General features: G+C 45.2%; 1 protein-coding gene and 1 non-coding gene across 2 annotated transcripts; one reads left to right on the forward strand and one right to left on the reverse strand.

Annotated features, from left to right (window-relative positions):
- Nucleotides 1-5721: 5721 nt before the first annotated feature.
- On the forward strand, nt 5722-219834 carry LOC138473596 (epidermal growth factor receptor kinase substrate 8-like protein 1). The gene is made up of 10 exons (XM_069612159.1): nt 5722-5901; nt 112171-112219; nt 112928-113089; nt 153436-153594; nt 154488-154570; nt 156142-156518; nt 165695-165747; nt 168247-168373; nt 209534-209680; nt 219574-219834. The coding sequence occupies exons 2-9, from the start codon at nt 112193-112195 to the stop codon at nt 209677-209679; spliced, it is 1134 nt and encodes a 377-aa protein (XP_069468260.1). The 5' UTR covers nt 5722-5901; nt 112171-112192; the 3' UTR covers nt 209680; nt 219574-219834.
- LOC138474914 (U1 spliceosomal RNA) lies at nt 83156-83317 on the reverse strand. The gene has a single exon (XR_011269135.1). It is a non-coding gene; the product is annotated as a U1 spliceosomal RNA (small nuclear RNA).
- Nucleotides 219835-288358: the final 68524 nt, after the last annotated feature.

Consider the following 288358-nt stretch of genomic DNA (forward strand, 5'->3'; position numbering starts at 1 on the left):
CCAAAGAAATAGGTACCGGAGAAGAAACCGGATAGACGACTGGTGTGCCAGAAAACCCTACAGAAACATTGGTTTGCCCTGACAGTGAAATGTTTGGAACCCGTGAATGGTCAATGGAACACTTCTGTGCCCCTGTATCTATCAAGAATAGATCTTTCCTATTTCCCACTATCATTTCAATGTAGGGACCTTTCTGACTAACGGGAATAGGCGTTGGTTCCAAACCCTGCTTCGGCCAATCCTAGCAAAACAGAATGTCGTTGAAAGGAAGTTCTTCAGAGAGGTAAGCCGCAGAAGGATGATCAAAAATGTTTCTATTGTCCACACTTGGTGCCTGATTGCCCTGCGAAAAAGGTTGCTGTGAATCCTGTGAAAACTTACTTCTACCAGGACCCCCCACCCCTGGGCGGCCTCTGGATCATCTACCCATATCCATATATGTTATTCAACCTCTGCTGGAGGATCGGGCATTGTGCACGCCAATGACTCTCTTGTCTGCAATAGGCGGACTGGTTTATGCTTACAGGACCCAATGGCACATTCCCCTGTGGAACATACTGACCTCTAAATTGCGAATTACCCCCTCTAGGGCCTCTAACAATCTGCTGCAGCAATACTTTCGTCTTTAAGTCACCTTTTGTCTCTTCAACTCTTTCTTCTTCGTTATTGACACGATTCTCAAAGTACTGAGCAATGTGCAGTACTTCTGACTGAGACTTCGCTTGCCAAGCACTCTCGGAGGACATAATTTGTGACTGGATGTCAGGCAGCAATCCACGCACAAATGTATCCACGAATAGTCGTTTCCCAGACTCTGTGCTTAAGTCTTGCCCACTGTAATCCGAAAATACTTGTTCGAACCGGTTAAAGAACTCGGTAGCACCCTCAGATTTTCCTTGGACACAGGCCGTAAACTTGTCCCAAATAATCCTTCGTTCAGGAATTATAGTTTTCAATTGTGTAACTATTCTATCAGGCAAAGTTAGTATTACCTGTGGAGGTCTCTCACCAGCTGGCCTTTCTCTATCGAGTCTAGCCATAGTATCCCATGTATCTTCTAACCCTGGTACATCATCTACAGTCCTAATCTGCTTCCATAAGTCAACAGGCAGGAGTATGGGAAATAGCAAATCAATATCACTTACGGTGAATACTGATGATTGCACGATAGACTCTATTTCTTTGTAGAACCCTGTCGGATTCTTCCTAATATCGGGAATAGATTGTTTGATGGTGTTCACTTCCTGTCTCGAGAACGGGACGTGAACGAACTGCGACACATAATGTGCAGGAATATCTTGAGCAACTGCACCTGTTGCAGGATCAGCGGGAATCTCCACTTTTGGGACAAATGTCGGAGGAACCTCTCTCATAGGCAACTGAGAAATGGGCAACTCCGAACGCTTACTAAGCAACAGAGCTAAATCGAGCGCTAAAGCAGCTGAAGAAGTGTCAAATGAAAAAGCCCTCTTATAAATACTTAATAACTCTGCCAGACAACAAATCTTTCTTTTTTCGCATTCATCCTGCAGGTACTCTACCATTACCTGTATCACTTTCCTCTGCATTTCTGACGTATACTGACTATACGGTTCATATACTTCAACGGGAGCTATCGACGTGTCTGAGATCCACCTAATCGCATCTTTCGTACAAATTCGTGTTTCCTCATTTATAGATTTGCGACAAGGAAAGAATCGTTCCTGTACTAACATAGCGTCCAAACTATCACCATCTATATCTTCATTCTTCAACCTTTCCAACTCCCTTCTATACTCAAAAACCCTCTCTACATGCTCTTGTACTTTCTCCGCAGTATCTCTAGAGAATTCTAAAGTATTCAAATCCCTTAACCCTTGTGGGAGATCTATATCATTTAGTCTGTTCCACATTACACATAAAGGAATTCCTAATCCTTCAATAAAAACTTTTTCTCAGGAAAATTGTCCAAATTACAGAGTGTGGCAAGGACATCAGCTTGTTCACACCTCTCCATGCAAAGCTTAGCCCACGCAGTTAATTCACGCTTTTTCTCTGAAGACACAGTATTACGAGTTACAACCCTCGATCCCGCTCCCCGATCTACTACAAGCGGTGTAGAACCACTTGGAAGAGGGAGAGTAGGCAAATTTTGAACATCCAGAAACAAAGGTACCATCACTGGTGCGGCAGGCAAGCCCACCGGACCTGTAACAGCAGGCAAAGGTGGAGGAACAGGTGGAAGAGCAATGACAAGAGAAGGAACAACAGCCGGAAGAAGAGGAACATTAAGAGGAGCAATAGGAGGAGCAGGAGGGGCTACGGGAGGAGGAATAACAGCAGGAAGAGGAACACACGGAGGTGGCGCAGTGGCACCAGACCTTCGTTCATTTAAAAGTTTGTCAATAAGTTCATCAGATACATGAAAGTCTTTAGAAGGATACATTTTCTGGATACTACAAAGTGAAAAAGCCCTATCCATATTCAGAACTGACTCAGACTGTTTATTCTGGTCATGTAACAACACTTTTTCGGTGTTCGTCATATGACAGTGCGCGTGCTTTTCTCTACTCTTAAGCTGCTGCATAGCTTCTTTCTTCCAATTCTGTAATACATCGAATTCTGCAGGTCTAGCCTTTTTCTTCAATAATATGGATTCTAGGTATTCAATACAAAGAATTTCAAAACTACCATTGATTGGCCACTGAAGTTCAGAAGCATGTCGAGTTTGTCTGTGCCAAATATCATTAAATACTATACTACCAATGCCGTGCTTAAGGTACATAGTTCACGCCGGCGACCCCTCCATTGGCGCCGGTCGGCCAAATTCCAAAGATTGTCTGTCCTTGCGGAATAATGCCCTGAAGCAGGCAGACAATTTCCCAGGCATATCAGAATACTGGTGATACCTGGTCAATAATTGTACTTGCGAGTGCAATACGCCAAAACAAATTATCAGGGTACTTCAGAATCGGGTTATGACTCACCTGATCAAATACTAAGGAGGTCCGATCGGATTGCAAAGTTCTAACTAAGGTCCCACGTGGTTGGTGATTTCAGCAAATCTGCCTGCCTCGATATATGGACCCTCGTCAAGATGCTGACTCGGACCATGTGCTCACCGTCCAGGGATCGGGTCGTGTAGCGCTGCTGAGGTGTCGCGTCTCATCCAAGAAAGGGGCTCCCTTTTACACCGTCCGATCCCGGTTCGATAGCCACGTCAACCTTCAACGAGCTGGTATCAATCTTGAGGGTCCCTATTCGGGCACCATCTGTAGAAGCAAAGAAAAATATCGAGGCTGAGTATCCCAAAGGAAATAGACCAAACATTGGCTTATGAAGATTCACAGATCTTTATTCTATAACTGTACAGTTTTACAAAGAAACAAAGTATCAGATAGCTATCTGGCCCTCAGTACATCACAGCGAATACCAGCCCTTTCGGTGTGAGAAGTGAGAGGTACTGGACGTTTAAACATTTACACCTTTTATACATTTTCCAATCGTAATGTCCAGCCCCTCTACAGGTTAATAATTCTCAGTCGAGGGTTTGTGCCAAGTTCACCTCTAGTTTATCCAACTATATGCACGTGGATCATTTCCAGTTTGTACAACAACAAGTCACAATGGCAACAGTGTATCTTCGGATTTAACATTAAGCCTTAGTACACGTCCTATACAATGTAGTTCAATAAGTGTTCATGTTTAGTATTTAAACAACATTGTATTTGATGTATGTCTGCGGATTGGACTTGTTGGTGCGGGTAATCCTTGATCTACAGGTCAAACGTAGGACAGGGTCTCATTACACGACCCTAACATTTGGCCTACGGGCAGTTTAGACATTAACATTTTGTGCGAAGGTCAGGACAGCTAGGTTACAAGCGGGAAACACTGTCCACCATTTTAGAACACAGAGTGACTTTGAAATGGAAATCAAAATGGCGGATGGACCTAAAATGGCGGCTAAGTCGATCTAAGATCGGAAATTTGCAACGCGGATTTCTTCGCAGAGCGACTGGGCTTAGGCCAATATATACAATAAAGGAGGTACATTATGATATCCCGTTTAACAGTATTGTTTGGGTAGAATGGCAGCTCTTGCTTTTCTTTAGTGTGTCGTCCGAGCAGCCGCATGAAACAATGGGCCAGCAATAAGGTAACAGTAAAACAATACACCAAAGTGAAACTCCAAAACACCAACCTTTTATTAGGAAGGGAAGAGCGTATTGCTTGAGGAATTTGCTTTGCGCAAGCACGAACCAAAAACGCTAAATGCTAGTGTAGGACAGTTTGATGAGTTGCTTCACCATTCCACAAGTAGTTTGGACCAGTGTTGTCAAATAAATATTCTTTGAAATGCACAATTTTCATCAGATTTTAGCACAAAAGTGCCCCTTGGGTACTATTCAAACAGTCTGTCACAAAAGGAATGAATAGCCATTTGCAACTGTGGGCCACTTTTTCATTGGTGCCCGAGACAATTGTATGCCCCAATCGCACCCTGGCTTTGAGTCTGTTTTAAAATATGATTGGAACGTTATGTGTTCCTTTGAGAGGTCGGTTAGTAATGTTAGTGTGCAACCTTTGTTTTTTTTATTCAGACTTTAATTGTGTTTATAGATTTCACCAGTTGGTGCAAAAGTCAGAGGTTGGGGGTTGTGGCCTTCTCAGGGCCTAGAGTGGAGGGGTGGGGGCAGGGTGTGTTTTATTTTTCTTTTATATGCCAGCATGAAAAGGAAAGTACTGTAACATTATTGGGTCCCTACCCCGAAAGGGGACCCTGGGATCACACATAATTATGGTGGCACGGAATATGGCCAGTGCCTGGGGTCATAGGACACAAAACACTGTGCATGGATAAAGGCGTGGGGGCACACCCTGTAATGGGCACGTAGGTGGTATACAGATCAGGGTGAGCACGCACAGTCAGCGGTTTTGGCACGTGGTCATTTACTATAATGCAGGTGTTAACCCCTAAAAAAAAAGGTGGGGAGACTCACTAACATACCAATGGCATGTGACGTCACCAGAAATTAGGATATCAAGGTGAAATAGGTAAATGTCATTCAATTGGCTTTGCATAACCACCCAAATTGCACAGGAAGAATGACATTTGTCTTTTCTAAAATCAACACACACAAAAAACCAAAGGAGGATATTTTCTTTGAGTAGTGTTTAGAAAACGTTAAAAAAGTGTGCATGTTTTGAACTTCAAGAACCAATGCCAATGTTTTCCCTGGAACATGCAGTCCCGAAATGTGACATTTCACCTTCAGTTGTGTGTTGCATTTCGTCAAGTTATGTGGTGCAGTGGTGAAGTGGCTGGCCTGCGAAGTTCGAGTCCCGACTTCGGTGTAAAAAAAGACAATGTTTCTCATTTTACACATGCCTCTCAAATACCTGGGGAGACTCCATCCACCCTCTGAAAAAGGTGGGGGACTCCGTCCACCCACGTGTACCCTCTACTTGAGCCGTGCTATAATGTACAGGCAGGTGTGCACAGTGCGTCTGTTCCACCTTTGTTGGGTTCCAGAAAAGACACATCCATTATTAAGCGACACCGCGCCCACCTCCCACAAGTTCTACGGGTGTGCCTCCATCCCTCCCAGTTGGAACGCTCCGGTGAAGCTGTACCTCGTACCTGCCACCTCTGGATGTTGTCTAAACAAGAGAGGGAGTGCCTCTCACGTTTGCTGCCACAGCTCACCTGAGCCCGACAGAACCCGCCAGCGCGTTGCCTCAGTGGGAAGCGGCCACTCCATGGAGTGCAGGCAGCTACCGGCTGGCTCTGGGTCAGCGACGGCGCTGACTTCATAAAAGAGCAACCAAGGACGAGTTCACGGGTATGCGAGCGTAGGAGAGGACAGAATATTTCTGTGGTAGACTGAGGGGTCCGCGGTGCTATACTTCAAGAGACAGGTCAGTATCCTGCTTAAAGAGCCAGTGTCTGTGCTGTTTTTCAAGCCGCGGGGTTATGCACCGACTGTACACCAATAGCCTTGGGTCAGTGCTGGGCTTTAGCAGACGGTGCTCTGCACTGAGCTTCAGCAGAATTGGATATTGATGTGTTCCGAGGGCTGGGGGTGAACATGATATAAGCCATTGGGGATTTGTGCTGTGCTTCCAGAACCATGACCTGCCCTGTACTTTAAGATCCTCTACCTGAAGTGTACGTCAAGATCCGGGGTCTGTATGGTACTTCATGATACAGACCTATAAATAGGCTCTGTACTACACTGAAAGACAAGGGTGTGGGAATGCTACGCTTCGTGGTCAATGGGTCTGTACTGTGCTTCAGAAGCCATGGGCATGAAAAGTGCTACACTACCTGGCCTTGACACAAAGCATGCTGAAACAGACGGCGACTGTGACGAATCAACTGGCGGGGAACCAGTGATCCGGGGATGACTATCAGTTTCTAAACCATCAATCAGCCCCACAACTCTAGTACACTAGAAGGGATCCAAACAGATTAGAATCACAAGAAAATTATAAACCTCCTTTTCCAATTATGTTAACAGCAGGCTTACCTCGGAAAGATTGTGTATCGTTGGTTAGTTGCAACACAGCGAAAATACAATTATTACCCAAAGATAAAAGGGACTGTCCAGTCAAGGTTGTAGAAAAATATCTACTTTATTATTATCACATCAGACAGTTCTAGCAACACTACGAAATACAATCCACCCTGTAAAGGAATGCAGAGGACAGACCGTTTCAAAGAAGGAAAAGGGATGCCCTCTGGATACTGACAGGAGGGTGGTCGGTATAGAAAATAAATGCAACAGTTCAAGGTTACTTGGCTACAGTACAAAAGGAGCAATGGGTCTTAAAATGTCTCTAGGGGCATTAAGAGAAGGACCCTGGGGGACAGAACCACAACGTACCTCATGCTTGTAGATGTAATTGATGTGTGACAGGGTGGAGTTGGTTTCAGGGTGCTTTACAGCTTCTGTGACAGAGAACAAGATGGGACACAGACTTTTCACTCAGAAACAAAAGGAGTGCTGGGAAATCCAGTCGTCCTCCTGTTTCTGAGTACAGAGACAGCAAGCAGTCCATGTAGTCAAAGCACTGCACGGCTACACAGGCTGTTTGCAGGTGTTAACACTTTGGGTGAGAAAAAAGAAAAGACGATACCTTTTTTTTCCAATCTGAAGAGCTGACACATGTAGGCAGTCGGTGTAACCACAGCGCTTTGGCTACACAGGTGCCTTAGGTGTCGGCATGGCTGGGGCTAATGGACGGTGTGCCCTGGCAGGGCCCCGGCTTAGGAGCCATTTTTGGAGCCCTCGGCAGGCTGTACCTTCTGCCAGGGTCCATTGATGAGTTCTTCCTTCTACTTCTGGTGAAGCCTTCAAATGATCTGCCAAAAGAGGGTCTCAACTCTCTTTTAAAGCCAAATGGACCACAGGGATTGGGGCAGGCTAATCCTACTATAATGAACAGATAATCGATCCCCACTAAAAATCTCCTGTATGTGTGAGGTCATAACCAGAGTCATTTGCAACAGAAAAGGTAAAGGGTGGTAAACATTTAATACTAAGTCCCACCCATCTTCCTGTTTGTTGTGGATCAAAGGGTCTCTCTGGTTAATGAGCTCACTCTGGTTCTTGATTAAAGTATCAGGTCTCCCTTGAAGATGCGGCAAGACCAGACTCTCTGGCCCATGTAAATCTTGTTCTGGAACCTTATGAATGGGGTCCACCTGCGTGGAGGACTACTGCAAACAAGCAGTCCCAGAACGGACAGCTTACTGTCAATTGATACTGAGGGCACAAGCTGTTTTCAGGTTGACACAGTTGCATATGAAAGGTTGTTGGGGTTTCCTGTCTCCTTTGTTAACCTCTGCAGCCAGGCCCCATGTGGCCCTGTTAGAAGTACATTCTATTCATATGTTAATAGCGGACACCAGCTGCCAGGACCCATTGTTAGTCAATTAAGCTGACCATGGCAGGGGGAGGTTCATCTCTCGCCCTCCTGGAGAAGCATTGTGTACTCCTCCTTTCGTATCCCAAGAAAATATGACAGGGGCACTGCGCCGGTAGGCTGTGTCCACACCGGGTACATGGGTCTATGCGTATGTCGTGGAGTGAGCATAAGAAAATGTGTGTATATCATCCCCACATATTTTCCAGAGGTTGCTCTACCATCATTCAATTTCATTTAAAATTTTAAAAAAGCACAGACGAGCGCACCCACCATGCGGATGGTCGAATTCTTAACAGGCACACAGTCCCTGCATAGTTCCAAACTTCACGCATTGACACAACCCTGCTGCAGTCTCTACCTCTCCTGTCCCCTCCCAGGCCCTCTGCACTGCACTGGCCTCGCACTTCATCTCAAAAACTCAGGACATCCTGTCCTCGCTCTCCTCCTCTCTCCTCCCTCCTTCTCTTCCCGGCTCTTCCTCTTGCTCTCTTGCAGCCGCCCCTCCGCCCTCCTTCTCTGCTTTTCCACCTTTTTCTGCTGATGAGGTTTCCAGACAAGTCCGATCTATGAAAGCCTCGTCTAAACAGGTTCACCCCTGTTCCTCCAAAACCATCAAGGACCACATCGACTCCCTGGCTCCTGCCCTGGCTGACTTTTGCAACCACTCATTCGCCTCTGGAGTCTTCCCATCCCCCCTCAAGCACTCCCTTGTGCATCCCCTCCTCAAGAAACCCTCTTCCGACCCCTCCTGCCCGGCCAACTATCGCCCAATCTCCATTACTCCCTTCCTGGGCAAGCTCCTGGAGAAACTGGCCATCTCCCAGCTTAACCTCCATGCTGAATCTGTTGGTAATCTTCATGACCATCAATCCGGCTTCAGAGCGGCCAGAAGCACAGAAACTGCTCTCCTGAATATCCGTGAGGACCTGCTCCTGAACCTCGATTCCAACACTCCCTGTGTTCTCATTCTGCTCGATCTCTCCTCTGCCTTTGACACTGTCAACCATGCCATCCTGCTCAACCGTCTCCGTGATAACCTGGGTATCACTGGTCAGGCTCTGGCATGGCTGACCTCTTTCCTTTCCGGTCGACCCTCCCAGGTCCAAATGGGCTCCTTCCTCTCTGACATCTTTTTCTCCACCTGTGGTGTCCCCCAGGGATCCAACCTCTCTCCCTGGCTTTTCAACCAGTATCTGGCACTCCTTGCCCACCGCATCGCCGCTCTCTGCCCCCACTTCCAGTGCTATGCGGACGATACCCAGCTCATTTTCAGGCTACCCTCGGCCTCCTCCTCTCCTTCCCTCATCTCCGACTGTCTGTCTGCTATCCAGGAATGGTGTGCCGCCAATGACCTCTGCCTTAACGCCAGTAAGACCGAGATTCTACTCATCGGCACACCCACTCCCTCCTTCCCTGCAGCTCTCTGGCCGGCCTCCCTTGGCCCCCTTCCTGCCCCTACCTGCGAGGCTAAAAACCTCGGGGTCATCTTCGACTCCACACTCTCCTTCTCTCCTCAAATATCTGACGTCTCTAAGAAGTCACACTACCAGCTGCACCTCCTCAGAGGTATTCTTCCCTTCCTCTCCTTCCCCCAGAAGCTCACTGTCTCCCGAGCCCTGGTTCTCTCAAGGCTGGACTACTGCAACAGCCTCTATCTTAATCTGCCTGCCTCCACTCTCCGCCCTCTGCAACTTATCCAGAACAGAACTGCGAGACTTGTCCTTGGCCTCAAGCCCAGGGACCGTATCTCTCCAGGACTGAAATCCCTTCACTGGCTCCCAGTGGCTGCGAGGATTAAGTTCAAAACCCTCTGCATTGTCCACAAGGCCTTCTGGGGCCTGGGGCCTAAATACCTTCAACTCTCTCTTCCTAAATATCTTCCTTCACGAGCCCTCCGCTCATCCGTCTCCAACTCCCTCATGGTCAGCCGCTTCTCTAAGCAACGAGCTGGGGGTAGATCTCTCTCCGCAGCAGGGGCCTCCCTCTGGAACAGCCTTCCTGCCTCCCTGAAACTTGAGGAGAACCATCTCCGGTTCCGGAAGCACCTCAAAACCTTCCTCTTCGCTTCTGCCTTCTCTCTCCCTCTCCCCTGCTAAACCTGCCTAACTCCCCACTGAATTCTGCATTAAACCTGCATCTGGGCCACTCTCAGTGACCTCGGTCCAGGGCCCAGCCACTCTCCACTTGCACTGCCTCCCTGGCTCCCCCTGCACTGTGGGACTGTCACTGTATCCCTACAGCCCCCTTCCCAGCACTTGCTCTGCACTTACCTCGCACTTGCCACCAGCTGGCCCTTTTTATTTATTATTTATTATTTTATTACGCTACTTACCTTGTACTGCACTTTCCCCCCCACCTCCTCCCCCTGCACTTTCTCCTTTTCCCTTTACCCCTGCACTTGCGCGATCTGAATGACACCTGGCCTAGTAGGATCGTTTGTCTGTCTTCCCCTTGTTTTCCCTCCCTCCCTGCCTCGTCGCGCCTTGAAACACTTGTGTATAGGTGCGTTACAAATATCATATCATATCATATCATATCAAAGCTATCTTGCATTTTCCCTCTTTTGCCCACTCCCTTTCAGATTCACCAAAGTAACAAGAGACCATGCAAATGGCAGTGGAGTGTGGTCTGCAGTCCATTAACATAACATTTTAAAGAACATAACATTTTAAAGTCCTCGGCACGATGATAGGCACAATAATGTTGAATACGTGCGGGTAAAGCAGAAGACCATGTAGGGCATATGAGTAAAGTGGGGGTGAGAAACCAGCGGATTGAATGGGACTGGTCACCCTTCTGCACATACACCTTGATGAAACAGTGATTATTAGTGGACTAATTTTATTTATTTATTTATTTTGCATTTTGGGGCATTGAGGTGCTGTTACAGGAATATGTCTCTTAGTTGCGCATTTATAACTTGCTTAATAGGAGGTTTCTTAGTGTGGATCCGGGGATCGAACCTGTGTTGCTTTGTGTCGTCTTGTTTCCAAGGCGAGCACGTTGTGCTGAGCTATCCTCCATCTATTATACTTTAGGAGTACTTTCTGATATGTTATGCAAAGAATTTTACAGTGCCCAGATGCCGCTTCAAAGCTCTAAATTGGATGAGAAGGAAGGATGGAGGGAAAACATGGAAGCAGAAGATCATTAGCAGTGTGGGAGCACAGCGAGCGAGGTATCATGAATACGAGTTCCCAAGCAAGCAGTTGGTTGTGCTTTCTCCCCCACTAGCATTTAGAACCTACTGATAAGCACATCCTTTTCCCACTCTCATCGTGTCTCTCCTTACTGGATGCATTTACTTGAAAGGCTCAGACCAACAAGGCAAGCTATACAGAAGGAGAGCTGAGAGGAGTCATCTCCATGAGAACACGGGACTTCTGGAAGGAAAAAGGGGTCGGGGTTTGATGGAGACACGTTTTCTGGGCTTTTTAGGGTCAGGCCATGCCACCAGGCTCCCATATGGGCAGCCATCCTAAGATACAGGGCATCAGAGCTTGGCCCTAGGATGCTCGGGTAGTCTTTGCTGGTGTTAGCTACATCCAGGCTTGTGCAGGCAGAGCGCCTTTGTCACATTTCTAAGCCTCAGGGACTTGTGGAAGATGAAGTGTGCAGAATGGTGCTTGTGTTCCTCCATAAGTCCTAGATTTCAAGAATTTGGCAGCATCCAGCTGATAAATACACAGTTCTGCAGGTGCCTCAGCTCAGCAAGTGGTTGGCAGCATAGAGACAGATACTGGCCCTTGCACTTACTGCGAGAAACACCAAAGCAGAGATGCATTCAATATTTAAATCAATTACAGCCACTAAATGTTTTCGGGGAAGCTTTCCCATCCATCACTTTCAGCCCCTCTATATCATTTTTTGCCCTAACTGGATGCAGCAGCTTCAAAGGGGAAGTCCAACAGGTGTGATGAGCTCCTGGGAAGCAGTGCCTGAACCCTCTATTAGTGAGGAACGTGATCCATCACTCCAATGTGGATGCAAATGTACTTTCTTCACTGGTAATTCATGAAGTTTCATGGTGTGCCTTAATTAGCCTGATGTGTTAAGGCAGGAGATGCAGCCTGGTCAATCCAGAACTCGATATGTAGAGAAGGCCCTGGGCCTGAGGATTCCTTATTTTCCTCCAACCCGAAAATAAAACAACAGGTTGGGGGCACTGAATGATTGAATGGATATGACTAAACTCCATTATTGAACAAGGGATGGTGTTTCTGGGCTGTAACACTGAATGACACCCTTTTGGTCTAATAGTCTTGTATAGGATACAACGGTTCTGGTTTCCAAAAATTAAAGTCTCTGTAATGGTTCTCAGAAGTAGTTTGCGGAGAAAAGAATCATATGAGGGGTCACAAGCTGATCAGGCCTGAAAGTTGCAAAAGTTGTACAAACTTTTGTCGTGGGAGATAAATTATCTCGATCGGGTTTGCACAGTACCTTTTGAATGAAGAAAAGCTGTAGCTGAGGATGGTGTTCCTGGCAGTTCCTGCAGATCTCGCTGTTCCTGGATCTCAGTAGTGGGGACAAGAGGGAGGATGTCTGGAGGCTCATGCACTGCATGGTGACGGATCCACAAGCTTGGCAAAACGTTGGTTTAAGGTGAAAGTGCCTTAAAGTCCACAAGCTGGTTTCCTTCTCACTGGCTATCCGGTTTTCAACAGCACTCTGAAGAAAATTCGACCAGTATGGAGACGGTGTCCAGTCACCAAATATTGACATTGAGCCAGGGCTCTGCCAGGACGAACTGACTTCTCCAACAAGAGTTATGCCCTGCAGTAATACAAATGAAAATGAGTGCTAATCTAATACTCTTCTTCAGCAGTAGATGTCACTTTCAGCAACGTTTAGACCCATAACATAAGTTAAAGGAATGTGCTTGTTCTCAAACACTGAATGGAAATCATACCAGAATACATGGTTTGATTTTTATTTTAGAGCACATATTCAAGAATTGCCATTAGAATGATTTCCATTTTTAAGAACCATGCATTTCTTTCAAAAGAACTGAGGGTTTGCATGGTCTGCTGACCTATTTTAAGTTGGCGTTCTATTTTAGATTTGAATATATTTATTTTGGTCAATATTTGTACACACATTCATTATATTTTTTAAAGTAAAATGTACTCCTTTTCATTTCACATATGAAAACTTGATTGTCGCTGTTATGTCGCAACTTTAGATACATAGGCCCCAACTCTTTTAAAGGTTTTTTACCTACTTGGGAAGTGAAGCTACGCTAAACCCTTTTTAGGACCCGCCCCCAAATATTACATCAAGGCACATTATAGCCCCCGTCGATTTCTTCTCCCACTTAAAGTACTGCATGCATTGTTGTTTTTCAGTGTGTCTACGATTCACAGGTGCACTTGTTGCAAACACTGCAGTATTCTCATTCAGTGTAGCTGAACTAAGCTTTCAGAAAAACAGTGCACTGTCATATGGGACTAATCCTGCTTCCCAAAATACAAAGCGAGGCATCGGGATCACCCCTGTTAAAGCTATGCCCAGGACAGGCGTTTTTGCTTTTCCCTGCCAAGCACGAAGTCGTGATGAGGTAATGACCGCTTTGCGGGCAATTCCACTGCCTACTTAAAGAATGTCTGCAGGTGTGGCGCCCAAATGCGGAAGCATTTCAGCGTGCGCATTGGGGAATTTTTTTAGAGACACACACGCCCTTGCTAATTTTAACCTGTTTGCGACATAGGCCATTCCTCCAAAATCCTTAATCATCTCGTTGTGTGGACTACCACTTGCACACCGACCCACACATCTGAACAATATTCATGTGTACACCAAACCCCATGTAAAAACAGAAAATCGAATCGATATGGCGCCACTGTGCTCCCATCACCATTTAAAACTCCTGCAAGCTTAGCTTGAGGATGTTTGGTTTAGCGGCTCAGTTGGGGACTTCGGGACCTGAACACTTGGGATCTGCTCTCTGTAGGGCACTTGGTGTAAAAAGAAATGTGATTCTCAGGCAATCATTCTATTTTCCAGTCCCTCATATTGTAAATTAAGTTGAAAAACTACCCATAGAATGAAAGTCTCCCAGCCCCCTCTCTATTTCATCCTGGATTATGTAATCAGTTCCATTTGTTAATGTCGCCGTGAAAAAATTGCCAGGTAGGCAACTTTTTTTTCCGGACCCTTAAAATTCTTGTCCCAAATATTCTAGTTGTGTCATTAAATATTATTAGGTCCAATCCTAGAATATTTGGGGAAAGTGTTTTAGTGTCTGAAAGGTGCATCTTTAGGGAAATGTCGCCACCTGGCAGGCATTTTCAAGGCAACATTATTGCAGGATATGATGTAATCTAGTCCCACCCTGCTCTCACATGCCAGTGTTTCTATGTAGGGTGCTGTCTGGTAGAGAAGCCACCGGGAAGTTATTGGTGATCATTAAAGAGACAGTGAAGTGCTTCCATCAGAAACACTGTAGAAAAGGTCATACACCTTTAGGGCCCTCTTGAGCACATCTCAAGTCCATCATGCAATCACCCACCAATTGCATTTAGTACCAGGCTCCGTCAGGCCTAGATTTTGCCATGTAGCGCCTGACAAACAACTAACCACAGTTGCAAACACACATGCCTACTGTGCAGTAGCAGCTGGAGGATTCCAAGTGGCCAGATGGAAATACCAATAAACAATCTCAGACCCAAATAACCAGACAGACTCAAAGAATATGGCATTATATTACTTTATTATCAGCACAAATAAAGTAGAGAAACTTGGTGAACAAACAGATTTCAGCTCACACACTCTCAAATACATTTCCGTTACCTAAAAGCTTTATACCTCGATGTACGTCAGCTATGACGTCATCCTACATGGCAAACCATAAAAACCTGTCAAACGGAGGGATTGGTTAGGGGAGCACATATACCTATACTTTGTTTAGGTGTTAGCAACACAATTGGCTGCCCCATATCTGGTAGGCATGCCTTGAACTTCCTCTAACTATGTATAATACAGATTAATACCAGAATGACAGCAGCAGATTGGCTTTTGCAAAAATAAATGGTGCATTGCTACATAGGTCCTCATGACTGGTTGGCACTCTCTCCCAACATTGAACATTCGGCTTGTTAGCCGCACGTATGCAAAATAAAACCAAGGTGCAGGGAACAATGTCAGAGCACTGCACACTTGGCCAATTAGCCTACCATCTCTCATCAATTAGGCCCTAAACCAAGGCTTCTTCTTTGTAGTTGACCTTGCTGACTGTTCGCTTCCTCTGGACTTTTAAGGGAGTGATGGTACATTGCTATCTTCGCCTGGAGCTTAATGAATTGGCCTTGTTTTCTGGTCTTGCACCACGTGTGAGGAGTCCACGATTTAGTCCATTCTGACCTTGTCTTTTGTGCTATTTGATTCAATTATACTGGGTGCTATTACTCCTCTTGGCCTCTGGAGATTTGTTTGCTCCGTCTTGCATATGCTTTCTGCATCTTTGATTGTTCAATACTTGGCACTTGCAAATGTTCACTCCTTTACTTAATCTAAGAGAAATATGTTGTGCGTATGTACCTTAGCCTCTTTAACTCCTCGTGTGCCTTGCAGTTACCTCTTTATATGGCATCCTTAATCCTAAGCCAAACAGATATTCTTTGTTCCTTGCAGAAAGATTTTTTCCAGTGTCTGTCAGTTCTGTAGCCATGGTCTCTCTCCTCAAGGCTTCTTGCTTATTTTTTATACAGTCGACACCCATCTTTTCATCATGGCTGCTTGTCCCATGTTATATTTTCTACTGTAGCAAGCTTCTATATGTCTCATCCACCTTGAGTTTCTGCATATATACATCTACTAATTCTCTTTTCACTTATCTTCTCAGTGTATATGATTTCTTCATTATGTTCACTTTGTTACTTCAGTCACATCTACATTCTTTAAGTATTGCGTTATCGTTTAGTGTGTCCTCATGTCTTCTCTTCATGACATCCCTTTACTCTTACGAGATTTCACTTATAGCCCTTCAATGGTGTATGCAGACATCCTTTTACAACGTCAGTGCGAGGGTACATTTGATACGGTTGTCTGAGCGCATAACTTCTCTCATATTTTCGATGCAGTATTTGGATGATACCTAGTGTCATGCACAGTGCCTTTTTAATGTGATGGAGGTGAGGGGGCAAGTACTATAGATGACATGTATATCTGCCTCTCTACACTACTATCACAACCATATCCCATCCCCCCTCTTCCCAATTGTTTTACCCCTTGGGTTTGTATACTTTTACTGTCACATCCACCTTTTCTACACACACTCTGTCATGATCTCTGCTTCCAAAAGGTCAGGGTTTTCCCAACTCCCTTGGAAGCAGATCCATAACCCAGGTTCCGAGTGCCAACCAGTCCCAATTGGGACCTTTTGGACCCAGTCCTGGCGCCAGTGGCACCAGGCTCATAAATATGCCCAGTCCCAGCGCTGGAAGCGCCGGGCTCATAATGCTTGGGTGGACTTACCTGCAGCAGACCATGCTGCTTACTTGCCTGCCAGTTGAGCCTCTGATCCTCTTCTGTTTGGAACTACTTTTCCTGTTGGGTGGGGCAGGAGCCACTCCCTAGATTCAGAACACTGGAACTCTTCTGGAAAGCAGGAACTCTTTTCTTACCTAGGCGTGGCTGTGGAAGGAGACACCTAAGCACTACAGGAGGCTATTTAAACCACACCCGATGGATGAATCTTGCTTTGCGTTATTCTGCATCCTCTGCAGCAGAACGCTCATCGTGTCTTCTGCATCTGATCCTGGGCCTAAGGAAAAAGGCTTACCATCCTGAATCCAGTCTTCAGCAACACCTATAAAGACAAGAAAGAACAGGTTAGCATTACGGTCTTCAGTGACAGCTCTTCACTTACCTGGTCCATCGGCTGTCACCAACGCCTCGCGCTGCATTCCGGCATCTGAAAGACAAAGGCTTACCTACTCTTCGTGCGCTCCAGAGGTCTTCACACTGCATTCCGGCATCTGAAAGACAAAAGCTTACCAACTCTTCGCACGCTCCGGAGGCCTTCGGCGCTGCATCCCGCATCTGAAAGACAAAACAAGGTGCGTTTAAAGACATTGGGGAACTTTAATACTCACGTGCCATTACTCCTTTCCACATCTAACCCAGTGGGTATTCCGGCACCCTGCAGCCGCTCCGAATCTGTACCTGCAAAATAAAAAGACAGTTAGAGCGCATCGTGAAGCAGGCAACAAGCGCTTACTTACGTGCTTCCAGGCGCTTCTATTCATCACACGGGCTCCATCTTCAACTCACTTCAGCCCGTCATCCGCCATCGCCGGAACCCTGCAAAACAAGAAACATCATTACTAAAGACTTTAAAGACATTAGAATTACTCGAAACTTACCGTTCGTGCAGTAAACGACGGACAGCAGTCCTCTGAAGTCAAGAGGCCTGCTCCCCTTATCCAGTGAAGAAACTGGTTACAGCACCCTGCCCCGAGGCAGATGGAGAGCACGGCGTTCACTTACCTAAGGTGAGAGCGTTAACCTTTGGGGTTCTACAGGAGAAGAGAAAGGGAAGAAGAGAGAGACATTCAATAACCCAGTTCCTTAATCCCATATTTTCTATCTGCAGACATCTTACCCTTTGAGTCAGACATACAGTGCACAGAGGTCCAGCCCAAAGAGACAGCCGTGTGTTACACATCACCTTTGAAGATACGGTATACGCCCAGTCAAGACGGGCGCCTCTACGGGAATCAGGTGAGCGTTACAGAACGCAAAGCCTACCACAAAACTCCCGTCCAGGCGCTATGGAAACCTCGGATACCGACCAGCTAGCCCAGTTACTTGGGGAACTAAGGGCAGAAGTGCATGCAGCCCGTCAGGAAACGAACGCTCTAAGAAGGGAACTGATTATTTCCAAGGAGCGAACAGATGATCTCGCTAGACAATTGCTACAGTCACAAGCCGGACAGACCCCGTTACCCGCATCTGGGGGAAATCTTCCTTCTACATCCTCTATGAATCCAGTGCAGATCAACCTACCTGGGAATGTACCTCTGGCTCCGCCCGAACGATTTTCTGGTGACCCAAAGAGGTTTGCAGTATTTATCAATCAGTGCCGGTTGCATTTCTTATGCCGGCCAGCAGCCTTTCCAACTGATCAAGCTAAAGTAGCTTTCGTGCTTTCGTACCTTAGTGGCAATGCGGCAGACTGGTCGATCCCTCTAGTAAATCAAGATGATCCGGTCCTCCATGATTTTCAAGCTTTTCAGCTCAGTATGGAAAAACTGTTCACAAGACATTCACAGGGGCAGGCCTTGCACAATGAGCTTCTTTCGTTGCGACAAGGTAATCAAGACCTTTTGGCTTATATTGCGTCTTTCAACAGACTGATAGTGGAAACTCAATGGCCTGAGGACAAAAGGATTACGCTGTTTTATAGAGGTCTACGTGGAGAGCTCAAAGATGTGTTAGCCCAAGTAGTGAATCCCCCACAAGATTGTTCGGACTATATAGACTTAGTCGTTCAAATAGATCACAGACTGCAGAACAGGAAGGCCGATCGTTCCAAGTTTGATGCTCGAGTATTTTCCAAACCGCCAACTCCTTCCAAAGGAGTAGACTCCGGGGAACCCATGCAAATAGGGGGTCCGAAAGGTTCTCTAACACAAAAGGAGCGGGAAAGGAGAAAACAGTTGCAATTATGCCTCTATTGCGGAAACTCAGGGCACTTTCTTCGAGACTGTCCGGTGAAACCTGCCAAGAAGGCAGTAGGAGCTGCAGTTACCAAAGTTACAAACTCTGAGCAGGGAAACGACCTCGCCCGACAAGAATAGAGGTCCTCTTGCCGAGCGTGAAAACCAGTTCCGTGACCTCACATTTCGTGATACCTATGGTCCTCATTAGCCCTGATAATCCGGATCGATTACATGCAATTGAAGCTTACGTCGACAGCGGTGCCATCGGCAATTATGTGGATCATGAAATGGTTTTGAGGATGAATCTAACTCTTTGTCCCAAGGCTGTAAAGGACGTCATTTCTACGGTGGATGGTACGGAGATAGCCTCCGGGCCAGTAACGCATACCACTCAAGAGGTGACGCTAGTAAATCAAGATGGACACCATGAGAAGATTGTGTTCGATGTGATCAAGGCCCCTCAGTTTCAGATTATTCTAGGAATACCTTGGTTAGAGAAACACAATCCTCTGATCGATTGGCGAGCAAGAACGGTCCAGTTTCCAGAATGTGTCTCTACTTGTCACCCTCCACCTGGTGTTGCACTGGCAGCAATTTCTTCAGAGACTCCCCAGTTACCTCCCGAATACCTAGAATACCAAGATGTTTTCCGGAAGGATCAGGCTAACTCTCTACCTCCTCATAGGTTTTATGACTGCCAGATAGACCTGATACCTGGATCTACTCCTCCTTGTAGTAGAATTTATGCCCTCACCGAGCCTGAGAACCTTCACCTTCGACATTACCTGGATCAATACCTGGCAAATGGATTTATTCGTCCTTCCAAGTCCCCTGCTTCTTCAGCTTTGTTCTTCGTTCCAAAAAAGGAAGGAGACCTTAGAACTTGTATAGATTATTGCTCCCTGAACCAGATCACCGTTAAGAATAGATATCCGTTACCTTTGATCCCTGAACTCCTGGACCAAGTCAGAAAAGCATGCATATATACAAAGCTGGATCTTAGAGGAGCTTACCACTTGGTACGAGTAAAAGAGGGCGATGAATGGAAGACGGCCTTCCGCACCAAGTATGGGCTATTTGAATATCAGGTCATGCCCTTCGGACTTTGCAATGCCCCGGCCGCCTTTCAATATTTTATGAACAATGTCCTCAGAGAGCTCATAGATGTGTGTGTTGTTGTTTACATTGACGACATCCTCGTTTATTCTTCATCGGAATCTGAACATCGGAAACACGTGAAAATGGTCCTCGAAAGATTGCGTCAACACAAACTTTTCGCTAAGTTGGAAAAATGTGTTTTCAACGTGACTGAAGTTGAATTCTTGGGATTCATATTATCACCTGGCGGAGTGCGTATGGATTCAAAGAAGGTCGATGCAGTTCTCAAATGGCCATCACCATCCTCCGTAAAAGGTGTGCAAAGCATGTTAGGCTTCGCTAACTTTTACCGCAGGTTTATCCCCGAATTCTCTCGAATAGTCCAGCCCATCACTGCCTTGTTAAAGAAAAACAAACGTTTTGAATGGTCTACCGAGGCGGAACAAGCTTTCCAGGATTTGAAGACTAAATTTATCTCTGCACCAATCTTAAAACACCCTCGCCCCGAACTCCCCTACATCATGGAAACTGATGCTTCAAGCCTTGCCATGGGGGCAGTTCTATCACAAAAGGACCCGGTAACCAATCAGTTGCATCCCGTGGCATTTTGGTCCCACAAATTCTCGCCTCCTGAAATCAATTACACGATTACTGACAAGGAACTTCTGGCTATCAAGTCTGCCTTTAAGGCTTGGCGGCATTATCTGCTGGGGGCCCGACACACCGTTACTGTGATTACGGATCACCGAAACCTGCAATATTTGAAAACCGCAAAAGCCCAATCCTCTAGACAACTCCGTTGGGCATTATTCTTTGCCGAGTTTGACTTCATAATTACCTATCGACCTGGTACAAAGAACGGTAAAGCTGATGCCCTTTCTCGGATGGGAGTGGAAGAACACTTGATCAACCCTAAACCTGTACCAATCATTCCCGAACAAAGAATTCTGGGTGTAATCGCCACAGAATCCATAGAGGAAGTTAAGGATAAAGCCAGGCAACTTGTAACTCCAACAGACATACAGAATTGGCATCTGCAGGGAAAGGACTTTGCAGTAAAGGACAACTTATTGTATTTCCAAGAACGATTATACCTACCCAGCACAGATTTACAGAAAAAAGTAATCTCTTGTTATCACGATTCTTTAATGGAAGGACATCCCGGTATGGCCAAGACCTCAGAAAAGATCAAGCGCTACTTCTGGTGGCCGTCTTGGAAAAAAGATATCAGAGACTTTATAATGTCCTGTGGAGTATGCGCCCAAAACAAGAGTCAAAAGGAAAGACCAGCAGGCCTCTTACGCCCTATTGACATCCCACCTCGCCCTTGGCATACGCTTTCTATGGACTTCATCACCGATCTACCTCCATGCTCCGGATACAATACGATTCTAGTAATCGTGGACTTATTCTCCAAGATGGCGCATTTCATTCCGCTCAAAGGCTTGCCAACAGCAGCAACTCTGGCCCGAGAATTTCTCGAAAACATCGTCCGACTGCACGGTTTTCCTTCAGTTCTAATTTCGGATCGAGGTAGTCAATTTATTTCTCATTTTTGGCGAAGTTGCTGTCGGTCGGCTCAAATTGATGTGAGACTATCGACCAGTCACCACCCTCAGACGGACGGACAAACCGAGAGGACCAATCAAACTCTGGAACAGTATTTACGCTGCATGCTGCAACAAACTGAAAAAACTTGGAAAGACATCCTTTGGATAGCCGAATATGCCTACAATAACTCTGTCCATTCGGGAACTGGGAAAACCCCGTTTTTTCTTTTGTACGGCAGTCACCCTCGAACCTCGGAGTTGGATCCCCTCCAAGATCTTGAAACACCAGCAGTAGACTACCTGCATTCTACAATCACCCAAGCCTTTAAGGAAGCTGTTTCTCACCTTCAAAGGGCTAAAGAACAATACAAGAAAGGAGCAGATCAACATCGGAAGGAAGCCCCTCAATATCAAGTAGGGGATCAAGTCTGGTTATCCACCAAATATCTACCTCTAAAAGGGCCACGCACATTCAACCCAAGATACCTTGGTCCCTATTCCATCACTACCATAGTAAACCCAGTAGCGGTCAAGTTGGACTTGCCCCCGCACATGAAGATACATCCGGTCTTCCACGTCTCTCTATTAAAACCCGTGCAACCTCAAACCCGACTAACTAAATCTCCAAAACCTATCCTAGTTGATGGAGAACTCGAGTTTGAAGTCAAAAGCATTCTGGACTCCAAGATCTCCAAATCTAAACTATTTTACCTAATTGACTGGAAAGGCTACGGCCCCCAAGAGAGATCCTGGGAACCTGCTGAATATGTCCACGCTCCTCGCCTAATCAAAAGATTTCACCGAACATTTCCTGACAAGCCAAAACCCCCGGAGAAGCCCGGTTTGGGAGGGGCCTTGAGGGGGGGTACTGTCATGATCTCTGCTTCCAAAAGGTCAGGGTTTTCCCAACTCCCTTGGAAGCAGATCCATAACCCAGGTTCCGAGTGCCAACCAGTCCCAATTGGGACCTTTTGGACCCAGTCCTGGCGCGAGTGGCACCAGGCTCATAAATATGCCCAGTCCCAGCGCTGGAAGCGCCGGGCTCATAATGCTTGGGTGGACTTACCTGCAGCAGACCATGCTGCTTACTTGCCTGCCAGTTGAGCCTCTGATCCTCTTCTGTTTGGAACTACTTTTCCTGTTGGGTGGGGCAGGAGCCACTCCCTAGATTCAGAACACTGGAACTCTTCTGGAAAGCAGGAACTCTTTTCTTACCTAGGCGTGGCTGTGGAAGGAGACACCTAAGCACTACAGGAGGCTATTTAAACCACACCCGATGGATGAATCTTGCTTTGCGTTATTCTGCATCCTCTGCAGCAGAACGCTCATCGTGTCTTCTGCATCTGATCCTGGGCCTAAGGAAAAAGGCTTACCATCCTGAATCCAGTCTTCAGCAACACCTATAAAGACAAGAAAGAACAGGTTAGCATTACGGTCTTCAGTGACAGCTCTTCACTTACCTGGTCCATCGGCTGTCACCAACGCCTCGCGCTGCATTCCGGCATCTGAAAGACAAAGGCTTACCTACTCTTCGTGCGCTCCGGAGGTCTTCACACTGCATTCCGGCATCTGAAAGACAAAAGCTTACCAACTCTTCGCACGCTCCGGAGGCCTTCGGCGCTGCATCCCGCATCTGAAAGACAAAACAAGGTGCGTTTAAAGACATTGGGGAACTTTAATACTCACGTGCCATTACTCCTTTCCACATCTAACCCAGTGGGTATTCCGGCACCCTGCAGCCGCTCCGAACTTGTACCTGCAAAATAAAAAGACAGTTAGAGCGCATCGTGAAGCAGGCAACAAGCGCTTACTTACGTGCTTCCAGGCGCTTCTATTCATCACACGGGCTCCATCTTCAACTCACTTCAGCCCGTCATCCGCCATCGCCGGAACCCTGCAAAACAAGAAACATCATTACTAAAGACTTTAAAGACATTAGAATTACTCGAAACTTACCGTTCGTGCAGTAAACGACGGACAGCAGTCCTCTGAAGTCAAGAGGCCTGCTCCCCTTATCCAGTGAAGAAACTGGTTACAGCACCCTGCCCCGAGGCAGATGGAGAGCACGGCGTTCACTTACCTAAGGTGAGAGCGTTAACCTTTGGGGTTCTACAGGAGAAGAGAAAGGGAAGAAGAGAGAGACATTCAATAACCCAGTTCCTTAATCCCATATTTTCTATCTGCAGACATCTTACCCTTCGAGTCAGACATACAGTGCACAGAGGTCCAGCCCAAAGAGCCAGCCGTGTGTTACACATCACCTTTGAAGATACGGTATACGCCCAGTCAAGACCGGCGCCTCTACGGGAATCAGGTGAGCGTTACACACTCTTCCCTTCACACAGACTGAGGCCTGGAGATATCCTGTCGGGGTCACTATACACCACTTATTGGGCAATGCCAGGTGCCGCAAGATCGCTATGGTGGTGATGGGTGCACTTCAAATATTGTATAACATAACATATTGGCTGCAATGGCATTCCCATTTGCTGGAACTTTGCAGATGTGGCAGCAAAGCATAAGGGAAAATGCAGAAATTGTGTGATGGTTTATTGGAACCGTGTAAGCGCACTGCACAGACTGACAGAAACAATATGCAAGGAGAGATTGAGAATATTTACTGAACACTGTTACCATTGGGGTGGCTGATTGCCATGGTTTGTTTTCTGTCAGCGCTTTTTCATCGACTAACGAACATTTTTAAAAAGTCAGTCAAAATCAGAATTTCACAAGCCATAATAGGAGCTACATTGGACTCGTCCACCGTCCTAGGTTCACACGTTGCAAAACACCACTGAGGACCCTGCAGAAAGGACAGGAATCAAAGCATTGAGGAGATGGTCACTTTTAGCGCTGGTCCGTGAAGGGACCTGATTGCCGCCATTTTGGTTCGGGTAATTCTGCTGCATGAGGTATTGGAGCAGATCTCTTTCTTCGATCCCACACTTAATTTTCCAGCGTGAAGATAATAGCAAATGATTGTATAACAACCCCCTAAAAACTTCCTCTCTGGGGGACACTCCAGGAAGTGAAAATTATGTGGGGGAGGTACCAATCTAGGTAAATACATTTAATAAAAAATTAAAATAAAAAATCGTTTACATTTTTTGTAAAAACTTTAAAATGCATAGGAATACAATACTTCCATATTAATAATGTATAGGCCGAGGGGTGTCACTCTATACTTAAGGTGAAACCTAGGATCTATTGACTTTGCAAAACTTCTATTGCTAATAACTTTTAACATGTTTGACATATCTGTATAACCTTTTCCTAGGATGTTTTCTGGCCTAATCACAAATTTGGAAAGGTTGGAACACACTGCTGACCACTCTGACAGCTGAACCCAAAATAAGAGTCTTCAGGAAATCCTTAAAGGCTTGGTTATTTATGTAATCTATCCCTTCTTCTCCACAGACCCATGATACCTTGTCCTGTATATTGATGTATGTCCTCGTGTGTTGATGGTTTACACCCCGAATCCTGCAGGCTTTTGGCGCATTAGAAATAAACAAATACATATATGCAACAGTTTGTGAATTATAAAGTGCTGAAAAAACATAGGCCCTCATTCATGGAATTATTTGCGTGTAAAACAACGGGGATGTGGGTGCCATTCTACCGCAAATCCCTGTTTGAAGAATGGGAAATTGCAGGAAGAATGGCACGCAAATCAGGGCCACAGTCTTTTTTCACCCTTTGCACTGGTTTTCCGAAGGCGAAAATGTGCATTCATTGAGCAGGTGCACAGCCCACACTGCTGCATGGATTCGCGTCACAAGGTGGGCACAAAGCCGTTTAGATGTGGATTTGGTGCCGAGGTTCCAATGTGATCAGTCATTTTTTTTAAATGATGTGGAGAAACCCAGCACCAATTTCTTTTATACATCTCTCATGGTTCACTGAAGCATCTGAGGATTTCATCAGTGTAAGCCATTCTCGTGAACATTTTGCGGTCGTTTTGAAGTTATTTGGTGGTAAATATGCAGTCAGTTCACAGTAATGTCTTGCTACGAAGCGGGATCTCAAAAAAATCTTTATAAAATGCATGTTAAAGCATGGCACATCACACCCGTTGGCTTCCCTGTTCCTCATTGTGGAAAAGTGGCATTGGCCAAGGCGCTGGGCAACGGATCTGGAATGGGGAAAAATCCCATGATGCGTACATTAAAAACATAGGGGTCATTACGAGTTTGGAGGCAGCCATGGTGGTACTAGCACCATGGCTGTCTCCAAAGTCGTGTCGGGGTCTGGGTTCTCTGAATGGGGACTTACCGGGTTATTCCAATCTTGGAGGACCCGGTAAATTCCCATTCAAAAAACCCTTCCCCATTCCCATTCGAGCCCCCATAGGGCTCAATGGGAATGGGGAGGGAGCTAATAACAGGCCAGTAAATTACGGGCCCATTATTAGCTTCCTGGTCCCTTAGCGGCTCCCGCTAAGGATGGCTGGCTTAGAGGGACCCGCTAAGGGACCTCGGAATGCGGCGGTAAGGGGTTAACGGCACCGGCATCCTTACCGTTGCCGTTAATCCCTTACCGCTGCACTCATAATGAGGCCCATACTCTTAATATTGAATATGACATCTAGGTGACTGGTGGTGTACGTTATAGCATAACAAAACCCTTGAAATTCAGTGAAAATCAGTAAAGAAACTTTCATTGAAGTGATGTTAAGGTGGTCATTCAATGCAGCAAAATCCTTGAAACGCAGCAAGTGTTGGAAGCTGTGCCACCTTAAGTCTCAACCCCCCTGCCCCTCCACCTATTGCGCAGCCTATGAGCACACTGATAACTCTGTATCCCTGCTCTGTGTCTGCATATTTTACTTACCTTGGATGTTTTTTTAAGGAACTCCATCATTGGGGGTCATTACAAGTTTGGAGGCAGCCATGGCGCTATTAGCGCCATGGCTGCCTCCAAACCCGGGTCCGGTCTCACTGAATGGGGATTTCCCGGGACATTCCGACCTATGCGGACCCGGTAAGTCCCCATTCAGTAAACAATTCCCCATTCCCATTTGAGCCCCGCAGGGCTCAATGGGAATGGGGAAGGCGCTAATAACGGGCCCGCAAAAAATGTCTGGTCAGACCAGCCGTTCCTACTGGGACCCGCTAAGGGACCTCGGAATGGGGCGGTAAGGGTTTACCTTAAACCCGTAAACCCTTACCGCCCAACTCGGAATGACCCCCCATTGTGTATTTATCTCTGGAAAAGTTTTTTGGAGCACTTACCTTATCATTGGTGGGTTTTGGAGCGCTTTAGAGACAGAATTAATACAATAACATAATAGTTTGAGAGGGCACATTGCACCTACTCCGCCTAAAATGTAACAAACATTTCAGAACACGAACAGAAAAACAAAAATAAACACTCGACAAAAAAAGAAAGTTGATGAATGTTCGCATTTAAGAAAAAAATGTTTCAATTCCCAATAGAAAACCTTTGACGAGGGGGACAAGGGTAATGGGATGGGAAGGCTATTTGAAAAGCTGTGTGCCACACGTAAGAAAGTTTGTTTTTTGAGTCTGAGCTTTCTGAATCTTTGGGATCTCGCTGAGAAACCCCAAGGAGATTGTTGATTCTTGCCCATAGCCATGTAAGTGGGGAGGAGGGCAGGGCACCTTGTAGAGTTCAGGTGTTATCCCCCACCACACGCTTTATGTAAAAGCAGGCGTATCTGATTAGGCAAAAGATGGTGAGACAGTGAGATAATTTATAAGGAAAGTGTATAGTGATGGAATTAAAGGGAACGCAGACTCATGCTCCGTCAGCCAATGGCGCTTTGGTTACACCAACCACCAGAATATCAGCCCATCTGACACACTATAAAGCTGGTCCCTCCTGCAGAAAATGTTTCAGGTCATTATACTAGAGCAGCACCACAGCCCACCAAGCTCAGGTATGTGCCCCATGTCAAGTAACGCCCATCAATCATGTGACAGAAGCAGCCTTGACACCATCAAGTGTACAAACCAGTCATGAAGCTGGAAAGAGCACTGTGCCAGGAATGAGAACTCACCAGAGCTACACAAGGCCCTCCACGAGACGCAAGCACTAACAAAGCACCACAGCACCCCCCATGGTGAGAAGCTGCATGGAGCCAGGGTATAGGTGGACCCAAATATTCTCACTCTGTCTCCCCAGGCCCGAGGAGCAGTAGCAATAAACCTTCCATTGAGCAGCCCTTCAGTGGCCGACACTAGCCTGACTCGTAGCCACTGGTGACTGCTTTGCAAGATGGTGGCCAATTAATCAGCAGAGCACAGATGGAGTTCATGTGGTGTTTAAAGGGTCCAAATAGCACCCTCGAGCGCCAGGAAATTCAGGTAAACACAGCCCCAATGAAGGATAACATCAAAGCGGCGCCAGGACTTGGTCCCAAACCATATAGGGAGCTCACAGTCATCACCTGTCTGGGATCACATGAGGAGAGGAAGCACTTTGCCAACCTCAAGCAGTGGGTGTAGCTGCTCACCAAAGAAGCCCAGGCAGCCTCCCGCCCCCAAACTGTAAATAGGTTGGGTGTACAGCAGTAAATCAAGGTATATGAGCAGAGGTAACGTGAGCTCTAGGAGCACAAGATCCTCTTTGGAGATGGCTCTCTGTTGCCCCCCATTGAACTAACAAGTCTTCTAAAAATGTAATTGAATTTTTACTCATGGAATTTACGACTTCCTCGTTCAAAGTATTAACAGAGGCTCGGTCCAACATTGTGGGACAATGAGGGGCATGGATGAATGTTTGTAACGTTGTATCTGGATTCTGAAGGAGTATTGTTGAGTCAACTCAGCATGTGTTGCTTTAACGTCAAATGAAAGATATGTTTAGAGTAGCGGAAATATGGCATTAAGGCCGAAGGTTCTATGTGTCCTCTTGTCATGAGCTGGTCCCTAGAACGTCACCCATTAGAACATGTGACTTTCTATGTTTACCTGTGAGCCTTTATGATTTGGAGTGCATCTTTGGGTATCGTTGACGATTGTAACGAGAGGAAGATCTGGTAGACACGTCTGTGTCTTCCCAACGGTTATCCCCATTCGCGTGGGCTGGTTTCACTTGGAGATGACCTTGTACTTCTTCACCTTAGGTTGGTCAGTCATCTAGGAGGGGCACCCTGGAATACTCTCTTACACCTCCTTATTGATCGATATCCAAACAAAGTGCGCTATATGGGCAGATTTATACTTGAAATGTGTAGTAAGTAGTGCCAAGGATTTGGATGTCCCAAAACCTTATTTGGACCAGCATCGCTCAGAGCATCGAGGTTATATAGATTTGTTAAAATGTTGTAAGGAAATTTGTATTCACTCTGGTGATATTGATCATAGGGCAGGCTTATCTGCACTTTACATCCTCAAACTTAGCTCTACCAAGTCCCTGCAGCCACATATAAAAGACCCCATGATAAAAGAGATTCATGTTATTTTGTTGGAGAGCGACTCCAGTCTAAATGTATTTGGAAAAGACTGGCTTGGAATTCAAAAATCTTACAGGCTATGAATATTGCCTGGAACCTGTTGCCCATATCCTGTTTGTGTGTTTCCATCTGGATTCCCAATCTTAATAAATTAGTCCACTTTTCTTGGAGCACACAATTCCCAGAACTAGAGATGTTCCCTTAAAGTCCTAATCTGTTCCACCATTTAGTTCGATCTCATATGGTAAAGTGTATTTAAAAGTGTCGGGGCTGTGAGGCAGGTGGGACTTGGGATTTTGAAATCATAGCAACCACCTGAAAAAAGGCACCTTTGTGCAAATACGTTTCAGGGGTTTTCTCCTCTAACGACGCAACTATTGAGGGAACAGAAAGATTTCCAGTATGCACCTAAACTCCGAACGCTTTTAAAAGGAGTGGGTGGATACTGGTTGATCATTCCAAAGCTTTGCTGCTTGGACAGAAAAAGATTGTCCGTCCCCATTTCTGATACATAAACCAGGGAATGATGAGCAGCTCAGCTGATGCTGATCTCAACATTCTGGCTGGTTTATGTTGAACAATTCGATTCATGGGGACCGCAGGGCCATGGTTCTTATAAGAATAGTGTACCCAGTGGAGTGATTTAAACTCCATACGCTGCGCTACACATAGCCACCGGGGTAACTTGCACCCTTGTGATATATGATCTGAGCGGCCAGAACGAAGCAGTAGTCTTGTTGCCGCATTCTGAATTATTCGAAGCCTACATCATCAAACTCCTAAATAAACTGCATTACAACAACAAAGACGGCTAAAATAAAATAAGCCACACATCTTTTTAAGCTTCCAAGATGAAAAAACACGTCCTGGATCACATGCTGATCTGAATGTCCAGTGAGAAAAAGTGAGAAAAAAGAATGAAAAAAAAAATAATCTAAATCCCAAGGCCCAAGAGAAGGAGGCCAAGAGATATCAGACCATGCTTCTAAAAATGGAGGGCTTGGATTGCTACATAGCAGTGTGCCGGAGCGTATTGTAAAGGAGAATTTCAGTTTTTTCTGCGCATACCTGCATGCAGTTTACATTACTCTATTCCCAGACCTTTTCCATACATTGCTCAAAGCGGATTGCTGATTTCTCATTTGTGTGCCATAACCGAAGAACTACCTTGGGACCATTCGCATATATGGACAATTTCATGCCAAATCCACAGAACAAATGGACAGTAGCTTTAAAAGCAAGAAAGGACTAAGTCAGGATCCTTGCGGAACAACCCAAGTATTAATCCTTTGGGGTGCCTAAAGATTGGTGTACTCTCTTTGTCAGGAGCAATTTAAGCCAGGCGCATGCTTTACCCCTAACACCCGAGGCACCCAGAGATGATGGGGTGGTCAATGTTGTAAAAGACTGCTGATGGATCCAGTGAAATGAGGACCTGCAACCACCACCATCTACCATCAGTCTGACATCCTCCATGGCTGCCATAGTTATGGATTTGTACTACATCCGGGACGGAATGCAGCTTGGGAGTCGCCAAACTAGCCAGAGTCCTTCTTAAATCCCTGCAATTGTGATGTTACCCCCACCTCCATCAGTTTACTTGGATGGGTGACTGAGAAACAGGTGAGAAATGTGCAAGGAATCCTGGATCAAGACACAGCTATTTAAGAAAAGGAGTGATCACCACTGCTTAACGACGATCCGGGACGAAAACTAAATTTAAAAAAAAGCGATTTATGATTTTACAAAGATCTGATAATACTGATAATCTGGCATCCTTAATAGTTCCAGCTGGGCAAGATTCATGTGGGCATCCTGTTTGATCATGTGCCATCATGATATCAAATAGTGATATATTTGCTAGAGTCTGAAAAGTCCTGCCTAGTTTTTTTTAGTAGCAAAGTCTATGTGGGTATTGTATTCCCATATTTTCCCATCTGGGTTTTTATGTAGGTAATAAAACTACATTGTTGAATGGGAAATGAGAATAATCTTTCTATAGGTTTCACCGTGTTTTTAAAATAAAATAAAAGCCTGATAGAATCTATACCCTTTTCAGTATTGCAAAGTTATCACCTATATAAAGGAAAATGTAAACGTTACGTTACGCAGTACAACGTTTATAAAAGGGCTGGATAAAAAAAACTCCCTACGAAGGTGTGTGGCCAAAATGCCCATCTTCCGTCAGTTTAAAGGTTTTGCAGCAGGGGCTGAGCTGGGCAAGGGCACACAAAGGAGAACAGTGCTAAGGGATGCACACACATTACCCGTGCTGCTCAGAACCATGAAGGCAGGTTTATCATTTTGACTCCACCCTGAGACCGTCTCAAGCTGAAATAGTGTGTTGGTAATTGTAATTGGTTATTTCTAACACACTTAATACCCAGAAGTTTTTAAACACGGACCCAGGGATCGAACCTGTGTTGCTCCGTGTCATTTTGCTTCCAAGACGAGCACATTGCCCCTGAGCTATCCTCCCGAGATAAGTAGGGGAGAAATGCAGTGGCACCAGCTAACCATATAGTAGCTGGTGGCCCACTCCAGGAGCTTGTGCCCTACCCCCCACTTTACATGGCTATTGCAAGGGAATCAATGTGGCTTGACATACCTGTCCAGGCGAAGCGGCAGAGAAAAGTGGGCATCCAGAACCTGGGCGCAACCCCTGGCGCAGGTAATGCATCCAGTTGGAGTTGTGCAACACTACATTGATATGATGCAGGGCACAGGCATGTTCTCAGCTCAGCCAACTTACTGTTTTTTTCTGGACATGCCTTTTTCTCAAAACATATACAAGCAAGCATTACCAAAGTCCGTGTTGAATGTTAATGGATGGTGTCAGCCCATTGTTTATAACTTTGAAATTGGTGCATTTCAAAATAATTGCATGCCTGCATGTGCATTCACTTTTCTGGCTTGCTTGCCCGTGGAGAGGTGTCATCAGTAAATATTAGAAAACGTTTCTTTCAACATTACATAGCAGCATCTCACAAGTGGCCTACAGCCAGCTGAGATGCAGAACCTCCTGCTGGGACTATGCAAAAGAGTTCTGCCTGCAACATGGACAATGTGGTCATTATGCTCAGTGGTATGTCATACGCAGATGCAGGTGCTTTAGAGTTGCAGAAAGCAGAGCCTCCACACCAGTTCTTGGGTGCAAGCCCTCACTCAGGTGAGCAGCACACCCCCAGGCTCGCACTGGCCTATAGGGCAATAGGGCAATGCCCAAATCAAAACGCAAAATGCTAGTGTGGTCCCGTTTTTTTTGTTGGTCAAAGTGGGCCACTTTTCTAGCCAATGTGGGCCAGTTCGATGAGTTACTTCACTATGCAGATAGTAGTTTTTACCATTGTTGCTGAATAAATATGTTTTAATTTGCACCACATTTTATTTAAAAAATACTCCCCCCTTGCGTACTATTCAAACAGTTGTCACAAAAGGAATGAATTGCATTTGCAACTGTGGGACACTTTTTCATTGGTGCCCGAGACAATTGTATGCCCCAGTCCGACCCTGCACACCCCTGACTATGATTGACTCCCTCCCATTCCCTGCAAGACGTTTCAGGGTCTGAAAGGTGACTGACTCTACCCCAGCCCCACTGGACTTTCAAAAGGCCTTACATATGACTTGCTCTGGCGCAGCCTTACCCCATTTTCAGTAATTAACTCAACCCTAGCACCACGGAAATGTGGCTTGATTACCTTGGCAAGTGAATACGGCTCTGTTGTCCGGGTATCGCTCATTTCAACATTTGGAGCCTAGTAATTCAACTGATCGGATATGTGTCTTGTTCAGTAAGGTTGATAGCAGCAGCATCGTGTGGATGAAGAAACACAGTACAGTTGGTTAATGGATCAATTTAACTTACCTGCAGGAGTCCATGTAAGGACGATATAGGACGATATAGAAGCACCCTTGTGGGCATCATTAATAGAAGGTCCACAAAATCGAACACAACTGAACGATCGGGGAGACATGACTTATAGCCTTAAACCCCCCCCCCCCTATCCAAATATATTCATGTTTCGGGGATTGGTTTGATGCTAAGCACGGCTTGGCAGCGGTTCAGAGGCCAGGTACGGGCGAAGGAACATGGAAGAGTCAATCCTGACATGGGATAGGATCACGGTACAGCAGGGTCACTTTGCTACACTGTACCCGCATGTGGTGTCCTCAAGTGTCTCGATGATAAGTGACTATGTGACAAAGTCGAGGTGTCGGAGGAGCCCGCAGAGCTGGCAACGTCTAGGAAGGCATTGAGTGGGTCTTGGGCTGACAGGGTAGGGCCCACCCTAAATCTGTAAATTTCCACTCAGCAGCCCTGTGTGGGCATCTACAGATGTTAATGTTGCGTGGTGGGCCCAACTACATCAGCTTCAGACCCTACTTGTTAGACAATCCTGGCTATGCCTCTGGTCTTGGGTGTCTGAGCAGCTCATTTAGGACGGAAAGAGCTAGCATTTCCTCCCTGGCCCAAGATAGGAAATCAGTGGCCTCTTCTGATGGCAGAGGTATGGGAGGTGGCCTGATCTCAGCAAGCATGAGCCGCCCTCGCCGCAGCTTGTTAGCAGGGAGGGGTTAGTATCTCTCCCGTCAACGGTGTCGCCTGGAATTATCATGTTGCACACGTTCCTCATTCTAAAAGTTTTAAGAACTTCCCACACTTTGGATGACATCCAAGTCTTACTTAGGTAAGTGTGCAAACTTTGCTCTGAGGATGTGGATGCAAGTTGTGGTGCGGCGTGCGCAATCAGATGTTTTGGTTCTTTGGAGGCTTTCCTATGGCAACACAGTGATGTTGCAGATACGGTTTCTGAGCAAGCGTGTAGGCTTCAATCACAATGTCGAAAAGCCAGCATTGGGCAGTCATGCTCTTCTGTCTTGATGCATGCCTGGAATAAGACATTAGGGGACGACAGGGATATTTCTGATATGGGGGTACTCTTTTATCAGAAAGAGTAGTGGGCATGGTTGGGAGTGCAATCTCTGTTGTTGTAGCCTCCGCAACCTGGAAAGATTGCAGATGGGGGGACGCGCGTTAGAAATACATAGATGCATACATATTGGCAGCCCACCACGTTCTCCAGACCGATCAATTATGCCAATTTCTATATATTTTGTAACCTCATGGGCTCCATTTAGTCTATGAATTCGCTACCGTAGCCCCTCCCTGGCTCTTTCATTTTCTCTATTCCATACTACTTCTCTATCCCCTGGATAATGGGCATCAGACTACTAGACAGAAGGGCCCCACCATGTCCACATCAATTCAACCTTTACCCTTAGGTCCCGCTCAAACACTGAGACTCGGTGTTGGCTTAACCAGTGTTCGCTTATGACCCTGAGGTTAAATGGGTTCCATGTCCGTTTTCACAAAGTAATTTTCGAAGAAATTCATCAGCATCCCCCGAAACCCTGACTTCACTATACCCCTACCCAGACACCCTCCCTGACCCCTTTTAACCCCTTATGCCTGTATATGCCTACGGGCTCTTACACGCTTTATAAATGGTAATACATTAATAAATAAATAAATAAATAAATAAATAAACAAATTTAGATTCGTTTTTTCGAATTAATTTTTTCATAGAAAATGACTACGAAAAAACTGGGGTTTGCAAAAAGACGCAATACTGTTAAATCCCGAGAGGAGGTATGATAGCTCAGTGTCCTGTGCTGTAAACCTTATCTGGTAAAAAGAAAACAGGTGTTAAAGGGGGACAGGTAAAGTGAAGTGAAGTCCTGGCTCAAGAGTTTGCAATTTCTCACTCATGAAAGTCCCCAACCCGGTCACTTGGCTGCTTCCCCCGCAAACACCACAATCCCCGCCCAGTGCGAAGGTCTCATTTCATGCAGCACAACTTTATAGATTTCTTAAACATAACTTATCTGTTCCCGGCGCTAGGAGTGGTTCTCTGTAGCAGGTAGACTTCTGCTGCAGAGAAAGGACCATAATATTCAGCTCTAGTTAATCAGCACCAGGCCGTAGCAGTCTGCTGATGGGATTACCCACCCAAATCCTCAAGTGTTCCCTTCCTTGCCAATGTTTCAATCAGAAAACCTAATAGCCAAAACAACTAACCCTGGTCCAAGCTTTTATCATCGTGGCTGCTTCAGCTTGGAGTTAATTGCTGGGGAACTTGAGCAAGCTTTACCTATTTTCCAGAATGTTCTCTCTAGCCTCCATTGTGGCCAATTCCTGAGGTTCGAGAGTTTTCCTTTGACCCCTATTCTTGGTTGTAACTCGGTTCCTTCTGTACTTTTTCTGTTACTCCTTAGTGCTAACATGCTCTATGTCCTTGTTTCGTGCTTAATCTGACCTCTAAACACAATACAGTGGGATACTCTGTGACTGTAACTGCTGAACCCATATGCATGCATACATTCTTGCTGGCCCAATACCCCTTACCTGAAATAATTGGCTCACACATAGTTTGTCAAGTGTTAGCAATAAAAGGCAGTGGTTTTTATTGTACAGCTATGGTTATTGAGATAACAATAATCACATATCATGATGGTAACATACCTTTGGGCACCGGGTCTTGGTGTTATCCCCCTCTGGCCCGTGCCCGCCTTCTCTTGTCCCATGACTTGTTGTGGGCACCGTACAGTGCCCTGCACTTCTTTTCCTTTGTTCTTCTCCCTTATTTGTAGGGTGGAAGGGTTTTGTGGTAAAGAAGCAAAGTTTTGGAAGGCACTGAGTAAACAGTGCACCTCCTAGTGTGTTTGGGTCCCCGTTCAGGGTCCACAAACTGTTTGTGTTTTCTCAGAGCATGCCGCTCTTTATTTATAAGACCCAGAGAAGCCCTGGGTCTTTCATATGTATAGTAGGGGGGGGGCTATTATGTTTCAGCCCTGGCCGGATAGCGGACTATCTAGCCCCCTGGGGGGGGCAAATCTTTGAACCTGAGCCCTGCCTGCCTGTTGGTTTCCTTAGTTGCTTAGCACCTTGCTGCATGAAGGAAGGGTGAGGTGATTGCTCACACCTCTCCCTTCCTCAGTATTGTGTTGCACAGACTGCGTGTCTCCCCAGCTTGGCGGAAGGAGAGGGGCAGACAAGAGGGGGAGGCTGTGTTGCCCCTGTCCAGGCCTGCAGATGGTAACAGCAGTTACCCTGCCACCGCGCTCCCCCGAAAGTATCTCTTAATGGCAGCCTCTGGAGGCTAGTGTTGCTGTAATTTCTCTAAAGAAATGTTCCATGCCTTGGTTTGATAGGTGGGTGCCGTCTTTGTGAAAAAGATCCGGGTCACCCAGTGTAATGGCTGGGTGCTTTATGAAGCCCAGTCCTCTTGCTGTGCAAAATTTTTCTAACCCTCTGTTGAGCTTTCTCCTAGAAATGTCTACAGATTTGTAGCAGTTGGCCCCTAGCCATTACTTCCTGGGTAGGATGGCCGAGAAGTATATTTTCGTTCCCTTCCAATTGTGTGAAATGCCTGCTAGGGAGGCGCACATGTCTTCACATAAATTTCTCCTTCCAATGGAAACTAGGTCATTGCCCCCTAAATGTATGACCAGAAATTCTGGCGGGTCTCTGGATGTTTCGTGGATTTCCGCCCATCGTAGGCCTCTGTAACCCCACCATGAGGAAATGGTGTTCCTGAAGGGTGGCCTTTCTTTGGCCTCTTCTGCCCATCGGCCCGTCCTGAAGATAAGAGTGGTGACTATCCATGCTGATTGGAGAGAGTTCCTCACTTCGCCTGGTGTTTCTGTATGAAGGGGGGGAGAAAAAAAAATGAGGACAGCTGGCTAGATCAGCCGTGGTCTAATGTATCTTTTGTAACAATCTGATTTCCAACCCCCTAAGTTTTTAAGTTGTTGAGGAGCTAAACCTCCTTGCCATGCTGAGGTGGTGGCACCTATTCTGAAAGAGTGGGTGCCAATGTTTTTGGGATCCCACCCTGCATTGCTGATTGCTTTCATCAGCACCCCTTTGAACTGGTAGCGGCTTAGTGCCGATGAATCCTTATGGATTAGAAACCTCCCCCCATCCTTGGGTCTCTGTGTTTGGTAAAGGTTGGTGATGCATACAGGGTGGTTTGCTGCCTCATCAATGCAACAAATGTTGATGGTTCTTTTGGCCCCGGTTTTGGATTGTTGGATTTCTATGCTGACGCTCTCCTGTCTGACCTTGACTTCCATGACACCCAGGACGTTGTTGGCCTTGGTGCTGGAGGCAATGAGTTCTCCTACACGCAAAGCCCCAAAACATGCCAGAAGGAAGGCTGTTCTGAACAGTAAGATCTCGTATGGATGCCAGCATATGGCTTCTAGCTGTTTTGCGATTTGTACCAGTTTATTGAAATCCAGGGGGCGGCGGGTGTCTACCTGGGGCCCCTCTAATCTGCCCCAGCCTTTTAATGCGTAAGATATGAGGGCGCTTTGGGTGGGGCCTGAATCCCCCTGGATTTTTGTGAAATATGAGATTGCGACTAAATGTCTTTTTGCCCAATCCCTCTTGAAACCCTGGTCATATGCCCATTTTTAAAAATATTTCTATGTCTTTAATCGTTGTTAACTCTATGTGTTTTACGCCGGTGGCTTTAAACACTGTTTGTAAGCACTTACTGCACTGCGCTGTGGGGGTGCTTGCCAGTGCTTTCCCTGCGATCTCTGTGAGTAAGCCTAGGGCGTTGTTGGTACCCGTCTCTGAGGTGCCTGGTTCTTGTTGGACATCCCGGCCTTGGCTCTCTGGCGCTGGCGTTGATGCCGTTATTTTGTTGGTCCCCGTAATTGGGGTGCCTGTTTTATGTTGGGCATCCCGGCCTGTGCTCTCTGGCTCTAGCATTGATGCCGTTATGTTTAGTTTCCCATTATTTTCCAGCATTCTGCTGGAATCGGCGTCATCTGATCCTGGGCGTGCGGCGCTAGCTCCCGGAATCTTGGCCACTAAAAGTGAGATAAAGCATCTGTAATGTTACTATCCGTCCCAGCTATGTGTTTAGTTTTGACGTCAATGTTTTCTTGTAGTGTGACTGCTGTGATGGCTCGCAGGACTTTTAGTACTAGCAGGCATTTGGTAGACCTTCTGTTTATGGAGCCTACTACAGCCATGTTGTCGCACCAGACCAAAAGTTCTGTGTTAGCTAGCTGCCTGCCCCAGATGTGTAGTGTTAGCCAGATGGGGAATATTTGTAGGAGGGTGTTTTTTGTCCGCCCTGCCTGCTGCCATGAGTTGGCCCAGTGTCTTGCTACCCACTCTGTGTCTAGTATGACTCCAAACCCCTTGCTACCGGCTGCATCGGTGAAAAGGACCCTTTTTGCCCATGTGTTCAAAGGCGTTCGCCAAAGTGAGGTCCCGTTGAAATCTCCAAAATGTCCAGATCTTGTCTCACCTCTGCGCCTAGTCGGATGTGCAGGTGGGGTTTGGTGTATGATTTGATTTTTAGTTCCAGACTTCTGGAAAATACCCTCCCTTGAGGTATTATTCTAGCAGCAAAATTGAGACTTCCTGCTAATGATTGAATTTCTTTAACTGTGCCCTTGTCTTTTGTTGTCAGGGCTTGTATTTTTTCCAGTAGTTCTGCAATGTTTGTTTTCGGTATCCTGTATAGGCCCTGTACAGAGTTGATTTCTATGCCCAGGAAAATTATATTGGTGGCAGGTTTAGTCGTTTTCTCCCTTGCTAGAGGTATGCCCCGTTGTGCGGCCATTCCCTCTAATTTCGCCAAAACCCTATTGCATTCTTCTGAGTTTTCTGGGCCGTTTACCATGAAATCATCGAGATAATGAACTACTTTGGTCCTAGGTCTCTGTTTTTGCAAGGCCCATTGAAAAAATGAGCTGAATCGTTCAAATAGGGCACAGGATACTGCGCACCCCAAGGGGAGGCATCTATCTACATAGAATTTGTTGTTAAAAGTAAAACCTAACCATTGCTGGGAGTCTGGGTGGACTGGTAATAATCTGAAAGTGGATTCGATGTCTAGTTTGGCCATCAGGGTGTTCCTGCCACATTCCTGTATGAGTCTTACCGCCTCCTGGAAGTGTGTGTAGGATACTGCAGATTCCGTTTGTGGAATGCCGTCATTCAGGGATTGGCCTTTGGGATAGGATAAGTGGTGTATTAGCCTCATTTTTCCAGGCTCTTTTTTGGGGACCAGTTCTAGCGGTGATATTATGTAATATTTGAGGGGCATGTGGTCCCAAGGTCCAGCAAGCCTGCCTAAAAGCAGTTCTTTCTTGATTTTGCTTTCCACTATCTGGGGGTTGTCCCTGGCCGACTTTAGGTTCAGTGGGATGTTCTGTGACCCTGTGCCTGAACTGGGATGATAAAGCCCTTGGAGAAACCCTGGCATATTGCCTCGCTGGTTTTTCTGTCTGGGTAGTTCAAGAGCGCATTTCTCTAAAATTGATTGGGTTGATAGTCGTTACGCCTGGTGCCAGGTCTGGGGTTGAGACATAGCTCTCAACCATTTGTGTTGCAAAGGCGGGTGAAACCACCCGATTTTGTTTTTGGCGGGTGAGGCACCCATTGGAATGCATGGGCGTGCAGGAGGCTTGGCGGGTGAGTCAGCCCTTTGCAGGCGGGTGACACCCGCCAAAAGCATGTGAGTTGAGCGCTATGGTTGAGAGGGCGTGGTTGGTGCTAGTCTTTTGAATTTTTGGCTGGTAGTCTGGTGCAGTTGCTTGCTGCGTAATCACCGTTGCAGTTTGTGCAAGCGTGTTTGTACCAGCATTCCTTTCCCCAGGTGCACTGGTTTTTTCCAAAATTCCTGCATGGAATGTTGGCTTTTGAACTGTGGTTTTTGTTATGCATTTGGGTATTAGACTTAGCCGCCAATGTCTGGTTCTTATGAAAGGGCTGTTCCCCCTTTTTGTGTTTCTCATTATCGTTATTTCTGGGACCTTGCGTATTTTTGTTATTTTTGGAGGGGTTCTGGGAGGCCTCTTCCTTCACTGGGGGCTCAGCATTTAACATGTACAAATCGTTTTGGACCTCATCCCATTCTACGGCTGGCCTCTCTGAAATGCTTCTCCTAAATCTGATGTCGTATGTTAGCCAGCACTTCCCTTTCTGGGCGACTTTCACTTCTCTTATTTTATCCATGTAGGCCCATATTTTTCTGCCATCATGGGTAAATTTCTTCTCGTAGATTGTTGCCAAGATGGCGAAAGCTTGAAGCCAGTTGTCCCAGTTCTGTTCTACCTGGGCGTTTCTGGCTACGACGGCTTTCTCTTCTATCTTTTTGGCATCCCTAAAAACATCTTTGCCTTTGCGTTGGGCTTCTATTAATGAAAAGATTTCTCTGAACTCCTTGGCCCATATGGCCTCTTTGATTGTGGTGTCAATATTCCATGCTAAGCATCTTTTATATCTATTCAGTATTTCAGTCTGGAAGGATTTCATTTTTAAATGTAATTGGGCATTGCAGATCATTGCTATGTCTGTTGGGTTGCTCTTGCTCTGCCACGGTTGTTCTATTGTAACTGTATTGGGGGTTGCCCATGCTTTTAAAGCGCCTGTTGGGTCTGCCGTGGCTACGGTTGGCACAACTATGGGGGCAGCTGTTGGCGTTGCTGGCACATGTGGTAGTGTTGTGGCTGGTGCCGCAATTGTTTGGATTGTTGCTGGTATGGGGGAGGTCACCACTATGGTAGGTTCTAAGGGTATGTTGTGGTTCGTGGAACCCTGTTCTCCTGTTTGAGGTAATTTTTTCTCCCTCATTTCCCGCAATAAATGCTACATTTCTGACATGTTCTCGCACAATTTCGCCAGTTTTTTATTACCTTTTCTGGGGCCATCAGTCACTTTCTGTCTCTTTGATGGTGTAGCGATGTCATATTGGATGGGTGGCATGGTTAGGCCTTTCTTTGGCAGGCCGTACATATTTTCCCTCACCCAAGCCCAACCGTAGTGTTCAGCTGCCTCTAAGGCTGACAGTAGGTGGCGAGATTTGGGTTTCTGTGCTGGTGTGGTGGAATCCCGTGATTTCCGTTTGGGACCCATGTTTTCTTTCAACCTGTTTCGATTAGAAATAAGATATATTTAAAAAACGGGAGTGCGTTTCAGCCCCAGTAGGTTTTTAGCATTGTGTCAGTAGAGTCTGCACAGATGTCAAAAATTGAGCTCCATGTTACTGCTTGATTGTACCAGTTATCATGTACATTTATATTATTAATGCCGAAAGTAGGGGTTTCCCATGCTGGGAAAATGTCTAATGTTGTCGAAAATTAATTCGATTTAGTTCAGCAGAAATGCATGTAGTGGATTTCTTGGTGTAGCGTATTGCCTCTTTGTGCTGGTTGTACATAATGTACGTAGTCTGCCAGAAAAGACCTGTTCTAATGTTATTTAGCCTTAAACATAGTGATTTCACAGGATGCGTTTTTCCCGCGGTTATGGTGTTTGCTTTTTGCAAAAATTCTATGCAAATAGTTGGGCAGCGCGTGTCCCGTGTCTGCCGGGGGAGTGGCTTACAGCGGATGTTTACTTTTGCCTACTCGCGTAGGAAAACAAAGTTTCTATTGCGCTGTCCGGTGCCCGGCGTGGCAGCTTACCTTTAAATAAACCTCCTCCTGAAGCCACCACCTACGCCGGCCACACTGCAGCCTTTCCTCCACTCGCTCAGGTAATTTGGATTCTTGCGTCCTTCGCGATTCTTCCCGGGAGACTTTGTTTGTTTATTTAGTGTTCGCCACTCACTCGTCGTGTTGAGTTGAACAGTGCTATGTTCAAAGGGAAACAAAAGGCACCGCGAAATGCAACGAACTTTAAGAGTTTGGGCTAAAGAAGCAAAGTTTTGGAAGGCGCTGAGTAAACAGTGCACCTCCTAGTGTGTTTGGGTCCCCGTTCAGGGTCCACAAACTGTGTTTTCTCAGAGCATGCCGCTCTGTATTTATAAGACCCAGGGAAGCCCTGGGTCTTTGATATGTATAGTAGTGGGGGCTGTTATGTTTCAGCCCCCGGCCGGATAGCCGACTATCTGGCCCCCTGGGGGGGCAGGTCTTTGAACCTGAGCCCTGCCTGCCTGTTGGTTTCCTTAGGTGCTTAGCACCTTGCTGCATGGAGGAAGGGTGAGGTGATTGCTCACACCTCTCCCTTCCTCAGTATTGTGTTGCACAGACTGTGTGTCTCCCCAGCTTGGGGGAAGGAGAGGGGCAGACAAGAGGGGTAGGCTCTGTGGCCCCTCTCCAGACCTACTGATGGTAACAGCAGTTACCCTGCCTCGCTTTGGGTGCCCCTACAGCATTGCCCATTACTGATGTTTGAAGTCTCAATATTGTTTTACCCACAAAAACATCAGCTTTGAGGCTGATCCTTGATTTTGTGGACGGTATTTAATTAGGATACACTCCGCCTGTCATCCCTCCCTTAAATTGTAAATCATTACCACCTTAAACCTGTGACCCATCATCTTGGCCACCACCCATCTTGGCCCCAGGATCTGTTCTATCAGAGACCCAACACTTTCAGACACGGATTCGTTGCTGCGAATCAGAAGCGTAGCCAGGATTGTCTAACAAGTGGGGCCCGAAGCTAATGTAGTTGGGCCTACCACAGTGACATTATCATCTGTAAATGCCCACATAGCGCTGCTGAGTGGAGGTTTACAGATTTTGAGTGGGCCTTGTTTGACGGTTATGTTGCTAGTAGGGCGAAAAAGAATAACCAGTATATTTACATCATTCATTTGGGGGTGGGTGTTCAGGTCCATTTTGGCCTTGGGCGTAAGCAGTTCCACACTTTCCATGTCGGCTCCCATGCATCAGTTTCCACATCTACTTGCCCTATTAAGCACTGAATTTCCTCTTTACTCTTGAAGCCAATGCCTCCTGTGGAGAAGCTGAGAGCAGAGGGGGTGGAGGGCATGTCAGGCAGTTAAAAAACAAGTTTTGAAAGAGAGCGGTTCAGGTCACGACAAGGAGTGCAGGAGAGTGTGAGAGGCACCAGGGCCTAGCAGAGAAGGCCTAGGATAGCAGATGATTGTGCTCACCAAGACATAACTTTTAAGCAGCTCAATCAGCATGGAGGCCATTTTGAATAGCGTCTGCCTGTACTCTGCTGGCTAGCACTTGTTGGTGCAGCACTGGTCAATGGCTGCAGGCTCGGACTGGCCTATAAAATGGTGTGGGCCAGTTTTTTGGGTCAAAGTAACTTTTTGGGCAAATGTGGGCCAGTTTGATGAGTTACTTCACTACGTGGCTAGAATTTTTGAATAAATATTCTTTAAAAAGGCACAACTTGCATCACATTTGATTAAAAAAAAACTCCCCCTTGGGTACTACTCTAACGGTGGCACAAATGGAATGAATAGCCATTTGCAACTGTGGGACACTTTCACATTGGTGCCTGAGAACCCGGTCTGCCTCAAGGCGGCTTTTTTCTTTTTTCTCTCTCTCTCTCTCTCTCTCTCTCTCTCTCTCTCTCTCTCTCTCTCTCTCTCTCTCTCTCTCTCTCTCTCTCTCTCTCTCTCTCTCTCTCTCTCTCTCTCTCTCTCTCTCTCTCTCTCTCTCTCTCTCTCTCTCTCTCTCTCTCTCTCTCTCTCTCTCTCTCTCTCTCTCTCTCTCTCTCTCTCTCTCTCTCTCTCTCTCTCTCTCTCTCTCTCTCTTCTCTCTCTCTCTCTCTCTCTCTCTCTCTCTCTCTCTCTCTCTCTCTCTCTCTCTCTCTCTCTCTCTCTCTCTCTCTCTCTCTCTCTCTCCTCCCCCCCCCCCCCCCCACACTAATCAATACATTTTTCATGGAGCCCTAAACGGAGGAAAGAGTAGCAACCAAACGGGGTGCTATATGTGAGCCCTCATAGATTCGATGGGTAAACATAACCATCTGCAGATCTGGTGAGTATGCATAACCCTTCATTTCCCTTTATGGTCCGTTCTTCAGTGAAGGTATAGGCCTCAGTGTTTCAAATAAAAATCTACCTATTGTCACGCTAAGAGCTCAGTTTGGCCTGGCCTATGATTACATAGGCCCAGATTCCTAGGGCCTAAGCTCCCTAGGGGATGTCCCACCTGAGGCTCAAGGCCCCTTTCATGTGAAACAGTTAAAAGGCCCTGACACCGTCCCTGCATTTAGAAATACTGCAGAGCACGACTCATTAAAAACAAACTTAAAATATACAGCGCAGACAATGTAATGTGGTGTACCTCAGCAGATCACCCAGCACCCTTCTGTCGAGTGCCGGTGGAGGGGGCATAATGCTGCCCCAGATGTTACCCATTTATGAATGGCCAAGATTGTCCTGGGCGTTGGCCTAAGGCAACTCGCCTGTACCTGAAACTGAATTAATGTTGTTTTGATTCATCAAAAGGTTCTTGCATCCTTGTTGGCAAGCTCCTTCCTTGTTATGGAAAGGCGTGTCAGAGGCGTGCTCTTGCCCAGCTTTGTCCCAGGGTGCCTGTCTGTTTTTATTTTTGGCTTGTGCTTCTAGTGCCTTCTTTTTTTTGTGCCTCTGATGCTTCTGTTTACCTGGGCAACCTGTGCTTCTGCTGCCTCCCGATTTGACACCTCCTCTCCGCGGGGTGTCAAATCGGAATGCGCACATTTTCACCGTTGAAAAAAACACACACGAAGAAAAAGCATTTGTCAAGAGAAAAGGTTTTCAAATGACCTTGCTGCCTAAGGGCCCGATTCATGGAATATCCATGAATCAGGGTTTGTGTCGGCAGTGCAAAGTCACTTTTCAAGAGTGCAAAGTCACTTTGAATCTGGCAAATATTCAATGAATTGGGCAGTAAGTGTCAAATGCCAAACCATTTAAATCTAATGACCTGTAACAAAACATGTCCTAAATGGCAAGATGTCAGCATAAGACATTTCAGAAAGTGTAAGAAACGATTCCCTGTCTTGTGGTTAAGTGTGTGGTTTCACAGGCTCAGGCCAGAGTTCGATTCCCGGCCATGGCACTGTAGCCTATTGTTATTTATATTTTAATTAAACACTCGAGGGGGGTGGCGTCTGCGCTGTCTCAAATAGTGGGCGGACGCGGTCCACCCGCTTGGTCCCTCGACTCGAGCCTTTTCGTGTACTTCCCTGGCATGCTGTTTTTGTCTCGTTCTGTTCAAGGCTGTGTGCATTTATCTCTCGATATTGGCAACACAATTTCGCAGGCGTCAGGCCCGTCAGTGTAGAATGTATAACTCAGGCAATGCCTGCTTGACGTGTGTACTTATAATGCAGTTGCATTGATTGCACACGCTTCTCCTGATGTGTTCTACTGTCATCACGCTGGTTACAATGGGGGCCGAACTTGGGGCAAGGGTATCATGTTTTTATTATATACCATAGTATTCAGTTATCAGAGTTTTGATCGTTTGATCGATGGACTTCAATGGTGATCGCCCAGTGACCTGGACATGGAGGGACCCACGTGATTCAAAACTTAGGACTTTTTTAAAAGCCTTCCATCTGGGAACTCATAGGCATTGTCTTCATCAAGGGGAGACACCCTACTAAAGATTCTGAGCAGAACCATTTCCTCCCAACTAGCCAGAAAAACGCTCCACCACCTCAGGAGTCTACCCCATGGCAACGTGAGCGCTATGCCCCTCCCCCATCCTGGGGGAGCGACGACCCACTGCAGCCGCCTAGGAGTCCATCGCAGCCGAGCAAGACCATGCAACAACCAGCCAGAAACCAACTTCAACCCATCAGAACACTTAAAATCACAATGCTCACGCCCCATTCTGCCAGGAGCCCATCACCATCTTCCAATAGCATGCCTAAAGCACTGCACCAGAAGACCAGCCTAATACAAACGGACTGCCACTACACCCAGGAAGCCCAACTCAAACTTCTGGCAGTTTCTCACAGACCACTGGTAGCCCACACAAGGGCTTTAGGGGCCTCTTTTGGATGGCCGGGAGCCCAGAGCATTCCCCTAGTGTACTGTTGAGCCTAGTTAGTACAGGACACAATGAGCTGTCCACAGCACACTGGGTGACCAGCACACCATGAGCCTATCCTAGCCCACCAGGACGCGGCTCTATTCTGCCAGCAGGCTGTCACCATTTCTAGGGTCCTTCTTCTGCCCACCACTGATTACAGATGGTCCTTTTGGCAACAGCGGCCAGAATATAAAGTTGGGGTTAACGTTGAATACTCAAAGTGCTACGCACATATCTCATTTAGGCCCATCTGAACAAAAAAAGAGTGATGTAGACTGGCCCATGTCTTTAATTTAGTCTGATTTCCCAAAGGAAGTGGCAATAAAAAGGAAGGCATTTATGGAGGCAAAACGCTTGGCTAGAGAACGTGGATTCGAAAATACATTGATTAAGCCTGCTGTTTTAAAATTGTTTCTACCAGATGGGATAAAGCTCACTGATAATCCTGAACAAGCTTGTGTTTGGAACAGAAATGATCCTTGTCAAAAAGCGTCATAAGGAGTTTTTCTTTATCTTCGAATGTTTACCTCATAGTTAACTATTATGCTTTTGTTGCCTTGTTTTTAACTAATTTGACATTTGTTGTTGTTTTAAATATTGTGTTGTGTTTTCATAATTATATAATGCTTAAAATGTATTTTAATTCAATACATTTTTCATTACCGTTAAACGTGTGCTGCGCGTGGTTATTCAAATTTTTGCTTTTGTTTGATTCATCAGCTTCCTACGACATGTAGTATTGGTTCAGTACGTGTGGGCTTTGAGTAAGGAACCTAAGAATATTGAGTGTGAACGTGCCTACGTTGCGTGCAACATTTGGTATGTTCAGGAAGTGTTTCTTATTGTTGGCCTCTACTACATCATTTATGAGGTGGGGGACTGTAGTCCCCACTGCTACCGAGCTGCATTGCAGGAATACTGCACAACAGCCCTGAGGCGCATGGGGAGACGGAGAGGGATTTGTAACTGAAGCCGGCAACGCGGAGGGGATCTGCCCCTTGTGTTAAGACTTCTTTGTTTTCCTGGCTGCCGGATTTGGTGTATGTCAGGAGCGGAGGGGGTGTTGTGTGTGCTTGCGCTCGGGATTTCATCTTGTGGGTTTTTCAATGGATTTTGATGGAGGGTTTTGGTGTCTGGGCGGCTGCCATCCACCTTTGCCAGGTGTTGTGCCCGTTGTAGGGCACAGAAGATGCGCACGCTTGGATGAGTTCCTCAGCATCGGAGAGCATGGCGTGGGCTGGTGTTCGTCCTTCTTGAGAGACGTCCAGTATCATTCTGCTCGGTATTGGTCGCGCCGGGTTTTCGCTGCAGACCGGAGTCCGCTGGTTGGTCTGTGCAGATCGGGAGGAACTGCAAGTAGTGACTGTTTCTGTACTGCGGGTCGTCATTCAGACGGACTTTGGGATGTTCTGCTGGATGTGTGTGGCTTTCTGGCTGCCGGTCGCAGAGTTGGGGGGCGTGGGTTGTTGTGGTGCCCTCTCACAGAAGGACGTGGGGGGAGCTGCGTTTTTGGCTTTGTGGTTGATGGTTGGAGAGTTGCGCGTGTTTGGTGGAGTGTTCTGGGTCAAGTTGGGATGATGATTTGGATTACGTTGTTTTGCCACATGCAGACAGGGTAAATTAATGCACTTTTGTAATTTGTGAGGTTTTACTGGCTGTTTCTTTCTCATTGTTACGGTTGGATTCACAGGACAGGCAGGGGCAAGCTCTACAATACAACGTTGTATTTGGTTAACCTTGTGATTGCTGTATAGAGACTTAAAGAAGCTCTTGTATATGTACGAAATACAGAGTTGCACGCTTTAGAAATATGGTTGATTTTCAAATTAAATATGTCTCAAAGCAATGTCAGTGTACCAGGGACTCAAATAAGACTGCCAGGCAGGGCATCAGCTTGTGGTTAACCTCATGCCGCCAAAGGCCCTCCTCACCTGACTTCTGTCCAAATTGGAACATAGATCATGCAATGTAACTAAATCAGGGGGCAGGGGTACATAATCACACTATTTGCCCTGGGATGTCTTTTTGAATGGGTTGCAGCCACAGCACAAACACCCAGTTCCCTCTAAAGCAGACCTTAGATTTGTTTATTATACTTAATTTGTGGTTAACTGATGGGAATAGTAAAATGCCAATATAATGTGTTTCCATGTTATCAAATGCAATATTCCTCAGTCTCGTCACATGTCTAGCTGTTGCACAGCATCCATTAGTGTTGGCCTCTTGGATTTTGTTTTATTCAGTCTATTTTTAAAAGCAACTCTCTTTCTAAACTGTTTGTGTGTCTCTACATTGGGGAAAGTGACGAAATGTGGTTGTTGAGCAACTCAGGACACGCAAGGGGTGGGCTTTGTTTATCCTGTGTTTATGTGGTTTTCAGAGTTCAAATATCAGGGGGATTTTGAAGCTCGGGGGTTAATGTTTATGGGGCCCATGCACTGCACACTCAGTCTATCGTGAATTGGAAGAGCCATAAATAAGACTGCACGTGAATACCGAGGCTTAATGATGTTGTTTTATTTGACTGTTTAGAAACGTGTATATGATTTCTAGAACAAATAGGAGCGGAGGGCATGTATTTGAGGTATGCTTTTTCAGGAGTTCACCGTAGTTTAAACAATTATAGGGTACCAATGGTCGTACTTGTTGGGCCGTTGGAAGGCTGTCCATTGCGCTTCAGTGTGCTTTCTTTCACTGTCCTACTGGTGGCTTGTTTTGTATATACATTGCCTATGGAATGCAGTAAGTGCTTTTGGTGATATGATTATAACAAGCGAACACTGATTTTGAGGAGTAATGTTTTTCATATTTGCTAATGCATTAATGGAGGCAGCTATATAGAGGTATGAATATTTTATACCTGAAATGTGATCTTGTGCTTTATGACTTAATATTGGGCTGTATAAGCGAAGCTTTATGATCATTTTGACCACTTGCACAACAAGTGACATCTAAACCATTTGGATGGTCGGTTTGGATGAAGTGAATATAGGTACCTGTTTTAAAAGTTAAAATCTTGTTTTTGTAGGTTGTTAATGGACTTGTAGGGTGGGGGTGGGAGTGTTGGTGTTGGGTTTTATTGTATTCTCAACTTTAAAGTGTTTCTTTTGAACACTACACTAACGTGCTACTTTGTTGTTTCGACTTTGTATTGAGCCATCTATTTGTGACCTACAGTACCTGTCTCCCATATGCCCTCTTGGGGCTGGGTTTCCGTCTTTTTCTTCTTTCCTCTTTATTCTCTATACTTTTTCTATTTTTCCAGCTTAAACATAATAATTTTTGTGAGAACCCAAAAAAATAGTTTACAATGATTGCAAGGACTGTGAACCATCTAAAAAATGTTTCATGGAATGTAAACGGATTAAAGACTGTGGCCAAGAGGTCCAAAATGTTGTCTTACCTGAGATCAAATTCATGTGACATTGCCCTCCTCCAAGAGACTCATGTGAACGATCTTGAGGCTGAAAAGATGAAACGGGGTTGGGTTAGTGAAACTTTCTTTTCCATTTTTAACTCAAGTAAAAGGGGTGTCTCGATTCTTATTAAGCGGAATCTGCCAATATCAGTCCTCTCGAGCAAGCCGGACAAAGAAGGGAGAATTATAGGTGTTTTGCTCAAAGTGCAAGATGCGAAGATACTCTTGTGTAATGTATATGCTCCAAATCTGGATGATCCTCTTTTCTTTCATGAACTTGCTGCACTGCTTCAAAGCTACAATGTAGATTCAATTGTCATGGCAGGTGATTTCAATCAGGTGCTAGATCCGGCACTGGATCGTTCAAATGGGGATCGTTCCCGAAACCCTAAGAGAAGCAATATAGCATTACAGAATTTAATAAGGGAATTCACATTGTCGGGCATATGAAGATTAGAACACCCAGTGTGACAGGGACTATACTTTTCATTCTCATTGTCACGATACATATACCCGCTTTGACTTTTTCCTGACCTCAGGGCAGGTGACTTCAAGTTGCTACGATTCCAAGATTGACCTAACTGCCCTTTTGGACCATTCTCCTATATCCCTAAGTCTTTCATTACAGCATACTTTGACGAAATCCGCAAGATGGAGAATGAACACAAATATTCTCAAAAATGACCAATTCAGCGAGGAGATTATAGAAGAAATTGAAAACTTTATTAAAATATATCAGACTGATGATGTTAACATTTCTAGTGTCTGGGAAGCTTTGAAATGCTTTGTCCGTGGAGTGTTAAAGTCAAAAACCGGCAGGCAAAAAAAACTAAGAGATGCAGAGGTTAACAGTTGAAGCTAATCGATTAGACAACCAATTTGCTGCCACGAGAAGAGAAGAGACAAAGACTGAATTGAGATAAGCCAAATATGAATTGAATAAACTCATCTCCTCGCAAATAGATTATGCACTTTTCAGACAGAAAATTAACTATTTTGAAAATTGAGAAAAAGCATGGAAGTTGTTGGCGCACAGATTAAAGTAGCCAAAAGTAATCTCTTCATTAGTGCAATTGAGTGTCAAAATAATGTCATGGAAACTCAACAAAAAGGGATAAACAAGTTGTTTTGTGACTTTTATGGTAAACTCTATGAATCTGAACTGGCATGTGACATGGCTGAGATTGATGAATACCTTAATTCATATGAGGTGTCTTGTTTGTCAGAAGATCAAGCAGCTAGTCTTGAAGGACAATTCACAATTGAGGATTTACGGTTTACTATTTCAAAACTTTTCGTGGGTAAATCTCCCAGAAGAGATGGCTTACCTGGCAAATTTTATAAAATTTTATTTGATTCAGCTTTGCAGCTTTTATGTGATGTATACAAAAAAGCTTTTGATACTGGCCTACTACCCGAATCAATGCACCATGCATTAATAACAGTTCTGCCAAAAAAAGATAAATCTGCTACAAAATGTGAGAACTACAGACTGATAAATCTGATTAATTATGACTGCAAAATTTTGGCAAAAAATTTGGCGGTACGATTGGAAAAAGTAATACTAACTCATGTTCATGAAAACCAGGTTGGTTTTGTCACTGGAAGAGCTGTAGCGGATAACATGCAGCACATATTGTTATCAATTGAAAAAGGACACACTCAGCCAGTAGCCAATGCAGTGATCTCGCTGGATGCTGAGAAGGCGTTTGATCGTGTAGAGTGGACTTTCTTATTTTCATGCCTGAAGAGAATTAAATTTGGTCAGAATTTTCAACAATGGGTGCATTTATTGTACAATGACCCGTCTGTGAGTGTTCTCACAAATGGCCTCATCTCTGATAAGTTCACACTTCATAGAGGTACAAGACAGGGCTGCCCGCTTTCACCTCTGTTGTTCATCTTGGCCATGGAACCACTAGCAATATGCCTGAGAGCAGATGTCCATCTACAATCAATAATTGGCAGCAATCGTAACAATTTGATCTGGTTATACGCAGATGATCTACTGATTGCCCTTCATGAGCCGGCTAACTGCGTACCTAACTGAATGAGTGAGAAGTTTTCAAGAGTTTCTGGCTATAAAAGCAACTGGGGTAAATCTGAAATACTTCCCATCAACAATCTGTGTCAACAAGCTACTTGCACCCAATTTCAGTTCAGATGGTGTGTGGAGAAAATGAGATATCTGGGCATATGGATTAGTCCTGTGGTGCTGAAATTACCAAAGATAAACTTCAGATTGCTCCTCCCCAAGTTAAAATCAGATTTGGAAATATGGGGTCTCTTGAAACTGACTATGTGGTGGAAAATACATTGTATAAAGTTGAATCAAGCACCTTAGATACATTATATTTTGTCAATGTTACCAATCAGGATACCTGGGCACATTTTTATAAGAAATTGACAATGTTATGCAAAGATTCATCTGGGATGGGAAACCACCAACGCTGGCAATTTGGAAACTACAACTTCCCCAGAAACAGGGAGGAATGAATTTACCGAAATTTAGTGATTACCATCTATCTTTTTCTGCATGCCATCTATGCAAGATCATTGATTCTGTTAACGAACGACCACATAATTTGGTGTGGGAGTGTGGCATGGTCTCCCAACTGGACACAGAAGCTCTGTTGACCACTAAGAAAAGTAAATCCAAATAGGCAAACCCCTTGACTAGTTTCTTACAGTATTGCTGGTGTGAATTATCCAAGCATATGATTGCAGATCCTTATCAGCACTTGAATGCCTCCATTTGGCTCAACCCCACCTTGAAATGTCAGGGGAAACTTTTTTTTTGGTCAGAATGGTTCCTGGCAGGCATAAAGTACATCCATGATCTTATAGAAGGGGGAAATTGGATCTCATACACACAACTTTGCCAATCTCATAACATGGCGGATTGTACGTTCGCGGAATATAGGAAATTGAAAACTATTGTGGCAAACTCAAAATGTCGCCTGGTCGGCACTACAAACGTGTTCAAGTACTTTTCATCCAGCTGCCACGTTATACGGATTCTTGAAGGCTTGTTGAAAGGGGGATCTAAGGATGCCAATTGTCTGTACAGAAGAGCTAGGAGAGGACATTGATCAAAAATGTTGGCATCGTTGCTGCGAGAGTACCCGCTTGATGAGTTTGGACTGCACCCTTAGGGCATCACACACAAAAATTCTCTTTAGATCCTACTGGACACCAGCTGAGTTATTTAGGAGGCAACTCTTGGAGGATGATCTCTGCTGGAAGTGCAAAGGTGCAAGTGGCTCCCTCAGTCACCTGTTGTGGTTTTGCCTGAAAACAAAACATTTTTGGGAACATGTATGTGAAAGATTAGGATTGGTTTTGAACTGTACAGTCCCTCTATCTGGATCCCTTCTGATTTTAGGTGACATATCTCAGTTGGATGATTCTACCTTTGAAAAAAATTGGTTGCTCCGGGCGTGTATGATAGCCAAGAGGATGATACTGAAAATGTGGAAGTCAAGCAGCTCCTTTAACATTGACGAGTGGGTGGAAGAACTACTCACTAGTTCCACTTACGAGAAGGCCATTTACAAGAATACAGAAGACGTTGAGAAATATTGGGACATTTGGGGAAGTTTACTTGAGGTATATGGATGATGTATGCCTATTATTTGGACTGTAAGGTTTCGGAGTGTTAGTTATATTGCCAACATCAGGGCTTTAAGTGGGCCGGGGCCTGCCGGGGCTGGGCCCCGGCAGGCTCCGAAATTTCGTTTTGAGGCGGGGCCCTGCCGGGGCCCACTAATCTCCCCGGGCAGCCCCGGCCACTACACGAAAAGGCATTTTTTTCTACAGCCTGAAGCTCTCGCTCGTGTGCGAGAGCTTCAGGCTTCAGAAAAAAATGCCTTTCAGCTATAATGGTGGCGCCGCACCTGCGAGGCATACCTTTAATCAAGGGATGCACGTGGGCCGGCGCCACCATTATGGAGAAACGTGAGGCCGCTGGAAGCAGAGGCCTTGCTTTCTAAATACTGAAGCTCCCGCGGATTCGCGGGAGTTTCAGTCTTTAGGAAAAAGGCCTCTGCTTCCATTGGCCTCACCCTGTCAGCCTTAATGGTGACGCTGCCCCTCCCCAGCTGGCGAGGGGCAGCAACACCATTAAGGCTGAATAGGCGAGGCGCTGTCCCCTGCCAGGCAAGCCTATACAAAATAAATGCCGAGATCAGCACCCTCTCCCCGTAGGGGAGAGGGTGCTAATCTCTACAAAAGGCTGCCTGGCAGGTGTGCCAGTAGCCCATTGAGCCGGGGCTCGTCGAGGGGGCGTGGCCTAACGGCCCATCAAGACCCCGTTGTTAGGCCACGCCCCCTCGATGGGCCCCGGCTCGATTTGTAGTGCCACTTAAGGCACTGGCCAACATGGTTCACTCTTTCAATTCTTTGATTTATTATATGATGCTTTATTAACTGATAGCAATGTATGATGATGTAGTTATGTTTTGGTTCTTTAATCTTTGATCTATTTTCATTTTCTTTCTCTTCTTCCTTTATTTCTTACCTTTTTAAATGACCTTGTTCTTGATGTGAACTGATATGTTATTGTGCTTGTTTACATTTATTATATGCTTTTTGATGTCATGTGTTCAATTGTTGATATATTTTGATTATTTGGAAAATAAAAAACTTTAAACATTAAATTGAAACTGTAATTTTTGCTTCAAGAAAAGTGTTGTTTACAGGCACCACTGCGCCTTCCTAACTTGCACTGACAGAGGAGTCAGCTAAACATTGAAACAGGTCTGCCCGTGCAACAGGCCTGGGAGTAGATGATCACCTGGAGCTCTGTGTACACAGATATTGGGTTACTCTGTAACTGGAAATGGGAAAAATGTACTTGGTGAACCCTCTCCCCCTTGAAGGCGCGTGACCGGCCGAAGCGCAGGGTCCCAGGCCAGGTGACGCAATACAGTTTCTCTTCATAGAACTAAATCCTGGCAATTATCAGAAGAGAGCATTATGGGAACATAAGTATGTCCAGAATGTTTAATTTGAAACGTCTGATGGTGACTGAGTAAGAAACCCTTTTGGGTGAATAATAGAAGTTGGTCTCTGCAGTTTTACACACTACTCACCCTAAAAGAAAAATGTCTCTGCAATGCAGGACATATATACCCGTCTGGACAACTACAGCAAGAACGAGGGTTTGCCTGTTTCTGTATTCAGTTGCTCATGTCCAGTCTGTTGAAATGTGGGTTGCTCGTGCATGTGATAACACCTTCTGGACAAATACGTCTGGTTCTGAGTTGTCACAAGCAACCTCCTTGGGTGCGATTTCCATGGGCAAGCTCCTGGGTCTCGGGCCAGTGTGGCAAGACATGATTTGCCAGAGCTCCGTTACGGGAAGACATGTTTTGCCGGAGCCCCACTCTCTTGTGTTCCAATTCATTCCCTGCACTGGTTACAGACGCAACACAGTGACACCAGGAACATGGATCCTGTGCCAGAAATGTTTCTGCGTGATGAGATGCGTCGCTGTACCTGTGTTCTCCAGTGAAAACCGAAGCAAACAGCGTCAGATGGAGAGGCCAGCGCTTTTCCCTTGCAGCATTGGTGGTCACACTGGCTGAGACTCTGGGTTGCGTTGCTATGGTGACATGTTGTGCAAAAGTATGCACGCATGTGTGTGTGTATGTGCACGTGAATGTAAGAGGTTTGGTGGTGCACATCAGCTCTTCTATAAACCATACTTTATTATCCCACCTTCTCATTGCATGGCTACAAGGTGTGCAAGTGCAACCCATCTTCAGCACGCAGAGCAGGTGTCAGAACAACCTTAAATCATTGCATAGTTCAGCATGCTTAAAGCACAACATAGTGCGTGGCACTGCTCCCTAGTCCCTGCCGCAACTTGAGTGGACACTACCCTGGCAATGGCCCCTAACACCATAGACATTTACAAACAACTATGCCCTAGGTGTTATGACTGGTTTTCCTTCTTGGTCCCTGTTCCCTGAATGCATGGTGTATGAATGCAGGGTGTGATGTCATGAATGGAATGTCATGTGAGTGTCTGGAATGTTTGAGGTTGAATTTGAATCCACCTAGAGCAGTTGGAAGATGTAGCCCGGGTGGTGGGAGCCAGTGGACTCCCCTTTATGCTTCCCTTATCTCCTGATGTATCTGATGTCACCTGATTAAAGTATCCTGATGAATGTATCTGCGGCCCACCTGAGTATCCTTTTGAGTATACTATATACCTGAATATAACTAGCGACAATATAACCATATAACAATATAACAAATGCCACAGGAGCAGCTTTTTAGAGCAGTTTATTTTCATTGTTGTCATTTTTTAAATATAAAGTTTATTTTGTTTCTTGGAGTCTGGCTGATGCACACCAATGCATGAGTGAATTCCATCTGTTAGCAGTCATTCCATTCTGACAGCTGCAGTCTTTACTGATCAAACTTGTATACATGCTTGATATTTGCAAAAGCTTTGTTAGTGACTTGTTTAAAACTAAACAAATTTAATTAAAAAAAGGAAATGTGTACCAAACCCAGCGTGCATTAGTTATTTAGTGATTGTCATACAACTCTCACAGACATATACGACGGGTATAAAGTTGTTGGATCATTGTTATGTTGCCAAAATGCTCGTTAGTATGCAAAACAGCCAGAACCTCATTGTTTTATTGGCTCAACTCCTCATTATCATTGGAGTTTTTTCTAATCAACACACACATGCCCTATGTTAAGCGATCACTTTTATGTTATGTCAAATGACATGCATTTTTTTTTAACTTGCAAAAATTAGGGTTTTCACTCCAGAAACATACATTCACACCTAAAGTGCTTTTTTGAGGTATATATATGCATATGAACTTGGCGCTTGGTGCAGTCTATTTTCTATTAAGCATACGCTAATTTAATGAAATCTTTGTTTCTTGCGTTACTGAGCATATGTACATGGTTTAATTTGCTGACTTCTTTATCATATCTTGTGACATAAGTTTTCTCATCTTGATCCATAACATCTTGGGATCATCTCCGCACTGTTTCGTTTCTTGTCAGCATTCTCTGGTCTTTATATTTTCTATCTGGATGTTAGTTCAGTTTCTTATGACTTCATGATGGTGACGCCATCTTCATTTTGTTTTAACATCTTTCTTGCTTCTTCAGGTACTTCATTCAAGTGACCATCATATTGTCTAGCGTATATATAAGGCTTCCTTAATGGGTATTTCTCCGTCCAGGTCCTCTTAGGTGTCAGTACATTGATTGGTGCAGTTATTCTGATAGGCACTGTGCAGAGCCCGTATGCTGCTCTCTGCTGATTCAGTCGCTCTGAATACGTCACATATTGCGGTATGATATTAGTAGTTACTGTGAGAGGGGCAACCGGAGTAAGAGTGGCGGCGGTACTTGGCTCATCCTCTTCACTCCCCCCTCTGGGTGATTCATCGTCCTCTTTCACTTCATCCTTAATTTCTGGCTTTCCTTTGTCCACTATTCTATTCTATACTAGTCTGAAGAAATGCTTCTTTTGGATCCATATCTTTATGACTCCTTGTCATACAATGAAGTATTGGATGTTTGACAAATACCCTCCTTGGTTCCCTCCTCCTCACCTGTACTGAGTTCTTCTGAGGAACTGTCTGTGTCTATGGCTCTCCTTTCTCTCCAGAGGTCCTGTCCTTTCCTGTTGAGTTTGGGACGAGCTCCACTGGAAGCCACCCTGCCCGCTGGCAGACAGCAAGGCAGAGAGGGCCCTCCGGGAGTCCGCCCCCAATTCCAGGGAAAAGCGTGGCTGAAAAACCCTGGTGTGCTTGGAGGTTTTAGCACTACGGATGTCAAGGCTGAATGCTTTCCGTTGAGGTAGATGAGAGGACTTCAATTCCCAGAAGACACTGCGGGAGTCGGGTTAGCTTGCGTATCCTGAGCGCTGTTGGAATGGGTACTGTAGCCGAGAAATGAGGAAGCGGTCTGCCGAAGCAGCATACAGTCATAGAGGTAAGCTCAACCAGGAAGAGTAAAGCACTTGAGCTTAAGAAGGTACCGGTGCAACAAAGCGGAAGGAAAAGAGGAGAGGAGGAAGAGCCCTGAGAGATCAAGGGCTAGGAGCAGACGGACAATCACTGACTAGAGAGAGCAAGCGGGAATTCACAAGGGGAGTCAGAGAGGAGCACTAGCGTACGAACCTAGCGAGGAATGCTCGGTTGCAACGCACCGACTACCGCGTGTGATGCCTATTTATGCGTCATGACGGTAACGTGCCGTGCGTGGAATACTAGACCGCTGTTGGAGGTACGGAATCAGCCCTTCCATCGGCTCCAAAGCTTCCATTGAGCGCGCGTCATGACAGTATAACCCCTTCGCCAAGACCTTCCTCCAGGCTTGCCTGGATGGTGTCTGTGGAATATGCGTAGGAGTCTGGTGGCATGTAGATTTTTGGCTGGTTCCCAAGATCTCTCTGTCCAAGGATATCCTTTCCACAGTATGAGGTATTGTAGGACTCCGTGTTTGTAACGAGAGTCCAAGATGCGTGAAACCTCATACTCTTGGGCGTCATCATCCACACTGGGTATCTTTCTTCTGGAGGTTCTCAAAAAAGGATCAGGTTTATAATCCTTAAGAAGCGAAGTATGGAATACTGGATGTATTCTTCGAAGAGAGTGCGGGAGGTGTAGCCGAAAGGCCACAGGATTGATCCGTTGTTTTATGGAAAACGGTCCGATATATCTCGGAGTGAATTTACCTGGGTGGACTCTTCGGGGAAGGTACTTAGTGGACAACCATACCTTGCTTCCTTTCTTCCAATCAGGATTAGGTCTTCTGTTTTTGTCCGCCCATCTCTTGTAAGTCTGGCGACTGGCTAACAGGGTTTCTTGAGCAGACTTATGAGTTTGTTTCAGAGTGTCCAGTAGTAGGTCTATGGTAGGGACGTTAGTGGGTTGAACAGTAGGAAATGGGATGTGTTTGGGTTCGTACCCATATGTATATTTGAAAGGACTCATTCCAATTGCAGTATGCTTGGTGTTGTTATACGAGAATTCTGCTACTGATAAGAGATGAAACCAGTTATCCTGGGTCTGGTTGCAGTAACATCTCAGAAACTGTTCAAGTGTAGCGTTGAGGCGTTCGGTTTGTCCGTTAGTTTCTGGGTGAAAGCCAGAAGACAACGCTCTCTGAATCTGCAACTGTTTACACAAGGTTGTCCAAAACTTGGAGGTGAACTGTGTTCCTCTATCAGACACAATTGAGGAAGGTAGACCATGGAGACGGACTATCTCCTTTAGGAACACATCTGCTGTGGTAGTGGCAGAAGGAGTGCCTCTGAGAGGAATGAAATGAGCCAGCTTACTGAAGGAGTCGACCACTACCATGATAGCAGAACATCCTCCCGATTTGGGTAACTCTACGATAAAATCCATAGATATATGTTGTCAAGGTCCGGCAGGTGGTTCATCCTGTTGTAAAAGCCCTAAAGGTTTAGCCGAACTGTATTTGCTTTGAGCGCATATGGGACAGGCAGAGACGTACTCCACAATGTCCTTATTCATCCTTGGCCACCAGAAATTCCTCTTCAGTAGTTCCAGTGTAGCAGCACGGCCCTTGTGACCAGCCATAGGTAGATCATGGCACCACGAAAGGGCTTGGTTCTGGAGTTCTTGTGTGGGCAGGTAAAGCAAGTCATCTTTAAACAGGTATTCTCCTTTGTGGGTTAGAGAGAGGTCTCCTGGAAGAGAGGTGGTTTTTTGGGCTTCCAGAACCTGTTGTAAATATTTATTTACTGTTCCAATGAATTTCTTCCCATTGAGCAGCCATTCCTGTTCGGGGTGTTTCCCTGATCCTTCTTGGTGGCTGCGGGAGAGTGCATCAGCTAAGTGATTGTCTTTACCCGGTAGGTATGTGAGGATGAAATCAAATTGGGAGAAGTAATAAGCCCAACGAGCATGACGAGAGTTCCTGCATTCCATTTGTTGAAGAATACTGAGGTTCCTGTGGTCTGTTCGTACTTGAAACGGGTGTTTCGCTCCTTGCAATAAATGGCACCACTCCTCACATGCCTGTTTAATTGCTAACAGTTCCTTTTCAATCACCGAATAGTTTTGTTCACTGGAGGTGAGTGTTCTTTAATAATAAGCAATGGGATGTTCGAGTTGATCCTCCTTCCTTTGTAGTAGAGCTGCTCCAATAGCCCCCTGTGAGGCGTCCGCTTCTATGATAAAGGGTAGAGACTGATCAGGCTGCCTGAGGATAGGTGCAGAGGTGAATGCTTGTTTGAGCTGATGAAAGGCGGAATCTGCTTCTGGCGTCCAATGGAACTTCACCCCTTTCTTTAGTAAAGCTGTGATAGGTAGGACTATGTTGGAGAAGCCCGTGATGAATTTTCGATAGAAATTTGTCAGCCCCAAGAACCTCCGGATGTCCTTGACTGAGCTGGGAACAGGCCAATTGTTAATAGATGTAGTCTTGTTAGGGTCCATCTCAATGCGGTTTTCTGACAGAATAAAGCCCAGATACGACACTGTAGAAACCTCAAAAAGACATTTCTCTGGCTTGACTAATAGGTGGTGGTCTCGGAGTCTCTTGAGCACTTCTCTTACGTGTAGACGATGTTGTTCTAAAGTGTGAGAGTAAACCAAGATGTCATCCAAGTAAACTACAGTGAACCTAAACAGAAGATCACCGAAGACCTTGTCCATAAATCTTTGGAACTGGGCTGGCGCGTTAACCAACCCAAAGGGCATTACCCTGTACTCGAAATGACCTAATGGAGTACGAAAGGCGGTCTTCCATTGGTCCCCTTATTTGATTCGTAGGAGATGATAGGCCCCTCTGAGGTCTAGTTTGGTAAACCATTTTGCCCCTTGTACTGCTTCCATGATCTCCTTAATCAGGGGCATCGGGTATCGATCTCGTATGGTTTGGCTATTTAGGCCCCTGAAGTCAATACAAGGTCTGAGTTCCTTGGTTCCCCTCTTTGGTATAAAGAACAGAGAAGCTCCAGCTGAGGAAGTTGATTCTTGTATCAAGCCATTCTGTAAATTGCTGGCAAGGTAGTCTCTTAATGCTTCCTTCTCCGGGAGGGATAAGGGATACATTCTCCCAAACAGAACCACAGCATTGGGTATGAGATCGACCGTACAATCCTCGGCTCGATGTGTATCTGATGTCACCTGATTAAAGTATCCTGATGAATGTATCTGCGGCCCACCTGAGTATCCTTTTGAGTATACTATATACCTGAATATAACTAGCGACAATATAACAATATAACAATATAACAAATGCCACAGGAGCAGCTTTTTAGAGCAGTTTATTTTCATTGTTGTCATTTTTTAAATATAAAGTTTATTTTGTTTCTTGGAGTCTGGCTGATGCACACCAATGCATGAGTGAATTCCATCTGTTAGCAGTCATTCCATTCTGACAGCTGCAGTCTTTACTGATCAAACTTGTATACATGCTTGATATTTGCAAAAGCTTTGTTAGTGACTTGTTTAAAACTAAACAAATTTAATTAAAAAAAGGAAATGTGTACCAAACCCAGCGTGCATTAGTTATTTAGTGATTGTCATACAACTCTCACAGACATATACGACGGGTATAAAGTTGTTGGATCATTGTTATGTTGCCAAAATGCTCGTTAGTATGCAAAACAGCCAGATCCTCATTGTTTTATTGGCTCAACTCCTCATTATCATTGGAGTTTTTTCTAATCAACACACACATGCCCTATGTTAAGCGATCACTTTTATGTTATGTCAAATGACATGCATTTTTTTTAACTTGCAAAAATTAGGGTTTTCACTCCAGAAACATACATTCACACCTAAAGTGCTTTTTTGAGGTATATATATGCATATGAACTTGGCGCTTGGTGCAGTCTATTTTCTATTAAGCATACGCTAATTTAATGAAATCTTTGTTTCTTGCGTTACTGAGCATATGTACATGGTTTAATTTGCTGACTTCTTTATCATATCTTGTGACATAAGTTTTCTCATCTTGATCCATAACATCTTGGGATCATCTCCGCACTGTTTCGTTTCTTGTCAGCATTCTCTGGTCTTTATATTTTCTATCTGGATGTTAGTTCAGTTTCTTATGACTTCATGATGGTGACGCCATCTTCATTTTGTTTTAACATCTTTCTTGCTTCTTCAGGTACTTCATTCAAGTGACCATCATATTGTCTAGCGTATATATAAGGCTTCCTTAATGGGTATTTCTCTGTCCAGGTCCTCTTAGGTGTCAGTACATTGATTGGTGCAGTTATTCTGATAGGCACTGTGCAGAGCCCGTATGCTGCTCTCTGCTGATTCAGTCGCTCTGAATACGTCACATATTGCGGTATGATATTAGTAGTTACTGTGAGAGGGGCAACCGGAGTAAGAGTGGGGGCGGTACTATGCTCATCCTCTTCACTCCCCCCTCTGGGTGATTCATCGTCCTCTTTCACTTCATCCTTAATTTCTGGCTTTCCTTTGTCCACTATTCTATTCTATACTAGTCTGAAGAAATGCTTCTTTTGGATCCATATCTTTATGACTCCTTGTCATACAATGAAGTATTGGATGCTTGACAAGTACCCTCCTTGGTTCCCTCCTCCTCACCTGTACTGAGTTCTTCTGAGGAACTGTCTGTGTCTATGGCTCTCCTTTCTCTCCAGAGGTCCTGTCCTTTCCTGTTGAGTTTGGGACGAGCTCCACTGGAAGCCACCCTGCCCGCTGGCAGACAGCAAGGCAGAGAGGGCCCTCTGGGAGTCCGCCCCCAATTCCAGGGAAAAGCGTGGCTGAAAAACCCTGGTGTGCTTGGAGGTTTTAGCACTACGGATGTCAAGGCTGAATGCTTTCCGTTGAGGTAGATGAGAGGACTTCAATTCCCAGAAGACACTGCGGGAGTCGGGTTAGCTTGCGTATCCTGAGCGCTGTTGGAATGGGTACTGTAGCCGAGGAATGAGGAAGCGGTCTGCCGAAGCAGCATACAGTCATAGAGGTAAGCTCAACCAGGAAGAGTAAAGCACTTGAGCTTAAGAAGGTACCAGTGCAACAAAGCGGAAGGAAAAGAGGAGAGGAGGAAGAGCCCTGAGAGATCAAGGGCTAGGAGCAGACGGACAATCACTGACTAGAGGGAGCAAGCGGGAATTCACAAGGGGAGTCAGAGAGGAGCACTAGCGTACGAACCTAGCGAGGAATGCTCGGTTTCAACGCACCGACTACCGCGTGTGATGCCTATTTATGCGTCATGACGGTAACGTGCCGTGCGTGGAAGACTAGACCGCTGTTGGAGGTACGGAATCAGCCCTTCCATCGGCTCCAAAGCTTCCATTGAGCGCGCGTCATGACAGTATAACCCCTTCGCCAAGACCTTCCTCCAGGCTTGCCTGGATGGTGTCTGTGGAATATGCGTAGGAGTCTGGTGGCATGTAGATTTTTGGCTGGTTCCCAAGATCTCTCTGTCCAAGGATATCCTTTCCACAGTATGAGGTATTGTAGGACTCCGTGTTTGTAACGAGAGTCCAAGATGCGTGAAACCTCATACTCTTGGGCGTCATCATCCACACTGGGTATCTTTCTTCTGGAGGTTCTCAAAAAAGGATCAGGTTTATAATCCTTAAGAAGCGAAGTATGGAATACTGGATGTATTCTTCGAAGAGAGTGCGGGAGGTGTAGCCGAAAGGCCACAGGATTGATCCGTTGTTTTATGGAAAACGGTCCGATATATCTCGGAGTGAATTTACCTGGGTGGACTCTTCGGGGAAGGTACTTAGTGGACAACCATACCTTGCTTCCTTTCTTCCAATCAGGATTAGGTCTTCTGTTTTTGTCCGCCCATCTCTTGTAAGTCTGGCGACTGGCTAACAGGGTTTCTTGAGCAGACTTATGAGTTTGTTTCAGAGTGTCCAGTAGTAGGTCTATGGTAGGGACGTTAGTGGGTTGAACAGTAGGAAATGGGATGTGTTTGGGTTCGTACCCATATGTACATTTGAAAGGACTCATTCCAATTGCAGTATGCTTGGTGTTGTTATACGAGAATTCTGCTACCGATAAGAGATGAAACCAGTTATCCTGGGTCTGGTTGCAGTAACATCTCAGAAACTGTTCAAGTGTAGCGTTGAGGCGTTCGGTTTGTCCGTTAGTTTCTGGGTGAAAGCCAGAAGACAACGCTCTCTGAATCTGCAACTGTTTACACAAGGTTGTCCAAAACTTGGAGGTGAACTGTGTTCCTCTATCAGACACAATTGAGGAAGGTAGACCAGGGAGACGGACTATCTCCTTTAGGAACACATCTGCTGTGGTAGTGGCAGAAGGAGTGCCTCTGAGAGGAATGAAATGAGCCAGCTTACTGAAGGAGTCGACCACTAACATGATAGCAGAACATCCTCCCGATTTGGGTAACTCTACGATAAAATCCATAGATATATGTTGCGAAGGTCCGGCAGGTGGTTCATCCTGTTGTAAAAGCCCTAAAGGTTTAGCCGAACTGTATTTGCTTTGAGCGCATATGGGACAGGCAGAGACGTACTCCACAACGTCCTTATTCATCCTTGGCCACCAGAAATTCCTCTTCAGTAGTTCCAGTGTAGCAGCACGGCCCTTGTGACCAGCCATAGGTAGATCATGGCACCACGAAAGGGTTTGGTTCTGGAGTTCTTGTGTGGGCAGGTAAAGCAAGTCATCTTTAAACAGGTATTCTCCTTTGTGGGTTAGAGAGAGGTCTCCTGGAAGAGAGGTGGTTTTTTGGGCTTCCAGAACCTGTTGTAAATATTTATTTACTGTTCCAATGAATTTCTTCCCATTGAGCAGCCATTCCTGTTCGGGGTGTTTCCCTGATCCTTCTTGGTGGCTGCGGGAGAGTGCATCAGCTAAGTGATTGTCTTTACCCGGTAGGTATGTGAGGATGAAATCAAATTGGGAGAAGTAATAAGCCCAACGAGCATGACGAGAGTTCCTGCATTCCATTTGTTGAAGAATACTGAGGTTCCTGTGGTCTGTTCGTACTTGAAACGGGTGTTTCGCTCCTTGCAATAAATGGCGCCACTCCTCACATGCCTGTTTAATTGCTAACAGTTCCTTTTCAATCACCGAATAGTTTTGTTCACTGGAGGTGAGTGTTCTGGAATAATAAGCAATGGGATGTTCGAGTTGATCCTCCTTCCTTTGTAGTAGAGCTGCTCCAATAGCCCCCTGTGAGGCGTCCGCTTCTACGATAAAGGGTAGAGACTGATCAGGCTGCCTGAGGATAGGTGCAGAGGTGAATGCTTGTTTGAGCTGATGAAAGGCGGAATCTGCTTCTGGCGTCCAATGGAACTTCACCCCTTTCTTTAGTAAAGCTGTGATAGGTAGGACTATGTTGGAGAAGCCCGTGATGAATTTTCGATAGAAATTTGTCAGCCCCATGAACCTCTGGATGTCCTTGACTGAGCTGGGAACAGGCCAATTGTTAATAGATGTAGTCTTGTTAGGGTCCATCTCAATGCGGTTTTCTGACAGAATAAAGCCCAGATACGACACTGTAGAAACCACAAAAAGACATTTCTCTGGCTTGACTAATAGGTGGTGGTCTCGGAGTCTCTTGAGCACTTCTCTTACGTGTAGACGATGTTGTTCTAAAGTGTGAGAGTAAACCAAGATGTCATCCAAGTAAACTACAGTGAACCTAAACAGAAGATCACCGAAGACCTTGTCCATAAATCTTTGGAACTGGGCTGGCGCGTTAACCAACCCAAAGGGCATTACCCTGTACTCGAAATGACCTAATGGAGTACGAAAGGCGGTCTTCCATTGGTCCCCTTGTTTGATTCGTAGGAGATGATAGGCCCCTCTGAGGTCTAGTTTGGTAAACCATTTTGCCCCTTGTACTGCTTCCATGATCTCCTTAATCAGGGGCATCGGGTATCGATCTCGTATGGTTTGGCTATTTAGGCCCCTGAAGTCAATACAAGGTCTGAGTTCTTTGGTTCCCCTCTTTGGTATAAAGATCAGAGAAGCTCCAGCTGAGGAAGTTGATTCTTGTATCAAGCCATTCTGTAAATTGCTGGCAAGGTAGTCTCTTAATGCTTCCTTCTCCGGGAGGGATAAGGGATACATTCTCCCAAACGGAACCACAGCATTGGGTATGAGATCGATCGTACAATCCTCGGCTCGATATGGAGGAAGAGGTCTGGGAAGAGTGTCTGCAAAGATGTCGGTATAATCTTGATAGGTAACTGGAATGGAGTTAATACTCCTAGCTGGCATTGTGTCACCCTGATGCGAATGTTGCCCTTCCTCCTTCAAACAGGACTGCATACAAAGGTCTGACCTGAACTCTATAATGTTAGTTACCCAGTCAATTCCCGGATTGTGCTTTCTTAACCAGGGTATCCCTAGTATCACTGGAAAGTGGGCAGCCTTTATCAGGTCAAATATCACGGTTTGATGGTGAGTCTTCATCTTAACCATGACTTCCGTGGTTTCTTGTCGGATGAGACTGGAAGACAAGGGGGTACCATCCACTCCTTCTACAGGTATGGGTTGAGGTTTTTCTTTCCTGGGAATGTCGTATCTACTGGCCCATTGGTCGTCCATAAAGTTCCCCGCTGCACCACAGTCAAACATTGCTAGACACTCAACTGCTTGGGTTGATGTCCATTCCAGGACGATCTTTAGGACCATAAGTTGGTTTGAGGGGTTACATGGTATAGGTGGACTTGTAAGACAGGGATTAGCAAGTGAAGCCCCTTCCGTCTCCCTGCTCAGGGTCGGGGTCTTTCGTTTCCCGATCTTCGGGGAGGTACTTCCGGACAGTCTCTTAGAAGGTGCTTCTCAGAACCGCAATACATGCACAATCTTAGGTCTTTTCGTCTTTTTCTTTCTGCTGCGGTAAGGGGACCCCTCGCTGCACCGATTTGCATGGGTTCTTCAGTCTGGGGAAGGGATCTGTCTGGAGTGGCTGGCGAGTAGGAGGATGGTGTAGAAGGCGGATTGGGTCTGGTCCTCCTCTTTTCTACTCGTCTCTCTGAAATTCGAAATTCCATCTGGAGGGCCAGAGCGACCAGTTCTTGGAAGGAGGAGGGTCTTGCTACTCGAGAGAGTTCGTCCTTCAAATCTTCATGTAGCCCTCTCCGAAAGAGAGTCTGCTTAACTGAGTCAGGCCATCCTGTCTCCCAAGCTATCCTCTGGAAGTTCGAGGCATAGGTTTGTACATCAAAAAGACCCTGTTTGAGGTCTAGCATGTCTTCATAAGACGCATACAAAGTCTCAGTCCTTTCAAAGCGTTCTCTGAATTGTAGTACAAAGGCATTGTAATCATTAAGCACAGGATCAGTTTCTGTAACCAACGGGGTGGCCCATGCTAGAGTGTTACCCCCAAGGTTTGAGACGAGGAAGCCAACCTTCGCCTTGTCGAATTCATACATCTTTGGGCGAAAAGTGAAGTATACCCTACAGGCGTCGAGGAATTCCTTAATCTTCTTGGGGTTCCCTTCATACTTCACACAGGGTAAGGGCATAGGTGGGAGATCTCCCCGAACTTCTTCTCTCAGAATCATTTGTTGTCTTAGAGTGGCATTGTCAGCCTTAAGGGCGGTGTTTTCTACCCTCATGGTTTGGAGCTCAGCAGTTATCCCCTGTATGGCATTAACCAGTTCTTGATACTGCTCTAAGCTAGCCATCTCTTGGCGTTGCAAACTGTCATACAATGAAGTATTGGATGCTTGACAAATACCCTCCTTGGTTCCCTCCTCCTCACCTGTACTGAGTTCTTCTGAGGAACTGTCTGTGTCTATGGCTCTCCTTTCTCTCCAGAGGTCCTGTCCTTTCCTGTTGAGTTTGGGACGAGCTCCACTGGAAGCCACCCTGCCCGCTGGCAGACAGCAAGGCAGAGAGGGCCCTCCGGGAGTCCGCACCAAATTCCAGGGAAAAGCGTGGCTGAAAAACCCTGGTGTGCTTGGAGGTTTTAGCACTACGGATGTCAAGGCTGAATGCTTTCCGTTGAGGTAGATGAGAGGACTTCAATTCCCAGAAGACACTGCGGGAGTCGGGTTAGCTTGCGTATCCTGAGCGCTGTTGGAATGGGTACTGTAGCCGAGGAATGAGGAAGCGGTCTGCCGAAGCAGCATACAATCATAGAGGTAAGCTCAACCAGGAAGAGTAAAGCACTTGAGCTTAAGAAGGTACCAGTGCAACAAAGCGGAAGGAAAAGAGGAGAGGAGGAAGAGCCCTGAGAGATCAAGGGCTAGGAGCAGACGGACAATCACTGACTAGAGGGAGCAAGCGGGAATTCACAAGGGGAGTCAGAGAGGAGCACTAGTGTACGAACCTAGCGAGGAATGCTCAGTTGCAACGCACCGACTACCGCGTGTGACGCCTATTTATGCGTCATGACAGTAACGTGCCGTGCGTGGGAGACTAGACCGCTGTTGGAGGTACGGAATCAGCCCTTCCATCGGCTCCGAAGCTTCCATGGAGTGCGCGTCATGACACTCCTTTTAGGCATCCTGCATTTTTCACATGCTCATCCTTGTTCCATGTCATGAGCTGGCATTCTCCACCTGGACTGTAATAGAGCCATATTCCCACATATTTTCTATGATTCTTTGGATATAGGAACTTTGTACCCTCTGGTGCAAGTATGCTGGATTTCACAAAGTCTTGTATTTCTTCATCAGTCAGGTCTTTGGGTTTCCATCCTGGCACAACATCAATCATGATTTTCATCCCTATAGCTTTCTTTGCTGTTTGCTTGCATTGTGAGATTATTATCTTGATCACACAGAATCCCAAAGGTATCATCACTAACAGGGCTCCAAGAAACTTGAATGTGTCTGCCATCCATTGTGGGACCCAGGAAAACAGATTTCCAATCCAACTGTCATCATCCACTTCAACTGTTTCGTCTATCATCTAATTCTGGAGTTTTGTCAGCATACCTATGGCCTCTGTCAGGGTTCCATTTTCATCATCATGAGAAGGTATAAATGTGCAACATGATTCCCCGATTTTTGCACAAACTTCTCCATCCATGGCTGTGATCATATCTAGGACACATCTGTTCTGAAGTGTCATTAGTCTTATCGCTCTCAATCCTTCTCTGATTGCATTAAATCCTTTTATGGTCATGTTAATGGTCTGCAGCCACTCCCATCTGGTTATCTGCAAGCATTAAGTATTTGCTCCGACCTGAATTCTTGCCATTAAAATCAAGGTGAATACTGAAGAGGTCTGGCTGAATAGTCTGTGCTCATATGGAATAGCATCAAACGCTTCTATTGACTTTGCAGAGAAGTAATTCTCCCTCTTCATCCTCTTCATAATCTCTACAGATCTTTACATCCTTAGGTGAGCATCTGCTTTCAGGAAATTGTCAATGTTCAAATCACTTTTTGGAATCACTAACACTGGAACATTCACCAGTGTACATATTCCTCCTCAGTCTTTAGGCAATATGATATATGCCTTAGATCCACAAGCCCAGTAGTGATCCATGATCACTGCTGTCCCATTTATCATTCCTGGAGCATCAACATTTCTACCACAATTTTGATTTTCTCCCATCTTTCTTATACCATTATTCCTGAAATAAAGCTTTGAGCTCTTATATCTGTAAGGGTCCTCCTTTATCTTTGACCCATGTCAGTAGTTTGGCAATAGTTTTCCACAAGGACTGACATACTACTTGTGCATTCCATACAGTCAATTCAGGAATATCGGTAACTACCCAGGCTCTGCAGATCATCACTCCTTCTTGCCATCCATCTGGAGAAAGCACTGATCCCCAGATCTGCATCTGTCCTCTGTCCTTTCATTTTTGACTATCTTCTGCAGATTTTCCTCTGACATTGAGTTTCTTGTTCACTTCACATCTGATTTCTGCTCCTTTCACTCCAGGCTTCTGGTATCTGATCACATAATTCTTAGTATGTTTATTGTTCCTTCTTTTTGTGTCTTGCACATAATCATCTTCATCTGGATCAGTCCGTTCTGTTGACCGTTTAAGGTATGCATCTCTTCCCATAAACTGACCTCTGGTTTTGCACATTGCCACATGTGACAGACAGTGTGCTGTCTGGACATCTATTTCAATAGCTATGAAGAGTTTCGATTTTCCCATACTGTATGGCAAGAGTGCACATACAAAACATCCTTCATCTGAAGTTTGTCTCCCAACTTCTTTCATATGTTGGTACCATATGTTATTTCCCAAATGTGCTGTGCTATCCAGGTAGTCATCCACCTCATTATAGTCCTCTGGCGCACTCCTTTTTCCTCTGGTTCTTTTAACATGGGCTTCCACAAGCATGTCTCGGGAGTACTTCAGTGTAGCTTCTTCTAGCTTGAGGTTTCTCAGGTGCTTCCATCAATGGTTTGAGTGCACTCGTCTGTATTGCTTGAGTAGGCGAAATTTCAGTTGCCTTCATTCTTAAAATACGCCAATTAGGTATGAAAATGTCTTTCAATAGTTCCATCTGTGTTCTTCTTCTAGGCATTATCCTATCATTATATGATGCAGGATCAGGTTTACTTATAGGCATTGTTTGTGTAAGTCCATTCATTACAGACTCTTGGCTCCCCAAAATTCCTATATTTTCCAGTCGTTTCAGAATGTCTATAGGCAAGAAGCTTCTTATCATTAATTGCTTCTACAGTCCCCATTCTTTGGACGTTGTCTCAGGGATTGTTGACACTAGGCCAGGTATGCTTGTACTTGGTACCTGTGTAGGAGTTTCCGCTATCAATCCCTTATCTTGCTTGGCCTGCCGACCCTGTCTCCGGCATTTTGTTTCATTCTTTAAAACAAGTGATGTGTGTGTACCCTTACTTATTACATCCATTTCAAGCTCATTCACTTTGTCATTCTTTCATGGGACAGGAATGACTATGTAGGGTCTTGTCAATTTTGTAGGTACTACACATATAATCTCAGGTGGGTGCACTGGGGTCTGAATACTCTCTGCACCTATAAAGAATGCTGTTCTAATTGTTAAGGACAACAATATAACTATGAATATTATACACATGTACACTATGCCTGGATAAGTAAGACAACAGCATCTGCGTCTTCGGCAGACTGAATGACCTTCATCATTTGGTAACACTACACCGCTACTGCTGCTGCTCCCCATCTTGATTACCTTGGGAAGGAAAAATCTTTTAAATACTGAACTTAAAACATTTTCTACTTTGACTTTTTTCCTTTTTTCTTCACTGCAGCCTTGCTTCAATGACCAATGGTGTTGGACCATGTGTCTTCTGGGTTTAGAATAAAGAATGATGGTCTACCATATCTAGAACCAGTTTCTTTTTCGTAAGCAAATGTTCCCATGGATTCATGAATCAGCAAGTCTTACATGGGAACTGCATGCTCCATATACACCAAATCCCAGTCTATGCCTCTCACTTGTATCACTCCAGATGACATGTCACTTGGTTATCAGCAGAAAATAGATAGTGTAATCCTTGTCAATACCTCCTCAATGTGTCCTTTGATTTAAAAAGAGTTTTATTCCGTTCGGAGAGTTCACTCAGAATACGAGTTCACCTGGAAAAGTATGTCTCTTAGAATTGCATTCAGTGCTTCATTATTGTTCAGATCACTCAAGAATGACCTAACATCCATATGTCTGTTTAGGAGTTGTGGGCATTCCTCGATCAAATAGTAAAACACAAAGCTAACCAATCTGTGGGCATTATCCGCTGATAGGGGCATTTGCACTTTCCCCCTGCACTCTTAGAGCTGTACAATTTTGCTCGATGATGGCTGTAAATCATGAACAGATTTTCACACTCTTCCGTTTCTTAGTTGAGACTCACATGTGATGTGGAGAACCACTCCCTGTAGTAGCAGACTTAGACTTTCAGTATTGGCTGGGGCACGAATAAAGGTGATGACATCCACATTAGCAGGTCGTCCAACAAGATCTGGAAAGTCTTCGATTATTCGAAAGAACACAGCATTGGCCAGTCTATGATTCACAGGTGATAGAGACATTTATCTTGTGCTCACTATATTCTGGGAGCAAGAGGAACTGCTCTATTATTACTGTGAGTAGTCTTTTCACTATCTTCTCATTATCAGGATCTCGCAAAAACTCTGTGATGCTGGTGAATCATCCCACCAGTGATGGGTAGGATCTCAGCACTAGTTCAAAATAAGTGAGTATATTCCTTGTAAGGTCTCTATTGGGTGATACTATGAGTAAGTCCAAACAAAGACTCTGTGTCGACCGAGTCTGGATATTGTACTCTTTTCCAATGTATGTATCCTTGATCAATATCTGGCATGTCCTTTTATCAAGGCCTTGAGCGTGCCTTAGTCCAAAGTCAATAAGCTATGTGTGGCTTTATACTCACAATCTTCTTCACCCTGCAACTAGGATGCACAGAGTGCCCATTTATTGTCTTTTACCCCTTTTTTTTGCTCAAAAGGAATGTCCAAATCAAAGCCACAAAAATAATGATACTTGCTTGCTTTTTCCGCATGACAGGTTATGCATCCTTCTTCCTCGTCATAGATCTCGTCTGCACGTGCTGTAATTCTTCCCCATCATCTGTAGTCTCTTTGCGGTGGGGTGTGGGCAGAGGTGTCTCTCCGATATATGGCTTGATATCACCCAGAAAGATCCAAGCTCTCCTTCCTTTTAGTTTGACAGCAGATGGTGTCACGTCCTCTATAATGAATGGACCGTGAAACCTTGGTTCGTCCCACTTTTTCCTGGTGTGATTTCTCACCAAGACTGTTTCTCCTGGAAGCACCTGGGCTACTTGTCGTTCTTTAATTCCTGTCATTGAAGCATCTTCTTCTGTGTTCTGCCCTGCCCTACACCCTTCTTGTCGTCGCTGCAGCTGTCCTGAAACTACAGAAAGACTAGATGATAAACAGTTCAGATAGTTTTGCATTTCCAACCCTAACATTTCTCCTGTCTGCTGAGCATGACTTCTAGCTCTAGTCGGAGGTGTCAATGGCGTCCGCATCCTTCTTCCCGTCACAATCTCGTGTGGCGTCAGAGGATGGTCAGACCCAGGTTGGTTCCTGAGTGCATACAATGCCACTGGTAGGCAGTGGAGCCATCCTTTCTTCAGAGTAAGCTTTAACTTGGCTATCCTAGCCTTTAACAAGCCATTGAGCTTCTCACAGATCCCATTCCCTTTGCGAATGATAGGCCGAAGAAAACCTATGCTTTATACCAAGCAACAAGCTTATCTGTTCAAAAACTGTATTGACAAAATGAGCACCATTGTCTGATCTCATTACTTCGCAGACTCCCCATCTGGGAAACACTTACCTTACCAAAAATGTGGCCGCACAGGTAGCATCTGGGTGTGTACATGGGCCTGCTTCTATCCATCTAGAGAATGGACACACCACAACAATGAGATACCTGTATCCATTACATAATTGAATCATATCGACATAATTGATGTGCAAGTGCTGAAAAGGTCCATTTGGTCTCAGGATGACTCCTCTGATTACACTTAGTGTATGCCCAGCAATGAATTTCTGACAGACTAGACAATTAATCATGAAAAATGTAACATGTTCTGCCAAGTTCGGTATAAACCAGTCTTCGTCAATCGTTGCTGCTAGGTTCTCTCTTGTTACATGTGCTGAATAGTGTAACTGTTCTAGTGCTATATTCAATAAGTAAAAAAGAAAAGGTCAGGCACGCACTCTAGTTCCCAGTCTTTTTAATCCTTAAACTAGTAATAACAGGGTTTGATCCCAGCAATGTTAAAAAATAACAGGGTTAAAGCCCAACTGCCACAACATATTCAGAAAATATACTAGGGTTAAATCCCAATTGACAGTTCAAATGCACAATAGTTCTGCTCCTCCAAAAATAACAGGGTTAAATCCCAACTGCCACAAAATGTTCAGAAAATATACCAGGGTTAAATCCCAACTGCCAGTTCAAATTCACAGTAATTCTGCTCCTCCTTTTTTTGAGTCTCCAACTCTCTTCAGGGAGGCTGTGTTTATATTCAGCTTTTGCCAATTGCTTGTTTAATTACAGTCTCAAGGAATTCTGGTCTTTGTAGTGATGGCACAATGTTTTGTTCAGGAGACCAGGAACTAACTCCCCTCCAAACACACACATCTTACCCAAAATTGGGGGAGGGGGCAAAACCATGATTATGGCTCTTCAAAGTGAGGGCATGACAACCCCCGGTGCTGCTGCCTCCAGGACCCGGGCTTCCTGCAACATTAACTAAAAAAGAAAAGGTCAGGCGTGCACTCTAGTTCCCAGTCTTTTTAATCTTTAAACTAGTAATAACAGGGTTTGATCCCAGCAATGTTAAAAAATAACAGGGCTAAATCCCAACTGGCACAAAATGTTCAGAAAATATACCAGGGTTAAATCACAACTGCTAGTTCAAATGCACAGTAGTTCTCCTCCTCCGAAAATAACAGGGTTAAATCCCAACTGCCACAAAATGTTCAGAAAATATACCAGGGTTAAATCCCAACTGCCAGTTAAAATGCACAGAAACACAGCCTCCCTGAAGAGAGTTGGAGACTCGAAAGTACTTGGAGGACTGGAAGTTCTTTTGTAAAAGGAACACGACTTAATGCTCCTGTAAAACCCATTGTATTCATGGCATCGCCGGATAAAAAAAATGTTCCTTCACGTATGCACGACCATGTCGCACCCGTGTCAACTAGGAATGAAAACTCCTTACCCCCTATAGTGACATCTACCCTTGGCTTCTCATGAGGGTCGGGTGTCACTGCTAGAATGGAACACATCAGGTCTCCCAGTGAGCTGTCCTAGTTCATATATAATATTGTCCCATTGGCCCTAAATGGATTTCCTCCATCAATGGTTACGTTTCCTGCTCTAGGATTCGATTCTTGTCCCGTGCCAGTGGTTTGCTAAAGTTGCATAGGAGATTGTTGAGACTGTCCTTGAAGAAGATTGCTCAACACTTGCTGTGGTTGCAAGATTTGCTGTGCTCTCGGCGCCTACTGCTGCACCGTTTGATTTTGCACAAATCCACATTTCCACCCTGCTGTGTATATGCAGGTGGATTCGTCATCCCCCCTCTCGATAATTGGTCATTTCGTACCATCCCTTGACTTCTGCACATGCGTGCTAGATTTCCCGCAACTGACTACTTTGAGTCTCATGCTAGTTCCAAGTTCAGTGTTTGTTACTTATTACTTCACGTTGGCAAAATAAAGATATCTTGTACTTTAAAGACCCAGACACAAGGCTCCCTACATTAGAAAACCAGGAGGTCAGCTTAGTAGCCCCTGGATCAAGTATCAAAGACTCTATACCTTGTAACAAGCATATGCATTAATTGGATATGTAGTTTATGTTAACAGCGAATCATATTTCAACACGAAATCAAGATTCAAGTAGATGTATGAGATTTGATGTACACTTGAACTGAATTGTTGTTTTGTTTTTCTTCTTGTTCACCAATTTGTTTGTTTGTTTGTGTGTTTATTTATTTGTAATGCGCGCCAGACCCAAGGGTAACTGGGCGCAGTGAAGAGAATATTTACAGCTTACAATGTTACATAGAATTACAGTGTTGCACGAATTATAATGTTACATAGAATTACAATGTTACATGATTTACAGTGATAAGGAGAAAGGTATGTACAGACTTAGCAGGGAGCATATCTACATATATACATTCAGATAAAGTAGCATAGCGCAAGTGTCTATCAGTAGCTTACATATTTTTGTCATTATCAAAAATATGATTTTTTTGTTGTAAATTTTCTTTATTAAACAGTGAAAGTCTTCCAATTTAATACCTTGAAAACATAACTGTGCATCGTTCCGCCATTTGTCATCATTACATAGGTATTTACAGTTATGTGCAATGGTTACTCATATGTTAAATCAAAGAAAGTTAAGTAGTGTTGGGCAATTGACTACATAAATATTCTTGAAATGGTCCCCAAATATTCTTGGGTCTGCATGCCATTGTAATCATCGATATATATGTTTCTTCACAGTCGTTTACATGAGTCATTTCTCTGAGCCACATCTCAATCTTGGGGACAGACTTGGACTTCCTCTTGAGCAGAATACATTTTTTCACTATCAGACAGTCCAGGTTGAATAGCCGTCTCTTTTTAACAGAGATCTTCCCAATATCTCTGAATAAATATTTGGGAAATGTCAGTATAGGAGGGACATTAGTGCATATATTAAGAATTACAGCCACTTCCTCCCATAACCGAATGACCTCGGGGCAGGACCAGAACATATGGTATGTGTCTGCAACATCAGCACCGCATCTGTTGCAGTTGGGGCTCACCAAGAGGGCAAATTTAGAGACCTTTTCAGGGGTGTAGTGTAGACCGTTAAGCAGTTTAAATTGAATGAGTCGGTGCCTGGCATTTAATGAGACCTCTTTAGTGAGTCTACACCAGCGTGTCCACTTAGCATCATCTAGAGGGGTGCCCAAATGTTTCTCCCAGCTCAATCTGGCAGGATCATGTGGCATCTGTGCATCCTGGCATTTATTATACAAGTTGGAAATTAGCCCTCGAGTATATCCCGTAGTCGCTACCCATTCCAGGGGTTGGCACTCGTCAGGTTCTTTAGGGAACGATGACCACTTTGATCTGACTGCCGCTCTCATTCTGTAATATTGCAGTGTTCGGGAGGGGCGTCTGCCAATCTTTTCAGCAAAATCAGTTAGGGTTACATAAGTGCCCTCTGGGAAGAGGTCCCTCAGAGTCATTACACCTTCAGGATCCCAATCCCTCCTAATAGATCTATCATAGGTGGGGGGAAGCACAGGACAGCGCCTTAGGGGAATAGAGCCTGCATATGACTCAGGGAACTGCAATCTCCTGAAGATCCTTGACCAGGCATTAACAGTAGTGCGGACCGGGTCAAACGTACAGGTTTTGAGATGTTTGTTGGCAAGCAAAACGGTGCGCAGACTTGTGGGGTCAGTGCTATATCTTTCCAGATTAATGTGTAGTGTGAGGGAATGTGGAGAATACCAGTGACTATCAAAGTGTGCCTGAGCTACCTCGTAGTAAAGTTTGAAATCAGGCGCCTGTAGTCCGCCTTGTTCATATGGCTTAGTCATGGCCTCCCACTTCATGCGGGGTGCATCTTTCCCTAAGCAGAAGCCTATTGCCAATGATCCGAGTCTATCAAAACCAATTTGATTTTTTGATGAAGGCTCAAGAGGATGTATGGGATTTGATTCACACTTGAACTAAAGTGTTTTTTCTTCTTAGTTTCCACCATTTTCACATGATACACAGAATAACTCTTGTATTGTATATGTTTCTTTTCAATTTGTTCGCCTTTTTAATAAATATATTATCTTTCTATTCACATCAAATATTTAAAACTAATTTGATTTTTTTCTTTGAGTTTCTTATTCCACATATGATTGAGATTGCATATGCACGAGTAATGTGAGTGGTTGCCTTCAGATGCTTTGTCCAAAAATTGCCACTAAAAAAGATTTAGGACAAGTAAGGAACATCACCTGACATCCACAAGCTACTGGAGTGTCGTAACCCAATTTAATCAAACTTCTTCTCACTTTGAGACCTGGATAGGGCCACACATTCTTTTGGTGAACTAGATTTCCCATCATGCCACACGTCCCACAAGTGGGCGGCAGTCTGATAATTTGTCCATTTTGCATATTCTGATTTCCACTTGGCATATTTTGAAAGCCTTGGTTATAATTACCTTGCCACTTTCCTTGGTTACCTTGCTATCCTCTACCTCAAAAGCCTCTTCCCCTTGGAGCAAACGCATTATTGCATTGATTATTTGTGTGCTGTGTATTAGTGGTATCTGTACTGGTTAACATTGCCCCTTCAATAGCGTACTTCTACAGTTTTTTCTGCACTAATTATGCTTCCTCGCATTTGCATGTGTCAACTTTTTTACAATTCTTGTCTTGCAACAGCCTGCAATAATGCACGATGGTCAGTTGTATTTCCGACCATGGTTTGGCTTCTATACCAACTAACTTCTTCAGCTGCTTCTGCACTTGTTCTGGCAGCCCTTGACATAGTATATGATAAAATACAGGTATAGATTTCCCCCAAGATTCATGTGTTTTGAGCACCCACGCATCTTGGAAAGATTGAATGTAAAGCAACGGATCATCCGATTCCCCCATCTTCCGCGTCATTATAGCTCCCATATCGGAAGTGTCTGGGTACAGAACTCATAGCGCTTTCCATACCGCGGTTCTGCAATTATTAAACGGCGCTCCATCATGCGCAGTGTTAACTATGGTCACACCAGGGTATCTTGCCCGTGTCCATACATCATCAGCTCTCTCACCAAGTATGGCGATCAAAAGACCCTTAATATCACCAATGGCCAATTTGTTACCTCCCGTCATTTTTTCTAACTCATGTATCCATTTCCCAGCTCCAGAAGTCAAAATCAGGAGCTTATTCCTCAAATTCTCTCTATCCATTTGCAGCCATGGTATATACTGTGGCCTTGTTCCACCTTTTTCTAACAAAGGAAACTGTGATGCACCAAATTCATTCCCATCTCTCATCGTTTTTCTATCTATCGGTGGAACAATATTCCTGCTTCGCCGCCTGCCTGGCAATGATCTTAGCCGGCTCACATAAGGCAGAGGTGACACCCTCCTCTGACCGCTAAGTTTCCCTTTCTGCTGCTCTGACTGCGTTACTAACTCTGGTGCTTTAAATGTGGACATTGTCAAGTCCGACCACCTCATTCCTCTGTCTGCAGAGAGACATCTCTCAGGACCGTGTGCATCGTCTCTCTCTTCCTCTTCAAAGGTTTCACTTTCCTCGTCTGATACCACTTGTCCCCAACTTACACGGCTTCTCTCATCGTCTTCCCTTCTATCCAGAGTCAGTCTATCTAATGACAGCTCTGTATGTGTCGCACTGCCTGAGGCGTCCTCAGTATCATACAACTGAGTGCTTTCAAGGTGCTCATCCTTTCCTTTACCTTGAGGTATTTTCTCTAGTGCCATCTCATCATATATTTTATCTATTGCTTCTTCAATGCTTCTTGTGTCATAAACATCATCTAGGTTCAGCCTAGACGCTCCTGGTACTGAATCGTACGCAGGGAAGAATTCCTCTATATCTTCCCAGTCTACTACTGGATTGGGTTTTCTAACTCCCCTTTGTAGATACTCAAGATCTTGTGCTCTCTGCTTTCGCTTGTGTTCTATGTCTTCACCAAATTCTTTCCATTTTTTTGCTTCCTCTCTAACCCTCTCTTCCTCTTGTTTGCTCGCATCTCTCTGTTCATTTGCTCTGCGTATTTCCTCCTCCTTTCGTCTTTTTATTCTCTTCTCCCGTATCTTTTGTTCTTCCTCTTCTATTCTTTTCTGCTCTAACCTTTCGCGATCATCAGCCATTCTTTGCTTATTGTTGCATTTTCTTTGTTCGTCTGCTTTTTCCTGCTTCTTATCCTGCTCGTCTTGGTATAACAGTTCTCGTCTTTGTCTATCTTTCCTTCTAGTTCCTAGATCCCTTCATTGTTTTTCCCTTTCTTTGCCTTTTCTATCCTGTTCGTCTTGTCCTCCCCTTTGTCTCATATCCTCAATGCCTTTACCGTTGAGTTTCAATAAAATCTGACCTCCCATCCATTCGTTCTGTGAGAGTGCTATCTCATCAGTTCTATCTCCATCTCCCTTCCATCTCTTTATCTCTCTCTTCCTGTGCCTAGAGATGTAGTTGCTTGTGCTTGATCACTTTTTTCTTTCTCACATCTCTCAACACATGTATGAGCAAGCACCACTTTTCGCAAGCTCCAATCCGTTTTTTTCAACAAATATTTTAAATAAATCTTTCTAAAAATCAACCATCAATTCATGTCATGGAATACATCTTCTTACAAATCGTGTATTTTTTCATACCTTAATCCATAAAACCTTCTAAATTTGTGACGTGACATATAATTTTGACCACATAAAATAAAAACAGACAAACTCAAAAGGGCCGGCCCACATTTATCTGTGCCATCTATTCTCTTTAGATGCACCTTACCCCTAATAACTGTTCCTATAGGGAACTTTGAGTCTTTACTCGATCTGGTCGCCTACGTCACCTGTTTAACCGGGCCTTAGATAATGACTCCTTCTAGCGCTCTTTAAGACCTAGGCTAATGGGCGTATCCTCTTACCGTGGCCACCCTCACGATATCTCTTTATATTGCTTGGCCTCCCACAAGTCAATACTTTACCCTTATTTTTTTATACTCATACTCTGACATCATATCTTTATCCCTCCTCCCTCCATTACCTCCCTTACTTGTCTTTATGCATGCACAGTTTGTCAGAGCATTTAGTCTTTTTCACTCACCGTTTGCATTTTTTCCGTCTGTGGGTCTTCGGGGTCACTGTCTCTTTTACCGCCTCCTCGAAGCCGCTGCTCATAGATTTGGGAAGGGTCTGTAGGGGTAAAGCTAGGGGCACTTCAATCATTTCCTGCAGGAATATTTTTTGAATTACACTAACCACTATCTACGAGGAGCTTCTCGTTCTATCAGCTGGATGGCAAAAAGTCATGATATTGCCGAAGACTCTGAGTTACTTATGTCGAAAAACACTCATTTATAGTAAAAATTCGTCATCACTGACGTACAACCTGCGCATGCTCTCTGGCATCCTACGTAGCAAACTTAACAACCTAACAGGCACTCTGATAGGCTCTGGGAAGGTAACTTAATATAGGTACTATATCTGTATATGGCAACAGGGAAAGGAGATTGGATAATACATTTCAGGTGGGGCAACTAAGCACTCCCTACAAAATGACCACTGTGAACGTCACTAAAACTATGACGTCCCCAATATATGGGACCCATTCATGGACTATGCGGCTAAATTCCCAGCCCTCACCAGACGACCTCCACTTACCAGATGGCTCCAATGTAGCCCGCTCTATTAAACAACATATCCCATCCAGATCATCCCAGAACTCAGGTTCCCACCCACTCACTATAAACACAATGGAGAGTGGACAATGGCGATGAGATCATCAGCATCCCCCCCACCACTCACCAAACACCGCGAGAGACACTTTTCTGTAATGTGATTATCTATTATTGCATGGTTGTTATGGTTGTGCTTGTCTGCAAAACCCTAAAAAACGTTGTTATGAAAAAAAAAAAGTATGACGTCCCATTGGTTCTGCAACTATAGGACCTTAGATTAACACGGCCCACTATGATTGGGTTGGCATCAACCCCACTGATACTTTTCCACCTACGTCTTAGCAGCATGTAAAAAGAACTACTAGGTGCAGATAACTATGTCTGTGCCCCGGCCTCCCACCAATTATGGTACAATCAATCATCACCTCAGTGGTCATGTGTCAATTAGTCCTTTGAAGCTGGCCTTGAGTTTGTACTCTGCTCTGCGAACTTTCAAAGAGGATCCGCATGGCGGAATTCCAAGCGTAGGTGTGAAATGTTCCTCCCTTCAGCCTCCTACCATCATGTGACTGGACACCACAAAATCATGTCTTTTCATAAAACAATTTGAGTATTTAATTCAATTTAGCTCGGCCTCTGACATTGGTTGACCTTTCAAAACAGGAGTATCTGTACTTTTCTTCTTTTAATTGTATCCAATCTTGGTTCCAGCTCAAATGACATGCTCTGTTTCCTCGTGCAGTTATGCTAGCCTAGTTTCATTCTGACTCGACTCTTGAATTAATTTCTACGACGCTCTCCCAAGAGGCCTTAAAAAACTCTTATGTGCTTTCTGCTTTATGGACGTATTGGAAACATACATTCACACCTAAAGTGCTTCTTTGAGGTATATATATATATATATATATATATATATATATATATATATATATATATATATATATATATATATATATAATTTATTTTCTATTAAACATAAGCTAGCTTTATGAAATCTTTGCTTCTTGCATTACTGAGCATATGTACACATTTTAATTTGCTGACTTCTTTATCATATCTTGTGACATAACTTTTCTCATCTTGATCCATAGCATCTTGGGATCATCTCCGCACTGTTTCGTTTCTTGTCAGCATTCTCTGGTCCTTATATTTTCTATCTGGATGTTAGTTCAGTTTCCTATGACTTCACAATGGTGACGTCATCTTCGTTTTCTTTCAACATCTTTCTTGCTTCTTCAGGTACTTCATTCAAGTGACCATCATATTGTCTAGAGTGTATATAAGGCTTCCTTAACGGGTATTTCTCTGTCCAGGTCCTCTTAGGTGTTGGTATATTGATAGGTGCAGTTATTCTGATAGGCACTGGGCAGAGCCCGTATGCTGCTCTCTGCTGATTCAGTTGCTCTGAATACGTCACATATTGCGGTATGATATTAGTAGTTACTGTGAGAGGTGCAACAGGAGTAATAAGAGTGGGGCCGGTACTTGGCTCCTCCTCTTCAAAACGCATGCCTATGCTTAAGTCAAGCGCAGGGTTTCCGTAGGTGGGCACTAAAATGATCAGAAGCAATCCGTTTTTCCCCCCAATGGACCCATTTTTCAGAAATCAGAGGCAGCCCAAAAGGCACGAGCATAGAGATCATACAGAACTTAAAATGGCAAGAGTAAATCTAAATGTGCAAGTGCATCAAGAAACTTGAAAGTGAAAGTATACCCAGAGCCATAGATGGGTGAGAGACAATTAACCCTTTTGTGCCAAAGGTACACACTGTTCCCCAGCTCTATAGAAGAAACGTCTGGGGTGTCCTCTCAAGACATACGTTTAGTCATATTTGCAGGTAACTTGCCTTATTTTCATTTTGCCATCTGTTAACACCAGAGCTGTAACCATGAGAAGGGGGTCGAGTTTTTTATATTCAATAATTTCATAATCTGCACCTCTTACATTTGCATAGATTTCATATGTAAACGTTACCATTTAAAAAGACTGTTTGTAGAAATGTAATTATGTTGTCTAAATCCACGGGTTAAGTCCTAAAAATTAAAGTGGGGAGACTCATCAACAAATGCAATGGGGTGTGAAGTCCCCAGAAATTAGCATATCAAGGTGAAATATGCACATTTAATTAAATTGCCTTTGCATAACCACCCAAATTGCACAAGACAAATGTCATTTGCCTTTCATAAAATCAACACACACACAAAACCAGGAGAGGATATTTTCTGTTAATGGTGTTTTTGAAAACGTTAAAAGGTGTGCATGTTTTAAGCTCCAAGAACCAATACAAATATTTTTCCTGGGACTTGCAGTAACGAAATGAGACATTTCACGTTTAGTTGTTTGTTATTTTGTATCAGGTTACATAGTGCAGTGGTGAAGTGTCAGGCCTCGAAACCTGACGACTGTAGTTCGATCCCCATGGTCGGCTTTAATGCATAAATTTGAAGAAGCTGTTCAATGTTTCTCATTTTAGCTGGGGGGACTGAGTCCACCCTCTGAAAAAAGTGGGTGGACTCCGTCCCCCGCATGTTCCCTCGACTTGAGCACTGTCTAAAACATTCACATTACAGACCGATCAGGCTTGTCCAACCTTTCTGAATGTGGGGCCGAAGCATTAACTTTTTGTCACCCAGTGAGCCGGCGAGCCAAAAGTCAACAACCTTACCCAAAGCAGTATATTAAAAAGCGATATTGTGTGACCTTTGACACAATAGCATCACAGGCAATGATAGCCATGCAGTCCCAAGGATAGCTTTTGGTGTCATGGGCAGTGATCAAAGGTTAGTTGCTTGTGATTTCTTTCAGTGTCTATGTGTTAATATTTTTCTGAAATAGTGGCGGCGACCGAGCATAGCGCGGGAGCTACAAGGTTCTAGGGAGGGTTTGGGGGGATTCCCCCCCAAAAAATGTTTTCAAATATGGGGTTGGAATGGTGCATTTTACAGCAGAAAAGGTGACCAAAAAGCCATAAGTGTACAATCAGTTCTAAAGGGGAACATGAAAATTCCATGTCACCAACAGCAGAAAAGAACATTTTACAACACAACAAATTTGAATGATCAATGTGTCCACAGTGTAAGACATCACTGTCACTGATGTAACACATCGTCATGCTGGTTGTACCCAAAATATGCCTCTGTAGCAACATGTCTATGCTGGCTGTTCCCAATTTAGGCCAGCATTGTCCTGTACAAAGCATGATTGATGCTGCCTGAACATGTGCAGTGTGCCCAATACATATGGCAGCTTATCTCTGTAATACACATTACTTCTGTGTTGATGAAAGAAGCATAATTCAATTCAACAGATAAAATGTGGAAAAGCGATCACCCAAAGGTGAACCTAATTGAAAAAACGCAATGTGAGCACAATCTAAAAGTATGCAACCTAGCAGGCCTAGTGCACACTTTACCTTTTCTTTCATCAATAAATCGGGGGGGAGAGCGCGAACGCAGTCCCGCACTACCAGAAATAATGCAGTCGTGTATCCCGCATTTGGGAAAATAGCAGGGGTCAGCAAATCCGATGTGCAATGGGTAAGCCTCACCCTGGGAGATCTGCCCTTGAGATCACATTCTCCCCTGCCAGCTAAGTATGAGCTACATGCAAGAGGGCAGGGGTTGGGTCAGTTCTGGGAAGCCCCGCTAAGCAAGGGTGAGAAGGCAGGCCCTGACCCAGCCCCAACCCCCCAATCCCTGGAAGCTCTGAGCGTCTGCAGAGCTGCCTGTCCCGCGTGTAGGGGGAAGCTCCAGCAGGCAGAGCCCAGCAGAAGAACAGATAGTAGCGCAGTTCCTTTCTCCCATCAGGTGCTGCTCGGCCTGAGATTTGTATAAATAGCAGGATGGCTTGAGCAGGCCTGTTGCAGTCTGCCCACTGGCCTGTCAGCCCCACACGGGCCCATGGCCCTCCTGAGCGTAGCTGCTCAGCGCTGGCCCCATTCACACCATCATAATCATCCTGGACCTCGAAGCTCCACCACCCCTGAATCTCAGAGTTCTGCTCAATGACAATGCTGAAGCTTTGACATCTTTGTCGTAACCATATGCCGTGTTGTGTCAGCCGAGCCTGCACAGCGCCAAAAGCAGGTATTCCCTTGTCAGGGCCCAGAGGTCACTGAGTCTTCCAGTGCCATCCACTTGGCACGGCCTACTGTTCCCAGCGTTTTCTACCCACAAATCAGCACCACTGCCAAACAGAACTGCATCATTGGGGCCCATCGCTGCTGCTCTCCGACTTGACCCCAGCCCAGCGCAAAGGCACCCATGCTTCTGGTCTGATGCTGAAAAGCCTGGCTCTGCTGAGATCCGAAAGACAAGAACTAAGGTATTCTGGGAACATAGTACTATTGTTTTTTGTGTTGCAACTGTATCAGCTCACACCTCTCCTGAAGGGTATAGGCTGCCCTCAGACTGCGCTACCAAAAGAGTGAAAATAAGTTATACCTTTTGGGCTTGCCTGTTTCACTTTTATGATTGGGATCACTGCTGCATGGGTATTAAGCGCGTTATAAATAACCTATCATACCACTCGTATTTTCTCCAGAGCTGCAGCAACTATTCGAAGTGTACTCCGATCCATTTTGTGAACAAACTCAATCCACTAACAAATGAAAACTTTGGTTCCCATTGATTTGGATTTGGATTTTGTTTCCTTTCTATACATTTCTGGAGAGCATTTTTTGAAAGGTTGTTCTTGAGTGTGTAGATTATTTGCTATTGCCCACTTTTGCTGAATGGCAATTTCGACAAAACATTTTTTTGCCGCATTTTTTTACGCTTTTTTACCAAAAAAATATAGATGGTAATTTTGGGTAAGGTATATAGAAAGTGAGGGTGCAGGGGTTCTGCCACCGGTTTTTGTGGTAAAAAAAGCAATAAAATGGACCCAAATGAATGTGGCGAAATCGGCATTCGCCATAAAAAAGGCAGAGAAAGTTTATTGATACGATTATTTATGTGTCCACAGGTCAATCACAGCATGGCTGGGATTTGTAAGGGGGCCATGGTGATTGAATCGGGTTTACTGGTGAAAGGATGGTGATCCAGTACAGAGCGGCTCCTTTTGTGCCAATGTTTCCAAGTCTCCCCCCAAAAATATTGTGACTGATGATGCTGATAGCAGTCTAGTAGAGTGAGTGTGCGCTCAGAATTCTCATTCGTCTTGTTCTTTTATGTGCCCCGAATAGAGCACAGAGTAGTTTTGCGCACAGGCACATTTAAAAAAAAAAAATAAAATTGTTTTTTTTTTTTTTAATTTTTTTTTACTCAAGCATTGTCCAACATACGGCCTGGCGGGCCACATAAAATGGCTTGGCGGGCCGCATTGTGACCCGCGGGCCGTATGTTGGACAACCTTGGTCTAGATCCTTCTCATCAGGCGACAGCAGGCACCTCGCGATAGACCAGATATTGGCATTGAAAGCAAAATACTTTTCTCCAACCTTCACTCACTTGTGTGCAGTAAGCAGGCAGCTTATGCTCTGATCACTTCCTCTAAAAGATTTTTTCGGACCTAAGTGAAAGTAGATAATTGGCATCAACATGTACCCCAATTGCACTCCACAGTAGAACAAACTGCCTTTTCCAAATTGTGGGCAGCAGAGGTATGAAAACACTCTTTAAACTAACATAACTAGAAAATAACGGGCATCAATTAATCGAGTGGAAACAATCACTTTCTAATCCCTGCAGCCTTAAAAACGTCCTTCTGTTATTTAGCCAAAAATGGGATGAACCGGCGTAGTTTGGCCAAGACGTACAGAGCATGTTGAAGGGGTGAAATCTGGTGACGGTGGAGAGTCTGGAAGAAGTGAAGTAAAGTTGGGGAGGTGAAGTGCATGCACTAAATTGGGCCTAGTGCAGCAGAAAGCCTAAATATGCCCCTGCCTACCACCACACACCCCAGCCAGAGGAATTGCCAGCAACATTGGAGTGAGCAGACTTGTCTACATGACAAGTGGCTAAGCCATCCCACTTTTCCACTATTGGAGGAAGGAAACATAACAAAGAAGGAGCACTGTCACACCGGCCAGCCAAATCTTCAAAACAGCACAGGAAGAGTAATGGTGTGAGATCTGCGTGCTGCCCTACAGTGAAATTCCAGTCAAACTTTCAGTTAGAACAGATGCACACTACATTGTGTAACTGGGCAATCTGCAAACCATCTAACCTGTGGAATCTACATGAAGTTCAAAGCAGAAATGGCTGCTGCCAACACCATGCCGAATGGCATTCTTTTATATTGAAAGGAGTCATCCCGCTTTATGAGAGCTTCGAGCGTACATTTATCAGGATGAAGCTCAACTTCATGGTAAAATATGGGCAAATCAATGGTTGACCCATACCTCACGGCACCCATCAAAGACATCCACACTGCAGAAGTGGTAAGCTGCCAACTCCGATGTTGGATTTGGGGCAGCATAGATCAACACACAACCCCTCAGATCACCTGTTTTCTTCCTCACCACAACCACCAGCCTCAGCCACAGTGAGGTCCCCGCTTGTTACATTTAGAGGTTATCTAGAATGGCAGATAATTCCTTACCTGTGGGCAGTGGGATAAGCTTGGACAGACTAGAGCATTCCTTAAGCTCTTTTCTGCATATGACACCCCTCACTCTCCCTATAGATTTGGCAAATATGTCTCTGTGTTCCAGCTTGATATTGTCTATGGTTTAATTATGAGTGCATGTTTCCTCGCTATGTGACATGTCTTCCTGTCTTTAAAATCCAGTTCAGCACTGAAATTGCCAGTTAATTCAATGATCCAATTGTTGTAGTCACCAGGCATCAATTTTGCCCACTCATTCAAATACTCTATCAAGCTCCACCCTCTAAGCCAAGAAGGAGGGCCCTCCACCTTCTCTTATATCACTCCTCCTTTATTTACATTCTCTCTACTTGCCTGTACATTCTACCCTGTATATAACTAAGGCCTGTGGATATCTGTATGTGCTGTCTGTCGGTATTGCCCGAAAAATAGCAACAAAAGAAAAGCCAAATGTACATTAGAACTGGATGTCTGCCAATCTGAACTAACCACCCTTTAAGATGAGTAGCATTACCCGTGAGATGGATGGGGATGCAGATTCATACTAATGCATCAAATAATAAAGACGACTCAATAGTTTGGCAAAGTAGTTCTGTTTTATTGCAAGTTCATAAAACGGGGAGTACAGCGAACATCAGCGGTCGCTCCATCTTCTCGCTCTCTTGATTTGTAGAACAAACACAATACTTATAGCAAAACATCGTCATTACTTTCGTATGACCTGTGCATGCTCTTTGGCATCCTACGTAGCAAACTCAAAAACCTATTAGGCAATCTGATACACTCTGGGAAGGTAACTTAATATAGGTACTATATCTGTATATGGTAACGGTAGAGGGGATTCGATAATAAATGTCTGTTGGGGCAACTAAGCCCTCCCTTCAAAATGGCCACCATGAGTGTCACAAAAAGTATGACGTCCCATTGGTTCTACAACTATAGGACCCTAAATTACATAGTCCACTCTAATTGGGTTGGCATCAACCCACACATACTTTTCCACCTACGTCTAGCAGCATGCAGAAAGAATAGCCAGGTGCAGATGAGCTCGTCTGTGCACCCGCTTCCCACCAATTATGCTACAATCAATCATCACCTCAGTAGTCATGTGTCAATTAGTTCTTTGAAGATTGGCCTTGAGTTTTTACTCTGCTCCGAGAAACTTTAAGGAGTATCAACATGGCAAGCTCCCAAGCCTAGGTGTGAAGTTTTCTCCCTTCAGCCTTCTTCCATCACGTGATTGGACACCATGAAATGTAGTCTTTTCACAATTTAATTAGTGTATTTAATTCAATTTGGCAAGTCCTCTGAAATTGGTTGTTTGTCTTGACCTTTCTGAACAGGAGCCTCTGTGCTTGTCTCCTTAATTGTATCCAATGTCAGCCTTTCCTTAGCCAGATAAGACCTCGGCTTCTTGGCACAGTTATCCACAGCTGGGCTCATTCTGTCTCAATTCTCAATTTGTTTGCTGCAATACACTCCATTGAGGCTTTAAACCCTTATTCATTTTCTGCTTATGAAACATACATTCACACCTAAAGTGCTCTTTGAGGCATATGTTTCTAAACGTTGGTGCTTGCCACAATCTATTTAGTACTTAAGCATTAGCTAGCTTCACGAAATCTTTTCTTCTTGCGTTACTTAACATATGTACACATTTAACTAACTGGACATCTCCATTGCGTCTGTAGCATAAACTTCTTCATCTTGATCCCAAGATGTCCTTTATCCTTGGCATCTCATTAGTATTTCGTCTCTTATCAGCATTCTCTGGTCATTATATCTTCTATCCGGGCATCAGTTTGGTTTCTCATAACTTCATAGTGGTGACGTCATCGTCATCCTCCTTTATCATCTTCCTTACCTCTTCGGATTATTCATTCAAATGACCATCATATTGTCTTGAATGTATCTACGGTTTTCTCAATGGATATCTTACTGTCCAGGTTCTCTTAGGTGTCGGTATATTGATAGGCACAGTCATTCTAATGGGCACTGGGCAGAGCCCATATGCTGCTCTCTGCTGATTCAATTGTTCTACATACATCACATAATTTGGTGTGAAACCAATAAGCACTGGTGGAGGGGCAACTGGAGTAACTAGCGTAAGGGTGGTACTTGGCTCCTCCTCTTCACTGGCCCCAGTGGGCGATTCATCAACCACTTTCACTTCATCCTTTGTATCCAATTTTTTTCTCATCCATTGTATCCAGACATTCTGGTCTGAAGAAATGCTTCTTAGGAGTCCATATCTTTATGACTTCTTTCAGGCATCCTGCATTTTTGACATGCTCATCCTTATTCCAAGTCATAATTTGGCATTCTCCACTTGGGCTGCAATAAATCCATCTTCCCACATATTTTCTATGGTTCTTTCAATATAGCATCTTAGTACCTTCCGGTGCATACATGCTGGTTCTCTCAAAGTCTCTTATTTCTTCATCAGTCAGGTCTTTGGGCTTCCCTCCTGGCTCAACATCAATCATGATCTTCATTCCTATAGCTTTCTTTGCTGTGTTTTGGTATTGTGAAATTATCATATTGATTATACAGAATCCCAGAAGTATCATCACCAACAGGGCTCCAAGAAACTTGAATGCATCTGCCATCCATTGTGGAACCCAGGAGAAAAGTTCTCCAGACCAAATGTCATCATCAACTTTGTCTACTTCATCTATCATCTGGTTCTGTAGCTTTGTCAGCATGTCTGTGGCCTCTGTCAAGGTTCCATTCCCATCATCATGAGAAGGTATGTGCACCATGATTCTCCAATTTTTGCACAAACACCTCCATGCATAGCTGTGATCATATCTACAAAATATCTGTTCTAAAGTGTCATTAGTCTTATTGCTCCCAATTCTTCTATGATTGCATTGAATCCTTTTATGGCCGTGTTGATGGTCTGCAGTAACTCCCATCTGGTTATCTGCAACCATTTACTATTTGCTCCACACTGAATTTTTGGCATCATCCTCAAGGTGAACACTGAAGAGGTTTGACTAAACAGTCTGTGCTCATATGGGATTGCATCAAAAGGTTCTATTGACTTTGCAGAGAAGTAATTCTCCCTCTTCATCCTCTTCATAATCTTCAAAGATCTCTTCTTTCTTAGGTGAGGATCTGCTTTTGAGAAATTGTCAATATTCAGATCACTTTTCGAAATCACCAATGCTGTAACATGGACATTCACCAGTGTGCATATTCCTCCCCAGTCATTAGGCAGTTTCATGTATGCCGGGGATCCACATGCCCAATAGTGATCCATGACAACTGCGGTACTATGCATCATTCCTGGAGCATCAAGAATTCGGTCACAGTTCTGGTTCCCTCCTATTTTCTTGTACCATTATTTCTGAAGATAGCTTAGCATTCTCCAATGGTACTATCTGCAAAGGTCCTCCTCTGTCTTCGACCCATGTCAGTAATTTGGCAATACTCTTCCAAAGTGGTTTGCATAAAACTTCCAGATGGTTGATTCTGGGTGATCATACACCATCCATGCTCTGCAGATAACCACTCCTTCTTCCCATCCATCTGGTGATAACACTGATCCCCAAATCTGCATCTGGCTTCTGTATTTCCAGTTGCGAATGTTTTCTTCAGATTTTCCTTCAACGTCAAGCTTTCTATTCACTTCCCATCTTATTCCTGCACCTTTCACTCCAGGTTACTCATATTTGATCACATGGTTCTTCGTGTGTTCTTTGTCTCTTGTTTTTGGGTCTTGTACATATTCATCTTCGTCTGGATCTTTCCATTCAGTTGCCCATTTGAGGTAGGCATCACAAACCATGAACTGGCCTCTGGTCTTGGAGTTTGCTATATGTGACAGAGAGTGTGCTGTCTGGACATCTATTTCAATAGCAACAAAGATTTTCTATTTTCCCATACTGTATGGCAGGAGTGCACATACATAGCATTCCTCATCTGAAGTTCGTCTTCCAACTTATTTCATATGTTGGTACCATATGTTATTTCCCAAGTGTGCTGTGCTGTCCAGGTAGTCATTTAGTTCATTGTTGTCCTCATGTGTACTTCTTCTGGCTCTTACTCTTTTGATATGGGCTTCCACAAGCATGTCACGTAACACATCTGTGTCGCTTATTACCATTGGAGGATTATCAGGTACTTCCTTCAGTAGTCTTGGTTGTATCTGTCTGCATCATTTTGAGAAGGAGAACATTCAGAAGCCTTCCTTCTTTCAACATACCAACTAGGCATGAAAATGTCTCTTGCAATTTCTACATGTGTCCTTCTTTTTGGGGTTATTCTGATAACATGTATCCCTGAATCAGGTGTACTTACAGGTGTCATCTGTATGAGCTCATTCATTAAAGTCTCTTGACTCCTTAAAAGTCTTGCTTTTTCCATTTTCCTCAGAACTCCTCTAGGCACAAAGCTTCTTATCATTAATTGCTTGCACAGTCCCCATCGTTTGGAAGTTGATTCTGGAATCATTGAAACTAAACCAGGTGTGTTAGTACTCATTATCTGTGTAGGTGCAACCCTTGTCAACCCCTTGTGAGATTTGCTTTGCCGATACTGTCTCCGGCGTTTTGATTCTTTTTTCCAAAACAAGTGATGTGTGCGTATCATTGCTTCCCACATCAATTTCAAGTTCAGTCACTCTGTCATTCTCTCGTGGAACAGGGATGATTATATAGGGTCTGGGCAATCGTGTAGGTACTACACTTACAATCTCAGGTGGGTGCACTGGAGTGTAAACAGTTTGTGCACCAATAAAGAAAGCTGTTCTAATCGTCGATGATAACAATATGACTATGAATATAATGCAAGCATACACGATACACCGATACGTGAGCTTACAGCATCTGCTTCTCGGGCAAAATGAATGTCTCTCCTCATGAGGTAAAATAACACCACTTCTGCTCTGGCTCCCCATTTCATTTACCCAAGGAAGCAAAAACTTTTTAAACACAGAATACGCATTTTTGTTTTGCTATTATGCACTGCAGCCTTGCTTCAATGATCAGTTACTCTGGCCCATGTATCCTCTGGTTTTGTATCTGGAACCAGTTCCTTATCCATAAATGAAAGTTCCAAAATGAGATGATAGATTCAGAAAGTCTTTATACTGCATACTCCATATACACTAGATCCCAGTCCATGCCTCGGATCTGTTTCACTCCAGATGACATGTTGCTTCTTTGTCGGCAAGAACAAAAGTGTATTCCTTGTCAACACTTTTTCGATTCGCCTTTTGGCTGAAAGTTTTTTCCTCACACTCTTCTATGCTCTCGATGCGCATACAGTGTGACCTGGATTACGATCCCATGTAAAAGCATGCTCAAATGTGCAGTATTAGCTGGATCATGGAAAAAAGTGTGAACATCTACATTGGCACGTCTTCCAACAAGATCTGGAAAGTCTTCGATCAAACGAAAGAATACTGCATTAGACAGTCTATGATTCACGTGTGATATAGACATTTGTCTTATCCTCGTTGTACTGTTGGAGTAGAATAAACTGTTCTATAATCACAGTGAGCAGTCTTTTCACTATTTTCTCATTATCAGGATCTTGCATGAACTCTGTGATGCTAGTAGGTCTTCCCACCAGGGAAGGATAGGTGTCTTGTGAGGTCACTATTGTGTGACACCATGAGTAAGTCCAAACAAAGACTCAGGCCCTCATTAGGACTCCGGCGGAAAACCATGGTGCTGTTAGCACCATGGTCGATGCCGGAGTCCGCAATGGCGGAATGGGGAATTACCACCCCATTCCAAGGCTGGTGGGGCGGTAATTCCCCATGCCACCATGGCCCTTCCCCATTCCCATTTTTGCCCCATAGGGCATAATGGGAATGGGGAAGGCGATAAGTACGGTACCGCAAATTGCGGTACCGTACTTACCTCGAGAGTCCCTTTGCAGGCCCCTACTTTAACGGCTGGTCTACACCAGCCGTTAAGGTCGGGTCCCGCAAAGGGACCTCGTAGTAAGGCGTTAAGGGTTCAACGATGCGACACCTTTTACGGCGCCATTATCCCCTTAAAGCCAGGTTCCTAATGAGGGCCTCTGTGTTGAACGAATCTGGCTACTGTATTCTCTTCCAATTCGTATATCCTCGATCAAAATCTGGCATATCCTTTTTTATCAAGGCCTTAAGTGTGCCTCAGTCGAATGTCAATGAGCTATTGTGGCTCTTATGAAATGCAAATCTTCTTTTTTACTCTGCAACTAAGATGCACAGAGTGTCCAATTTTATCCTTTACCCTTATATATTTTTTCAAAGGGAATGTCCAGAATGAAGCCATATTAAAAACAAATTTCCTTGCTCTTTCCACTTTTCAAGTTATGTGTCCTTCTTCCTCGTCATAGATATCGTCTGCACGTGCTGTGGTTTTTCCCCGTCGTCTGTAGTCTCTTGGTGATGGGGTGCGGACAGAGGAGTCTCTCCGATAAATGGCTTGACATCTTCCAAGAAGATTGAAGCTCTTCTTCCCTGTAGTTTAACTGCATATGGCGTCACGTCCTCCACGATGAACGTGCCGTGGAATCTTGGCTCCACCCACTTTTCCCGTGTGTGATTTCGCACTAGAACTGTGTCACCAGGGAAAAAAATGGGGTACGGAAAGTTCTTTAGATTCAGTTGTTGTAGCATTTCCTTCTGTGTTCTGTCCTGCCCTACAACCTCCACGTCGCTGCAACTGTACTGAAATTACAGAAGAAATAGATGTTAAACAGTTCAGGTAGTTCTGCATGTCCAACCCTAACACTTCACCTGTCTGCTGAGCATCACTTCTAACTCTAGTCTGAGGTGTTAATGGTGTCTGTATCCTTCTGCCCGTCACGATTCCGAGTGGCGTAAAATGGTGGTCAGACCGAGGCTGGTTTCTAAGAGCATAAAATGCCAGTGGAAGGCAGTGCAACCAACCTTTCTTCAGAATAAGCTTCAACATGGCTATCCTTGCCTTTAATAAACCGTTGCGCTTCTCACATATTCCATTCCCTTGTGGATGATACGGCGAAGAAAACTTGTGCTTTATACCAAGCAACAAGCTAATCGGTTCAAATACTGTATTGACAAAGTGAACACTATTGTCTGACCTCATTACTTCACAAACTCCCCATCTGGGAAACACTTCCTTCACCGAAATTGTGACCACAAAGGTAGATTCTGGGTGTGTACATGGACCAGCTTCTACCCACCTAGAGAATAGACACACCACAACAATTAGATACCTGTACCAGTTACATACTTGAATCATATCGATATAGTCGATATGCAAGTGCTGAAATGGTCCACTAGGCCTTGGAATGACTCCTCTGATTACACGTAGTGTATGCCCAACAGCAAACTTCTGACAGACTATACAATTTATCATAAAAAATGCAACATGTTCTGCCAAGTTTGGTATAAACCAGTCTTCGGCAATTGTTGCTGCTAAATTCTCTCTTGTCACATGTACTGGATAATGCAACTGTTCCAGTGTTATTTTCAATAAGGCTATAGGCATCACCGGTTTACCGGTGCTGTCTTGTCGCCACAGAGCCTCAGGGGGGTTTAAAGAACACCCTCTTCACTTCCACAGATTTTTCTCTTCCTGCAGTGCCTCCCCTTGGAGCTCCATAAGTTGTGTTTTAGAAACACTGCTGTAGCCCTCTGGCTCTTCCCTTGCAACAATCATTTTCTCATTTACATCAGGCATTTCCACATTCATCATTATTTCATCTTCAGTTGCCAAAAGTTTGGCTTCAGCGTCTGCTGCTTGATTTCCGTGTGAGATAAAATCTGCCCCTTTCTTGTGTGCTGAGCATTTCACGACTGCTATGCCCACTGGGAGTTGCAGTGCTTTAATGAGCCTGTCCAATAAGGCGGCGTGCTGCACTGGCGTGCAGTCCGCTCATAGGTAGCCCCTCCTTTTCCAGTGCGCTAAGCCTCCATGCACTGTCGACGTCACATAGGCGGAGGCACTGTACACCGTTAATTCCTGGTGTTCGTGCCTTTCTATCATGAGTATCAGCGCCACTAATTCTGCAGCCTGTGCTGAATAATGCATTGGTAATCGCACACTAATACCACAGCAGCGCCTGTATATCTTTGCCCATCATTTTGATCGATTCTTGAAGAACCATCAATGAAAACAATCTCGCCTTTTGCAAGTGCATTTTCTTTTATTCTAAGGGATTTCGCCATAGAACATTACATAGTTTGCACAATCAGGTATTGGCTCGACTTCAGCAACTGGCTTGGCTATAAACATAGCTGGGTATACAATTTTACATCAAACTTTTTTGATAGCTAGATTTGATATTACTACCTAATAGGCAGAAGCTCTCTGTGATGTCACTGTGCCATTTGGTTTTTCTAAGATGGCAAATAATGCATGCTTGACAAACAAAGTCATACGGCAGCCCATTACAATGGTTGTAGCCTTCTCTATGTGAAGGCAGCAGCAGCCAAACTTTGTTCGCAAGGAAAATGACCTCTCATTACTGGGTCTAAAATCCCACTGTATTCTGCGAGGGGCTTGTACACCAATGTAGTTCTCTGTGTTAATACTGCTGTCATAAGAGTGCCATTTGTGTGCGAAAATAATTAGAATTCCTCTGCATAATTGGGAATCCCTAAAACAGGAGCCATGCAAATAGCTTTTTTCAACTCATCAAACCCTTCGTCCATCTGCTCAGTCCACACAATTTGTCTTGGGCTGCCTGTGCTTTCTGTAAGGCTTGTAATAAAGGCCTGGTATATGAACTGTAATCAAAAACCCATGCTCTAACGTAATTACATAATCCTAGAAAACGTTGCATTTGTTTAATCGTGTGTGGCTTGCTTGTTTTCAAAATATCCTCAGCTCTTTCAGGGGTAACCTTCTTTCCCTCATGTCAAATCAATTGGCCTATGTACAGCACTTCTGGTTGACAATATTGTAACTTCTCTTTGTCAACCTTATATCCTTTCTCAGCAAGTATAATCATCAGCTGAATAGAATCGGGTCTGCACTATTCCTCTGTAATGCTGCAAACTACAATGTCATCCACATATTGCAAAACAATGCTCTCTAATGCAATATTGCTCAAGTCCATCTGTAGGACTCTATTGAAAATTGAAGGGGACTCACAGTATCCCTGAGGCAGCCTTGTGCTTTTCAGACGAACTTGTATGAATGTGAAAGATGTCAAATCTTGCAAGTCTTTATGCAATGGGATTGAGAAAAATAAGCTTTTCAAATCAATCTCTGTGAAATAACGTGCATCAAGAGGTATATTACATAGAATTGTAGACGGGTTAGAGACTAGAGGTAACTCAGCCTCTCCTATCTGGCTTATCGGGTGAAGATCTTGGATTAGCCTCAAATACCCTCCCATTGATTTTCTGATAGGGTACACTGCAGTATTACATGGTGACTCTGACGTCACTAAGATGCCTTGCTCCATCATGGTGGAAATTGTCTTAAAGATTCCTTCATCTGCCTCCCTAGACATGGGATATTATCGTGCTTTGGGTAATATTGCTCCTGGTTTTAATGTAATCCTCACATCTCCAACTCCTTTTAACAAGCCTACGTCATAGGGGCCTGTAGTCCATAATGAGGCAGGCACCATTGCAATGTCTTCCTCAAAATATTTAGGACGTATTTGTGCCAGCATCATTCTCTGAGGCACTTCCCTTTCAATTATTTTTACCCAATAAGTAAAGCTTACTCAAACACTAGTTCGTCATCTGATGGGTCACCCTCAAACAGGTCCTCATCAGTGACGTCATTCAATCTGTAACCTTCCCCAATGGCGATTACCACACACCATGTTCTGCCATCATCATCAAACCCTACATGCATGACCAGTTCTCCCCTTATTATAGCTGCTTGTAACTCTAAGGGAAGAATATGCCCCTTCTCTTCATACATAGCAATCTCTGGTCTAAATAGAAATTCATCAGGAGTTCTCATTGTTTTTTCAGCTAGGCCTGGTAGCCACGACATTAATATGTGCACTCCATATTCAAATTTGTCAGGTTCCAGTGGAATGGCTCTCATAGCCAATTGACCTGCATATGCTCTAATCATTTTGGATATGTTTAAATAATGCATTGCTGATGTCAAACACACTATGCTTTCCTCAGTGAACGAGATTGTCATATTTAACTTTGTCATCAAATCTCGTCCCAATATATTGACAGCTGTTTGCCTCGATTAAAGCAGTGGCACTTGCATGTCATATTCTCCTATAGAAATTGGAAGTTCTTTTGTAAAAGGAACACAACATAAAGCTCCTGTATTCATGGCGTCGCCAGATAAAGAAAATTTATCATCACGTATACATGAGCGTGTCGCACCCGTGTCTGCTAGAAATGAATATTCCTTACCCCCTATAGTGACATCTACCCTTGGCTCCTCATGAGGGTCTGGTGCCACTGATAGAATGGAACACATCAGGCGTCCAAGTGAGCTGTCCTAGACCATGTATAATCTCGTCCCATTGTTCGAAAATGGACATCCTCCATTAATGGTGATGCTTCCTACTCTAGGATTTGATACTTGTCCCGTGCCTGTGGTTTGCTGGAGCTTCATTGGATATTGTTGAGACTGCCCTTGTGGAGGATTATTCACTATTTGCTGTAGTTGCAAGTTTTGCTGTGCTCGCGGTGCTTGCTGCTGCACCGTTTGATTTTGCGCAAATCCATTTCCGCCCTGCTGCGTGTACACAGGTGCATTCGTTATCCCTCCTCTTGACAATTGGTCATTCTGTACCATCCCTTGACTTCTGCACAGGTGCGCTAATTGTCCCTTCATGCCGCACATCCAACAAGTGGGCGGTGGTCTGATCATTTGCCCATTTTGCATGTTCTGATTTCCACCTTGCATATTCTGTAACCCTTGATTATTTTGAAATCCTCCCTGATTACCTTGCCAATTTTCCTGATTACCTTGCCAGCCTCTTCCTCTTGGAGCAAACCCATTACTATTTTGGTCAAACTACCTTTGGGTATTCACCTGCTGCATCTGGGCTGAGTCTGTGCTAGTTAACATCGCCCGTTCAATGGCATATTTCGATAATTATTTCTGCACTAATTTTGCTTCCTCATCCTTTGCGTGTGTCAGATTTTGTTTGATTCTTTTCTTGCAACAATCTGCAATAATGTGTGATGGTCAGCTGTATTTCCCACCATGGCTTGGCTTCTATACTTTCTAACTTCTTGAGCTGCTTCTGCACTTGTTCTGGCAGCCCTTGACATAATATATGATAGAATACAGGTATAGATTTTCCCCAAGATTCTCGCATTTCAAGCACACATGCTTCTTGGAAAGATTGAATGTAAATCTACGGATCATCTCCCTCTCGCATCTTACGTGTCATTATAGCTCCCATATCAAAAGTGTCCGGGTATAGCACTCAAAGCACTTTCCACACCGTGGTTCTGCAATTGTTAAATGGTGCTCCGTCATGCACAGTGTTAACTGTAGTTACACCAGGATACCCTGCCCGTGTGCCTACATTGTCAGCTCTCTCACCAAATATAGCAATCAAAAGACCCTTAATATCTCCTATGGCTAACGTGTTACCTCCCATCATTTTCTCTATCTCATGTATCCATTTTCCAGCCCCAGAAGTCAAAATCGGGAGCTTATTCTTTAGATTCTCTCTATCCATCTGCGGCCATGGTATATACTGTGGCCTTGTCCCACCTTTCTCTAATAAAGGAAATTGTGACGCACCAAACTCATTCTCATCTCTCATCGTTTGTCTGTCTATGGCTGGAGTGATATTCCTGCATCGCTGTCTACCTGGCAATGACCTTAGCCTGCTCACATAAAGCGGAGGCTACACCCCCCTCTGACTGCGAGGTTGCCCTTTATGCTGCTCTGACTGTGTTACTAACTCTGGTGCTTTAGATGTGGATGCAGTTAAGTCCAACCATCTTATTCCCTTGTCTCTGCAGAGACGTCTCTCTGGACCTTGTACTTCATCTCTCTCTTGTCTTTCAAACGTTTCCCTTTCTTCATCTGATATCGCCTGTCACCAACTTATGCAACTTCTTTCATCATCTTCTGTTAAGAGTCAGCCTGTCTAAAGACAGCTCTCTATTTCTCGTGCTGCCTATGGCATCCTCAGTGTCATACAACTGGGTGCTTTCAAGGCGCCCATCCTTTCCCTTTCCTTGGGGTATTTTCTCTAATCCCATTTCATCATATATTTTATCTATTGTTTCCCCAATGCTTCTTGTGTCAAAGTCATCCTCTATATTTGGTCTAGATGCACCTGATAGGGAATCGTACGCAGGGAAAAATTCTTCTATGTCTTCCCAGTCTACTACTGGATCAGGCTTTTAACTCCCCTTTCTAGATACTCGAGATCCCGTGCTCCCTGCCTTTGCTTGCGTTCTATGTCACCTTCGAACTCTCTGCACTTTCTCGCTTCCTCTCTAACCCTGTCTTCCTCTTGTCTTCTCCTGTCTCGTTGTTGATTTGCCCTACATAATTCCTCATCCTTCTGTCTTTTTATTCTCTTCTCTTGTATTTTTTGCTCTTCTTCTTCTATTTCTTCTGCTCTAATCTTTCACAATCGTCAGCCATTCTTTGCTTATTGTCGGGTTTCCTTTGTTCATCTGCTCTTTCCTGTTTCTTTTCTTGCTTGTCTTGATATAACTGCTCTCATCTCTGTCTATCTTTTCGTCTCTTAATAATTTTTCTCCTTCTTTTCCTTTCTATCCAGTTTGTCTCGTTCTCCCCTTTGTCTCATATCCTCAATGCCTTTACCATCGAGTTTCAATAAAATCTGACCTCCCATCCACTTGTTCTGTGTTAGTGCCATCTCATCAGTTCTATCTTTGTCTCCCTTCCATCTAACTCTTTTCCTGTACCTAGAGATGTACTTGCTTGCGCTTGATCACTTTTCTCTTTCTCGTGTTTCTCCTTGTCCCTCAGGACTTTGGAGGTTATGTTCCTTTTGCTGTCCTTCTCTGGACTTTCGTCACTACTTTGCATTGGTGACTCATATGACGTGTTACTATATCCCGCCGCTGCTTTAAGTTCCCTCAATGGGTATAACCCTTTGTCCGTACTGGCTTTGTCTTTTATTTCAGACGGGCGGGTGGCACAGAAGGCTCTTCACCCCCCTCTTTGCGTATAATCAGTATCCAATATACAGGAGGCTCCTCCTCCCTTTCTGTTTGGTACATCCTCCACGGTTCTAAACTAGCGAGGCGTTTGTCTAACTTCTTGCCGGTGTATGTGGCATGTAAATATGTCGCCATATGTTGCAGGACCGTTTAAGATAGCGATCCACCCTGGGGCCACGGCATAAACATTTTGTATGCAGTCCCTTTAACCCATATTGCTGGCAGGGATATATTTTAAATCCTCTGCCTGGTGCATCGGGCCTTGCTCTGCCTGGGAGCTGTTTTTTTATGCCAGGAAATCAAACATTATTCCCCCTCTCAGAATCTTCACTTTACCGGCCAAGCTTTACTCCAGGTCCCTTGTTTTCACAAATCTACAGTTGGCGGGAAAGCCTTCTCAGTGGCGGCTCCTTTGTTTTAGAATTCCCTCCCCGCGAACATACGGAAGACTGAGGACCATCTACACTTCTGTAGGCCTTGGAAAATGTTTTTGTTTTATCAGTAACCTATGAGACTCCCCATTATCTCATTGCCTTTCTGCTTGTTGGCGGCCCCCTTGGGGGAGGGGCCCTCTGCTTAGCACCAGGATGCCTTTGGGCCACGGTCGTGCTTTATAAAATGCTATAACATAACATAACATAAACCACCCAGAAATGGGTAAACAACACCCTGGATGTGGACTGGACACAATACTTCTGATGGTGACTTGAGAACTGGTCAGAACACTGTAGAGGTGGCCCTGGGAACCGGAAGCAATTCTCCTGGCGAGGTTTCTTCAGTGAGGTTTACAGTAATAACAGAACTTTAATTTTCCCGCACATTAGGAAGGCAGTCAGCATTGGCTGTCTCAGCTTGCCCGAAGGAAGGGACAGCTGATACCATATGGCGGTAGCTCCAAGTTAAGCCCTACCAGGGGTGTCTTGTTACATGAGACTCAGACTTCAAGTGCAGGCTAATTGCTCTTTTTGTCTGCTCGGTGCACTGCAAGAGCCTGCTATACCCTTCTTGCAACACCTTACCTTACTTATCGCCAGGGCAATGAGTAACCAGGTTCAGACTGGGACAAGAAATTGGCCTGGTCACCCAAAAGAAAGTGGCCCACACCCGCCTCACGATCCTTGACCTCTGATGACATCACTGGAAGTGATGTCATTTGACCCCACCCCAAGGTGACATCCCGGGAAGCGATGAAACATGACCTTTCACCCCTTGACAAAACAGGAAGTGGCATCAAATAGCATTGTTCCTAAGTACACTAAATTACTGTGAATCCAGCAGACGTCCAAGGCCAAATGATACGTTATTGTACAGCACTTACGCTTAAGCTCTTTTTTATAGAACAAATATGAATACAATATCACCCAACCTGTGTTGATACTCATTTATCGACCTAAGAAGGATGAAAGGCTTTTTGGGATGAAAAAAAATGTGAAAAATAAAATATATATTTTTTCAATTTTCTTTTTTCCAAACCAGCCCAGGCATGGCCAGAAACCGGCCCCCACTCCCCAGGGACGATTTCGTCTCGGCCATGGGCCGAAAGGCCGAGCGGCCAATCTCACCTTGTGAGTAACATTCACATTCATCTCTGGATGAAAACATTGAATGTGAAACATGGGCTGCCCATGGGCCTCTACGGTGGTGGAGTTGGCTTTCACCACTGGGCCTCGTGCCAGGACATTGTGCCCATGCGCTGCTCCTTTCACTGGATCTTCCGGCTCGACAGAGCTGCGCGACCTAGCAGGGAAACCGGATTTCTCACGCCCTGGCACACGCTTAGCCCTTTCGATCCCTGCATTCCGGGCTCACCTGGCATGTGACGAGAGGTAAGGAACGCCAAACAAACCCATTCTGCCTTTTTCCTGGCATACTCCATGGAGATCATTTTCTAAAAATTAATAATTTGGTGGCGTTATGTTTTTCACAGTACCGTAAACAGCTCCCCGGCCCACCACCACATTTTCGTAATTTTCACAGCAAAGTGCAAATATAAAGGGGAAAAGGCAGTGTACAATCGTGTATTCTGCGTTTTGCCTTTCACATTTGATCTCCACAGTTCTGGCATGCCAGGCAGTGTCAGTCCCTGGCTTTTGTTTCAATATAATCTTCAAAAATGCCATTAGATGACGTGTTACATTCCCATTTTGCAAAACATTCTCCTTTGTGCAATTTTCATCATTTGCACTTTGAAGTGCAAAAGAGCAAAAACAGGTGAAATCGCCTTTACTCCTTTTTGCACTTCATAGTGCCAAATTGTGTAAATGGCATCTGCCACTCAAGCATGGCAGGAGGCATTTACAATAGCTGCTTAGGGAATCTGCCTACTTTTAGCAGGCGTAACAAAGCAGGCGGATTCCATAGGAATCCAATACATTACTGCCAGCAGTGGTGGAAATGGAAGAAAATTGGTGGGGGAGCCCAGAAGGGTCGGTGGGGGCGGAGTTTGAGGGGAAGTGCCCAAGGAGGTGGGTTTAGGGGGGGTGGAGCTGGCAGTTGACCTCCAAACAAAGGAAATATCCAAAATAATAGTTTAAACAGCACTATTTCTTTCATGCTGCTTCTTTTCCAAACTATGTATCAATTCAGTGTGCAGTCTTTCCAGGGAAAAAGTTTCCAACAAAACTTTTTTTCATTGAAACTTATGCAACGAATAAATGTGCATTGAATGCATATGTGTGTGGGGTAAAGGGTTAATTGTGGTCAGGTGGGGTTTTTAAGGGTAAAAAACAGGTGGTTGGGGGGATCCCCCTGAACCCGCCCAAAGAAAATACTAAAAAATGCACTAAGTGCTAATTTTTTTATTGGATAATTTTCTATACATTTTAATTTTGTTGGAAAGTTTTCAATGTAAAGAAATGTAACCTATCAATTCACCTTTAAACCACTTCCATGGCCCTGGTGATGAGTTACTTCACTACACGGATAATAGTTTTGACCAGTGTTGCTGAGTAAATATTCTTTAAAGTGCATAATTTGCATCCCATTGTATTAATAAAAAACTCCCCCTTGGGTACTATTCAAACATGGTGATTTCTGTTTGTCATAAGCAACGTTTTCTTTTACTTGAACCACACCTGGCACAGCTCCTGCAGCTACCCTCTGAAAGCAGTTGGGTGGCTGCATCGTGTGTGATAGTTTCAATGTTAACGGACGTATTTATTTATTCATGCAATGTTTGTCGGATAGCTGTATATTTATTTTTCTCTTACGTCCCATCCCTTTTCCTCCATACTTCTGGGACATTCCGTCCTGTGGTACAGGACCGGAGCACTTTTGTAAAAAAGCATCACATTTGTAAAAAATGTGTTCTTCTTCTCTTTTATGCGGGGTACCGCACATGGTCGTAAGCCCCGCCTTCCTGAGCTTCGCCCTGCGCATCGCCCTTCAGTCCTTTTCTCCACGCGGTCGGGACTGGACCCACTTGCATCACCAGGAAGATTTTTTTCTTTCCTGTTGTCCTTCTCTCCTGCTCCGGTTCTGCGGTTGCGTAGTCCTCCATCTATGCCGGATCCTTTGGGATCTGTCTCTTGTTCCTCTTGCGAACATCGCTTTGCTAGGGTGGATCCCCATTCTCTTTGCTTGGAGTGTCTGGGACCGGATCACTGTTGAGACTCGTGCTTCTATTGCGACTCCCTTTCGGTCCAGGCACTTCAGCGTCGGCTTCGTTGGTGGGAGGAAGTTCTCCAACGCGTTCCTCCACTGCATTTTCAGCTCTTCATCGATGAAAAGAAGAGACGCCCGGTAAGTTCTTTACTTTTTAGGGCACTCCGGCCAGGGGACTCCTTCCCGGGGTCCTCAAGGGTTTCCCCCCTGAGGTGCCTCGCAGGCCTAATAGGTGTTCCAGGGTTTTCTGCAAGGGCTTCTGTGAGGGGCCTGTCTACACCAGATCACGATCCGAGGTTCATCATCTAGGTGCTAATCACCAGTCTTGCTGAGGTTTTGGGTACCGGAGTTCGCTCCGAGATCTTCTTATCTGGAGCTACCCGTACAGACACCAGGGTATGCCCTGAGGCCTCTGTCAAGGCTTTCTGTACAGAACCACGGTTCGGGGCCCTCTCGAGGGAGCTATTAATAACGGACTCTGTTCCCAGGTTCCTCGCTTCGAGGCTAAAGTGTGTACCGACAGAACTGAGAGGCCTGTCCAGGCCTTGTCTGTGATGTGGATTCCTCAACATTCCTGCTTTTGCAGTGATACCGGTTCTGTTGAGGGGGCACAGGGAGTGGTCTGTGATCATAACTCCTCTGTTACCGGCTCTCCCGAGGTTCCTCTCTTGGAGGCTAATTCAGGCTCTAACAAAATGGGCCTCATTACGAGTACGGCGGTAATCGAGGCAGTGAAACCGCCTGGTTACCGCCGGACTCATATTACCATTCCGCCTCCGTGACTCTGGATTTGCCGGGGCATTACAACCCCGGTGTCCCGGGAATTCCGGAGGCAGAATGGTGTTAATCCCCATTCCCATTGAGTCCTCTAGGACTCAATGGCGATGGGGATCATGGAAACACCGGCACCATCTTGTGATGGTGCCGGTGTTTCCACGTCCGCCTGCAGGAGTTCTGATCGCCCAGCATGGAAACAACAGTGGCAGCGGGTTTACCGCCACCGTTGTTTCCATACCGGGCACGTTATAATGAGGCCCAATGTCTCAGAAACATTCTAGGCCACATAGTACCGGCTCTGCCGAGGATCCTTGTATCAAGGCTAAAGTTTTGATCCAGTCCCCTGACCAGTCTGTGGAGATTCCTGCCTCACTCACACATGTTGCGCAGTTTTCCTCAGATGTTAACAAAATGGCCGCCATTCCCACACGGACTACGTCAGCCATTTTGGATTTCTCCCTTACACCCATGCCATCGGTGCCGGGTGCTGGGAGCCTTTCGTTTGGTGAACATCCATTTCCTAATGGGAATCTGTTCCGCCCTGCTTATCACTGGAGTGCCCGGATGCCACTACCGCACGCGGTCTCACTTCCTCCTACTCTGCCCCATTGGTCTATATAGACCCCGTTGGTGGTGGGCCCTCTTGGCAGCCATCCGCCTTACGGTCATGCGGGTATGCCTTTTTTTTTTGGAAAGTTTCAGAGGCTTATGAACGCTGACCCCATGAGGGAGTATTTTAAGGGTCTTTTCAGAGAAATCTGCCCTCCAGTGCCGAATCCTGCCCGACAGCTCCAGTCACGGCACCTGTCGCCCTGGCAGCGGTACTGCCTCTACCTCCCAGCTCGCCTCTGACCCTTCCGCCCCTGCCTCCTTTGTCCCTGGTTGACAAGACTCCGGCAGAGCCAGATGTCGATTTGATGCCAGTGGATCCTGACGCAGATCAGGATAGCGAGGACCAGCCCTGCTCTTTCAGAGCATTCCATGACCGGGTCCTGGACTTGATGTTTCTTCTTGACATACCAGCACCTGAGGCACCCGCTCAGCAGGAAGGGTGCTTTCAGGGGCGTTCATCTTGTCTCCTCAGGAGCGCACCGGCCTCTTCCTCCAGAGGGCCGTTCTGGCCAAGGCCCGTAAGGTCTGGGATAAACCACACTCTGGGTGGCACATCAACAAAAGAATTAACGCCTGTTACAGGCTTCACACCTCTGAGAAAGTAGCCTTGGCATCATGTCCACTCCCTTAATCCACGTTCGTAGCAGCTGCCAAGCTGCAATCCAGGCCGGCCTCCATGACCTCTATAGCTGTGGCTATGGTTCTGGCCATGGAGGACAAGTTGCTGGACTCTGTGGGCAAGAAGGTTTTTGCCAACTCAGCGCTGCAATTCGTCAGGTGAACGTGAAGCCCATTTTGGCGGCAGCGAATATGAAACTGGAGAGATTTGCTTGATTTCTAGGAGTTCATTCCTGCAGACTGGCTGGAAGACTTTAAAGGCGGCTTGTCGGATGCAAGAGTTTTGGCACAGGATATACTGGAGGCCGCTGTGCACCATGTTGATACCTCCGCTTGAGGCATCATGCTGGAGGCATGGCAGCTCACCTGGAGGCATGGCAAACCATGACCGAAGATCAGTGGGTTTTGTCCATTGCTCGGGCGGGCTTCCACTTGCCCCTCCCCCCTACCCCACCCTTCAATCTTCCCTTCCAACAGTCGGGATGCCCTCCCTCAGAGCCAAGGTCCAGAAGCTTCTAGATCTCAAAGCGAGGGGAGGGCTTCTAATCTCGTCAGTTCACGGTGCCCAAACCCAACCACGCTGGCCTGCGCACCATCCTAGACCTTTCCTAGTTCAACCTTTCTCTTCCTCAAGAGAAAATCAAGATGATCACGCCTGCCAAATAAAGTCCTCTCTGTGGAAGGGCGACTGGCTCAGCGTTGTGGACCTTCAGGATGCTTACATGCATATCCTGATCTGGAGACCGCATTGGAAATATCTGTGTTTCTCCCTGGGTGGGGAGCACTTCCAGTTTCAAATGCTTCCTTTTGGTCTCAGCTCGGCGCTGCGCATATTTTTCAAAGATGATGTCGGTCATTGCAGCTTTTCTTCGGCTAAAGGTTATTCATGTTTATCCGTATTTGGACGACTGGCTGCTGCGCAGTCCTTGTCCAGTGAAAGCCACAAGCAACCTCTAGTCTCTCCTCCAGCTTCTGTTCGACCTTGGGCTGTCAGTGAACTGGTGGAAATCCTCCAAGATGATCTCTCAGGACCTGATTTTCCTGGATTTCCGTTGGAACACGACTGACTGCAGGGTGTATCTGACGGTGGACAGGATGGTGGATCTTTTGGCCACGTGTCAGTTGTTCATTCAGTCAGAGAGCATGTCGGCCTGGTGGTTCCAGAGGCTTCTGGGCCTCATGGCCTTGTGCATGCTTGCTCTTCCCCTTGTGCGTCTCAAGATGAGGCAGATGCAGATGGCTCTTTGGAGCTGCTGGCTTCAGGCAGTGTCTGTTTGTTTGTTTATCATTTTGTAATGCGCGAGCATACCCTCAGGTAACAGGGCGCAACATTTACATGAATTTGCGAGGCTTAGTTACAACACCAGTAAAATATACATAAACATTGAAAAATCAATAACAGGATTATATACATATGTACAGATAGGCACAAGTGATTACAGAGTGTGCCAATGGCGGGAGTAAGAGGACTTGGGACCTGGGGCCTGGGTGAGTTTTGAGGCCTACGATTTCAGCCATAAGATGACCTTGGATCGGAAGTTTTGATAGGGCAAGTCCATTCTGAGAGTGGGGGGTAGAGAGTTCCACAGTTTAGCTGCTTTCACTGGGAAGCTGTTGCCCCTATAGTGGAACGTTTGAAATTGGGAACAGAAAGGCATTCAAATAGATCGGGGCAGCGTTATTGAGGGATCTTTGTGTGAGTGACACAGTTTTTAGGATAATCTTATCTTTGATAGAAAGCCAGTTGTTCTGTTGGCTGTGTCCTGTGATATGCTCTCCTCTAGAGATTCCCAGGGCCGCTCTGAGAGCGTTGTTCTGAAGATATTATAATTTGCTAGTGGTAGCCTTGGAGGATCCCAGGTAGAGAGCGTTTCAATAGTCCAAGAAGGACAGTATGAGGGCTCTGGCGAGTAACAGGCAGCTGGTGTCGGACAGAAAGGGTTTGGCTGCACGGATCAGTTTACATGTTTATGCCGTGGAGGAGGCTAGGGCGTTCACCTGTCTGTTGAGAGAGAGGTTAGAATCCAAGTAGAAGCCTAGCGTTTTAACCTCTTGTCCTACTTCGATAATATTGCCATTGATCGTGAAGGAATAATAGGCAGAGCCTAATTTCTTTAAGCTGGTGGTGGTGCCTAGGATGATAGGTTCAGTTTTATCATCATTCAGGCATAGTCCATGTGTGGCCATCCATGCCTGGATGATGATGTACACGCTATTCACCATGGCCAAATCCTTTCCATTATCTCCAGAAAGCGGAAGGAGGATCTGGGTAGCATCTGCGTAATTGGTGTAGATGATACCGAGATGATCCAAATCATCGAAAAGGGGCTTGGTAAATATATTGTACAGTGTAGGGGAGAGGCAAGAACCCTGTGGTACACCACACGTGATAGGTATGGGGTCTGTTGCCGCTGTAGGTGAGAAGACCCTCATGGTTCTGCCATTAAGGAATGATCTGATCCAAGTGATGGCCTCGAGGGAGAAATGGGCTGATGTGTGGAGGTGTGTGCATAGGACAGAGTGATCGACCAGGTCAAATGCTGCAGAGAGGTCCAAGAGGAGGAGTAAGGCGGCTTCGCTGTTGTCTCTAAGCTTATCGATCTGTGCTTTAAGGTCAATGAGAGCAGTTTCAGTCCCATGTAGAAGACGGAAGCCTGATTGTCTAGCTCCTAGCAGGTGATGTTCTTCCAGGTACTTCTGTATTTGTATGTAGGCAACCTTATCCAAAATGTTTAGAAGGAATGGTACGGTTGTTATGGGTCTGTAATTTGTAGGCGTGGCTGGGGCAAGTGTGGGCTTTTTTAATAGAGGAAGTACCCAAGATTGTTTTAAGTTAGTGGGGATAGAACCGGTAGAGAAGGAAACATTAATTAGTTTCGTAATGAAAGGGGTGAGGTCGCGGGCAGCGTCTTTAATAAGCTGAGTAGGGCACATATCTCCCTAACAGTTAGAAGGTTTCAGTGACAGGATAACTTTTTCTACTTAAAGTGTGGTGACTTTAGAGAAGTTGAAGCGAGTGGTTTCTCTTAGGATAGGCTTCTCAGGTAGTTTGGAAGGGAGGGGATCGTTTAAGGAAGATTTTTTGTGGGAGATTTTGTTTTGTAGGGTAGCAATCTTGTTGGCTAAGGCGTTTTTGATTTCTGAGCACCAATTTTTATCTTTAGTAAAGGTATCTGATGGTGCTATACGGGTTTCTATTTCTTTAAGGATGGAAAATAATTCCTTCATATTTGATTTTGCCAGGATTTGCGGGAGTCAAAGGAGGTTCATTTAGCAAGGTAGATTTCTTTTTTGTAAAGGGCAGCTAGTTTGGTAAGTTTAAGTTTATTGGCTACTGAGGGGAGTATATTCCAGGTGGCCTCGCAATTTCTTTTTTGTTGCCTTAAGTTTTTGAGGAATGGTGTATACCATTTGTTCAGGTGCGTTTTAGGTTTGCTGGGTCTGAGTTTGAAGGGGGCAATTAGGTCCAGCGAGGTGGACATGATTGTATTGTATTCTTCGACCAGAGTCTCTGGATCCGACTTATTGGGGAGTGTGTTGAGTGTGGGGAGTAAGTTCAGGATGTGTCTCTCCACTGTAATACTCTTCTTGTTTCTCGTGAGTGTGGGAGGGGCCCTGCTAATAGGCAAGGATGTGGGTCGGGTGGTAGAAAGCATGAACGATACCAGGTGGTGGTCAGTCCAGGCTAAGGGTGAAATCTCGGTGATGTTGGCTAGACAGTTGTGGTCAGCCACCCAGTCGAGAATTCTACCTTTAGCATGTGTAGGTTCCAGGCTTCTTTGGGTAAAACCTAATTCGGAGAGGGTATTGACTATAGTGCTGGCAGTTTGGTCTTCTGGGTCATTGAATCCCATATTAAAGTCCCCAAGGGTAAGTACTTGAGTGGAACTTTTAAGGTTATTGGATAAAATGGTGTTAATGTCCTCATCGAAAGTGCCTATTGGGCCTGGAGGGCGATAGAACAGAAGGATGTTGAGAGTTTGGGTATTGGTGAGAGGGAATTTAACTGAGAGAATTTTGCAAGAGAGGACGTTGATAGCAGTTGCTAATCTCATGGTAAGACTACATTTGTGGATAATAGCAACACCCCCTCCTCTAGAGTTGGGTCGGTGTTGTCTCAGGATAGAGTAATTATCTGGGACTCCAAGCATGAGCATAGGGCCTGCTGCCGGATGTAGCCAGGTCTCCGTAATAGCGAGGAAGTCGAGGTCTTCTTTGAGGATCAAGTCTGCAAATTCTATTCCATGAGCTACTAATGATCTGGCGTTGATTAGGGCTCCCTTGATTTGGGGGCTCGCCGTAGTTTTAGTGGTTGTAGTATGAGAGTGGTCATGTGTTAATTCAGGAGTGTCCTGGTAGTAGGGACTATGTAAAGTAAAGGAATGGGGTTAGGGTTCTAAGATGAGTTGGGTTTTAGTGAAGATCGGCTAGATCAGACAGTCAAGGTTCTTGGTTTGGTCTCTGTGTAGTAGGCAAAGAGCGGGCGCAGGGCTCATGGATTTTAGCTAATCTGGCTCTGAGTCCTAAATTCCTATCAATAGTGGAACGCGGGAGGTTGGTATGTGGCAAAGGTTGTAAGTCATTTATACCTAGGGGTGAACTACTAGGTGGCTTGGTGTTAAGCATGGTTGAATACATGGTGGTGGCAGAGTATGGTGCCATACTAGACAATGCTGTGGTATTTATGAGAGGCAGGAGGCAGGCGAGCAGGCTGGTGATCAAGGGACACATGCTAAGTGTTTATACCAAGTGTATTTAGATATATGGGAGGTGGGCCTGATGCTAGGACAGGTACTAGGGCCTAGGCCGATAGGGAGTTGGGCTAGACACCAAATAGTTCTGGTTCCACCCTTCAGGATGACAGACCTCCTATGGTGGTCCTCTTTCAGCAATCTGTCAGTGAGTGCCCCTTTTCAGGAGCCCTGCCCCACAAACGACCATTACGACCGACTCCTCTCTTCTGGGATGGGGCGCAACGCTGGATCATCTTCAGGTTTTCGACCTATGGTCGGCACAGGACAGACAGCTTCATATAAATTATCTGGAGCTTCTGGCGATTTTCCTGGTGCTCAAAGCGTTCAAGCCAGGTATCGTGAACAAGGTGGCCTGTATCCGCACGGACAATGCGGTATCCATGTTTTATATCAACAAACGGGGGGGTACCAGGTTACCTCCCCTTGTGGATCTAGCCATTCAGATTTGAGAATGGGCCATCCTGTACGGTGTTTGGCTGCTGGCAGTACACATTCCGGGCCATCTGAATGTGCCTGCAGACTCTCTCAGCTGACGAGCAGTGGTCAGCTACGAGTGGGAACTGAATACAGAGATCCTCTCCAAAATGTTTCCCCATTGGGGCACTCCAGAAGTGGACCTCTTTGTGACATCGACAAACAGGAAGCTTCCTCTGTACGCTTCCAGGAACGGGCTTGGAGCTTCTTCACTGTGGGATGCTCTCGAAATTCTGTGGCACAACATGAGGGCCTGCGCCTTCCTGCCTCTTCCTCTGATTCATCGGGCGCTATGCAAATCAAGGAACACATGTATTGCACTCTCCTGTTCATAGCCCCTTAGTGGCCAGCCAGATTCTGGTTTTCGGAGCTTCAGCATCTGTCTGTATGCCACCTGATCAGGCTTCCGCTGTTTCCCAATCTGTTTCACCAGAGCGATCAGCAGTTGTGGCACCCCTCCCCACAAACGTTCAGCTTGGCAGCCTGGTGCCTGAGTTCAAATCTTTAGAACGTTTCAAGTTGTCCAATGATAACATGCGTATTATCCAGGCGGCCAGAGCGCCTTCGACATGTCTCAGTATAGGAGTAAGTGGCTTGTTTTTGCCACTGGTGTTTCGCTAAGCAGCTGGACCCCAGAGATGCTACTATCGACACGTTCCTGTCTTTTGTCTCTCATCTGGCAACTTCATGGCATTCATGTCTTGTCTTGTAGGACTTATTTGTTGGCTATTGCCGCTTACCTGTCCAACGACACTTGCTCTTTTTCACTGACAAACCCTGTCATTAAAATGCATTTTGCAGGGTTTCTACATCTTTATCCTCCTGTTCGCAACCCGCATCCAAAGTGGGATCTGAACGTGGTCCTTACTGCATTATGCCATAAGCCTTTTGAGCCCATGGCTACGGTGGACTTAAAGTACCTTTCGTGGAAAGTGGCCTTTTTGATTGCAGTGACTTTCGCAAGGCGTGTAAGTGAACTTCAGGCTTTGTCTGTAGAGCATCCATTCCTCACCTTTCAAAGGGATAAGGTTTTCCTCCAGACGAATCCTTCCTTCTTTCCGAAGGTGGTATTTGTTTTTCATCTAAATCAATCAATTTCATTACCTGTCTGAGAGTACTGCACTGTCTGGATGTCAGAAGAGCCCTTAAGTTTTATTTGGACAGAACATCTGAATTTAGGGACTCTTCACAGCTTTTTGTGACCTTTGGAGATCCGAAGGGAAAGTCGGCCTTGAAAGCGACTATCTCCCGTGGATTGCTTCCTGTATTTCTAAGGCGTATACCGTTCAGGGCCTTCAGCCTCTGAAGTCTTGTGCGGGGCAAGGCCACTGCCATTGCATTTCAGAAATATGTTCCCTGGGAAATCATTGCAAAAATGGCTATGTGGGCTTCCCCATCAGCTTTTTGTAAGCATTACTGTTTGGACCTGAGCTCCAGGGCCGATGCTTAGTTCGGGCATGCTGTAGTTAAAAACCTGTTTTAGTAAGGAGGTTCCATCCACCCATATATCATATGAGGAGTGCTTGGGAATCTCTCAGAAGTATGGAGGAAAGGGGACGGGACGTAGGAGTATGATAAAGTTATTCACCGTAGTGACTACCTCACTCCTAGTTCATAGTCCCCTTTCCTCCATATGCCCGCCCGCCGTCCCCTCTAATAAGTATCCTCTATTATTGCTTAAAGGTCTCAGACCGGGCGGTAGAAAAGGACTGAAGGGCGATGCGTGGGTGTAGTTGTGGATGTAAATGGGGACATATAGGACTACAAGCCCCAGAATACAAAGCAGAAAACTGAACTGGCCATCCATATCCCGAATGGAATGGGGCACGTTGGCATGTATCCTACTGAAAGCCCCTTTTGTGGTGATTTTGTGTTGATGAGTAGTAATATAAAATATCACAGTGAACTATCAAACCATACACAACGCTGATTTTTTTTGCTAATGATGTTTCATGTCTCCTTTCCTTGCAGAGCAAAGGAAGAAGTACTCCAACTTCATCATGGCTGATACACAGTACCACGTGAATGTAAGTTTCCGTTTACTATGTTGGCCCACCCTGCGTTTCCACATTGCAGATGTAAACCTACGCAGTCAGAGTAGAGCAGTGGTCTTCAAACTATGGGGATGTCCATAGGGTGTCCAGGGGAGCACAAGGACTTTACAAATGGTAGGGCGGTGATTGTTTTTACTAGGGAATATAAGCAGACATGACATTTATGGGGGCCCAGCATGATATATTTTGAATCAAGGGGGGCTCCACATTAAAAGGTTTGGAGACCACTGGAGTAGAGTTTGCCTTGGAAGTATTCTATTTGGGTGATGGGTGGCAAAGAGGTACACAGCATTAAAAGGAGAAACTATGGCGTACGTGGACCTCCCACTGTTCCTATGCGTTCATTCACCATCCCATGATGGGCTACAGTGAAAAGGTGGCCGCAGCCAGGTTCGTGGGAGTGGAGGGTACCAGCGGGGATGAGCGTTGCCTCATCATCAAATCTGGTGTTCCTCTAAATGAATGCTCCTCTTCCGACCCTATGACCACTGAGATGTGGGTACAGGTTGTGTGGTGTTAGTGGGGTGGAATCTGGAGTGTTACCATAAACCAATGTTCCTCCTACCTCTGACTGTCCAGAAGCGGGCACAAGCTCTGTTGTGCTGCCATCATGGCCTCTGGAGTTCCCTCACTGCAGAGGGGATGGGATGTGTAACTGACTGTGCCTTTCTACTCACGCAGCACATGGTGACCATTACCATTGGCAAAGACAACGATGTGCACACGGTGGAGGACGCCATCCACAAGCTCTCCGTCATGGACACCAAGGGCAAGATCTGGGTCCAGGAGATGCTCCTGCAGTTGAATATCTCCTCAGTGAAACTGCTCGACGTGGAGTCCCAGGTAGGCCGCTGTACAATAGTTGCATAACAATGCCTGTTTCCTGGAGTGCAGTGCTGGCGTACTGCCTTCTGGATGCTTCCAAGCGCTCTGAGATGCTTGAAATAGCAACAGGGCTGGGAGGATAGCTCTGGGCCAATGCGTTTGTCTTGGAAGCAAGACAACGCTTAGCAACACAGGGTTGAATCCCGGTCTTGCGCTTAGGAACTGGTATTAAGTGCGTTATAAAAGAACCATTATAATTATAACAAGCATTGCCAACTGTTTTGGCTTTTGTGTACGCATGGGATGGGGATTTGCTGTGCACTGCCATAATGGTGACACCTGGACATTAATGCTGGGAATCATCTGCATTTTGTGTACTGCCACTTCCCAATCCCCACTTCCCCCTGATTGTTCTGCAGTTAGCTACTCATATTAAAAGATTGTAGCAGGATAAATCCTGAGAACGTGAGGGAAATAGATTTGCCTGATACCTGTGAACTGGATGATTTCCAAATAGCCCTTAAAGATGAGTAGCATTACCCTTGAGATAGATGGGGATGCAGATTCGTACTCATGCATCAAATAATTAAGACAACTCAATAGTTTGTCAAAGTGAGTCTGTTTAATGACAAGTTCATAAAACGGGGAGTACAACGAACATCAGCAACTGCTCGATCTTCCCGCTATCTCTTTATAGTAAAAACTTGTCATTATTGACATGTAACCTACACATGCACTAACATCATCCTACGTGGCAACTAAAAAAACCTATCAGGAGACGTGATTGGTTCTTGGAAGATAACTTAATATAGGGACTATATCTGTATATGGTAATGGGGAGAGGAGATTGGACAATCAATGTCAGGTGGGGCAACCAAGCCCTCCCTTCAAAATGGTCACTATGAACGTCACTAAAAGTATGATGTCCTCTATTCACTATAGGATCCTAGATTACACGGTTCACTATAATTGGTTGGCATCAATCCCACTCATAATTTTCCACCTACATCTAGAAGCATGAGGAAAGAACAACAAGGTGCAGATGAGCTTGTCTGCACCCCAGCTTCCCACCAATTATTCAGCAATCAATCATCACCTCAATGGTCATGTGTCAATTAGTTCTTTGAAGGTTGGCCTTGAGTCTGTACTGTTCTCTGAGATTTTTTAAGGAGTATGGGTATGTCGGGCTTCCATGTGTAGGTGTGAAGATCTCACCATTCCAGCGTACTTCCATCACGTGACTGGACACCGTGAAATCGAGCTTTCTCTGTGCCTTTTTTGTGCCTTTAATTCTACCAGTTATCTGACATCTGTTGTTATTCTTGACCTTTCTGAACAGGATCCTCTGTTCTTTTCTCCTTAATTATATCCAATGTCAGCCTATTCCAGCCAGATAAGACCTCAGCAACTTGGGATGGCCATCCTCAGCTGGGCTTCATTCTGTTTAATTCTCTTGGTTTCTTACTGCGACACGCTCCATTGAGACCGTTTACTTCTTGTTGAATCCTGCTTGTCTCGAATGTAGATATGGTTTCCTCAGTGGGTACCTTACTGTTCAAGTTTTCTTAGGTGTCAGTATATTGATAGGTGCTGTCATTTTGTTTGGTACAGGGCAGAGCCCATATACTGCTCTTCTGTTCATCATATGTTACATACTTTGGTATGAAATCAATAGGTAATAGGAGAGGGGCAGCTGGGATAACTGGAGCGGGGGCAATCTCTGACTTTTCCTCTAGACTCCCCCCTCTGGGCTCTTCATCGACCACTCTCACTTCATCCTTTGCATCCACTTTTTCTTCATCTTCTGCATCCAGTTTTTCTTCATCTTTTGCATCGAGACATCCTTTGCTGAAGAAATGCTTCTTTGGAGTCTATATTTTTATAACTCCTTTCAGGCATCCTGCTGTTCTTACATGCTCATCCTTATTCCATGTCATATGCTGACATTGTCCGTTTGGAGTACAATAGATCCATCTTCCCACCTATTTCTATGGTCCTTTGGATAGAGAAATTTTGTTCCCTCAGGTGCATGAATGCTGGCCTTCACAAAGTCTCTTATGTCTTCATCAGTTAGGTCCTTGGGCTTCGATCCTGGTTCAACATCAATCATGATCTCCATCTCTATGGTTTCTTTGCAGTCTTCTTGCATTGCAGGATTATTATCTTGATCACACAAAACACAAGTAATATCATCACCAACGGGGCTCCAAGAAACTTGAATGTGTCTGTCATCCACTGTGGAATCCATGAAAACAATGCTCCAAACCAACTGTCATCATCAACTTCGTCTACTTCATCTATCATCTGATTCTGAAGTTTTGTCAGCATGTCTATGGCCTCTGTTAAGGTTCCATTCTCGTCATCATGAGAAGGTATGAATGTGCAACATGATTCTCCAATTTCTGCACAACCACCTTCATCCATAGCAGTGATCATGTCTAGAACAGATCTGTTCTGGAGTGTCATTGGTATGATGCTCTCATTTCTTCTCTGATTGCATTGAATCCCTTTATGGTAGTGTTGATGGTCTGCATTGACTCCCATCTGGTTATCTGCAACCATTTATTATTTGCTCCAACCTGAAATCTTGGCATTAGAATCATCGTGAACACTGAAGAAGTCTGACTGAACAGTCTGTGCTCATCTGGGATAGCATCAAAGGCTTCTATTGATTTTGCAGAGAAATAATTCTCCCTCTTAGTCCTCTCCATGAGCTCCAAAGATCTCTTCTTTCTCAGGTGAGCATTTGCTTTTGGGAAATTGTCAATACTCAGGTAACCTTTTGGTATCACCAATGCTGGAACATGGACATTCACCAATGTTCATGTGCCTCCCCAATCCTTAGGCAGTCTTATGTATGCCTGGGATCTGCAAGCCCAATAGTGATCCATGATCACTGCAGTACCATGCACCATTCCTGGAGCATCAAAGACTCGGCCACATGTTTTGTTCTCTCCCATTTTTCTTGTACCATTATTTCTGAAACAGAATTTAGGGCTCTTTAATGGTACTACCTGCAAAGGTCCTCCTCTGTCTTCGACCCATGTCAGTAAATTAGCACATTTTGGCCATGATGGTTTGCATCCATTTTGCACTATATCAATTACAGGTTCATAGCATCCAATGATAACCCATGCTCTGCAGATCACCACTCCTTCTTCCCAGACATCTGGATAAAGCACTGATCCCCAGATCTGCATCTGTCCTCTGTTTTTCCATCTTTGAATTTCTTTGTCAGATTTTCCTGTGACATCAAGTTTTTTGTTCACTTCCCATGTGAATTCTGCTCCTTTCACTCCAGGTTTCTCGTATCTGATCACATGATACTTTGTGTGAGCTCTGTCTCTTGTCTTTGTGTCTTTCACATAATCATCTTCATCTGGATCTGTCTATTGAGTTGCCCATTTGAGGCGGGCATCTCGACCCATGAACTGGCCTCTGGTCTTTCACATTTACACGTGTGATAGACATTGTGCTGTCTGGACATCTATTTCAATAGCTATAAAGATTTTTGACTTTCCCATACTGTAAGGCAGGAGTGCACATACAAAGCTTTCTTCATCTCAAGTTCACCTTCCAACTTCTTTCATGTGTTGGTAGCATATGTTGTTTCCCAAATGTGCTGTGCTTTCCAAGTAATCATTCAATGTGTCAATGTGTTATTGTCTTCTTATGTGCTTCTTCTGGCTCTTACTCTGTTAACATGCGCTTCGACAAGCATGTTGCATAGTACGTCTGTATAGCTTCTTCTCATTGGAGGATTCTCAGGTACCTTCATCAATGATCTGGGTGTTTTCACCTGTGCTGCTTGAGTAGGAGAAAGTTCAGAAAGTTTCATTCTTTCAACATACCATTTAGGCATAAAATTGTCTCTCAACATTTCTGCCTGTGTCCTTCTTCTAGGCACTACCCTAATATTATGTATCACAGGATCAGGTGTTCTTGCAGGCGTTGCCTGTGCGTGTTCATTCTCCAAACCCTTTCGTGTCCTTAAAAGTTCAGTTTTCTCAATTTGTCTCACAACTCCTTTTGCCATACAGTCTCTCATTACCATTTGCTCAAACAACACCCTTCTTCTGGAAGTTGGTTCTGGAATCATTGACACTAGTCCAGGTGTGTTTGATCTCATTGTTTGTGCAGGTGTAACTTTCATCACTCCTTTGTCTGGTTTGCTTTGCCAACCCTGTCTCCGGCATTTCAATTAATTTGCTAGAACAAGTGTTGTGTGTGTATCATTGCTTACCACATCCATTTCAAGTTCAGTCACTGTATCATTCTCTCTTGGGATAGGAATGACTATGTAGGGTCTGGGCAATCTTGTAGGTACTATACCCACATTCTCAGGCGGCGGCACGGGTTTCTGAACACTTTGTGTACCTATGAACAAAGCAGTTCTAACCATCAATGACAACAATATGATTATGAATATAAGACATGCATAGATTATACATCTGTAGGTAAGTTTACAGCATCTGCTTCTTGGGCAATATAGATGCCTCTCCTACTGCGGGAGCATTATGCTGCTGCTCTGGCTTCCCATCTTGATCATCTAAGGAATCAAAAAACCTTTTATACTACATTTTTATTTTTTTACATTATTTCTTTCTTCTGGACTCTGCTGCTTCTGCTCACTGATCAATAGTTCTGGACCACCTGTCCTCTGGATCTGGATGATAAAAGACTGCCTCTTGTATCTGGAACCAGTTCTGTTTCACAAAGCGAATATTCCAAAAGAAGCAATAAACTCAGCAATTCTAAAGAACATGTTCCATGTAGACCAACTCCCAATCAATTCCCTGAATTTGTTTCACTCCAGACGACATGTTGCTTCCCTGTCAGCATGAACAAAGTGTACTCCTTGTCAACACTTCCAATCTGTCCCTTGAAGGAAAGTTTCTACACCCTTCTGTGATTTTGTTCAGAATAAAGTGCTACCTGACTTATAATTCCATTCAGGATTACACTCAAGTTTTCAGTGTTTGCTGGATCACAAAGAAATGTCAATACATCAGTGTGTCTCCCAACAAGATCTGGAAATTCTTCAATTAAGCGGAAGAATACCACACTGACCAGTCTATGAGCTGCCTTTTCTGATAGGGACATTTGTTTTGTCCTCACTGTACTACGGCAATAACAGAAACTGCTCCGTTATAACTATGAGCAAGTTCAATATTGTCTTTTTATTATCAGGATCTTGCAAAAATTCTGTTATACTGGTAAGTGTCCCCACCAATGACATGTAGCACCTCAATACTAGTTCAAAGTAGGTAAGTATGTTTCTGGTGAAGTCACTATTGTGTGACACCATAAGTAAGTGCAAAAAAAGACTCTGCGTTGAATGACTTTGGATACTGTATTCTCTTCCAATTTGTATATCCTTGGTCAAAATCTGGCATAACTTTTCTATCAAGGCTTTGAATATGCCTCAGTCCAAAGCCAACAAACAACTGTGGCTCTATAAGTGCAAATCTCTTCTTTTACCCTGCAACTTGGATGCACAGAGTGTTCGAATTGTGTCCTTTTTACCTTATATTTTTGCTCCAAGGGAATGTCCAAGCCTAAGCCACAGCTCAAAACAAATAGTTTTTTGATTCTTTCCACTTTTCTGGTTATGCGTCCTTCTTCCTCATCATAGATCTCGTCTGCACATGCTGTGCTTCTTCCCCATTGTCTGCAGTCTCTTCGTGATGGGGTGAGGGCAGAGGGGTCTCTCCTGTAAACAGCTTTACATCGCAGAGACATAGCCAAGCTTGCCTGCCTTGCACTTTGACAGCGGATGGCGTGATGTTCTCGACTATAAAAGGTCCATTGAATCTTGGTTCATCCCCTTTTTTCTTGTGTAATTTCAAACTAGGATCCGATCCCCAGGATAGAGTTGGGGTACACGTAGCTCTGGAAATTTGTCTGTTGGAGCATCTCCTTCTGTGTTCTGTACTGCCCTGCACCCTCCTCATTGCTGCAGATGTCCTGAAATTACAGATAAACGAGATATCATGCAATTCAGGTAGTTTTGTAATTTCAACCCTAATACTTCTCCTGTTAGCTGAGCATCACATATGGCTCTAGTCAGAGGCAATAAAGGCGTTATCATTCTCCTGCCAGTCACAATCTCGTGTGGCGTAAGATGGTGATCAGAACCAGGCTGGTTTCTGAGTGCATACAATGACAGTGGAAGGCAGTGCAACCACCCTTTTTTCAGAGTCAGCTTCAACTTGGCTATCCTTTCTTTTAGCATGCCGTTGAGCTTCTCGCATATACCATTTCCTTGTGGATAATATGCCGAAGAAAACTTGTGCTTTCTACCAAGCAACACGCTGATCTGTTCAAATAATGTGTTAACAAAATGAGGACCATTGTCTGACCACATCACTTCACAAACTCCCCATCTAGGAAACACTTCCTGCACCAGAAATGTGGCCGCACAGGTAGAGTCTGGGTGTGTACATGGACCTGCCTCTATCCATCTAGAGAATGGACACACCACAACGATTAAATACCTGTACCCGTTACATACTTGAATCATATTGCAAGTGCTGAAAAGGACCGTTAGGCCTTGGAATGACTCCTCTGATTACACGTAGTGTATGCCCAGCCGTGAATGTCTGACAGACTATGCAATTTATCATAAAAAATGCAACATGCTCTACTAGGTTTGGTACAAACCAGTCTTCGGCAATAGTTGCTGCTAGATGCTCTCTTGTTACATGCACTGGATAGTGTAACTGTTCCAGTGCTATTTTCAATAAGGCTATAGACATCACCAGTCTACCAGTGCTGTCTTGTCGCCACAGAGCCTCAGAGGGGTTTAAAGAACACCCTCTTCTCTTCAAAAGATTATTCTCTTCTTGCAGGGCCTCCCCTTGGAGCTCCATTAACTGAGTGTTAGACATATTACTGTAGCCTTCCGGCTCATTTCTTACAACAACCATTTTCTCATGCACATCAGGCATTTCCACAGTCATCATTATTTCGTCTTCAGTGGCCACACGCTTGACTTCTGCATCTGCTGATTGATTTCCGCATGAGATAAAATTTGTCCCTTTCATGTGAGCTGCGCATTTCACAACTGCTATGCCCACTGGGATTTGTAGTGCTTCAATGAGCCTGCCCAATAAGGTGGCGTGCTGTACTGGTGTGCCGTCCACTCGGATATAGCCCCACTTTTCCAGCGCGCTAAGTCTGCGTCCACTGTCGATGTCACATAGGCGTAGTCACTGTACACCGTTACATCCTGATGTTCGTGCCTCTCAATTGCAAGTATCAATGCTACTAACTCTGCAGCCTGTGCTGAATAATGAGATGGTAATCACGCACTGATAAGTACTTGGAATTCTCCATTTGCCATGTGTTTTACCACCGCGATACCTGTATACCTTTGTCCATCATTTTGATCGATCCTTGAAGACCCGTCAATAAAAACAATTTGTCCCTCTGCCAATGCATTTTCTTTTACTCTAGGGATCTCATCATAGAACTCTTCATAATTTGCACAATCATGTATTGGCTCTCCTTCAGTATCTGGCTCTGCTATAAACATAGCTGGCTTCACTATTCTGCATCAAACTATTTTAATCACTGGATTTGATATGACAATCTCATAGGCAGAAGCTCTCTGTGATGTCAGTGTGCCTTTTGGTTTTTCTAGAATGGAAAATAATACGAGCTCGACAAATAACGTCATAGGGCATCCCATTCCATTCGTTGTAGCTTTCTCTATGGTGAATGCGGCAGCAGGCAAACTTTGTTCACACAGGAAATGACCTCTCATCACTGGGTCTAAAATCCCACTATCGAATGCCAGGGGCTTGTACCCCAACATGGTTTTCTGTGTAAGTACTGCTGTCATAACAGTGCCGTCTGTGTGTGAAAACAGGTAGAATTCCTCTGCATGATTGGGAATCCCTAAAACTGGAGCCATGCAAATGGCTTTTTTCAATTCATCAAACCCTTCCTCCATGCCCTCAGTCTACACAATTTTTTCTTGGGTTGCCTGGGCTTTCTTTAAGACTTGTAATAAAGGCCTGGTATAAGAACTGTAGTCGAAGACCCATGCCCTGACATAATTACATAATCCTAGAAAACATAGCATTTGTTTGATCGTGTTTGGCTTAGCTGTTTTCAAAATAGCCTCAGCTCTTTCGGGGGCAACCTTCTTTCCCTCATGTGAAATCAATCGGCCTATGTATAACACTTCTTTTTGACAATATTGTAACTTCTCCTTGTCAACCTTATATCCTTTCTCAGCAAGTACAGTCATCAGCTGAATCCCATCTGCACTCTTCCTCTGTGGTGCTGCAAATTAAAATATCTTCCACATATTGCAAAACAACACTCTCTAATGCAATATTGCTCAAGTCCATCTGCAGGACTCTATTGAAAATAGAAGGGGACTCACAGTAGCCCTGGAACAGCCTTGTGCTTTTCAGACAAACTTGTCTGAAAGTAAAAGATATCAAATCTTGCGAGTCTTTATGCAATGGAATTGCGAAAAATGTGTTTTTCAAGTCAATCACTGTGAAATATTGTGCCTCAACAGGTATTACATAGAATTGTAGACGGGTTAGGGACTAGAGGGAATTCGGCCACTACTATTTGGTTTATCGGGCGAAGATCTTTTCACTGGGTAAATCGAAGTATTGCATGATGACTCTGACGTCACAAAGATGCCTTGGTCCATCATAGCGGAAATTGTCTTGACAATTCCTTCATCTGCCTCTCTAGACATGGGGTACTGTCGTGCTCTTGGTAAAATTTCTCCTGGTTTCAATTTAATCTTCACTTTTCCAACTCCTTTCAGTAGGCCTATGTCATAGGGGCCTGTAGTCCATACTTAGACAGGCACATTTGCCATGTCTTCATCAAAATATTCAGGTCATTTTTGTGCCAGAATCATTCTCTGAGGCACCTCTCTTTTAATCACTTTTACCCAACAAGTAATGTTCATCTCAAATGTCATCTCATCCTCACCTAGTTGATCTTCAAATAGTTTGTCATCAGTGACGTCAGTCAATCTGTAACCTTCCCCAATGACGATTACTACACACCATTGTCTGCCTTCATCATCACATCCATCAAGCAAAGCCATCTCTCCTCTTACTATGGCTGCTTGTATCACCAAGGGAAATACTTGTCCCTTTTCCTCATGCATAGGTATTCTTGGTCTGAACAGAAACTCATCAGTAGTCCTCATTGTCTTGCCTGCTAGGCTTGGTAGCCACAACATTAATATACGCACTCAATATGCAAATATTTCTAGCTCAAATGGAATCGTGCTCATGGCCATTTGTCCAGCATATGCTCTAATAATTTCACACATGTTTAAATAATGCATTCGTGGAGGTGAACACACTATTCCTTCCTCAGTGAACGAGACTGTCATATTTAACTTCGTCATCAAATCTCGTCCCAATATATTGACAGGTGTTTGCCTCGAATAAAGCAGTGGCACTTTCATGTCACATTCTCCTATGGAAACTGGAAGTTCTTTAGTAAAAGGAACACGGCTTGTAGCTCACGTAAAACATTGAGTATTCATGGAGTCGCCAGACAAAGAACACTTGCCTTCACGTATACACGAACGTGCCGCATCGTGTCAACTAAGAACAAGTATTCCTTGCACCCTTTAGTGACATCCACCCTTTGTTCCTCCTGAGGGTTCGGTGTCACTAATAGAATGGAACACATCAAGTCTCCCAGTGAGCTCTCCTAGTCCATATATAATCTTGTCCCACTGTTTGTGAATGGATTTCCTCCATTACCAGTGGCATTTCCTGCTTTTGAGTTCGATACCTGCCCTGTGCCAATGGTCTGCTGAAGTTAATAATAATAATAATAATAATAATAATAATTAGGCATTTATATAGCGCTACGAACCCTCAGGTATCTGAGCGCTGCTTATTATTACCCACGGTGTGTGGTGCTCATTTATCGACCTCGGAAGGATGAAACGCTGAGTTTGGCGCTGCCGGGATTCGAACCTGCGTTCGCAGGAACTGCACTGATGTCAAAGCGAGCGCTCTACTCGCTGTGCCACTTGACCGGCACAAGTTGCATCGGGGACTGCTGTGACTGTCCCTGTGGATAATTGGTCACTATCTGCTGTGTCTGCAAGCTCTGCTGCACTCTCGGCGATTGCTGCGGCACAGTTTGATTCTGCGCAAATCTGTTTCCACCCTGCTGTGAGGACGCAGGTGGATTTGCCATCCCCCCTCTTGAGAATTGGTCATTCTGCACCATCCCTCGACTTCTGCACATGCACACAAAATGGCCTGTCAACCCACATGTCCAACATGTTGGCAGTGGTCTGATCATTTGCCCATTTTGCATACCCTGATTTCCGCTTTGCATATTCTGTGCCCCACCTTGGTTATTCTGAAAGCCTCCCTGATTATTCTGCCAATTCCCTTGGTTATTTTGCCATACCCTTCCTCAGGAGCCTCTTCTTCTTGGATTAAACCCATTATTATTTTGATCAAACTGCCTTTGGTTGTTCACCTGTTGTGCATTGGATCCGTCTGCGCTAGTTAACATTGGCCCTTCAATGGCATATTTTGACAGTTTTTTCTGCACTAATTTAGCCTCTTCGACTTTCCTCACATCATCTTTCTTGCACTTTTTCTCTTGCAACAGCTTACAATAATGCTCAATGGTCAGTTGTATTTCCAACCATGGCTTGGCTTCCACACCCACTAATGTCTTGAGCTGCTTTTGTACCAGTTGTGGCAGCCCTTGGCATAATATATGATAGAACATGGGTATAGATTTCCCCCACGATTCCCACTTTTCAAGTACCCATGCGTCTTGATCAGTCTGAATGTAAAGCAAAGGATCTTCTCCCTCCTTCATTTTACGTGCCATTATAGCTCCCATGTCAGAAGTATCCGGATATAGCACTCTAAGCGCTTTCCATACCGTGGTTCTGCAATTGTTAAATGGTGCTCCGTCGTGCGGGGTGTTAATTGTAGTCACACCAGGGTAACCTGCACGTGTCCAGATGTCATCAACTTTCTCACCAAGTATGGCATTCAAAAGACCATTGATATCCCCTATTTCTAATTTCATGTATCCATTTCCCATTCCCAGATGTCAAAATCGGGAGCTTGTTCTTTAGGTTCTCTCTGTCCATTTGTGGCCAAGGTATATACTGTGGCCTTGTTCCTCCTTCTTCTAGCAAGGGAAACTGTGACACACTAAACTCATTCTCCTCTCTCATCATTTGTCTGTCTACCGCAGGGGTAATATTTCTGCATCGCTGTCTGCCTGGCAATAATCTTAACCTGCTTAAATAAGGCGGGGGAGACACCCCCCTCTGACCGTGTGGCTGTCCCTTGTGCCAGTCTGATGATATTAATGGCTCTGGAGCTTTAGTTGTGGACATGGTTGAATCCGACCATCTTATTCCCTTACCCATAGAGAGATGTCTCTCTGGACCTTGCACTTCGTCTCTCTCTTCTCCTTCAAAGGCTTCCCTTTCTTCGTCTGAGACTGCCTGTGCCCAATTTCTCTCATCGTCTTCATTCTTATTTAGAGTCAGTCTATCTAAAGACAGCTCTCTGTGTCTCATGCTACATGAATCGTCCCCAGTGTCATACAACTGAGTGCTTTCAAGGCGCTCATCTTTTCCCTTTCCCTGAGGTTCCTTTTCTAATCCCATCTCATCATATATTCTATTGATTGTCTCTCCAACACTTCTCGTGTCGAAATCATCTTCTAGATTCATTCTAGACGTACCTGATACTGAATCATACTCAGGAAAAAATTCTTCTATATCTTCCCAGTCTACTACTGGACCAGGTTTTCTAACTTCCCTTTCCAGATACTCAAGATCACGTGCTCTCTGTCTTCACTTGCGTTCAATGTCGTCATCAAATTCTCGCACATTCTTGCTTCCTCTCTAGCCCTATATTCCTCTCGTTTCTTCATATCTCTACGTTCATTTGCTCTTCTTATTTCCTCATCTCTCTGTCTTTTTATTCTCTTTCTCATGTTTTGCTCTTCTTTTATTCTTATTTGTTCTACCCTTTTGCGATCGTCAGCTGTTCTTTGCTTATTGCCGTGCTTCCTTTCAATCTTCCACCTTTTCCTGTTTCTTAGCCTGCTCATCATGAAAAACTGCTCTCGTTTCTGCCTATCTTTTTTCTTTTCCCTTCATCTTTTAATCGTCCTACTCTTTCCTTGTCTTTTCTATCCTGTTCGTCTCGTCCTCCCCTTTGTCTCATATCCTCAATGCCTCTACCATCGAGTTTCAATAGAATCTGACCTCCCATCCATTTGTTCTCTGTGAGTGCCATCTCATCAGTTCTATCTTTGTCTCCTTTCCATCTCTTTGCCTCTCTTCCTGTACCTAGAGATGTACTTGCTTGTGCTTGATCACTTCTTTCCTTTTCGCGTCTCTCCTTGCACCTTGGGACTTTGGAGGTGATATTTCTTTCCTTGTCCTTCTCTGGACTCTCGTTACTACTTTGCCTAGGTGACTCATATGACGGGTTGCTGTATCCCGCTGCTGCTTTAAGTTCTCTCAACGGGTACAATCCTTCATCTTTGCTAGCTTCGTCTCTTATTTCAGACAGGGCGGGTGGCGCCGAAGGCTCTTTACCCCCCTCTTTGCATATTTTCAGTATCTAGTCTAAAGGAGGCTCCTCTGGAAAGTTCTAAACTAGCTAGAGGCTTGTTTAACATCTTGCCAGTGTATGTGGTATGTAAATATGTCGTCATATGCTGCAGGACCATTTTAGATAGTGATCCTCCCTGGGGCCACAGCATAAACATTTTATCTCCAGTCCTTTTAACCCATTCCGCACTGTACTGTTTGAGCTTAGGTACATGTTTCGGCAGCTGTTTACATAGGTGCCTTAACAGAGTAATGTCTCCCATATTTAATTCATCTATCCTTTATTCGTATGGGATTTGTTTATTTTTCACTTCACAATTTTATTAAATCACGTCTCATAAAACAACACAATATGAGCGAGCCCCAATCGTCGCAAACTCCAATCCCGTTACTTATTTTTTTAACAATATTTTTTACTTTAATCTTGCTAAAAAACAACCATCAAATATATCATATAACAACTGTTCTTTCTAATCGCACAATTTCATACCTTCATATCACATATCATTTTTTCAACATATGACATCATAGTCTCATTCACTCACATAAAACAAACAAACTTGGTGGGCCACATTTATTTCTTATGCAGTCTGCTCTCTCATACTCATCTTGCCCATAATGTCTGCTCCGACTATGGAACTTAAGCCTATCTCCTTTGGATCACCTTTAATAGATCCAGTCTCCTACATCATCCTTTTTACTAGGTCTTTAGATAAGGGCTTCTGCTAGCATTCTTTAAAATCTAGGAACTGGGCGTATCCTGTTATCGCGGCCACACTCATGATAACTCTTTATATTGCTCAGCCACTCTCAAGTCAATATCTTTCCCCTTACGTATATGACATTCTTACTCTGACGTTATATTTTGTCCCGCCTCCCTCCGTTACCTTCCCTTACTTGTTTATACATGCATGCTTTGTCAAGGAATTCAGTCTTTTTTACTCACCCTTCGCATGTTTTTCATCCACGGATGCTTGGGATCACCGCCTTCGTATCTCCTCTCTGAGCCGTTTTTTCCAATCCGCTACTCGTAGATGTGGGAGGGGATTTTGGGGGAAAGCAAGGTACCCGTCACACCTAACCTGCACTTTTTTTCCAATTATTCTATCCAATATCTATGGGGAGTTTCTCGTCCCACCAGCCGGTTGGCAAAGATTGCGTGATATTGCAGAGGACCTGAAGTTACTTATGTCGACGGCCGATGGGTATCTTATCTAACCATCTTATCTCTGCTACCAAGTGAACTGGATGATTTCCAAACAGCCCTTAAAGATGAGTAGCATTACCCTTGAGATAGATGGGGATGCAGATTCATACACATGCATCAAATAATTAAGACAGCTCAATAGTTTGGCAAAGTGAGGCCGTTTAATGACAAGTTCATAAAACGGGGAGCACAACGAATATCAGCAACCGCTCGATCTTCTTGCTCTCTCTTACTTTTAGAAAAATCTTTTATAGTAAAAAAAAATCGTCATTATTGACGTGTAACCTACGCATGCACTAACGTCATCCTACGTGGCAACTAAAAAACCTATCAGGAGACGTGATTGGTTCTTGGAAGGTAACTTAATATAGGGACTTTATCTGTGTATGGTAACAGGTAGAGGGGATTGGACAATCAATGTCAGGTGGGGCAACTAAGCCCTCCCTTCAAAATGGCCACTATGAACGTCACTAAAAGTATGACGTCCCATTGGCTCTACTCAGTATAGGACCCTAGATTACACAGTCCACTATTTATTTTATTTATTTATTTTTTGTATTTGTTGCACGCACTGCAGCCCACGGGTATCGAGGCGCTGTAAACAGAGCGAAAGAAGGCTTAATTCAGGGTTACAGTGAAGCCGCCCAGCAGAAGTAGTCTTAAATAGGGTACATGGTTACATGAAAAGATGATACAGTACAGGTTACTTAGTTACATGGTTATATGAAAAGATGAGTCAGTACAGGTTACTTAGTTACGCAGAATGTGCAGAGTTATACGAAGAGCCTGGTTTTGATGGCCTTGCGAAAGGCAGCATGATAGTCTATGTGCCTGATATGTGGTGGGAGGCCTTGCAGTGGGTGGCAGCCATGGTGGGGAAGCTTGTACCACCAGCACGAGCTCTGCGTATTTTGGGAACGGTTATAAAGTTGTAATAAGCAGTTCTGGATGGCCTGGAGGCAAGTGGTTTAGAGTGGTTTAGAGATCCTTTGGACAAGGTAAGGAGGGCCGTGGTTGTGGAGACACTTGTGCGTCAGGGCGAGAGCTTTGAAAATGATTCTTTCTTTAACTGGTAGCCAGTGGACCTGCCTTCTGAGCCCTGAGATGTGGTCCCTATGGGATACACCAGTGGCCGCACTAAGGGTGTTGTTTTGGACTAGTTGCAGTTTGGTAAGATTTTTGCCTGAGGTTCCTACAAGAAGGGCATTGCAGTAGTCCAGTCTTGATCTAACTATTGCCCTGGCGATGGTGAGGCAGTTCTGTTGGGTTAAGAAAGGTATCACTGCATTAAGAAGTTTGGAGTGATAGGCTGAGGAGGATGCAATGGCATTGACCTGCCTATTCATGGTTAGGTTGGGATCGAGATAGACACCTAGGGTCTTGACCATTTGAGAGACAGTGATGGGGATGTTGTCGACAGTGAAGGAGCTGTATTGCTTGTCCAGCTTGCCCAGGGTGGAGAGGGAGCCATTCAGCAGAAGTTTGGTTTTCTCACTGTTGAGGCATAACCAGTTTTCTGCCCTCCCAGGATTGGATCGTTGAGTAGATGGTGTTGAAGTCAGACAGGTAGTCACCTGAAAGGGTTATGAGCACCTGGGTGTCATCAGCATAGTTCGTATATGCGATGCCCAGTGCGTCCACGATTTTGAACAGGGGCCTCGTGAAGATATTGTAAAGGGTGGGAGCAATGCAGTAAACCTGTGGGACACCGCATTGGATGATGCTTGGGTCGGCAAAGGCAGAGTAGACCTTCATTGCTCTTTCCTGCAGGAATGAAGTAATCCATTTGCAGGCACTAGGGGAGAAGTTAGCTGCGGTGGAGAGATGGTGGCAGAGGATCTTGTGATCCACCAGACCAAAGGCAGCGGATAGGTCCAGCGGGAGAAGTAGCGCAGGTTTTCCTGCATCTCTTATGTCATCCATCTGGCTTTTAAGGTCAAGGAGGGTCGTTTCGGTACCATGACACGGCCGGAAGCCTGATTGCCGAAGACCAAGAAGATGGTTGTCTTCACTGAATTTTTGTATTTGTAGGTAGGCTGCCTTGTCCAAGAATTTTAGTAAGAAGGGGACAGTGGAAATGGGCCTGTAATTCCCTGGGACCAATGGGTCTAGGGAGCAGACAAACCCATGCTTCCTTGAGTCCAACTGGGGCATGGCCAGACTAGAACAAGGCATTAATGAAGGCTGTAACAAGAGGGGCAAGGGAGGGGGCACAGTCCTTGATGACCTGTGCTGGGCAGGCGTCCCCTTTGCAGTTAGAGAGTTTAATGGATCTAAGGAGGGCAGTGACTTCTGCTATGATCACATCCTTGAATTCAAACATGGGGGATGGACTGGCGTTGGCTGCAGAACATGGGGGGTAGATATGGCTCTTGGCTATTAGGTTGGAAAGTTCCTTTTGGTGGGCAAGGATCTTAGAATGTAGGGTGTCCAGCTTATCCAGCATGGCAAATTGGATTTTATTACACCAAGCTTCATCTTTTAGGAGAGTGGGAGGAGGGGAGGCAGGGGTCATAAGCTCTCTGAAATGGTGAAAATTTCTTTTGTCCCCGATTTGGCATTGGTTATTCTGGATTTAAAGGATGAGGCTTTGGCCTTGATGATGGCGGTTTTATATTTCGTGGACACGGCCTTAATGGAAGCTTTGTGGTTTTCTTGGGATTGTTTTTCCAGGTAGTGAGTGCTGCCCTTTTTTTGGATTGTAACTATGAGAGCTCCTGGGTGAACCAGGCGTTAGCATGCTTCACTTTTTTGGCTTTTTTGAGGGTGAGTGGAGCTACAGCATCGATGGCCTGGGTGATGATCATTTTAAAGGGATTGGCAAGTACCTCAGGGTCATGGGAAAAGGGGGGCAGTGATGCGGGCACCAGGAGGTTTTGGGTGAGATTCTCCTTTTTAAGCTGCAGAGAGCTTCTAGTGAGAGCAGCAGGAAGAGGGATGGTCGGACTGGGGGGCCTATAATTGGTTGGCATCAACCCCACTCATACTTTTCCATCTACGTCTAGCAGTATGCAGAAAGAACAACCAGGTGGAGATGAGCTCGTCTGCACCCCAGCTTCCCACCAATTATTCAGCAATCAATCATCACCTCAATGGTCATGTGTCAGTTAGTTCTTTGAAAGTTGGCCTTGATTCTGTACTATTCTCTGAGAATTTTTGAGTATGGGTATGGCGGGGTTCCATGCGTAGGTGTGAAGATCTCACCCTTCCAGCCTGCTTCCATCACGTGACTGGACACCGTGAAATCGAGCTTTCTCTGTGCCTTTTTCGTGCATTTGATTTAATTCTACCAGTACTCTGACGTCTGTTGTTTATCTTGACCTTTCTGAACAGGATCATCTGTTCTTTTCTCCTTAATTGTATCCAATGTCAGCCTATTCCAGCCAGATAAGACCTCGGCTACTTGGCACGGCCATCATCAGCTGGGCTTCAGTTTTCACTTGGTTTCTTACTGCGACACATTCAATTGAGGCCTTTTAATTTTTGTTCAATCCTGCTTATATGTTTAGTGGAACTTTCTCTTTCATACATAAAGTGCTCTTGAGGTATATATTTGTAAACATTGGCACTTGCCACAATCTATTTACTATTAAGCATACGCTAGCTTCACGATTTCTTTGCTGCTTGCAGTTACTTTGCATCTGTACACGTTTAAACTAACTAAATAACTTCATCATGTCTGCGGCATATGTTTCCTCACCTTGAGCTCAAGGTGTCACTTATCCTTTGTATCTCCTTAGTATTTTGTCTCCCGTCAGCATTCTCTGGTCGTCATTTCTTCTATATGTGCAACAATTCGGTTTCTTATGACGTCACCATTCATCTTCCTTTATTATCTTCTTTGCTTCTTCTGGTATTTCATTCAAATGACCATCATATTGTCTCGAACGTAGATATGGTTTCCTCAGTGGATACCTTACTGTCCAGGTTTTCTTAAGTGTCGGTATATTGATAGGTGCTGGCATTCTGATTGGTAATGGGCAGAGCCCACATGTTGCTCTCTGCTGATTTAACTGTTCATCATATGTCACATACTTTGGTATGAAGTCAATAGGTAATAGTAGAGGGGCAGCTGGGGTAACTGGAGTGGGGGCAATCCCTGACTTCTCCTCTTCACCTGCTCTGAACAGGGCCCTCTGCTCGGCTGAAGACGCTCCAGTCGGTCTAGCACGATTCACAGAGTCATATTTAGGGACGAAAGAGACAAAAGGCGATTAGAAAACCATTCTCAGAAACACCTGGGAACATTTAATCTCATACCCTTGTCCTAACAACAGACACTCACCCACACACTTGCCCCGAACCAGGCTCGGACTGGCTTATAGGGCAATAGGCCCAGGGCCGAACCAAAAACGCAAAATGCTTGTGTGGGACAGTTTTTTTGGGTCAAAATGGGGCACTTTTTTTGGCCAATGTGGGCCAGTTTGATGAGTTACTTCACTATGCGGCTAATAGTTTTGTCCAGTGTTACTGAATAATTTGCAACTGTGGACCACTTTTTCATTGGTGCCCAAGAGAATTTTATACCCAAGTCCGACCCTGCCCCAAACTCACCATGCCAGATGGGACTCTTGCTTGGTACTGATGCCGCAGTTCATGTTACTACCTTATATGGATATTTATCTTCAAGAATTCTCCCTCAACAGCCTCTGTCTGTGAGGACTGAGGACTCGGAAACTTCCCTCATTCCCTGACTCGTGTATAAATCAACCGGCCAAAGCCCAACGGGCCGATCATGGCTCACCATCTGGCCGGCAGCTTTGATGATTATTAGTGGCGCAATGGTTTTTCAAATGCATCCTGCCTCCGAATTTCCTACAAAGTGCTCTTAAGGAACTCTTTACACCCCAGTACGACCTTAACCCGCCCCTGCAAATAGGCTGTCCTGTGTAATTATGGACCCTCTTCTCCTGACACTGTGTGCTTCTTTGATTGTCTTTGGCAGAGGGTTCATATTCTGGAGAACTGCCTCTTGTCTGTTGAGGAGGCTCCTTCTCCTGGCACCAGTGCCTTTCTGCGAGTGTGGATCAAATCCTGACACAATATGCCTGTCTATGTCTGAGGTCACATCTCTTGACACCTGGAACCGACCTGTGTCATCCTCTAGCTTTCTGTGCAGGACTACGACTGACACACTGTTCCTGTTTATTTCTATGGGTTTATCCCATTGCTCCAGGTGTCTGCAGCTCTCAAGATGTTTTGGACTACGACTCCCATGAACCCACGCCATTGATTATGCTGGCTAGGTCTGAAGGAAGTTTTAGTCCAAAACACCAGGATCTAAAGGTTGCACACCCTGCCTTACTGTTTGTGTCTATGTCTCTATGATTGGTGACTCGCATACCTGATACAGCAGACCCAGTTCTGACTCAAAAACCTGGCATGTCCAACACAGGACAAAAGATGCGTCCACATAACGACCCCACCAATTAATTGAGGCCTCTCTCACCTGGCAACACTGTCCTATGACACAGGACACATCCAAACGGGTACCTCTGCCCCATAACGGACGACTCATCCACCTGACACCACCATTATGACTGAAGACTCATCCACCATATGACATTGCCCTTAGGTGACGACTCAACGATGCAGCACTGCTGCCTCATGGTTGTGAACTCACCCTCCTGGAAATAATGCCCCATGAATTCGGATTCAACTACCTGAAACTGCCCATGAGTGAAGGCTTAATCACCTGACCCCACAATCCCATGACAGGATGACTCATCCGCCTCACACCATTGTCAGAGAAAGCACTCCTGGCTCTATTGCATCAAATCATCGCTCCCCTTCTCATCACTGTTTCCAGGCTCTTAACTCACCCTCATTTAGATGGTGCCAACCTCTTATAAATCATGCCCCCTTCCTTCGCAGATGAATAGCTCCCTAGTTTTAGTGCAATTAGAATACCTGTGACCCTGCTTCACCCACCCAGAATGGTTCCCCGCAATTGTCTTCAATGGGACCATCCTCACAAACGTGCAACTCCATTTCCAGCCCATTGATGATTGTCTTCAGTTGTGAGATTCTGGGTAACTCCTTGATGAACGTCGTCCACTGAACTCCTCTGAACACCTGAAGCCTGACGTGGCGACGCCTCACCATTGTACCAGTATCAGATGCTGTCAATCTTAACAGGTTGATTTATTGCCACTCCGTGGACAGGCAGGCGAAGAACTCCTCACATCGTGCCATCAAGGTCACGCGCAAGGTAGGACCTGAGCAGGACGGTATTGCACCTTGGACAAGATCTCGGGTGCAACCGGGACTTTCTCTAAGGGACCATCTGTGCAGCAAGGAGCTAGGCCTCTCTGTCTCAGCCCCACAGGCTCTGGCAGATAGGAATTCACCGAAGCCAGCCAGACCAGAAAGCCTATGTTTCTATACGGGTGGAATGTTCCACAGTTAGGCCAGCAATCACAGTGCCAGATTAAATCCTGTGGAGGCCCCTTGGCAGTCGAACTTTCGGGCCCTCTCGCAAATGATCTCCTAATACGTTTACAATTTTACCAAACAACAATCTTAATAAGCCAATTTTATTACACAAAACTAAACATTAACAATTAGTAATGTTATTAAACAAAAATATTTCTTTTAACATTTTAATAAACCAACAAAATGTAACATTTTCACTTTCCTCAATTTATTTCTGGTGAAATATGGGCACAAATACAAAATCGAAATTAAGCACTGCCTGGCACCAGGGCCCCTAAAAGGAGTGGGGCCCATAGGCCAGTGCCTACTTGCCCTAACGGATAATCCGGCATTGAGCAATCGGTATTCCGCTGAACAGCTACCTAAATAATTGTTACACATCCACGCTACACATTTGGAGCTTCCAAAACACAGGTTTATTATAATGACTTTAAATTCACAAGATGTATCTCAAAATGTTACTTGATTCATTGGGTTTCGTTGAGCTGCTGCTTGAAGAACGAGACAACGCATAGCATCTCTTCCTTTATAACATTCACAATTTTTGCTTACTTCTGACGGGGTCTCACATTCGGCTGCTCCTTAAACAACATTGACAAGGGACTCACTCTGCTGGGCTACAACTAAGGTGTGCTGCCTCTCGCAGTCGCGCCCCCTGTGGGTGCTCTCGGGGCTCAAGTCATTCAGATACTCAGCTTCAGTCAACTACAGATGACATTTAAATTGTTTGCAGCCACCTAACTAATACGCCTTGTTTGTGAAATGCTGATTCATAGCTAAAACAAAATATTTTGAAAATTAAAAACAAACTTGTTTTTCTCAAAATGTTCAATGTTATGGTTTTAATGTCTTTAAACAGCAAAATGCACTGATGGAAATGAGGGCAGCAAAACCGCAAAATTCATATTGGAAAGCACACAATTATAAGAAAAATTGTATAGCTTTTATTAAGTATGTTTATTGGTTTGAATCACTTTTTATTAGACAAATAATACTTGCGCCCCTTATTCTGCTTCAGCCAAATACATTGTTTTATTTTCTTATTTTTGGGTATTAATGAGCCTGAACCTATCTTCTGGAAAAATAGAGTGCAGTTCACCAACAAAGATTACATGCATACCTACATGATGCTCTGCAGATGCTTTGTACTATGTCTCCCATAATACCTCATCAGCGAATATGCTGGCGAGGGTTGATGGGAGTTGTAGTTCAAAACATCTGGAGTGCTAAAAGGTGCAGCTGTCTCTTCCTTGTGTGGTTACATGTGAGTTGTGGTCCTTAAGGCATAGCCATATTACTGTCACACGAATTAAGGTAGCAGGGAAAAGTTAACATTTACAGATAGTGGGTGCAGGGTGAAATATGGGGGTGGGCTGCAAAGGGGCGGTCGTTAGGGGGAATATTTTGGGTTGGTGGGGTATAGGTGACTAAGTATTCTGCTGCATGCCAAAGGCTGCTATTTGGTGCACCAGTAGTTGCCGCTCCGTGATTTGTCTGATGGTGTTTTGGCTTCAAGATCCTCACCTGTGCACCCATATCAATAACTTTCAACTAAGAAAAGTAAATATTCAAAAGGAACCAATTGTATGTGCATCGCCACTTGTCCAATCGCTTCGTACATGGGGAGTCTCGTTCATGTTTCTGGTGCCTCCGAAGAGAGCTTCCTATTAGTCTGTGAGGCGGTCTTGAGTAGGATGTGTACATTGATGGCAACCGTGTATGCAATTTCTAAAACAACCAGTCTCTAAAACTGCTCATCTCAGCTGGTACCAAAGGATCCTGTGCCAACCTTGTACCACAGGACAGTGCTCTTACTGAGGGTATCTTCCTTCCCCCATCCAAACGTCCAACCATACTCGTCACTCTTCCTTTTCCTGTACGTCTCTTTGGGCTTTTCACCCTATGAGCCTTCGCCCAACTCTTCCTCTACTCTAAAATGAGCTCAAATCAGCCAAGCAAGTCTAATTTCCTATCAAGAAGCGGGGCTGAAAAGCATTAGAGGCACAGATAATATACGCACACACCAATATTTCTATCCGTCTTTTGGCACAACATGTGACATTTCCTTTATCAAATCTTCTGGCTTAATCTTATTACATTGAGCTTAAGTGCATCTCTGCAGGTACACCTTGGAAAAAAAGCCATTCAAATGATATGAAAGGTTGTTTATAACGCACTTAATGCCCAGAGGTTTCTAAGCGTTGACCCGGTATTCGAATCTGTGTTGCTCCATGTCGTCTTGCTTCCGAGGTGAGCACGTTGCCCCTAAGCTTACCTCCCGAGAATGACGCATCTACTGTGCCCAGCCAATTCCGTCCTTTCTGCTTCAGACTTTCCCGCTCCTAACAAGCATTCTGCTTTTGTACTCAAAACATTGTTTCGCTCTAATTGGATAACAAACAGCCATGGCCCTGAATGTTCTAACTTCATTCTTACAAACGTCAGGAATAATTAATTCCAGGGCATAGCCCGACCCTGGCTAACTCACCCTGACCTCCTCGAATATGCACTTTAATGGCCTATCCACCTTTTGGGCTTGCCCACCCATTTGACAAACGACCTCGCAACCAAGGTTCTGTCACACACTCATTCATGCCCACTCCAATCCCTATACAGTTCAAAGAAAAGAAAAAAGGGAGATGAGACATAGCTTAAAACATTCGCCACCTTGCCATGCCCTTACCCAGTGCGATCGGGCGACTATATCTCTAATACCTTTCCCACCAAACCACTCATCACACTCCCCCGGTGCCGCCCTGAATAACTCAGTCCTTGCCAGCCTCTTCAAACACTTCCTGAGAATCGTCAGCCTGCCACTTGTTCTGCCTAAATAGTCCTTCTACATTTCCCCACTCCAAAAAAGGCCCTGACTGGGCGAATGTGCATGTCTTCCAATCAACCTATAGACTTCTACTCCCCTTTACTCATCAGTCTGTCTTTTTCAAGCATCCTAGAACCACAACACTCTTCAAACATCTGCACATTGTGTCCTCACGTGTTCGCTAGAGAGGGTGCTCTATTGCTGGAACCCACAGAGCCAGATGCAGAGATACAGGGGTGCTATAACCCTGATGACACTGTAACGCATGGTCTAGCCACCCTGGTGCTATATCCTTGGATTGCATAGCAAGCAGGGCACTCCATGCCTGGAGGCACATTGTGAGACAGGCCTATGTCAGGCACAAGGCCTAGAGACATTGTGTGACAAGTTGCATAGCATGCTGAGAACATAGCCCTACAAATCATAGTGCATGAAGCACCGCTGGAGACGTTAGTTAGTGAGCTGGCCACTATATATCCCCAGAGATAAGAGTGATCTGGTCACTTAATGCTTGGATGTTACATCACGATGTGTGCTAGAAGCTATATGCCAGAAATTGAGAAGTCAAGAGGCCTACTCGGTGCTACATTTCTCTGACTGAGAAGCAAAGAAGAGTGCTGAGTATCAGGGGTCAAGTCCTAAAAATTAAAGTTGGGGGAATCATCAACAAACACAATGGTATGTGATTGTTGCCAGAAATTAGCACATCAAGGTGAAATATGCACATTTCATTAAATTGGCTTTGCATAACCACCCAAAGCACAGGACGAATGGAATTTTCCTTTCAGGAAATCAACAGACACACAAAACCAAGAGAGGATATTTTCTTCTAATAGTGTTTTTGAAAACGTTAAATGATGTGCATGTTTTAAACTCCAAGAACCAATGCAAATGTTTTCCCCGCGACTTGCAGTACCGAAATGGTACAATTTATCTTTAGTTGTGTGTTATTTTTCATCATAGTGCAGTGGTGAAGTGTCCGGCCAACAAACCTGACGACTGTGGTTTGATCCCTGAGGTTGGCTTTAATGCATACATTCAAAGAATTTAGGGGCTGATTCATGGAATTTCTGCGCCAAAAAACGGGGATTTGTGCGCCATTCTGTCCGCAAATCCCCATTTGTTAAACAGGGATTTGCGGGCAGAATGGCACACAAATCTCAGTTTTTCGGTGCAAATAATTACATGAATCAGCCCCTTAATCTCATTTTAGCTGGGGGGGGATGTGTCCACCCTCTGAAAAAAGTGGGTGGATTCCGTCCCCCAAACCCCTCCCCACTTTCCCTCGACTTCAGCCCTGCTGAGTACTATATCCCTGAGACTAATAAACAAGCATGCTGGAGCAAAAACCCTGAGACTAAGGGGAGAGCTAATGGGTGCAGGGCCCCTGAGAAGAGGGTTGGTTCCTGGCACTTGTGGCTGTCCATAGTATGATTATACTGGAACTACAACAAGGAGTGTGCGGGGAGCCATAAACCAGAGATTGGCATGGAAGCTTTGAGGATATTGGATCAATGAGAAAGGGGGCATTCCTTGAGCCGTATCAGGCTCCCTAGTTTCCTAAATCTTAGGATCCTAACATTGAAAAGTTAGGTGTGCATATCTTGATTGGTGGGGCATCTCAAGTTTCGACGTACTGTTCATTACAAGCCCTCCTGACAATATTAATAAATTAGTGTAAAACTGTTACTATACTGTGGTCAAAATGAAGTACAATTCACAACACTGTGTTCTTACACTCAAGAGACACACACCATGCTCATTGTTCTTCAACAGTGACTATAAATGCATTGCATGCTCTTCTCTGAGACCCGTCTTTCCAAAAAACACCAACCAATCTCCACCCGCTGGGGGCTTATAGGACCCAACCATTTCCCAAAGAATGCAACGGCTCCCATTTTACCCTCCATTCTGTCCCTCAAGTGTTCTTTATCAAATCCGGACAATGGGAAAAGACAGATCGACTACCCCTCTCTAGAGGTCCCTGGTGCACAAGAGGCAGGAGGATCGAAAGCTACTAAGTCATTTGGTAGATTGACCACCCACTTCTACTTTGACACTTTCCTATATCAAAAAAAGTTTTGTAACAATTCTCTTTATTTTATTTTCTTAAAAACATTATAAAAAACATAACATCGTTTACTTAATATTCAACATTCACCACTTTCATACAACAATTTATTTCCATAATGGGGTAACTTGGTCTTGCTTTTGCTTTTCTTTTATAACACAACAGTCATTTAGTTATGTAAAGGAGATTGGGAAAAACATTTAGGTTCCCTAGCTGGTCAACATGTTTCGGCCCTTCTTGCCTGTACTACACCCTCTCAAGGGCTATCACTAAATTCAATTATTAGGCCATCTTCAGGACAAAGCCTGAAAAGCAAAAGCAAGACCAAGTTACCCCATTATGGAAATAAATTGTTGTATGAAAGTGGTGAATTTCACCCGATAGGGATCCTGAATACTATCCATGAGGATCAGTGTTCTGATCCCTGAAGATTTCCTCTATTCCTGTATGCTCTTCCCCTCTTTTCTACGACTAAAGAAAGCAGGCTCACCCTACAGGAATGTATTGGCAACGACAGCCCCTATGTTTTTCATGGCAGCTGACACTGCAGACCACTCCATGTTCACATGCGCACACAAGTGAGATCAAGTTTTTTTTCAACTAAGTGGTGACAGTCATGGGAATCAGGGTCTGTCTGAATTCCCCACAATTGTGGGTGTGTTGTTTATTTTCTTATGCCATTGGAAGAGTTTAAAATAGGGCTACAGTGCAGTGTGTTCTGTTCTTCCCATTTATGAGGGCACCGTTGCCCTACTATGCATTGCAAGCCATTACTTCAGAGGATGAGCAGGACCCTGGTAGACTCTGCAAACACTCTCTGGGTAAAATTGTCAGGATATGGGTCAACATTTGGTCAGTTTTGAAAAGCACCATGAATATTTTTAAAAAGTTAACTTTGATGGATTACTTAATCTGAAGGCTACACTTGAGTACTTTGTTCACACATGGTTCATAAGTGATCATATTAAGCACAGCAAAAACAAGATGAATACATTCCTGTGGATGCTGCAAGGACACAGTTTACCGTAGTTATGACCTTACCCACATTAGCACTCCTTCCACCTTAGTCAGACAGGTCCGTCCCACATCCACCTACGACAAACAAATACACCACAAAATGACCCCTTATCAAACACCCTCTGTGATGAATGCAGACACATGTATGTATTCATGTACTTCTTTATCGAAATTCCGGTTATTCTTCATTAACATTCAAAACTTATTATATGGCTACGCTCAACATAAAATAGCCAATTTTCTACCATAGATTTCCATACCTTCTTTGCCCGGCAAGGCAGTAAACATTACTCTGCTTGAATCCAAAAGGTACTTTTTATGGTCATGCTAACTATAGCATTACAACTGTGAAAGTAGACACAGATTTATCTGTCTTTGGTCCCCCAAATGAACCCCCTGTTGAGAACAGGCTTTCCCCAGTGTAAAGTCCTTCTCAAGATGTTTCCATTTCTCCCTCTCGATATGTCACAACCAATTGCCCAGGATCACACATGCCCAGTCATCCCCGTGTGGTAATGGGATCTTTAGGGCATACCTGGAGCTACCCCCTGGTCAAACCGCGTAGCATTCAGAGAGGAACCACATGGACCCTGTCCTGGCGCCTCTTGCACCAGGCTCATAGGGGAAGCGTAAGGAGATCCGGGGCTGAGGCAGCTTCCTGGTACCCCAAGATGGTGGAACACTAAACCACAGCCCCTGCCTTTCATGCAGGCTAGACATTTGGGTGTGGCTGGGTGTGGCTGGGTACTTAAGCCCCATCCTTGCCTGGGATCATGCTTTGCGTTGCTCTGCACTATCGCAGCATGACGTTCACTGTGACTAACTCCCTGCAATCTGCATGATGGGAACTTCCATCAAACTCAGCTGCCAGCCTGCTGCAGAAAAGATAAGGCAAAGACACAGTTAAAGCCGGACCACACTTACCCGAGAATCCTGCTATACTTACCTGGAAATCCTGTACCGCGGTCCAGACACATAGTAAGACTCCAGCTTCCGCGTCATCACGTCACGGCACTGGCACCTGAACGGGAAAAGGACAGGTCAGATTATGAAAACTGAATAGGAAAAGCATTGCATTGCTCTCTGCAACCGCAACACCAGTGTCCCACGCCAAAGTGGGCACTTGCTTACCTGTCATCGCGGCTCAGTGCTGCGTTCCGGACCTTCCTGCACTATTCAGCGGCTACAGAGTCGGATCGATGCACGTGAACTCATCCCGGCTAATTCCGGCACCTACAAAGGTACAGAACAACGCAAAGGCAAAAGTTAGATACAAAGACAAATAAACAAAGACAAAAGAAAAGCTAGAAGACAAAGAGAGACAGTGAGAGAGAAAGGCTATAGCCTGCAAGGCACAGACTACAAAAGCAAGCAAGGGCAAGATGAGTAGCTGCCACAGCTGGACTGGGCTTGACTCCACATCCAGAGGAACTAGTGAAGCAACTCAATTTCACAGAGGACAGGGGAACTAGCACCCTGCATCTGCGCCCCTGCGGAGACCCAGCAGGACGGAGAGCCAACCAGATAAAACCACAAGGTGAGGAGTGTCCTTGGGAAGGAACCCAGCATAAGAGATTTTGGCACGGGGGGAAGGGGTTAGCAGGACAAAGGGACACTAGCAGTCCTCAATTGACCACCCTTTCCTCATCATAGGAGCAGACGCCAAGACCAGTGCTGACATCTCAGAGCAGACCAGCCCTCAAGAGTTGGCCAAGCACAGCACACCCCAGGGAAAACCAGCAGACGTCCTCACGCCTAGCAGTGACCAACACCTCAGCGGAGATAAGGTGAGCGCAACAGAACGCGAAGCCTCCTCCGAACCTCTGCACCGGCATCATGGAAACCTGGGACACAGACCAGTTAGCCCAATTGTTGGGGGAGTTACGAGCTGAGGTGCATGCCGCCCGACAAGAGACCAATGCCCTCAGAAGGGAGTTAGTCATGAACCGGGACCGTACTGATGATCTAGCCAGACAGGTGCTTCAGATGCAAGCCAGCCAGGCCCGGTTGCCTGGATCCGCTCCATCCACTGTGGTCCCGCAACCCACGCCGGTACAGGTGGTCCTCCCCGGGGCAGTCCCTTTGGCCCCACCTGAGCGCCTCGTAGGCGATTGTAATAAATACGCCATATTTATGAACCAGTGCCATTTACACTTCCTATGCAGACCAGGGGCATTCCTGAACGACCAGTCGAGGGTCACATTTGTGCTCTCATACTTGGGTGGTACTGCTGCAGACTGGTCCATTCCCTTGGTAAATCGATATGACCTGTTGCTCCATGGTTTCAGGGGGTTTCAACATGAACTCGGGAAGTTATTTGCTCGGCACCCCAGAGGCCAGGCCCTGGATAACAAACTGTTGTCACTCCGATGGGCAGCCAGGACTTTTTGATTTATATAGCCACCTTTAACAGGCTGGTGGCCGAAACCAACTGGCCAGAAGAAAAGAGGACCATGATGTTCTACCGAGGCTGTCAGGGGGAGCTAAAAGATGTTCTAGCCCAGGTGGTGAATCCTCCCAAAGGATGTGCTGAGTAGATCGATTCGGCCGTACAGCTAGACCACAGGCTGCAGGATGGAAAGACTGACCGAGCTCGGTCAGAGGGAGGAACGGTTTACGTGCGACCCAAAGAAACCCAGTCCCGACAGTCTGTGAACCACCCTGAACCTATGCAGATCGGAGGCTTGCGGAGCACACACTCACTAAGGATGAGAGGGAGACAAGAAGACAGCAACAGCAATCCCTGTAATGTGGCAAGCCCGGTCACTTCCTCTGTGAGTGTCCGGTAAAGCCACCTAGGAAGATGGTGGGAGCCACAGACAGAGAGGATGTGGAACCTGACTCGGGAAACTCCAGTGCCCAGCAAGCGTAGAGGTCCACTTGTTGAGCAGTGAAACAGAACCATCACAGACCTTGCAACTAGTCGTACCAGTGATCCTGATCAGCTACAAACAACCGTCTACGATGAACGCCTTGGAGGTGTACATAGACAGTGGAGCGATTGGCAATTACATAGACCAGGATCTGGCAGACAAGATGGGTCTTCCCCTCCGTAAAAAACTGACAACAGAAAACGTCACGGCAGTCAACGGAACCCAATTATCCTCGGGCTCAGTGACACGTTGAACAGAAGAAGTGACTCTGCTTTGACAGGATGGCCACCGGGAAGACATCATCTTCAACCTCATCAGTGCTCCTCAATTCCAGGTGATTCTGGGGATGCCCTGGTTGGAGGCCCACTACCCTCTAATCGACTGGCACACAAGGATTTTGACCTTCTCAAACAGCTGTGCTGGTTCCCGCTATAGTGCGGGATCCCTTCCGGGAGGAGAGGTGAAAACAATTCGGAAGGAAGGAACGATGTTGGGCCTAACAGGCACGCTGCCATCAGAGTACATAGATTACCAGGACGTTTTCCAAAAGGAATAGGCCAATACGCTTCCTCCACACAGGACCTACGACAGCCAAATAGACCTCATACTGAGGCCCCAGATCCCCTGCAGTTGAATTTACACACTAACTAAGCATGAAACCTCCACCTGAAAACCTACCTCGACCAGTACCTGGCAAATGGCTTTATTCACCCATCCAAGTCGCCTGCGGCATCGCCCCTCTTCTTTGTGCCTAAGAAGGAGGGGGATCTGAGGACCTATATTGACTAACGATCACTGAATCAGATAACAGTTAAGAACCGATACCACTTACCACTCATCCCGGAGCTCTTGGACCAAGTCAAGGATGCCCAGATCTACACCAAGTTGGACCTTAGGGGGGCCAACCACATGGTACGAGTAAAAAAGGGTGACAAATGGAAAACCGCCTTCCATACAAATATGGCCTTCACGAGTACCAGGTCATGCCTTTTGGGCTCTGCAACGCCCCTGCGGCATTCCTGTTCTTCATGAACGACGTCCTCCGGGAACTGCTTGACCTCTGTGCACTGGTATACATTGACGACATCCTGATATATTCTGCCACAAAAGAAGACCATGTCGCCCATGTTAGGGCTGTCCTTGAGAAACTCTGGCAACAACGGCTCTAGGCCAGACTAGAAAAGTGCTTCTTCCATGTAACAGAAGTCGAGTTCTTAAGCTTCATCCTCACTCCACATGGCATTCGAATGGATACTCGAAAGGTGGATGCCATTCTCAACTGGCCTTCACCGTCGTCAGTAAAAGGAGTCCAGACCGTTCTCAGGTTTGCAAACTTCTATCGCCGTTTCCTCCCAGGGTTCTCACAGATTGTCAATCCAATTACCTCCCTGCTACAAAAGAACAAACACTTTCACTGGTCCGCAGAGGCAGAAGAGGCCATCCAGAACCTGAAACAGAAGTTTACCTCGGCCCCTATTCTATAACACCCCCTGCCTGACCTCCCATACGTGGTTGAAACCGAAGTCTCTAACATAGCTATGGGAGCAGTCCTCTCACAAAGAAACCCAGACACCGGTCAATTACATCCTGTGGTATGCTGGTCACGCAGGTTCTCAGCACCAGAAATAAAATATGTGGTCACGGACAAAGACTCCTGGCGATCAAAGCAGCTTTCAAGGCGTGGAGACATTACCTCTGGGGGCAAGGCATACGGTCACTGTGATCACTGACCCATCGCAACCTGCAATATCTGAAGTTAGCCAGAGCGCAGTCATTCCGTCAGCTCTGATGGGCTCTCTTTTTTGCCAAATATGACGACGTGATCACTTACCGACCAGGGGTACGCAACAGCAAAGCCGATGCTCTGTCCCGCATGGGTGGAGAGAAGACGCATATGCAACACCGGTTGTGGTAGCTATCATTCCGGAGGAAAGAATCCTGGATGCACTTACCGCAGCTTCACCTCTGGACGACCTAAGAATCAAGATCCAACGTCATATGGATGCAGAAGCACAGCAGGCATGGGTTGTGAAGGGGGAGAAACACCATCACCAGTGGGCTACCATACTACCGGGGGCTTCTTTATATCCCGAACAAGGAATTGCAGGACCAAGTGGTTGCAAGTTACCACAATTCACTAGTGGAAGGACACCCGGGAGTAACCACAACACTGGCCAAGATCAAGAGAAATTATTGTGGCCAACTTGGCGGAAGGACGTTCTGCAGTTTGTGTTAACATGCGGAATCTGCACACAGTACAAATCACAAAAACAAAAGCCTGCGGGTCTTTCTTCGCCCTTTAGATGTACCCCCTACACTCTGGGACACACTGTCACTCGACGTTATCACTGACCTTCCCCCCTGTAACGGTTTCAAGAACATTTTTGTTGTGGTGGACTTGTTTTAAAAAATGGCCCACTCGATTCCACTGAAACGTCTTTTGACAGCCTCCGCATTTGGCAAAAGTATTCCTGGAACAAATGATCTGGTTACATGGGTTCCCATCAGTCTTGATGTCAGATCGAGGCAGCCAGTTTATCTCAAAATTCTGGAAAAGAAGCTGTGAACTTGCAAAAATCGGCGTTCGTCTATCCACAAGCCACCATCCCAAGACCGATGGTCAAACAGAATGGACAAACCAGACACTGGAACAATACCTGAAATACATGCTACACCAAACAGAGGAACCTGGAAGGATGTGTTGTGGATAGTAGAATAAGCGTACAACAATTCCATCCATACCAGTACTGGACAGAGTCCTGTCTACATTGTATACGGACGGCACACACGAACGTCCGTTTTTGATCCACCGAAACGCTAGAAATGCCGGCGGTAACGACCTTGCACACCCCGATCACTCGTGTTCTCAAAGAGGCAACAAAACACCTAGCCAAGGCTAAAGAAAGACAGAAGAAATGTTCAGACCAGCACTGAAGAAAGGCTCCTGCTTACCAGCTTGGGGACGCAGTATGGTTAGCATCCAGGCACATTCCCATGAAGGGGCTCCGAACATTCTGCCCGAGATACCTGGGTCCATATACTATCAAGGCGGTAGTCAGTCCGGTTGCTATGAGGTTAGCCCTACTTCCAAACATGCAAATCCACCCTGTGTTTCATGTTTCCTTCCTGAAACCGGTCCAGCCCGGTTCACGGATTAAAACACCTCCCGCCCCTGTGGTCGTGGATGATGAACCAGAGTTCGAGGTCAAAGATCTTCTAGGCTCTAAGATGGTCAAGTCCAAACTGTACTATCTCGTAGAATGGAAGGGGTACGGGCCTCAAGACAGAACATGGGAACCCAGCGACCATGTCCATGCTCCACAACTGGTGAAACGCTTCCATCATAATCATCCAACCAAACCTGGACCGGGGGAGCCCACCCTTGAGAGGGGCCTTGGCGGGGAATACTGTCACAACCAATTGCCCAGGATCACACATGCCCAGTCGTCCCCGTGTGGTAATGGGATCTTTAGGGCGTACCTGGAGCTGCCCCCTGGTCAAACCCCATAGCATGCAGCGAGGAACCACCTGGACCCTGTTGTGGCGCCTCTGGCACCAGGCTCATAGGGGAAGCGTAAGGAGACATGGGGCTGAGGCAGCTTCCTGGTACCCCAAGATGGTGGAACACTAAGCCACAGCCCCTGCCTTTCATGCAGGCTAGACATTTGGGTGGGGCTGGGTGTGGATGGGTACTTAAGCCCCATCCTTGCCTGGGATCATGCTTTGCGTTGCTCTGCACTATCGCAGCATGACGTTCACTGTGACTAACTCCCTGCAATCTGCATGATGGAAACTTCCATCAAACTCAGCTGCCAGCCTGCTGCACAAAAGATAAGGCAAAGACACAGTTAAAGCCAGACCACACTTACCCGAGAATCCTCCTATACTTACCCGGAAATCCTGCACCGCGGTCCAGACATATACTAAGACTCCAGCTTCCGCGTCATCACGTCACGGCACTGGCACCTGAACGGGAAAAGGACAGGTCAGATTATGAAAACTGAATAGGAAAAGCATTGCATTGCTCTCTGCAACCACAACACCAGTGTCTCACGCCAAAGTGGGCACTCGCTTACCTGTCAACGCGGCTCAGTGCTGCCCTCCGGACCTTCCCGCACAATTCACCGGCTACAGAGTTGGATCGATGCACGTGAACTCATCCTGGCTAATTCTGGCACCTACAAAGGTACAGAACAATGCAAAGGCAAAAGTTAGATACAAAGACAAAAGAACAAAGACAAAAGAAAAGCTAGAAGACAAAGAGAGGCAGTGAGAGAGAAAGGCTATAGCCTGCAAGGCACAGACTACAAAAGCAAGCAAGGTCAAGACGAGTCGCTTCCACAGCTGGACTGGGCTTGACTCCACATCCAGAGGAACTAGTGAAGAAACTTAATTTCACAGAGGACAGGGGAACTAGCACCCTGCATTTGCGCCCCTCCGGAGACCCAGCAGGACGGAGAGCCAACCAGATAAAACCACAAGGTGAGGAGTGTCCTTGGGAAGGAACCCAGCATAAGAGATTGTGGCACGGGGGAAGGGGTTAGCAGGACAAAGGGACACTAGCAGTCCTCATTTGACCACCCTTTCCTCATCATAGGAGCAGACCCCAAGACCAGTGCTGGCATCCCAGAGCAGACCAGCCTTCAAGAGTTGGCCAAGCACAGCACACCCCAGGGAAAACCAGCAGACGTCCTCACGCCTAGCAGTGACCAACACCTCAGCGGAGATAAGGTGAGCGCAACAGAACGCGAAGCCTCCTCCGAACCTCTGCCCGGGCATCATGGAAACCTGGGACACAGACCAGTTAGCCCAATTGTTGGGGGAGTTACGAGCTGAGGTGCATGCCGCCCGACAAGAGACCAATGCCCTCAGAAGGGAGTTAGTCATGAACTGGGACCGTGCTGATGATCTAGCGAGACAGGTGCTTCAGATGCAAGCCAGCCAGGCCCTGTGGCCTGGATCCGCTCCATCCACTGTGGTCCCGCAACCCAAGCCGGTACAGGTGGTCCTCCCCGGGGCAGTCCCTTTGGCCCCACCTGAGCGCCTCGTAGGCGATTGTAATAAATACGCCATATTTATGAACCAGTGCCGTTTACACTTCCTATGCAGACCAGGGGCATTCCTGAATGACCAGTCGAGGGTCACATTTGTGCTCTCATACTTGGGTGGTACTGCTGCAGACTGGTCCATTCCCTTGGTAAACCGATATGACCTGTTGCTCCATGGTTTCAGGGGGTTTCAACATGAACTCGGGAAGTTATTTGCTCGGCACCCCAGAGGCCAGGCCCTGGATAACAAACTGTTGTCACTCGGATGGGCAGCCAGTACTTTTTGACTTATATAGCCACTTTTAACAGGCTGGTGGCCGAAACCAACTGGCCAGAAGAAAAGAGGTCCATGATGTTCTACCGAGGCTGGCAAGGGGAGCTAAAAGATGTTCTAGCCCAGGTGGTAAATCCTCCGAAAGGATGTGCTGAGTAGATCGATTTGGCCGTACAGCTAGACCACAGGCTGCAGGACCGAAAGACTGACCGAGCTCGGTCATAGGGAGGAACGGTTTACGTGCGACCCAAAGAAACCCAGTCCCAACAGTCTGTGAACCACCCTGAACCTATGCAGATCGGAGGCTTGCAGAGCACACACTCACTAAGGATGAGAGGGAGACAAGAAGACAGCAACAGCAATCCCTGTAATGTGGCAAGCCCGGTCACTTCCTCTGTGAGTGTCCGGTAAAGCCACCTAGGAAGACGGTGGGAGCCGCAGATAGGGAGGATGTAGAACCTGACTCGGGAAACTCCAGTGCCCAGCAAGCGTAGAGGTCCACTTGTTGAGCAGTGAAACAGAACCATCACAGACCTCGCAACTAGTCGTACCAGTGATCCTGATCAGCTACAAACAACTGTCTAAGATGAACGCCTTGGAGGTGTACATAGGCAGTGGAGCGATTAGCAATTACATAGACCAGGATCTGGCAGACAAGATGGGTCTTCCCCTCCGTAAAAAAACTGACAACAGAAAACGTCACGGCAGTCAACGGTACCCAATTATCCTCGGGCTCTGTAACACGTTGAACAGAAGAAGTGACTCTGCTTTGACAGGATGGCCACCGGGAAGACATCATCTTCAACCTCATCAGTGTTCCTCAATTCCAGGTGATTCTGGGGATGCCCTGGTTGGAGGCCCACTACCCTCTAATCGACTGGCACGCAAGGATTTTGACCTTCTCAAACAGCTGTGCTGGTTCCCGCTATAGTGCGGGATCCCTTCCGGGAGGAGAGGTGAAAACAATTCGGAAGGAAGGAACGATGTTGGGCCTAACAGGCACGCTGCCATCAGAGTACATAGATTACCAGGACGTTTTCCAAAAGGAATAGGCCAATATGCTTCCTCCTCACAGGACCTACGAGAGCCAAATAGAACTCATACTGAGGCCCCAGATCCCCTGCAGTTGAATTTACACACTAACTAAGCATGAAACCTCCACCTGAAAACCTACCTCGACCAGTACCTGGCCAATGGCTTTATTCACCCATCCAAGTAGCCTGCGGCATCGCCCCTCTTCTTTGTGCCTAAGAAGGAGGGGGATCTGAGGACCTGTATTGACTACCGATCACTGAATCAGATAACAGTTAAGAACCGATACCACTTACCACTCATTCCGGAGCTCTTGGACCAAGTCAAGGATGCCCAGATCTACACCAAGTTGGACCTTAGGGGGGCCTACCACCTGGTACGAGTAAAAAAGGGTGACAAATGGAAAACCGCCTTCTATAAAAATATGGCCTTCACAAGTAACAGGTCATGCCTTTTGGGCTCTGCAACGACCCTGCGGCATTCCAGTTCTTCATGAACGACGTCCTCCGGGAACTGCTTGACCTCTGTGCACTGGTATACATTGACGACATCCTGATATATTCTGCCACAAAAGAAGACCATGCCGCCCATGTTTGGGCTGTCCTTGAGAAACTCTGGCAACACCGGCTCTATGCCAGACTAGAAAAGTGCTTCTTCCATGTAACAGAAGTTGAGTTCTTAAGCTTCATCCTCACTCCACATGGCATTCGAATGGATACTCGAAAGGTGGATGCCATTCTCAATTGGCCTTCACCGTCGTCAGTAAAAGGAGTCCAGAGCGTTCTCAGGTTTGCAAACTTCTATCGCCGTTTCTTCCCAGAGTTCTCACAGATTGTCAATCCAATTACCTCCCTGCTACAAAAGAACAAACACTTTCACTGGTCCGCGGAGGCAGAAGAGGCCATCCAGAACCTGAAACAGAAGTTTACCTCGGCCCCGATTCTACAACACCCCCGGCCTGACCTCCCATACGTGGTTGAAACCGAAGCCTCTAACATAGCTATGGGAGCAGTCCTCTCACAAAGAAACCCATAGACCGGTCAATTACATCCTGTGGCATTCTGGTCACGCAGGTTCTCAGGACCAGAAATAAACTATGTGGTCACGGACAAAGAGCTCCTGGCGATCAAAGCAGCTTTCAAGGCGTGGAGACATTACCTCTGGGGGCAAGGCATACGGTCACTGTGATCACTGACCATCGCAACCTGCAATATCTGAAGTCAGCCAGAGCGCAGTCGTTCCGTCAGCTCTGATGGGCTCTCTTTTTTGCCAAATATGACTATGTGATCACTTACCGACCAGGGGTACGCAACAGCAAAGCCGATGCTCTGTCCCCCATGGGTGGGGAGAAGACGCATATGCAACACCGGTCGTGGTAGCTATCATTCCGGAGGAAAGAACCCTGGGTGCACTTACCGCAGCTTCACCTCTGGACGACCTAAGAATCAAGATCCAACGTCATATGGATGCAGAAGCACAGCAGGCATGGGTTGTGAAGGGGGAGAAACACCATCACCAGTGGGCTACCATACTACCGGGGGCTTCTTTATATCCCGACCAAGGAATTGCAGGACCAAGTGGTTGCAAGTTACCACAATTCACTGGTGGAAGGACACCCGGGGGTAACCAAAACACTGGCCAAGATCAAGAGAAATTATTGGTGGCCAACTTGGCGGAAGGACGTTCTACAGTTTGTGTTAACATGCAGAATCTGCGCACAGAACAAATCACAAAAACAAAAGCCTGCGGGTCTTTCTTCGACATTTATATGTAACCCCTACACTCTGGGACACACTGTCACTCGACGTTATCACTGACCTTCCCTCCTGTAACGGTTACAACAACATTTTTGTTGTGGTGGACTTGTTTTAAAAAATGGCCCACTCGATTCCACTGAAACGTCTTTTGACAGCCTCTGCATTTGGCAAAAGTATTCCTGGAACAAATGATCTGGTTACATGGGTTCCCATCAGTCTTGATGTCAGATCGAGGCAGCCAGTTTATCTCAAAATTCTGGAAAAGAAGCTGTGAACTCGCAAAAATCGGCGTTCGTCTATCCACAAGCCACCATCCCAAGACCGATGGTCAAACTGAATGGACAAACCAGACACTGGAACAATACCTGAAATACATGCTACACCAAACAGAGGAACGTGGAAGGATGTGTTGTGGATAGCAGAATAAGCGTACAACAATTCCATCCATACCAGTACTGGACAGAGTCCTTTCTACATTGTATACGGACGGCACACATGAACGTCCATTTTTGATCCACCGAAACACTAGAAATGCCGGCGGTAACGACCTTGCACACCCCGATCACGCGTGTTCTCAAGGAGGCAACAAAACACCTAGCCAAGGCTAAAGAAAGACAGAAGAAATTTTCAGACCAGCACTGAAGAAAGGCTCCTGCTTACCAGGTTGGGGATGCAGTATGGTTAGCATCCAGGCACATTCCCATGAAGGGGCTCTGAACATTCTGCCCAAGATACCTGGGTCCATATACTATCAAGGCGGTAGTCAGTCCGGTCGCTATGAGGTTAGCCCTACCTCCAAACATGCAAATCCACCCTGTGTTTCATGTTTCCCTCCTGAAACAGGTCTAGCCCGGTTTACGGATTAAAACACCTCCAGCCCCTGTGGTCGTGGATGATGAACCAGAGTTCGAGGTCAAAGATCTTCTAGACTCTAAAATGGTCAAGTCCAAACTGTACTATCTTGTAGAATGGAAGGGGTACGGTTCTCAAGACAGAACATGGGAACCCAGCGACCATGTCCATGCGCCACAACTGGTGAAACGCTTCCATCATAATCATCCAACCAAATCTGGACCGGGGGAGCCCACCCTTGAGAGGGGCCTTGACGGGGAATGCTGTCACAACCAATTGCCCAGGATCACACATGCCCAGTCGTCCCCGTGTGGTAATGGGATCTTTAGGGCGTACCTGGAGCTACCCCCTGGTCAAACCCCATAACATGCAGAGAGGAACCACCTGGACCCTGTTGTGGTGCCTCTGGCACCATGCTCATAGGGGAAGCGTAAGGAGACATGGGGCTGAGGCAGCTTCCTGGTACCCCAAAATGGTGGAACACTAAGCCACAGCCCCTGCCTTTCAAGCAGCCTAGACATTTGGGTGTGGCTGGGTACTTAAGCCCCACCCTTGCCTGGGATCGTGCTTTGCGTTGCTCTGCACTATCGCAGCGTGACGTTCACCATGACCAGCTCCCTGCAATCTGCAAGATGGGAACTTCCATCAAACTCAGCCACCAGCCTGCTGCAGAAAAGACAAGGCAAAGACACAAGTAAAGCCAGACCACACTTACCCCAGAATCCTGCTATACTTACTTGGAAATCCTGCACCGCGGTCCGGACAGCTACTAAGACTCCAGCTTCCTCGTTGTCACGTCACGCCACCGGCACCTGAAACTGGAAAAGGACAGGTCAGAATATGAAAACTGAACAGGAAAAGCATTGCATTGCTCTCTGCAACCGCAACACCAGTGTCTCACGCATACGCCAAAGTGGGCACTCGCTTAACTGTGATTGCGGCTCAGTGCTGTGCTCTGGACCTTCCTGCACTATTCACCGGCACCAGAGTCTGATCGGCGCACGTGAACTCATCCCAGCTAATTCTGGCACCTACAAAGGTAAAGAACAATGAGAAGGCAAAAGTTAGATAGCTACAAAGAGAAAAGAACAAAGACAAAAGAACAGCAAGTAGACAAAGAGAGACCGTGAGAGAGAAAGGCTATAGCCTGCAAGGCACAGACTACAAAAGCAAGCAAGGGCAAGACGAGTCATTGACACAGTTGGACTGGGCTTGACTCCACATCCAGAGAACCAGTAAAGCAACTTGGATCCACAGAGGAGAGGGGAACTAGCACCCTCCAACTGCACCCCTGCAGAGACCCAGCAGGACGGATAGCCTACCAGATAAAACCACAAGGTGAGGAGCATCCTTGGGAAGGAACCCAGCATAAGGGATTGTGGCACGGGGGGAAGGGGTTAGCAGGACAAAGGGACACTAGCAGTCCTCATTTGACCACCCTTTCCTCATCATAGGAGCAGACCCCAAGACCATTGCTGAAATCCCAGAGCAGACCAGCCCTCAAGAGTTGGCCAAGCAGAGCAAACCCAGGGAAAACCAGCATAAGTCCTCATGCCTAGCAGTGCCTGACGCCCCCGTGGAGATAATGTGAGCGTAACACGATATGAGAACTACAAGGGTCACTGCCACCATCTTGGCTAGAATGCACTATTGCAAATCGTATATCCAAGCAGTTCCTCTTCCCCTGTGAAGCTTGCAGCTCATCCAGAAAGAGACAGCTAGACTTTTCATTATCACCGGCACTATCAACACATCTCTACAAACCTTTGCGGCCATCGTTGGCTGTCTGTGACCCATCACACTTGCATGAATGTATTGTGCTTAGCTCATTCGGCCTTTTGGGACCAGGAACCTCAAATTATCCATGATAAATTCAAATCATACAAACTGTCCCACTCAGAGTCTCTGCTTTCCTTATCTATTCTCACCATTTAGACACCCAGGTTTTGTAAATCCAGATACGGTAGCTTGTCCTTTTTGGTTCTGGCACCCCAGCTCTGGCATTTACTGCCAATCTCTATTTGCTTGCTCTCAGACCACCTGCTCTTCAGAGGTGAACTTAAAAAAGCTAATTGCCAGCTCTTAACACCAAACTGGTACTTCTGCTTGCCGCCTTCAGTGACAAACTTAACACAGAGTCACGAGACCCACCTTCATAAACACCCTTAAATGAATTAAATAATTTGACTGACCAAATAAAACAAAATAAATAAAGCAGCAGGTATGTGCGCTTTCCATTGCTTATGATTTATGATGCCACCAGAACCTACCAATGCTATCTGGACAATTCAGTGTCTTATGTGCTTTATTTAAATAGTCAATATCCGTCATGTTCATATTTTCACTGATTAATGTTCCCTCTTTCAGGATGAGCTGGAAGACTACTCCCTAGGAGCTATTGAGCGCTGCGAAACTGTCCTGCCCGCCGGGCAGGCACGCTCCCTCCTGATCTTTGTGTGCCTCGTGTGCCAAGACTACTACCAGCAGCAACATGATGTTCACTTCTTCCAGTGCGACCAAGTCGGGGTAAGAGAAGGGGCAATCTATCAGAAGGGAAGCGGGGTAGCTTGATCGTCTGTAAGTACTGTGGAATGCTAGGCCCAAGGTGGTGTGGCCTATGTGGAGTTGTGGCCTTTACAGACAGGGCTCTTGTAGGCCAGGAGGGTGCATGGCAGAGTTTCCATTAGTGTCACACCCCTACCTGTAGATGAGGCCACCAGGCCCTGGGCCCATTCAGTCTGCTCCTGACCCTCCATTGATAGCCTGGCCCGTGTGAAAATAACTTTTTTTCCCATAGTCCCAACTCCAGGCCCTTTGTGGGAAAGGGCAGGCTCCAACCTCCAACAAGAACCGTAGTTCTAGCAACTGTGGCATCGGGGATTACCCATAGGGCAAGACGATACGCCTCAGGATGGTGCTGAGCAGCAGCTCTTCCTACTTCCTGTTCCAGCGCACACAAAGATAGGGAAAAGGGACAAAACAGAATGAGGGATTTTTTTAGCAGGATATGCAACCCCTGTAAGAAGGGTCAAGGATGCTGGTGCATACACTCGTATGTTGAGAATAAATAATTGGCAAACGTGCATTGGCGGCTGCACCACACCCACCAATGGTTTCCATGCATCAGTGTTGCTGTACAAAGCCATTTGATCATCAAACCAAGGCACTAACCAGAAGCTGGGTAAGGGTGGGCTAGGGTCCTGGGATAACCTTTAATTATCAACACTACAGTTCAAGTCAAGTAAGTACTTTCAACAGAGAGATGTGGTGGACTGCATCAATCCATATCTCCCTCTTCAGACCATCTTGAAGTTCTTAGCCATTTGGAAGCATGCTATTTGATAAGTCTGTGCGCTACCTACAGCTTTAGCCTTGCTTGATCAGTGCTTTTGTTCTCCTGTCTCTCCTCCATTTTCCAGGCCGAGCTGATCATGGAGGATATCAACAGCGCTATGATGGACTTAAAGAGTGGGAAGAACCTGAAAATAGCAGAGGCCCTCAGGTAAGAAGGGCAGAGGGAGGTGGGTATTTTAGGTAGGGTTTTGAAGGGGAAAGCAAAAAAATGTATAAAAGAAGGCGGAGCAAAAAGAACATAACAGAGCAGACGTGGAAAAACCAACATGGTTTCACGTGCATGAAGTAAAATCATGCACCCACTTGAAACATGACTGTTCTGACTTGCACGGGGGACAAAACAGGCCTCATTCTCTGAAGCCTGAAACTGTTCTCTGAATCTACTGCCCATCCACAGGGCTAGATGCAAGCGGGTTGGTGTGAGTTCTATGCATATGTGAGCCTCCACCCTGTACAGGGCACTCCCCGCCAGCGCATACTAGAAGAGGCCAACACGAGACTCTGCAGAGTCCAGGCTACCTGTTCCTGGTGACTTCTGCCCTTGATTACTCTACGGTTTGGTCATCCCAACAACACCAGGAACTGATCGATTGAAATCGACCAGAACTTCTCTGCAATACAGAAAATCGAAAAACTGAGCATTTCCCTGTCATCCTTTCCTCCCTAATTGCAAATACGCTTTAAAGCAATGTGAATTCTGAATAAGAATTCAAAATAAAGAAATAAGCAACCAGCTAGATCTCTCCTCCAAGTATGAGAAAGAATGGAGTACCATATAATCTCTCCATGGGTTCCAAGGCAACTAATGCCCACCTTAAACAACAGGACCTCATTGTACCATAACATTTTAGTCAGTTGAGCACGGTCTATTTCAGCTTTCAGGCCAATAAGAAAACACATCTATACACCTCTCTGGGGATGGGCGGATAGCTCAGGGGCAACACGTTTGGCTTGGAAACAAGACAATATTATGTTACAATAAGGTGTCTTATGCCGCACACCCTTACCATTGGCATAGTCACCACGCGCTCACATTGTTCCTTAAGAAAGAGGTGGGGGGGTTAGTGAGGGAAGAGAGATAGGATAGAAAATGCAGAGCAATGATGAGCAGCACAGGTTCAAATCCCAGTCCCGTGTTTAAAGGTTGGCATTAAGCACATCACATTATAAAAGATTAACAATATAGCTCAATACATAGCTAGCACTATGCAAGTATTTTACATGTTGGTACGTTCCCTGGTGCGATACCTTAGTGGGCCAATTCACCTCCTACAAATACTCTGTGGTCCGCCTGCAGGTTCAAAACCCAGTTTGGATTACTCATACTATGCATATTTACTTTGTTTATATGAGCCCTGGTCATTTAATAGAATGTGGGACCTATTGGAAAATCAGAAATTTCCCAGCAAGCTGTTGGCTATGTTGAGTTATTTGGGATTTACTTCTGCGCCACATGCAGCCATTGGAGCATCTTAAGGAATCCATTGTGATTTCAGCAGAGTAAATAAAACATTACTGACTCCTCTACAATTCCATCTCTTTTTTTAAAGCCATTGTTTTGTTGGGAAATGTCCCTTTAATCCAATCAGCCCATATGCTGTGCCAGAGCAATAGTTGTTAAAATATAATGTATTATTCTATCAAATCCTTCCCTTCTTCCCCAACCTGACTTTCACCTCACTCCTCAGAACGTTAACCTTCTGAAACCTTAACATTTAGGGTGAACCAGGAGATCATGTCACCAGCCAGGATGTCGGCCAACATAGCCCCGGGGGCCTTCTCGTACAGCCCTTTCACTCAACAGAGGCAAATGCCCTCGGAACCTGTGGAGCCCAGTGATGTCCTTCAGCGAGGGGCTTCCTGCTACACTCCCATCCAGGTTGCGACCATTGTGGGAGGCCGGCCGCAGATTGTTCTAGCGAATAAAGATATCTACTCACTTCCAAAGAAGACACAGACTATGGGGCAGCTGGTGCAAGGCTCACAGGAATCACTTTCCAGTCCAAAACCAGAAGCCATGCAGGCGGGCCCTGCTCAGCAGGGGGAGCAGATGGGGCAAGTGGCGCCTACAGAACAGCTCAATGGCCTGAGTATGGGTGAGTTACAGAGTAGGGATGTAACGGTATAACGGTATACCGTTAAAGATACCATGAACCACTAATTGACCAATAATAACCGTCACATTGTTTATACCGGTATACCGTTTATACCGTTAAGTGTGCTTTTCAGTCTGATTTGGAAAGGCTAAAGAAAGCTAGTGCTGCACAGTCTTGGTCTTGCACTGTTGGATGTGCCATCTGCCAAGTAGTTTTAGTTGGTGCAGTTTTTAATGCCATTCCATAAACCACACATGCCTGACACAATCAATAGGTTAGCAATAGGAAGAATAAATACAGTGCCAAGAAGGAAAAGGGTTTACTTTGGGATGGAGGCTTTGGGGTTTATATATTTATAATGGATAATGTTTGCTAAACATATGACAATGGGGGATTTTCCTGGTTCTATCATTGAATTTACATATAATAAGTCACACTGCAAAATTCACTCATCTCTGTGGGTATTCACTGCTGCCATACCAAAGGTGACATGTCCGTGTTTGCTGAACACCTTTTGGCCCGCAAGTAAACTAAAGGCTGTCACATAAAGAGAGAGTGCTTGTGTGTGTTCATGCGCACACGCGTATACTACCATCAACCTAGATTGATCAGTGGCGTGCAGGTTATCAAGATGGCAACATGTTATCTTCACCAGTAGCCAGTGGGGGAGCCAAAAGCCTAAATGACCACGTAAGAAAAGCTATTAAGTTTGCTTTGCCAGTCGCAGCAGGGCTCTCCCCTCCTCCTCTCCACACGTGTGTTTGTTGGAAGCAAGGGGTTACATTTCAGTGGAAAGTATGTTTGAAAAGCCCAATTCTGGTCCTGGGTGCCTGGTTTTGTTTGTGATGATAAATCTGACAGTTTATGATCTTTTAGAAAATATTTGTTAGGGGGGGCGCTGTTGCGCACGTTACAAATGGCCGCTTGATTGCTGAGCTCCCGCTCCACTGACAAATCCTGTTGGCAGAAATCCGTCTTGGACCTAACCAGCGCACCCTGGACGCAGGTATCGCTGGCCCGAGTACCCGTGAATATCCCCTGCAACTCCTGTGATCCGGGGCCCGGAGGGGACGGAGCTGTCCCGGCCCGAACATTGGCCGGCCCCTGCGGCGGTCGAGACCCGGAATCGGGTACCAGGGCGGCTCACTCGAGCGCCGCGGCTTTGGCGTGCGGAGAGGCCGCGGGTGGGAGGAGCCTGGGGCCTATCCGGCGCCGCTCTCCATGCTGGGATCACGCTGCAGGGCTCACTGCCGGAGGATCGGTTCCTGTGACCGGTTGGACGCTCGGCCTGAGGGGGCCCAGCGCTCGGAGCTCGTGAGTCCATCGCCGGGCTGATCGCTTGGCGGGTGTCCGGCCCGTAACGCGGCTTGTACGCGGCGCCGAGAGGCGATCTTCGACTTCACCGTGAGAGGGGAGCCCCGACGGAGGGAGAGTGGAAAAACGGAGACTTACATCTAATAAGGTGAGGTGGGCCCGCCCGGCGCTCTTGCACTTTTGAGGTTCGCCACGGCCATCCCCCGGTGAAATAACTTGCGGGGGCCGGTGGTACGCGGGAAGACACAATTCATTCGGACATATTGGGTGGCTCCCCCCAGGTGTCGGGGGTGGATCACCGCATCCCGTTCCTTTTCATACACACTTCACAAGGGCGAGCCAACGGACCGCTCCACCGGTACAGCCAATATAGCGGATACTATTATGGGGGAACCAGCCAAGGCGGGAAGGGGCTCCAAAACCCCGGCAGGCAAAAAGAAGGGCCCGATGGATGCATACACGGGAAGTCAAAACCCTACCACGATTGTGGAACCTCATTCTCCCACTGATGTGACCTCCAACCCTGAACCTGGCGATCAAGTCGACAAACTAACAGAGATAGTTCAGAGTGGCTTCCTTTCGATTAATACGAAACTAGATGACATCGTTTCCACCATGATCTCCCTTAAGGCCAGGGTGGAAAAGGAGAGCACACGTGTCACAGAAGCTGAAAGCAGAATAAGTACCAACGAAGACACCATCACACACCACACACGAGACATTTCCCAGATCAAAGGAGACCTGGCCAAATTGCAAAACAAGTGTGAGGATCTCGAATCGAGATCAAGAAGGAACAACATCCGAGTGGTGGGGGTTTCTGAATCCTTTGGGAAAAGCCAGATGGAGCGGCAACTGGAGGAGCTACTTAAAACCCTGTTTGGACGTGAGGCATTCTCAGATCACTTTCTGGTCGAAAGGGCACATCGCACTTTGGCCCCGGCTCCTAAACCGGGTGCCCCACCACGCACTATCATTGCAAAACTCCTGAACTACAGAGACAGGGACGCAATCCTGCGCAGGGCAAGAGAGATCGGGACACTTCAATTTGAGGGAAATCGCATTCATATATATCCTGACTTCTCTGCTGGGGTACAGGCAAACAGGATATCCTACGAGCCGGTCAAAAGGCTTCTGCGAGAGCGTCAAATCCCATATGCTCTCATTTTTCCCGCCAAAATGCGAATCCAGCACGCAGGCAGGGCGCATTTTTTTGAATCTCCGGCTGAGGCTACACACTACATCGAGGCCTCTATACCTCTTCCTCCCAAGGGGGGCAGACCGGCGCAAAACAACAGGCCCAGACCGGCAGACTGAAATGGGGATCTTGATCTCATGAGACGAACGAAGATATAACATAAGGTGCTTGAGGGGCGTAACTTACAAAAAAAAAAAAAAGATGCAGTAATACTTATTGGTCCAGGCACTTGAGTAAGTGGAGGCTGGGACCCAGTCGGCGGCCATGTGAAGCAACACGGCTACCCTCGGAAGGTTCCACGAGTTTGGTTTGATCCATTGTCAAGTTGGGGGTGACAATGAGGGTGGGGGGGCGGAAAGGGGAGTTGGGATTGGACGTTACAGTTCTGGACTAGCCCTAAAGTGGCACAAAGTTGGTAATTATGACCTGAAATGTAAAAATGTGGTCACATTTGGACCGGTACCTAGCAAAGCATATGAATACTGTAGAACCATCGTTCTGGATGCTGTCAGATACTTCCTCATGATGTACAGGCGAGGGGCTGAAGGTTAAACTGTTAACATGGAATGTTCGGGGGCTAAACAATCATATGAAAACCAAAAAAATTGGTAACTACATCGCCAGGCACAGCCCCCAGATACTGATGTTACAAGAAACTCATATGGTAGGGACCGATAATCTGCACATATTGCCTAGATGGGGATCCCTTAGGTACTACACAGATTATTCCTCTCAGGCCAGGGGGGTCATCACACTCATACATCCAGGGCTGGGGTTTAGACCAGAAAGCCACAAGGTTGACCCACTGGGGAGGTATGTTTTGGTATGGGGGGAGATCGCCTCCCAACGCCTTCTCCTAGTTAACACGTATGGGCCCAATGTCGACGACCCTTCCTTTTATTTAGAACTGTATCAGACAATAGTTTCGCTTGAAATTTCAAGGGTCATTTGGGGGGGGGGATTTTAATCTGGTCCTCGACCCGAACCTGGACAGGGCCTCTAAGGCTGTTAGAGCTCCCAGTAAAGCTGCCCAAACTCTGGCGCACATCCAATCACAACTTCTGTTAGTGGATTCCTGGAGAGAGCTACATCCTGATGGTAGACGATACACATTTTACTCTTCAGTCCACGACTCTGAATCAAGAATTGATTACTGGTTGGTCTCTTCATCAATGACGGCGGCACTTAGGGGCTGTGAAATTCTTCCACGCACTATGACAGACCATTTCCCAGTGTTGTTAGATCTATTACTCCAAAGTGTTCCTGCACCCGCCAGAAGGTGGAGAATGCCCGGCGGAATGCTTGCAGACCCCGGGGAAGTTGAGACATTGCATGTTGAAATTATGGAATATTTGGTGAACAATGTGGGATCGGTTGACAAGATCTCAACAGTGTGGGAGTCCTTTAAAGTTTGGTTAAGGGGAATGTTGATATCCAGATCTGCTGGTATGCTCAAAAGGGTGCGAACCGAGTTAACGGAGGTTGAGACCAAACTAGATAAGCTAGAAACAGAATTCACACGTACTCAAAACAAAGACATATTGGTAGATATACAAGCACGCCTGCAAGAGTTTAACAAGTTGGCTGGTAGAGAGGTGCAATATATTGCGGCACCCATACGAGCTCGCAGATATGGAGAAGGGAATAAGGCGGGTAGAACCCTTTCCAATTTACTCAAGCAGGGCAGACAACCCACCCTGATCACTAGTATTCACACAGCACAAGGCGATGTACGCCTCACTGACGCAGATATAAATGGGGAATTCGTGAACTTCTATAAACACCTCTACTCAAACCAAGATACGAAGTCACTCCCGGATATTAGGTCATATTTAGAAGCCCTTTCACTCCCTAAGCTCCCTGAGGAGGAACGCCTCGCCATGGACCTACCGATAACCCCAGACGAGGTCACGGAAGCAATCAAGGGGCTTGCGTCAGGCAGGGCCCCTGGGTCGGACGGAATTGGGGCCGAATTTTACAAAGAGTTCCGCGAGGAACTTGTCCCGGTGTTAATGCAGGTGTGGGAGGAAGCTCTTGAAAATAAAATACTGCCCCCAACCATGAGGGAAGCTGTAATAACGGTCCTCCCTAAGCCGCAACGACCACCACAGGACGTATTGTCATACAGACCCCTGTCACTTATAAACACAGATGCAAAAATATTTGCTAAAGTCCTGGCGAACCGATTTCTCCCGGTTGTCCCCACCCTTGTCCACCCTGATAAGAATGGGTTTATTCCCACAAGGTCCACCGCCCTGAATCTGCGTAGGCTTTTTGGCATCATGGCACAGATAGATCCGGGAAGAAGCGCAGTGGCCATAGCCCTCGATGCAGAGAAGGCATTCGACTCTGTCTCGTGGGTTTACCTTCTTGCGGTCCTTGCGGCGTTCGGGGTGGGCCCCAATTTTGTGAACTATGTCAGGTTGCTGTATACTAAACCCGGTGCACGAGTGTTAACCAATAAAACCATCTCTGATATGTTCCTTTTGGGCAGGGGTACCAGACAGGGATGCCCGTTCTCGCCCCTACTGTTTGCCTTAACCATCGAACCAATGGCGGCCGCGGTCAGATTGAGACACATACACCGAGGGATCGGGATGAAGGGGTCCACCCAGCTGATTTCACTCTATGCAGATGACACATTATTATATATCAAAGAACCCGAGGTAAATATAACACCTATAATGGAAGAGATACATGAATTTGCAGCATACTCCGGGTACACCATAAACAAGACCAAGTCTGAGATCTTTCCACTCACCCCAGCCACCGGGCGGCCCCCCACCACGGGAGGGCTTGAGTGGTCGGAACACCGCATCAGATACTTAGGGGTTCTAGTATCTAGAGACAAACACACGCTGTACTCTGACAATCATGAGATTGCACTACGTGACATATGCACGAAACTCCAGATTTGAGGGCGCCTCTCGCTATCGCTGGCAGGGAGAGTCGCGGTCCTTAAAATGGTGATCCTTCCCAAGCTGCTGTACCTCTTTGTCAACATCCCCATATGGCCAGGTAGAGTCTTTTTCACCAAACTCCGATCTATAGCGGTCACATTTCTCTGGGGCGGTAAAACGGCCAGAATAAGCTGGGAAAAAATGACGGAGCCGTATTCCATGGGTGGCATAGCGGCCCCCGACTTCGAGCTTTATTACTATGTCTCCCAGGCACAATTTGCAAAACACTGGTACGAGCCCCCAGAAAACACGCCACACGCGTGGATTGAGGAGCGTACTACACACCCCACAAATATACAATCTGTCATTTTTGACACAAAGTATAGAGACACTTGTGATTACAACCCTGTGAGCTGCACTGTAAGAGCATGGGAGGCAATATTTAAAAGGTTAAAGATTGAGACACCCTACAACCCGGAGGTCCCTCTTTGGAACTTTCCGGGCTTGCCTCCCACTCATGACACTGGCATACAGGAATCGTGGGACCCAAGTGGGGAAATGAAGGTGGGCGATATGTTTGTGGAAGGGAAGTTTGCGGATCTGAGGTTGTTCTTGAATGCACTGGGAAGTGGACCACTTAGAACCCTCCAATATTACCGTATGAGGTCTGCATTTATTAAGCGATGGCCGACGTTCCCGGATGAACCAGTGGCTCATCCGTGTATACAGTTAATAACAGCTGCTAAAGGATTGGGGATCTCCAGGTTATACACCATGGTTCAGGCCCACACCCCTACACTGAACCACGTCAGGGAGAAGTGGGAGGCGGACCTGCAGACACCAATAGAGGAGGACAAATGGGCAAGGTATTGCATGCTTACTAAAAACATCTCACTTAACTCTGGTTTGCGATTGATTCAATTCAAGATTCTAAACAGGTTACATTATACACCCGCCAAGGTGGCTAGGTTTGTTCCGGGTGCTTCCGACTCCTGCCCTAAACGCGATACACCCCAGGCTGACACCTTTCATATGTACTGGAAATGTCCGGTGGTGGCGGGGTTCTGGAGAGAAGTGGCGGAATTGCTGGAGGAAATAACACAAGTTCCCCCGGTTATGACTCCTCAGAAATACTTATTTGGCGACATTGGCAAATGTTCCGAAAAAATTTGAAGATTATTCAATATTATTTGTGCCATGGCCAAGAAATGCATACTCCAGAAATGGAAGAGCCCCGCCCCGCCCAGTATGAATTATTTTTTGAAAGAATTAACACATGTGAATGAGACAGAGTAACAATTTGTTATGACCCAACCTACAGCGTGCAGGCCCAAAGACATATGGGGCCCCTTCAGGGTTTATTTATGTAATATGATTGAGAATGATGACATGCCATTGTAACAGTATATGTGGAACTATGGTTAATTGCACTCCTTGTCATTTACGCAAGCTTGTACGAGGTGTGGTGCCGGTGTACCTTTGTGACCATCAATAAAGTTTTTAAAAAAAGAAAATATTTGTTAAGATTAGCTAACTCCACCTGCTATACCGCGATAACCATGATATACCGTCATTTGGCAAGAAGGTTATCGTACCGTCATAAAACTAATACCATGACACCCCTATTACAGAGACACCTGGTGTGTGTAACAAAGGTTACCAGGGGACTCAATGTCACTGCAGACAATACTCCATTCCTGGATTTTCATGAAATAAACAAATTATTTTAATATATATATATTATGAGATTTTAAAATCATTACAAAAATGAGAGAACAAAAAAAAGACTAAAGGTTCAAAAAACAGTTCGAAACATATTAGAGAGAAGGATGAAAAATGGAACTTGAATCTAATAATCAATATCATTTTAGACAAGATCGCTCTCTTACCTCTACCGAGTCCATTTTGAGAGCGTCAGTCTTGTGTCACATCAATTGCATACAAGCAAACAGGTGCCGTACAAATCGGGAGATCCTACTTCAGTCCTGTTTTTTCTTTGCATTCTAGTGCTTGTGGTCTTGGATTTCTTTCTTCATTATATATCCAGCATTCCAAGTTCCAGATTTGAAAGAGTAAATAAAAAAAAACAGGACTGGACTCACATCTTCTGAACGTAATGTTGCTTTTTAGTATGTAAGCACTTGAACCACATTGACTAAACTAACACATGGTTTGTAAAAGGCAAGTCCAAGTCTGGAGCATTGGGACTCTGCTAACATGGTTGTCTGGTTGCCCTAATTTACATCTGTGAGAAAAACAAAAGTGACTTCTAAAATGTGTAGGAGAAGCTGCAATGGACTTGGGACCGATAGCAGGAACTTCCTAAGATCTTATATGACAAACATTTTCTTATTGAAGCCTTAAACATTATAAGTATTGCTTTTTGTTATATCTTATAAGATTCTGATAAGCTTCTTGTAAAAATAAATCAATGAGAAATGTTTGCATGGGGAATGTGACAAATAGAAGGCTACAGGGGATAGAAAAAGGTGATGGAGGGCAGGATATAGGTCATGGGGTGGAGAAATGGGGTTGCACTGAGGCACAGTTGTGATCTATTTACCAAGAAAGCCTCTGTATTTCAGGTAAGTGGAAAGCACCAACTACCTCCCAGATAATATATTAACATTCGACATACCTGTGGCAATGCATGGAGCTACTACAGGGTGGCGGGGGTCAGGTACAACGGGAGGAGGAGAAACCATGCGCAGGGAGAGAAGGGGGTGGATAACAACAGAGGCATGCAGGAAATCCAAGGTGGAAAATGGAAGAGAGGATATGCAGTCAGGCAGAGCAGTGGTGTCTCCAGTAATCAAAGTTAGGAGGTGCACAGAGGGGGGCCAAAGACAAAAGTTGGGGGGGACAGACAAAAGTAGGGGGGTCTATGAAAGGTAATATGTGACATCACAAGCACTCCTGCAGAGAAGCTTTTGTGCACACAAGCTACCCACACCCCACAGCACTTCCCCTCCCATCAGAATGCAGTCACAAAACCATTCAGTGACTAATGGCTCATCATTAGCAGTTTCATGGGCTACATTCTGATGGGAGGGGCTGCAAGCTGGAGGTAGCTGTGCAGAAGCAGGGCAGGTAAGCGGGGGCAGGATTTCAGAGGGAGGGCACGACACCTCCCCAGCACCACTCTCCAATTCCCCCCCCCCCCCCCAGCGACGCCACTGGTACAGAGAGCAGATTTGGGAAGCAGATTGGGGAAGCTGCTCTGGGTGTTGGGAGGCCGGTGGAGATAAAGGCAGTCCATAAAAACAATAGGGGGAGATAAATCCCGCCATCGCTTTTTCCAGGATAATGGGCCCTGCTGCAGTGACCACAAGGGCGTTGGAGAGATGATTATGTTGGAGGAGTCATTTCATGATCCCTAGTGGTATTTATTTCAGAGTTTTGTCAGGTGGCGCAGGCATAAACATCCCGCTTCAGAGGACCCGCTTTTCGAGTTCTCACAATGAACGCGGCTTGGTGTGAGTTTTTCACCGCGAGCGCATGTTCTCGTGAGAGGACGGTGTGTGAGGGTGCGCGCTCGCTTGGGTGAGTTCTCATGGCGAGGCTGCGTCTTTCCGAGGTTTCCGACTTCCCGTATCCTCGCGAGAGTTCTCACAGCCGCAAAGCGAGGGGGCGCGCGCGCGTGGGAGTTCCCACTGAGAGCCTGCGTGTTCACGTGGAGCGTGTGTCCTCGTGCGAGTTCTCACAGCTAAAGAGTGTTGAATGGGGAGACAAGCGCGCTACTTCTGACATCCCCATTTGTCTTTCAGTGGATGGCGCAGCCCAGATTGATTACGCGACTCTTCCAAATGAGCAAGAAGTGGTGAGTAGGAGGACGCCTGCACCAGACCTGCCAACATTCTGTGACCAAAAAGATGTAGGATTTTTTTAAGTTTCAAAAATAATATTTCCCATAACAATGACATCACATTACAATACAAAACATACATTGTTGGCACCATTGAAGCATCCGAAAGTACACGACCCGTCAAACAGCACAAAATGGAAAGATGTTGACATTTTAAAAATGTATAATTCTGAATGGTAACACCAAATTCAATGAAGGTAATCACACAGAACTGATAGGAAACGTTTGGCACTGCTCTGTAGCGGCAGTCCAGTAAATACATATTTATTGCAAGTTGAACACTAAACGACATGGCGACTAAGCCCTCAGTGTTATACGCAGATGCTGTGTCATGGTGTTACATTCTGCCTGGTGGTTCATGTAAGGGTTGTCTCGGCAGACTAATTAATTTGATACATGCCGTGTCCTGGAGTCTGCCTTAGAATCACATAAATTACTTGCCACTGTAAAAAGCAATAGGATCTGTCCCTGAAATCTGTAGGCCGTAGGACTGCATAAAAAGCAGTAGCCTGCTGCCTAAATCAGTAGGGTTGGCAAGTATGCTGCACATTCCCCAATGAGTCTTGCCATTCCCAAACCACTTAACGAAGGTATGCTGCGACCAAAGAAAGAGAGGCGTACGCAAATAAACATACTCTTGAGTATTTCTTCAAACTGCCCTATGAGGAGAAGAACAAAATGGTATTTCCGAACCAGCGCATAAGTAATTTCTGGGACAATTTCTATCACACGAAGCTTCAAGAAATTGTGTAATTCATAAACATACGGTGGAGTAAACTAATGTATGCGCAGCTCGGCAGCAGGACCAATGTTTTTTTTTAAATTTAAGCCATGAAGATTTACGGTGATGTCATTATAGTTGGATAATGCCCGCCACAACGTTGTTGCCAGAGGCAGAGGTCAACACACTAGGGGAGTAAGTACATAATCCCAATTGACAATTACCCTCTCCAGCACTATAAGGAAACTTGCACTTTTTTGTGACAAAATAAAAAAGCATATAACATGTCTGCTGCAAGGTTGCTGCAGTCAAGTTTGGAATATTGTCAATAACCTATATTATTGATGGCACTGCAAACATTCTGATTGGTGTATAAGAACTTATTCATGAGCTCTATTTCTTAATTCAGCTTTGTAGACATGACTAATGGCCGTACTGGGAGTTATGAGTCCTGAAGACTGAGACCCTAGTTCAGCGACAATGTTCAACAAAGTTGAAACATCCATAACACAGCATCCAGGTCAATGACATTTGAATTAGCACATGGAACTCATTAATGAGTACCTTGTTAGTAGCCCTGGCACTCTGGAGGCAGATGGGGTACTTGCCTTATAAATCCAGCAGTGATAATGTGTTTTGGGATTTACCTGTCTGCCACAGGGGGCAGCAGTGTATTATTAAAACACACACTTTTCGAGGCAATTGTTGCTTAAACAGGGCAAAGATCGCACATTGAACAATCTGCAGGCTATCTTAGTGTGTATAGCCCGCAGGTTGTCAAATGAGAGCGCACAATGGACATTCTAAACGTTCTAATTTTGCGTATTGCTGTGTAATCATTTTACCTTCATTTTTGTATTAAGGGGGCTGATCTCACAAGGCGGCAGACCTGGGACAGAATCAGTCACACACATCATGCTCCGCAATGGGAGGCTCTGGGAACCCTGAGACCTTTTAGGAAAATCTCAGGATTTCTCTATTGACCAGTCCACTGCTGGTACACCCAGTGCTCGAAGTGTACAAAAAGTAGTGAAATTATATTCCCTTCTGGCCTGCACCATCTCGCCACATACCTCATTGCCATGCCACCTACCACGTGCAATCCAAACATGCTGTTTAAGGGAACATTCTGTGCAGTGCACTGAACTGCTCATTTAAACTTCTTCCTACACGTTTTTTTTTAAAGAGAGCCATTCCGGATGGTTTCTTTTTAAAATAAAAGTATAGGAACTCTGAAACTATAATACTTAATAAAGGAGCACCACTCCAAACCGTTTTCCACCCACTTTGACCACTTTTAAGTTAAGAAAAAATGCAAACTTATTTTTTTAATACTCCATGTACTGAAAATCTCAGCAAGATACCAGTGTTTTTTTATGCCCTTCTATCATTGCTTTCCAACATGCACCAGGTGTGACTCCTGGATGGGAATGGCCAGTGACTTATCTAGTGCGAGTACTCATCATTTTAATGTGTTGATAACCATGACAGACAGTGGTGGAGGGAGGACTCTGCCCAGGATGACAGAATGGGATGGTGGAGGAGCAGTGCCACTGGTGCTCTGGTCTCCACTGGGCAACAGGGGCCTAGTTGTCTCAGTTTGGAAGTTAGGGTTGATTGCCTTTGACCTCTGGATGGATGACTGAGCAAATGAAAGGCTAGATGAATGGGTACAGGGTTTCAGGTGGATTGTTCCTGACTCTATCTTCTTGCCCTCCCTCCCCAATATTCAGGACCTGCTCATCCACAACTTTGATGATAGTGAGAGCTTTTTGGGGAAGCTGCAGAAGTCTGCAAAGGCCTTCAAAGTTTTGGACCAAAGAAAGAAAACCAGAAGGAACAAGAAGACAGCCTCTGGGGGTAAGACCGACACAAATAACCACATAAAGGCATAGGTGGGCTTTGTGGTGGGGACACCAGGGGGCGTTCCGCAATGACTGGGTGCCATATTTCTGTCCCGTATACGTATACAAGACATTGTGCCGAAGGCCCTGTTGTCGATCTTGCATTTCTACATGTCATATCCCACGATGGCCGGTACGGCTCAGCCAAAACCAGTCCCACCACGTCTGGTGTAGCCTGACAATGCAACTGCTTCTTTCTCGTTGCTAGAGGCTTTTCAGAGGCAATGGCCTTTTGAAAAGTGGTTTAATTCACCTAAAAGATTGGCAGGCTGTTCATTATGAAGAAGTGGGAAGGGGGGCTGAGAACATCCCTACAAACCACTACCCCAAAATCCCTTCAAACTTCTACCCCAAACCCCTTCAAGGCATGCAGTGTGCTCTTTTCTCTGGGAGACTCAAATGAAACAACTCCGTACATTGGAGGGGGATTAACTGAGCAAGACAGAGATAACTCACCCAGTACTGTTTTTTCCATTGCTTCTTGGCACAGGCACTTTTTCCTTTACCATTACCCATGGAAGACTGCACGTTTTGCAATGCAGAGAGAAAATAACCCGGGCTGGATGAGGCACTCACAGATGCCTTGATAGCTCGATATTTCTTGTGGTTGCTCTCTGCTCTCACAGATTTATGAAACTGATTTGGGTGGGACACAATTTTCCATTCAGCAAATAAACATAATGAAATAGTAATTTAAAAAAAAATCATAAAGCGCTGTTGTGAGGAGCGTGTGCCATGCCATCTTCCATTGAAATGTTGTAATTTCCGCTCTAGCATTCCTATATGCAATGCACAGTAATGTGCTTTCTATTGTCAACTTTCTCAAGGTACACTCACTTGCTGACCTCCCCCCAAACTGGATTTTGGTCCAAATACTCCACCAAGATTGAGCTCATCCACTTTGCCAGCTCTCTTACTACTGTCCACTATGTTCGCCTCTCCATTCTCGTTCTTCTAGACCTATCCACTGCACTTGACACTGTGGATCGTCCTTCCCTCCTTCAAAAACTTTCCCTCCTTGGCTTCAAGAACTCTATATTGAACTTGGTGGCCTCCATCGCTCTGACAGCTCCTTGAGACCTCAGCATCTCAGCCCCAAGACTTATTCCAGTGGGTGACTCACAAGGACCAGTTCTGGATCCACTTCTTTCTTCTCCTCAAGCTACATACCTCCTTTCTTTGGAAAATAATATCCTCCATTATCTGTATCAGTATTACCCCTTTGCTGATGATACTTAGAAATTCTTCTCCGTTGTCTGCTGTTCCCCCTGCAATCTCCAAACTGCTAACCAACTGCCTAACTGCCACCGGCCAATGGATGGCTCTACACTGCCTCATGCTAAGCTCTACAAAGACGGAAGTCATCTTTCTCCTTGCCTCCAATGACAACTCCACTCTCCCCTTTTCCATCTCTTCGCCCCTGAGCTCCTCATCACCCCCACGGCTTGCATCCATGCAAAAACCTGTCAGCACCCCAAGGCACACTCAACTAAAAACCTTACCTCTACACTTGTGCTCAGCAAACTGAACTACTTTGTGAGACTACCACTTTACTCTTTTGCTACCTGCAGCAAAGTCATCTACTTTGTGGCATGCACCAGTTTCAAACATACCCAGATACACCCCACCTCTGCCTACCATCACTAAGCTGGACCGCTCTCCAAGCAAAATCCCTCTCTCTTTAAATTACATCTACTTATCTATAAATCCATCCATGGTCTTGCCCCTTTCTCCCCCAATGCCTCACTGCATCTCGCTGTACTCTCCCTCTCTATCTGTCTGTTCCTCAACGCTTCACAACCTATCAGTCCCCCAAACAGTGCCTCATCCTGCTTTCCCTCCCAGCTATCAAAGCCAACGCTTCAGTGGAACTCTGCAGAACGAGTCTCAAACTCTACCCACTAGCAATGGAAGCATCTCCCCAAACCCAACCACCCTCTATTAGAAACTAACTGCCCAGCCCACCGCTCCTGCATTCTGCCCTCAGACTACTGTATGTAATTTTTAAATATGTAAATACTAGCTCCAGGCTCTAAAAATGTTAAAAATAATGTAATGTCCTCCTTTCCCTGGTCACTTGTTTATGTTCCTAGTCTTACACCTTCACCGCGAGTCCGCATCATTTCACACTTTTATGCTCTGATGTAAAGGCACCTTACACTAGGACTGCCTCTACTCTTTGTTATTGTCTACTTTGTAAGTAATTTCTGTTTAAAATAACATCCTGTTATTAAATATATTCAAAAATATACAAAACAACTCCTTTCCCCCCTTCAATGCTCTTCTGGGTGCATACTTGCATATTTGATGCAATGAGCGTTCGTGGTGTGGATAGGTTAGTGAGCTGTTGAATGTTCTATGTGTGACAGTGGTGATAGAATGTCATGGAGTGAGGGTGGGCTGGTGGCGGTTCCCATATTCCTGTTCTACCGGGTCTAACCTTTAACTGCATCTCAAAATCAAAGACTTCCTTTTCTACTGGTGTTTCCTCTGTTGCCTCGCCTCTACCCCAAAAGTCATCCGCGACTGCCAGGGAGGGTTGTGATATTTCAATGCTGCCGTGTGAAGCAGAGCCTCCCCACCTCAGTGAGAAATGCCACACAATGCATAGAGGAAACTCAGACATGCAGCATTCATCCTTCATCCGCCTGACATGTAACTGACTGTACCGCCCCTGTCGGCCAATCATGCAACAGCATGTGAGTCAATGGGCCTCATTACGGGTCCGGCAGTAACACTGCCTGTGCTACCGGTGGGTTGCCACCAGACCCGTAAATAATTACTTGAGAGGAGCTGGCCATCCTCTGTGGCCATCATAGGGTCCCCCGATCTATAATCAGGGTGCGAGCAGCAGGGTTAAAGACTCGCCTAAGACAACAGAAGCGGAGGCTGTAGACCACGGCCAGAAGATCATGGAGAAATCCAGGAGGGCTGCAGCATCAGGGGAGGACAGTTGCTTCTGTCCTCAACCCAGTAATCTCTTCCCCACGACCCCCTAGCAACAGGGGTCGGCTGCATAGACCACTTTGCCCGCAACAGACATTGCAACACCTCCCCCACAGGACATGCCGCGAGTAGCGCACATGGAGCTTGCCGCAGACCTAGAAACCGGTGGTGGGATTTTCATACGTACAGACAGGCTCCAATCGGGAGAGCTCAACTACCCCGTGTAGCGGGTAGGACCTGCACCCTCCTAGACGCAGTATACACGGGCCGGTGGACAGTAGGAGTACCCAGCCTCAAACCACCTGCAGGACTAATACCAATGGACTGGCATGCAGACACGGGGAGCAAGGCATTACTGACTCTTATTCTGAAAGGCAGTCCATGAGGGATGCAGGTGGCTGGCTCATACCTCCACATGCCCAGGCACCCCCAATACCCCCTCACCCACATAGGGCTCGCAATTTCAAAACAGCAGACAATAAAAATGGGACCCATTAGGAGAGGAGCCACCACCAATAGCTAATTTGGTACCGCAAGACTCAGCAAAGACATTACCCCCCCCCCTAGGGCCCAGCGCACACAACTTCGACAGACGTTCCGAGGGTCATTGAGCATAGAGGGAAAAATGGTCCACAAGCTACTCCATCCGACGCAGGGCCCAAGCAGCATCACCACCATCTTAGAACCCGGGGAGTCTTTCCTTACTGGTACAGCAGGTGACTCTAAGCCAGGAAGGTCCAAGCACCCACAAGTGTCGCAGTTCGCAGTGGTTCCCAGATACCTTGTGCGGTTCCCCAATCACGTACCCACGCAAACAGCACCACAGGTATACAGACATATTAAGGACATGGTGACCCCCCCAATGTGGAAGACAGTGAATTCCAGGCACCAAACGAAAGAAAACTCTCTGGAAGCCCACACAACTCACTACCCCTAAAGAAAACCCAATTTGAAATTGCTGGCTGAGATGCGAAGGGGCCCAATTAATCCCGGAGAGCGCACACCATCACCGGGAAAACCCACCAGACATACCGGACACCAATATGGCCGCATCCAAGAAGACATAGAGCGCTGCTTCCTCGACTTCCAGGAGAAGTTCGCCACCTCCCGGCAAACACAATTCAACACATTTACCGCTGAATTTATGTCTGCATTATACGAGACAAGAGGATGTTTCATCACTGGAGGAAAGAACGGACATGAACAAAAAACCATTACAAGACCTGGCCTTAGACAACACAAAGTTGGACAAGCTACTAAATCACCTGGCCAGGTCTACATACAATCTGGAACCGCAATGTGAGGTGCTCGAAAATAGATCACAGAGATCTAATATCCAGATCAGGAACCTCCTGGAAACAGTAAAGAAAATGGATCTGAAAAACATGGTAACAGGCATCTTCAGATATCTCATAAATGCAGAGGGTGAGGTCAATGTTCCAATCAACATGATCCACAGAATGGGTCCAAGATGCCAGGACCCAGGTGCATGCCCCAGAGACATCCTGGCAGCCCTGGCAAACTACACACTACAGATCCTAAGGGCGTCCAGACGGGCAGCGCCAATCACATTCAATGGCAAAGAAATCCAACTCTTCTAAGACCTCTCCCAACTAATACTACAAAAATGAAGCGACGTGTGCGAACTGCTGGATCACCTACAAGACAAGAATATAACATATAGGTGGACCTTCCCATTTGGCCTCCTGTTCAGCTGGAAGAGCAAACAACACTGGGTGACGTCAAAGGAGGAGGGAGCCCGGATAATGCAAATCGACCTGGACACACAAGCAAAACCAAGCACGGCCCGGCAGTACACCCCAAGGTGACCCCACCCATGGTAATGGACCTTAATGGAACAAGGCAGCAAGAAAACCATGAAAGGCCCTAACTACTGCCCTATTCCGGACTTGGAGAATGCAACGGACTGCCCTGAAAAGGGGAGATGTGGCTGACGCAGGTAACATACGCCCAAGCTTGGTTGCATAGGCATGTCAAGCTGAGCTATGGTGGATCTCGTTTTGGAATCCAACTACAGACATAATGACTGGGGTTTTAGTATACCCTGCACACCCTCCTGGTCTTACTTGTGGTCCACTTCTGAGTCCTTGGTAGGAATAGCAAAGGTGGCCTGCACCAGGAGGAGCAGAGGGGAGAAAGGTTGAGTTTTATTAAGGGGGAGTTGGGGTGAAAAGGGGGACTTCAGGGCGTTTTGGGGTCTCAAGGACAGCTTACTATGTAAGCTGAACTCTCAAATAATAGATACATCTTCAGATGTTTAACTCTTAACATTAGGGGCTTAAATATCCCGGTCAAGAGGAGGAAAGCCGACAAAGAGGGCCACTATCTATTTGTAACCACACAAGTGGGCCCAAAGACCGGAACATTAGCCTCTGTTTACGCCCCAAATTCAGGCCAAAAGGGAATCTTGAAATCAGTGCTCACGGAATTGGAACGGTTCAGCGCGGTGGAGACCATTCTGATGAGAGACTTAAACATTGCGTGGGACCCACTCAGGTATAAAAGCTCCATGACAAAATATTCTCAACCCCCACAACACTTGCCCTCAAAACAAGATTTGAACAACTAACTCTTAGAGATTTTAGGGACAACCCTGAAGGGTGATGAAACAGCATACACGCATTACTCATATGTCCATAAGTGTTTTTCCAGAATTGACTACATATGGGGCTCAACTATGCTCATAAGCATTATATCAAAGATTGAAACCCACACTATCATGATCTTAGACCATGCCCCGATAACCCTTGACCTTACACTTCCCCTGCTATCATCCAAATTATGGTACTTGGGTTTCCCTAATGCGCTGCTGATAGGCTCGGTGGTCTGCGACGACTTATAAGAAATAATTAAGGACTTCTTCAACTTGAACACAGATGGGAAAACAAGGGGGAGGTGATATGGACGCCTTCAAAGCAAAATTACGACGGGAACTCATAGCGACCAAAGCACACAAAGAGAATCTTAGAAAGAAAATAGAACTAGACCTCGAAGCCGAAGTGAGAGATGCACTGAAATGGATGGAGGATGATGCGAGCCCTGGCCTCCATAGCGAATATAGAAACGCAAAGGATAAACTGGACCTCATACATACCAAATGTCACGCTTACCTCTGGTGCCCTGCAGGAGTGCCTGGTCCGGAATGTACTGTGGAGTTGCCCCTGTACTGATCCCCTCACCCGGTCATATATCCCAGCCATGCCTTCCCTCATCTGTCGCCTGGAGGAAAAACCTCTGGGGGGCTGCGAGATTGGGAGGGGCATAGGTGTGTTCGGGACGAGTGTCGCTGGTGTTCTGAGACAGTGTTGTGGAAAAACAGAGGGTAAATCTACTGTGGACTTTACTCCTGTTCTTACTCACCAACGGAGAGGCTTTCTTGCGGAAATTAAACGCTACAAAAAGGGTAACATCCCCAATCAAACTGCCCAATTAACTAAATCAGTATGTTTCAATGTCCCTTTAGGACGTCCTATCACAACTCCCACCACATCTTCCGAGGAGGAAGAGGAAGAGGAGCAAGGGCCAGACAAAGGGAGAAACGCAAACAAGCGACAAACTCGCTCCAGTCTCAAGAATTTGGCCACCAAATTGATTCTCCAAACTTAGTTTTCAATTTATCCAGTAAGGTTTTGTCATCTGCTGAACTATCCCTCTTGAATAAAGGTCTTTCATTTGTACCAAGTTGTCACACTGATCTCATTGATTTTCAAATTGATCTATTCAAATTTACTCGTAAGTTTAGACTTAAAAGGTATTTTCACCAACAAGTGTCAGTCTTTAAGCCACAGGTGGCTCCACCATCACTCAATAGTTGGACCATATCTGATATAGAAGACACACAACTTCTCATGTCACTTAATGAGGACATTCCATCCTCATCCCACAATTTACAACAAGAATTGGGTATTCACCAACATAACTTGCCAATGGTAGAACACAAACCTCGTTCTAAATTTATACCAGTTAATACTGACACAAATGTTATTGACACTTTTTATCAGGCAGTCATACAAGACATTCACAAACAGATAAATCACTCGCAGTATTTGTTTTCCAAGTCCAATCTCACGCTTTCTGAAAAAACTGCTCTTACCAATCTTGCCCAGTATTGTTATCAAGGAGGCCGATAAAGGCAGCATATTGTGATTTTGAATACTGTTGATTACATTACTATGGCTAATGAACATCTTAGCACTCCGGGTTGCTACCAATTGTTACCAGGCAATCCTACCTCAGAAACAGTCACCCAACTCAAAACATTGCTATTTGACTGGCATTCACGTGGGACTCTCACAGATGATGAAAAATCTTTCTTGTACAGACCCAATCCTGTTATTCCTACTATGTATTTCCTTCCTAAAATTCACAAGGAATTCACAATGCTACCCCAGGTATGACCCATTATGAGTGGCTTAGGATGGGCCACTGAGGGTCTTTCCCAATACATTGACTCTGCAATTAAGGACATTGTACCAACACTACCAACGTATTTACATGATTATACTCAGGCATTGCAATTCTTACATGACTTAGAATGGTGCTCTAATTTTCTTTTGGCTACTTTTGATGTTAAAGCATTGTATACCTCAATACAACATCATATAGCTCTGCAAACCATTGACTTTCCATATCGCAAGCACTCAGCATCACATAGTCAACATGTGCACATGATTAAAGATTTCCTTCAGTTTACCTTAGCTCATAACCAGTTTCTTTTTAACCATCAATATTACTTGCAAACAAAAGGAGTAGCGATGGGCGCAAAATATGCCCCCTTCTTTGGCTAATTTGTTTATGGATTTCTTTGAGGACAAATATATTTACACTGATCACCAATTCAAACAGAATCTCATTGTTTGGAAGCGTTATATAGATGACGTTCTTTTCATTTGGGATGGAACGCCGTCCAACTTTGCTGAATTCTCCAATTATCTCAATTGCAATGACTTTGGTATTGGGTTCTCTGGATATGTGAGTTCCAAATCTTTGGAATGTCTTTATCTTCAAATAGACATTGTGGATGGCAAGTTGCAGGCACAAACCTTTCGCAAACCTACCGCAGTTAATGCCATACTTCATGCCTCTAGCTGCCATAAAATATCTGTTATTTCGAATATCCCGTTTGGGGGATTCTACCGTGCCCGACGTAATTGCAGTACTGACTTGGCTTTTAAACAAGAATGTAACTTGATCAGGCAGAGGTTCTCTGAACGAGGTTATACTAATCAATGCATTAATCAAGGGTTTAATCGTATCAAAATAATAACTCGAGATTCGACTTTGGTCACCAACAAGGAAAGTATCAGTCACTGACCAGACAATATCCAGTTTATCACTAAATTTTCACAAGATTATAACATGCTCTGCCAACTGCTACACAAGCACTGGCATCCTTTGAGACTTGATTCTGATTTGCAACCTTACGTCTCACCAAAACCCACAATTATCTTTACTTGTAATAAAACCCTGCAGAATCAACTTTGTCCCTCGTTCCTACAACCAAAACCTGCTCATGAACAGTCCTTAACATGGCTTCCACCTAAACCTATGGGTTTCTTTAAGTGTGGTTCTTGTAATTTTTGCAAATTCGCTTTGAATCAAAAGGTTTTCAGTTGTCACCAAGGCTTGACAATGCATATGACTAATTTCATTAATTGCAAATCTAAATATGTGCTGTATGCCATATTATGCATATGCCAAAAAGCCTATGTAGGCTCTACGATCAGAGAGTTAAGAATACGCATTTGTGAACATTTTGCGCACCTAACGAGCCAAGATCCTAAACTGCCACTTGCTTCCCATTGGCAGCAACATCACCAAATGGACTCAGTAAATGAACTTAAGTTTATTGGGTTGATGCAAGCACACTCTCATCCGAGAGGTGGCGATCGCCAATTGCCTCTTCGACAGCTTGAGACACGAACCATTGCCAAACTCTGCTGCACCAGTCTCGGACTCAACTCGGATTCAGAACTTAATGGCCCTCATTACGACCCTGGCGGAAAGCAACTGACCTGACCGCCATAGCGTAAATAGCGTTTCCGCCATGGCACGACAGAGTAAAGTGCGGCTAATTCTGACCCATCGGGCACGAGCACTACGCCTTGGTGGAAGTGCAAAGTCCGCGATGGCGGAAAAGTCCCAAAAACGCCCCTCACCGCCGTCGTACGGCAACCTAGGTGCAATTCCGCCACCGGACATAGCGGTCACCGTAAAGAGCGGCAATCGGAAAATACGGTGACCGTAAATATACGGAAACGGAAGCAAAAACATGGTCCCGGAACGGGAAACAGCACGCCGTACACCTATAAAACCAGAACATTCCCACAACCATTAAAAACACTACCCTGAGAGACATCCCAACCCGTCATCCACCCTAGTGAAACCAAAACAATGGGAAAAGTAGCGAAAAAAGCGTGCGACCGCAAGCGGCAGGTCCACTTCTCACGTGAGGAACTCACGGTGCTCACAGAGACCCTCCAGGAGAATGCTGCCGTCGTCTTCTCGACGCAAATGACCAGGACGGCACTCACGAACAAGAAGGCCATATGGGCCCTGGTGGCACAGCGGGTAAGTGCGGTGGGGACCGCACCCCGCAACCCACAGCAATGCAGAAAGCGATGGGACGACTTGCGGATACGCGTACGGAGCATACTATCCGCCAACCGTAACATTGCCACAGCTACCGGGGGAGGATCGGAATCACCCATCAAGCTGACCCCCTGGGAAGAAATCTGTGCCTCCACCATTGGAATGGAGACCATAGAGGTAGTCGGATGGATGGAGAAAGGATTGCAGACATCCGAAGAATCAGGTAGGTGGCCCAAATAAAACTATGCTAAAACCACAATGTTCAATCATGTGAAGTACCATGTGTCCACATAGTGCAACAGAAACACATGTCCAGGAGAACGTCCACTCACATTGGCCTGATAGCGGACATTAAAAGTCAAATTAAATAAATAAATAATTAAAATTCCTAAAAACACCCTCTACACGTGCAGCAGGCACCCCCTAACTGCAGGCTGCAATACAACTGCACCCTCAATCCACACAAAAATGAAACCACCTCCAAGGCCCTGACCCAAATCACCCTCAGGTACCACCCCAATGCATGTCATACATTGCCATTCCAATTTCCACAGACCCATTAATAACGCTCACCCTCCTTTACTCCACCACAGGGTCTGATTCAAACGACGAGCTCCAGGACACCCCTACCAGCACACCTGCAAAGAGGGCCAAGACCAACGGGCAAAGACCCTCCACCTGAGCTGCACGCATCAAGACACGGCAGCAGCACAAATCAAGTGGCAGCACACAGGAGGGGACTTCAACAGGCACCCCAGCAGCCAGCATGGCCACAACACCACCACCACCACAGGCCCCCCCAATGGATGCCACAGAAGGCACTGCTTCTGGTGGCAGCAGCACCATAGGTGACACTGCATTAATGGAAGCATGCTCCAACACAGAAAACGGTGATGTCGATGTACGATCCATCCATGACCTGTCTCAATCCCCCTGTTTGTTTCATCCCATACAACATGAGGATACCACGCAGGGGCACTCACAAGACGACGACTGGCCATCCCCCACAAGCCCTGTGTCAAGGCAACATGAGGTGATCAGCCCCTCTGTGACACCACCGCAAATGGCCATGGCCCAGCAGAGGCAACAGTCCCTCGACCAGGTGATCGTGCAACAGCAGCAACTGGCCACGCTCCTCAAGGACCATGCTGATGAATATGGGGGTACCAAGGCAGCCATAGAAACATGTACAGAGACACTAAGGGCAGAAATGGAGAGAAGCACCAAGAGCCTGAGAGAACAAATGGAGAGAAGCACCGAGAGCCTGAGAGAACAAATGGAGAGAAGCACCGAGAGCCTGAGAGTACAAATGGAGAGAAGCACCGAGAGCCTGAGGGGGGAACTGCATGCGACGTCCAAAGACGTATGTGCTGAACTTGCCGCTGTGCGCCGTGTGCTCACTGAGCTCTCACAAACCCTTAGGGACATGCATGGACGTGAGCAGGCAGAGACATCATCCGTTGCAAGTTCCGTCCAGGGCAGCCCCCAACGTAGATCTGGGAGGAACCTGCGCTCCACAGGCAGGGGTGCCCCTGATAACCGGAGAGGGGGCTTGCAATAGCGTCTGCCCACTGACTATGAGCATCCTTGGACACTGGTGTTCGGGGGGGAGGTAGGAGGGTGGAGGGGGTGTGTTGGGCTTACTTGGGTGGCGGGTCGATGGGGTGTGTAACACAATTTCACATTTGCTATAAACATTTCACAATCATCCAATGAGATGTGTGGACATTGATCTTTGTGTACGAGGCCATCATAGGCGTACAGTTCATATTGTGCATGTTCCAGACACACACAGTGCCACAACTCCCGTGTCCATGTATCAACCACCAGGCGTGAGTGCTAGAAGCATGAATCTATGATAATCTGACGAATTTCACGGCCCTCCTGTGCCTCGCGGACTCCTTGAGGTTCTGCCACATCCCCACCCACATCATGACCATATTCTGGTGCTTGCAGTTCTGCGTCAGGGGGCATGGGCACATTTCTACGTATGCACATGTTGTGTAGCATGACACATGCCATGACCATCTTAGCAACCTTCTCATGGCGGTACAGGAGTGCCCCGCCAGACCTGCTGAGGCAGCGGAAACGTCCCTTCAGTAGGCCGAATGCCTGTTCTATGACTACACGGGTACGTGAGTGGGCATGGTTGTAGTCCTCCTCATGCTGGTCCTGTGGGTTCCGGAGTGGTGTAAGGAGCCATCTCTTCAGTGGATACCCGGCATCACCTGTATGTGGACAATAAAGGATGTTTGACGAATGACATAGCTACGTAAGCACCCCCCCCCCCTTCCTGGCAGGTCATTGCCGCATCACATACCCCACATTATCATGCATGAAATGAGACTCACCGAGTAGCCAGGATCTGTTCCCTGCATGTCGCTCCATGTAGCGCGGTATTGTAGAGTTCCGTAAGACCATGGAATCATGGGTTGATCCAGGAAATCGGGCACAACAATGTGTAATGATCCTGTTTGAGTCACACACCATTTGTACATTAAGAGAATGATATTGTTTTCGGTTGCGGTACTGGGCCTCCATGGCATGTGGGACAACCAATTCCACATGGGTGCAGTCGATGGCACCAATGCAACCCGGTATGCCGGCAAGTGCATGGAATCCCACTTTTGTGTTCGTAATTTCCTGCTCCGAGCGTGGTAGAGAGATGTAGTCGTCTGTGTGCTTCAGGAGGGCATCGAGCACTTGCAATAGTGTCCGTGACAACAGTGGCTGTGAAATGCCATGCAACTTTCCGACTGTGTGCTGGTAGGTGCCTGTGGCCAGGAAGTGGAGTACAGACACCACCTTCAGTAGGGGTGGGATGGCGGTTGGGCTATCTATCATGCTGACAAGGTCAGCGTGTGTCATGTCCACAATGGCGGTTATGGTGTCCCGGTCCAAACGGTAGAGGGTGTGGATCTGCTCATCAGTGAGGTTGAACGGATGTGCTCGGAGGCGTGGGATTGCGGGCTGCCTGCGTGGTGGTAGTGGCTGTGCTGGTGGGCCTTGCTGGCCCTGCCTTGCCCTCCTCCTCCTCCTGCGTCTCCTCTGTGCGGCCGGTTGTTGTAGTAGTTGGTGTTCGTCTTCTTCTTGTAGTTGGAGTACTTGCAGTGCTATCAGGTCCCCCAGGGCCAACACCGCAAGTCCGTCCGGTAGCATTTTGGAGTGGGTGTGGTTGTGGGAGGGGGTTGGGTGTGCAATTTATGTGTTTCCAAGCTGTATAGCCTCCACCTGTGGTGATTCATTCCACCTGTGCAAGCTGCAATCCCCTTTGGGCGAGCACGTCCCGCACACAACGCTGCAAATCGACGCATGGCATCTTGCTATTACAATCATGTATTTCATCCCGATGGCAGTGAGATCTTGCTTCATATGTTAAATCTGCTATGCTCCCATTGTTTCACATACTATCTTTGCAGTCGGGAACATACTTGTGAAGGGTCCGTGGAATGTAGTCCTCGATTAACGGTAGACCCTCATGCAGCGCTGTACCGCGGTTCACCGACGGGCGGGGCGTCCCATTTGTGAGTGTAGCCAGTTGCCATTTTCACACACTGCCGCACTAAATGGATGGATTTGTGATTTCAAGCGGTCACAGATGCCTTTTCGACGTGATGTTGCAAATGAGGAATTCGAAGGACAGCGCTTTCGGTTTCCAGCTAGCGGCGAGGAGACGCCCACAGGTCTGACTGCAGATAGAAAGTTCTATTGTTTAATGTCCTTGGGACAGGGGCCATGCCGAGAATGCAATGATTGATATGAATAGTATGGGATGCGCAATAGCGTAGTGGAGGATAAGGCAGGACGTTCCCAAATACATGTTACTTCACAACACTAGAATTCCGGCCTGGAGCACAGTCGATTTTGCAGACTGCATTTAGCACAGAATCAATGGAAATTTCTAATGTTATGTGAGTAAATAATCAGGCGTTTTTATACCGGGATGAGGGAATGATGTATGGATGCATGGACAGATGATTTTATAGAGAGTCTGCCATGTACATGGCTTTTTGGAATCTATCAACTTCCTCTGCGCTATGTGATGCAGGGCTGCCATAGTGGGACCATCGTCTATCTGTCCTTGTTGAACCCTCCCTGTCTCGACGCGCCTTCAAACACTTGTGTCTATGCACGTTACTAATCCCATCTAATGGATTCTGTTTTAACAGACGCATGCACACAAACACTCGTTTGTAATAGTGTTTTCACCTCGATTTATATGGTTATGATTCGCAAGTGATTATTGGGTGCGAATAATCCTTTTGAGTGGGCTAGCATGCATATGGCTGTGGATTTAGTGTGATCTTTGAAGTGAGTAATTCAAATGGAGTTCAGATGCCCATACTATTCTTTTTCGTTTCATTTGGGTGACAGGTATCTCCTCCCCTTTTGCCGCTGCCATCTGTATGCCACTCCTGCAGATGGCTTTTACTCCCGACACCTGCTGCTTCGTGTTAATCAGTGGAGCACCATTACGATCTTATGGGACGATCGCCAATGGCCCACATGCCCTTACGCAGTACTAGTGGCTAGGAGCAACATTTCGAGCTTTCAGCTGGACTAGTGGCAACCTAATGGGACGGCCCTGCGGTTCTAGGCGCTTCCATGTTGCCTTTTTGAACGTGGATGTAGCCCCTGTGTACCATGGAGGAACAGGGCGTCACACAAGAAGAAGCTGGTCATTTATTGCGGATGCAGCCCACAATTATGAGATATGATTTGGAGTTCATGACCTAATAGCTGTATGGCCCGGGTGATTTGGTTGTGCATTAAATTTTGATTATGATATTGACCTTGTAGCGTTATTCTTTGCAAGTTATGTAGCATATTCCTATTTGTGGAGCGATGTATTGTGAGGAGATCTGCTTTGGGTTCGGCCTTCTGAGCATAGTTGCGTGGTACTGTACTGGGCGCGTTTGCCTACGAAGGCCAGTAAGGTCAGGGATAGGGGCTGCCATTATGACTGTTTTAATGATGTCATGCTCATGGGAGGGGGATTGGCTTTTGTGTAACAGATGCCGGTCAGCCAGGTGGATTGGTGGAATGATGTGATTTTCAGAATATGGCTGGTCACAGGTGCCTGTGTTTGCGTGCGTTTCTTTGAGGGAGACTGAGGTCATGTCCATTGGAATGGCTTCTGTATTCGTGCCATCTGTGCCCTGCTGCTCCCATTGGCCCCTCTTGAGATGTGCCTGGCTGCTCAGTCACTCTGCCAACTTGTGTGGTACATGCTTATGCTGCTGGTTGGTTTGTTTACTGGCAGGAGTACAGGGCTGGTGCAGTCTCACTCAGGATACTGCTTTGTATGTTGCCTTGCACTGGTGTCAAGCGATGGGGGGCCTGTTTTTGTTTGTCTCAGTTTTCAGTTCATGTTGCTGTACTTGGAGCTTCACATGCCTGTGCTGCATCAGTACGGCAATGGTGCCATGGCTAATATTGATGGCCACTCACAAGGCACTTGGAGCCCCTACATTCATTTGTTCGTTGGCATGCATGGGTGACTTGTACATTTCACTGGTTGCATTGTTTTACCTCATTGCACCTACGTGGAGTTGTGCAATGTGGCCAGGGAGTGGTGTACAGGCACTCAGTAAGGCCTTTTACGGTTGGTTTGCGATGCCGTACTTCTCACCATGGCGGAATGGTACTTTCCGCCATGCTTGATGGCGTTAGGTACATGTCCGCTAGGGTCAGAATTCCCGTACCGTTGCGCCATGGTGGTAATTACGGTTTCGCAGTGCGCGCGTGCGCGTACTTGGTGCAGTTAGCGTTGGCGTTCACTACGGTGTCGCTAATGGCATCGTACTTTACGGTGACGGGTCATAATCGCAACGGGCGGTATTCGATGGCGGTATTGCATTTCCGCCATCGTTTTTCGATTTCCGCCAGGGTCGTAATGAGGGCCAATGTATTTCTTTAATACACTCTGTTATTGTTGGTACAATTTTCCGAATTTGTGTAATTCTAATTTCAACACCTTACATGGCTCGCATTATGGTACGGGCAGCATTAACACAGTTGCCTGTTACCTTGCCTCTAGCTCATAGATATTTTTGATTTTTGATACAGACTAGTGCTAGTGTTTTTCATTGCTGTCAAGGGTTTCATACTAGTTCCCAACTGTTCATCCAACGCTTTACCACTCAGGTTATTTTAATCCTAAGGGGTCCCGGTAACCCCAAGGCCACCTACACATTAATATTTACACTCCCAATGCAAATATCTTTTATTAGCTCTGCCATACTTGTGTTATTATACACAAATTTATTTTTACCGCGATTTTACATTTCACTCTTATCTTCTTATCTTCTTTTTGGTATCATTACAGTTGCATATTAGTTTACCATAAAACATTTTCATGGCAACATATATTATTTTGCTTTATATATTGGCCACCTGCTCATCTAACGATCCATCCATGGACACCGTTTATCAGCATTCACCGGACCGACTGCGCGCACGTGACTTTGATACGTGACGCGCTCTCAGGTTCTTTCCTCACACATGCGGAAGCGAGGGAACGCGCAGTATAGCGTTTTCGAGTGATTGGCAGCGGGATTCATCCCGTCACATTTATATCATATCCTGGGCACCTGCCCACCTAATGGTCCACCCAATGGACACTGTCCAACAGAATTCATCGGACCGATCGCGCGCACGTGATTCTCACACATGACGCACTTTCAGGTCCCTTCCCCCCTATTAGCGGAAGTATAGGACTGCGCATATACATCGTTTTTGAGTGTTTTACAATACGCACGTCGCAGGATCCATCCCGAATATCTCACAGGTATGGTGCAATAGATCATATTTATTTATACACACACAATATCCAATGTGGCAACCTTATCAGTCCGCCATATTCTCTCTCGGAGTTGGATACATTTTTATCCTTTCTTTCACTTGTAGCATTGATTTGAGGACGGAAATTCCCTAAACTACTTGTTCACCAGTATTCCAATCGGACAAGGTATTTCCTTTTTATTTCCATTTCATGAGACAACGCTGAATTACAATCATGCACTCCTTTTTGTGTGCAAACGTAAATGTCCTTTTGTTTATTATTTATTTTTTATATCTTAGCCAATGTAGCATACATACATCATCAGAGATGGCTATTTTCTCATGATGAGTGCGGCATTTGCACTTCCAGATCGATCCATATAAGGTAATATCTATTTGCACACCTATATTGACTAATGCACCCTCATCACATTTTGGGTTGCATGCTGGTAGTTAACCAATATTAATTTACTGTTCTTTACACATTAGCACTTCTGGCATTTTAGTGATGAACTTTTGGGATCTTGGTATGATACTCATTCTTTCCCCAATAGATAGTCAACATATGTTATATGTACTTCAATCACAGTTTGGCACCCTCAGTATTTTAATGTTATATAGGTGTGTTCATTAGGGTTCTAGCTTATTGTGTCTTTCATATTTTTCTGTCTTTAATTGATGGCCACAATCAACATGGACCTTTTCTTTGGGATTTTTACCAATGAATGGTCTACCACCTATGGTAACAAATCTATTTTCATTTTATTTATATGCAATGTTTAATTACATTACTGTTTCAACATGACTCTGTGTGCTTTAACATGTTGCTATGTTCATTTGCCTTTTGTTTTGCGTTTCTTCGATGGGTACTGGCCCCCATCCCTTCCTCTCTCTGTTTTTTATATTATCACATTAAAATCTCATTTTCTTTTTATGTTACCTCATGATATCATGCAATATCTACATATACTGATTGGTGTTTGTCACTATTATAGTTTTGCCTTGAAAAAGACCCGATGTTTGGGGTTGAAACACGTGTCGGCAGTTCTGTTCTATGCACTCATTCATATAAACAGTTCAAAATAGCATTGGCTCATGATCTTTTTGGATTTTACTACTTGTCACTTTGTGCTCATTGTCTTGTTATACAACACAATTTATATGTGTTCCCTTCAACTTCGCAGGGCTGCACAACGACTTAGAGGTGACACTTTTTGAGTTTTCTCTTACTGTGGAAAAATGACTGCAATGACCCCCATCTCCTCCCCATGTCCCCCTTGAAAGGTGAGGCTGGCTGGAGGACAAGGGATGCGGCTCACCTGTGGTTCTGTGTCTGCAAGCACGGCTCCGGAGATGGGTCCCGAAAATAGAGCTGAAGCGGATGACAGTCTCTCTCCCAGGCGTGATGACTCTGCTTATTGTCTTATGTTCGTTCTCTCTCCCCAGGTGTTGGACTTCAGCGCCAAACCGGTAGCGGAGCCCTGAAGAAGGATCACTCGTTACTGGATACAGGTAAGTTCTCGAGTTCTTAGAAGGGGGGGTTTGGTGGGGGGAGAATGGAAGGCAACTGCTAACCCTGTTGCTTGCTTACGTACAGGGCAGGAGCTGGAGGCGCGCAGGATATGAGGAGGACGGAGTATGCTGCAGAGCGGCATGGTACAGGATGCTGAAAGCCATAGGCCAAGACTGAAGACCAGGATACTGAAGGTTGCTGAAGGATGCCAAAGAACCAAAGGATGCTGAATGTTCTAAGGATGCTGGAGGACCGAAGGATGCTGAAGGTTCGAAGGATGCTGGTGGACCGAAGGATGCTGAAGGACTGAAGGATGCTGAAGGTCCGAAGGATGCTGAAGGTCCGAAGGATGCTGAAGGACCAAAGGATGCTGAAGGAGTACCAACTGGATGCAGAAGAATGCTCTCGACCAAGGAGCTCAATGCAGGAAGATGCTTGAGCACAGGAGCGGTAAGCGAAACACTACTCTTGTTAGGAGCAGAAGAAACGCTAAGCACAGGGTGCGGACGTTGGCGCAGCTTTATAGTCCTATGCCACACCCTGCCGGAGCTAGATGTGAAAGGGCGTTGGCTTCGTGCACATGGCAGGTAAATTGCTGCACGTGCTGGACTCACACGTAATGGGCGGTGCCGTGGTCTTCAGCTCGTTCTTGTGAGCCGTAGCTAGGCCACTGCCACCCACACGCTCGCACCAGCCAGCCACCATCCCTGTCCACCTTTTCCCTATTGTATGGGGGGGCTCCTTCCCCCTGTTAGCCCACCACCCCTGAGCTCGTAACGGGATTGTGACACCAAACAAACAGAAAAAAGCTTACTCTATCTGAAACAGAAATATTACATCAAAGCGAATAAAGCTGACCGACTGCTGGCTAGATGGCTGCGGCAAACCAAAGCGGCCCAAACAATCCTGGGATTGGAAGACCAAATGGGGAATAGGGTGACGACTACTGAAGACATAACTTTACAATTTGAGGCCTTCTATACAGCCTTATATGCATCTTGCCATCCGGACCATGTAGCCCAGCATAAACCCCATAACACAAAATCCCCACCCCAGATAGGGATCAGCTCGAGAGAGATATTACCCGGGAAGAGGTGCTCCACGTGATAGCAAACCTACCAAATAATAAATCACCGGGACCAGACAGCTACATCGCCACCTTCTACAAAATTCCGGACAATCCTGGTCCCCACATTGACCAATCAATTCAACTCGAGTGCAAAGGCAGGCAGGATATCCGCTTCTATGGAGGAAGCCAAGATAATCCTCCTCCCTAAACCAGGGAAAGACCCACTGAAGTCTGGTTCTTACCACCCGATTGCACTGATAAATATTGGTGCAAAGATTTACACTAAAATACTCACAGACTGACTTGAGAACCACATGCCTATGCTAATTCACCCCGACCAAACAGGGTTCATAGAAAAACACCAAATCCATGATAATATAAGGAGAGCATGCCATCTGCTGGAGAAAGTCGTCAAAAAGGGGGACACCGTCCTCTTAGTGTCACTAGATACATAGAAAGCACTCAACAGAATCGAATAGTCCTTTCTCTTTGAACACCCTGTGAGCCATGGGCTTTGGCCCCAAATGTATTGCCATGGGCCATGCTAACTACAATAGCACCACAGCGACTACTAATAAATAGGCATCTTACCAGCGCCGTCCCCCTACAAAGGGGCACCAAGCAGGGGTACCCTCTTTCTCTACCCCTATACGTGCTGCATCTGGAACTTCTACTGTCGCAAATACGGCAGTCAGACGAAATTAAGGATATCTTCTTTGGGGTTGACAATCATAAAATAATGGCGTATGCTGATGGCATGCTGTTCACTATCACCAGCCCCGTAACCTCATTCACGGCAGCAATACTTGAACTCGAAAGGTTCGGGGCGGTAGCCTGCCTACAAATGAACATTGCCAAATTGGAAATCCTGAATTTATCGCTTAAAGAAGACGAAATGGCAAAGGCAAAGGAGGCGTCTCAGTTCCACTGGGTTGCTAAGGGGATCCGAGTTCTGGGGGGTGACCATAACGCACACACTTAGTGGGTCGGGCAGATCCATTCGATAAAAATAGTCATCCACCCCGGGTCCTTTTCCATTTCCTGGCCCTGCCAATCCCAATCCGTCCATCTTCTTCTGTGACCTCCACAAACTAATCTCTGACTACATTTGGAAGAATAAACCTCCCAGATTTGCGCTCAAAACCTTAATGCTCCCGGTGAACAGAGGGGGGTGGGACTTTCTAATTTCTGAGAATACTGTCAATCAACCCAACTGCGGGTTATAAAAGAATGGTTTGGAGCGGATACGGACAAGAGGTGGGGGCAAATGGAAAGAACAATAGTAGGCCCAAGAATGGGAGAAAAACTATGGCTGCAGAGGTCAGACCGACTATGAAACAAACATCTGAGTCTGATCACGAAGGTGGTTGAAGACACATGGGACCAGGGGACACACAAGCACCAGATCATGATGTTCCCATCCCCCTTCCCCCCTATTCGCCAATCCAGAGTTCACGCCAGGCTTGGACATCTACTCTTTCTCCCATTGGAAAACGGCGGGGTGCACCAAATTTCGAGGCATGTTTAGGGGAACAAAGTTAAGTCATTTAACACATGCAAGACAGAATTATGCCTACAGGAGATCCATAGATTCCAATATTTTCAAGTATGCCACTGGATGATGGCCCCCCTCAAATAGATCTGCTGCACCTAGACCCCTTACATCATTCTAGAAATTCCTGACCACTAACCCAGGGGACACACACCTGATCTCTAAAATATATAAATTACTGACAGATGAACACCCACAGATAAAAACTACAGCACCAAATTAGATGGGAGAAAACACTAGGGGTGACACTCTTGAACGAATCTTGGGCGTAATTATGGTCCGATATCCACCATCTGACCAGATCCCTCCAGGTCAGGGAATTTTGGCTCAAAGTTATGTTCCAATGGCACTTTACCCCTGAACACTTACATAAGATAGCCCTGAGTAATTGAGACGCAAGCTGGAGAGAATGTGGCTACATATTTGACGATCTTGTCCAAAATTACCATGTTTCTGGGATGCAGTGAAGGATAACATGCAAGTAATGTTTGAGTGTCAACCAAAAGAGACATTTAGAGGAGCGTCTACTTGGCGAAAGCACAAAAGGAAAGCATTCTACCTGATTCAGATGGCAGCCCTTCTTGAAGTGCTGCTGAAATGGAAAACCAGAGACCCTCCACACATAAAGGACTGGCTCTATAAACTATGAAACTCTGTGTCCCTGGAATGGGTCACCTATGCAGTACAAGGGGAAACATCCAAATCCTCAGTAGGATGGGCAGCAATCCTATACTTCCTCCACAGAGATTATACCATACAATACTGTCCTCAAAACCTCAAGATACTGGGCATTCTCTGAGGCTCACTTTATCCGAAATGCTTACCCCTGTATGGCGGGGGGAAGAAGGGTTTGAGGGAGGGGTTGGGAGAAATACGCAAATGTTTTTGGTTGGTATGTTGTTTTGTGTCAGAAAATCCAATAAAGACACATAACAAAAAGAATGTGGGTGCAAACAAAGCACTTAGCCTATTCGACCGAACCTGTTCTCATTAGAAGCACCAACTATATATCATTTCTGTACTTTGCAAACTACATCTCATTTTATGTTTAACATAGAATTTTTAATGTGCCGAAATGCTCCCTAAAATTGAAATAAAGCAAAGTAAACAATCATATGAAAGCATTAATCTATTATACATTGGCTTTAATTCTCACAAAATTAATACATTATTTATTGTCTTTTTAATTCCACAAAAATCAGAATGACTAGTCTTTAATCAATAATATGATTTTCTGAATTTCCAAGCTTGAGCTTTTGGCACGTTTTCTATGTGGGTATAAAACTATATATATGACTCATTATGGCTGGTAGATATCTCAGGAAGTTGTTCTATCTCATCCTCCTTCAACTCTTCCTCCTGTGGACTATTTGCTGTTGTGCCCATGTTATCTCCTACTTTGCATCCTCCATCTGGTGAAGGAGTTGCTGCCATAGCAGCTGCCAACCTTTGTTGAAGGGGTCCCCAGTCAGGTATGCAAACTTGCAGGTGGAGAAGCTCTCTCGAAATTAATAGACTAAATGAATGGCTCCCTTGGGTGTGTGATGTCTGCAGAACATGAGGTTGAGAAATGAAGGACAAGCTGCAAAAAGTGGAGAGAAACATTAGAAATGGTTGTACCACCTAAACATGGTGACAGTTTCTTCTTTAACGTTTTTGTGTGGTTGCATTATGCTGTCGTGATCATGTCATGCCATTTGTGAATGTCAGCACTCCCAGAATGTCAAACTGAATGCACCAGTGTAACAATGTTAAATACTTGATTTCAGATTATTTCTAAATAAGACATGGAAGGGCAATTACTGTAGGCTACAAAAAGCAATTGGAAAAGCATAATATGTTAATGGTTAGGGAAACAGTGATGGAAATTTAATTGAATGTTTTATCATTTATGTCTTCTGTGAACCATTGAGACAATGTTGTGGATAGTGTTTGCATGTACAAGTTTCAAAATGATATTAAACTGTTCTTTTAAAATAACTGTTCATGTCCTCGTATCATTTTCTTAAACTGAACTTCATTTCTCTTGATTGCTGACATAAAGTTTGTAGTGTGTTTTCTTTTTTCTAGAGTCTTTGTATACAGTCCATTTCAGCCGATGGAGTGGTTTTGAGCTTCTTGTTTGGTTCTTGGTGTGTACTGTTTTGTTGCAGTGCAAGATACATTTACTTTACAAGGTTATTTATTCTTTCTCAATGGGAGGAGATACTTAGAACATCCTAAAATGCATAATTATTTACCATTTATAATTTTCCTTCATGAGTCATGTCTTCTTGGGAAAGTATGTTTCAAGCTTGTCCAAGCATTGCTGAGATCTAGTTTAGTGAAGACCTACAATATATTTTATATATGCACATTTTAATTATCTGCAAATAGAGCTATAGGTTTGAAAAGATATCATATAGTTCTAGCTTTATAGATAAAACTGGTTTTGAATTTTACACTTTGCAGTTGTTTTTAAAAATATATCTTTTTATGATGCACATGTTTTGGGTATGTATCCTCTGAATATATATGCACTATATTATTTTATATATTTTCTTGAAGTGATTTCCAAAAGTATCTTTAACACATTAATGGGTTATATTTATCCTTTTGTTTTGTCAACACTCTTTCAGTATTATTTACACTTGTATTTGTGATCATAAATATTCTCTAATATCTTTTTGATTCAGTAATGAAAGACACATTGAAATATAAACAAGATAAATTGTTGCTGGAAACAAATGTTGCCTCATGTTTTCCTCAGTATGTGGTACAATCCAAAGGATGTTACGGGGTATAGTGGACACACTTGGTGGCAGGTCCTGCCTTCAGAAGTTCCCCGCGAGCTGCCGAACCCCACAGCGCCACAAAGGTATTTTGTTCTCAACTAATTCCCTCAAAAACAGCAGACTTTGCAACACCTCTGAGGGAAAGGGGAATTGGATTAAATAATAAACCTCAGACTCAGGATCTTCCTCACTTGGATTGAAAACGTGGGCTGAGATCTGCAGGGATGAGAATACAGACAAAAATGAATGTTCCTGAATGAATGAATGTTCCTGAACTTCTTACTCCATCCCACAATACCTGAGACTCCTCAGCTGAAAGCCAAGAGCAGAAATTGCAGAATACAAGTTGCTTCCAATTCTTCCTGGAACCTCTCTTAGTGAGACTATTCTTGAAGATAGGAGAACACTTGACTAACTTCAAATGTTGAAGGGTTAAACCAGAAAAGGAAATTACTGGACTGCCACTTTTAGCAGGAGTTAAGTACGGGACCCGCAAAGGTACTTCGGAGGTAATTACGGTACTGTAATAATTACCTCCTTCCCCATTGCCATTGAGCCCTATGGGGCAGAAATGGGAATGGGGAAGGGCAAGAATTACCGGTCCCACCAACCCTGGAATGGACCGGTAATTACTCCATTCACCATGCCGGATTTGGGACGGTTTCAGAGGCAACCATGGAGCTAATGTTAATGTTAGCTCCAAACCCGGAATGAGGCCCAGTGTCACTTTAGTAGTCATTCAAAGTCTTCTTTTTCATTTCTTTCTTTAAAAACTTGTTTTTCTTCTAAAATGCATACTCACTTTCCAGCGCTTGCCTTTAATTCTTAGCACCTGTCGTATTCTCTGATTTTGTGTTTATTTTTAAAAAAAGTCTCTGAACGACTCGAGGCTCCTAAACTATCTAACTAGATACCCTAGTTATGTTTTCTTTTTATTGACAGTAAAGCCAGAAAATCTGGGGTAATGTATTAGCTGGATAAAAACGAAATATCCCCAAACTAACAGATTGCCTAAAATTAGCTCATCTAATTTCATGACTCTCAGATTGAAAGACACCACAAACTGCATGTAGACGGCACAAGTCAGTTGTCACTAATAACCTCCAATTTCAGTGAACAGTCGCCGCGCAGAAGCAGAGCGTCTCACCTTCTTCTTGAGGCAGTATGGAATTCAGCTGCTTACCGGTCGCTTTCTTTGTTTCTTCTGGATCGCAACATGGAAGACCTTCTCTTTCACTCTCAGACGCATTGGAGTTACTCGCTCTCAAGAACCGTTAACATGTCAAAACAGAATACCGCTGACTGCGTAGAAGCAGGAAAAGCAATTATAAATAACTACGCAAACTACGTATCAGAGCCAACCTGGGAGATGAGCTTAAGTAAACAGTGTGCGCCTATGCAAAACAAAACTAAACATCCAGAAACTAAACTTCTTTACCAAGAATTTATTGGAAGAAGGTTTACAATCGGCTTCCCTGCCTGCAACTGGACTCACTGGACTAGAATTGAACAGGAAAACCCCAGTCCTAAAATAAACACTATCTATGACCGTCACACTATTTAAAAACTAAATATTTACAATCTTCTTTTTAGAACAAATCAAGTTGCTCAAACTTAGCTCAGAATATGAAGACTTCTTTACTTCTGAATTTTCTTGTGACTCTGGTTTCTTCCTCCAAACAGAAGACTCAGGTTTCCTTTCTTAAGGCCTAAATATACTGGAACTCTGATACACAGGACCTGCCACATTGACAAACTGAATGAAAGGAAGTTTAGAATGTTCAGGACAAAGCTTTTTCCTTCCCTTCAGCCAACAAAGAGTCCAGTCTTTTCTCAGCATCTTGGCCAGGGAAACAGACAACCTTCTGAAGGTTAGATGTTGAGGCCCAAACCAATTACCAATAAGATTTATACAAGAAAAGCAAATGAACACAATTGAACTCCATTAATAAGATCAGCCAAATGGACTTCCAGGTGTGTTCTAATTGTTTCCCAGGGATGTCAAAAGTGCAAAAAAGAAACAACTAAAATACATGGTGAGTAACTAAAATACATATTGTGTATGTGTGTCCAGGAATGAGAGTGGACTAAGGATTCTGGAACCTGACAATGGGCCAGGCTGGAGGCCAAGACCAGTGTCTATTTTGGGTGGGTTGGTTGCTCTTGGCATATGGACAAACCTAATATCCTATGGCAATTCAGCCATAATTTGCATCGCCAGCATGCACTGCTCAAAGCGGCACACATCAATGTGCACTGCAAAAAACCTGTTAAATGGAGGCACACCCACTCACATGAGGACCTGCAACTCTATCTTTCTGCCCTGAACTCTCTCAAGCCCAGTCCTGATAGAGCAAAAATAGAATTCTACCTTACCCTCATTGACTCTCACTCCAACCAACCTCGCTTGCTACATGGTACCCTAAACTCACTCCTCACTCCTCCTAAGACAATGAATATCAACGCCACTCTCACAGCTAATGAACTTGCTGAATACTTTGCTGCAAAAACTTCCAAAATTAGAGAATCTCTCCTGACCTCCCTCACACAGCCTCCTCCTACATTTTACACACTGCCTACTGTTAGGGGTCAGAAATGTGAGGCGGACAACTTTGAGGGGATTTCTCAATAAATGCCATTTTTTTAAATCATATCCTTCAATAAACACCTCACTATCCGTACCCTGTCGAGGATTTCCATACCTAAAACAAACTAAAGGAAATACTCTAACGAAGAATATTGGGCCCTCACACTTGTACATAAAATCCACAAGTAAATGTTGGGGTGGTCAAGGAGGGTCCCCTTTATTACGAGGGATTAATGTTGTGCACATCATATTGATGAGGAGGGATGGCAGCAAACTGTGATAGTTTTGCAAATCCATATGAATTGAATGGAGTTCATTATATGTTACTTCTAGTAGCACACTTATTTAGAATGTATACATATTAGATATTCACACATGTAGAAAGATACAATATTAAAACTGGAAATGCAGCACAAACACAAATCCATACAAGGGGTGATTGTTTCCATGGTTAGTTGTTACACGTGCATTTTACTTTTATTTAACTTGCACAAGTTGCCACGTTACAATACCTGGATTGCATCATAAACGTTATAGTTGTTAGCATCTGAGGCATTTCGGAGCATACCACTTTCAACTTTCAAGATTACCATGTTCCACTTCATCTGCACTTTTATCCTTGCGATAATGTCTGAACCTACCCTATATATCTCTTGGGCGGCATGTCACTGGTAAAAAGCTGGTATATATCTCTTCATTATCATTTGCCCATGTCATATCTTTCATCTCCCAATACCAGTGGTTCCCGGTTTTTCCATTGCAACAATATTGCACGCTTGGCCAACAAGAGGCCCAGGTTCACTAATTTGCGCAGTGTTGGGTTCATTTTAGACACAACACCTAGTACACACATTCCAGGATCCCAATTTATGGGGGTTTCAGACATCTCGTTTAATTCTTTACATACATCTGTCCAGTATCCGGTTAGATTTGTACAGGACCACAACTAGTGGAGAATACCCACCTCCTCCTGCCCGCATCTTGGGCATTTCCCTGTGGCCGTGGTATAAATGTTTTTGAGTCAGGCTGGGGTTAAGTGTACCCTGTTCAGTATTTTAAAGTGTATCAGGTGATATCTTGAATTACAAGAAATGTTCTTCGTTAGGCCACAAAACTGTGTCCACCGTGCTTCTGTTATGGTTATTTCTAAATCCCGTCCCCCCATTCTTCTTTGACGTTTGGAGTTTGGCCCTCCCCGGTTGCCAGCATAATTTTGTATAGTGCGGAGGCAGACTTCTTGACCACACTTGAGAAGAGCACATAGCCCAAACGTGGGTGTGATGGGGATTCTTCAGGAAAGCACTCCCATGTGTTGGGGATCGCAGATCGTAGCCTGAGGTATTGCGATTGCTGCTTTGGTGTGTCATCTATGATTCCCTTGATTTCTTCCCAGCTGATGAATAGCGCTCTGTCGAACAGATCCCGGAAGTGGACTATGCCTTTGTTTCTCCAATGTGCAGCAAGTGTTGTATCCTGTGTTGGAGGGATGTATGGGGCGTCCCATAGGGGCATGCCCAGGCTATATAAGATCATCTGTCTGGCAGTACCTGTTAGTCTGGACCATGCTCTGCACGTGGTGCGTGTAGGGTCCATATAGTCATCACCCCTCCATTCACCCTTAGCCAGTTTATGTAGCAGGCTTATTGAGCCCCCATTTTGTTTTTCAATTGCTTTGTGTCGTGCCTCCAGACCTTCTTTAGCCCAATATGTAGCTTAGTAGGCCTGTGCAGACAGAAAATACAGTTCAAAGTCAGGAGCGGCTAGACCTCCCTGCTTGTATGGTCTGGTAAGCCGTTTCCAGCTCACCCTTGGTTAACCTTTCCAAACGAAGGCCGAGCATGCTCCCTGTATTCTAGTGAAAATGGATCTACTGGGCCTTACTGGTACCATGCTAAACAAATAAAATAATTTTGGATGATCATCTTAATCAGGGCTAGGCGGCCCATCAGAGAGATCGGCAGGTGGTTCCAATGTGTCAGTTTGCCACAGATTGCATCTGTGAGGTCGCTCTAGTTAAGAGTGTTTGCTAGTTGTGTTGTGCTCGCTATGACGGTACCCAAGTATTTCACCCTCTGGGGGGCCCATTTGAGGCCATGTAATTCTGCTGGTTGCTTAGTTGCGTCCGTTAATTTGAATATCTCTGACTTAGCTTAGTTCAACCTCAGCCCAGAGGGCTCCCTGAATACTTTAACCTCTCTAAGTACTTGCTATAGGTGTTTTTCTGCATTATTTACATATAACATTATATCATCGGCATACAGAGTTATGAGCACCGTTCTGCCTCCTAATGGTATCCCAACTCTGGTGAACCTTGCCCTCAACAAATCCACCAGTGGTTCAATTATTAGTGCAAATAACAGTGGTAACAGAGGCAGGCTTGCCTTGTGCCGCCTGCTTGATCCAAAATCGAAGATAGTGTCCCATTGACACACACTCTTTCATATGGTTGCGTGTATAATATACAAACCCATTGTATAAAGTGTGGGCCAAACCCATAATTATTCAGGACTCTGAACAGGAAAGGCCAGTATACAGTGTCAAAGGCTTTTTGCATGTCTAATGCAATTGCGACACCTTCCACGTCTCTAGGGATTTTCGCCAATATGTTGTAACATCGGCGGATATTCGAGGCCGTTGATCTCCCCAGTACAAAAACTGCCTGGTATTCATGGACCATATAAGGCATAAGGGGGGGGGGGGCTGAGACAGTAGCCAATATTTTCACGAATACGTTTGCGTCAGTATTTATTAGTGATAACAGGCGGTTTGCTTCCCAGTTTTTAGCAGTAGGGTTATAATCGCTTCTCGAGTCGTGCCCAGTAGCTTGCCTATTTCTTGTGCTTCAGCCCATATTGCGTGGTGCGAGGTACCATTATCTCTATGAATTCTTTGTGTAATTCGGCCCCAACCCATCTGATCCCGGGGCCTTCCCATTCGGTAAGGCTTTTATGGCCTCCTTTATCTCGTCTACCATAAGAGGGTTGTCCGCTAGTTCTCTAGCTTCCCCTGATAACAGAGTGGTGGGTATTCCAGCCAGGTAGCTGTCTATGTCTGCATCAGTAGCTGTGCTTTGGGGGGAGTATAGTTTGGCGTAGAAATCATAAAAGACTTTGCTAACTTCTTCCTATCCGGAAACAACTTTTCCATCCTCCCTGGTTATACAAGGAATGTTCACGCTTCCCCTCCCAGCCCGGACCAATTGGGCCAGTAATATACCTGGTCTTTCCTGTTCGCCATATCTGCATGCTGCTGCAGGCCTATCGAAATAGCGTATTTCATTGTCCGCTGCTGCGCGGAACTTGTCTACCTGTGTTTTGATATTCGCTGCCGTCTGTGCTGTGGGGGCTGTGGCATACTGTTCCTGAAGTCTGGCTAACACCTCATCCTTCCTCCCAGTTCCCCATGTATATCCCTGAGAACTCCAAATTCCGTGGACATAGCAGCACCCCTTATGTATACCTTGAAGGCTTGCCACAAGACTGCTTGGCTGGAAACAGGCTCATCATTATTTTCAAAGTAGTCAATTATATTTTGCATCAGACTTGTTGTATATACAGGGTCCGCTAGTGCCATTGCCTTGAACCGCCATGGTGCCCTATGTGGGTTGGTTTTGGGGATGACCATTGTCAGCGTAATCGGAGAGTGGTCTAATAATGTCCTATGGAGAATTGTGGTTTCAGTCACCCAGCTCACTGTGTTGTTTGGTATTAGCCATAGGTCGATTCTAGAGTGCAGATCATGAACCGACGAGTAGAAGGTGTATGCCCGTTGCGTTCTATGCAGGAATCGCCAGGCGTCTCTCAGGTTTAGCTCTGCCATGTGTCGGTGTATCACTCTTGCCACTCCTGTTAGGGATCTATGAGTGGTCGCTGTGTGGTCTAGGTCCACATCTGATATCGTATTGAAGCCCCCCCGCAGATGATTTGAGCTGTTGGATACCTAGCACACTTCTGGACGACCTTGGTAAAGCACCCTTGATCATCGATATTGGGGCCGTATATGGTTATCAACAACACCTTTGTGGTTCCAAGCCTACCATGTACCACTACATACCTGCCCTCGGGGTCGCTTTCAGTTGCTAAATGTGTAAACGGTAGTGTCTTATGTACCAGTATCATAACTCCCCGGGATCTAGTTGAGTATGACCTGAAGAATCCTTGGTTTCCCCACCCGGGTGCAATTTTACCCTCTTCTTTCCCAAGCAGGTGCATTTCTTGTAGGAACAGCGTCCATGCCCCTGTCCTGTTGACATATGCCATTATTTTACACACCTTCACCGGCATATCTAGGCCTCTAATGTTCCAGCTCAATAATTTGATCTATTCAGGGTTCTTTGTTGACATTTAATCTGTTTCCTGTTTCAGGTTTCATGCTCCAAAATATAATGTATTCCATACTGTAACTCAGTTCTATCTGATTGCGCAATCTTTTGTCTTTAACACCCCAACTGTTTCCCCATCACCCTCCCCCACCCTCATAGTAACCCAATCTTCAACTATGCCATACCCAGTGCAACCTCCCTTCACTCCCTCCCTAGCCCTAACATCTAACATATGCACATGCATGTGGGGGACAGCTTCGGAGACGGGTGGGGTCTGGGACCATCTCCTGCATCTTACTCTTAACGGTTCCGTTTATTATACTTTACCAGCACTCATTCTAAATATGTCTTACAGACGAGAGCTGATAAAACATTACTATTATATCACTTCACATGGGCAGTGTCTAAGTTGTCTGTCACAACCAGCACAAGTAGCGTGACAGTTGCATCATCGACGGTGGTTGATGTTCTCACCTCCTGTTTCACGAGCCTCTGTCGTTGCTCCCAGCTGTCTGCTTGTCTGTTAGAGGGATATTGGTTTCTACAAAGGCGGCAGCTTCTTCAGGGAAAGTAAAAAAAAGGGCTTGTTTTTGTATTGCAGGTGCAATCTGGCAGGGTACAACATAGCGTAGGGTATTGCTCTCTCACAGAGCATCTTCTTCACACCAATGAATGTGCACCTTTCCTGATGTACTACAAGGGTGTAATCTGGGAAAATGCAAACTATAGTTTGTTTTTGGTTTGGAAATTATGAATACCTAATGGCATAATTGGGTTTTGCCGGAGCTCTATTACAGAGTGTATTATTCTACAATTGTTTGAAGGATACACATGCGCATACACATTCACATGCACATATATGATTTGAAAATTATGAACACTTAATGGCATAATTGGATTTTGCAGAGCTCTACTATAGAGTGTTTTATGTTGCAATCCTTTCAAGAGCATACATGCACATATATGAATCTTCGTTCTTTGGAGTTTACAGTCCTTTAGACTTTCTCGAGGCGAAAATACCCACACAACCTTAACTACATAGTTGGGCATTGAACAAAGGATGACTGCATTGAAAACGATGGATGTCGAAACACGTGTCGGCTGTCATCCTGTGGAATAAAGATATTGATGATACTATTATTATTGCTTATTATTGCTTATTTTGTAATCTTCAAAGATTCCATCTTCTTTTCTTGAAACGTTTATAATTAAAGGGCACAAGCATGTGGTGCCGGTCACACAACAATAACAATAGTTTAGTTTATGGTTGACATCACTACACACTCTTTTGTCTTAGTCGTGAGGGCAAGCATAGGATTTGGACACAGGCAGACTTTTCAGTTGAACTTTCTGACACGGACCATCCTTAGTTTCAATAGGTAGGGAAATCCCATCTTAGCATACGGCAAGTTAGGCCTTACACCATCCTGACATTTTGATCAATAAAAGCACTTTGTTACATTTTGAATCTGTTGTCTGTGTCTCCTTCCACGATGCTAACCTCATGACTCTGCCATATGCTCCAGGTTTTGTGTAATTGTAGCAGGCATGGGTTGAACAGAACCCAGCAACTGGGGCGGCACAGGCTATTGGGATCTCACCGACCATGCCAGCACAAGCATCATTGCAGACATGGGACAAGAATTCTTTACCCTAAGGAGTAGTTGCACACTACACTGGAGCAAGTGTTTCTGGGGGAAATCCTTTTTCTCATCCAGGTGCTAATATGTGCCAGGAGTAGGACAGCCCACAAAGATCCCTGATGTGTCCAGTCCTGTCCATTGCCACTGATCCAGAAGAGGAACCCCGGATAGGTGTGCAGGTAGGCGACCAAACATTTTCATTCATGGTTGAAACAGGCGTTACCAAGTCTTGTAATAAGGAAGGTGAGTTCCACTTTTCAGGCAAAACGATGGGCACGCAGGGATTCTCTGGGGCTGTTCTGTGGGTTCCTTATACTGAAGATCTTCGTATCAAGGTGGGTAATCAAAATGTATCAGCACCTTTGTTGTATTGTATGTATACCCCAGCAAATCTTTTGGAAGGGGACATCCTGAGCAAGTTGTGGATGTCCATTGCCTTCACAGAGGAAGGTGTTGTATGCTAAGCCCCACGGTCGTATCTGGTAAGCAAATTGTTTTTAGACCTATTGTATTGACAGTGCGATTAAGGGGGTTCCCATGCATATAGCATTGTTTCTCTATGGGGTGATGGTTTTGTTGAGTTGGGTCTGTGAGAAACCTGAGGGTATCCTCCCGAACAGACCTCGAGAATTCCTTGCTTCAGGTGGTCAGAGAAGGGCTGGCGCTCTCAGATCCCAACCGTGGGACGGACGAGCAAGGGAGGATCACTTGGATGAGGGAACCCAAGGTTATGCTCGGGAAAATGCCTCAGGTGAGGCACTGTAATAACACCAGGGAGGAGGTTGAAGTTCTCGAGGACTTTATAGGCTATTCCAAAGTCAACCCCCTCCCCCACAGTCATTTTCACTTATCAAAATCCAACAGCCCCTCCTTGTCTGTGAAGCCAAATAGGAACCTGAACTAAGTTATCGTGGGGAAGTAAATCTTGCAGAGTCCCTACTTTCCGGCTACCTACCCTTGCGAATTTTCCACAACCCTTAGGACGAGGGAGATCATTTCTTATGCCTCTTTTTCCCCATGCTGCCCAAAAGGATACTTGGAAACTCTAACTCCCATCTTTTCCGACATCAACAATTCCTCACACCATGACAGACAATGGGTTGGCACCTAAACCGTTCAACTGACATGTCCCTACAGAAGGGTCAGGCAGAGTCGGGCCATTGACAGTAACCACGCACACCTGACTGCCCTTTACCTTACCCACAGGGATAAAGGCGGCAAACGAAAGCACACTTCAAGCAAGACGGAAAGCACAAGGAGACATTTACACCAAACCGACAGTACAAAGGTAGGAGAAAAGCTGTGAGACCTGGAAGGACGACAAAGGGGGAATTGCCCTTGCCCTTTTCAACTCAGACCTGCAAAGCCTCAGAAATGGAAATCATAAGACTGAGAGTTACAGCTGGCATGCAAAGCCGCAGAGGGCAATGGTACATGAGGGCCTCTCACATTCATAACGCAGGCGGATAGGCAAGCTGGCTACTGTGGTACTATCTTTGACGGTGTCTAGTCAAAGGATCGAATCCTAAGGGTCGACAGGTCAAAGGATCGACACCAAAGGGTCGACAGGTCAAAGGATCGCATTTTTTTATTATACTTTTTTGGGGGGTATTTGTTTAGGGAAAAAAGTGATTTTTAGGAAAAAAAGGGGGGTTGGGGAGGAACCCCCCCAAAAAAAATCGATCTTGTGACCTGTCGACCCTTTGGTGTCGATCCTTTGACCTCTCGACCCTTTTACTGTCGATCCTTTGACCTAGAACCATATTTGACTCCAGAGAACAAAGAAGCCAACGGGTTCAGCACAGCTGGTGAGTCGGTGGAAACTGATAGAAAAACAAATTGTGTTGAGCACAAGGTTGCAAGTTGCAACATTTCGAACACAAGGAATTTACAAGAAGAAGAACTTGTGTGTGTGTGTTTGTACTTTAAAGAAAGCCCAGTTGAGGTCCAGGTGCAGGGGGTCCAGCGCCACATGGGAGCTCATTTGATAGACTCTGAACGGGACCTGTTTTGAAATTACAAGAACCAGAAGGCCCTAGGAAAGGATGGTGTGAGGTGTCAGAGTGGTCCTACAAGGGTCATGTCTAATCCTGTGTACAATCGTAAGTCTCTGACCCATTGCCAGAGGAAAGCTAGCGGAAGGGAGACCCACTTTCCACTACAATTTATGAATTGTGATAATTGGCAAATGTGAACCTGACAGAGGGTTGCCGAAAGAAAGTTAGAAGGAAACCCTGCTTTCTGATGAGAATGAGCAATACATGAACTGTATTAGGAATAAATTAACTGTGTTGAAGAAAGGCCCTAGTGAACCTGACGGAGGGAGGTCTATTTTTGCAAGGAGGATCCGAGCCTGGCAGAGAGAGGTCCTAGGGGGCGAAGAGGGATCACCCAAGGTGCAAGACCACAGAGAGAACGTTTGTTTGTTTGTTGTTCATTAATCAAGAATAATGCACCCGTGAACATTCTGCCCACAAGAGTGAACCCGGTCGAGGGTTGTCTCCATTGGGAAGGTGTTTAAAAAGGACATTTGAATATAGCAAGCAATATCTGGAAGGCCATGATGAAGCCGACGGAGAGAGGCCCAGGTTGCAAGAGGGATCTGAGTTTAGCGGAGTGAGATTCAAGGGGTAAAGATCAACCGCCCAAGGTGTAAGAGTACGGAAGGAACATTTATTTTGTTAGTTTGTTACTTTGAATCAGCAGACCTTCCAAGGCAAGAGACTTTTGCAGGAAAGAGACTTAGCCTCTGAAGGTTTTGATATCATTGAACTGGAACTTTGAACCTCCTGCTGGTGAGACCCAGGAGTGTGCTGTGCTCAGAAGTCCCTCATTGTCCCGTGGTTAAAACGCTGGAAGGGAGACCCAGCCATACCATCCTGACTTATCATTTTGTGAACACTTCTTTCTTTTCTGGTCAACATTATCGCACACTCTTTTTGGTAACTTAGTACTAAGGATTGGCAATAGTTGTATTTTAGTATAGGCCCTTTTCTTTTGACAACACGCCAGTAGGACTGCCTTATTATTATTTGATGGTCGTAGCTTGCTCCCATCTTAGATGTAGGTTTAGATTAGGCATTTATCTCACCCATTAGGTTCAATAAACACCCTTGAACTGTGATCATGTGTGTCTGTCTTTACTGTTGCCACCATGAATTCCTCATAGGTCCTGGGGATCAGATATCAGGCTGGTGAGTACCATTTGAGTTTTTATTTTGGCCTGATGTGCCGCAGGAAGTAATGCCAGGTGTCATTGTCACGATTCTCTTAGAGGCTGTAGCAATTAAAAAGAGCAGGGCGTTTCAATCAGGTACACATGAGGAAGGCGGGCGGTGGTGCACAGTTCTGTGCATCGATCCAACCATATTACTAAGGGACGTGTCTGATGAGCAGTTGTTTGAAGATACTGAAGACACAGGAGAGATGGTCTTTGAAATTGGGGTTCCTTGCCAGATAGCGATAGAGTATAGGGAAGTATTACAGACCATGCTCATTGTTAAAGGAATGGTTCGGTCAAAATTGTTTATTGTCCCTACGGGTCGGCCATGTGTTTTTAAGCCTAAGTCGCTCGATTTTAGAAAAATGTCATATGTTCCTTACCCGAGTTTTCGTCCATTAAAGGCACGCGAAAACAGGCACCAGGGTGCTGCCGTTTTGTGATAATCCAATCACTTGCCCTATCGCCCTGGCTGAACTGCTTTTGCGGCACTAAATCATATCCCCCGCCTCTGAGCCTGTCATCAGCAGACGCGTACCGCCCATTTCACAATGCCAAAGCACGTCTCGTGTCAACAATCGCTGCGCTTCAGCTAATGACATGTCGCCATGGAAATGGCAAGACGCCTCTTTCCTCAATAAGAATAAACAGATCATTTTACAACACACAGCAGCAGATTTTCGAATTCCATTCCTCTCTCTGTGTTACTTTGAGTATTCTGTGACTCGTTTCTGTGCTCTGGTCAGCTACCTTTGCCGCTTGTAGCCCGTGTGAACACCTGTATCATCGCTATAAATTATTTTAGTTTGTTTACCACACAATGGCTACAATAATGCCCTACATGTATGAGCCCGAGTATACCGAGGAGGAACTACTGGAAAGGGAAACACGCGAAAACGATGGGGCTTCGGACGGCAGTTGGCAGGACGAATCAACGGATGAAGCCGCTGGACCTAGTCGCATGCACAGTGTTTCCACCTGGTGCACATGCAATTGGTGCGAGTTAATGCCAACCGAGGAGGAGAACTGCTGCTGCTGTGAAAACTCGGGATGCGTGGCCTACATTTCGGAAGGTGAGCCACGACCGCAATGCATCACCGAGCTGCCAGACATCAGGGCAGCCTGCCTCACACGGTCCGTGTAGAGGATAATGATGGTGCTTATGCACGAACTTCGCGCAACTGTTCGTCGTCGTAATCTGAGTAACGAGTAAGTATAATCTGCTTGTGATGCCACTACTATTTCATGGTCATCTCCTATATCATTGTAACGCATGAAAGTCGTTCAATAGTGTGCAGTGTCTAGATAGCATTTGTCCGAGCAGAATGCCATTAGTTACAAGAATTGTCATTGACAACAAACGTTTAATCAACTTATCTTGGTTGTATCATTATTTTTCACAGGTGGTACCAGCTGGTGGCCTATCGTTCCTTTATATGGTGGAGGCTTGGACACCGCGTTTGAAGAGTAATACCCGCCTGTGCCGTTCGTGCCATAAGAGAAACTTTCCTGAGTGACAGCGGTCAGTACAGGGATTTTCCCTCGCTGTGCTGCAACCTGACCTGTACAATGTGTAAAGTTTTGTATTTTTGTGCCATCAAAAAAAGAAACAAAATAAAACACCACATATATTTTAACAACGGTTGTTTCGATTTTCTTAATGAATCAAGTGGGTCTCCATTCAGCAGTCTTCCTGTGCCTTGTCTGCACGCCGACTGGCCCATCCATCCATCCATCCATCCATCCATCCACCCACCGCCCTCCCCTATCAAAGGCGAAGTATAACTATATAAAGTATAAAAAAGTGGTTAGTTTTCACAAAAACAAAAGTCCATAACAACAAGTCCAGTGGATGTGCGCTGCCATGGGGGGCTGTCAGGGGTGCGAACGGCCAAGGTGCCAAACAGCATGTACACTTCAAAAGGTATCCCACGCCAAGGGCCCATCACTCACATGACCTCCTCAGATTTGTGTCTCCAGGCAGGGTTCCCCCTTGAAGCAGGCCGCCCCCCCTGAAATCCACATAGTGTGTCTCCATTCAGCAGTCTTCCTGTGCCTTATCTGCACGCCCCAGGCCCATCCATCCCACCCCCTCTATCAAAGGCGGTTCGCGCCAGTGGATGTGTGCTGCCATGGGGGGCTGTCAGGGGCGCGAACGGCCAAGGTGCCAAACAGCATGTACACTTCAAAAGGTATCCCACGCCAAGGGCCCATCGCTCACATGGCCTCCTCAGACCCCGTGTGTTCGGCCAGGACCCCTCCCTCACGCTGGCCAGCCCCCGGCAAACCACATAATATCACGACATACACACGTCATTCATTCACAAACACACCCCTGCTTGTAATACTTTATAAACCACTTGATATGTCTCATGAGAACATCTTTGTGCTTTGCAAGTCAACTCCTGAACTTGCTACCTGAGAACCACCGTGAACTTCTGTGACTGCTTCGAGCAAACTCGTCAGTGTGCTGAATCCAACTGTTTGTTGTTCAAGGTAAGGCCATGTATCCTAGTCATATTTCGTTGAGTTTTAAATTTCTATCTATTTGCGAGTAGAGTACTCAATAGTGCTATGTTCATTGGTCTCATTGATATTGACTTGAGTTTCCATTGTTATGCTATCAATAGATCTATTTATTTTCATCTGTGTCAATTGTCATCAAATTGCATCCTTCGGGGTCCAGTCTATAATGTAAGCATGTTTCCTTCTCGTGCAAGACAGAACATCCAAGTGACGAGTCACATGTTCAGAGTTTAGTCACATCATTTATACATTTCTGCAATTGATGCAAATACTAAACCGCATATGATGAACTGGTATAGTTCCTGCGACCAAAACAATCCTTGCATTGAACATTGTATGGTTCATTTACTTTTGTATCACATTTTTATTCATCAAGATTGTATAATAATGTCGATATTTACTTTTCAGAATTTTCAACAATGCCTGCCTGTTCGATTAGCGGTTGCCCTTCGAAGACCCATGCTAAATCTGAAGGCACTACAATGCATGTATTCCCGAAAAACTGTTGATCGAATAAGAGAATGGGTCAGACATTGCAGATATACACTGGATGAGCTGGAAAGTAGAGTTCAACAAGTCTTAGAGGACAAGAGGGGTGATCGATACCGCATCTGCAGCCGGCATTTTTCCTTGAACATTTACACAACATCTTGGGTAACAAAGAAGAATAAATGGCGAACGACACGAAAATTGCTAGTGAACGCTATTCCCACTCTATTCGTCCACATTCCGCAACTGGAGAGTCAAGTGTCCGGATTTAGCTTTAGGCCTTGCGGTAGTGTGTAGGTAGCGGAATGGATTCATTGATATTTTAGGTGTTGTGTCCCTTGTAATACTTTTGACATTGATATGAGTGTATAGCTTTTTGAATAATGACATTTATCAATATATTCTTTTTCGATTTCATAACCCACAAACAAAATCTATATATGGGCACAGGGAACTGTGCTATATTGTGCATTTTCAATAGCATTACTCTCAAGTATTCTGTCTCCTTACATGGAAATTTTTAATATTGGCATTTCATCATCAATCAATAATTTACCTTTACAACTGCTTGACTATCCCTCGAATCTGAAGCAAGAACATTCTACATCCGCAATTATCAACCACATCTAGCGCGTATCAGGTAATCTTACTTGGCTATTCCGCTACAGACTTGTTTTATGTATGTCAAGTAATATTTTTATTGTATTGTGTAATTATTTTACCGAATGTTTGGTTAGTGCTTTCCAATTGATATATACCTCAGTTATCGTCCACTGGAGTTTGTTTTCAGTTATGATTAGTGTTATCCATAGTAATGCAAGTACTGTCTTTCAGGGAGATGCTGAAGTGTCCACCACATTGACAACATCCCTAGATGTTCTTCAGCAGCACGAGGTATGGATACTGACAGCTCCATCGAACTAGATCATCAGAGCTGGAATACTTGTCGTTTGATTGTTCTACACAATGTTTCATTCGTGGTTAGCCATTAATATGTCATTTTGCTACTCATGAGCTGACTATTTGTCTTTCTGTTTTTTATTTCACAGATGCTATGAAATTTTCACTGTTAGTAGTATCACTCCAATTGTAACTTGGTTACGTTGTCAATTTTTTTCTCCTGATGAATGTTCCATACTTGCCTTGAGGAGCAGAAACATGTCGAGATATCTCTCTGTATTGTAACCAGAGATTTAAATTTATGACACATTGATCCTAACTGAAGTAGAGTACTACATTATGGGCCTCATTACACGGTAGGCGGTAAGGGTTTACCGGTACCGGTATTTTACCGGTACCGGTAAACCCTTACCACCTTACTACGAGGTCCCTTTGCGGGTTGGAGAATTTAACGCCTGCTTTTTGCAGGCGTTAAAAACCAACCCGCAAAGGGACCAGGGTGCTAATTACGGTACCGCAATTTGCGGTGCCGTAATTAGCAGCTTCCCCATTCCCATTATGCCCTATGGGGCAAAAATGGGAATGGGGAAGGGCAATGGGGGAAGGGGGAATTACCGCCCTACCAACCTTGGAATAGGGCGGTAATTCCCCTTTCCACCAAGGCGGTGCTGGTATACCAAAACACTCTCACCAAAACACTCTCAAAACACTGAGAGTGTTTTGGTATGAGGTGCTGGTGGGCAATCTCATCAGGATTTGTGGGCGAAGGTCAGGGTCTCACCACCTGGCCCTCGGACTGCCCTGGGACCGGCACAAATCCCAGGGGAATGAGCACTATCCTGGATATGGCTAACAGGTCACAGCTTTCCCCAATCTGGCTCCATGGGGATATGGCTCCCTTGCAATAATGCAATCCTTCTGACACACAGGGTCACTCTCCCACCTGGCAGAACCACACCTTTTATACCCTAACTGAGAGTCAAGTGGAGTCAGGCACGTATGGTTAATGTCAGGTGCCTGACATTGCCTGACTCTATTAACGGGACAGCCTAGTGGTGGAGTGTAGTAAGCCTCTCCCTGCATCACAGTGTTGTTTCTATGGGTAATCCTTATAACTCTTAGCTGCCTCTTCCTCATCCCAGTACATGTTGGAAATAGGGAGGAGGAGATAAGATGAGATTGAAAATACCCCATAAAAGCTGAGGGAGATTTGGGAAAGGGGGAATACCATGTTTCGCCTTTAGGTACTCTCCTCCCAATTCCATGTGACCGTCCACTCAGGTGATCCTCCCTCACTTGTCCACCCCAGAGTCGGGATCCAAAAGCAATGCCCCTTCCCTGGCCACCTGAATGGAAAATCCCAGAGAAGTAGGTGGGAGAATACCTTCAGGTTTCACACAGTACCCATAAGCACTTACAATAAAGGCATACTACTTCGATGGGGACACCCCTCCCCAGATGACCGCTCCCCGTTCACCCTGCCCTCACTTCCCCTTAACCTCAATATCATTTTTCTAAACCTTGTTCTCAGGAATGAAATGTACGAGATATTTATTTATTTATTTGTATAGCGTCAAAGACCAAACAAGCCCAGAGGTATCAGAACGCTCACAATACAAACTACAAATAACAGAAAAGCTACATTTGTATCCAATACCATATCACGGGATCAGCACAAAAAACTGTGTAAGGAGATCTTTAAGCAAAGAGGTATGTCTTCAGAATCTGAAACCATTTACGGAGCTGCAAATCCTTAAATCGGGAGATGAGGAAGGGGCAGAGAGTTCCACAGTGTAGGTATGGCACCAAAATAAATCACATTGATTCACAACTATCAGTTTAGTGCATGGCACCGTCAACAGGTGAGCATTATTGGAGCATTGCATCCTACGCAAAGGTAGCCAGGAAATGCTGCTAGAAAAGTAAGCAGAATGCCTTAATCTTTCGACTAGGATCTCATGGCCCTCGGCCTGGTCAGAGATGTAAAAGGTGAGCAATATATTTTGGTCACTGTTGCAAATAGGTTTTATCTCTGATGATATGACTGGAAACCTATGTAAAACAGAAAAGGACACTGAGTCCACACATTTGAATTTTCTGGCAGAACTCTGATTAAATAAATTATTTTTAACATGACCTAACCGAAATTTAAGTTCTGTGTTGCTTTTACACAACAATTAGGGTGCCATGTCATCTATAATGCATTGCCTGGTTCAACATCCTCCGAAGACTGCGGACGAGTATTCCTGCCACTTTCCCTGGCATGTCTTGAAACCAGGTCCGACAATGCTGCCCCTGGTCAACCTGGAAACGAGACATATATCTAAGGTCAGTTCATAAGTTAAGCCTGGTTTGTCCTTTTGCTTTTCTATTAATTATTTCTGAACTGTTCTTGTTGCAGGCTTTTATAACTCCACCTGAAAGAAAAATGAACGGGTTACTACCTAAAAGCACCTGCATTCATGCACTAATGTGCACTCAGTGTAGGGAACTAGTATTGTTCATTTTGCACAAACATTGTCCTTATTGAATGAGTTTTATTGTTTTAAATACTTATTTTAATTCTTTGTATGGAAAATATATGGTCTAAGGACAATTATAAACCTTTGAGTGTCTGTTGCACATACCCTGCAAGCCTCGACAGGCATTTTAACTGAGGTTAGGTTGTCTTGCAGGACCAACAGCAGAGAATGTTTTCTGGGTGCCAAAATGTGTCCTGTAGAAGTGTATTTATCAATATCATCATATAACTTTATTCGTCATATTGCCATAAAAGTACAGATAACAGAATACAATAACATTCACAATGACAAAAACACAGGTAAAACCAAAAAACTAAAAAACGTCAACTAAGACTGCTCAAGTCATGTGGTCACTAAATCCACTCAATGTCCAACACAGGATAATTAAGTGTTGGACATTGCATTCAGTTCCCCTCATTAAGAACAATTAAAATAGAGGAAACTCTTATAAAAAAACAACTACATCCATGTAAAGTGCAAAACTTTAGTAGAAAATTGCATTTGAATAACATTTTGATTTCATTTGAACAATCATAAAGCCAGTAAAACAGTAATTCCAAACTTGAATGAGCTTGCAGTCTAAGATCTATTACCATATGCAGCAAATCATTTAAATATCTGTTAAATGCTAGCCCTTGTAATTGCTATCAAATTAGAGATTCTTATGTTATCAGCTCTATATCCCGGTAAATTACTGGCATATGTTAGCTAGACAAAATACAAAATAATCAAACATGCCATTATATGTATAATCTAAGAAATCACCAGTATATATTTAATTCTCTTGTTGCAGGCTCTAGAGAGAAACTATGCCACCTTCATTTTTACATCTGTAGTGTGGTGGAGTAAGGGTTGGCATGTTTCAATAAGTTTTATTGAAAAATAAAGAAAAGGTCCTACATCTCCCTATCTCTAAGGCAGTGGTCTTCAAACGTTTAGGCCACCACCCTGAGCAAAATATGTGCAAGCCTGCCTCCCCCAAAAATAGTTTTAAAAAAGTATAGCCCCTGGGCTCCCCCACCTACTCCCATCACAGTCTCTGGCCTTCCTCATCCCACTTCTAGCCCAGTCCCTGTACTCTCCTCATCCTGCACCCAACAATGTCCCTGGGCTCTCCCCACCCTGCTGCCACCACTATCCCATGGCTCCCACCACAGTCCCTGGGCTACCCCATTCTGCTCCCACCACAGTCCCAGGGCCAGTGGTAGCTAGTGAATTTTTTAAGTGGAGGGGATGCATTCTTCCACCAGATATGCTATATCGACCGAGCACAGTGATGGAGCCTGAACCAATCACGGGTGATTTTCCCCATCACATTTTTTTAAATAATGGGTTAAAATGTTGCATTTTAGAGCATACCTTTTTAAAAAAATGGGTAAAAAGCCAAACAGTTTGCAATTGGTGCTGGGAGGCCTAGGAGACGGGCATGATATTTTTTTACTGGACATCTATGATAGATGTCCAGTAAAAAGATACCATCCCTGTTCCGTGGGCCCCACAGTGCCTAACACAATCAACATGATTATGTGTGTATGCAAGGCGCTGGGGGGGAAAGCATGGTATTTTTGACTGGACATCTATCATAGATATCCGGTAAACAAATACCATCCCTGTCCTCTGGCCTCCACAGCACCTCAGAAGGATAGCTGATTTTGGCAGGTGGGTAGGGCGATTGTGCAACAAAGGCATTTTTAAAATGTCCTTGTTGTACAACCCTCCTTCCCACCACTTCCCCCACTCGCCAAAATCAGCTCAACTGACCAAAACAAACACACACACACACTCACACAGCAATCACTCTGTCATTCACATGAGCACCTGTCACCATACACTCACTCATAACACAAGCATACACGCATCCATACACATTTAAATAAAACATAAATGAACATAAGCGTACCTTCTGCAGGGGCCTGCGCATGGGTGCTGAAATGCCCTGCTCCAGGCTGCTCTGTTCGTATGTGCGAAAGGCGCAGGAGCTCTCCCTCGCACTTACAGACATGCAGTGCCCCAGCCAGCATTTCCAATGAGCTATGCAAGGTTGGAGAAGGAAACCACCCCCATACTATGCCCATACCAAAAATGCAAAATGCTAGTGTGGGCCACCTTTTTGGCCAATATGGGCTAGTTTGATGAGTTACTTCACTATGAAGCTAGAAGGTTTGACCATTGTTGCTGAATTAATATTCTTTAAATATCACAATTTGCTTACATATTAACAAAAACACCCCCTTGGGTACTATTTAAACAGTCTAAAGTAACTGTGACTGTGACTAGAGGAATTTATATCCATTTGCAAGTGCAGGCCACTTTTTCATTGGTGCCTGAGACAGCTTTATATTCCAGTCCGACCATGTGAGCCACCCCTGTCCATTTCCTCCAATCTAAGAAAAAAATAAAACATTTTATTTTACATTTCATGCTGGGCTCTCGCACCCAACAGTTTGAAGATCTCTGCTCCAAAAAGATATCTCTGCCTAAACAACTATATCTTGGATGCTCGTCATCAGGATGTTTATCCTACAAAAGGGTTCAGCATTCAAATGAAAATTTTACCAGGAGAATGGCTCCCTTCTCCTGATGAACTGGCACAGTCTTTATCTCTTTCACATCAATCTTTTGCTCTAGTTTCTGATTCAACAAATGGAGTCTGGCCAGGAGAATGACTCCCTTCTCCTGACCCACATCGCACAGCCTGCCTTGTGGTATTCTTTAACAATAGTCCTCAAAAGTCTCTTGACTTATGCCCAAGGACTTCTACAAGATTACTTTACAGTTCCAGTCATTCTTCCCCTTCTTTATGAAGATTATTTCCAAATAGCTCTTCCATTTTAGGATCCTCTTTAATCCTTCTTGGATTATCACTGTGACAAGGGAGATTTCTCCCGATGCACTCTTGTCTTTCAAACCTTTGCATATCACTGTGGTGATGAAGAAGATCCATCCACATATTCTATTTATTCTTGGTTTTCAGGGTATCGCTACTATGATGAGGGATATTACTCCTGAGTCTTTCTTGATTCTTGGTTCTGTGGGAATCTCTACTGTGACGAGGGAGATTACTCCAGAGGCTGTCTTGACTCCTGGGTTTCTGGGTATAACTGCTGTAATGAGGGAGATTAGTCCTGAGGCTTTCTTGACTCTTGGTTTTCTGGGTATCACTACTCTGATGAGGAGATTACTCCAGAGGCTTTCTTGACAATTGGTTCTTTGGGTATCACTATTGTGATGAGGGAAATTACTCCTGATGCTACCTTGACCCTGGGTACTTTGGGTATCACTACTGTGATGAGGGATATTACTCCTGATGCAGCTTCCACTCTCTGTTATCTCTGCACTCCCTAGAACCCACCCAGGTTTCCCGTAGTTCCTGTTACCTTGTATGTGTTGGAAACAGTTGTATCATGTTCTTTGTGGGGTCGCAGGCGGTTTGCTGTTCACTCGTCTCTTCCCTATGGTTCACTTGTGCAGCTTGGCAAAGGTCTGGGGCTGGCGGTGTCACAGTCATTGTTGGATCGAGCGGTCACCCTACACACAGTCACGCCACCACCTCGACTTCCCCAGCACTGAAATGAGTTGGCTCCCTTACAGCTCACAGGATCCTTCTGCTGCTTCCACTCTTCCGCGTGTTCTCTTCAGAGTACCAGCTTCTCTGCACAGCTGACAGGTTCCTGGGTTTGAAATTCCCGGGCTTTTCTGGCGCCTTGCTGACTTCTCTCTCTTTCATTCATTCCGTTCTCAGTTTTTATCTTTACTAGCTGGGCCCACCCCAGGGCAGTGTTGTAGTCTGTTGGTTGTTTCCATGATGTCCTCTTCATCCCTCCTCGTGGCCACCTCATCCAGTTCTCTTAGAACAAGGTATACCATCATTACTGTTCTTCCTCATCTCAGTGGTGTCAAGTCTCCAGGAATGAAGGGAGGGAATGTTACAGTAACACACAGTAGTGTTTTCAGTTGTACTCTCTGCAGACTTGAGGGGTTTTATAGGTGCAAGGCAAGATGGTTAGGGAGTTTCTTCATGGAATGGGAGTCCTTATCCCCATGAGCGGAGTCTCTCTGCTGTCCACCGCTCCTAGGGGGGCTATTGGGTAACGGCTTCACCTCCCTAGCCTCAGAGGGGACGGCTCCCCACTGGGGAGAAGTGATGAGCTCCTGCCTGTGAATCGTCACACATCCCAATCATTAGTAGATTTGTAAAATCATAGGGCATTCTCCACATTTCTTATTCTATTTGCTTAAGAAATGGTTTCATCCAATGTCGCTGTAGGGCTTTTGACAATGGACACAACAGTAAAAAAGGAACTGCAAGTTCGTCGAATGTAGGGCAAAAATGGCATTTTGCAGAATTATTCTGTCCCAATCTAGCTGGCAATCCTCGAACGGGTAGGATCCCCATCTCAATTTGATTAAGATGGTCCTTTCCTTCATGTCTAGCCTGCCTAAGTAACTCTCAAAGCAGAGGGACTTTTTTAACTTCCAGATAATCACCAATTATGCGGTTGTCAACAATGGCTTGCAAACTTTCACATTTGGTCCATTCTCCATATGCCACTTTTAAAATAAATTTGGCCCAAAGGCCATAGCATCACGTGTTAATCAATATGCAGGGAGATTGAGTAAATAAAAACAAAGATTTAACATACTGAAACAAGGGTAAGTCACTCGCACCAACTGAGTAGGGCAGATCTTTAAGCAACTCAAGATATGATTCTAAATTGTCATTGTTCCATATCATAATCCAGTACCATAAGGGTTTAAGCCAAATTGTCTGGGTAATATTACCTATTCCTTGCTCTAACCTAATTGGCAGGGAGGCTGCACTATACTGTAACCTTAATAATCTGTTTATACTCATCTCAATTATGTTGGTGTTAGTATGGTCCCACAATTATGTGCCATGCGTTGTAGCAGTAACTAGTTGGACATTGGGCCTCATTATAAGGGTGGCGGGAAGGCACAGTTCATACCTTCCGCCGCATTACGAGTTCTGATTGCGGATTCCTGACATCCCGCCAGGTCTTACCTGGTGGGCTGTGCGGAACCCACGAGCAGAACTCGTGATTGCACCGGCACCGTTATCAACGGAGCCGGTGCAACCATGCTCACCACCCCCATTCTGCCCTACTGGGCAGAATGGGGAACGGGAGCCCGGCAATATCACCAACTACGAATGGGCAATTACCGGCCCATTCAACTCGTAACGGGCGGGTTATTGCCCAATCGTGGGTGGCGGGGCCGATAGCGAGCATGGCGGTAGCCGTGCCTGCCATAAAGGCACGGCTACCTACATGCTCACAATGAGGCCCCTTCTATACCTCTGTAGCACCCTATATTACACTGTTATTGTCATGTTTTAAAAATTCTAACATGGTCTCTCCCTCTTTTGCCTTATATGCTACTGCTTTTCTCAAATAGGGGATTCTATTCGATTGTGTTCCTTATTCCAATGCTGCTATACCCCTCCCCCCACCCCTGCTGAGTACGAATTCCTCTTAAAGGGAGTCCAGCTTATTCATATGTTCATACATTATTCACCCAGCACTTACACGTTTCTGGATCAATGGCACTATTTTACAATGGAACAAAGTCATTAAGCAATTCCCTGAGGTTGGCACATTTGATATGGATATAATTGGCATTCGTAAGAAGCACTGCAATCCCGCAGAGCCAGGGTTCACCAAAAGCAGTTGGATGTTTTTTTTTTACTGGTACTCTGAAACCACTAATCAACATAACTAGTTTCAGAAATCAACATAACTAGTTGCAGACAAGTGCACTAAAAGATGCTCAAGGCAAATTGCGAGATCAACTGAAGGAATTAAAAAACGTTCGAGTAAATTATGCCATCCCAAAGACTAAGAAAGGCAACAGCCAACTCTATCCATCATTGCAAGGGTGACCCCTCCCAAAATATTCTCCAGAATATATCCTTGACTCTTCTCATCCACCCATTCAAACACTACCACAGAGTCTGCACCCTCCGTCCCATCAGTCTGATGAACAGGTTCAGTTACACAGTCCTTTTTTACCAATAGTGAATCGCCCATGCTGTACAACCAATCTACCCCCATACAATAACCAGTGAGCCCCTCAAACCAAGTTTGCTCAGTCCTCGCTTTGATACATGACAGATGGGGAATCTCATATGTTTTGTGTACCTTATCCACTGAAGGGAGCACTTCCTCTTTCAAAGGGTTTCCTAACCCCACGCCTCATACTAGCTCCCCAGCATTTCTGGTTCAACAACTTCCCATTGATTGGAATGCTCTCCAGGCCCCATGGAGGTATGCAAATCTGTTTAAAGTTGTTCAGCAATTCCCTAAAATACCAGACAATCATGTTGGCTTCCAAGAAGACTTTGGGCCTCCTTACAAGGTTGGAGGTCCGGTAATAACGATACCGGTAAGGCATTACCAGCATAATTTACGGGACCGGCCCATCACGGCCTGCAATGCTGGTCCTACCGGCATTGACAGGGACCCGCTGTGGCCGTGCAACACCGTACCAGCATGCGTGCGCGCTGGTGCCGTGCCGTATTACCGGCATGCCGCAAGGAAGAGAACATTATGAGTTGCACGGACATGCACATGCCAGCATCCAGATGCTGGTAAGAAGGGCCACCACGATGCTGGCTATACCGGCATCGCAGATCACCCGTTAATAGGAAACTGCTGTGTTCCCAACTGGCACAGGTGTACACAATCAGCCAATCAGCACAGGTGGAGGCAATGGAACCCAGCCCCGCACAAAAGAAGCACAGCCACACACCACACCCCTTCAAATGACCAAACTGATACCACTTGCAGTTGCCTTACTGGAGCTGGAGGACATGCCTGCACTGCTACTCTTTGAGCAGGCAGTACAACAGGCAACACAGAGGAGACGCAGGAGGAGAAGGAGGGTGAGACTGGCCCAGCAAATCCCACCAGTGCAGGCAATGGTTCCCCGCAGGCAGCCACCAATCCCACGTATAAGGGCCAATCCATTCAACTTAACCCCAGCACAGATCCACACCATGTACCGCCTGGACAGGGACACCATCAACACCATAGTGGAACTAATACATGAAGACTTAGTCAGCCTGATCAACATCTGCACCGCCAGCCCCCCTCTGCTGAAGGTGACATCTGTGCTCCACTTCCTGGCCACAGGCACCTACCAGCACACAGTGGGCCAGCTGCATGGCATCTCGCAACCCTGTTTCTCCGGTGTGCGAAACCAAGTGCTGGATGCACTCCTAAAGCAGGCAAGGGCCTACATATCCCTACCAGGGACACCACAGGAGGCAAATGACACCAAAATAGCATTCCATGCACTGGCAGGCATGCCCAATGTCATTGGTGCCCTTTACTGCACCCACATGAAGTTGGTAGTCCCACATGCCATGGAGCTGGTATACCGCAATCGGAAGCTATTCCACTCCATCAATGTGCAGATGGTGTGTGATGCCAGCAAGATGATTACACATTGCTGTGCCAGATACCCAGGATCCACGCATGATGCAATGGTGCTGCGGAACTCCTCGCTACCCCGCTGTATGGAAGGAGATGCCGTACGACGTGGATGGCTGCTGGTGAGTCTGCTCTCTGGGCCATGGGAGAGTGTTTGTGGGGGGGGGGGTTACATGCATACGCTAGCAGTCTATTCTCTGGGCCATACGAGAGTGTTTGGGTGGGGTTTACATTCATGCGCAAGCAGTCTGCTCTCTGGGCCATGGGAGTGCCCTCAATGGGGTGTCTGGACACTGTCCATGCTGCCAAATACTGTGCCCATAATCAACCAAATAAGATGCATGACACAGACAATGGAGGCAGACACACTCTGGCCGCACACCAATGTGTAAATGCCAGACTCACAATCAGCGCACACCCTTGAACATGCCCACTGGACTAGGGGTGTCATGGTATTAGTTTTATGACGGTACGATAACCTTCCTGCCAAATGACGGTATATCATGGTTATCGCGGTATAGCAGGTGGAGTTAACCAATCTTAATATTTTCTAAAAGGTCACAAATTGTCAGATTTATCATCACAAACAAAACCAGGCACCCAGGGCCAGAATTTGGCTTTTCAAGATACTTTCTACTGAAATGCCACCCCTTGCTTCCACCAAACACACATGTGGAGAGGAGCAGGTGGGGGGGAGCCCTGCTGCGACTGGCAAAGCAAACTGAATAGCTTTTCTTAAGTGGTCATTTTGGCCTTTAGCTCCCCTACTGGCTACTGGTGAAGATGAACATGTTACCATCTTTATAACCTGCATGCCACAAATCAACGGAGACTGATGGTAGTATAAGCTTGTGCGCATACACACACACACACGCACACGCACGCACGCTCTCTTTACGTTACAGCCTTTAGTTTACTTGCGGGCCAAAAGGTGTTCATGTAATCACGGACATGTTACCCTTTGGTATGGCAGCAGGGAATACCCACAGAGATGAGGGAATTTCGCAGTGTGACTTATTATATGTAAATTCAATTATAGAACCAGGGAAATCCCCCATTGTCATATGTTTAGCAAACATTATCCATTATAAATCTATAAACCCCAAAGCCACCAACCCAAAGTAAACCCTTTCCCTTCTTGGCACTGTATTTATTCTTTTTATTGCTAACATATTGATTCTGTGTCAGGCACGTGTGGTTTATGGAATGGCATTAAAAACTGCACCAACTAAAACTACTTGGCAGATGACACATCCAACAGTGCAAGACCAAGACTGTGCAGCACTTGCTTACTGCAGCCTTTCCAAATCAGATTGAAAAGCACACTTAACGGTATAAACGGTATACCGGTATAAACAATGTGACGGTTATTATTGTTCAATTGAGTGGGTCACGGTATCTTTAATGGTATACCGTTATACCGTTACACCGCTACACTGGACATCACCTGACCAGACCCTCAGCACCACAATGCACCATCACATGTTCACAAAGCTGAATACACATGACCACATTGAAACACCTCGCAGGTCAAGCATCCATGAGTGCACAGAATGAATTCCACTTCAGGCAATTCCGCTGTCACTGCCCCTCCCTGACAGTAACACTGCATGACAACATGATAACATGTGGAGTTGAATACAAATGGGAGAACACATGCGACATGGATGCTTCAAATTGAACCCATCAAGTAGTGAGCAACACCTACATGGGTGCGATTGGTGTGGGAATCGCCCACAGCACATGAGTACTAGCATGCAAGTCGACACCCTGCTTCATCTAAAGTACTCTTCCCTACACTGGCGGACACTACCAACAATCACATTGTGCCATTGTGACTAGTGTAAAGACGTCGAGGGACAAGTGAATGGCGTCTACAATAATCAATATGTATTATTGTATAAACAAGCAGTATCATTTAGTCCATCAGCCTAATGCATCAAACATTGCCCAACATGCATTTGGTCTCACCCCCTGTCACACAACCCTCACATGTGTGTACATCATGGACCTTGTCACTCCATCTGGGTGGCTGGTGATTCCAATGTCAAGGCCCCTACGTCGTGTACATCACCCAAGACCAGCACCATGGATTGCCAAGTAGTGTACAGGGCAGATAGTTGTGTAGATGTGAAGTCAATAGCTGCCATTGATGAAATACTGCATGTGAGCATGAACGATGTACAGGGCGAACACAAATGGAAATTGAGAAATACCCTTACACATACCTTTTTGTGCTCCTATGCAGGTGATGCTGGCTATTCCCTGAAGACATGGCTCCTCACCCCTGTCAGGAATCTGCAGAACAGGCACGAAGAGGACTCAACTGTGCCCATACACGCACTTGTGTGGTCATAGAGCAGACCTTTGGCCTGTTGAAGGCACGGTTTCGCTCCCTCGGCAGGTCGGGTGGCGCCCTCTTTTACGGGCTTGGGAAGGTGGCAAGATCATCATGGTATGTGCCATGCTGCACAACATGTGAATCCGGCGGAACGTACCTCTGCCACCTGAGTTGCCTCACCATCTGCAACATATTGTTTGACTAATCCGTGCATCTCCTCTTGCTGGCCCTCCATCCTTGACAGACATCCCTTGACATCCCGTATTGCGGTGGTGTAGGTGGATGGCTGGTTTGCTGGTGTAGATGTGGCCAATACGGGGCTGACCTCTATTGGAGACCACTCTCCATGCCTGCCATGAGCTTCAGAATCATGATGAGGTGTGCCCTGTGGGGTGACCTGGGGGCTTGGGGTTTGTCCAACATCCTCAGACAAGATGCCTCCTACAGGGGTGTTGTCATCATGGCCCTCTTCCTCATCGCCACTATAAGGTGCGGATGCAGCTGTCTCCCCAACTGAGCTTGTGGCGGCGGACTGTGAGCCGTCATGCTCAGTTTCCACAGAGGTCTGCTGGCCCTTTGTTGGTGGCTGTGGAGCTGGTTGGGCACTGGTGAGTGACTTGTGTGGCACTTGGACCATCCCTGTTCCTCTCGATGTGGATGGCCTGGTGCCATCATCCCGGCCCCTGGGCCTTTTGGCGGGTGTCCTGGCCTGTGCACTTGCATTGTGTTCATTACTGTCTGCATCCGTTCCTGTGGGGGACAGAGGGAGGCAGGGCATCAGTGATGGTAGTACTTGCATTATGCATGCATTGGTCTTTGTGCGGTTAGTGCCATGTGGATCGTTGTATGCTTGTTGCATCGGACAGGGTGCATTCATGGATTGGGGGGGAGTATTGCCATCCCTCAGGTTTTCAAATGTTCACCATGGTGTCTGCTGTGGGGCCTACGGGTGTGTTGTGTCTTGCATGCTGTGTGACACGTGCAGTTCATCTGTGTATCGGGTGTGTATTTTCGTATGGGAGCGGAATGCAGCATGCATTTTGATGTGACAGTGATGGGGCCAGCATCTGGACAGGGATATGTGAATGTGTGTATGATGGGCCATGTATTGGCTCGCATCACAATCAAATTTGTTGGACGACTGTGATCATTGGATTTCAGGTGTTTTTGGGGACACTCACCTTCTGCCGATGATGGGACTTCGACCTCCGCTACACCAACTCCTTTGATGGACTCAACATCAATTAATGTGCTGTAGATCCCACCTTGCCAATTTTATGGGTGAGTGGGCACCACCGCCTGTTGCCAGCCCCTGGCTGCTATTGTTTGACAGGATCCCACCGCTTTTTGCAGTCCTTCACGGTGTGTGCGGTGGTGCCAACCGCACTCACTTTTCTCGCTACATCCTCCCAAATCTCCTTCTTCCTGAGCTGGGCTGGACGCCTCAGGTTAGCACAGAAGACCACGTCCGCATGCTCCACTAGCATGTCAGCTAACATGTTGAGCTCCTCCTCCTTGAATCTGGGTTTGCAAGCGAGCAGTGCCTTTCTGGGTTGCTTCTCCAAGGCTTGTTAGGGGTTTTGCCTGCACAGGTCCAGTCTGTAGAGGATGGCAATGGATTGTGTTTTTGAAGATGGCCGCCGGAGCATTTCCCATTCCGGCGTGTTGACGTTGCTTCCGGTGCCGGTAATAACGGACCCATCAATACCACTGTGTTAATACTGGTACCGCTATTTGGGGGATGCCGATGGTTGAGGAGGTATCTGCGCATTTCATGATGCTGCTATCTTGGGGTTTGAGGATCGTTACCGGCATGGCGGTACAACCATTACCGGCATGCAGGTATGTGCGTACTCACACACTGGTGATCAGCCGCTGTTTGCAGGATCAAGGCTACACAGACATGTTGTTACCGGCATGCCGGTAATGATGGATTTTTAGCGCAAATCTCGTAATGAGGCCCATTCAGATGAAAATAGACTGTTGTAACCTTCCTTGTATTGATGTAAACCAATGAATCCAAGGTACTATGTCCACAGACACAATCACACAACTTCACCAAAAATGTCATTCACTTAAACAGCAACTTGTGTGAGAAAATTCACTGATGAACTTCTATGTACTTTCTTAGTTAGAGACTTGTACTAAGACAACTGTTTCTACTATTATCAATGCATGCAAAAGGAACAAAAATGAAAAATCCTGCTGACACACAACTGAGCAAGTGCAATAAGATGTTGTGTCCATGTTTGTAATGGGACAGCAGCCCATGATTGCCAGTGGTATCGACAGCATATTGATAGTTTGGAAAGGATATGATTTAAGTGATGTTTTATTGGCCACCCAACATTTCCATGAAAAGGCAGAGAAATAGAAAGAGGCTACTGAAACTAAGCTTATGACTTTACATATTCAACAACTTCAGCTCCATCCCTCACAGCCCCCGCCACACAATGGAAGTGCAGGTTATAGAACAAGACATGGCCAATGGGAAAAAAGGGGAGGGCCAGTGGAAGGTGTACGTTTGCCATTTCCAATCCAGATGTAGTGCCAAACAGAGCATCCCCTATTGCCAAGATATATAGCGATCAGTGTAATTATTGTAAGGAATTTGGACACTAAAAATGACACAATGCCCGAATCGGACATCTCAACATACTACCCAGTCTTTCTTCAACCTCCACTCCCAGTTCTGTTTAATATCCAAAATAATGGCAAAAGTACCAGGAAAGTCATTGCTCTGCTACAGATGTCGGCAATAAAATGTGTCTTGTCTAGTGAATAATGGAGCTTCCAGCTCAACACTAAAATCTTCAGAACTCTCACTTACCCCATGTTCAGATGAAGTTGTAAATGTTGTAGGTATTGGCGGTCAGCCTAAAACTCACTCTCTTTTACAATCTTTGACTTTTAGTTGAGCTCCTATCTGCGCATCATGCTTTCCCAGTGTGTACTTGTGAACCTGTACCTGGGGATATATCTTTTGTGCAAAATGGGATGCACCATTTAATTTTCCCAAGGTGGTATCGATTTGAAGGTACCTACACAAACAGAATCGGAACCGTTGGCTGTGTGGCAGAAACCATATGCCCTGATGGATTAACCAAGGAGTGGTCCTTCCTTATTATACCAGGGACTGTGGGAGCACATTCCTCGACTGTTATATTTCCCTCATGCAAATGAGGTAGGACGCATACAGAATGGAAAGCCTGCATGCATTACTCTGAAACCAGGACAACCACTTCCCTGCATCCCACAATATGCCATTTTGAAAGAAGCAGAAGAGGAAATCAAGCATGCTTGTGCTACTTCTATTCATATTCTAGAAAAAACTTCACTTGATGCTTCTCCTTCTGCTAACTTCCATCCTATCTCTTTGCTCCCTTTCCTTTTTAAGCAACTGAAGCATATTGTCTACTCTAAAATTTCATCTTATCTTCATCTTCATTCCCTTGTTCTCTCGCTCCAATCTGGCTTCAAGCATGCCCATTACACCGAAACTGCCCTGTTGCATGCTTCTGACTTGATTCTTTCTGCAGGACACACTGAGCTTTCTTCTATCTTGATTCTACTTGATTTATCAGCAGCCTTTGATACTCCAGATCAACTTACTTTACTATTCTCTCTCTCTTCCCAGGGTATTTCGGGCTGCCCTCTTGCGTGGATTAAATCTCATATCTCTGGACATTCCTATTTTGTATCTTGGGCCGGCCAGATCTCTTCTCCACTTCCACTTATTTACATTGTTCCCCAAGGATCTATCCACGCCCCTTGCTGTTCTCATTTTATACAATTCATCTGTCTATTCTCATCTCTTCCTTTAATGTCTCCTCTCACTTTTATGCTGGTGACTGTAAAATCATTTTCTCCTTTTTATGACTCTCTTCCCTCCCAGGTTTTTGCCTGTCTCTTTTCCATCTAAATATGGATGACTTCTCACTTTCTCCATATAAACCCATCTAAAACCAAAGTTCTTCTCCAGCCCCCCTTCCCCTCTTTCTTTTCTTTTGTTTCCCCCTTCTCAATTGCCTTTTCACCCTATCTGCTGGGAATCATGGCGTTCTTTTTGATTCCTCTCTTTCTGTCTCTCACATCTCTCTTACTGCTTGTAACTGCCCCTTTCTTCTCTTCAAACTATTGAAGCTTCATCGTGTCCATCCTTTTCTTTCCTTTCATGTTACTAAAATTATTATTTCTGACTTAATTTTCTCCCATATTGACAAATGTTCTTCTATCTTGATTGGTCTTCTTGCATCTCGTCTTACCCCTCTTTGTTATATTTGAAAATTAGAGGGGCATTAAGCGTGGGCCTTGAGGGATCTGTTTAGCATTCTATGAGCTAACAGAGAAATCTGCCATCTAGGTCATGTGAGTATTAGATTCATAACAGATATTTTGGAGTCGTTTTTTCGATCTAGCAGGTCTTGTGAGATAAAAGCGCTCAGCACTGTTTTTTTCTTTTTCTAGCAGGTTAACTTTGGAATTATATAATGTATTTCCTGTGGTCATAATCGCTATCACACCATTTTGATGGTAGATATGAATGCACACCGATTATTGCCAAGAAAGTTACCTATAGGACAGCGGGCTGCAACCTTTGACTCTCCAGATAATTCGGACTACTACTGACAACAACCCTAACCAGCATAGTCCATGGTGAGGGATGATGGGTGTCTTAGTCCAAAATATCTTGAGAGCAACAAGTGGCAGGCCCCTGATTTAGGGGTATTATAATTGAAACTTGATTGCATTGTCTCCTGAGCTTTAAAGGAACGTTCACGTGATAAGAGACATTTGCAGTGTGCATGCCATCTGGAAAGCTTTCCTTTGGATCACAGAGTATATCACTCTGGCGTGTGATTGATGAGTGGTTTGAAAAGGAGATGCTTGTATTACCGGAATGATTATTTATTTAATGAAGTCCTGATTTCGCAAATTGATATATAGTCTGATCTCAACTGGGAAGAATGCATGGTTGAATGGAATGCAAAGTGGTGATTTGTGGGATTATGAAGCCCCCTGAGGTGTACAAATTTCATAGTTTTATGAATGACCCGCATGTGACGTGAGGATGAGTTTACCAGGACATCTACGATTAAGTAAACATCTCTGCTGCAATGTACATCTTCATGTTTCATTTTATACTGAAGGTGTGCATCTTTGTTAATGCTACTGATTTCGCAATATGTGTATATGTACATTTGATTGTGTGTATATTTATATATGTAATTATGAATGTATTGTTGTTGTATAGACTGCCTTTTGCAGGGCAGCCACCTTAAAGATCCAGTCTGTATTGTGGTGTGATCTCCTTTCTACTCTGTCGGAAGCGGCTGCTAGCAAACTAACGTGCTTGTGGCAGTGCGGCTTGACGGATTTACAGGATCTGCAGGACTCGGTACGCCGGCTCGTAATTGCGGGTCCATTACTCTAACCTGAGTGCGACGAGCGCTGGTGCAGGCTAACGCTTCTCTGCCGCTTTGGAGCTACGTGTGCTGCCTGACCTACGCAGGATAATGGAGTGAGTGTGATCCTGAAGCCTCCCTCACCCCCCGCACTGGGTTAAACTCCCCCACGGTGAGATACACAGTGGCAGTACGGTGAAGAGAGGTACAGAGGGGCTCCACTCTGCAAAGACCCACGAGAGCCTGGGTAAGCATGAGGCCAGTATATATTGCCTGTAAGTGGTGGTGAATCCCGTATCAGTGGTGTTATGGGTGTTGGATTATTTGGGCTGTACTAGTACCTTTACAACCTTGCCATACGGGAAGCTTGGAAGGAAGGGTTGGCTAGGGTCTGCAGACGCCCTTAATGCCGTGTTGCTCTTTTCAGATCTAGGTGAAAATCTCGGCAATAGAAGAAAACAAGGCAGAGAGCTGTGGGGGGAGTGTGAGAGAGTGTTGGGGCTATAAATTGCCCTAAACTTACCACACCTGAACTTTTTGTATTTGCTGCCCCTTTTTCCCCATCAGCAATGCCGGGAAAAGCCGCAAACCGCGGTAAAGCAGTGGGTAACGGGGTAAAGAAACCCTATGGCCTGCGTTCAACTAAACAGGCCAATGAAGCCAGCATTGAAGCACAGAAAAATGGCAAGGAGGGTGACAAAGGGTTGAAAGCACAAGAGGAGTTGAACCAAAAAAAGGACCATTGGATGCCTTTTTTCCTGCTAAAATCCCTGCCCAGGGAACATCCTTGCCCTCACAAGACATAATACCTCCGCTAGCTGAGGTCGATAGCAGTTACCTACCGCTGGATCTGGACAATGATTCATTGTTACAGTTATGCTATGCTTTACAGGACCGTACGACCCCCTCGGTAGGGGGGAGGAAAGGAGGGGCTGCAGAAAAAATCTTGAAACAGCTGCAATCTTCTTTACCAGCAAAGGAGTCCCAAGTCCTATCTCCTTCAGGGGTTGAGACACTTCCGGGAACTGTGTCCCCCACAGGGGTGGTGGGGGACACTCCACCTGCCATTGAAATAGAGGCCACTCCTCAGCCTGTTGGAAGGGGGGCAGCTAGGTTGTCTGCCAGTCCAAATATGTTTTATGGTACCGCATTACCTTCAAGTACACTTACAGAGGAGGAGTATAGTACACACGAGACTTCTGTAAACCATAATAATGGTATTTTAAACTTTGCGGTTAAAATCTTATTAAAATTGTGTGGTACAATACATGAAGACTTGAAGCTTCAAGGGATTGCAATAGCAAATACACTTGAACATCTAATAACTCCAAATCAACCTAAAGAAAGGGCAACCATTGACTCACGGGAGAATGACCTTCAAAAACCACCTGCCTCAAAAGGCCTGTCCCAAGACTGTGTCATTGTGGACACGAGAGCAGGGTGTCTGGTCTTGACACCTACACCTTCCCTTGCAGACTTAATAAAGGGCTCATCAGATATTGGGCCTGTAGTAAAATCTCAGGGGAAACAGACTAAGCAGAAAATACCAATGGCACAAAAGAAGAATATCACTGATTAGCCGACCTTAAGTGAAAAGCAGGAAGTGAATCACCCTGCATTAAACTCAACACTGCGTCCTTGTAGTGCTAATATGTCAAAAAAACGACGAAAACGATCAGCAAGATGCAAAAGACGGTCGGCACAAACCGTGGGTACATTAATCAGCTGGCTGTTAGAGGAAGAACTGGCCTGTGTAGGGTCTGCTCGGAAGGAGGATACAGCTACAAAAAAGGATCACATAGTCTGTAAATATGCAGCTGGTTCAAATGTTTCCCCACATGCGACCTAGTCTCTACTGGCTGCTACTAACAGTGCCCCCAGTAATGCTGACGTTCCTTCTTCTGAATTACCCCACGTACACTCTTCCCTCCCTGTTACTGTGGTGTTACCACAAAGAACTTTGACTATTGCTCCTAAGGCAGTTGTAAATGGGCAGCGGCTAAATCGTGCCTCACTTTTGTCACTGTTCAGCAAGGTACCTTCCCTCAGGATACTCAATTCTGGAGACTTTGACTTTGTGGAACCTCTAAGTACAACAAATTCTAGGACCACTTATATCCACTGTAGTTTTCTGGAGACTATAGCACTTATTAGATCACACTCAGCATCCTTGAGTTATCTGGGGTATGACCTAGACATTCCACCAAGGATGGAAATCTCAGAGGAAGGATGTACTTAATGTAACTGCGCACAATTTTAACTAGCGAACCCTAAAGGTGATTCGATCCCAGTAGCAAAATGCAATGACAAACAAGGCTGGGAATGGTTAAAGAATATGATTGCCACAAATATATGTTCAGATTGAAATTGGTCAGTCATGAGTTGGAATACCAGGGAGTTCAGTCATTGGCTCAATGGAGGCAGTGTGCAAGAAATCCTGTTCTCTCACAAGATTTTTGTGCTACAAGAGACCTGGATTACATTTAAGGTGGAATTTGACGGGTATGTGACTTTCCAAGCAGAGGCCACCAAGGGGGAGCTTGGACGCCCCAAGGGTGGTCTCTTAGTAGGAATATAGTCGACATATAGCCCGAGCCTGGTAAATGACCCTCAACCTGGTGGTAACGTGCTAGCCGTGGCTGCGACCATAACAGCGAAAGGAGGAAAGCAACAAGATTTGTTAATCATAGACATATATGATCATCCAGGTACTTCGACGACTGAGTCTATCTTTGAGCAATTGGACACCATATTAATGTCTGGGACACAGACAATGAAAGTAACCCTATCATATTATGTTATGATCTGAATGCGAGATGTGTAGACTCAGAAGGTTGTGGTAAATATGAGAATGTATTTGATTATAGTTGTATGCCACAAGCAACCTCTTACATCAAAGGTAAGGCCTGGGTAGATTACCTGAATGAATGGAGGTGCATTATCCTGAATGGACGCTCAACTGGGGATAACCCTGGTCAACCGACGTGGGTAATGGGAACTAAGAGTGCGGTCCTGGATTACATGGTGGTTTCTGAATATGCTTTGGATAAAGTCATTGGTATGCATATTGCACCTAACACCCACAGTGATCATTCGCCAGTCACCCTGACCCTGAGTGGGGGAGGGGGAAAGGGATTCAGGAACGTATGTAGTAATGTTTCCATAAATAATCAAGGGAATCGGATAAGGTGGACCCAGTTCAATATTGAAAGAATGAGGTCCCTGATCTTCCCTGAGGGATGCTGAATGAAGAGTGAACTAAGGAGGAAATCCCCTGAGGAGATAGAGGTATGGATATAATCTCTCACTCAGTCTCTTTTTAAGTGCACACAGTCTCCCAAAATTAGCTGGAAAGCTGTGGAAAGGGGCAAGTTTGACATCAGGATCTGGGACCGTAAACGGTTAATGCAGCGAGAAATTCGTGCCTGTAGGCTGGCTTCTAGTAATAAGAGGAGCCAGCAGGAGAGGTTGTCTGAGATCAAGTACATTAAGCGGCAGTACCATACATGGCTCTACCATTACCGCAAGACTCAACAACGTGAGAAATGGGAACACTTCATACAGAGTCTTATGAGTAGAAATACTCAAAGAATTTGGCAAACATTAGGAGTGGCAGGAGGGGACCAGGGACCAAGAATAGTAAATCCCATTGGTGAGGAGCAGTGGGTAGAACACATTAAACACAACTTTTTCAATGTAAACATACCCGCGTCAGCTACCACACTAAACACAGATATATGGCCTCTACCTCTAAGTCATAATGCGATAAAGCAGGTTATTATAGCACTTACACCCTCCAACACCCCCGGTCCAAATGGACTAGCAAATTCAGTATTAAAAAGTGACCCGGATAAGTGGGCACATATACTTTTGACACTCTTCTCGCGTCTCTGTAGGTATGCTGTGATTCCATCCTCATGGAGAAGGTCGGTAATTATACCAGTACACAAAAAGGGAGATCGATGTGATGATGGTAATTACTGACTTCTCTCCATGCTTGACGTAACCAGCAAAATATTTATGACACTTGTCCTTAGGGAACTTGAAACCTTGATCGTAACTAATACAATCTTGAATTACGCACAGACGAGCTTTAGACCTGGTTCTGGGACAGCCCATAATATCAGGGTCTTGGACTTATTGGTCAATAATACCTTGAGCAATAAAAATGCTACTTTATACATAATTTTTGTGGACTTTTGTAGTGCCTTCGATCAAGTCAAAAGGGAGACCCTGTGGGACAAGCTAAGCAAGTAAAAGTTCCCGGGCTGGATTTTACAGGTATTGTCGAGCCTACAGTTCCCGGGCTGGATTTTACAGGTATTGTCGAGCCTACATAGCAATCACAGTGCCAGGGTCAGACTTAATAATGAGGGAGAGGCTACTGATCCTATTCCTATTAATATGGGAGTCAAACAGGGCTGTGTGGGGGCACCTATGTGCTATAATCTATATATAGCTGATTTGTTACCCCGGATAGCTGCTAAGGCAAATTGTACACCAAGGTTGGGGGATACCCCCATTGTAGGCATGCCCTATGCTGACGATTTAATATTGTTTGATTGTACGTTGTCAGGAGCAAAGAGCATGCTTGAGGAGTTATCCCTGTATTCAGCGTATTTGGGGTTTACTATTAATTTGAGGAAAACAAAGATCCTGGCTATTACCAAAAGTGGCCCCCATCGTTCAGGGGTCGAAACAAGCCTGGGCAGAATAAGCATTGAACAATCTTATCCATACCTGGGGTTAAAATTCGATATTCAACCTAACTATGATTTGATCATACTTCAAAAGAAGAGGCGGGCAAAACTCCTCACATTACAAGCCTGTAAATATGCTAAAGATACAGCAGGGTTTAGTATTGCGGGTATTATTAAACTTTATCAGCAGTGTTTCGTCCCGGCAATCTTATATGGCTTGGAGGCATTAGCCATACAGGATTTGAATTGGCTCAATATATTAGAGGGCCAGTATTGGCGCGCGGTACTGGGTATGGGCCCAGCCTGTTCTGTCCAGTATTTGAGACTGGAGCTAGGCTTAACCTCATTGAAAGGCATGGCCCTGCGTGCTTGAGGTGTGTTCTACTTGAAAGCTAATTCCACTTCTTCTTGTGAATTGCTTGTTTGTCCAGTACTAATTTCGACAATGCAAAGTCGCCCCAGGGTAACAGCTATAAACAGTTAAATTAGTCTCTTTTCATTGAAATTCACTGGTCATACGACAAGAAGCGTCCAATGCCATTTATACATTTAAAAAAATCATTCATACATAAAATGAATAAATGGGATTGGACCCATAATTATATCCACCTGTCCACCCTGAAGGGGTATGATGCTGTAACACATGTAACCCACAGATACAGAAAGTCCCAACAATACCTGTTATTATGCCCAGATCCGGAGGTACGGCAATTCATGCTAAGGTTGCGGACAAATCAACTCCAGTTATTAGCGGTTGTTGGGCATCGGTTGGGCATTCCATTAAAGGACAGGTATTTTCGTATCTGCATGAAGGGAGAACACCTTGAATCCAACAGGCACGTTTTAACAATGTGCCGTCGATTAGGCCCATTGTATATGTGCCTGCTGGGAAAGTTGGTAAGCAACTACGACACCATTAAGGGAGAATCTTTCTGGGATTACTGCCTAAATTCAGACTCTATTGGGACCCAGCTGGCATTATATAGGGTCTGGGTTAGAGTTAAAAGTTTATTACCAAACCAGCCGGTTATAGTGGTCCCCGCAGCGGCACCCTAGGGTCTGGTCCACATGCCTGTTGCCCGATGTTTGGCTTTAGGCCATTGGGCTCGATGTTTGATGTTTGGTGTTGGTGCTTAGTGGCTATTGTCATTGCCTTGCCTCGGGTATTATGTATATATGGGTTGCTCAGGATGCATAAGTGAGACTTACATTATTCATTCATGTATTCATGTATTGTATCACACTTGGATTTATATGCTTAAAACTTTTTATGCTTATTTAATGTGTAGCTTGTATGCATGTTTGTATTAATTTATTAGATGTATTTTGTACTAAGCATTGATTGTTTGTGTAAAGTTCAAATGTGAATTAAATCACAATAAATTTATTATTATTATTAAAGATCCATAGATATTTTCGATGCAAGAAATCAAACACACTTTGATTAAATTACATGGATTATTCAGAAAAGCTTTGATTCATCAAGAGCATGTGAAGTTATTAATATTATTGTGTCGTCTTTTTAGCATTAAAGGTCAAGGTTTATTCCCCGTGTGTTCTCAAGAAATTTAAATGAGTATGCATTTGCGTAATTTACAAACTTATTTGACTTGGAAACAGTTTATTTCGTGATATCTTCTGAAATGACTTATTCGGTGAGTAGCATGTGTTCGGAGCATCGTTTGTGCCAGGAAACAGACACAATACACAGAATACTAGACCTAGTTGGGACTTCGCCGCACTCCCTAAAAGTGGACGGAAGAGGGGAGCAGTGTGCTTTTACACAAGCCAGCAAAGAAACCATGATCTGGACGCCTTCTCGTATTGATTTAAGCTTCCCCACACTTCATCCACCAGGGCAAGAACACATTGATAGCAATTTCTCATTTAAAAGATTAGCTTGGAGAAATAAAGTGTGCTTAAGGAATGAGGTTCTGAAACCAAAAACGGGCATTTCAGGGAAAACGGCAAGTTATTAAATACAACATGTTAGTTTATTCATGTAGAAAGGGAATGCTTAATGTCATTCCAAACAGGGTCCGATAAGATACTTCAGAGCTGTGGGGGGGGCGGCTCTGCCAGGGAATAGGTTATTTTATCTTAAGAGAAATCTTTCACGATGCGTATCTTCGGGCTTGACAAGTTGCCCAAATATTTGCCAATATGTAGACGTTGTATTCATTTCTTGTGTGCTTAAAACACGTATTCTTTTAATTTATTCTAGCAACACTGGTTACCCGCCTGCACCCCTCATTTTTTCCGTTCCTCTCATTGTTGACTGTATGAGTGATTAGCCACCTCTGGACCTTTATTCGTTTCAAAGCCTCCCAGATGTCCACACTGTGCTAAGCAAGTCTACCGGGTGGACGTATCTGCCCTATATCTGCTTGGAGTGTTGCTAGAAGGAGACTGTTCGCCATGTGATGGTTTCAGCAGTGGCGGCTGCATAGTTGCGTGTGGTGCAAACACACGCATTCTAAGGATGTTTTGTTTTGCCATTGGGATTTCTAGTCCATTTGGTGCCCAGGGGGAAATACTAGAATGTGGGCCACTCCCAAACTACATTGCAACATACAGTTACTCTTAACCAACGTCAATAAACCACTGCTATACATATGAAACAGGTTTTATTGCATAGTGATTCAAGAACTGTCCAGTAATTCCTCAGACAAAGCAGAGTAAACAACAGTACAGACCAACGGAGCCGATTTCTGAATTTCCCAGGGGGTGCCCAAATATAGGAAGTGACATCACCAGCGGTTATATGAACGCATTTGCACGTAGTCGCCAACTTGGTGGGGTGAACAGGGGAAACATTGGCTAGCATGTACTGCATATACTAAAGTCAAGTAAGAAGGAGGTTTAAGCCTTCCAGTTGCATTCCAGTAGGCCAACACTGCCCCTACTCCACCTCTCTATAATCATCCAGCTTGTAGTAGCCCTCAAGAGGCAGAGCAACACAACTAGGATGGGAGAACGAAATGCCTTCCCATCCAGTGAGTGTGTCAAACCTCAGAACAAAGACTGTGCGTGTGCCTCCTACCTTGGAGCACAATCTCACTAATTTGGTGCAAATCTCGCAAGTGGGTGCATGGGAATCCCATGTGCGTTTGTGGGCTGCAGACCGCAGATCACATGCTCACTTCTTCAGTGTGAAACTCTGGCCAAGGCTCTTTGGGCAAGCATTCAGTATGGGTCTCACACCTTTAAAGAGTGTGATATATTGAGTGGGCACCACATTCAGGGATCTCATTTGGGGGTCGCAAGAGGTCGCAAGTGCGGCCTCTGAGGTCTCCCTTGCGACCTCTAAAAAAAAAAAGTTTCAGCACTGAACCTAAATAAGAAAGAATAGGAATGCCAAACAATGTGTCTTTCTGGAATTTTATACAGTAATTGCTAGACTCATTAAAGGTTTATTTCAGGCACACTTCAGCGGGTGAGTCACTGATTTAGTCTGTTCTCAAATCCCTCAACTCAGCCTTTCATCCTTCTGAGGTTGAGAAATGGGTACAAACACAGGTTGGGTGATATTGGGTGTATATTTCTTCTATGTAAAGCGCTTAACTTTAAGTGCTATATAATAACACATCATTATCATTTGGTCATGGACGTCTGCTTGCAATCACAGTAATTTAGTAATATGGGCCTATACACACTGATCTTAATGATACATATGGTGATCCATTCAGGTATGAAATGTACATTACATTATAGTGATATCGTAACCATATTTTTTGTAGTGTACAATCCTATGTGATGTCACTTCCTGTTTTGTCAAAGGGTGAAAGGTCGTGTTCCATCGCTTCCCGCGATATAACTTTGGGGTGGGTCAAATTACATCACTTCCTGTGATGTCATCAGGGGGTCAAGGGTTTGGTGAAATGACATCCCTGACCGCACTCCTTGGAACATAGTATACCCGTTGCTGGTAATCTCACAACTGAACGTACAGTTTCACTCTTGGTCATCTCAGTGACCCCATGTATATTAATGGAGACAGTCTCCCATCTGGGAAGACAATTATATTTCTGTTAAAACACTCTGAATTCTCACTCCAGTTTTCTCGATCTATAGATCCATACCATATTCATTCATTGTGTGTACTGGGGTGATAACTTGTGTCTGAGACAGCTCATTCTTTCATTCAGGAGAGATAAAGGGGTAACATGTGGGATCAGGCTCATTTTGCCCCATGGCCCCTCACCCCAGAAGGAGTGAGCAGGTTTTAAGACCCTGCTGATTCTGCTATCCTACTTAGTTTGAGCCTTCTATCCCTTGCCCCATCACGGCTTCCAACATTCTGAGCGGCAGCTTATGTACAGCAGGCAGCTCATGACATGTCTGTTGCCAATTGAATGTAGCCAGATCTACTATTTAGACAATGGGAGAGTGCTATGAACCCACATTGGTTGTGAAGAAGCACTCAATATGCATAACACAATGGTATAGTGTTGCAGTCCTGCTGAGAAATGACAATTTGGTCTGTTGAAATGTAAAGCAGAGTGGCTGAGAAGTACACGCACTGTGCCATTAAAAATAAAGCAGCTGTGGTGGGTGGAAGTGCTGCTTCGGTGGCATCAAGAGTATGCAATTCCCTGCGGGGTAGTGTTGGTCATTTCCTATTGAAGTATAGCAGCCGTATTGAGAAGTGCCATTAAAAGTGAAGCTGTCCAGTAGGCTGAACCAGTGCTGCCCAATAAAAGGTGTAGAAGCCTCTGTGAGAAGTGGCACTACTGTCCCAATGGTGAGAAGTGTAGTATTTTCACATTAACTATGATTAAGCACTTTGGGTTATTGAATAGTGCTGCTAGATTACGAGTAATTCCATCCCTTTAAATATATTAGCTCTTGTATAACCACAACAGTGATGAGTTATTCTGATGATGATGAAGACGATATCAGACTTGCTTAATAGTTCTGGTTCTCTATAATTAAATGTACTTCAGATCATTAGAGTCTCGGGTGGATAGCTCAGGGTAACGTGCTTGCCTTGGAAGCAAGACGACTTGGAGCAACACAGGTTTGATCCCTCGGTCCGCCCAACACAGGTTCGATCCCTCGGTCTGCGCTAAGAAACCTCTGGGTATTACGTGCATTATAAATAAGCAATTAAAATAAATAAATCTGCTGAGAAGTGCTGTGGCCTTGTCAATAAGAGTGTAGTAGCTCAACAGAGAAGTGCTGATGTTGTCCCATCCAAATTATAGCAATCCCACTAAGATGAACTAGCATTGCCTCAACAAAAGCATAGTATTACAATTATAGAAGCCCTGTTGCCAAGAGGAGTCCACAGATGTACAAATACATCCAACCCAAAAAGATTTTTAGAAATTGAGGGACAGATACATATGGGCATTTCTCAATGGATACCTTGTTTCAATCACTCTTTACGGTATAGGTACCATTACTGGCCTTGCACATTTCACAATTTCCAGCTGCCAACATATAGGCAAGATGGGGACGGGACTTCCGGTAGGGGTAGTTGGCTTCTCCTCTACACTCCCCTCTCTGGTTGATTTATCAACCCCTCTTCCATCAGTCTTCACATCTAGACACCCTTGTCTGAAGAAGTGCTTCTTTGGAGTCCATATCTTTATTACTCCCTTAAGGCATCCTGCTGATTTCACATTTTCATCAACACTCCAGGTCATAAGACTGCATTGTCCATTTGGGCTGCAATAGATCCATCTTCCCACATACTTATTGTGTATGTACATTGTGGTTCTTCGGATACAGGAACTTTGTTCCCTCAGGTGCACAAATACTGGCCTTCACATAGTCTCTGATTTCTTCATCTGTCAGCTCTTTGGGTCCAAACCCAGACTCAGCATCAATCATGATCTTCATTCCTGTTGCGTGCAAGTTTGTAAACATCATTATGGCCCCTCTCAAGGTCCCATTCTCGTCATCAGGAGAAGGTATGAAAGTGCAACATGATTCTGCGATTTTGGCACAAAGACCACCATCCATAGATGTAATCATGTCCAAGACATATCTATTCTGAAGAGTCATCAGTCTTATGGCTCTCAACTCTTCCTTGATAGCATTGAATCCCTTTATGGTAGTGTTGATCATCGGTAGAAGCTCCCAACTGGTTATCTGTAACCATTTGGCATTTGCCATCGTCTGGATCCCTGGCATGAAGATTGTCGCAAACACTGCTGAAGTTTGGCAGAACAGCCTGTTTTCATACGGAATAGAATTTATCTGAGAAATAATTCTCCCTCCTCGTTCGATTGAGGAATCCACTTGATCTCTTCTTTCTCAGGAGAGCATCTGCTTTTGGAAACTCACCAGTGTTTTAGGTCACTTTTTGGAATCACTAATGCTGGAACATGAACAAACACCATATAACACAGTCCTCCCCAGTCTCTGGGCAGCTTCATGTATGCTCTGGATTCACAGGCCCAGTAGTGATCCATTATCACTACTGTCCCATCCTTCATTCCTGGTATATCGAAGGTTCGACCGCACTGCTGATTTTCTTGTGCCATTATTTCTGAAGCATAGCGCCGCACTAGCCAGAGGCACTATCTGCAATGGGCCTCCTTTGTCTTCAAACCATCTCAGCAACTTTGCACATTTCAGTCAGAGGGGTTTGCATCCTTTTTCCACATGTTCTATAACAGAAGAGGGGGGTGGTTTGTTCCTGGCTACCTTGCTTTTAGGTCTCAAAGAATTGTTCTCACACAATGTTGACTGCGATATAATTTTGTTTTTATTTGTGCAAGTGGTTGGTTTTCATTCGAATTGTGGTATACATTTAGTACATTTGGGGGTCTTGAGTCCCCTTGTTGTCAGCCGACACGTGTTTCGACCCGGAGGTCTTTATCAAGGCTGATTCATTATTCAAAACCATGTGTGGTGATAAGTGGTGACATTTGTTGTGACATACATAATTGTCATTGGTGTGAAGTGGGTGGTGTTGGGTGATAGTGCAGTTTAGGATAATAAAAATACATATTTAAAATAGATACAATGTATACAATACATTATGAGCCGTGTGGCGGCAGAGGGAAAAAGGAGGCAGAGAGAGAAAAGGTTAGCAATAGGTTTGGTTGGTCCTTGTATGTATTATGTCTGGAGTTGGTAAGGCCTCTTACCTATTGGTACCGGTGTGTAGCCCCCTGTGGGGTCCTGGAAGATGAATTAGGTCACTTGCACTGTGGTTACAGTGGCTCCAGTTGGGCCCTGAAAAATAAAGAGGGTTCTGTTGGAGGGTTGCATCCTGTCATGATTTAGGTAGTGCTGTAGGGCGATTTATTCACTGGGAGGTGCCTGGTGGGTGTAAGCCTGATGGTGTGGGATGGGGTCCGTGGGATTGTTCTGCATATGGTGGTGGAGCGGTGCTGTGCCACTGCCCTATTTTAAGTGTGTGTTTGCCTGGATTTGGGTGGTGCCCATTGGCTGTGCCATTGTGGATGGCTGCTGGGAGAGCCTCCGTGGGGGCAGTCTCATATGATGCAGAATTGCCTGAGGCAGTGTTGCTAGCAGTGCGCTGTGTGTTATGGCGGCTTGGGGTGGTTGCAGTCTCACATCTGGGAGATTGCCATAAGGCAATGGTGCTGGCCATGCGCCGTGGGTTTTGGCGGCTTAAGAAAGATGGCATTCTCACATATGGGAGATTGCCAAGAGGCATGGGTGCATGGGTACTGCATGTTGTCTGGCCTCTGTGTAGCCTGAAGTGTGGCATCCTAATACAGATAAGAGCTGTACTGGTGGGGGTCCTAGCCTGATGCCATCTGTGATGGCAGTAAGGGAATAGTGACTGGTCCTGGGCTCTAGCGATGGGGTAAGCCCGCATGGTCTCGTGGTGGGGTTGGGTAACCTAGAGGAAAAATAAAACTTACTTGTTGAGCCCGCGATGGGCGTCCTGAGTTGTCCATGCAGGTTGTCTGACCTGAGGACTGAAATCTGTATAAATGCGCATGTGCGCTGCTGAGTCATGGATGGTGGCCCCCACGCATGTGCGCAGAGAGAAGTGAATGTGCGGCCGGATGACGCGCATGCCCCTAGCGTGAAGTGGTTGTTCCCTTATGCCGATGTGCAAGGGGAGTGTGGTGGGTTGATCCACACATGTGTGCGCCGGATTTAGCCGGCGGGGAAATTAGTTTTTAGTCAATTGACCTAATGGATGGCGCTGGTCAAGGGGAGTGTCATGGGGTGCCAGGTTGGCTGCCAGATGGTGCCTGAATTGCAGGGAATTACCTGGAAAGAGTGGTGAGGCTGTTAGCCTGCTGATTTGGATATGAGTGTCTGCCAGAGTTGGCTGGCATTGGTGCATATTGGTTCTTAGGGAGGTCATTACTGGAGAGAATGGTTGGCTGATGGTCTTGATGATAGGGCATGCGACCCAGCACGTACCATGAATATATGGTGTGGTGCATGGGGTCTACCTGGGGATGACCATTTGAATAGGGCTGATCGAGTGGAGTGCCATGGGCTGCCAAGTGGCTTACACATAGTGCATGATACCAGGGTTATACCTGGAAAGAGTGTTGGGGCTGTTTAACCTGCTGATTGGACATGAGTCCCTGCCAGAGTTGGCTGGCAATGGTGCATATTGGTTCTTGATGAGGTCATTACTGGAGAGAAGGTTGGCTGATAGCCTTGATGAGTGGACATGTGACCCAGCACGTACCATGAGTATATGGTGTGGTGCATGGGGTCTTTCTGGGGATGAAGCTCAGCCATGGAGCGTGTATTGGAATGGCTGGCCCGATTGTCTGAGCATGTAGCAGTATGCTGTAATGGCCCATGGCGTGAGGTGCAGTCTAATGGGCCCTAAGGTGACTGTGGTGGTTTGCTAAGACATGGGGTATGTCGTGTTGGTCTCACAGAGAGCAGGGAGCGGGGCATGTTAAACAGAGTATTGTTCACAAAAGCACATTAAAGTCATGATCGGTGTTTAGGCCATTCTTGACACATCTATAGCGGCAGATGAGACTTCTTTCTTCCTGTCAAAATGCTTGTACTCTGTCGCCTCCTCTTGCTCCCATCTTTACTGTTTTTAGACCAATAAATCGAATCTGGCTTTTGTCTTCAATCTGATGGTTTCTTTGCCAGTGGTTGGCTACTGGTAGCTTTGGATCCTGGGAGTGAATACTGTTTAGATGTTCTCTTTTCCGAGTTTGTACTTCTCGGATGATGCTCCCTATGTAGATTTTGTCACACACACAAACAAGTGCATAAATTACATATTTTGTTTTACAGTTTATGTGTTCCATGATTTTAAATGGTGGGCAGTCTTTGAATTTCGCACAGTTAGTTTGCATAACGTATTTGCACATGGAAAAGGTTCCGCATTTGGTGAAGCCAATTGGTGCTAGGTTGCTGGGCCAGTCTTTTGCTCAGATGTTTTTCTCAGATAGAAATATTGGACTGAGTATACTTCTGAGTTTGAGAGCTCTGCTGTATGATAGGCGTGGGTACGTTTTCAGGCTGGGTCTGATGTGTTCATCCATTAGTAGCAGGTCCCAGTGTTTGGCTAATATTTTTAGTAGTTCATAACTGACCATGTTGTATCTGGTTATGAATCTGATTGTTGATTTCGTGGTTGTCTTCTTTGTTTTCGGAGTAAGTAGTGTCTCTCTCTTGATGATAGTAGCTAACTTTTTGCTTCCGTAAGGTTTTTGTCAGTGTGGCCTCTGCTTTTAAATCTTTGGTCCAGAAATTCACATTCCTCAGAAAAGTGTTCCTGAGTGCTACAGTTCCTTTTTAGCTTGAATGTATTCTCCTTGTGGAATGTTCCGGATTACACTTTTCCTGTGACAGCTTTTAACATGTAATACCGAGTAGACCTCTGTCGATTTCCGGAAGGTTTTGGTTATTATCTTGTTGTCTTTGATTGAAATCCTTAGGTCCAAGAAATCGATTTGATCTGTGCTGATGTGACTAGTTAGCTCGATACCATAGTTGGTTTGGTTGAGGTAGACCACATATAGGTTTAATTCTTCCTCTGTTCCCTTCCATGTGAGGATGATGTCATCTATATAGCGTGCCCAGTTGACAATTTGAGTGGTGAATTTTGTCTCTTGCATTGCGTGTTTCTGTTCATATGAATGCATGAAGCAGTTAGCTAGTGCTGGAGCATAGCTGGCTCCCATCGCAATCCCCTTTGTTTGTTTGTAATATTCATAATGTATTGTATACATTGTATCTATGTTAAATATGTATTTTTATTATCCTAAACTGCACTATCACCCAACACCACTCACTTCACATCAATGTCAAATATGTATGTCAAAACAAATGTCACCACTTATCACCACACATGATTTTGAATAATGAATCAGCCTTGATAAAGACTCCGGGTTGAAACACGTGTCGGCTGACAACAAGGGGACTCAAGACACCCAAATGTACTACATGTATACCACAATTCAAATGAAAACCAACCAATTGCACACATAAAAGCTAAATTATATTGCAGTCAACAGTGTGTGAGAACAATTACTTGAGACCTAAAAGCAAGATAGCCAAGAGCAACCCCACCTCCCTTCTTCTACTTAACAAATGAGGTATTTGGCTCAACCTCAAACAGTTACCTGTGATTTTGCAACCTGCTTTCCTACCCCGATGCACAAGGAACAACAAAGTTCAGCAAGGTAATTTCCAAATCTAGAGCCAACTACGTTTCTACCATGTTCTATAACAGGTTTGTGATGTCCTGTTCCTTCCACTGCTCTGCATACGACTATGCCTTCTTCCCAGCCATCTGGAGAAAGTACTGTCCCCCAGATCTGCATCTGGCCTCTTTCCTTGCATCTTGGTATTTGTTGATCAGTCTTTCCTTGGCAATTGAGCTTCTTGTTTATCTCCCTTGTTTTTCTGCTCCCTTCATTGCAGGCTGTTTGTTTGTTATCACCTGATCTCTAGTGTGTGCTCTTTCTCTTGTCTTCAAATCTTGAACATAATCATCTTCTTTTGGGCCTGACCATTCGGTCACTGATACCAAGGATGCTGTTCGACCCTACCGCTGACCTGTTCTATGGGAGAGGCAAGGTGAGTAAGGCAATGAGATGTTTAGATGTCTATTTCTATAGCTATGAATATCTTGGACTTCCCCATAGCATAAGGTAGGAGAGCACATGCAAAGCAATCCTCCTCAGAGGTTCTCTTTCCTACCTCCATTATGTGTTGATACCACATGTTGTTCCTCAAATGTGCTGTATTGTCTAGATAATTATTTAACTCATAATCATCTTCCCTTGCACTTCTCTTGGGTCTCTTTCTTGCCAAAAGAATACATGCATAATGCACATGGAGTATATCAGTCATCATCCTTCCTACAGGGGGAATCATAGGAACACTTGTCAGAGAAATAGGTGTCCTTATATGTGTCACTGGTGTAGGGATAATCACATATGGTCTCGGTCTCCTTGCAACATCTAACTCTGCATAGATCACTGGAGTGGGGAGAATCAAAGGGACTTCTACTTTTCTGGAACTAGCATGGATTGGCAAAAACAGAACAATAATAATAAATGCTGTGCACACATATATTATGTGCCAGTACATGAGACCCCACCACTGGTGTCTGTCTACACAACGTTGAGTCTGTTAATTTTCTGGAACTGCATCATTCTCAATGGACCCCATTGTGCATGTGTATTATTTTTTAAGGAAGTAAAAAAACCTTTTTAATCAGGCAGCCTTGTTAGATGCTCAGGTAGCTGCTGAATTTGCTCAATTATTGTTGCCAACAACCTTCTAATCGAAGGCCCATTCTTAGGATCCTGCACAAAAGTATGGATGTCAGTGCTACACCCAAAAAAGAGCTGGTTAAGCTCTGATTATAAAAACAAAGACAGCAAGAAGGAGTCTATGAATATTGACATCAGATAACCATTAAGCTGACCAAAGAGAAACACTGTGAGGAAAGAATCGGGGAACTGCTCCCTCTTCCAATAGTCATAGATAAAATCAAGATCTGGAATTTTTGTAGTACATCAGTACTTTCTAAAGTCCCATAAAAAGGATTCCTGTGGCTTACGAACAGTTACTTTCTCACTCCTGCTAAAATATCTATAAAGAGTGTCTGAGGTAAGCCACAGTCCAAATGCACACTTGCATTTATTTAATCAGCAATTTTAGCGTCCTTCTTACCCATCATTGACTGAGTCTGCATATGCTGAACTGCTTCTTCTTCTCTTGCTTCCGAATCAGGTGGGGGTGTATCGGACTCACCAGCATACGGTTTCACATCACCCACGTGTATCCAGGCACGCCTTTCTTGAACTTTTACTGCTGAGGGAGTAACCTCCTCAACGATGTATGGTCCACTAAAACGAGGCTCATGCTACTTCCCTATGAAGCTGCAAATTAAAATGGGATCTACAGCAAATAATTAAGGTACAGGTAGTTCTTTAGGTCTGGTTGAGGAATGGTCTTCATCTCTGCCCAGAGAACAACGCCCCTTCTGCTTGAGTTGATCTGAAATGACAGAGATACTAGCGGTCATGCATGTCAAAAAGGCACGTAGCTCATTTCCTAACAATTCTGCAGTTGTCTGGGCATCACTTCTACTCCTTGAAGGAGGAGACAGGGATATTCTCATTTGCCTTCCTGTCACTAACTCATGGGGTATGAGGTGGTGGTCTGACCCAGGCTGATTCCGTAATGCATATAATGCCAGGGGCAGGCAATAGAGGCATCCCTTTTTCAGTGAAAAATTCAATTTGGCAATTCTCTCTTTGAGAAGACCGTTGAGTCTCTCACATTATCTGTTAGCTTACGGGTGATAAACAGAAGAAAACTTGTGTTTTATACTAAGAAATAGGCAAATCTGTTTAAATACTTCATTAACAAAAAGGGGGCCCATTGTCGGATCTCAGCACCTCACATACTCCCCATCTAGGAAAGACTTCTTGGACTAAAAACTTTGCAGCACAAGTGGCATCAGGGTGTGTACATGGACCATCTTCAATTCATCTTGAAAAGGGACACACCACCACTATCATATACCTATATCCACTACATACTTGCAAATGCTGAAAGGGACCATTTGATCAAGGAATCACTCCTCTGATTGTTTGCAGTGTGTGCCCAGAGGTACATTTTTGACAACAATGTCATTTTGATGTAATTTACTACATAAAAGGCAACATGTTCTACAGATTTGGTACAAACCAGTCCTCCGCAATAGCTGCTGCAAGGCTTTCCCTAGTTACATGCACAGGGTATTGTAGCTGTTGAAGCGCTATCTTTAATAAGGCTACAGGCATCACCAGTTCACCAGTGCTGTCTTATCGCCACAATGCTTCAGAGGGGGACAAAGAACACCCTCTCCATGTCCATAGCTCCTTCTCTTCCTGCCGAGCACTGCCTTGAACTTCCATCAACTGTGTTCTAGACAAAGGATTAAATCCCTCGTTTACAATCATAATCATGACAATATTTCACTCTACATCTGGGGTAACAAAACTAGAAATATCTGGGGAATATGCAACCGTTTGGGCCACTTCGTTTGCGGCTCCATTCCCGTGTGAGATAAAATCAGTTCTCTTAGTATGTGCTGCCCATATAACTATTATGATGGCTAGTGGGAGTTGTAGTGCTTTAATAAGCCTGTCCAATTACGCAGCGTGTTGCACTGGAGTGCCATCTACTCGGAGGTAGCCCATCCTTTTCCAATGTGCTAACCTGCATGCACAGTTGACGTCACATAGGCGGATCCACTGTACACCATCACTTGCTGCTCTCTGTGTTTCTCTAGCGCGACAATAAGCGCCACCAATTCTGCAGCTTGTGCCAAAAAGTGAGACGGTGGTCTTGCACTGGCTACTACTTCAAATTCCCCATTAGCTCTGTGCCTTACTACAGCTGCACCTGAATGTCTTTCCTCATCAGTTTGATCAATTTCTGACGACTCGTCAATAAAGAGAACCTCTGCCCCCAGATAGAGCATTCTCCTTCACCTTTGGTATCTCGCCATAGAACTCAGTTATGCCCTTGCTCATCCACTGTCACAGATTCGGCTACGAACATGGCAGGGTTCACTATTTAACACCCGACTATTTTAATCCCTGGATTCGATATAATTACCTCATACGCAGAAGCCCTCTGAGATGTCAATGTACCCTTAGGTTTCTCCAAAACAGCAAACAATGCATGTTCAACAAATAAAGTCATGGAACACCCCATCACAATGCTTGTAGACTTGTCAATAGTACATGCAGCTCCTGCCAGCAATTGTTAGCAAGGAAAGTGTCCTCTCATAACTGAATCCCACTATAGTATGCCACAGGTTTGTACTCTAATGTAGTCCTCCATGTAAGCAGCCCTTTTAACTGTTCCATTTGTGTGCGAAAACAGGAAGAACTCCTCAGAATAATTGGGAATTCCTAAAACTGGAGCTGTATAAATTGCTTTTTTCAACTCCTCAAACCCTACCTCCATTTCCTCAGTCCATTCTATTTTCTCCTTGTTCATTTGGGCTTTCTTTAAAGCTTGCAAAAGGGGTCTTGTGTATGAACTATAATCAAATACCCATGCTCTAACATAGTTACCAAATCCCAGAAAGTGCTGAATTTGCTTTATCGTGTGCGGTTTTGTTGTTTTCATAATCGCCTCAGCTCTTTCAGGTGTAACTTTCTTTCCCTCATGTGAGATTAACTGGCCTATTTACAACACCTCTTCCTGGCAATATTGCAATTTCTCTTTGTCTACTTTATATCCCTTGTCTGCAAGGATAGTCATTAACTGAATAGAATCTTGTCTGCACTCATCTTCTGTCGTGCTACAAACTAAAACCTCATCTATGCACTGTTGCACAACACTATTTTCCAATTTAATATTGCTTAGAGCCATCTGTATGACCCTATCAAAAATTGATGGGTACTCTCAATACCCCTGGGGCATATGAGTACTCTTCAGTTTAGTCTGATGAAACGTAAATGATGTGAGGTCTTGAGTGTCCTTAGGCAACGGGATTGAGAAAAACACATTTTTCAAGTCAATCACAGTGAAATATCGTGCCTCTGTAGGCATACTACACAAAATTGTTGCAGGATTCGGAACAAGAGGAAACTCTGCCTCTACATTGTGGTTAATTGGTCTCATGTCCTGAATAAATATCCACGAGCCCCCTTTCAATTTCTTCACAGGGTACACAGCAGTATTACACAGTGACTCTGACGTCACCAAGGTACCCGTTTCTATCATAGCTGAGATAGTCTTAAAAATACCCTCATCCACCTCTTGAGACATTGGATACTGCCTTGCTCGAGGTAAAATTCTCCTGGTTTCAGCTTAATCTCAACTTCTCCCACCCCCTTCAATAGGCCTATGTCATAGGGGCCTGTAGTCCATAAGGAGGTTGGCACTTTCTCCATGTCCTCATCAAAAAATGCTGGACGTTGCCGCAACTATCGTCATTTACTGTGGGATCTCCCTTCTCTCTATTCTGATCCAGTATGTAATACTCTTCTTGAATACTACTTCATCATCTGACAAATCATCTTTAAACATATCTTCGTCTGTGACGTCAGTCAATCTATACCCTTACCAATGGCAACCAATGTTCTCCATGGCCTGCCCTCGTCATCAAATCCTTCATGCATGGCCAATTCCCCTCACACTATGGCTGCCTGCAGCTGTAAGTGAATTATCTGTCCCCCCTCTTCATCCATAGCTATCTGTGGCCTGAACAAAAACACATCAGGTATCCTCATAATTTTTCCCACTAAGCCAGGTATCTATGTCAACAAAATGTATACCCCATAAAGAAAGACTTCTGGCTCTAATGGCATTCCTGTAAATGCTATGATAAATTTGCTCAGGTTTAAATACTGTGTCCCTGGAGTGGAACACACTATACCTTCATCAGTGAAAGAAATTGTCATGTTAAGCTTCATCATTAAATCGCCGCCCATAATATTACCCAGTGTCTGCCTCTAATACAATAATTGAACAGACATGTCACGCTCTCCTATTGGGAGTGGTAATTCATCAGAGAAGCACTGAGCATTCATGGCATCTCCTGATAACGGATATTTTCCCTCTAATATACATGAGCGAGTTGCCCCAGTGTCTACTAAAAAAGAAAAGGATTTGCCTCTGATGGTAACATCAACCCTTGGTTACTCTTCAGGATTCAGTGTCACCGATAGTACTGAACACATCAAGTCACCCTGTGAGCTGTCCTATTGTGGGTACATACTTATTCTCGTGCCTTTAAAAGGACTTCCTCCCACATCAGTGACACCCCCTACTTTAGGTGTCAATTACTGTTGCATGTTTGCACTCTGCTGTATCTGCATGGGTGTGTGCTGTCACTGCCCTTGCAGCGGATCCAATGGTGCTTGCTATGGTTGCACAGTCTGTTGCATGTGCAGCACTTGCGCTTGATACACTGTCTGACCTTGGGCAAACCCCTCCCTATTTTATAAGCTATATGCTGGAGGATAAGCTGTCCCCCCCTCTTGAGAATTGTCCATTGTGTACAAACTCTTGGTTTCCACATGTTCGCGCAATGTGCCCTGTCATTCCACATGTCCAACATACAGGAGGGAGTCTTCTAATTTTCCCTCCTTGGATATTTTGATTGTCATTCTCCAGATTCTGAAACCCACACTGGTTATTTTGAAAGCCACCCTGATTATTCTGGAAACCACTTCTTCTATGAAACCCATTGCTCTGCCTCGTGGTGACAACCCATTCCTTCCTTGATCTGTTAGGCGTTGATTATTCACCTGTGACGTGCCCACTGCTTGCTGCATTCCCAGACTTTCTCTGCTTGTCAGTACAACTACTTCTATGGTGTATTTTGACATTTTTTTCTGTACTTAATTAGCCTCCTCAAGTTTCCTAGCATCCTCCTTCTTCTTATTTTTCTCGTGCAGCAGCCAGCAATGATGCACAATAGTCAACTGTATGTATGCCCATGGCTTCGCTTCCATTCCCACTAGTTTCTTCAGCTGTCTCTGTATTTGTTCTGGCAATCCCTGACACAGAATCTGGTAAAATACTGGCACTGATTTCCCCCATGGCTCCCTCGTTTCCAAGGTCCACCGTTCCTGAATACTTTGAATGTAAGCAAGCAGATCTTCCTCATCTTTCATTTTACGTGCCATAATTGCACTCATATCTGATGTATCAGGATACTGTACCCTATGCACTTTCCAAACAGCCGTCCTACAATTACTAAATGCTGCTCCGTCATGCGCTGTGTTCTGTGCTGTGTCTCTTGAATAACCGGCTCTCACCCAAATGTCATCAGCCCTTTCCCCAAGAATAGCTGCTAGGAGACCCTTAATGTCCCCTATGGCTAGGGTATTTCCTCCTGTCATCTTTTCTAGCTCATAAATCAATTTTTCTGCACTCGCCATTAAACTAGGGCACTTACACCTTAAATTATCCTTGTCCATCTTAGGCCAAGGGATATACTGCAGTATGGCCCCTCCTTTCTCCAATAAGGGGAACTGCATGAACCCAAATCCACAATCGGCTCCCAACGTCTGCCTCTCCATAGTGGGGACAATGGTTCCTGATTGCCTTCTACCTGGAAATGACCTCAGCCTGTTCACAGATGTTGGCGATTCCCCCCTCTCACTATGCGATCTTCCTTTAGGTCGCTTTGGGTACGCCATGAGGTCTGGCGTCCCATCTTTAGGTTGGTCTAAATCCGACCATCTCACTTCCTTGTCTGTCTGCAGACATACCTCGGGACCGCATGCACTCTCTCCCTCCTCTCTACTGAAGTTTTCTCTATCTTTCGTCTGACATATGTAGTCCCGAACTAGTATGGCTTTCGTCTATTTCATCCCTGTTTAAAGTCAGCCTGTCTAAAGACCAGGCTTTGTGCTCAAGACTAAATAGGCTTCCTTCTTTGCCTCGTGACTGGGCAACTATAGATTGATCTTCTTTTCCCCTGCTTCCCGATTCACCTTTTGTTCTCATCTCCTGATAAGATTTCTTGTTCCTGTCTCTAATGCTTCCTATCTCAAAATTCTCATTTACGTTTACCCTAGACTGTCCTGGTATTGCTCCTTGCAACAGGAGAAACTCCTTTATGTCACCCCATGAAATTACTGGACTCAGTTCCATCAGCTCTTTCTAAATGCATTCAATGTTGCATGTTCTCTGCCTCTTTTTCGCTCCTTTTCTTCATCTAGTTCCCTTCACATCTTTGCTTCCCATCTAACTCTTTCCTTCTCCTATCTTTTGTCTTCCCTTCTTTGGTTTGCCCTAGGCATATCCTCTTCTCTTCAACTTTGCATTCTTCGATCTCATAATTTATGTTCTTCTCTCTTCTAACCTGTCTTGTTCTTCAATTGCTCTCTGCCTGTTGTCATACTTTCTTTGCTCCTCTGCCCTTTCTTACTTTCTTAGTTGTTCCTCCTGATGTATTTGTTCTTGCCTTTGTTTATCCTTCCTTTTATGTTCATCCTCTTTCAATCGTTTTCCTCATTCCCTGTCTTTTCTATCTTGTTCATCTTTTCTTCCCCTTGCCTGACTTCCTCGATACTTTCCCCATTGAGCTTGAGCAGTATCTGTCCGCACATCCATTTCTTCTGTACGAGCATAACCTTGTCAGCTTTATTCTTTTCTCCTTTCCATCTCTTAATCTCCCGTTCTATATCTAGAGATACATTTGATCATTCACTTTTCCCCTCTGTCTTATAAACCCTTAAAGATCACCTCCTTTCCTTTAGTCCTTTCTGGGCTCTCGTCACTGCTATAAGCAGGTGGTTCATGTATTGGATTACCATATTCTGTCGCTGCTTTTAGTTCCCTTAATGTGTACAATCCTTCATCTTTTGTACTATCGTCATTTACTTTGGGCACGGTGAGGGAGCAGAAGGTTCAACACCTTTCTCCCTACACTGATTAAGCATTCAATTCTCAGGAGGCGGATTTTCTCATTCCTCTTGGCATGTGATCATGTGTTGCAAAACTGCCTTTGACAGTGATCCCCCTTGCGCCCATGGCATGAATATTTTATCTGCAGTGCCCTTAACCCATGTCGCACTATTCTGTTTGAGCTTGGGTGCATGTTTTGGCATTTGCTTGCAAAGATGCAGCAGTGGAGTAATACCCCCCATTATGATGAGTCTCAATTGACTGTCAATACTTATTGTTGATTTACACAAAATATGTTTCGGAAAAATAACAAATATGAGCGCGCACCAGCAGTCACTGTTCAAAGCATCGACTTCTCAGTTTACTCCAATCTACCTATTTCATTCAGCGCCGACAATGACTAAAAAGATAGATATTCACTTTTGATCTCTACTCAATACAGCCTATCTTTGTCGCTCTTCGACCATTCCCTTTTTCAATACACAAAAATAAACAAACTATTTGACTTCAACATATATCTCCTCAGCACTTTTCGCTGCTATCTCATGCCCCTAAAATACCCTGATAGGAGTTTGACTCATTCCATCTCAAGTACCTTGTCCATGTGCCATCTAAGTACCCACTTTGGGCTTTGAAATGACTCCTTCTAGAAGCTCCTTGAGCTTAGGATTTTGGGTTCTATATAGACACTCCTTGTCTAAACGCTCCTCATCATATATTATCCAACCAACCCCCTGTTAACGTATACTTTTCCAACAATCCCCATTCTCATACTTTGCCAGTCCCCTCAGTCTACTCACCGTTTGCCTTTCGGCTCCCGACACTTGGGATCGTCTCCTCCTCTAACCGGCCACTGTCACCTTCAGTATGCTCAGCTCCTGTGGAAACCAAGAAAGATTTTGTGAAAGAGGGACCCATCCAACCTGTATCAGACTTCTTGCAAGATTTCTATATCATGGGATGCAGACCTTGCTCATACATCAATAATCAGACCCACTCAGGAAGTTGGCAAACCTTTCCTGTTTTAATAACAAGTCTTTGAAACAGGGAGTACAATGGACATCAACCGATTCCGCACAGCTCGCTTAATGAGTTCTATTTCAAAGCATTTCATAAAAAATTACATTTATATAGTAACAATTCATCATACGTGACATCATAATATGTGGCAAAATAAGAGAACCTACTAGGGGATATGATAGGTGTAATAGGAACATCTACATATACTTTCTATGAGGTATAGGGTCTTGATTGGGTCTCTAAAGTCAGGTGGACAACTAAGCCCACCCCAAGTGCAAGTCATCTTCGGTTTTAGACTAATGCACAATGTTCTATTGGCTTCTCAAACTATAGGGCTCTTTAATACATGGCCCTCTACAATTGGTTGGCAGATGTGTACCCTTCTGGAATATTCCACTCGCTAGCAGCACACAAGCTGGTACCGCAGGTGCTGGGGGGTTGGCCTGGTCATGCCTCTCCACCCAATTAGCCCCACATCCATCATCACGCCTGCGATCTGCCATTCAATTAAATGTGTTTCAAATCGGCTTTGTGTAGGCTCACGGTGCCTGGGATAAAGGGGAGTGAAGGCATGGTCTTAACTTCTGATCTCAGTGTAGTTCACCCCTAAGTCTATTTTCATCTCACCATGTGACTAGAGACCACGTTTTGAGCTCCTTCGTTGCTTTTAGTAATATTAAATGAAGAAACGGTGGCACTTCTAGTGTTTTTACATTACACCTCAAACAGGAGCGCATCTCACTTTTCACAATATTGTATCTTCTTGAGTAGATAACCAGGTTCTCGGCAGCCCCAGGCAAGCCTTCTCGAATCTTCCTTCACTGTCAGCTAATCTATTCTGCTGCGCCACACTTGCAGCCCTTTCATTCACAGGGTCAAAGTTTGCCAAAATGCATTGTGGAACATCCAGATTCTATACATTCCAATATATCTACATTGGCGCGTCTCCTGCAGTCTATGCACTACGTAGCCAGCCTTATGATTACTTTGTCTACTTGCATTACTGCATCTGTACATTCGTAAAACAATTTTAGATTTTCTTCAGTGCTTCTCTGCACGTGCAATATTCATTTCGCTCCCGAAATGTTGCCTAATTCGCTACTTCGTCATCCGATGCTATAAGGTATATATTCTTTCTTCATGGACATCTCTTCTCGGTGCATCATTTCCGCTTCATGTGATGTCACCAGTCTTCTCTTTCATTCACTTTCACACTTCTTTTGGAACTTCCTCCAGAAGACCGTCATTTCTCTGCGGATACATATAGGGTTTTTCTCAATGGATACCTTGCTTCAAGGACTCTTTGCGGTATAGGTACCATTACTGACCTTGCTCATGTCGCAATTTCCAGCTGGCAGCATTTGGCAGGATGGGGGTGGGAATTCGAGTAGGGGTAACATAACAGGTGTATTTGTAAACCACACGTTCACCCCCAAAAGTGCATCTTGGCGCTAATAACAGATGTTTATTGTTACCCAACTTAATGATACTCATTTTATCGACATCGGAAGGATGAAGGGCTGAGTGGACCTGCTGGGATTCGAACCTGTGACCATGAGGTCAAACACAGGTCCCTGTAGTGGATGCATTATTCCACTGAGCCACAGACCCAGTGTTAGTTATTTGGCTTCTTCTCTACACTAGCATACAGTACACCCACCTAGCCTAGCTCACCCCACCTTAGAATATGCTCATCCCCCCCAGGTTACCTGAGCTCACCTCCACTACCCACACTAGCGCAACTTAGCTTTAAATGTGCCCATTCACTCTATCTACTCCTAGTTTACCCCATCCATCCTCTGACCATAACCCTAGCTTACTCCCTCCCATCCTGGCTCACTACAGTTTATTCCCAACTGCACGCCCTCTCTCACCTCAGCTGACTGCCAGGACCTTCAGGCACCCAACCTAGTTCACTGCAAATTACACCACCCTAACTCGCCACAGCTGATTATCGTTACACACCCTGGCTCACATCCAACCTCCCACCACCCATATTAGCTCAACTGTAATTTAGCCCACCGAAAGTAGATCAACTAACCTACCCACCCTAGCTTATGCTATCCCACACTGATTTACTTTGGCATTTCAGCTCACTCTAGCTCACTTCAAAGTATCTCAGCCTAGCTCACCTGCACATTATCTCACCCTGCAATTTGCAGCTGCGGATCTCTTCCCCAAAATCCAGATCATATGGCCAGGTAGTCACCTATATGCGAAGTATTGTAATAATTTGCCCAGTTTCTCCATTTGCAGTAGAGGTATGGCGCAGCCTTCAAACTTCATATGGCAATGACTGACAACTGATTGTAGCACCTGATCGTGAAATGGCAACAACTGGGAAATGGGGTGAGCTCCTAGGCATATTAAGTCATTACCTAGCAAATGCCGGGCAAATGACTGTGTAATGTCTACAAAAAGAAAAACAGTGTTTGAAAGAAGCTGCTGTTGTTTATAATTATTGCGTGGCTTTTTTAATTGATGTGCGAGTTTAAATGTTGAGGCTAAATAAAGGTGTTGCAAGAGAGGGTGGAGGTACATGCGATGCACATCTGCCTCTTCAGGCCTTTGGGGCAGGTTGAACTAGGTATGTTGCACGTTCACATACTACGGCATCAAGGCGTTTACTTAGTGGTTAAACAAGGAAGCACTTGCAGAGTATTTTGTGTCACTATTGCTGCTTGGTATATCTGTCTCTATCGGCTTCAGGCGTGATGGCCGCCTTAGATTCTGGGCAGTCACAGATTACAAACACACATAGAGCGAGATGCTGCTGCTCCACGGAGAAGGGAGGTGCCGTTTCAGACATTAACAAACCGCTTGATTATTTGCGCGAGGACTAACTTCAAGTCATGCCCCGGGATGGTCCCGCTTGAAGGGGTCGAGAAGGGGGGCACCTAGAGGCTGTCAGACTGGCCTGTTAATGCGTGACCGTGCACTATTTCTCCCACCCAGGTATGGAAACCTTGTCCAATCCATTGGAGATTTGCTATATCAGTTGGCGCGCCGGCCTTTAATAGGCCAAGCAAATCAAACAAGCAAGGACATTTAATGGGGGCACTGGTGTCGTTTGCAGCCGTGTAAAACACGTGGTATTTTACATTGAGCTCAGAAGCAGGCAGCGATTAACGCCTCTAGTATCCCAGCCCAAAAGCCGGTGCTGAAGGGACGATCTCTATGCAAGAACACATTCACGCTGAGACAGAATGCACAGTTATGAACAAAACAAAAATCAAAAATACTGTCTGCTGTGGAAAAAATGAAATCCACCTTTTTCAAAACTGAACGAGTCCTCTTCAGATTTGTATCACATCTAAGCTGCAGATTAATGAGGTCACAGAAGAGCTATGGCAACCAAAAACAAAGTTTGGCAAAGCCAACAGATTTTGTTTTTTAGGTAGGCTTGGGGTAGGCATTTGCCAGTCATTGGCATCATGATACCAGGTGACCATACGATGGTAACAGCTGGAAAGTGGTGAGAGTACCTAGGCATGTGAAAGCAGTGTCTCGCAAATGCCTATTTCATACCTACACACAAGGCACAACTGCTGACTTTATCAATGCATGTTTTTACCAGGACTTTAGTGCAAGGACATGCTTACTACGAATAAATCAAGTGGATGAAGGCATACGTGGTTAAGACATGTTTATAGCACCAGTATAGATTACAACTGCATTTAAGCCATTAACGCTGATAAGATTGGTTAGAAAGAACATTTTGATGTTACTGCTTGACTTGAAAAAGCTGGATCAAAAAGATCCTACGAGGATGGGTTCTGGGCGGGGAGAGGGTGCTAGTTCCTGGCCATAGGGTAGGGTGCTAGTTCCTGGCCATAGGGTAGCATGGGTTTGAAAGGTGCGTTGCTTTACAGATCACTTGGAGTCCCATGTACAAAAGGAGTCCTCTTTATTCAGTTACAGTGCAGATAAGAACAGGACCAGGTTAAAGGACACAGGTTACATTGGGGAACATCCATCGGCCACCCTCTCTCTAAATCAGCCTCTCATCAATTGTCATTTAGAGAACACACAGCAGAGACCATTCACTCATCATTCCACTTCCAAGCACTCATGAACATACTTACTATGAGTGAACTCCACTCAGCACCAAACCCTAATATCCACTACACTCACGGCAACACATTCAGGCTTACTGACAAGTAACCACTGTGAGCAGAAACACAAACATACATAATCAGCATACATCTGCTGCACATCTCCTTTTAAAATGAATGCCATATTAGGATAATCCAACTTCTCAGCGTTGTGCCAAGCTCTACAACACCACTATAAGCCAGTGCCAGGGTGAACAAGCCCTTTCCAAGACAAATAATATTTGTTACACTACTCCTACACTCTACACAGTTATCCAACACCTCTCCTGGAAAATGCATCATACATCACTTAGGTGTCCAAGACCACTTCTGCTCATGGTGATATGTGCCCAACACCTCTTCTGATCGTGGTGTTATGTGTCCAACACCTTTTCTGCAAAATGCTCCATGCACCAATTAGGTGCCAAAGACCACAGAACCGAACATTGATGGTGAAGGGCCATAATAACATTAGCCATGTACACCAAACAAGCACTCGCCTACCAACAAGTCAACTAATGTGTTGCACTCCTTGTACACTCTACACAGCTGTCCAACACCTCTTCTGCAGAATGCACCATACACCACTTAGGTGTCCAACACCTCTTCTGCTCGTGGTGATGTGTCCAGCACCTCATCTGCTACTTCCAGACAGACTATCACTGATATCCTCTTCTCTGACCCTTCTCCTGACCTATGGATGTCTCATCTGATCTTAACCCTCTCCCCGTTCTCCTCTACCACCATTAATGGTGGCATTAGATGGGAAGTACTCTTGGCACACCTATCATCTATATGCACCATTAATGTCTATCACAATGGCACTGTTATGGCCCAGGTTCCTCAACCCAATCTTTTTGTGTTCGATGGGCACCTGCCGGCCCTTATAAACTTCCTACCTCTCCCGCTACTCCCCCTTACTCTCTCTGCACTTTCTTCACAACCTCCGATGGATGTACCACACCCATGTACCAGTCCTCGGAAAACCTTCAAAGTGGTGACCGGCTACACTTAGCCCCTCTGAATGCTCGATCTGCTGTGAAACATTCTTCTGACATATGCCTCCTTCTTGAAAACTTTGATCTCAACTTCCTCGCTCTCACTGAGACGTGGTTTAATGCCAGTTCAGTCACTGCTTTTGACTCCCTTCTCCCTGATGGATACAAGATCCTCCCCAAACCTCAACCAAACTGATCTGGCGGTGGAGTAGCCCTGATCATCCCCGAATGGGTCCCTTTGTCTCTTATAAACACCCAGCCATATTCCTCATTTGAACACCTTGTCTGCAAGCTTGACGTCTCTCTGAATCTCTCACCCATGCCATTATCTACAGACCCCCTGACCCTGTGTCTGTCTTCCTCATCGAATGGGTCGATTTTATCTCTTATCTTCTGACCTCTACATCTAAACTTCTCCTCCTTGGAGATTTCAACATCCACCTGGACTCCACTGTTCTTGCCTCTCCACTCTTCCCTGATCTCTGTACCTCTCTCTCCCTCACTATTCTCCCCTATGGCCCTACTCACTCTGACGGTCACACTCTTGATGACTTCATTCCTGCAGATCTCCCACTTTCCAAGCCTCTCATTACCCCTCTCTCCTGGTCTGCCCACTCTCTCCTCTCCTCTCTTCCCATCTCGGATGAGATGGCCCCCTGACCGAGCCGCCACCAGCACTGCCAGCCTCCTTCATGGTCATCTGTCCGATGAAATGGGTGTCAGCTGCCTGGTTTGCATCCACCTTCATCCCCCTTCCTTCCCCTCCTCCTGACTCTCTCACTGACTCTGTCCTTTCCAATCTTCATCTTGCTATCACTAACAACCTTGACATTTTTGCCACTGTCATGAGGATCCGCCTGAAACCTGCCTTCAAGAGTAACAGCTGGTTCGACTCCAATCTAGCCACTCTGAAATGAAAGTGCAGAGTTGCTGAATGAAAGTGGCAGCCTTCGAGCTCATTGCCTGACAAACTGTCCTGTCGCCTAAAGGCAAAACGGTCTCTCTATCTGCTACAAGAAGAGGGCTCACATCCAGGATTGTATCTGTGAAGCCTCTAAAAACACAGCTGAATCTTCAAAATCTGCAAGGAACTAGCCAATCCATCTGCAGTATCCACCTCACCTCTTCCTTCTCAGGCCCTCTGTACTGCACTGGCCACCAATTTCTCCTCTAAAACTCCAGACATTCTGACCTCTCTCTCTTCCTCCCCTCCCCTCACCCTCTGCCTCCCTTGGACTCTCTGCCACCCTCACCCACTCTCTCCTCCTTCTGACCTATCACACCGGATGAGATTTATAGAGTAGCTCTATGAAGGTCTCATCCAAACAGGTGTCCCCTTGTTCTTCTAGAACCATTAAAGACAACATATACTCCCTTGCTCATTCTCTTGACGACTACTGCAACCACTCCCTAGCATGCTGCCTCTTGTCACCAAAGCTGTGAACCTTGCTTGTCAGTCAGGCTTAATCCCAGCTGAATTTATATAAGCAACAGTTTGCCCCCTATTGAAGAAACTGTCCCTGGACTCATCGGTTTTAGCTAATTTCTGTCCGATTTCCCTCCTCCCTTTTTCTATGAAATTACTTGAATCACTGGTTTCACCTCTGCTTTCCTCTTATTTGGAAACAGCTCTAATCTTTGACTCCTTTCAGTCTGGATTTCATCCGGGTCAGGGCACGGAGACTGTCCTGGTGTCCGTGGTTGGCAATCTGACTATGCTGGTGGATTGGGTAGAGTGGGGTTCTGTTTTCAGTTAGATCTGATTCTGTTAGATCTGTCAGTGACCTTCGACACTGTCGACCACTCCATCCTGATCTCCCGGCTGACTCCGGGTGAGTCCTGGCTCACCTCTTTTTTGCCTCAGAGGAGCCAGTCTCTGTTGCTTTCACCTTTTCTATCATCGGCATGTGTCCTCACCTATGGTGTCACTCAGGGCTCTGCCTTGTCCCCCATGCTTCTTTATGTTTATGTTTAGTCACTAGTTCACCTCATCCACTCCCACGGGTTCAGATGTTACTCCTACGCTGAGGACACCCAGGTGCTTGTCCTATTGGACCGGACTGGGCGGTGGTTTGGGCTGTGCGAATGCCTTTCTGCAGTGGGAGAGCACAAACTGGCTTAAACTGAATGGTAACAAGAGGGAAGTCCTGGTAATGGTTTCTCTTTCTGGATCTCTCCTTTGGACTCTCACACTTTGACCTTCAATGCTCAGTGAGCTTCGTGTCTTTGTGACGGTTGTCTGAAATCTAGGTGTGCTGCTTTCAACTTCACTTTCCATGTCCCCGCTGGTGGGTGCAATATGCAAGGTGAGGCACCTTTTGTTGAGAGTTCGTCGGAAGGTGCTCCCCTTCCTTCCTCCCCACCTGTGGGTACTGGTAGTGGCTTCATAAATAACTAGCCATATAGACTATTGTAATGCTCAGTATCTGGCTCAACCCTTGGGCATTATTCATCGATTACAGTTACTGCAAAATTTGGCATCTAGAGTAGCCACTTATTTTCTGTACAGAGCCAATATCAGCCCTGTGCTACATCCCTTAGCACTGGCCCCCGATAGCTCAAAGAATCAAATTCAAGCCACTTTGTTTGATTCATTGGGCCCTGCATGCACAGGGGGCTGAATACTTAAGGCAAAAATTCCATTGTTACATCCTAGTTAGGTCACTTCGCTTCAATGAGTCTAATCTCTTGGTCATTCCCAAAATTCAACTGTCTAGAGTGGGAGGCCATGCTTTTTCATTTGCAGCCGCTAAATTGTGGAATTAATTGCCTGCGGCCTTGAGAGGGAAGGAAAATCACTTCCTTTTCCGCAGGGACTTGACAACTTTTCTGTTTTAGTTTACCAATCTGGGCTATGATCTAGGAATCCTCATGCCAAGATGCCCGTTGGGTGAATGTGCGCATTAGAAATGTTAATAAAATAACATAACATAACATGTGGCTCTTTCCCTTCTTCTCTCAAGCACTCCCTTGTGCACTCCCTCCTAAAAAAGCCTTCTGCTAACCCCTCGTGTCCAGCCAACTACCACCCTATCTCTACTACACCTGTCCTCTAGCAACTTGAAGGCTGTCTTGTGCTGGATGGAATTACAAATAAAGATCTCAGATCAAATAACCGGACAGGCTCAAAGAATATGGCAAAGTACTCCTTTATTCTCATTTAATAAAGCGAGTAAAACTGACAGGCATTGGACTGATGCATGCACATTCACACATTAACTTGACAGCACAGAGGTCTTCTACCCCAATATGCGTCATCTATGACATCATCGTACTTGGCAAATCATAAAACCTATTGAAGGGAGGGATTGGTTACGGGAACATATATACTTATATAATATGTAAGTACTAATAATATTATTGGATGACCCTTATCTGGTGGGCATGCCTTGAACCACCTCTAAATACGTATAGTACTAATTATAGAGGACAAAATATCAGTGGATTGGTCTCTGCAACATCATATAACAGGTTGCCCCTCAGATCCACTGATTGGTTGGCATACTATCCCAACCTTGGACTTTCGGCTCTTTAGCAGCACGTACGTGAAACAAAACCTAGATGCTTTGAATTGCATAAGATTATTCCCTGTTCTCCCAATTAATCCATCATCCCTCATTGATCGGCCATAAACCAAAGTCTTCCATCTGTAGTTGACCTTGTAGCCTACTCACTGTCCTGGAACATTTGAGGGAGCGTGAGCACACCACTATCTTCGTATGAGGCTGTAATGAATAGCCCTTGTCTTTGAGTTCTGAGTCACATGTGAAGAGACCATGAATTTGTGCATTTCAGCCTCTTATTTACTGCTCTTTAACTCAATTATGCAGGGTGCTGTTGCTCCTCTTGGCCTCTGGAGACTTGCTCACGCTGTCTTGCACAGACTTCTGAAGTGGGAGAATGGAAGACCAGGCTCCCGTCCTTCGCCTCTCGCGCATGGCCTAGAGGGTCACGACCCAAACACCCGCCACGAGAAGAGTTTGTCCATTTGCCAGACGACCAGATACCCTGGTACAGGAACATACGGATGTGTCCATCTGCCTGCCCAGCAGCCCGCACTGGCCATGCCGACACCTGCGGCATGGATCAACTAGACTAAAATCTACACGTCGTTAGAGATGCCATGACGACCTAGACAACGGGAAGCACATCTGTACAAATGTACACACTGGACATTCCCACACCAACCTACACGAAGAATATACTCAGTGCTATGACGTAGGCGACAGGCATATTCACGGACGTGCATCTTTATTATTTTTACATAGGCTTTCAGAATGCAGAAACGCAAGACGCGTCATGAACTCTTCTACTAGCTTGCTCACGCTTCTCTTGAAACCAGTTACCGCCATGAGAAGTATAATGAAGACAATACTGGTCATGAAATTATATGCTCCTATAACCTAAAGCACCTGTACACCAAACGGACAACTTATGCACCAGGCCCAAGGAGGCCTCAAACAAGAGCTCCCGTGGACATTAACAAGGCAAGAGTCAGTTGCTGATCCTGCAGAATGAGCTCGGCGAAGCAACCAGCCAAGGTCGCAATGTTGCAAACCTACGTTCCAAGAGCAAATCATCAAAGGCACGATGTTGCAACCTCGTACTCCGCGCACCAACGTTAAAGTCACCCCGACAAATTAAACCAGACGCGCAGTAGAAAAACAATATTAATTGTGCAGAATTCTGCCTCTTTCACGGTCCCTCCCCACGTGACCAAGCCGAACCTGACGAGATGCCAAACCCAGGAGAACAGAGGCGTCTGGATCCCTCGCTACGAGACACTGGCAGATACACTTGAAAGGCTCAATGGACATCTGCAACAGTGGGAGCGGTCCCCCGTCCAGCTATGAATAAGTCCTCACATTGTCTGCATGTACCCATAGTGAAACATTGTTACAACTTACAGGTACACCGAGAGCTGGGAACGACGGTGGTCCCAGGCTGGGAAGCTCACGGGCGCACCAATCAGAACATGGGGCTCTTATCACTGACGCCAGAAAATTTAGCCAATCCTCAGGAGTCTTCATGTAACAATTCTCATGTATCTAATTGTAGGGACAACCCAGATATACCACCTGACTACACCTTGTCCACTAATATCATTTTCTATATGTGTGCTATACTAACCCTACCACTCGAACACCCAATTAAGAGTGGCGATAGGTTTTTTGTTAACTTTCTGAAGTGACGCAAGTAGCGCATCATAATACCGTAAAAAGGGCCTGCGAGCCCCACGATTGTGTGTGTGTCAGGACGAACGCGTACGTTCCTTGACCCATCCCTGCCGTTTTGTCTAATAAACAGCAGAGTCACCTTGCTCCTTGTGTGCGTCTCATACTCTATCTCATCTCATCTGGGATATACACGGGAGGAGTTGGGGCCTCCCTGCCTGGAGGTCCGCGGACGGCCCGGCCGACCCCGGCAGAATTTCCCCCCGACAAGTTGGAGGCACTGCTGAGATCTGTTTAAGATCGACTTTTTATTTTTACTTTTTCCAGGCACTCCCGTTGCGAGGAGGCCCGGCGGCGCGGCCCCCTCTTCCGTTGCCCCTTTCTGAGGACTACAGGACCATCGCGGAGCTGCGAGAAGACCGGACAGCGCAATCCGGATATTGGCCCTCGGGAGCCGGTTGAGAAGTATCCCGCCCGCGGTTGGCGAGTGTCCAGACGTGGTCCAGACGAGGGGAGGTGGCGAGCCGCTTGGAGGGGTGCACGCAGTCGAGCGGCCCTGCATCGAGAGAACTTGGTGAGCATGACACGCACAACGAGCAATGCGAAATTGTGAGGGAGGGGGAGGGAGTAAATAAGGGAGGAGGGAGGTATTGTACAGATGCGCGGCGAAGGTTTAACAACTGAGTGTTGCTAATGGAATGAATAGGTGACGAGACGAGTGCGAGAGCAGTCGGCTACGTCACGCAAAAAGAGGGGGGCGGAGCACGAAAACATCACGTGTGGCCGCTCGTAGACACTGATTGGCCTAAATCGCGACTAACGTGTAGGGGTGGGTGTGTGTGGTTTCCTACGATTTGACATTTATTGATCAATGAGTAGATGAGGTTCCCTATTGTTCGAGCAAGAAACTCGATAGGTAGATGACGAGGTTCCCTACTGTTCGAGCAAGAAACTCGATAGGTAGATGACGTTTCCCTGTAGGCGGTAGCTAGTTACATAGTTGCCCAATACGGAAGATAATTGGCTGGTTAAGCCCTCCTGTTGAGGGGCGTATCACACGCGAGGCGACGCAGTGTGCGCAGTCCGGTTATATTATTGATGAGATTACCTTGTTCCAGGAGAGACAGGAAGACAGCTGTAGGGTTAGCGGGGTAGATTGCAAGTGTATTTTGAACTTAAAGAACATAATAAGAATGTACCAGTAGCTCGAAGAAATCGGTGACGTCACCAGTAGGAATTTAATAGGATATCGCGAGCACAAGGAACTTTGGGTTTGAGAGTGATGGGGAAGAGAAACATGATAAAGGAGCGGATACGGAGATAAACGATAAACGAGTGGATCGAAAGAGGAGAAGGGGAAAGGGGCGTGGCTGCGCACGGAGAACGCCGGCCACGGCAAGTGTAAAAGGGGGAGGAGAACGGGGAAACAGGACGACTGTATAAGATCGTCGTAAGGGGTACGCAGCCGCGGGGGGCTGCGTGCGCTTCGGCCGCAGGGGGCCGTAGGGGAAGGAATATAATATAACATCATACATATATACATATATATTTGTTTTTATTATTATTATCTTTTTTTTTTTTTATTATTATTGCATAATTTGTCAAAGGATTGTCGTAAGTCCCCACACTTGCGGGGCAAGGTAAGCAATACAAGGTTGTATATTGTAAACTGCTAGTAAAGGGAAGGGTAACAAGGGGAGTGCCACTATGTCATACGGGAGAGGGTCGGGAGGGTGGGGGAACACCCTCACTACCCCACTACAACACATATGCACCACACTGCCACCACATAGGGAGAAATTAATTAAGTACAGCATAGAGTGGACCCAGGGGACGGACAACAAAATGTTAACACCATGGCCGCCTAATGGTAGTTTCGATCCATATGCCCAACATTCACTACTAAACCATCTGCACAATACATACAAGGGGAAGAAGTTGGCAAACCATGTGGAGGTGTTTAACTTATGGAGGATGTTCCAGGGGTCCCGACCAGGACAAAATGGAATGTTCACTATGGGGGAAACACCGGAAGAAAAGGAGATTAAGAAAGAAGGAACGGATGGGGAAAAGGGGTGTGAAAGGACAAAGAATACGGGGAATGAGGGAGAGGGAGGAGAAAAGATTGATAAATTAGACAACATAAAAAAGGAACCGAGCAACGAGATACCCATAACACCGGGAGTGAAAACAGGGGGAGAAGGGTTGTACCCTTTACGAGAATTAGGAGAAATAGAAGGACAGTTAAGGGCGGCTGAAGGATATTCGAACCCGGCATACAGCCCTCCACCATATGTGGTTCATAGGAAGATGACAGTGGGGGAGGGGAGGATTGGAGAAGAGCAGATTGTAGAGATAGGACATGATGAGTGGGTAGCTGCACAGATATTATTAACATTACGGGGCTCACTAACGGGAGAAGAGAGGGAGGCAGTAAAGAGAACAACGAGGATAGTACAAGGGAGAGTGAGATGAAGGGGGAGGAGCTATTACGACAAAGAGAAGAGATTTTGGAGGAAAAATTGGCAAAGCTAAGGGATGAGCAGAACGAATTAATAAAACAGCTTGAGAAGGAGGAAAAGGAGAGAGTGAGGAAAAAGAAAGAGGGTAAAGACGAATTGGACAAATTAAGGGAACGAAATGAGGAGCAAAGGATAGAAGCTGAAAGGGTAAAAGCAGCAGCAGACAGGGTGTCAAGAGTAGTGTTGAGAGAAAAAAAGAAGGAAGAAGAAGATAAAGAAAGGGAAATGGAAATATGGAGGAGGAGGGTAGTATCAGAGGCAGCTAAGAAATATGAAGAGGGGAAAGAACTAGAAAGAGAAAGGGTGAAATGGGAAAGGAAGAAAGAGGATGAAAGAATATTGGAACAGATGAGCAACGAAGTAATGGAGGAACTAAAAAGGAAAAGAGAGGAAAATAGTAGGGAGATGGAGGAGAGGAGTGAAGGGGAAAGAGAAGGGAGTAATAGGGAGAGTGAAAAATGGGGGGATGTATATAGAAGTAGAGAAGTAGCAACAACATCGACACCAGGGGGAGCAGTTGGTAACAAAGGAAGAGGAGAAATGGAGCTAATAGACTTAGAAACAGTAACAGTAAAAGGGAAAAAGGCAGAGTGGGGGATACCATTTATGACTGATTTTTGCAGTTAGGAGGAAGAAGGAGTAGAGAGGGGAGGAAGAAAGAGTGAAAGGGAAAGCTTAGATAAGCTGTACCTCACTAGAACAAACATAGACTCGCCATGGATCAGTAAGAGAAGGGAGGAGCTAGAACGAAGTGAGGAGAGGGTGCACCAACTAGTGGAAAAACAAACCCATGAAGCCACACTATCACCATCTCCATCACGCCCTCCCCCATCGCACCCTACATGCTCAACCGCCACACGCTCGCTGCGCACAATAAAGCTTGCGCCCTTCATGGACGAATTGACTCCCTATGCATGTCGGCTTAGAGACCTCCCTAGCCGCAGGCAAGACAGACAAATAAACATACCCATATTAAACACAGGAAATGACGAAAAAAGGGGAAAGGAAGAAGAGGGAGGTAGGAGCAGGGGTAGTAAGGAAGAATTTGAAGTGGTAAAGGAAACGGGGGAAGAGGAGGGGTGTGAGGACTCAATATTATGGAGCGTAAAGGGTGACACAAGACACAACTTAATGCCACTGTTGGAGAGAGGAGGGGTTAGACCGCAGTATGTACCTTGGAAGCATACGGATAAAGAAAATATAAAATGTAGGCTCCCATCACTAAGTGGAGGTGCGGGTAAGTGGATATATGAAATGGAAAAACACACCGCAGGACAGAAACTAGCAGTAGGAGATGTGAAGGGCCTGTTAACATCAATATTAGGGGATAGAGCGGACGACATCTGGAAGAGAGCAGGATTCCATGGGGTAACAATAACGAACACATCGCATGATGGGGCGCCATTTGCAAACTGCAGGCATGCGCTATGGCAGGCACTGAGAGTACAGTACCCAGACACATCAGACATAGGAGCAATTACTTCCCGTAAGATGCGTGAGAATGAGGATCCTGTTGATTATATCCAGGATATTCAAGAGAAGTGGCGCATGGAAACTAGAGAACAATGGGATAAAACACCAGCCATATTTTATCATATACTAGTACAAGGGCTCCCAGAAGGAGTTCAGAAACAACTAAAGAAAGTAGTGGGAATGGAAGCAAAACCGTGGCCAGAAATACAGCTGACTATAGTACATCACTGCAGGATATGGCAAGGAAAAATGAAACAAAAGGAAGAGGACAGGAAAACAGAAGAGGCCAAACTAGTACAGAAAAAACTTACTAAATACACTATGGAAGGGGCACTAATAACTACGCCCACACCAATGGCCCAAAGCCCCACACAAGTAGTGGCTGCACAAGATCCAGCTCAAATAGCACCCCCACAAAGTATAACACAGCAAGTGCCGCCACTGCAATTACACGCACCAAACGTGGGAGGAGGGTACCCAATGCAAGGAGCTGGGTATTATAGTTATAACAGAGGGAGAGGAGGATTTATGAGAGGGAGAGGATACGGATATAATACCCAACAGCAGGTGGGGGGACGAAATCCCTACCCCACAGGGCAACCGGTATACCAGGACAACACAGGGAGCTTCCCATGGCAGAGTAGGGAACCACCCGTGTGTTGGAGTTGTGGATTATTAGGACACATGTCACGTACGTGTAGGGTCAGGCCAGGAACACCAGCATGGAATGAACAGGCACAACCAAGGCCATCACAAGAACAGCAGGGCATACAACAACAACAAATAACGCAACAACAGCCACAAACATATTCACTGCCACAACAACAAGTAGCGCTAACACAGCAACTCCAAACTGAACAAACGCAATTGGGTAGGGTGACGGTCTTGGGACACAACCCTTACACAGGGAATGGCCAATCATTGTACCCCCAATAGGACAGCCCACAGACGGCCTTGGTGTGTCCCATCCTGTCAGTAACACCTAATAGTGCGGAGGAGCCACGCATAGAGGTAACGATAGGTGACAAAAAGTTATCATTCCTTGTTGACACCGGGGCAACCCGGTCTTGCATAAGGGAAGGTAAATTTAAGATGTCAGGCGAAGCCATGAACACCCAAGGATTTTCTGGGGCTAAAGGGTTGGTTCCTTTTACTGATAACGTTCCTTTATCTATCGGAGATTATGATCTGTCAGTTCCACTTTTGTATTATAGTGCCTCACCAGTAAATATACTGGGGAGGGACATAATGAATAGGTTAAATATGACAATCTCCTTTACAGAGGATGGTATAATTTGCTCTACTCCAGGGATTAACATGCTAGCAGCACGACAGATTATGCAAGCATACTGCGGACAGACAGCGATTAGGGCGGAACCAGTAGATGGCGAGCTATTCCAGTATGGAACAGACATGGCATTTGCATGGATGCCAGGGATAGAAGGGAAAATATGGAGGAGGCCAGCAGCTTATCTGTTCCGACCAGAAACACCTGTTAATGAAGAAGAAGGAAAGGTGTTTGTAATGGACATTGAGAGCATTATTGCAACAGCTGAGTATATTGCTGTGCACGCCCAAGACAAAGAAGGAAGAGCATGGAGGGCAGTGATAGCACTAGCAGAAGGATGTAGGTTGACCCAGGTGTCAGATGAGGAGCTGTTCTCAGAAGAAAAGGAGGAGGGGGAAATGGTGTTCATGATGAGTGTAGAAATATGGCTAAGAGTGGCTCACAAACAAATAGCACAGAAAATTGCGATGGCACTTGAGGCACCTGCATGCACCCCAGTCCCTTTCTTTAAGGAGGATATGTCAAAGGTGCCCAAATCATTATGGACCATTAGCCCTTATGACGTAGGATGCATAAAAAGCATAGGGGGTGTACGGATAAAATTGAAAAAAGGTGCCATACTACCAAGAGTAAAGCAGTACCCACTGTCAAAAGAGGCAGATGAGGGCATATATGAAACTATAACGGCCCTTATAAACAATGGCATATTGGTCCCCTCAGAATCACCATGTAACACGGCTGTGTACCCAGTGCGCAAGGCTAAAGGAGGGTCTTGGCGCTTCATACAGGACCTCAGGCCCTTGAACAACATAGTAGAAGCAGAATATCCAGTAACAGCAAACCCGGCCACAATATTGTGTGGCATCCCAGCAGAAGCATCACGATTTACAGTAATAGACCTTAAAAATGCATTTTTCTCAATACCATTAAACCCCGACTCACAAGATTTGACAAGTTTCACTTACCGAAATACAAAATGGAAACATACCAGGTTACCACAGGGGTATTGTGAATCACCCTCAATTTTCAATAGAGTAATACAGATGGATTTGGGTAACGTTGAGGTGGAAAGCACAGTGTTACAGTATGTGGATGACATAATAATTTGCAGTATAAATGAAAGTAAATGTAGAGAGGACTCCTTAAAAATGTTGACTATATTGGCTGAAAAGGGGTACGAGGTAGACATGGAAAAAATACAATACTGTCAGGAACAGGTACTTTACATTGGACAACTGATATCCCAACATGGAAGAAAGATTGCACCACAAAGAGCACAGGCCATCTCAAGCACTCCCATGCCACAGACTGTGAGAGAACTGCAGCAATTTCTGGGGCTGTGCAACTACTGTAGAGCATGGGTATTTGATTACAGTTCATACATAGGACCCCTGCTTGAGGGTTTGAAGGAAGCAAATAAAGGGGAGAAAAAGTTGGGGTGGACTATGGAAATGAGGGAGGCATTTGACGAATTGAAGGACGCGATATCAACAGCTCCAGTACTGGCATCACCAGACTATGAGCGACGCTTTTTTATATTTTCACATTGCGACTCAGCAGTAATGAAAGCAGTATTGGCCCAAAAAACAAGCATGGGCTATAAACCAGTAGCCTTTTACAGCGGTCACTTAGACCCCGTGATGTTAGGCCACTTCCCTTGCGAACAAGGTCTCGCTGCAGCTGCTTTTGCAGTAGAAAAAGCATCAGCGATAACCATGGGGTGTCCAACTACACTGTTTGTGGAACATGCACTATTTGCAATATTGAATAAACCCAAGTCCACACTAACTACACAAAGGGCATCAGGTTATGAGATCATTTTGTCTAGGGCTGAACTAGCGATTGTTAGATGTAGCACTGTTAACCCTGCAAGGTTCCTAGGAGAAATAATTGAGGAGGGAGATCACGCCCACGACTGCACCGAACTAAATGAAATATATTCATGTACTAGAAAAGTTGAAGAAAATGCACTAGAGGGAGGTGAGCTTTTGTTTATTGATGGGTCATCAACTATTGATCAAGGAGATGGGATACGGAGGACTGGGGCAGCAGTGGTAAAAATGATGGAGGCGCCGGTGTGTGTGGCTATGAAGTGTGTACAGTTACCACAGCATTACTCTGCTCAAGCCGCAGAACTAGTTGCACTAATATTAGCATTAAAGGAAAGTTTTAACAAACGTGTAACAATATATTCCGACAGTGCATATGTTACATCCACTGTCCACTCAGGGCTATCAAAATGGAGAAGAAGAGGGTTTAGGAGAGCTGATGGCACTCCAGTGCAACATGCCCTCTTGTTGGCTGAATTAATTGAAGTAATAAACGACCCCCAAGAGCTAGCCCTAGTAAAATGCACCGCACACACCAATGGTGAAACCACGTCTCAAAAGGGAATGCAGCAGCAGACGCACATGCGAAATATGCTGCATACTTTGGTGAGATATGGAACCCCACAGACTCACAGAGAGGGAGAGGGAGGGGAATGGCTAGGGAGATGTTAATAAGAGAAGGGTACACCCATCTCCCAGCCACACAGATTATGGAATTACAAGCGGCTGCACCAATGGCCGAAAAGGAAATATGGGTAAAAAGAGGATGTACAATGTCACCAACCGACGCACTATGGCGCCAGGGTGGTACTGGGAAAGTTGTAATACCATTGGCACTTTTAAATACCGCCCTGAGCCAATTACATCACCCAGCCCATACAGGCAAGGAAATAATTGCAGCACGAATTAGAGAAGATTGGTTCTGTCCCGAGTTGAATTCTCATGTGTCAAATTTTATCAGCAATTGTCTCACATGTCAACAGTTTACGGCCGGTCATACCCTAAAAGTGATAAGAGGTACCATACCGCGGCCAGAAGGACCTTTTCGGCACCTTCACATTGACTATGTTGATATGATCAACATATGTCAAGGTAATAGGTATATGATTGTAGTAGTATGCCCATTTTCTAGGTGGATTGAAGCAGGGCCCTGTTCACACCCAGATGCATTTAGAGCAGCCAAATTCCTAGTAAGGGAGGTCTTCCCCAGGTGGGGAGTGTGCGAGGTGTTAAGATCAGACAACGGCCCGCATTTCGCAAACGAAATGTTCCAACATATCACAGCCCTGCTGAGCATAAAGCACAAATTTGCATGTGCATATCACCCACAGGCTAACGGTGTATGTGAACGCCTGAATGGCTTATTGAAGGAGGCAGTTGCAAAGATACAACAAACAACAAAGAAAAGTTGGTTGTATTGCCTTCCGTTAGCCTTATTCGAATTAAGGAACAGGCCAGGGTCCGACCACCACCTCACCCCACACGAGGTGGTTACTGGACGTCAAATGCGCCTTCCCCTAACGCCAACGTCAAGGGCATTCACTGACCACGAAAGTTCAGCGAGTGTACTAGGTGATGAAATGTATCAATATGTGTCGTCTTTGATTACTAGTGTTGTGTTTGTGTCTCAACAGCTCGAGCGCACGAGGGGCGGGTCCACCAGAAATCAAGAAGAAGGCGCCAGTACAGAATTAGAAAAAGAGAACGTGTGCAAACTTGCCAAAGGTGACCACGTGCTACTTCGCAATTTCAATAGGAAGTGGAACGACAAAAGGTTCACCGGCCCACATCTGGTAGAAGACGTATCACCAAGAGCAGTAAAACTAAAGGACAAGCGTGCCTGGAACCACCTACATGATGTAAAGATATATAAACTGCAGACCCGCCCCAGCGCCAACGACAGGTCCTTTGGAAGAACAGCAACAACATCCCCGACGGCGGAAGGAAGTTCTACCACAGACAACGACCCAATTCACTACCCAGCTACCCCAGAGACAACAACTGACGAAGAAAGGGGTGATCCCTACACTGCCCACCCCATGGTCACACGTTCAAAGAGTAAAAATACTTCCGCCATCTGAGCGCAAAACCCCCCCCCCGCCCATTGACTCCCAAGGACAGTTGTAACTTAAACTGAAAGCCACTGGCCGCACAAATACACATGTAAACACGTGAATGTTCTCTTTTTCTCTCGCACATACAGGAACTGCGTATTATTGTATAATTGCAATTTAAACTGAATGTTCTCTCGCACAAATACACATGTAAACACGTGAATGTTCTCTTTTTTCTCTCGCACATACAGGAACTGCGTATTATTGTATTGTTAAGTAGAGAGCTAATTAACAAGTCCACTGTCCAGGCGTAGATGGTACTCCCAGACGATAATTACCCAGAAGAATTGTCACACCAATTTGTATACGAAATAAAAAGGCCAACATACCTAAAAAGAAGAAGGGTACGTGTCTACTACACAGCCTTTCTCCTGGCCATAGAATATTACATGCCCCACCTCCGCCCATACTTGCCGGTCCTAAGAGACCGATCACTTAGAGTAGCGTGGGAGCAGCTCTTCGCCTGGGCACTGAATGACTATTTGATAGGGAGAGCTTAAATAAAACAAAACTAACATCTAAAAACGAGCATTTCTGAGAATTTTTAGGCGGGCAACTTTAACGTCGCAAGAATACGCTGCCAGGACTGCAGCAAGGTAAGAGCAAAATGCCGGTGAAACTAGCAGTTGTAATAAAAATAATAGGGATTTTGATGATCACCGGATTTTTGGCTGCCTCTGTCTGGCAGTACAGCTGTGCTATCAATTTTATTGCTGCACCCAAACCTAATATACCCCCGTTCCTTGCTGCAACAGGTGTTACGTCAGGTGGTAGTAGTAACATTGCACCCAAGCAAAATAGAGTTAAACGCAGCACATACTCAGACAATAAAGGTATTGATAATTATGTACAAGATTCAGCATACGTCACAAACAACATATGGTACCAACACATGACCCGCATTGGTAAGCAGACAACTGAGGATAGCTGCTACGTCTGCTCATTAATACCATACGCCATGAGTGCTTCACGAACATTTGTTGCCACAGAAATAAATGAGAAGATAGCGCAGTGCATAATATACTTGGCACTGTTCCAGACGAAAGGAAGATTTCAAGGAACTGTAGTGCACATGACATGGAAAACACGAGACTCATACCCATATGAAAACAACTTCCTCAAGACCTACTTGAGTTATCACAAGACCAGTTTACATGCTGAAGCATTCAAATATATAACAAGTGGCCCTGCAAAAGGAGAAACACAGAAAGTAACACTGCAGTATTTACCATGTGATTGGTACGCCACTGAAGTTCCGGGTAAACAAGGATGCTGGGAGAGGCCGCTACTGACGATAACAGGAAAGGTGTATCTGGACAACAGCTGGGAGATAGGAGTGATTGGCAGCAACATGGTAACAAAAGAAACTATCTCAACCATCGAGACACACAATCACCGATGTTGGACGACGTGGATCAAGTATGTACCAATGCTCACGTGGGTAGAAGAAGATGAAGACCCAATAACGATACTACCGTTGACTGCGCCCAAGGTATGCTACCAGCATAAAGGAGAGGTGGACGTAGGATATAACACCAATTGTGCAAGTGTGACGGAGTTACCTGAGGGGGGAGCGGGAACAGCAGTAATAATGGACCATTATTGGGCCTGTGGAGAAAAGGCATACCATACGCTGCCTCCCCTGTGGAATGGTGTGTGCACAATGGTACACGTCAATGTGCCATCACTAGTGGTACCTAAGAAGCATGTCAATGTGGCGAAATTTCCTAGAATGGATGAAGGGGATAAGAGAAGAAAGAGATCTGCACCACTTCAGGAGGAGCAAGGGAACAGGACCAACAGCAATGACACTGTCCTAAATAGAAGAAAAAGACAAGGAGAGCCGCTGACAGGAAATTACCTGTGGGGAAGGTCGGAAACGGCACTAACATCAATACCGCCAGAACACAGACTATTTAGCAGAGCAGCAATGTTCTTCTCCTCAATAATACACCCGGGACTACAGGCTTACGCAAACGCAAAATGGCTCCAAATAACTAGATGGGAACTAATGATGACCATCAATTCTACAGTAAATGGGTTCAACGCAATAAAAGAGGAGCTGCGAGCTGTAAGGATGGTAGCACTCCAGAACAGATATGTATTGGACCTTCTCACAGCAATGGAAGGAGGAGTTTGTGCAAAGATAGGACAATCATGCTGCACGTTCATACCTGCCAATGATGCTGACAATGGTACACTGACAGAAGCAGTTTCGCAATTGGCCCAGATGCACTCCAAAATGATGGATGAAAGCAACGGTGTGAACAAGGATAAGAGCTGGTTTTCACTGTTATGGTCATGGATGCCATCTTGGCTGTCAGATGGACTGAAAATAATAGTGGGCTGTACTATATTGGCTGGAGCTACCCTGATCATAATTAGATTTTGGAAGGCACGGAAGGCACGCACTACTGACGAGTTGCTGGAAATGGTGGGAATGCACCCCTTGATGCCAACAGATGACGGCCAGCATACAGGTGTAATAATACAGGAGAGGGAGAAGCTGCGCACCCAAATAATCACCAACCATCTAGACCCACCATCCGTGAAGATCGAGAACCCAAGAAACCCCAGGAGCTACATAGGAAGATGGGTATACTGTACTCCTGGAGGTACCTGTGAATATATGTATTGGTCCTTTGAAGATCATGTAAACCACTATGGACATCTCGGAGGAATAACTAAGATATGGCGAGTAAGAGGAGATAACGAGAAGGATATGTTTGTGGTCGACAAGTCGACCAGAGGGGGGACTGAAGTGGGAGAATGGAAGACCAGGCTCCCGTCCTTCGCCTCTCGCGCATGGCCTAGAGGGTCACGACCCAAACACCCGCCACGAGAAGAGTTTGTCCATTTGCCAGACGACCAGATACCCTGGTACAGGAACATACGGATGTGTCCATCTGCCTGCCCAGCAGCCCGCACTGGCCATGCCGACACCTGCGGCACGGATCAACTAGACTAAAATCTACACGTCGTTAGAGATGCCATGACGACCTAGACAACGGGAAGCACATCTGTACAAATGTACACACTGGACATTCCCACACCAACCTACACGAAGAATATACTCAGTGCTATGACGTAGGCGACAGGCATATTCACGGACGTGCATCTTTATTATTTTTACATAGGCTTTCAGAATGCAGAAACGCAAGACGCGTCATGAACTCTTCTACTAGCTTGCTCACGCTTCTCTTGAAACCAGTTACCGCCATGAGAAGTATAATGAAGACAATACTGGTCATGAAATTATATGCTCCTATAACCTAAAGCACCTGTACACCAAACGGACAACTTATGCACCAGGCCCAAGGAGGCCTCAAACAAGAGCTCCCGTGGACATTAACAAGGCAAGAGTCAGTTGCTGATCCTGCAGAATGAGCTCGGCGAAGCAACCAGCCAAGGTCGCAATGTTGCAAACCTACGTTCCAAGAGCAAATCATCAAAGGCACGATGTTGCAACCTCGTACTCCGCGCACCAACGTTAAAGTCACCCCGACAAATTAAACCAGACGCGCAGTAGAAAAACAATATTAATTGTGCAGAATTCTGCCTCTTTCACGGTCCCTCCCCACGTGACCAAGCCGAACCTGACGAGATGCCAAACCCAGGAGAACAGAGGCGTCTGGATCCCTTGCTACGAGACACTGGCAGATACACTTGAAAGGCTCAATGGACATCTGCAACAGTGGGAGCGGTCCCCCGTCCAGCTATGAATAAGTCCTCACATTGTCTGCATGTACCCATAGTGAAACATTGTTACAACTTACAGGTACACCGAGAGCTGGGAACGACGGTGGTCCCAGGCTGGGAAGCTCACGGGCGCACCAATCAGAACATGGGGCTCTTATCACTGACGCCAGCAAATTTAGCCAATCCTCAGGAGTCTTCATGTAACAATTCTCATGTATCTAATTGTAGGGACAACCCAGATATACCACCTGACTACACCTTGTCCACTAATATCATTTTCTATATGTGTGCTATACTAACCCTACCACTCGAACACCCAATTAAGAGTGGCGATAGGTTTTTTGTTAACTTTCTGAAGTGACGCAAGTAGCGCGTCATAATACCGTAAAAAGGGCCTGCGAGCCCCACGATTGTGTGTGTGTCAGGACGAACGCGTACGCTCCTTGACCCATCCCTGCCGTTTTGTCTAATAAACAGCAGAGTCACCTTGCTCCTTGTGTGCGTCTCATACTCTATCTCATCTCATCTGGGATATACACGGGAGGAGTTGGGGCCTCCCTGCCTGGAGGTCCGCGGACGGCCCGGCCGACCCCGGCAGAATTTCCCCCCGACACTTCATACACTTTTCTCCCTTTGTGAAAGATCAACTGTCCTATGTACAAGACCTCTTCTTGACAGTATTATAACTTTTTTGTATCCTTTCTCTGAGAGTATAGTCATGAGTGTAACAGTATTCTCTACATCATTCTTCTGTCTCAATGCACACTAAAATGTGATCAACGTACTGGATTATTGCAATTTTAAGTTGGACATCACTCAGATCCATCTGGAGGACTATGTTAAAGATGGAAGGGGACTCACAGTACCCATGGGGCAAATGTGTATGTTTCAGGCAGGTATTTCTATAGAAAAAGGAAGTTATGGAACTAAAGGAAACTCAGTTTCAACTATATTGTTTAGGGGGTGAAGGTCTTCTATACATCCCCACAACCCCCCCTTTGATTTCGTCACGGGGCATGGCCGTGTTACATGATGAATCTGATGGCACTTATATGCCTTGCTTCATTAAAGTGGAAACGGTCTCAAATATACCTATAACCACTTCTCTGGGCATGGGATATTGTTTTGCTCATGGCAAAAAGGCTCCTGGTTTTAGTTTGATTTTAGTTTTTCATATTCCTTTTAATACACCCACATCATATGGGCTTGTGGTCCATAAAATCTTTGGCACTTTCTCTAAGTCTTCCTGGAGGAATTGCAGTCTTCTTTTTACCAGCACCATTCGCTGCAATATTTCTATATTATCTACTAATCCAATAAGTGAGATTTATGAAAAACACTAGTTCATTATCTGAGTAATCATCTATAAACAGTTCTTCATCTGTCAAATCTGTCAACCTGTATGCGTCACTCAGGGCTCTCACTGTTCTCCATCCTCTTCCTTCATCATCAGTCCCATGAAGCACCACCCTCACTTCTCTGGCCAATGTTACTTTTTATTGTAAGGGGATAATCTGCCCTTCTTCATCGTCCATGGGAATCTCTGGTCTAAACAAAAATTCATCAGGTATTCTCAATATGTTATCTACTAATCTGGGTAACCATGATAATAAAACAGTCACTCCATTCAAAATTACCTCGGGATCTAAAGGAACTCCTCGTAATGCCTTCTGGCCTGTGAAGGCTAATATAAACTCTCCACAAGGAATAATAAATAAGGTGACACCACCCTAATAAAACCAGTGCTCTCAGTTGGCCCCCAGAAGGAGCTGAAGACGTTATGAATATTAGTTAATTTTATTCTTTCATAACTCTAAATTCATTTCTTTAAAAAATAAGCCCTTGAGATTCCTAAAAGGACTTCTGGGTGAAAAGCCCTTGTAGATAAATACTAGGACTCGTTGCGATTATATTAGGAATTGTTTTATTCACATTCCTATGAGAGTACTTAAAGTTGTGCTTCTGTTGCGTGAGGCAAAACAATGATAGCAGTAGGCCTTTAAATGTACATATGCCAATGCATTTCAGTAAAAACCATCTTCAGGGCTGTACATATATATATATATAGAGAGTCTCATGCTGTTATTCGCAAATCATTCGCATTCATCAAAGGTATTAGTCAAAAAACATGGTTGTACGCGTAAGGTGAGTGCCGCTTTAATTGGCAATTCATTTGTAAAATGACCTAAACTCATCGCCCCAGACAATACCTGAGCAATCATGGCAGTACCTGACACTGGGTATTTTCCCTCACGGACACAGGAACTAGTGGCTCCAGTGTCTACATGAAATTAAAATGTCATGCCTCCTATTGTTACCCTGAACCTTGGTTCCTCTTGAGGGTCTGGTGTCACTGATAGTACTGAACACATCAGGTCGCTCTGTGGGCTGTCCTATTGTGGGTGTAAATTCATCGCTGTACCTGTGACAGTCACACTCCCCAATGTGGTTGCAGGTGCTTGTTGGGATACTGGGGTCATGTTCCATTGTGGTACTATAGCCTGGTGTGTCTGCACTTGCTGGTGTTGTACCTGCTGTGCTTGCATGGGTGCTTGCTGTGGTTGCCCTTGTGGCAATTGCATTTGCAGCAGCACTTGCTGCATATGCCTGAGCCTGCGTGTGATCTTGGGCATAATATTCATGTCGTTCTGTCTTATATTTTGGAGCATAACCCATACCCCCTGTGGAGCTTGCCAATTATGTTGCATGTCTCCTCTGCTTCTGCATGTTCTGGCTATGTGTCATAATCTTCTGCAATTCCAACATTGTTGCTGCTGTCCGCCATTAAATCCTCCTCTTCTGTGAGGGTTCTAAAATCCAACTCATCCTCCTTCTCTAGGCCCATTCCCTCTTCCTCTTGGCCAAAGACTATACCCAACCTGATCCATTTTGCTGTGCTGGTTGCATTTCAAGTATCACCACACCCTTGTTGCTTGTCAATACTGCTCCCTTTACAGTGAGTTTAGATCATTCTATCTGAACTAACTTTGCCTCTTCCTGCTTCCTGCCCTCAGCTTTCTTTTTATTCTTCTCCTGTAACAATCGGCAGTGATGCACGATCATCAATTTTATTTCTGACCATGGCTTTGCTTCCATTGCCACCTGCTTCTTTAATTGCTGTTGCACTGGCCTGGTCAGCTCTTGACACAAAATGTGATTGGCATCTGTGAGTGTTTAAACAGATTATTAAAGGAAAGAATAGTGAAACTCTAAATTAGCTTAAGAAGGGATGCCTACATTGCCTACCCCTTGCTCTATATGCCCTGAGAAAGCAGCCTGGTTCAGATCACCAGTTAACTCCTCATGAGTTGGTGACTGGACGCTGTATGAGAACCCCACTTGCTTCTCCAATTAGTATAAGAACTGATGCCCACAGTGAAGCGAAGGCATTAGGGGATGAGATGCAACAAAGGCAATCAACCCAATGATTTAGAGAATTTACTGAAGCCACCTGTTTTGTATCCAGGAGACCAGGTGCTGGTATAAAAATGTGTTCGCACCTGGAAAACTCCTCATTTTGAAGGTGCCCATGAGGTGGAGGAAGTTGATCCCACCGCAGTAAAGTTAAAAGGATGGCATCCTTGGCTGCATTTACATGATATCAAGCTATATAAAGGAGAAACACTGACAGCTCCTGCAGCTGCCTGCAGAGAAGCAAGAGAAGTAGTTCCAAGCATGCTGACTCGTTTGATGACTAAGAAGCAAGAACAAGAACAAGGTGAGCACTTAAAAGCATCTTAAACAAGGGATCAATCTTTTCAGATTTGACAAAGAATAAATAGACTTTCAGTTATCCTGGGAACTTTTCTTATTCTTTAGATAGGTTCAAGGAACAATGAGACAGAAGAACTGGAGTCAAAAGAAAATAAGCACATTTAATCTTTCATGATACCTACTGTGGACACTATACACACAAACATGTATGTGGTTTTTCCCTACATATTCTAGTCCTATCCAGCTCTAATAAGACAATACGTGAATATAGTGACATTTCTCAGTAATTCAAAGAATAATAAAAACATTTTTACAATAATAGTGGCAATTATCTTACAGTTTTTGATAAACGTGTGATCCAAAAGGAAATAACAGATTTGCATATTAAAGTAAATACAAAATGGAGAGGTTTCAAAATGTCAGATGATCACCACCATGCAGAAGGTCAATACGTTTTCATGGAGTAATAATTGTGATATCTTTTTACATTTTGCAACCAACTAGGGCATCCCTGTCCAACATGCTCCTTACACCCAAATTTAAACTGCAAAAATCGGGAGGATGCAGCTTTCCTCTAGTCGCAGCAAAACAATGGAACACCCTCCTGACACACCTGGAAGCCAACTACTGCTATTGGTCATTTCTGCAAAATACTCAAAACACAGCTGTTTTCATTAGACAACTAACTCCCTCAGCACATCCACCCAAAGCTTATCTGCCAAGAAATGTTAACCCGCTACTGTTACTGAACCATTTATTTCCCTCTTTTTTTGCACTGTACTACTCCCAAAGCAACCAAAGACAGTATATAAATGTAACCTGCCATGTAACTGAACATTTTTGCACTGTACCTTCTCCAATGTAACAAAATATTGTCTTTAAATGTCTGTAATAGTGCCCGAATGCCTACGGGTTTGGTGTGCTATACAAATATATAAATAAATAAATGATGATATGTTTTCTTTCTAATTATGATGATGTTTAGAGATGTCAAAAAGGACAATACAGATATGGAGGATGTTAATGAAACAACTACTATTGTTCCCACTAGAGGCACAGACAGCATTTTCTATAATATATGTAAACATCTATGGTCTTGATTTAAAAGGGATGTAGAGGACAACCATGAAAATATAAATATGTATCCTGACAATTTGGCTCATTTAATGAATAATCTATGGTATGAGCAGATGAAAAAGAACAAAATGTGTGTCACACTTTTAATTTTCCGATACTTTGGCTGTTGCAAATGTTTTCTTCTTCCTTAATCTAAGAGGAATGTCTCACATTCAGAGCTTATCCATGTAACTCCCCTTGTGAGTTGCAATTATTACTTAAAATAGTATCCTTGATCCTAGGCAAACCTCGACTCATCGCTGTTTTGCACACAAGCTGTATTTGCATCGTTTCCTGATTCTGCATCCTTGGTCTGTCTCTAAGGTAGCTTGATTGAATTCGACATGAGCCAGCGTCCATTTTCCTATCATGGCCGTCCTTGCCACATTATATATTCCTCTATAGCAAGCTTCTATATATCTCATGTATCTTTCGCTACTGCATATTTATAGTTATTAACCAGTAAATTACTTCATTCGAATGGATTGAGTCCTTCCACGTATTCCTCATCTTATGATAAAAAAAACGAAATTGCTGCCATTTGACATTTAAAACTGCAGGAACATATGAAAACTGTTTCAAGCAGGTTTGGTTCTCGATTTGACTTGGAAAGTAATGAGTTTCATCTACTTCGCAAATCTTTTTCACTAGGGGGTGCTGTGTTCGAGACCACGGAGTCGTAGTCCCTCGAGGGCCGCTGTCATACGTCGACTTCATCCGCTGTATAAAGGGCTCGAGTAGCACCCGTTACCTCAGTTCCGTTTTTCCGATCCAACTGCTTCTTTTTACGAACGGCGCATCAAGAATTTCTTCGATGATGTCCTCGTCTTCAACACCCTCCACACCCAAGACAGGGTTCTAAACATTTCTGAAGTGTGGCAGGAAGATGTCTGTAACCGACCCCCATCAGAATTGCCTCTGGTGCCTCAGCCCAGATCATCGGGTTGATGAGTGCGGGTCCTGTCAGGCCATGTCAAATAAGGCTCTTAGGGAACGCAGAGGTAAGCTGGCGGTAGGGGAGGAGAAATATAAGTCTTCGAAAAGACAAAAGGATTCAGATGAATCCGGTAGAAATTCTCGTCACGAGTCGAGGAGGTTGAGATCGGAAAGTCGCTCGAGGAAATCTTCCTCGTCCTCGACTAAAAAGTCAAGAAAGCGACATCACAGGTCTTCTTCCTCCTCGTCCTCTTCTGAAAGGAGAGTAACTTACCTGTCTAAGCACGATTCCCCCAAAAAATGGGAGGCCTTCAGGGCTTTGATGCTTAAGATATTCGAAAAAGCAGCCCAGACCCCCTCGAAGTTGTCGCGTGGTGATCATGCCTCTACTCACTCTAAAAGTGAGAGAGGAAAATCAAGATGGAAACACACAAGGGTTGAAAAAGAGTCTAGAGTGTCTTCAATGGAAAGTTCCCTGATGCCTCGCACTAAGTCTAAGCTCCCAGTGCATAAATCGGGGCTAGCTGAATCGACATCGAAGTCGAAACCAAGACTCGGACTCCACACCGCCAACGACCATAGCATCGAGACCACTGACGAAAATGACGTCGACACCTTTAGCGGTATCGAAGCCTTCTTCAACCACATCGAAGCCTCCTTCGACACCGTCAAAGCCAGCATCGACTCTATTGAGGCTTTTGACACCTTTATCGAGGCCTTCTTTGATACCAAGACCAAAGTCGACACCATTGTCTATGCCTAGGCAAATTCCACATTTTATGCCTGAAAAGACTTTCCACTCTCAAGCTAGACAGGAATGATTTTAATCCATGTCATCTATATATGAGGAACATTCCTCTGAAGAGGATGTCACTCCAGATGGAGTTATATTTGGAGCCAGAGAGGTTCCTGATGAACTAGTGGACCCACAGTGTAAGATAACAGACCTTTATGACTGTCTACAAAATGCCACTGGCTTAGGCACTTCACCTGAAGTGGATTTTGAAAGGCCAGATACGACAGATAATGCTGATCCCAGTTGTAGGAATCTTATGGGAAGGGTCATTGATTTTATGGGTTGGAAAGCAGCTTCCCTGGATTTTGACCAGGATGACATGACTGACATCCTCTGTGAGGGTCCCTTAAAAGATCCTGTTCCTCCATTTCACAAAGCACTGCAAAAAAGGGTAATGATAAATTGGAATACTCCTGATTCAATTTCAGCAGTAAATAAGAAACTGGTTCCAAAATATAGGCCCGCTTTATCAGATCCAGAATATTTATCCAAACATCCATCTCCTGAAAGTCTAGTGGTTCAAGCTGCAACCTCCATTAGACAATCAGCTTACCCATCAATACCACCAGACAGGGATGATAAAAAAGTTGATGCTTGGGCCCGGAAAGCTTTTACTCCGGGCAGCATGGCCCTGAAATCGACTAATGTCACTTGCACATTAGCAAGATTTACTTATACCCGGTGGGACTGCAAGTCATCAGCGGCTGCACGCATCCTGGAAGGTGAGGAACGGGATGGTTTCCTGGCTATAGTGAAGGATGGTAAAGAGGCTATGGAGGAATTCCTTCAATCAGGATTGGACACTGCAGATAGTATAAGCAGGTCCATGGCATCTAGCACGGTCTTGCACAGATTCGCATGGCTAAGAAAATCTGGTTTTGCTACTGATGTGCAGTCTAGATTACTTAATATGCCCTTTGATGGCTTGAGGTTGTTTGGCAGCAAGGCAGACAAGAGCCTGGAGAAGCTGCAGACCGCGAAAGCGGCAGCAAAATCACTCAGCGCCGCTATAAGGCAACCTCAACAACACTCTTACGCAGGCTCATCTTCCTGGAAGAGTCACCCCTTTTGCTTTTATTCCTCTTTTGGAAAAGGGAGGGGGCAGGCCAGTCACAGAGGCCAAAAGACAAAACCTTTTTGTAGTGGAAAAGGGAGAGGTGCTAGTTCAGCCACAGCAGTGGCTACCACCTCCTCAGCCACTGCTGCAGCCGCTGCAAAGCCACTTTGAGGTCTTAACCCACAAAACCCCAGTGGGAGGCAGAATGACTCGGAATCAATGAATGGCGGGGTATTACGTCAGATGCCTGGGCACTAGAGATAGTGACCCATGGTCTTCCTTTTCATCAAAGACCTCAAGATCATCCACCGGGAGCCAACTTTATAAAAATTCCAGACCCGTTCCTTGTGCAGGAGATTTTAACCCTGCTAGAGAAAGGTGCAATATAACATGTACCTGTAGCTGAGAGGTACAAGGGCTGTTACTCCCCCTATTTTCTCATCCCCAAAAAGGACAGATGATTGAGACCCATCTTGGACTTGAGAAACTTGAACAAGTTTCTCAGGAAGGACAAGTTCAAGATGGTGACCCTTTCTCAGAGCCTTCAGGCTCTTCAGCTTCAGGACTGGCTGGTTTCATTAGACCTTCAGGATGCTTACTTTCATGTGCCAATCCATCTCAAGCACAGAAAGTACCTGAGGTTCGCAATTGGTGGTTCTCATTATCAGTTTCGGGTTCTACCATTTCGGCTAACTTCCGCCCCAAGGGTTTTCACCAAACTGTTGGCGGTGGTGGCAGCGAGTATCAGAAGAAGGTGGATTCACATCTACCCGTATCTGGACGATTGGCTAATCAGGGCGAGTTCATCTGATCGAGCCCAGGAACATCTGGCCTTGACCTGCGACTTTTTACACAGTCTGGGCTTCTCCCTCAATTACAAGAAGTCACAAATGATTCCAAGCCAATAACTCCAATTCATTGGAGCGATCCTGGACACTTCCTCAGGGAAAGCCTCGCCTCCTGAGGAGAGAGCTCACCACAGTCTGCAGATGGTAATGGAATTTCAAAATGCCCAACATCTACCGGTTCAACTTTCTAAGGTTGCTAGGCCTCATGGCATCCTGCATTTCTCTGGTGCCAGAGGCCAGATTGAGGATGAGATCCCTTCAGTGGGCCCTCAGGACTCAATGGTCCCAGTTTTCAGGGGAGATGTCAGATTTTCTACAAGTCCCGACCAAAGTGGCTCAAAATCTCCTATGGTGGGCTTGCAAAGAGAATATCCTGAACCCTTTTGGCAACCATGGCCGGATATAACGATAGTGACGGACACCTCACTCACGGGGTGGGGAGTGTTTGTGCCCCACACCAACGATTTGACAATCAGCGGTCGTTGGTCTCCATCGGAGCCCAAACTACACATCAACCTTTTGGAGCTGAGAGCAATCAGACTAGCGCTGAAGGCTTTTCTGCCCTCTGTACAGGGAAAGAATGTCCTGATAATGACGGACAACACAGTGCCCATGTACTACCTCAACAAAAGAGGAGGCGTAGGATCACTTCCACTGTGCAGAGAGGCAATGCAGCTCTGGTTCTGGGCAATACAAGAAGAAATCTCTCTATCAGCAGTTCACCTCACCGGAGAGCTAAACACAGCGGCAGATGCACTGAGCAGGCATAGCACAGTCTCCCATGAATGGTAGCTATCTCAAGAAGTCCTTCAAGAGATCTTCGCCTTTTGGGGAACCACTCAAGTGGACCTGTTCGCGACTGGGGCCAACCGGAAGTGCGAACTGTATTGCTCAAGGGAATTTCCCCCAAGAGGAGCTCTAGGGGACGCGTTCGTAGTGGACTGGGTCTTTCCACTTCTTTACGTGTTTCCTCCAGTCCCCGTGATTCCTCACGTAATCAGGAGGTTGAGAAAGTTCAGGAAAACCATGATCCTAATTGCCCCAGATTGGGCAAGGAGGACGTGGTACTCGGAACTTCTAGACATGTCCATCTGCCCTCCAATACGTCTTCTACAAAGAGAGGATCTTCTCTCGCAAGAGGAAGGTCGGGTTCTCCATCCAGAGGTCAAGACACTCAGCCTTCACGCATGGTTTCTGAGAGGCTAAGATATATGGATTGGGACCTCCCGGATGACCTAATGGAGATTTTGCCTTCGTCCAGAAGGCCAGCAACAAAATCCCTGTATCGGTGTTGTTTGAACAAGTTCAGCAACTGGTGCAGGGATAAGAATGTGGATACATTTCTTTGTAATATTCCAACAGTACTTTCTTTTCTCTTACACTTAGCCAATTTGGGGCTCCAAGTTGGAATGATAAAAGGTAACTTGGCAGTGCTATCTGTCTTTAGGTGTTCCTCGGAAGAGGTGTCCTATTTTAGAATGCTTTTAATCATTCAATTCTTGAAAGAGTTGACAAATGTATACCCTCCGACACCTTTTCAGGTGCCCATCTGGGATTTAAATCTAGTCTTAAAATTTCTCATGTGTGCTCCTTTCTAACCTTTACATTCTTGTCCATTAAGACTGCTCATTGTTAAAACAATTCTGTTAGTGGCTATAACATTAGCCCACAGGATAAGTGAGTTGCAGGCACTGTCTTTTAAGCCTCCTCACACCGTTTTCCATAGGGACAAGGTTATTTTAAAAGTCAAACCATCTTTCTTGCCTAAAATAGTGTCTGATTTTCAACTGTCACAAAAGATTGTCTTACCTTCCTTTTATCCTCCACCTCATAGACTGGACCCTAAAAGGGCTCTCAGTTTCTATATTTCCAGATTAGCAAATCTCTGACAATGTGACCAACTATTTGTTGGATATACTGGACACACATTGGGCCTTGCAGTATCTAAACAAACTCTATCCAGATGGATAATTCTAGCAATCTCTGAATGCTATAAACTAGCTGGGAAAGAGCCTCCAGATGGATTAAGGGCTCATTCAATCAGAGGCATGGCAACTTCCACGGCCCTTCAGAGGGGTGTCCCGGTGCAGGATATTTGTGCTGCGGGCACCTGGTCGTCAATGCACACCTTTGTAAAGCATTACTGATTGGACTCTACTACATATCAAGGAGGACTATTTGCAAAAGCTGTCCTTCATTCAGTCCATAATTAAAATTTCTAGTACTCGCACCCCCAAAATGACCACTGCTATGGGAGTCTATCATAAGATGAGGAATACGTGGGAGGACACAATCCATTCGAAGAACAAGTTACTTACCAACTGTAACGTTCTTTCGATTGGATGTTCCTCTACCGTATTCCTCATCGACCCTCCCATCCTACCCCTCCGTACAGTTTACACCAGTTGCACTCTGACTTCCTTAAGACCCTGAAGACTTAAAGCCTGATCAACTGATGCGACCATGAACACCGTGAAAACAGAACTGAGGTAACGGGTGCTGCTCGAGCCCTTTATACAGCGGGTGATGTTGATGCCTGATGGCGGCCCTTGAGGGACTTCGACACTGCGGTCTCGATCACAGCGCCCCCTGGTGAACAATTTTTCTGAAGCAACTGAAGCTGAGATACGATTATCATAAAATGAGGCATACGTGGGAGGAATATCCAATCGAAAGAACGTTACAGTTGGTAAGTAACATGTTCTTCTTCTTTATATCCATGATTACGTTAGCTTTAGGTACATATTTCTCTTGGTACTTCAGTTACATCATCACTCTTAAGTATTTTCATATTGTTTCAGCATAGATTCATGTAGCTTTTTTATAACATCACTCTATCCTCACCAGATTTCACTTAACGCTCCATGATGTCCATAGTTGCTAGCTGATATCCTTTGATGTGGCATCCTTCCACACTTTAAGGGTACATTCTATTTGCCTGTCTGAGTGCATAACATCTCTCATACACTCGATGTAGTAGTGGGTTACATGTCTTATTAATAAATAAATTAATAATGAATTAAAATATAACAAAACAAAAACAATGACAAAAATAACAAATGTTTTTTTGGAGGGGGGCGGCCCCCCAAATCCCTGTTTCCTCTAGCTAAAAAACCCACCCCAACCACTTCCCCACAAGTTTTAACCGTTTACCCCACCCCACATATATTTTAGTTATTGGTTGGTTTTGTTATTTATTTTTCATTATAAATTCCATTTGTTATTTATTTTCCATTATAAATATTGTATATTGTTTACACAAAGGGTTCCATTCATAGCCCTTCAAAACTGGATATGAGTGGATAATAGGCTTGTTTTTGGCCCCTAAATCTGCGGCTTTGTTTCAGCGGGAGATTAAATCTGTTCTTTTGGAATGTGCTGCACATTTTATGACTGCTAGGGTCAATGGGACACTTAATGCTTCTATAGGGCTGCATGTTGCACTGGAGTGCCGTCTTCACAAAAGAAGCCCCTCCTTTTCTAACGTGCAGAGTTCACAGTCACCTCCTCATCCTCAAATCTCAGCAGCATTTCTATGAATGCCTCTAATTCTGCAGCCTGTGCTGAATAATTTGAAGACAATCTCATACTTGTCACTACCTCAAATTCACTTTCTCGATTCAGCTTTAGTACCACTATGCCTTTCCTCAGTTGTCTGGTCAGTTCTTGTCCTATTCGTCTGCAATTCCAACATTGTTGCTTCTGTCTGTCATTAAATCCTCCTCTTCTGTGAGGGTTCTAAAATCCACCTCATCCTCCTCCTCTAGGCCCATTCCCTCTTCCTCTTGGCCATAGATTGTACCCAACCTGATCTTTTTTGCTGTGCTGGTTGCATTTCCTGTATCACCACACCCTCATTGCTTGTCAATACCGCTCCCTCTACAGCGAGTTTAGATAATTTTATCTGAACTAACTTCTCCTTTTCTTGCTTTCTACCCTCAGCTTTCTTTTTATTCTTCTCCTGTAACAATCGGCAGTGATGCACAATCATCAATTTTATTTCTGACAATGGCTTTGCTTCCATTGCCACTATTTCTTGAATTGCTGTTGTACTGGCTCGGGCAGCTCTTGACACAAAATGTGGTAAAATAATGCCACTGTTTTGTCCCACGATTCACGCATCTCAAGATGCCATTTCTCTTGGATATCTTGAATAAAAGTGACAGTGTCTTCATCCTCCCCATTTTTCTAGTTATGATTGCACCCATGTCTGATATATCGAGAAATGGTACTTTGCCTGCCCACCATACATCTGGTCTGCAATTATTAAATGGCGATCCATCATGTGTCGTGTTTTGTGCAGTCACACCTGCATATCCTGCTCACTGCCACATGCAGTCAGCTCTCTCCCTCTGATAGCTGCTAGCAAGCCTTGTATGTCAGTTCTTGCTAACGTCATCCCTGATGTCATCCTTTCAAACTCATAAATCCATTTTCCCGCAACTATGCAATTTACATCTCAAATTATCTTTGCCCATTTGTGGCCTTGGTATATATTGTGGCGGGCCTCCCCCTTTTCTAATAATGGGAATTGTGAAAACCCGCGTCCATAATTATACTTGCCTATATTCCTCACATTCCAGGCGGGGATAGGCTTGCCCATTTGTCTCCTTCTTGGTAGCGACCTTAATACCCTATACTGTGCGATCATGCTTGTGGTCGCTCAGTATATGGTGTCGGCTCTGGTGTTTTCTCTTTAGGGTCCTCTAGGTCTGACCACCTCCCTGCCTTTCTAAATGCGCCCTTTCTTTACACCCTCTCGTTCTGCTCCCTTTCTTCGTCTGGCATCATTATGCCCCACCTCATATGGCTGTTGTCCTTCTGTGTCATGAAGATCTAATCTGTTTAAAGACAACATTCTGTATTTTTCTGTTATGATGTCACGTGACCTACTTTCATTTCATCTTGATAGAGATGCTGCTTCGTTCTCTGGGTGTTATACCCATCTTTATTCCTTATTTTCGTAGATAAAGTCTCTGCAATATATATTTTCTGTATCCTGCTCATCAGCTCATGCTGAACTTGGCATTCCTTGCAGCTCTCTACGGGGCTGTTGTGACCCTCTCTCTTTCTCCCGTCATATTTGTGCATCAATTGGTACTATGGTCTTATGACATAGATATTCCATCTCATCATCTTTTAATCCCCTACTCTTGTTCATTTCTTCTTCTCTTCTCCTCATCTCCTTCAATTCATCTTCCTCTCGTCCTACTTTGCAACCTATGTACTTTCATTCCTTGGGCTTCTCTCTCTTCTTGTTTTTTTCACTTTTAATCTCTCCTTTTTTTCTTTCCTTGTATCTTCTTTGTTCTTCCCTTTGCTTGCATTCTTTATCCCTCTCTCATTTGTATGCTCTTTCCTCTTCCTTCTCTTTCTTATCCAGCTCTTCTCTTTCCTCTCTTCCTCATACCCCATCAATGCCCATATCATCTAGTTTAAGCAATATTTGTCATGCCATCCATTCATTCTGTGCTATTGTTATTCCATTAGCTGTATCCTTCATTTCTTTCTGTTTCCTTGCTTCTTCTTCTATCTCCATCTGGCTATCCTGTCTGTCTTTTCTCTAATCACGTGTTGATGTATCTTTGCGTTCTCTACTTTTTCTCTCTTCCGCTTTATCCTCACTGGAATAAGCGAGGGCTGCATATGCTGGATTAAAATACCCCACCGCTGCTTTTATTCCTTTAAAGGATAAAATCTCTTCTCCTCTATCTCTATGCTCTTAACTTCAGCAGAGGAAATGGAAGCCAAAGGCATTTTAGCCTCCCCTTTATGCTGATTAAGCATCCACTCTCTGTCACTGGATCTTCTTTCTTGCTCTGGTACATCTTCCATAATTCTCAAATGGACAGCCTTTTCTGTAACCTGTCCTCCTTACATTTGGCAGGCAAATAAATGGTCACATGCCACAATATGGTTTTTGACAGCGAACTCTCTTGAGACCACGGCATGATTGTTTTATTAGTCGTACCTCTGACCCATTCCGAATGATATTTCCTTAACATCTTCGCTGTGCATCTTGCCAATGTCCTGCAAATATGTAACAGTGGAGCGTCCCCCATGATGACGAGTCGGTTTTGACTGTCAATACTTACCCGTCCTTTGATTCTTTATTTTATCAAATTTACCACACCGATCAATTGGCGCAGACACCATCAATCACTGCTTATAATCCCCAAAAATATTTTAATTACTTACTTTTTTTATTTGAAAATCTATACAGCAATATTTAGTTTGCTCCTTCGTTAACATACATTTACATACATTTTTGTTATCTTGTTCTTCTATTATTGGTATTTTAAGAGTCTCTTCTTTATTTATATATTATATATTAATTTCCTTTGATTTTTACCCTCCTGATTGACATTGATCTCTTGGTCCAAACACATCAAAAACTTTATATTGACATATTTCTAACCCCACACATGTGCACTTTTTTCAATTTTACTGTGAATGCCTTCCTTTACTATTTTTAGTAAATGTATCTCTTCTCAACGTTTACTCCATTTTGGAGTTTGATACACATTCTTCTGCAGGCCTTACCTCAGAAATCCTTAACACCCCTATTTGGAGTCTTTACTCTAGTGCATACCCTTCTGCCCCCCCCCTTGGAACCAGGAATTGAGGTATCTACTTCTCTTTATAATCTCCCAAAACATCCTGTTACTTTTGTATGTGTTATTTACAACACAATCCCTTCCCCTATATTTTGCCACCTTCATTGTTCTACTTACATCCGTGACTCAGCTTGAGTCTCTTGGCATCAACTCTCCCTCAACTCTCCCTCAACTCTCCCTCAACTGACCAGTTTACCTTTCATCCCCAGGGTACCTGCCGGGACTGGACAGGAATTTCATTAAAGGGGGACCTTCCACCCGTGTATTCTTGCATGTGACTTCCTGTGGACATCGACGCGGTCTTCTGGCTAATGGCGGGAGCAGCCAAGTGTCCAGAGGTCTGGATTTGGCCTAGGTTGATTAGACTGCAACCATCCGCATCACTACCAAAATGTACTCTAGCACCTTGAAGCATCTCTTGTGCTAGATGGAAATACAAATAAATATCTCAGACCAAATAACTGGACAGACTCAAGGAATATGGCAAA

Source organism: Ambystoma mexicanum, chromosome 8 (genome assembly GCF_040938575.1).
Source record: "Ambystoma mexicanum isolate Mex_15411 chromosome 8, UKY_AmexF1_1, whole genome shotgun sequence".
Lineage (NCBI taxonomy): Eukaryota > Metazoa > Chordata > Amphibia > Caudata > Ambystomatidae > Ambystoma > Ambystoma mexicanum.

Excerpts from the sequence above, each read along its gene's own strand:
- LOC138473596 (XM_069612159.1), top strand. The coding sequence starts at position 112,193 with ATGGCTGATACACAGTACCACGTGAAT. Across the intron at positions 153,595-154,487 it reads TCCAGTGCGACCAAGTCGGG|GCCGAGCTGATCATGGAGGA; the intron begins GTAAGAGAAGGG and ends TCCATTTTCCAG. Across the intron at positions 154,571-156,141 it reads AAAATAGCAGAGGCCCTCAG|GGTGAACCAGGAGATCATGT; the intron begins GTAAGAAGGGCA and ends CTTAACATTTAG.